The 243,793-nt window shown below is 41.0% G+C and overlaps 2 protein-coding genes and 1 long non-coding RNA gene across 4 annotated transcripts; 1 reads left to right on the top strand and 2 right to left on the bottom strand.

Moving 5' to 3' along the window:
* Positions 1-79,548: 79,548 nt before the first annotated feature.
* Positions 79,549-241,837, top strand: LOC135969651 (uncharacterized). The gene is made up of 3 exons (XR_010584990.2): positions 79,549-79,672; positions 233,765-233,827; positions 240,974-241,837. It is a non-coding gene; the product is annotated as an uncharacterized lncRNA (long non-coding RNA).
* Positions 97,225-132,013, bottom strand: MINDY4B (MINDY family member 4B). Its single transcript, XM_045386776.3, has 12 exons — positions 131,901-132,013; positions 131,636-131,663; positions 129,823-129,990; positions 120,473-120,592; positions 119,621-119,712; positions 117,216-117,381; positions 116,597-116,662; positions 111,950-112,020; positions 110,285-110,357; positions 109,490-109,651; positions 99,763-99,943; positions 97,225-97,812 (listed from the first exon to the last, which is right to left on the bottom strand). Exons 1-12 carry the CDS (start codon positions 132,011-132,013, stop codon positions 97,670-97,672), a joined length of 1,383 nt encoding a protein of 460 aa, XP_045242711.2. The 3' UTR covers positions 97,225-97,669.
* On the bottom strand, positions 159,912-204,223 carry CLRN1 (clarin 1). 2 transcript variants are annotated; one of them, XM_045386777.2, is made up of 4 exons: positions 203,915-204,223; positions 173,923-174,102; positions 172,447-172,485; positions 159,912-161,270 (listed from the first exon to the last, which is right to left on the bottom strand). In XM_045386777.2, exons 1-4 carry the CDS (start codon positions 204,165-204,167, stop codon positions 161,005-161,007), a joined length of 738 nt encoding a protein of 245 aa, XP_045242712.2. In that variant the 5' UTR covers positions 204,168-204,223; the 3' UTR covers positions 159,912-161,004. The 2 variants fall into 2 exon arrangements, with proteins under 2 accessions (XP_045242712.2, XP_005546154.2); XM_005546097.4 differs by lacking the exon at positions 172,447-172,485.
* Positions 241,838-243,793: the final 1,956 nt, after the last annotated feature.

Raw genomic sequence — 243,793 nt, forward strand, 5'->3', positions numbered from 1 at the left:
AAATGCAATATTTGTGTTTGTTCTTTCCAGATACCTTTTGGACCAATGGTTATAAACTGGGTGCCCACAGGTCAAATCCGGCCCACAATTCCTTTTTATTCCCAGCTTCCAATTGTTTGAGGAGTGGACTATTGGCCTCCTCCCTTAAAATAAGGCATGCGCTCTTCAGTTGGTCACTGATTCCACCATTCTGCTATTTTCAGTTTTGCTCTCTGCCTGATCCTTTACCTATCTGAGCTTATGACCCTAGCACATAGGCCCCTGACCTTGAACTCCATATAGTATATTTCCAACCTCTGTTCGGTGATAAGAAGCTCGATAATCCTGACTGTGGAGAGTCATCAGAGACATTACATACACAAAGACTGGCTGGCACAATCAGGATAATAGTAAGTTCAATGGGAGTGTCATATCTCAGGCTTCTGTGGCTGGTACTTTCCATGATACTTAAATAACCTAGTGGATTTATATGGCCTCAGTCTTCCATGGTATCAACACATAAATTCTCATTTTCCCAGCATACCCTGTGCTAAAAGCATGATATGAAAATCCAGTAAACCATGTTTTCTCTATCAAATAATAATAATAATAATAATTCTTTTCTTATCTCTTTTTTTTTTTTTTGAGACAGAGTCTCACTCTGTTGCCCAGGCTGGAGTGCAGTGGTGTAATCTCAGCTCACTGCAACCTCTGCCTCCTGGGTTCAAGTGATTCTTCCGCCTCAGCCTCCCAAGTAGCTGGGTCTACAGGTGCGCATCACCACACCTGGCTAATTTTTGTATTTTTAGTAGAAATGGGGTTTTGCCATGTTTGCCAGGCTAGTCTCAAACTCCTGACCTCAGGTGATCCACCTGCCTTGGCCTCCCAAAGCGCTGGCATTATAGGCGTGAGCTACCATGCCCAGCCTCTTTTCTCTTCTCTTCTCTTCTCTTCTCTTCTCTTCTCTTCTCTTCTCTTCTCTTCTCTTCTCTTCTCTCTTTTCTTTTCTTTTCTTTTCTTTTCTTTTCTTTTCTTTTGAGACAAGGTCTCATTATGTTCCCCAGCCTGGTTTTGAACTCCTGGGCTCGAGCAATCCTCCTGCTTCAGCCTCCCAAACTGTTGGAATTGCAGACAGTTGGAATTACAGAGCCACTGTACCCGGCCTAGCAAATAATAATTAAAAAGTTATATCTCAGGGCTGGTATGGAAATGAATGCAGCAGCAGTGAAAACATGCGCAAATCCTAGATCCTGAGAGTCAAAGAAATATAATGGGTGCCTGGTGGATCTTAACATTTTCACGCCTGGAAAAGTGTCATTTGGGGAATTGTAAGCGTTTATGCTTTCTAGGATAGAACATTCAACTTGTCTTTGGGGCTATATCAATTAGAGTCATTTGGTGCAAGCAACAGAAACAGATTTTGGCTGATGTTAGCAAAAGGGATTTTACTGGGTGGATATGGGGTATCTCAAATAACAGTAATAAAAGTGAATGAACTGCAGACTATGACAGAACTAGGAATCAGGTGGCAAGAGCTACCAGAGAGCCTCTCTGAGGCTGCTTTTAGAGTGAATGATCATTCATTTTTAGCCTCAAAGTCACTTGGCTCAAGGTTCAGATTGGAGGAAAGATTGTCTGATCTTTCAGCGTGGGTCTCTTGTTCACACATGGGAGGAAGTGTGCTTTGCTCAACAGTTTCACCGTGACTACCTACCATGGGGTTGGTTAGTCAAAACTGAATTCTGATACTGATTCCAGAAGATGGAGACACAGCGCCAAGAAAGCATCTGCCCCAGGGCAGACCTTCTCTGCTCCAGGAGGGACTACTTCCCTAGACCTATTGGTTAAGCAACTCTAAGGCAAGTATCTACTGTTTGGGGGGGACAGGATTGACTTATACCTGTGTCAAATTCCCAGAGAAGAGCATCCAATTGCGGATGCTAAGATTGGGTCAGGCATCCCTTCCTGGCCCAGGGTGACTGCTTTAAGCAGATTGTTACCTAAAGAGGTCAACTTCGTGATTTAGCAAAACTATTAGCAAGGTATTGTAAATGGTAATAAACTGAGAGGATTTTCAGACCTGATAGGGACCCTAATTAACTTTTGTAGAGGGGAAGGAAAAGGAATTCTGATTGTTGAGATTGAGAAAGAGAGTGGGGCATGCATGGTTTAGCTTCCTCTCGCTCTTTGGAAGCCAGTTGATAGGCAGGAAGTCGAAGTGAATCTTACAAAGATTCTTTTTTTTTTTTTTTTTTTTTGAGACAGAGTCTCACTCTGTCACCCAGGCTGGAGTGCAATGGCGTGGTCTCGGCTCACTGCCACCTCTTCCTCCCAGGTTCAAGCGATTCTCCTGTCTCGGCCTCCTGAGTAGCTGGGACTACAGGTGCATGCCACCACACCTGGCTAATTATTGTATTTTTAGTAGGGATGGGGTTTCGTTATGTTGGCCAGGCTGGTCTCAAACTCCTGACCTCATGATCTGCCTGCCTCAGCCTCCCAAAGTGCTGGGATTACAGGCCTGAGCCACTGCGTCTTGTCCAGATGTTCTTAAAGTGTTCTTAAAAGTACTGAGACTACTGGGGGGGTCCTCAAGACCCTTTCGCCTCTTTTCAGCAAGGTCAAAAGAATTTTTATAATAATGCTAAGATGTTAAATTTGCCTTTTTCATTGTGTTGACACTTGCATTGATGGTACAAAAACAAAGATGGATAAAACTGCTTGTGCCTTGGTGTGAACCAAGGCAGAGACAACAAACAAAGAAAACAAATGTTTTCTTTACTGCCATACACTCAGGAAAAAAGCAAAAAACCGGAGTTTTATTGAGCAATATCCTTGATGAACACTGTTAATTTTATTTCACTGCTGAATGCCTTTCTTCTGCACTATGAAACATAGTGATTGTTCAGAGGAAGAACGCACTAGTGCTGTTGTTTGACTTGTGAACTGAACTAGATTTTCCCTCCAGAACACCATTTTACTTGAAAGAATGATTGACCAACAAATCATGATTATTCAAACTTGGGCATGTGGCTGATATTTTCTTTTAACAAAGTTACTGTCACTTCAAGGTAAACAACTGACAGTATCTGTTGCTAATGATAAAATTTGTGCTTACAAGCGAAAGTTAGAATTTTACAAAACTTGTATCCACCACCATAGGCTTGACAGCTTTCCAATCCTTAAAGATGTTCCTGATGATATTCGTGGTGATATTAATGAATGCAGTTTTTGAATACTGTATAATGAAATATGGTAACATTTGGAAGATCTGCTTGAGTCAGTGAACTAAAACTTTCCAGATATTCAATGCATGATGTTACAAAGAGCTGTTCAAACTGCAAGATAGATTAGAGGATTTAAATGTAACCACTGACATGGTTTCATATCAATATTGCAATTAACCTTTAAGAAACTATCACTTGTTGAGTTTTGGTATGTTATCAAACCATAATATCCATAATTACCTGAAAGTTTTAAAACATTCCTCCCTTTTCCAACTATATATTTGTGTGAGGCTGGATTTGCTTCATATATTTAAATCAAAACAGTATTTTGCAAAACAAAGTGAATGTGGAAGCAGTTATGAAAATCTGTCTTTGATTAAGCCAGACTTTAAGTTGTAAAAATGTAAGACAACTGTGCTCTTACTTTTTTTAATTTTGGAAAATATATTTATTTTTAAAAATATGTTATTTTTATTTATTTATTTATTTATTTATTTATTTATTTTTGAGACAGAATCTCGCTCTGTCGCCCAGGCTGGAGTGCAGTGGCATGATCTCGGCTCACTGCAACCTCCGCCTCCCAGGTCCATGCTATTCTCCTGCCTCAGCCCCGCGAGTAGCTGGGACTACAGGCGCCCACCACCACGCCCGGCTAATTTTTTTTTTGTATTTTTAGTAGAGACAGGGTTTCACTGTGTTAGCCAGGATGGTCTGGATCTCCTGACCTCATGATCCACCCACCTCAGCCTTCCAAAGTGCTGGGATTACAGGCATGATCCACTACACCCAGCCTGAAAAATATGGTAATATTTAATGGGGTTCTTATTTTAAAATGAATTAACAAATAAATATTTAAAATTTTTCCATTTTAACTTCTAATGTGGTAAATAGCCATAGATAAAACCCAGATAAACAGAAGTTTTTTTGGGATCATCAATAATGTTTAAGAGTTTAGGTCCTGAGATCAAAAAGTTTGATAACTACTGTTCTAGTGGAACTGCATTTACAGGAAAGAAAACTTTCAAAGTAGGGGAAAGATTTTCTTCCTTAACAAATAAGAAGCCTATCTTGGGAGTGGTTTTGGAAGACACTGTTCATTGGACATGTAGTCAACATTGAGAGTCATTCACATTCCACTGTAGGGATTGAAAAGCCAAATATTTACTTTCCCAACATTGTTGTACCCAGAGGCAGTCACCTGACCTAGTTTTGGACTATGAGATTATAGAAGATGCTGTTGGTGGCCTGTTTAGCTCTTCTTTACTGGGATGGTATGCTCATCCCTCACTGCTATGAATTGCCCTCAGCAGAGGGAGACTCCTTGCTTGGAAATGACTAGGAGGCTATGCAACACACCTAGACAGCCTACAGCCCAGGACTGATTGGCATGGGGATTTGCCAGAACTCATTGTCTCAATATAGGATAGCTCTGCCGTGGGATCAGGCTGAGCTAAGAGTTTGGCTGAACCCACATCTTTGCCTAGCTTCTGTCCTCTGCCCTGTACTTCTCTCTTTACTCCCCTAAAAGTTTTACAGAAAGCATCTCTCAATAAGTCACTTGCACAATAATCCCCATTTTTGCCTCTAGAGAACTCCGTTTAAGAGAAACATCAGCAGAAATCAGTGGAAGTGCCTTTCTGGGAAAGCATTTGCTTTCTTCATTAAAAAAAGGGAAGGGAGAACATGTGCAGTGGTACTGCCCCTTCCCTTTTCCTTGCCTTACATGTGACTGTGATGTCTGGAGCTAGCACTCCTATCTTGTGACTAAGAGGCAATAGACATAAGGAAAAGGCCAAAGGAGTTCCAGAGCCAATGCTAGCAGCTCCTACCTCCAGACTTTTAAATTTTATTTATTTATTTATTTATTTAAGACAGAGTCTTACTCTGCTGCCCAGGTTGGAGAGCAGTGGCATAATCACGGCTCACTGCCACCTTGATCTTCTGGATTCAAGTGATCCTCCTGCCTCAGCCTTTCGAGTAGCTGGGACTACAGGCTCATGCCACCACGCCCAGCTAATTTTTGCATTTTTTGTTAGATACAGGGTTTCGCCATGTTGGCCTGACTGGACTCGAACTCCTGACCTCAGGTGATCCACCCACCTTGGCCTTTCAAAGTGCTGGGATTACAGGTATGAGCCACCATGTCCGGCCAGATTCTTTTTTTAAATGTGAGAAAAATAAGTTCTTTTTTTTTTTTCAAATCACTTGAAGTCAGTGTTTCTGTTCTTGTAGCTGAACACATTACTGTCTGATACAGGTGTTGTGAGAAAGTAATGAGATAATAAAGGGCCTACCACATAACAGTCACTCAAGAAATAATAATTTCTTTCCCCCATCTCTTCCCAAATTACTTTTCCTGGCTGGAGTTTATGGAGGCCACATGAAATTACACAATACCTGTGTTTCTTATATATCTGAGTTATATCCTTATATATATCTTATATATCCTTATATATCTTATATATCCTTCTAAGCTGCTTATATTCTTGAACCAATGCCTTGGTTAAGAGAGGGATAACTAAATGATACGAAGAAGTGGTGGCTTTTGTCTCTCCTTCCTTGGATTTCAACAGTGGATGGACTTGTGTGTTGGGAGCATTGGCCTGGCTCATTGCTTTAATATCACCTAAAGACTCAAGAATCTTTACATTACATAAAAATGTGCCATTATTTTAGTCTTATGTTGGCCAACCCCTCAGGTTCATAATAACAGTGCCATTATCCGCACCAAAGTAGGAGGGTATGGTTGAGTGGCCTGGGTGTCAGGAACAGTAGGGCCTTTGTTTGGACTGTGATGCCATGTATGTATTACAGCATCTCTTTGTTTTTTGGGCCACCATTCTTGCTCTGTGCATATGCATCTTATTATTTATAGAAATAAAGCTTGTCTTTGGGGTAGTGAGACTGCTGGTAACAGGGGCATATTGTTTGAAACATACTGAATGCATCAGGTTTCCATGCTGTTTAATTAAGCAATTCAACCAGATTTGGCAAATGTTTATTGAATGCCCACTGTGTGCTAGGCACTGGGGCCTGGGGTGATGCATCAGTCATATCTTTGCTTTCTGGAACCAAGATCTGTGTGGTGGCTGACAGATATACAGATAACTTTGATTCAGGGTTGGTGCTACCAATGATGACAATGCTAACGAAGTTCTATGGGAGTTTTGAGGAAAGGAGAAAAGGATTAATTTCATCTTGGGGAGTCAAATAAAGGCATCAAAATGGCAGTGAGAAAAGCACTCTCTTGTACTTGTTACTTTCACCTAGTTATGGCTTATAATTGCTAAAGGGTAAAATCCTTTCATATAGAACTCCAATGAATCCTAGCAACACCACCATGCTATGTCAATTTATACATATAGGGCTAAACTGAGACTCAGCAAAGTTTTAAGCACTCACATGGCTTTAAGTGATGAAGAGCTTGGGTATTCTATCCAGATCTAGTTCTTTCTCTGTAGATAGATACATGATTTTTACAGTCTACAGCAATGGTTCTAAAACTAGGCTACACATTAGAATCTCTTGGAAGGTTTTAAAAATCCCCATATGCACACTGCACTGAAGCCAATTAAATCAGACTCTCTTGGGAGTGGGACCCAGGTATCAGAGAGTGTGTGTGTGTGTGTGTGTGTGTGTGTGTGTGTGTGTGTTTAATTATTTATTTAAAAAGTCAAGATTTTATATTTAAAAATATACAGAACATAAAATTTACCATCTTAACAGTTTTAAGTAGCATTAATCACATTGACATTGTGGTGCTACCATCACCATCCTTTTCCAGAATGCTTTTCATCTTACAGAATTGAAACTCTGTACCCATTAAACAATAACCCCCCATTTTTCCCTGTCCCAAGCCTTGGTAAACATTATTCTACTTTATGTCTCCATAACTATTCTGACTACTCTAAGTACCTCATATAAGTGGAATCACACAGTATTTGTCTTGTTTTGAATATTTCACTTAGCATAATGACCTCAAAGTTCATTCACATTGTAGCATGTGCTAGAATTTGTTTTCTTTTTAAGGCTGATCAATATTCCATTGTATGTATATGCCACATTGTTTATCCCTTCATCCATTGATGGCCACTTGGGATGCTCTCACCTTTTGGTTATTGTGAATAGTGCTGTAGGAGCACGGGTGTACAAATATCTCTTCCAGACCATGCTTTCAATTCTTTTGGGTACATATCCGGAATTGGAATTGCTAGATCATGTGATAATTCTATTTTTTTTTTTTTGAGGAACCACCATATTCTTTTCCATAGTATATCATTTTATATTCTCACCAACAGCACATCAGTGTTTTGTTTTTTGTTTTTGTTTTTGTTTTTGTTTTTTGAGACGGAGTTTTGCTCTTGTTGCCCAGGCTGGGGTGCAATGGTGCAGTCTCGGCTCACCGCAACCTCCGCCTCCCAGGTTGAAGCAATTCTCCTGCCTCAGCCTCCCAAGTAGCTGGGATTACAGGCACATGCCACCATACCCAGCTAATTTTTATAGTTTTAGTAGAGGCGGGCTTTGCCATGTTGGCCAGTCTGGAGTGAGCCACCGCTCCCGGCCCGGGGTTTTTTTTGGTTTGTGTTTGTTTTTGTTTTAAAGCTCCCCAGTGACTCTAGCGGGCAACCAAAGTTGAACACAAACCTCCTTAAGAGACTGCATTAGACTGAGCTCCTGAAGAACAAGACTGTTTTATTCACCTTTTTTATCCACAGCACTGCACCATACCTGGCAAACTACACCATGGCACTTGTGTTGAATGGAACTCTTCCATGTTGTCTTCATTTTATTTCTACACAACTTTTGCAAATCTGTAGCTGAGCCAGCTTTCCCTATAAGGCAAATGCATTGACAGACCACTGAAGTTTTCTTCCCTTATAAACATATATTTCTGTCCTAGTCATATTTATTCCTTGGTGTTACAGGCACCAAGCATACAAATGAAACAAATGAAAGAATTGCTTCTTCTAAACTAAATGGAGGAGGAGAAATAAAGCAAGAGAAAGGTGGACTGCCCAGTTGTCTTCAGGTGTGTAACGCATGGACCTCCTATTTTTGGTGACTGACAAAGATCTAGATGTGATTTTTTTTTTTTTAATACGTGTCAACTGTTTAACGGGGGCCTGTGTGCCTAACACCTCTGCTGTGAAGCCATTACTGCCAGGGTTCTTTCTGTCCTCACAAAACTGTGACCCGTGATCCTGGCCCCAGCATATCCTTAACAAAAACCCAGAATTCAGACTGACCAGAAGCCACACACTGATGGCAGCTGTATTAGTCAGGGTTATCTAGAGGGACAGAACTAACAGAATAGATGTATATATAAAGAGGAGTTTATTAAGGAGTATTGATTCACACGATCACAGGATGAAGTCCCACTATAGGCTGTCTGCAAGCTGAGGAGCAAGGAAGCCAGTCCAAGTCCCAAAACCTCAAAATAGGGAAGCCAACAGTACAGCCTTCAGTCCATGGTCGAAGGTCCAAGAGTCCAAAAGCTGAAGAACTTGGAGTCTGATATTCGAGGGCAGGAAGCATCCCCCTTTAGTGGAACTTCCATGTTCCTCTGCCTGCTTTTATCCTAGCCGCACTGGGAGCCCATTAGATGGTGCCCACCCAGATTGAGGCTGGGTCTGCCTCTCCTAATCCACCCTCTCAAATGTTAATCTTTGGCAACACCCTCACAGACACACCCAGGAACAATACTTTGCATCCTTCAATCTAATCAAGTTGACACTCAATATTAACCATCATAGCAGCTAAAGAAATAAGGCCTATCAGAAGGACTGGCTGTCCCCAAACCAGCAAACAGCATGCTTTCAAAGGCGAAGGCATTGCCAAAAAAAAAAAAAAAAAAAAAAGAAAAAGAAAAAGAAAAAGAAAGCTTTAGGAGAAAAACCGTTACAAAGAGAGGAATAAAATCAAAGTGTCATATACACTTATGGCAGTAAGTAAAAATACAGCATTAAAAAAAAAAACTTTAAAAAATTTAGAGTTAAAAACTTCAAGATGCTTTCATGTCATGGGCCACGGGGTCTCCCTGCTCGGTCTGCAGTGCTTTGGGAACCCATGTGGCGGAGGGGTGAGCATCCACTGTTCCTGCCCACCATGCTGCTTGGGCTGAAATATAACAGTACACGGTGCTTGAGGACTCACCCCCTGCAGGGACTCAAGTGGCCACTCAATGGCCTGCTCCCTTCATGAGCTTTGGCCAGTAACACCCGTGGGTGGCTGGAGGCAAGGACTCCCCTCTCTTCGGGGGCCCTCGAACAGGGCGTCAGGTTGTGGCTTGCCAGCAGGAATCTGGAGGGATACACCTGAAAGGCACTGGCCAAGGCTTTTGGTCTCTCCTATCATGTCCCGGGCTCCCTGACGCCCCCAGTTCAAACCGGAAGCAGCTCTCCTAGAATCCAGCCTCTCTGTGCCACCCTCGGAACGTGGGGCCAGGCCGCATCTGTCCTCAAAGAGCCATGCCCAGGGCTAGACGTGACGCGTAGGCAGCTCCTCTGCGCTGCGCTTGGCCATGCAGAGCCCCAGGAGGACCTTAGCGGGCTGCTTCTCCACCATCTTCCTGGGCACACCGCGGCTCAGCAGCCGGCCCTTGAGGTCCCTGCGCGTCGGATTGGGCCCCCGCCTGAGCTTGGCGCAGCCTGGCTGGCCCTGGGGCCTGGATCTTCACAACGGCCTCCATCACCGTCACGCCCTTCACCAGCAGGCTGGCCGGTGGGAGCCACAGCCCTGAGGGCGCCGCCGCCGTCGGCAGGTGCCTGTACAGGCTCTGGGTGAAGAGCATGTCCTCGGGGGGCACTAGCTCAGGAACAGAGGACGAGGAGGAAGAGGGCGCTGGAGGGGCCAAGGGTGGCTGGCAGGAGATCCGATTGAGCATGCTCAGCTCGCACGCCAGCTGGGTGCCCACCTCCATCGTGGTCCAGGGCCGGAAGGGCAGCTCGGTGGCCTCGAAGTGAAAGGAAGACACCGAGCACTGGCGCAGGTGGTCAGCAGCGCGGCCAGCATCGTCGGGCAGTCATTGCCCAGCAGGGCCTTGCAGTGATTATTGAAGACAGCGTCGTGGGTCAGGTTGCCCAGCAGCACCAGCTCTCCAGAGTTCAGGGACTGGGACGGTTCCCCCTGGTCGAACACCTGCAGGATTCAGGAGAACATGAGCTCTATGGGGTTCTGCTTGAAGCACCGAGAGATGGCCAGGAGCTCGGTGTACGTGTAGTACCAGCAAAACCGATCCCCCGACCCTTGTGGATGGTCGCTGGTGCTTTCTTAGCCATGAGCATGGCCACCCCTAGGCAGGAAACAGCAGAGAGCCCGGAGGGACACGAGAGCAATGGCCCGACCCTTCAGCACCTGGAGGAACCACCTTTGGAAGGCAGGAATCGTCCTTGCCCCATACAACTGTAGAAGATTTGGGCCATCTGCTCTGTGTCTGCTTTATAGACAAAGCAATTGAGGTGCAGGAGACAATCGCTTGATGAACATCTCCAAACCCATGAACAGCAGAGCTGGGATTTGGACACAGGCTTGTCTGACTAGTTTTCCACAGCTACAAGATGGTTTTTGTATGTAAAATCCTGAGTGCCATTGTTGGCACATAAATTAGCTCCCAGAGGTATCTAATCCAAAGCCAACCTAGATAGTGAGATATTTTAGACTTGGAGGGGTCAGGGAGTGGAAGCAAGGTTCTTACCATGATGGGGGTGGTGGGTGGTCCTCAGCTTGAAGCTGCACTCAGCCCTTACTCTCTCCAAGGCCTAGATGTGGCTTCTCAATTAAAGTTCTTCACCAGCCTGTCCCCATCCTGGTCCTTGCAAACCAGGAAGGAGCTTTTATTACTTGAACAAATTTTGTTTTCCTTTTTGGAATAGACTACGATCCCCCTCAAGCTAAGAGGAAGTTTGGGCACTTGATCCATAATCGTCTTAATCTAACAGACCCTCCCCATTCCACCACTACTCTACACACAATATCTTATTAAGAATGGGAGTCTCTGAGTTTGAGTAGGGAGGGTTACAGAACAGGAGAGAGAAACATGATGGGGAGGGAAGGCTAAAAGTCATTGCATTTGTTTGCCTTTGTTTTCTCTTTGGGTTGTTGTCAAGAATGATTTATGTAATCATCTTGATTTATAAGACTTTTAGTATCACCGAGCAGTCTTTTTTATTACTTCTGTCTTCTGCTGGCCTTTTCTGGGCCTCTTATATTTTCGTCAAGCTATTGGCATTTTGTCCAAATCAATGGCAGTCAAAGGTCTCTTCCTTCCATATGCAGGCACGGTATATTTTACCTGAGATTGAAGATGAAGAATTATAGTCATTTAGAATAAAGAGAGACTTTGAGAGATAGCCTCTAGCCCAAGCTTATTTTCAACTTGGCCTACAGATATTGTAATGTAGCTGGTTAATGGCAGAGTTGAGACAAAGACCTAGTAAGTTATGTCTCACTGAGTCTGTTATTTTTTGCCATATTCTATACTACATCACTCATTCTTTCATTCATAAGTTATTGAGGATTATATTTTAGACACATTGCCATGCACTGGGGGAAGAGCAACACAGACATGTTTCCTATTCTTATGATCCCTAGTGAAGGAGACACATAACTAAACATTCAGTGTCGTACAGAGTGAGGCATCTGATTCCATTGGTGGGGAGATTGGGGAGGACGTCTTGGGGGAAATGATGGTTAAACTAAGAACTGAATAGAAAGTAAGAGTTGGGGGAAGGGTGAAGGGTGTCTCAGTAAGAGCAAAGAGCACATAGAAGGACCCCAGACAGAAGAAAGTAGTGCATTTAAATAACTGAACGAAATTCAGAGTTGTGGGGGTAAACAGAGCTAGTTCAAGGAGGTCCTTGTAAGCCTTACTGAAGACTGCCTGCTTTATTCTAAGGGCAGTGGAGAGCTGCTGAAAAGTTTAAGCAAGATTTTAACATGGACCAGAACTGCATTTGAGAAGGTTCACTCTGACTGCCACATGGACAATGGGTTGGAGGTGGGCAAGACCCAGGAAGAGAGACAAATTAGGAGTCCCTTGTGCTAATCCAGAGGAGATTGGATGGTGGCTTTGACCAAGTTTGTTGTAGAGGGGATGGAGATAAATGATCAAATTTCAGAGGCATGGTATGCCTGTGATGGATTGACCATAGGAAGTGGTAAGCCACATGGGTGCCATATCCTGGCAAGAGTCCAGAGGCAGAGGATAAGGTCTGAGAGTGAGGAAGGAGATGATCATGGACATGTTGATGCTGAAGAGCCTTTGGGACTCACACACACATCTGAAGTTGACATGCCAAGTAGATGCTTGTTGTGGGCTGAATTATGTCCTCTCAAATTCATATGCTGAAGCCTAACTCTCATCCTTCAGAATGTGACTATATTTAGAGCTAGGGCCTTTAAAGAGGTGTTTAAGATAAAATGAGGCTGTTAGAGTGAGCCCTAATCTAATCTGACTGGTATCCTTATGAGTAGAGGAAATTTGGACACACAGAGAGACATCAGAGATGTGTGCACACAAAAGAAAGACCACTGAGCACATATCCAGAAGGTAGCCATCCGCAAGCCAAGGAGAAAGGCCTCAGAAAAAAACAAACCTGTCAACACCTTGATCTTGGATTTCTAGCCTCTGAAATGTGAGAAAATAAATTTCTGTTATGTAAACCACCCAGACTCTGGTATTTTGTTCTGATAGCCCTAGCAAACTAATACAATGCCTCAGACAAATAATAGCTTGCCTATTAATTTAACTAATTCTAACTAATTCTCCTTAAGTGGAGATACTCACAGACAGTGGGATATACGGGGTCTGAAGGAGGGCCTGAAGTTAGAGCTTTGACATTCTTGGTGTATAGACATAATTGAAATTTTGAGAGGATGGGGTCATCCACAGTGCCTAGGTAGAGAAGAAAGGAGAGCCTAGGACTGAATTCTGAGAAGGGCCATCATTTCAGGGCCAGTCAGAGAGGTAGGGGGAAATCCAGATCCCCCAGGCCATGGGAGCCCAATGAAGGGAGTAACCAAGGGTTACTCAGAGGCTGAGAGGCCACGGAAAACAAGGTCAGTGCTATGAACTATTGCTTATGCCACCCCCACCCCGCCAAATTTATATGTTGAAGCCCTAACCCTCAATGTGATAGTATTTGGAGGTGAGGCTTCTGGGAGATAATTCGGTTTAGATGAGGTCATGAGGCAGAGTCCCCATGATGGGATTTGTGTCCTTTATAAGAAGAGAGAGACCAGAGTTCTCTGTCTGCCATATTGAGGACACAGGGAGAAGGTGGCTGTCTGCAAGCCAGGAAGAGAGACCTTACCAGACACTGAATAGGCCAACACTTTGACCTTGGACTTTTCAGCCTCCAGAATTGTGAAAAATTAATGTCTGTTATTTAAGTATATGGTATTTTGTTACAGTAGCCCAAGCAGACTAAGACAGCAGTCACCTTGGAGAGCACTTTCAGGGGAGTAGTAGGTTGGAAGCCAGACTGCTGGGGTTGAAGGACATGAGGTAAAGAATTGGCAATGGTGGGATAGACATGGCTTACATGAAGTTTGGCTACGTAGAAAGATTGATATACAGAGCAGAACCCAGAGAGGGGCTGAGGAAGAATTTTATTTTATTTTTTTAACATGAGACTCTTGGGCAAGCCTATAGTCTGATGGGCAAGGGGCAGATTCACTGTTTAACTGGGAGGGGATAATCAGTCGATCCCCTTTCCTGAGAAGGTCAGAGTTGAGGGCCCCACAGCACAGGTCAAGAGAGATGGACCTTGTCCAGAAGGAGTGCATGTGGAAGACCAGGTACAGATGCAGGGAGGCTGGTTAATGTAACAATAGGGGCTAGTGGAGCTGCCTTCTGGCTGCTTCCTTTCTCTCTCAGAGTAAGGAGAGGTCTGCAGAGAGTAGTAGGGTGCTGGTCAGCGGGGACATCTTGCTACAGATTTGAGAAATATGCTGTCAGTCTTCTTGAGTAATGCAGGCTATGGAGGGAATGCACATTCAAATATCAGCCAGACCATTGCAATTGCTTAACAAACATAATAGAAAAGAATCTGATGAATAAAATTATCCTTATTTTTACAGATAGGAAATTTGGGGACTCAGAGGTCAAGATTCTGCTGAAAGATATATAATTTGTAAGTACCCCAGGCTGGATTTAAGCTCAGGATCCTTAAAGCCTTAGGCCTTTGCCCTCAACACAGTGCCCTCCCTGGTCTGGAATTTGGCCTGGAGTAATTTGTCTATCCTTCAAACTTATGTGTGTTTGAAATTTATTCTGGGTATATTTGGAGGAAGCGTTGAGTTCTGTGTGCAGGAGGGGCAAGAACGCTGTAGTCCCAGATCTTCGTAGCCATCTCAGTAGAGTTAAAGGCCGTGGGTTAACTGGACTCACACTTCTTGAGAAGGCACTTCACAGGATCACCTCTGGAGTTTGCTGCCTGGCTGGGGGATGGGGAGCGGGTGTTTCCACACCCACTCAACCTGGTGGCTTATCAATTACAGATGCTTCCTTATTTACAGATAGTCTAAGTTTGAAAGGTAGTTCCTAAGAACATTTGTGTATAAGTCCAACTAGGCATTTGTTAGACAAGCCACTGCCACACCATCTGTGGGATGGTTGTCCTCTCATGTGTAGCTTTGCTTCTGTCTAGGAAAGATTTAGAGATGAGTAACATTTGTATTCCTTTCAGCCATGTACATTTACCTCCCTAGGAGGAGTATGAAAAATTGTTTTTTCCCTACCTTATGTTTCCACCAACATTTTAGTGCTTTTGTGGCAGTTTAGCACTATGGATCAGTGTCCTGGGCAGTTGTCCAGTTGAACCATCCCCAAGTCAGCTTTGGCCTTTCTGTGCCTCAGTTTCCCATAGGATGTCAGAGAGTAGAGCTGACTTGTTTTGTGTATGCAGGTGATTCATTGCTGAAATCATGTAATGCCTCATGCTGTAAGGACCCATCAAAGCTGTCATAACCATGTTTCTATGAATTACTCATGCTTTGTTGAGCTACAGGACTATTAGTATGGAAAATGTTGAGATGCTATCTTGATTATGTCTGAGAAAGTTTTCTTTTCTCATCATGGATATTTCTGCCACAATGAAATACCCACTTTTTGTGCCTAGCTGTTTTTAGATCAGTTATAGGAAATGGCAATGGCAAATGCTCTAGGCCTGAAATAAATTAGGCAACAAATAATCAAAAACCACAGAAAGGGAAAGCTAGGATAGTTTATTAATGCGTTCTTAGTGTCTCACAGGAATCTCTGTTGGTAGAGGGGGACTGAATATCATAGGATGACCAACCATCCTGTTTTGCCCTGACTGAAGGGTTTCCTGAGGTGCCAGACTGTCAATGCCAAAACCCAGAACATCCTGGGTAAATCAGGAAGTTACTCATCCTACCTTTTAAATAAACTTTTAATTGTGGAATCGTTTTTGATTTACAGAAAAATTGCAAAGATAGAATAGAGAGTTCTCATATACTCCACACCCAGCTTCTCCTATTATTAGTATCTTAACATTAGTATGGTACATTTGTCACAATTAATAAACCAATATTAATTAACACATTATTATTAACTTATGTCCATACTTTATTCAGATTTTCTTAGTTTTTATGTAATGCCCTTTTTCTGTTCCAGGATTCCATCACGGATACTACATTATAATCGGTTGTAATGTTTCCTTAGGCTCCTCTTGGCCATGACAGTGTCTTAGACCTTCCTTGTTTTTGATGACCCTGACAGTTTTGAGTAGAACTGGTCAGATATTTTGCAGAATGTCCCTCAATTGGAATTTGTCTGATGTTTTTCTCATGATTAGACTGGGGTTATTGGTTTTGGAGAGGAAGACCACAGAGTAAGGTATCACCATGCTTATCATTGCTAATGTTAGCCTTGATCAAATGTTTGTTAGGTTTCTCCATTGTAACACTACTTTTTTTTTTTTTTTTTTTTTTTTAGACAGGGTATCAGTCTGTCACCCAGGCTGGAGTGCAGTGGCACGATCTTGGCTCACTGCAGCCTTGACTTCCCAGGCCTGTGGTCCCAGCTACTTGGGAGGCTGAGGCAGAAGAATTGCTTGAACCTGGAAGGGGGAGGTTGCAGTGAGCCAAGACTGTGCCACTGTATTCCAGCCTGGCAACAGAGAGAGACTCCATCTCAAAAAAAAAAAAAAAAAAAAAAAAGCGTAAGTCATCTTACTTTTGAGAGCAGTCTGGACCTAAGACCAGCTTGGGAGGATGTGGGAGGGGGACCTGGGAAACATTGCCAACACTAGATTCCTTCAACTGTGGCTTCTGAGACTTTCCCCTTGGAAGCTCAGTCCACACAAGTCTGAGTCATTCTAACAAGGGCAGGGTGGGGATTGCAGGCAAATTCTGGATAGACCAAGGTCGTGGCTCATTTAAGATCATTTGTCTCAGCTTCAACTTCTTTTCATCCATTGCTTAATGCTTCATGAGATAGACTAAAATATTTCACAAATGCATTTTTTTCTCCATTGCCTTTGGCCATCATTTAGAACTAATTTTCATGGCATCAGTCTAAGGCACATGAACTTTATAGGACTGTGAACATCTGGTTTCTAGGCTTTTCTACTTCGTGAAGTCTTGAGCAAGGTGGGTTTGGATGAATGTGTAGACACGTGGAGACTTCCTTATCTTGGATGCAATTCTTTACTCCTTTTTTTTAAAAAAAAAAAAAAAAAAAGAAAAACATGAGCAGGGGACCAGAGGATCTTTATTCATTTTTAAAGACAGGCCTGGATGGGTGCAGTGGTTCATGTCTGTAATCCCAGCACTTTAGGAGGCTGAGGCAGGAGGACTGCTTGAGCTCAGGAGTCCAAGACCAGCCTGGGCAACATGGGGAGACCTCTGTCTGTACAAAAAAAGTAAAAAAAAATAGCTGTTTGTGGTGGAGGCGCACACCTGTAGTCCCAGCTACTCAGGACGCAGAGGCAGGAGGATCATTTGAGCCTGGGAGGTTGAGGCTGTTACTGATGCAGGAAAAATGTCATGTATTGCTGTCACGTGACAAGGATTGCTGTGTTCTTTGGTGTTTAGGCATCTCTGTTAATTTCTCTGAAGTTTATCTTTTTGAAGATCTTTTTAAAGTCAGAGGCCCATTTTCTACTGTGGTAATGTACAAACATTAGTTTTTCTAAGGAAATGCTGCTAACTGTCAGCAAATTAGAATTTTGACAAGCTCATCTGCTGCTGCTGCAGGCGGTACCACCACTAGGGGTCAGGCGATGTCCTGATAAAGGAGGCGCAGTCAAGGGGAGGCGCGAGGGGGTGGAGGAAGTGCCTGGCCAGCTCACATTTTGGGAGAGAAAAAGTGCACCATTCCTGGCTGGAGCTGAAATGCAGGCATTCTAAGCTTTGGCACTGAGAGTTTTTTGTTTGTTTTGTTTTGTCTTTTGTGATTTGAATGCTAATTCTCCGAAGAGAGCCAGAGAATTTAGTCTGTCATTTTGCCTACTATTTCTCTTGTCTGCAGATTTTCAAATGTCATTGAATTTCTCCCTTACTAGCTCTGTCTGGCCATTCCTAGTGGATTTAGGGTGTGGAAAATTTCTGTACTCTCTCCGTTTTCAATAACGTTTTTATTCAGGTGAATTCTAGATAAAATGAAACAGAGTCAAAGAATGGAAGGACTGGGGAAGAGAGAGGAGGAGGGCACCCCTGGTCCTGTGTGGCCTCAGGAGGAAGTGATGGCAGGGATGGGAAATGAGTCTTTCCTCCTATCCAGATCAAAGAGCTCCGGGCACCTTTGAGCCCAGGTTTCAATTCCAACTGGGGACAATATCAGGACTCTCACCTGAGATATTGCTCCTTTATATTCGTATGCCCCCAACGCACATCATTGCTACTCCATCTCTTTTTCTGCTGAACCCTGATCAGCCTCAGAATGCTTCGCAATCCAGTGCTTCAGGAAGTCACTATTAGCTTTGCCATCATTCCTGGTTTGGCAATGCCTTGGTGTCAAAGACAAGTTTATGTTGAAATTGGCATCCATTACTCCTGCCTCTGGGTGGTGGTCATCGTTTGCAATTTAGACTTCTACAGAAGTTTTTTGAAGGTCTTCCTTAAAACGGGTACAGGTGTTATTATACAACAGCCAAGCTACAGACTGCTTTCAGGCACTGATTGGTTTCTGGCTAAACTGGTATTCCAAGTTACAGTGATTTTGCTAGAGATTTAGTCCAAAATATGCCTCCATTTTTCTCATAAGAATAGTGTCCATCCAGAGTGAAAACCTAAATTACCAACTAAAGTTTACTAACAAATGAGATGAACAACCTTACCAGCATTCAAAATTGCAAATTAAACAACACAAGATACCATTTTTTCCTTATCAAGAGGCAAAAACTAAAAAGATTAATGACATGTAGTGCTAATGGGGAGAGGGAAAACAGGCCTCCTCATGTATTGAAGGTAGGACTGAAAATTATTACTGCTCTTGGGGAGATAGTATAGTAATATTTATTAAAATTAAAAAAATATTTTTCCCCCAAATCTCATTTTGAGGAGTATATTTTTCAGATATGAAAGCTGTAAAACATAAATATATATTATCAAGATGCTTGTTGCACATTTTTTAATAGCAAAACAAAACAAAATTGAGATACAACTGAACTGTACATCAATAGGATATATTTTGGTATAAATATAATTTGGTATATTCATAATTCCAATTTAAATTAGTGTGTAGGAATGAATTAGATCTATATGAGTTGTTCTAGAGGATCACCATAGTAAGTTGAATGAAAAAAAAAGGAATTTGTGGAGTCTTGAACATAGTATGATTCAGTTTTCGTAAGAACAAAAAATTCAAACTCTTTATGTAGGACTATCTGCTTGCATGCAAGCCTGGGGAAAGGTATTGAGTGGATACTCACTAGACGTTCCACCCTTGGGAGATGGGATAAGAGGAGGTAGGGGTGTGTGTGTGTGCGCGCGCACATATGTGTGCATTATGAGGTGGAAGTATTATGAATTTTTTCTTTAATGCATCTTAAAAGATGCATGTCAATATTTTTAGAATTTTTTAAAAAAGGACAAGGAAACATGGTCCCCAGAAGGTTAAGGCCTTTGACCAAAGTCTTAACAACTAGTTAATGTCCCAGCGGGGCTACTGTCCAGGTCTGCTGAGCCCTGATTCCTTATGTTCATTCCCGGCACTGCTCACTATTGAAAAAAAAGATAGATGGCAAAACTCATTACTGCTTCTTCTATTTGATATTTTCACACTTCCCTTTCCTTTTCTATTGAGTAGCCAAGTTTAGAGAGCAAGAGTTTTTAGTTGTAGCCAGATCCTCTGTGTTCATCCTTAGGCAGACAATTTCCTTTTGACTGGATAAGTTAATTTCCATGACTGAGTTAGCTATTCAGTAGCAATCCCCAGAGTTAAAAGGATCGAGGAGGTGACTGAAGAGTTATATATTTTCTCATTGTCCAGTCAAGATGTTCTCCTTGATCTGACAAATTTTCAGAAGCCAGCATTTTATTTCATTTTCAGTTTGACATAAAAGTTATTGTGTCCTTGGGGTTATAAGATATACAATATCACCTGTGACCTTCCTTTTATACAGCAAACTCTCCAAAGACTTCATGGAATTTACGCAGTTTAATTTGGGCTTTGTTCAGCCCTCTTTTGGCTAACATTAACCTGTAGGACCTTTTCAATGGTTATTATTTAATCCAGGGAGAGACTGTTACCCATCAAATGGAACACATTGCTGAATCCACTTAGTTTTTTCTTTTTATTCTTGTGGAAATGCTTTTTTCCTGACTTTCTTGACCTCTATCTAGATTTTGGAAATATACAACCACAAAGTGGATCTGGGCCTGAAGGAACTATGAGGTGGTATGGTAGGCAGAATAACACCCACCCAAAGCTGTCCAAGTTGTAAGTCTCTGAAATTTGTCAATACATTATCTTACTGGCAAAGGGACTTTACAGATGTGGTTAAGGGCTTTGAGGTAGGGATGGTGTTCATTATTGGTGCAAGTCCAATCTGATCACATGGATCTTTAAAAGAAGAAATTCTTTCCCAGTTGTAATCAGAAGGAGATGTGATTATGAAAGAATGCTCAGAGTTGCAACATTGCCAGCTCTGAAGATGGAGGAACAGGCCACAAGCTAAGGAATGCAGAGGGCCTTTAGAAGCTGGGAAAGGAAATAAAACAAATCTTTTCCTAGAGCCTCCAGATGGAACACATCTTGAACTTAACACATGTTGCACTTCAAGAGACAGGGGGAGCCAGATGTGCTTCAGTGAGGGGTCTAGCTCTATTTCCCACTCTTCTTTCAGATTTCCTCTCCTCCACGTGGAGCGTCCTCAAGCTGACTTCCCCCTATGGTTGCAAGATGATGGTCAGCAGTGACTGGGGCAATAAGCTTTCTTGTTTATATCCACAGGAAGGAAAAGAAAACTTCTCCTTCACCCATCAAAGAAGGCATTCCCTGAAGTCTGATTAGGCCAAATTGGATCATATGCCCATCCCTAGACTAGCCCTGGGAATACCAGCTACTGATGGTTTAAGCCTATGTTCCTAAATCAGTTACTATCAGATGGTGGTGATGGGCTGTTCACATGGAGGAGAGGAAAATTGAAAGAAGAGTGGGAAATAGAGCTGGAACCTTCATCACAGCACTTCTGGCTCATCCTGCCTCTCAAAGGCTCATTAGATAAAATAATGCAGTTCTGTATTATTCAAATAGTTGAGCTGGGTTTTTCTACCACTTTCTGCCAAAACTATTCTACTAGCCATGTGGCCTCCACACACAGAGGCAACCCCTTCCCCTGGGGCTGCTTTGTTCTTTCATGGTACCTGCTTGGCTCCTGCAAGCCTTTCCGCTTATGACTTTCTGAACCTGACTGTGTCCAATAAGATACTGCTTTTCTCCTGAGAGCCAGCTTCCAGGCCCAGGGCCAGCAAGACACTGCATGCCCTGTGCCTCTCCTCACTCCTACACCCACAGCTGGTATTGCTAGTTGATCCTGACCCTCCTTTTGCTGAGTTCACATGCGACCTCACGATGCTCCACATTGCACTCCAGGCAGCCACAGCTGGTCAGTTGGTGCTGGCACAGGTGATGATCCCTATTTGCCATATGAGTGTAACTACACATCATCTTTTTAAACGTTTCCTTTTTTAGTAGTCGCTTTGCCTGGTCAGTTCATATTGAGATAATGACCAATTACAACTCTCAGGTCTCTCCCTCTGTCTATCTCCCTATTTCCCTAAGCCTGAGCTTGGCACAGCTTGTAGATCGCCAGCCAGAGGTGCCAGGACCTAGATGGCTAGTGTTAAAGCTTTAACCTCCACTACTTTGCCATTTCACCTTAAAATATTCTTTAGGGGTAGTTTCTTTACTCTTTGCCTCTTAAATACTATATTTTTAATGATGTCATTTATATTTTATAAAGGGAATTTAATTCACTAGAATTCTAGATTAAGGGAGTATTACATCCTTGGAGAAAAGTTACCAGAATAGGAGACATGGGACAGGTCCCAGGGGGAAGACAGTCACTTGTCAGGCCGTATGGCTTTTGGAAGGAGTCAGCGCATGAGTAGTACACCTTGGAGAAGGAGGAGTGGGAGAACAGTGTGGTGAGCAGGGAACCACGTGGAGAAGAAGGTGATGAAATCTCTGACAGCTGCTCAGAAGCAGGACTCCGGTGAGGACATACATCCGAGGAGGGCTTTTAGAGCATAGTCCTGCTGTGCGTGTACTGTAATTCCCCTGATCTTGCCTTCTCACAAGACCCATTGCAAAGACCTATTTTTTTTTCTTGTTTTATCTAGAAGCAAACTTGGGTTTCTTCTGGATACAATTCCATGCTGTGACTCTAAGGTGGGAGCATGAAGGCCCAATTTTGCTTAAGCTATTTATGTAGCTTCTTTTATGGTATTATCTTTTAAATATATGAGCCCTTATTCTGTGTCTTCATAATCATGGCTTGTTTTTAAAATTTTGTGCTACTCACTTTTAGCTCATGTCTACATTTTTCTTAGTGGTCTTATTCCCTTTGGGCTTCTGTCACAAAGTACCATAGACTGGCTGGCTTATAAATAACAGAAATGTATTTCTCGCAGTTCTGGAGGCTGGAAGTCCAAGATCAAGGTGCCAGCAGATTCAGTGTCGATGAGATCCTGCTTCCTGCTTCATAGATGATAGAAGTGCAAAGCCAGCTCTCTGGGCCTTTTTTTTATAATACTGATCCCACTCATGAATGCTCTGCCCTCATGATCAATTCAACTCCCAAAGGCCCCACTTCCTAATATTACCACAGTGGTAATTGGGTTTTCAACACATGAATTTGAGAGGAACACATTCAGTTCCTAGCATTAGCTTATATTTATTTCATCTCATTCTCTCTCATAGCTTTTATTTTTGTTTGCCCTCTCCGATTTATTATAGTTTTTTGCCTTTTTATAACTTTTACCTATCTTTTAAATTTCTCTTATTTATTTCTCTTTTTATTGTTGAGTTACAGCTCTCGGCTTATTCAGTGGCAAAGCAGGAAGAGGTGGCACTGAGGCATCTTGATCCTGAAGGATCTTTTAATTCATCTTAGCAGTCTTAACATTTTTTCCATCAGCCCCTGCTATAGTTTGAATGTGTGTGTTCTCTTTAAAATTCGTGTTGGAACTTGATCTCCAATGTGACAGTGGTAAGAGGTAGGGCCTTATATTTGAGAGCACAACAGGGTGAATACACTCAATAATAATGTATTGTATATTTAAAATAACTAAAAGAGTGTACTTGAAATGTTCCTAACACAAAGAAATGATAAATGCTTGAGGTGATGGATACCCCAGTTACCCTTATGTGATTATTACATATTATATGTCTGTACCAAAACATCACACATACCCCACATAAATGTATGTACTTACTACATACCCATAAAAAAAGATGTGGGGCCTTTAGGAGATGATTAAGTCATCAGGGCTCTGCCCTCATGGGATTTGTGACCTTGTAAACAAGCTGGAGAGAATGCTAGGCCCCTTTTCTGCCCTCTGCCCTTCTACCATGTGAGGACACAGCATTTGTCGACTCTGAAGGATGCAGCAACAAGGCATTATATTGTGGCAGAGACCAGGGCTGTTACCAGACACCAAACCTGCTGGCAACTTCATGGTGGACTTCCTAGTCTGCAGAACTGTGAGAAATAAATGTCTGTTCTTTTTAAATTAACCAGTCTCAAATAAGATTTAAAAAAAAAAGGAAACAATCAATCGATTAACTAGTCTCAGGTGCTTTGTTAGAGCAGTACAAATGAACTGCTATACCATTAAACCTTTGATCTGATAATTCAGGAAACTCACTAACTCTTCCCTTACCCTGATCATGAAGACTGGTGGAAATAAATGCATGTCAAATTCTGGAATGGCATTTCCTTCTTAGTTCAAACACTCTACTACCACTTTTTGTGGAATTGACTTAGGTATTTGGAAGAAGGTTGCAGTCACAGGTAGGCAATAAAGTCATAAGTAAGGAAACACAAGGCAGAAGCTGAGCTGTGGAACTGGCCAGCTCACTGGAAGAGGAAAACAGCTAGGAGGTTACCCATGGGCACAGGGCACATCGTGGTGATACTGGACATTAGATTGATGCCCCTGTGACCAACTCCAGGCCCCATATGACAGTGTTCCTGGAGTTGCTGGCTATTCCTGCTCAGACAAGGATTAGCTCAGGGGCTGGGCTGAGTTTAGCCAACACAGGGAAGGACTCTTGCCCCCCAACCCCCACTAAGAGAGGGGAACACATTCAGCAGGATTCTGCTCTGCCCTTTTCTGCCTTGTCATGGGCAGTAAGTACCTGATGTGTGACAAGAAGGGAATATAATATGGCTGCTTACAAGTAAGATTTTTGTAAATAGGAGGAATGCCTACATTTATAAAGCTGATCTCTTACAGGGATTTAATAAAACTCAAAATAGGAAAAACTATCATTCCTTGAGAATGTACTATTTTTGTTAAAAAAAAAAACTTTAAAAAGGTTTTTCTTCTCTCTGAAGTGTTGACTGATATTAATTGGCACCTTCTAACTTGGTCAGTCAACAGCTACTCTCCTTTCTCCCACTCTGGATAACAGGCCTTTCACTGCCTTTTACATTTTAATCTTGGCAAGAAGGATATTGACCAAAGGATTCTTCTTCAGCCTTTGATGCCAAATATTTATTTAAAATATGAGGTCATCAAGATTAAATGCAAAACCTTACTGTGCTTCTTTGCCTCCATAAGGATGGCTAAATTTAAGTTGCTCTGTGCCTGGAGTCACTAACAATGACACTTGCAGGGACTTACTCCCTCTGTCCTTGTCTTTAAGAGATTGGCAATATATTGTAGATACCCGTGTCACGATGAACTAACGAGAATGAAGTTCTGGAACCACTGCAGGGTGGCTGGCTGTTTCCCCCACCACCATCAGATTCCTGTCCCAGGGATTCACCCAGGCCTCCCTTAAAGTCAGTTGGCCTTTTCTGTTATCACTGTTATCAGGTTCATGGAGCTAGGAAGATGTATTTAATGCTGTGGCTCTTGATCATTTAGGAGGTAATGCACATTCTGAGAATTTGATGAAAGCTAGATTTTCCTCCAGGAAAATTAACAAAATGTACAAACATGTCAAATGCTACACACAGTTTCAGGCTTTTTCCAACCCTTGAAGCCCATCCCGTGACCTCAGGTTAAAAATAGTCGATAAAGGAAGACACTATTGGCATAATGTTAATTTCCATAGGTATTATATCTATCAGGTTTTAATAAGAGAAACAGAACAAGTAGGAGAATAAGGAAATATATTACAAGGAACTGGCGAATGTGATTATGGGGACTGGCTAGGCAAGTGTGAAATCCGCAGGGCAGGCTGTCATGAAGGGTAGGCTAGAGCTCTTGGGCGCAGGGTGAAGCTGCTGTCTACAGTTGGAATTTCTAGTTCTTTCAGGAAGCCTTAGCTCTGTTCTTAAGCCTTTCAACTGAGTGAATCGGGTCCACCCAGATTATCTAGGATAATCCCCCTTGAAATTAAATGACTACAGACTTAAATTACCCCTACAGATTAGACGTGATTAAAGTCCACCTAAATTAGTGTTTGAATAACGGGACTGTAGTGTAGCCAAGCTGACACACAAAACTGACATTCACAAGTATAGTGGTATTATGCCTATGTAAAAAATTACTTTTGTTCTTAGAAGATAAATATTGAAGGTAAAGTGTTATAACATCTACAACTTATGCTCGCTGAGTTTACCAACACACATGTGGTGAGAGCAAACATGGCAAAAGGTTAGTAACTGCAACACAGATGGAGGTATCTGAGGGTTCCCTGTATTATTCTTTCAACTGTATGCTTGAAAGTTTTCATAGTAAAATTTGTGAACTAAATTAGCCCCAGTCTCCTGCCTGACACAGCGTCTGTTAGCTCATAGCATACATTCAGTAAGTGTTTCATGAATTAAACTGAATAAGGGGCAGCATTTCACTCACAACCAAAGAGCTCAGCAGGATAATATTGTCATGGTTGTAACAATAAGGGATCTCCTGCTGCCTGTCCTCTCTACGTGTTCAAATAATTCTATTGATAAATAAGAATAGTAAGGCATTTTTATTTTTATTAATTTATTTATTTTGAGACGAAGTCTCACTCTGTCACCCAGGCTAGAGTGCAGTGGCGCCATCTCGGGACACTCCAACCTCTGCCTCCCAGGTTCAAGCGATTCTTGTGCCTCAGCCTCCCAAGTAGCTTGGATTAGAGGGGTGTGCAACCACACCCAGCTAATTTTTGTATTTCTAGGAGAGATGGGGTTTCGTCATGCTACCCAGGCTGATTTCGAACTCCTGACCTCAAGTGATCCACCTGCCTTGGCCTCCCAAAGTGCTGGGATTACAGGCATGAGCCCCTGTGCCTGGCCAGCAAGGCATTTTAAAATTTTCTTTTCTTTTTCTTCTTCTTCTCTTTTAGACAGAGTCTCGCTCTGTCGCACAGGCTGGAGTGGAGTGGAGTGGTGCAATCTTGGCTCACTGCAACCTCCAGCTCCCAGGTTCAAGCAATTCTTCTGCCTCAGCCTTCCGAATAGCTGGGACTACAGGCATGGACCACCACGCCCGGCTGATTTTTGTATTTGTAGTAGAAACAGGGTTTCACCATCTTGGTCAGGGTGGTTTCGAACTTCTGAGCTCAAGTGATCTGCTCGCCTCAGCCTCCCAAACTGCTGGGATTACAGGCATGAGCCATCGTGCCCAGCCATTTCTTTCTTTAGTAAGAGATGAGGGCTCCCTATGTTGACCAGGCTGGTCTTGAGCTCCTGGCCTCAAGCAACCCTCCCTCTTCACCCTGGCCTCCCAAAGTGTTAAGATTACAAGTGTGAGCCACCATGCCCCAGCCACCTAAGACATTTCTTTAGGTTAGGGGAGGCTGCATGATATAGGAAGTGCTGTCTTAGGTGCCAGAATTTCCGTGTTTGAGTCATGAGTGCATACAAGCTCTGTGACTTTGGGCAAAATTGCTTACCTACTCTGAACCTATTTCCTCACCTAAAAATGGGATAATTATGCCTGCTTTATAACTTACAAGGTTTTTCTGAGGAGGAAATTTGACAATTACTGTGGAAACGCACTGTAAACAGCAGAGTATTTCTACCACTCACAACTGCACGTCAGAATCTAAGACCCATATTTTTTCACATTTAATGCCTCTGACCTGGGAGTTGTCTTGCACTTGATAGTGCATCACAGTTTAATCAGCAGCATGTTTTTCTTTTTTAGTGGTATATGACATAATGGTGGCATCTTAGATTTGATGAAATACTGTGGCTGAGCAGTCTTAGGCAAATGACTTAAACCCTTTAAATCTCAGCTTTTTTCGCATTGCATTAGGGATAAAAGTACTTCATATAATTGCGATGAAGATTTAAAAAGATCAAGTATGCAAAGCATTTAATAAATGCTCAATAAATACTAGTATTATTGCACAAATGTAAGTTACTATTAGTGTAGAATTTGTGCAGTCTCTACAGGTCCTGCTCATACAATCCACCTTTGCCACCCCATTCTTGCAGAAGAAAATAGAGCCTTAGCAAATTTGCTTTGGAGAAACTGATCCCAAATTAAAACTGCATGATTGCTTGGAGTGTTAAGGCTAAAGAAATAGACCAGAGGTCTATTTGGTGTCAGAATGGTAAACTTTTTTAAACTGTTGTTTCTGCCACCTGGATGCTGACATTATTTTCACAGCAACCCTCCTGGGAACTCCCTTAGACTCTTTCAGACTAGGACCTCAGGTTGCACAATCTCTGTGAACATGGAGAACTTTTTGAGAATGTTGAGGCGGCAGCCTGAAAGCAAGCAGGAGATTGCTTGCTTTGGGCGAGCTGCACTGCAAGCTTCCCTCAATAACCCTCCCAGCAATTTCTCCCGCACTGCGGTAGCCAGACTCTGAGGCTCTGGTTTCCAGGAATTGGGGTTGGTAAACACATTACCCACAGTAAAGGCTTTTATTTTTGTTGACCTGCAGTGTGAGGATTTAATTTGCATGCTTTCTCCTGTGGAGGGAAGTGTGTGAATACTGCCAGTTGCTGCAGCTTGTGGATAGCGCTTTCAACTGAAAGCGCAGAAATCAAATCCTGCTGCAAACGCTCTGGTCTTACCTTCTGAGCCTGTGCCCCTGCACAGTGTGGGGAGCATGGGGGAGGGAGGAAAAGCATCCAGCAGGGAGCAGTGCTTGGAAGGCAAGGTTGTCCCAAGATGGTATCAAGAACCACTGATTTATCTGTAGTAGTGGAGTCTTCTTTATATTAATAACCATCTGGGGAGAAGTCCACGGGACCCTTGAAAATGGGTCTAGGATGCCAGTTTTTCTTTTCTTTATTATTATTTTTTAATTAGTCCTCTGATTTTCTTAGCCACTTCCCTTTCTACTGTCCTGTCCCCACATCCCCTTTTCTGTTTCCTCTCTCAGTAAGTAAATATTTGATATTTAGATTATTTTTATGTCTTTTGTTACCCTTCTAATACTATCTCTACGTTTTATTTTTAAAAATCTTTTCAAACTTTTTATTTGGAAATAATTTTACTTATAAAAACGTTGCAAAAAACAGTACGGGGAATTTTCATAGACCCTTTACACAAATATTCCAAATATTAACTTCTTACATAACCAAATTTTTTAAAAGATGAAAAACATTGATAGGTAATGCATTTGCCTCCCTACAAATGAAAACAATGTAGGGTATTCATTTAGAGATTTTATTCCTATACTTGTCCTCATTCATCTTGTCTTCACTGTCTTCCTCCTTTTTTACTGGCAACTATAAGAGTTGCTTTTGTGGTCTGTCAGTGTTTTATGGGTAAATATTAGCAAATAAGCACCTTTTTCCTTTCTTACAGAAATGGCAACATTATGTATACTGTTCTAAAACTTACTTTTCTCACCTAACATTATGTCCTAGAGACGTTTCCACATCAGTATGTAACATCCTCATGCCTTTTATCAGCTAAGTAATTTTCCATTGTGTGGATGTACTTATATTTTATTTATTTATTTATTTATTTATTTATTTATTTATTTTTGAGATGGAGTCCTGCTCTGTTGCCCAGACTGGAGTGCAGTGGCATGATCTCAACTCACTGCAACCTCCACCTCCTGGGTTCAAGTGATTCTCCTGCCTCAGTCTCCCGAGTAGCTGGGATTACAGGCATGTGCCACCACGTCTCGCTAATTTTTGTATTTTTGGTAGAGATGGGGTTTCACCATGTTGGCCAGGTTGCTCTTGAATGCCTGACCTTAGGTGGTCCACCCGCCTCAGCCTCCCACAGTGCTGGGAATTATAGGCGTGAGCCACCGTGCCCAGCCACCTCTATTTAACCACTTCCCTATTGATAGATCCTACTGTTTGGCAGGTTTTTTTTTTCTTTATTACTTGCAGTCGAATGCATCCTAAGTGATAACACCACTTGGCAAAGGGCAGAGGGTGAGTGTGGAGCCCTAGGAGGCCCCGTTAGTAATAGAATGAATTTCACCAAGCGTACGCATTGAATAGCTCTCAGTGATCTTAGTTCTAATTGTTGGATTTAATTGTTGTGGATTGGAAGTAAGATGAAGGCAAGGTACTGGATGCATGAAAAAAAGGGGGTAGGCTTTATTATTGATTCATTAGAATCGGATTACAAAGAAATGAGTTAATACTTTCTCATAATGAAGAATCTTAAATTCCTATGAAAGGTACCCAGATACGGAGTGAGAGGAGTCAGATCTAACCCTGTAGAATAACAGATTCCTCAGGAAAAGTGTGTTGCCCCCAGTACTTCCGGATGGAGTAACAGAATACTGAGTGGGGCTTTTCCTTGGCCTAGGAATTGGTGTCCAGGGCCTAAAGTTGAAGACAAAGGAGTCTTATATTCGTCACGTTCTACAGAGAAAGATGCCGAGAGCCTCTAAAAATTGAGACCAGTAACCTTCCTCTGGGCCTAGTAAAATATGGATTGGCTTAGCCAATCCCAGCCATCACCCCCATACTCTTTTCCATCTGTATAGGCCAAAGGCAGCTTGCAGAAGGGATGGGGTTGGGGGCGGCCATGGGGAGTCAGCAGAGAAAGCAGTGTTGGAGTTGTGAGCCATCAGTTGATGGGAGTGAGAGTGCTGTAGCTCTTCCTACCAAACTCCAAAGTTAAGGGAAGGGATTCCAGTGGGGTCACATGGCCTTATCCTAACTTTGACCCTCTTTCTTCCGTCTCTTAAGGACCCGTGTGGTTACACTGGGCCTACCCAGATAATCTCCCAATCTAAACATCCTTAATTTAACTACATCTGTAAAATCTTTTTTACCAGGTAAAGTAATATATTCACAGGTTTCAGAGATTAGGACCTGGGCATCTTGAGGGGCCACTCTTCAGCCCATTGCAGTCATATTTCCCTGATTGGACATGGACTTGGGCAATGGACTTGTTGAACTGCCTTCCACCTACCTGAGCAGGGCAGGGAGAACTGGAGAGAGATGATGGAACTGAGAGGGGATGGTGGTGGAGCAGACACCACTGACAGGTGAGATACAGATGTGAAAGTTCCCAGAAGGTTCAGAAAGCTGCCCACTAGGTGAGGGGGACCCAAGAAGCAAGAGGCTCTGGGCAGGACTGCTAAGGATAGGAGGTAGGGGCTGGACTAGGTCGCCAGGTGCCAGATCTCCCAAGTCAGGAAACCCTATTCCCAAGTCAGGAATAGGAGAGAGAGCAGAACACCACTTCTCCCTGTGTCAAGCCCCACAGTCATAGCCTGGCTGGATCTACCTCACACAGTTGTCACCAAAGTATTAAATTATGAGAAAAGCTTAATACAGTGGTGAGCAGTAAGACCTCAGAAGGTGTCAACTGACACTGTTACTTTTTGCTTGGCTACACCTAAGCAAACATTTTTTGAAAACTGTGTACCTACTCAACACCCTTCAGTTGACATCTAAAATTTTTGTTACAGATTTATATAGTATAATAGTAAAGGATGTAATTTCTGGCACGTAGCAGTTATTAACATTTTAAATTAAAACTGCTACATTGGGACCAGTGCGGTGGCTCATGCCTGTAATCCCAACACTTTGGGATGCTGAGGTGGGTGGATTGCTTGAGTCCAGGAGTTCAAGACTGTGTGGGCAACATGGTGAAACCCCATGTCTATAAAAAATAAAAAGAAACAAACAAAAGTTACCTGATATATTGGTCTTTTAAATATATCCAATAGAATGTAAATACCACAATGATTTGATGTCTGCTATCCTTATTTTAAAAGCTCATGAAGTTTTTCTTTAATATAAATGCTCTTCTGTAATATTCAAACTAGAACATTTTATTTATTTACTTTTTCTCCTTGAACCCATATTTTCATTCCACTACCCCAAATAATTTCATTCTAACTTAATACCTTTTTAGGCTTGGAAGTCTTTTGATTGTCCTATTGTATTTTCTGCAACAATTGTATGTGTGTAAATAGAAGTTTTAGTTTTATTTCCTGTGACCATAAGGCTCTGTTAAAATCATAATTTAGATAGGTTTTGTGTACAATTGATCAAAATAACAAATATATTACAAATTTTGATAAACACATACTAAAACATTAACCTTGTACTGGAAATAAATTTTTAGTAATATAATTTTTTCCACTCAGTTAGTTATCTGGGTGAATATTATTTATAGAATGAGACAAGGCTGAACAATTACTTTCCCATTTTTATTTTTGTTGATATAAGAAACAAGCATATTTACTCACATATAGAAGTAGATGGAAGTGGAAGGAGTTTTGTCACAGTGATGGTACACAACTCTTTGAACTCTACACATTTCAAGGAATATTATAAAAAAACACTGGGAAATAAACTGCAAGCCAGATTACAAAAGCAGCCATGTTATTATTTAAATTACCTGGACCTGATAGAATTGGTTTATCTATTCCACCTGGTAAGAAACCAGGATTAGCTGAGGCATGTGCTGAGGGCAACTCAGCTGTGAAAGGTGAGAACCATAAGCACATGCCCAGTTGCAAAATATTAACAGAATATGTTTGAATTTTTTCTCCCTTATTATCCTTTTGTCATCTAACATAAAACGTGTTCAAAGTATTTAACTTTCTTGGTACTTAAGTTACAGGATAGCAAAGGGGGAGCATGAATCTGCCGTGAGAAAAAGGAACATTACCCAAGAAAAACAAAAGGACTTTGCATCCACCCCTGGATTTGTGTGTTTTGGTTGTGTGTCGGGTATGTAGGCAAAGTATGGCTTTGCTTTTGTCTTTCTTTGGAGATGTATGGCTTAAGGACATGTGTATGGTGCCATGCTGGAGCCCTATTCACTTCACTAGAGATGACACCAGGTTCAAGAGGCTCATGAAGAGACCCAGAGCCAGCAAATGAGACACAGGGCATTATTAGTGGGGAAATGTACATATAGAGCAGTCCAGTGGCAACAGGATGGGCAAGAGATCTGCAGCCGCTTGCAGAAAGCAAGTAGCTTATATAGCATTTTCACTTAGCGCTCCCCCTAACAATCTCCACCTGGCAAACTTACTGTTAACCCAAAAGACAAGACCTTGATTCTCCTGTACAGCAGGTGTTCCACAGGACCATCCAGGGGCTCAGGTGTTCCTTATAGATAAGAATGACTCTCCTGGTTGGCCATTCCTGAATTCCTTAGCTCAGAATTCCAAACAAATATTCTGATGCACCTACCATACAGGGTCATTCTCAGGGTCTATGCTTATGATTGCTGCCAAGTGCACTAATAAGGTTTGTGCTCTGTGTCCCCACCCAAATCTCATGTCGAATTGTAATCACCACATGTTGAAGGAGGGTCCTTGTGGGAAGTGATTGGATTATGGGGGCGGCCTTCCCCCTTGCTGTTCTCACAATAGAGTTCTCATGAGATCTGATGGTTTAAAAGTGTGGCACTTCCCACCCACCCCTTCCTGCCTTGTGAAGAAAGGGCTCGCTTCTCCTTTGCCTTCCACCATGATTGTAAGTTTCCTGAGGCCTCCCCAGCCATGTGGAACTGTGAGTCAATTAAATCTCGTTTCTTTGTAAATTATCCAGTTTCAAGTAGTTCTTTTTAGCAGTGTGAAAATGTACTAATATATGCATCTACCATACATATGGGTGCCAAGTTGACAAGAGGTAGACTGCTGTGGCTTCGATATATGTCAAATTGACTAGGCTGAAGTACAGTGCCTAGACTTCCCTTTCCTATGTTTCTGTTCAGGTGCACCACAAGAGAGAGTCTTGGGGGATTTGGAGGCTGAAAGTGAAACAGCAGCCATGTTGTAGTTCACGTGGGTTGTCATTTACCTGACAGCTCACCTCCTGGCGAGAGGTAGCAGCTGGATCTGCAATTGCGGCACCGTTCCCTGGATCCTTCTTTAGTTTTTCTGACTCCTGGGCATGTATGTGTGTTTAGCTACACGACAAAAGAACCTGGCTTCTCCAGGACACACATACCATTAAGGTCAGAGGCAGCAGGAACTGACACAGGTTTTAGCTGGCTTTGTGAGCTCTGGACACACATACCATTCAGGTCAGAGGCAGCAGGAACTGACACAGGTTTTAGCTGGCTTTGTGAGCTCTGGACACACATACAATTAAGGTCAGAGGCAGCAGGAAGTGACACAGGTTTTAGCTGGCTTTGTGAGCTCTGGACACACATACCATTAAGGTCAGAGGCAGCAGGAACTGACACAGGTTTTAGCTGGCTTTGTGAGCTCTGGATGTGCTTGTGGGTTCCAGCTTGTTCTTGCTGTCCCTCACTTTCCACCTGCCTTTCCCTCTTGATTGCCTCTCCAGCATCAGACTGGAAGAGAAGAGCCTCAAAGAAACCATTAACCAGCTCCCATAATTGCAGGAGGTCCAATTCCTGTAACAAATCCCATCTTAGTGGTTCTGTTTCTTTGATAGAATCCTAACTAATATAGTAAATTATAAAAACAAATTTAATATGCTATTTTAAAAATTTATAATAATACAGTACAATTTGTAGCTAACATTGTAAGTTATTTTACTGGGGAAGCTACTTGTTTGATAAGGGCATGGTACTCCTATAATTAAATGTGGAAGCACATAGAAATCCTGGTATTCTGTCTTGAAGAGTAATTATATTTGAATTTAGCATAATAATTTGAAATAATTTTATTTCTTTGAATGTTATAATCAAACCTTTTCAATTTATTTAATAAAAGAGAAAGGTAAATATGGCTAAAAACTAATTGCTATAATAGCTAGCATATAATTTTATTTTTTATTAATAAAATAAAATATTACACATTTTAAGCTGAAGTAGATGATTTTACTTTAATTAAAATCTTTAATAATATCTGTTTTAACAAAACTTAACTGTTGAATCTGAGAAGATGTTATGCATAGGTTAATTTCAGTGTGTCTTAAAAATCTGATTGATCCGGAAAATATTCTTATGTTTAAAAGAATTAGCATCACTAAATTCTACTTTGGTTGCTCAAGTTTGCTTTTCTTTCCAGCTAATGACAAATTCTAGGGATGAGTATTGAGAATGGCAGAAAATATTTGCTGGTGTTTAAATATAGGGAAAAATTATTTTTAGCTTTCAGAATTTCTAATTGAGCTCTGCTTTGCTATTGCAAAATTCTCCCCTGGATAATTCACCCTTTGAAAATAAACAGGTTGATTTTAAAAATGGGCAAGAGATACAAAGAATTCACAGAAAAAGAATGCAAATAGCTTACACAAATAAAGAAAATGCTTAGTTTAATTCAAAATATGAGAAATGCAAGGCAAAATTACACTGAGAGAAGCTGAACTCACAGAGGTGAGAGGGAGAGGCATGGGGTTTGCTATGGGTTAGTAGATAATGGAGACTGATTAGACATGAGATTTGGAGCTTGGGATTCAGGAGACAGGGGCACAGTGGCCTCAAAGTGGCAAAGACGAATGAAAACGACACCTCCTCCAAGCGTTAGTGATGAGGGAACAAAACAGCCACCCCCTAAGATGGCTAAAAACAAAACTCAAGACAAGAAAAAATTAATAAAAACTACTCTGCTGAGATGTAAAACTCACAAAAATTCAAAAGTTAGATCACTGTTGACAAGACTGGGGAAATTGAAACTCTCTTACGTTGCTGGTGGGAAGGCAAAATGGTAGTACCCCTATGGAGGAGATTTGACAAAGATCTAGGGATATTACTTACATATTTACGTATTATCTGCTCTGAAGCAGAGGATGGCAGTTTGTGCCCTGTACAAAGATGCCAGAGTGCAGGACGGAGGAGAAAGTCACAGCCTGGCAAGGAAGGGGCCTTGTGAAACTCATCTGTAATTAGAATAATTTTCTGTAATTTGCACAGAGGCTCCGTATGTGCTAGTCCCAGGTTGTACATGCCTACCATCCTTCTCCCAGTTCATCACCTTCCCAGTAGCAGGGCTTTGGGGATCTGCTGATAGGAACCCAGAATCACCTGTGGTTGTGGACCCCAGGGGCTTTGTGATGGCTGTGGAAGTGGGAAGTCTTTCCCATACAGTCTATTTGGTCACATTCAGAGGGCAGCAAATCATGGAGACTCAGGAAACACAGAATGTAATAATCTCCATCTTATTCTCCCTTTTCTCCTTTAAACTCTTAAGCACTCACTACAAACTTAGATGCTTTCAGCAACTTGGAAATTATGCATGAGTCCATTTAACAATTTAGATGTACAACCTTATTACAGAAATATTTTTAGAAATATTTTCCTGACTGTAAAAATGATACATGTTCATTTTTTAAAACAGACTGCAAGTTTTTGTGAATAAAAGAAACCAATTCTACCACTCAGAATGAATATCATTAACATTCTGGTGTTCTCTACCTATCTCCTTTGTGTGCATCAGTATCTATATAGCTATATTTGAAAATATTGGGCACAATCTGTATTGACAGTTGTACATCTTGCTTTTGTTAAATCTTTGAAAACATTATTTGTTTTTGTTTTTGATGGTTGAACAGTGCTACTCAACTAAAGTTATTACAATAATAGGAAAGGTTCTGTGCTAGGCTTTGGACATACAGTGTGAGTGCATGTATGCATGGTTATATTCTCTGGTTTGTTCCTAGAAGTAAAGAAATAATAAGTATTTTCTCTGCCCTCTCGGACTTTCCCATCTAGTAGAAGAGATAATGCATGTATGTAATTAACTTCAATATGGTGGCAGTATTGTATAATAAATCACGAATTCCTCAGAGATAACTCTGAGATGGGATGAATTTACATATGCATATTTTGGGCACTTTTTCTGTTCTAGTTGTTGACGCTGAACAATAATCTTGAGGCTTCCTCCAGTCTGCAAATAAACAATTTCTGCTTTTCAAATGCAGAAATCATTGAAAGGTTCGGTAAGCTCACAACAAAGGGGTGTTGGAATTAGCAGAATTTGTCTCATTTTCATTGTTCCTCACCCCTGAAAGGCTGCTCTTCTAATGGTCTGTTTTGTCAGAAGCAATTAGCTTCCTGGGTAGCTAGGCTACCTGTCTCTGGAATGTGGGTGAGGAATAGATGAGATGTTCAAAGAGAGAGAAGAGGCTTTGCTCCTCCATTTTGATGTGCCATGGGAAAACACTAATTTAGAATAATCAGAGCTAAGTAATGGAGAAGCCGTAATGGGACGTTAGCCATGCCTGTGACACAACAGGAGGTTGCCCCTGCTAATAAGCAGACAAGACCCAGTCTCCAGTAATTCAGAGTCTTAACTGTGAATTCCCATATGAAAAGTTAGACTCTTAGATAGGAGGGGACTAGGAGATTATAGGTGGACCTACAATAGGTGAATGTACCCTCTTCAGAGACAGAATTCTAAGGTTGTGTGTGTCTCCTGGTGTGTTTCATGTAATTTTCTTCTGTGCCTGATTGTTATTTTTTAAATGTATAATCCAAAGAGAATTTGGGGCACATACACACATTTTTATTGAAAGCCTAAATAGTAAGAAGGCTTCAGTATCATGTTGTTTTGGCTACATTTAAAAAATAGGTAACACTGTTATTCTACTAGATTGAACATTAAGGCCTCTTTCTTTTAGGGCTCTTGCTATGCCTGAAGGTTGGTGTCCTTCCAAAATTCATATTTGGAACTTGACCCCCAAGGTGATAATATTAAGAGATGGGGCCTCTGGGAAATGATTAGGTCATGAGGACTCTGCCCTTATGAATGGGATTCATGCCCTTATAAAAAAAAAGGCTTGAGGGAATGAGTTCATCCCATTTTTTTGTCTTTTTGCCATTTGAGAACACAGAGTTAATGCCTTTCTTCTATGTGAGGACACAAGGAGCTTTTTTTTTTTTTTTTTTTTTTGAGACTGAGTTTTGCTTTTGTCGCCCAGGCTGCAGTGCAATGGTGTGATCTCAGCTCACTGCAACCTCCGCCTCCTGGGTTCAAGCAATTCTCCTACCTCAGCCTACTGAGTAGCTGGGATTACAGGCATCTGCCACCATGCCTGGCTAATTTTTGTATTTTTAGTAGAGACAGGGTTTCACCACGTTGGCCCGGCTGGTCTCGAACTCCTGACCTCAGGTGATCCACCGGCCTCGGCCTCCCAAAGTGCTGGGATTACAGGCTAAAAGCAGAAAGTGAAACTTTACCAGACACTATCTACTGTCACTTTGATCTTGGACTTTCTGGCCTCCAGAGTTGTGAGAAATGTTTCTATTATTTATAAATTACCCAGTCTAAGTTATTTTGTTATAACAGGAGAAGGGACTGAGACAGTCCTATATAGGGATTTTACAATGAGTGAGTGAGACCTCTGCTCCCACTGCTTCAGGCAGTGATGTCAGAACCAAAGATTCCTCAAGGCCCAGGCTGCCATAGAATGGGAGAGGAGTCCTGCTTAGTGCTGGGACTTCTCCACATGAGGCGGGGATTTGGTTCAGGGTGCTTATTGTGTACCCAAGCATCTGCCAGTACATGTGAGTGGAAGGCTGTTTCTGTGAGTCCCTGTTTATGACCCCACAGAAGCAAATCAATTACATTCTCATCTTTGTCAAGATGCAGCATCTCATGACAATTCGGTATCTTTAGAGCATATACTTGGACCATTCCCACTTGACATCCAAATCTAGCCCTGTCTCTGTCTAGCCCTCTTCTCCTCCATTTCATCCTTCCACATCCCTGTTGACTTCAGATAGTCTTCTGGTTACTTTTCTCTCTGGCCTCAGATATACCTCTACTGTGCAGATGCTGTGTTTTGCCCTCTGGATTGAGGTTCTTCAGGATGGTTGCTGGTGTTTACTATTTTCCCTTGGCCACAACTCTCTTAGGAGTGGTGACCCCGGTAGAGAGTTTCCAGATCTAGCTTCGTCCTAGCCCCTGGCCCTAGGATGTCGGGAGCAACTGCTCCCCACACTTCCTCATACCCCCCTAGAAACTAGAGCGACTTACGATTTGCCATTTAATCACAATGGAAGGTACATTGTTGGATGTCAAGAGACAAAGGCCAAAGGGTTTTGCATATCAAATGTAATATCTCAAGAATATTCAGGTATTACCAGCCCCATTTCCATTCCCTGCTTGAAGATGAGACTCAATTATCTGAAGCGGGTGAGGCCTTGATTTGCTTCCTTGATGATTCGGGCAGACAACCAAGGAGTCATTTATACCTTAATAGCTGAGGCTCTGCAGACCCAACCGGCTACCCTTTCAGAAACTGGAGATGGTATTCTAGTGCTTTCTGTCTTCCCCCGAGGAGCTTTCAGACTTTTGGTAAATTTGCCTACACTCACTACCCATGAAGAAATGAACTCTTGGTTCATAGTGATTTTTATTTTACTTTATTTGGGAAGGAAAGCCCTCCCCCAACCTTCCAGCAAGGATTTACATACGTTATTTATTTTCCCTCAGTGCAGGTATGCAGACATTTTACAGGAGAGTATCCAAGCCTTACTTGGTATTCTTTAAGCAAGAGGATCACAATTGTACTGGTACCTCCCATTCCTGAAAGAAGGAAATCATGTCATGGAAAGGGCTGGTCAGTCCAACTCCAGGTGGAGATTTTCTGGAGGATGCCCCCAGCAGCATCTGCTCCCAGTGTTCTGTTCAATACTCCTGGGGCTTCCGAAGGATGTCAACAAACAGGCAAAGTCCTGAGGATTTTCCTTATACACTCACGTGGAAAAAGCAGTCTAAGATAGATCAGGTTTCATCTTGAGAAGAGCTTTAGTGAATTTACACCTGTTCACGGGACACCCTTCCATAATAGCTTAATCCTATGTGGAAAATGATATTCTTGGTCTTAGGACCAAGGAATTTTTTTTTTGTAGCAACTTAGGTTATTATGGCTTTATAATGACAAAAGCAATAATATGCTTTCCTTCCTACAGAGAGACAAGGCAGCGAACCCCCGTCAGACAGTTGTGAATTGTCATCATCAGGTAGATAATCCGTTTACACCATTTGGTCTACCCCGTTTTCACCTCTAGATTTCACAAAACATATTTATCTAGGGGGTGCAATGTGTGGAATGTTTTTGTGCAAAGTTACTCTGGTTCATTTGGAGAGAAGAACTGACTCTTTTGATCCATGTGCTACTCTGCTGCCAGATTGAGCTCTCTAAGGGAGAAATCTATCTGACCATGTCAGCCTCCTGCTTAAATATTTTTTTGGAGTTTCCCTTAGGTTTTAGGATGAAATCCCAAAATCTTTGATTTGATCATAGACTATCCCTTTCAGCCTACTTACTCTCTGATAACTCTTCAGGTTGCCCTCTGGGTTCTAGTCATACCTACTTTTTTTTTTTTAAGTTAACATTTATGAGCATGTTTGCTACCACTTGTTAAACACTGAACATTCACCCTTTCCCTTTAAGAACCCAGCTTGGTATTTGCACTGCTGGCTTCTGCTCACATACAGTTGGGCCAGTACTGAGTTATGTAGCTACACCTTGTAGCACAGGAGCCTGGGAAATGTATTCTGGGAGGTTGTGTGTCCAGATGAAAACTTCTAATACTACTATAGTAATATAGAAGAAGGGAAATGAATATTTGGGTGTAATTTTCATTCTTTCACAGTGAATGAGAATTTTAAAATCACTATAGAGTCTATTTTGGACATATTTGTGCTGGGTTAAAATCAACACAGGGAGTGTTAAATATTTAGTTTATTAAATAGTGATTTATTTTATAGACTCTAAAGTCTTTACATTAAGAAGTATCCAGCCTGGCCAACACAGTGAAACCCCATCTCTACTAAAAATACAAAAATTAGCCAGGCATGGTGGTGTGTGCCTGTAATCCCAGTTACTCAAGAAGCTGAGGCAGGAGAATTGCTTGAACCTGGGAGGCAGAGGTTGCAGTGAGCTGAGATTGCGCCATTGTACTCTAGCCTGAGTGGCAGAGTGAGACTCTGTCTCAAAACAACAACAACAACAACAAAAAAAAAAACAAAACAAAAAAACAAAATACTGGATGGAATAATCTGTCAGCGTATGTATTATTGAGTCAATTTGGTGGAGCAATAGGAGAATGGTTTGTCAGAGAAGAGTTTCTGGAAGAGGAGGCATCTGACCTGATTTTTGAAGCATGTGTAGGAGTAAGTCAGCAAAGATGAGCAAAGGCATGTCAGAGCATTTTAATTTCTTCAACTAAAGAAGAAAGAAAGGAGCAGAGTTTCAGAGTCAGGGGTTCTTCTACTGTGCAGAAATTCCTGTGGACTAGGACAACAAAAAGATGAAAGGACTGAGGGAAGAGCTCTGGAGTCAGGATGGTTCTGCAGTGTTCAGTGGGCTAATGGACAGGACGACTCCAGTGAGGTCTAACCCCTCTGGAGTCTGCACTACCCAGCATGCCCTGGATTTGGATGCCATCTTGATTTCATAAAACCTAAGCTTTTTCTCTGCAATCGACACATCTCCTATTTTATAGTGAATACGAGAAAGGAGGAGTTGTTTTGTAGCAACTTTTCTGATACTCATCTATTCTGTGATACAAGGGAAATCTATTTAGGCTTTGTGGGGAATTCTTGATTTTAATTTCAAGGCTCTTCTACAGGTGCATAGGATCTATTAGTGTATAAGTTTATTTTAAATCAAAATGGAAAATAAAAAATGCTTTTTGAAAATAGTCCAGTTGTTTTCAAATAATGTTAAGCTCAATTGATTTTTCCTATCAAGGTCTTGTCTATTGAATGACTCCTTTTGTAACTGTCAGAAAAATGCAATGTGCTGAAGGAAAGAAAGAGTTTCATAATTATATATGTCATAAAATAAAATTTTCCACTCCTGAGAGACTCCTGGATGAGCATATTTACATCTAGAAATCAAAGGTCAGAAAGTTTCATTAAATATATTCCTATTTTTAAATTATAACAAAGGGAATTTGGTTAGAATTCTTCTGTCCTGGAGTATTTGACGGGTAGAGAGTATGGGTAGGGAAAACCCTGTGCTGTTCACTGTGTTAAAATGCCTTGTGAATTTTAACTTCTCTTTCCAGAGAGTGCAAAATAAGTGGGTGGAGGTGAGGGAGGGGAGCAGTATGCGCAATCTTGAGATAGAAAACCAGTTGAGCCCAGTTAGAAAACTGTTGTCTTACAAACAGTTGTAGCAAACATATGCTCCATATTTTCATAGTCAGTTTTTATTTCACAGTATGTTTTTCAATAAAGATTATACATGCAGGCTGGGCACAGTGGCTCATGCCTGTAATTCTAGTACTTTGGGAGACCAAGGCGGACAGATCACCTGAGGTGAGGAGTTCGAGACCAGCCTGGCCAACATGGCAAAACCCCATCTCTACTAAAAATAAAAAATTAGCTGGATGTGTTAGTGCGCACCTGTAGTCGCAGCTACTAGGGAGGCTGAGGAAGGAGAACTGCTTGAACCCAGGAGGTGGAGGTTGCAGTGAGCCGAGATCATGCCACTGTACTCCAGCCTGGGCAACAAAGCCAGGTTCTGTCTCAAAAACAAACAAACAAAAAACAACACACATGCAGGTTTGTTCTTAACCTTCCCCTCCACGGTACACTCCAGGATTATGACATTCCCACCAGTCACATAGCTCGTTGTGTTGGTAAAACTGGATTTGGGGCTATAGAGAGGTAGCTGACTCAAGTTTGGCTGTTTACCACTCAGAAGTCAAAGTACAAGAAGCGAGGTGTGGTAAAAGGAAAGCAGCTTTTATTCAAATGCTAGCAGACGGGAGAATGATTGGGTTCAAGCCTCAAAGGAATCATCTCTGCTGTTTGGGCTGAATGAAGGATAACTTAGTATGAGAAACATGGATGAGTGTTGCAGGAGGGTACAGGTCTGTGTGCCTTTTCCTGATGGTTATCTTGAGGGATTGCCCGTCTGGAGGTCTGATTGGTTCATCTCAACTTTGGCCTGGTGGTGGTGAATTCATTGTTCATAACTTCCCCTAAGGGGGAGGATTCTGCAGTTGAGTCTCTGTCTGATTTGCTTTAAAATTAGCCCCTAGAATTTCTAAGCAAGCACACAATTAGATAAGCAAGCCCTGTACACAGGAGTGCCTGGCGGGAAAGGAGGGAAGCAAAGAGTTTTAAACTACATTTCAAGGCTATATTCTGAGATTAGGAAGGAAAGGGAAAAAAACCTTAACATGTAATTTGAGGCTTAGCTACTTGGTTACAACTCCCTACTGTGAAATTATATTCCATTTTTATGGAAAGTGGGAGATGTCAATTTGACTACTTCCTGCTGAAAAGGGCACAGCTAGAGGGCAACAGAAGAAAACCTGTCCACTTGTAATTGAAAACTTTACTGAGTCTCTGACCTTGAAAAATTTTTGAAAACTTCTGAAATATACAGAAGATATTTGTTGGAGTGTGAGTGGTGAGGGTGTAATAGCAATATAGTCCACAGTAGAAGAATAAACTTATTTTTAAAATCATGGCTGAAATTATGAGCAACTTCTTTTTACTAGGACGAGCCTGATCCAAATTATTAGGAGGACCATTGATTTAAGGACATGACAGGATTAGACATAGCACTAGTTTGCTTGTGCATGTCTTGTAGGGCTGAGGGTGTATTTCCAGAGTCGTGCAGGAACTATACACAACATTTAGTCTTAATTATAGTGCGCAGTTCCCATTGTCAATTGTACCTGGAGTTCCTGTGGGGATATGACAACAGGTTGGCTAAATACAGATATTTAACAGGTTATAGGAGGGGCTATGAATATTCATACAGTTGGTCCTGACACATGTGTATTAAACAAATATGTATGTAACATATGACCCATGTTTATTTTGGGATGGAGACTTATAAATGTATTATAACTAGACCCTGTATGTACACAAAAACACACAAGTATGTGATTTCTGTATACCAGCCAGCACTTGTCTGTGGTTAGTGACCTTTTTATCAGGAGAAATGTACTGAAATCAGTCTCTTGTCTAATTAAAGCTGTAGTTATGGCTGGTGAACAGGGAGTAGGGATCAGTTAGCTTATCTTGAATCCAGTACTCATTTGGCTGCTTGTGAGAAAGAAACACCTTGTGGCAGCAAGAACATAACTTTTGAAGTGTAGGAGTGTGTGACTTCACTGTTGCCTGGCATGGTCTCGGGGCCTGTTTGTAATTTGATATCTTATTGTTACAAAGAGTCTGTTTTGTCAGTTTTATGATCTATATTTTAATGTTAATGTTGGTCAGTTGCATCTGAATTCCAAAGTGGGGAGGGTATAATGAGGTGTGTCCATCCCCCTGCTTTCTGTGAAAATCTAAATTAGTTTTTCAGCTTTTTGGGGGATCTCCTTTGGCCAAGAAGGGGTTCCATTTAGTATGTTGGAGGGCTTAGAACGTCTTGTTTGTTTGTATTTCCCCTTTTATTTGGTCAAGATATGCCAGAGGCAGTATAGATGGCCAGTCTTTTATTTTGTCCCATATTGATGCCAGGGTGGTATGGCTACCTGCTGTTCATCATGTCCCTTGGTGGGACTCCTATGGCCAAGGGACTTAGAGTCAAAAGACTTATAGCCAATTAAACATTTTGGGCCAGATGGGAATGGACACAGGCAGGCATATACTAACCCTTAAGACCTCTTTTAAGCAACATAAGAGCAAAAGACAAAACATAAGAAACCAGGTTATAAAATTGGCTTATCTATAAATTTTATGCACTGAGCTACCATAATCTTGGCTTGTAGCAATTAGTTATATAAAACACAAGTATTTTGTTTAGCTGTTTAGGCATCTGTGTATCCATCCTTGATTTGGAAGGTCTGAATTAATTGCATTCCTCAAAACCCAGCCCTTACAATCTCATATGCCCATGTCTTCTGTAATAGTCCCTGGGCCTAGAGGGATTGAATAGTTTCAAATTCTGGAGGTAAAATAAAACATAAAGAATTAACAGCATTTCAAACAAAAGGTCATAACCCTTGCTTATTTCTGAGAATGACAGGAAAGGAAGCTCACAGGTAGCTAAACATATAAATTATTTAGTATCAAGGTATAGAATACATTCTATTAATTAAGATAGAGGCAAAATTATTAAATAAATATTAATGTTTTTGAATAGAGGCCTTGTCCCTGTATCTCATGAAAGCAGTTTACTTTGTCACCTTTGCCTGAGTGTAAAGATGAGGCTTTGGTTAACTTGAGTTTGATGTCATATATTGGCAAGAATATTGTGCCTTCTTTTTTTTTTTTTTGAGACGGAGTCTCACTCTGTCGCCCAGGCTGGAGTGCAGTGGCATGATCTCGACTCACTGCAAGCTCTGCCTCCCGGGTTCATGCCATTCTCCTGCCTCAGCCTCCCGAGGAGCTGGAACTACAAGCGCCTGCCATCACGCCCGGCTTCTTTTTTGTATTTTTTAGTAGAGACGGGGTTTCACTGTGTTAGCCAGGATGGTCTCGATCTCCTGACCTTGTGATCCGCCTGCGTTGGCCTCCCAAAGTGCTGGGATTACAGGCGTGAGCCACCGTGCCTGGCCTATTGTGCCTTCTTTAGATGAGATATTTATACTCAGAAGTCAAAACCCTGTAACTTAACAACACAAGGATTAGTTAATAGTACTGGATAACAACCTTTTCACGAGGTTGTAGAAGGTGACACTGAAGTCCATGACCTGACTAGAAGCTTTAAAAAGATTTTACAGCCTTTCACTGATTAATTTTTTTTTCTTTTTGAGACAGGGTCTTGCTCTGTCACCCAGGCTGGAGTGCAGTAATGCAATCGTGGTTCACCACAGCCTTGACCTCTGGGACTCAAGTGATTCTTCTGCCTCAGCCTCACAAATAGCTAGGACTATAGGCATAGGCCACCACACCCAGCTAATTTTTGTGCTTTGTTTTTGTAGAGACAGGATCTCACTTTGTTGCCCAGGCTGGTCTCAAAATCCTGGGCTCAAGTGATCCTCCTTCCTTGGCCTCCCAAACTGCTGGGATTACAGGAGTAAGCCACCATGCCTGGCCAGTGGTGATTAATTTTTATAGCTTTGATAAACCCCAGCAATAAGTCAGAAGTTTAAGATGTGATTTTGAGGGCATTTGTCAAAGATGTTAAAGGATGCAAAACATATGATCAAAACAGAACCATAGGTCATTGTAAAACAGTAATTACTCATTTAACCAAAGTGATTATCAAAAGACTTTAAAGGCAATATAGAAGATTATATGGATGTAAAAACCTTAACCCCTTTAAATCTGTTTTTCTAAGCAATCAAAACCTGATAAAGACAACATAGGAATTATCTTGATTAAATATAAAACGTTGTTTCTTAAGCTAGTTACCAAAAAGGCAAAGAAAAACCTTTTGCAGCGTGACTGCTTCTTCTTATGGGGAGCCCATTGAGATTACCTGGAAGTTAAACCTGATGAAAAAAGTGCTTGAATTTAATCAGACATGGGAAGTGTGTATTCAAAGTTACGGGTATAGCATGGGAATACATGACTCTTAATAAGTGCATGAGAAGTTTCTTGATTACATGCACTAAAACATGTAGACGTATCAAGAAAATCCAAGAGTACAGAATCAAGTTATACTGGAGGAAAACATTGCTTTTTCAGACCTTTAAGATAAAACATTTTAGCATCAGGCATAATGCTAATGAGCAGTTAGAACCAGAAGGATAAAAGAGCTGATGAAAAAAAGCTGAAGAAGTTATCTCAGGCTTTTTTTCAAGGGGAGAAAAAGATGAAAGCAGCAAGACACAACAGTTGAACTTCTGAGATATGAATCTGAGAAGTTTTCAAAAGAAACAGGTTATAGAATTAAAAAGCAAAATCTCTTATAATTTCATTAAAAGTAAATTCATACCTTAACAAAATCCTGTTTAAACATAGGGGACCAATCTTTAGAAAGATTACTATAAATAATTCCCTTTTAATTAGAGCTAGTTTAATCACATACAAAATTTCTTTTATAAATTTCCCTTTATGAATGTTATCACTATTTATGTAGACCATCTATGACATGCTTGGAGTTTTTGGTATGTCTTATACTTCCTTCATTTAAAAATCAGTCATTTTATTTAAAGACAAAAATTTACCTTATAATATTTTTTCACATAAAATTGTTTTTGGAAATTTTTAAAATATAATTTTATATTTATAATTTTAAATATTTCTCTTTATTGGCTTTTAAAATATTTTCATAAATAATTTTAAAATAACTTTCAACTTATATAAAGCTATTTTAAAATAAGATTATTTATAGAATTACATATTAACAAAAATGTTTAGTCTTAGTAACCTTAAATTTTAGTGAAAACTTAGGAAGCAAGAAATCTTGAACTGTTTTTCAGATGTTAGGATTTTATAGATAAAACCATGCCACAATTTTTAGAAATGTTTCCCCATATCATAACCCTTTCTTAATTGTAAATATCTCAGATATCCAATGTGCATTTACTATTCAATTTAAAACAATTAAAAAATTTTTAATTGCACAAAAAGTTCATCTACAGGCATTTATCCTATTTACATGTACTCGACCCTTTCATTTTTAATAGTTTACTTCTGGAAACTGAGATATTACACAAAGCTAGTAATAATTTAAAGTTATTTCCTTATTAACCATTTTTTAAAGTCTGTGAACATCAGGTGTTCACCTAAGTAAGAACCTTAAACACACTGGTGTTTTGCTGATAACTTAGAATATTTAGCTGTTTTTATTGAACCCAACAATATTAAATTAGTCTTATTTGTTTAAAAAAGTTACACAAAGATTACTCTGTTTTTGGCTGGGTTTATAGTTTCACAACCTTTGTGCCAAACCCTGACACCTTAAAATATCCAACAGAGGCAAATATAAAACTTACCTACCTAAACAAAAATGTATGCTGATGATTCAGAAGACATTTTAATTTTTATTTTTACCAATGATTTGAAAGCCAGTGTATTTATTAAAGATTGATAAATTCATGTGAACTTGAAATGCATTTTGACTTAATTTATGAGTATTTATTTAATTATAAGCCATTTGGTAGCACGCAAGACACAACACAAAACATACATGTATATCACATAAACATATCTAAACATGAATACATATCCACAAAGATCCAATAGCTTCACCTTGGAATTCTAGCCATTAGATAGCAACGTAAACTTAACATTTTATATAAGATTATTGGATAAGAATTATTTTTCTGTCAAAATTGAAATCTGTTTACATGACTAAATTTTGTTTGCCCTATTGGGTAAGGTAAGGAAAGCTATAGACCAAATTTGGGTAGAGCATATTTAGGGCAGTTTTCTTTTTGTTTTTAAAAAAAGTCTTTTTCAATGCATTTTTATTAGTGTTTTTTTTTTTCTTTTGTAGCTTGACAGAACATCCATGCCACACTAATGTTTTGTTTTGTTTTGTTTTAGATGGGTTCTCACTCTGTCTCATGGGCTGGAGTGCAGTAGTGTGTTCATGGCACACTGCAGTCTCAACCTCCTGGGCTCAAGAGATCCTCCCACCTCAGTCCCCTAAGTAGCTGGGACCAAAGGCATGCACCACCACTCCCGGCTAATTTTTTATTTTGTAGTGATGGAGTCTCCTTATGTTGTCCAGGCTGGTCTTGGACTCCTGGGCTTAAGCGATCTTCCCGCCCTGGCCTTTTCTTTTCAGTTTTAAAGGAGTTTCAAATGTTTATGTTACAGTTAGACAATAAATAATGAGTCTTAGCACCAGCAGTTTAGTAACAGCAGATTCAAAGCAGGCAGAAAAGAAAAGAAAGAGCTTCAGAATATTCTGCTTAACTTTATAGTTGCAGGTTAAATGAGCTGTGAATTTGAGCTCTGAACTTTTCTTGCTGTAATTCATCCATCAGTTTAAAATGTACACAAAAACTGGCTATAATACGTAACCAGCTGGAGTCCCATATAGTCTAGAAAAGAGTTCACATGCGTTCTCCACCTACAAAGCTTAACCCAGATACAGAGAGCACTCCGGAATCCCAAAGAGGATGACAAAATCAGGGCCAGGGTATTGGAAACTGTTTCTCCCTTAGTGAGGAGAGAAGCAGCCTATCTTGCTCCTTCTGACAATCAGATGAGCCTGATGCTGTGAAGACCATCCTAGAGCACCCTCAGAGGAAGGGGTAACACTAAACAGAGACACAAACACAGATGGTGCCAATGCAGATGGAGCACCCTGAACTGATCCCTGAAAGAGGAAACTGGAGAAAAGCCCTGAAGTCTTGTCTGAAACCCAGATGGCACCCCAAAAGGATCTCCTGTACTAGGTCCAGATGGCACAAAGGCCCTTATGGCACCACGATTGACCTGTGCTAGGTCCAGATGGCACAAAGGCCCAAAAGAAAGAGACAGAGAAACCCCATTCACACTCCAGTCGACTTACCTAGTCCAAGTGCCTCAGCTTCCCAAACGCCACTTTCCTTGCACCAGCAAAGCGTTGTGGGCAGTTGATGCTGTGATGGGGACAGAAGGGAAATCCTAGGCAAAAGTGTCCTTGGCAGCTGCTGGGAGGTCCCTGAAGTCCCCAGCCATGGAGTCAGCTAGCTGAATTGCTGGCACTTTTGAGCAGCTGTTGCCTCCTCCAGTAGAAACCAGGCAGACAGTCTAGGTTTCATGAAACACACAGCTCCTCACATGGGGCACCAAATTTGTAATTGATTCAAGTTCAATTATACTCTTTTATAATCATTCTTTACTAGAAAATAAATTATAAATGTGTAGTAATCTTCAGTTGGGTTTCGAGAGGCATATGGAATTCTATATTTAAACTCAGTGGTGGTGCATGCCTTTGGTCCCAGCTAGTTAGGGGGCTGAGGTGGGAGGATCTCTTGAGCCCAGGAGGTTGAGACTGCTCACCACTTGGAAGTCTAAGCATGAGAAGTGAGGTGTGGTAAAAGGAAAGCAGCTTTTTTTCAAACGTTAGCAAATGGGAGAATGGCTGGGCTTAAGCCTCAAAGGAACCATCTCAGCTTTTGGACTGAGTGAAGTGGTTTAAGAAGGAAAACTTGGTATGGAAAACATGCGGGAGTGGTGCAAGGGAGTGCAGGTCTGTGTCTTTTTCTAATGGTTGAGTAATCACCCATCTGGAGGTCCAGTGGGCGTCATCTTGATTTGGACCTGGTGAGGTGGTGAACTAATTGTAACTTCTCCTAAGCAGGAGGTTTCCACAGCTGAATCTCTGCATCTGGTTTGTTTCAAAATCAGACTCTGGAATTTCTAAGCAAGCACATAATTAGAGAAGCAAGCACTGTGCATGAGAATGCCTGGTGGGAAAGGGAAGGAAACAAAGAGTTTTAAACTATATTTCAAGGCCATATTCTGAGATTAGGAAGGAAAGGTGGGGAAAACCCCTTTAAAATGCATTTCAAGGCTGGGGTACAGGATTACAGAGAGACATACGCTCTGAGGCATCTTTCTGAATTTCTATGAGATACCCATATAGTGGATACAGTTTCAGGTGATTTTAAATATAGAATTCCATATGCCTCTCCAAACCCAACTGAAGATTACTACACATCTATAATTTATTTTCTAGTAAAGAGTGATTATAAGAGAGTATAATTTTTGTTTAAAAAATCAAATCACACCAAATAAAAACCCAGGATATACACATGTAGAAAGGCTTATAGAGCTTTGGTAATCAGCTTGGTTTTTCTGGGTCCTGGGATTGTAGGAGTTTCACTTCTTTCCCTCTCTCCTTTCTTTCCTTCCTTCCCTTCTCTTTTCCTTTTATTTTTATTTCTAGTTTTCCTTAGACTAAAAAATGAATTGTCTAATTTAAAAATTAATACACACTTAAATACCCTCACATATTTTTTTTTGGTAAGAAATCCAATGTTCCTGATATTTCTTTCTTTATTCCATATATGCATTTCTTAGTCTTCAAACAGTTTGGTGGTAGACTGGGCACAGTGGCTCACATCTGTAATCTCAGCACTTTGGGAGGCTGAAAGGCAGGAGGATCACTTGAGCTCAGGAGTTTCAGAACAGTATTTCCAACATGGTGAAGCCCCATCTCTACTGAAAATACAAAAATTAGCTGGTCATGGTGGGGCATGCCTGTAATCCCAGCTACTCAGGAGGCTGAGGCACGAGACTTGCTTGAACCCAGGAGGTGGGGCGGCAGTGAGCCAAGATTGTGCCACTGTACTACAGCCTAGATGACAGAGCAAGACTCTGTCTCAGAAAACAAAATAAAACAACACCTGTTGTCAGGTCCAGGGCCATGTCTATGCCAAATGTCACACTCAGCGTTAAGGTCCAGCCCATGCTGAGGTCCAAGGGAAGTGGGTGGATGGGCGGATAGCTGAAAGAACAGTCAGAGGGCCATAGGCAGGTGAAATGTATTTTATTCAGCAGCTTTCTCAGCAGCAGCATACTCACACTGTCCATCTTTATCTTGGCTGTCTGCTCCGGCTCTGTGGCTCCTCTCAACAGCTGGCTCCAATGCATAGCTGCACGGCTAGCCTACAAGGCCAACTCTCCCTTACAGTGTTAGCAGCTTAACTCTTTCCCTCTGGGCACAAGCCAGTTCCTGGCTTTCCCCTGCCTGCCTTCAAGGTAACCAGCTCTCCCTTACAGTGGTCAGTAGTGCTATTCTCTCTCTCTGGGCACCAGCACACATGCTATGTCAAGCCATGTTGAACTCTGGCTCCCCTCTGTCCATCTGCAAGACAGACAGCTCTGGTTCTCTTTATCTTTCTCTGGGTGCCAGCACACCTGTACAGCATCAGCAGAGCAGTTATACCTTCTACACACAACAGTGGCTCAGGGCCAAGTATGAACTTATACAAACAGGTTATATAACAAGTGGAAGGGTGCGCCTACAAACCAATCCTGCTTAGTCACTCTGGCCTGGATGTCTGCCTCGGCCTTGGCCTATTCCGTGACCAAAGCACATCCATGTGCCTTACATTCTACCCCCTAGGCCAAGGGAGACATAGGTTTTGGACACACAGGTTTGATACATACCTTTGGCATATAGGCCCTGGACACAGGTCCAACACATAAGCTTTGGGCACATAGGCCTGATACATACACATAGGTTTGACACATAAGCCTGACACATAAGCTTTGGGCACGTGGGCCCAATATACATGCACAGGCTTGACACATATGCCTGGACACACAGGCCTGACACACAGGTCTTATACATAGGCTCTGGGCACACGGACCTGTTACATACATAAGCCTTGATAAACTGCCCAGCTATCAGCACAGATTACCATGGGTGTCACCTCCTTGGTGATTACCATTCACACTGCCCTGAGTTCAGCTTATTAGCTACTTTGCCTACACCTGGTTTCAAACTATATGGTGTCAGTACTAGGTTGGACTGTGACAACAGTCCAGGCAGCAGTAGCACCCTGGCTAGACCCATCTGTGTACCACGTCCCAACAGGGATCGGAGGGTGCCCTTCCTTAAATGGTGATGGCTCAGGATCTAGGGCTGCCTCAGGCCCCATGGTCTTCTCCTGCATTAGGACTACAGGTCCCAAGACTTTTTGTAACTCCGCTGCTAAGGGACTTGTACTCAGCGTACTCCATTGTTCCAAGTAGGGACCCCACTTTGCTTAAGTGGATGTCTGTGCCATCCTAGTCCGGAGGTTGTTACCCATGAAGGCACCCATCCTGCTATTGGGTAAGTTGTCTGCATGACTGTAACCTGTTCTGCCACGCTCTTATGAGCCTGAAGGGCAGCAAACGCAGTTATTAACTGCTTCTTTATTAATGAACACCAGAGCTCAGCTCCTCTCCGCAGCTGGGACTAAAAGCCTACTGGCGCTTCCAAGCATTCCATGCACTTCTATAGGCTCTAGCCAAAACTATCTGTGGTTACATGCACATCCACTTTAAATGGGTATCCCTGGTTAACGACCCATAGGGTTTGTGCCTACTGAATAGCCTGCTTGGCTGTCTCAGCCTCACCATCCAATCCCAGGTAAGGGGGGTGTTGCTGCTTCTGCAAGAGAATCAGAGGTTAACAAAACATCATTAACAAGACCACGACATATGGTGGGGCTATACACACAGCTCTGCAGCAACACTGTGAAAGTCCATCATCACCCTTCCACGAAGGCAAGCTGTTCCTGGCTCTCGGTGGGACTGTCCCAGTTCCGTCATCAAGTGGTCCAGCAAGTCTGTGACAGATAATACAGTTGCCAAGCTATGCAAAATATCCACCCCCCAGAATGTTTTCAAGCATAGGAGAGGCATACACAACGCACAAGTGGAGAGTCAAACGGCTGATGCCAAGATACGGAGACACAGGTTTTAGTCTCACTGACCAGCTTTCATAGCTATCTATGCAGCCTTACCTGGAAACTTATCTGGGTGCAGGGACTGGTGGATTGCCAAGTCCACATGTGGCTCTGGTCATCTGGTGACCCCAGAAGCTGGGTATCTTGGTCAGTCTCTTATCAAACAGAAAAGGCTTTACACTTCTCTCTGACTGCAGCAGGCAATCTGTGAACTGGAACACTTGAGCAGGACTGGGTTGTGCAGTAATGTCCTTTGCCTGAATGACTTGCACTAGGTCTGTATGTGACTGCCAACATTACTTGCTTGACTCCTGCAACTTAGAGGGGACACAGGCACCATAGGAAATGTGTTCCACCGTGATAGGGGGGGTCCCTGGGTTCACCCTTGGGGCCCAACAGCTGTTCATGCTCTATTTTCTGGTGGATCACTGGGTAAGCCTGCAGCAAAGGTTCTTCCTCCTCCCTGCACTGTGTCCCACAAGGATTGGACGTGCATTTCCTATAGCACAGTCACAAATGCCCATCTGACTCTGCCAGCAAAGGCATGCTTTTCCTCAGTGCTGTGCACTTCCAGGTGCTTCAGTGCCTTCTCCACACTCACGGGAGACCCATCCACTTCCTCCTATGTTTCCACTGGGGCCCATCCAAGCAGCACCACTGCCACTGGGTGCCACAGCCCATGCTGCAGCCACAAAGCTGACCTGGGAGCCCTCGCGGGCTGAAGACCCACTCACCTCATCCTGCCAACTATGCCAATTGTCAGGTCCAGCGCCATGATTACACCAAATGTCACACTCAGCATAGGGTCTGGGTCTGAGGTCTGAGGGAAGTGGGTGGATGGGCAGATAGCCGAAAGAACACTTTGGGGGCTGCAGGCAGGTGAAATGTAGTTTTATTCAGCAACTCTTTCATCAGCAGCTTACTCACACTGTCCATCTTTATCTTGGCTCTCTGCTCCAGCTCTGTGGCTCCTCTCAGCAGCCGGCTCCCACGTACAGCTGCATGGCTGGCCTGCAAGGCCAACTCGCCCTTACAGTGTTAGCAGCTTAACTCTTTCCCTCCGGGCACAAGCCAGTTCCTGGCTTCCCCCTGTCGGCGTTGAAGGCTGCTGGTTCTCCCTTAGTGGTCAGTAGTGTTTCTCTCTCTCTGGGCACCAGTGTGCATGCCATGTTGAGCCATGCTGAACTCTGGCTCCCGTCTGTTTGTCTGCAAGATGGACAGCTCTGGTTCTCTCCATCTTTCTCTGGGCACCAGTGTGCCTGTACAGATTCAGCAGGGCAGTGATACCTTCTACAGACAACAGTGGCTCAGAGCCAAGGATGAACTTAAACAGGTTATATAACAAGTGGAGGTGGGCACCTGCACACCAATCCCATTGACTGACTGTGGCCTGGATGTCCGCCTCAGCCTATTCCTTGACTAAAGCACATCCATTTACCTTACACCTGTCTGGTGAGTTTAAGTGTAGTATTACATCACCTGGAGTGTTTTCTCCCATCTTCACTCTATAAAACCACATACTCTTCCTTTTTAATAAATTGCTCCAAAGACTTTCTAAATCTCTCCAGATAAATCACATGTGCTGTATTTTTGTGTGTGTATGCTTTCCTGATATAATTGGTGTCATTTCACTTTGTTTCATGTATCTATACTGTTTTCTGTGCACTTTCTGATCTCAGAAACTAGATAGTTGTAACTTTTCTGAGGTCAAGAACCACAGCTCTTCTTATTTGGTTTCTGACTCTTCTTGCCATTATGATGCCCAACATTTATAATGCCCAATGGATAAATCTGATTGGAAAAGAGCTGACCTGGTAAATTTTTGAGAGGTGGGATCATTTCACATACCTGCCGTGGTTTAGATTTGCCTTGAGGGTGAAACAGGAACTCTAAGCCGAATTTTTTATTTTTATTTTTATTTTTTTTTAGATGGAGTCTTGCTCTGTCACCCAGGCTGGAGTGCAGTGGTGCGATCTCAACTCACTGCAAGCTCCGCCTCCTGGGTTCACACCATTCTCCTGCCTCAGCCTCCCGAGTAGCTGGGACTACAGGTGCCTGCCACCACACCTGGCTAATTTTTTTTCTATATTTTTAGTACTGACGGAGTTTCACCGTGTTAGCCAGGATGGTCTCAATCTCCTGACCTCGTGATCCTCCCGCCTCAGCTTCCCAAAGTGCTAGGATTACAGGCGTGAGCCACCACACCTGGCCTAAGCTGAATTTTAAAAATGAATCCAGCTAGTAAGATCACAGAATCCCGACAAGTACATCTTGGTTAGACAAACCTTGAACCCTTTCAATGTGGATGATTTTTTAATATGGTCATTATGTATTAAGTGACCATTGAGGCAAATCTGAGCCTAAATTGGTATTTCTACGTGGAAACAGGATGTGGATATTTGACTTGCCACAAATTTCTTATTTTTGTACCCTCCTTCCTAAAGTGCTGTCTGCCTCCATGTGGCTTAGAATTAAACTGCCAACTCCCGGACATTGCTTCACACAGTGGGTCCCAACCACGAATCAGACATATTTCTTCATAATGACAAGGAATTTACTCTCCACCAATCCTTACACTTCTCTACTAATCTTATTTGCCATTTACATCTGTGACGTTTTCATACTTCTCCCTCTAGCAGATACCTTTTATGCCTGTTTCAGCTCCTGTCTCCAGTTCCAGTGGCTGCAGTGGTGACTGGCTATGCATGGGCTGGAACCAACCTCACCATCAAACAGCACCTAGCTTCCTGCCTGTGCCTCAGACCTCTTGCCTTCCATCTTGGGGCTTCCCTGTTGATGCTGAAACACAGCAAGCTGGGGAGCCCCACTTAGTGCCCACATACATGCCCAGAAGTACAGGGCAAGCAACACCCAGAATGGGTCTTATAGAAAGGAGCTGATGGGGAAGTTCTTTCTCTTCGGCATGAATTGTCCTGAGGCAGATTGTCAATGACTTGTTAGAGGAGTATCCTAAGGTGGAGCCGTCAGGTGCACTCCCCCTGACTGCTGGGATACTAGGTTACAAAGAGACATACCCTTTGAGGCATATTTCTGAATTTCTATGGGACAACCATGTAGTTGATACAGTTTCAGGTGCACCCTGCCATTGCCTCTCTCTCCTTCCTCACTTCACCCCCCTGTTCACTTTTTCTCCACAGAGTTGCTCTCCTTATTAAAGGAGAAATATATAAGCCTTTGACTCTCAGATTCCACTTTCTGTATCATATCCTGTTTCCTCAAATCCCATTTCCTATCCATCAGCAACAGAAATCCATTCTCCTCTGAGTTATCACTGTGAAAAACGAGAGGTGGACAATAGCCATCCACGAGAGTGCTTTTTCCCCCTTTCTCTGAAGGACGTTTTAACTTCTGCAGAGACTTAGAGGTACAGGGCATTTTCAGAAAGCCATTCAACCACACATTTCAATTTAGATTTCACTGATCCTATGCTAGCATGTAGACAGAGTTATTAAAGTCTGTGGTTCAGTGGTTCCTGCTCTTGCCTCTGTCACAAAGGAGTTAGTCATTGGCATGGGGGAGTGGGACAGAGAGGCAGAGCCACAGGCGTCAGACATCCCTCACTGCTTTCAGGAGTTGGAGACGTGGTTCCCTAGAGTCAACTTGATGTTAGGAGAAATATCCTCGTCCCCCACCTCATTCCCACAAAAAATTCCCCTTTAGAGGCCAAACAAGAAAGAGCAGCACAAAAGTCACCTTGACTGAAGAATCCCTACTTTGAATAATAGTCAGAGGAAATCTTCTCTATACCCGTTGACCAATCTTGTTTTTGCTTTTTACATTTTAAATTGTAAAAGCACAACGTTAAAGAAATTTGAGAAAAAGATAAAAGATCAGCTACAGTCACACTCGCCTGATGCAGTTCCAGGGACTTGCTGGATGCAGCTGGGGTCGGTGACCTTCGTGGTGCTGCCTGCATCTGTCTGGGGATCTTGTCTGTGACTGTGTTTCTCTTCCCCATTCTACTGAGCCTGGTGACGTTCACGTCACCTTCCTGAGCCCCGGGGTCTGTGCACAGCCGAAAGCCAGACCCGCTATTCTCTAGTGAGTCTTGAGTGGAACAGGCCCTAGAGCACAGGCGAGAGAATGGTCTGGATTCAAGGGCAGGGTCCACTCACCCTAACGGGGAAAACTTCTGGATCTGGGAGCAACCCCTTTCCTGCCATTGGGAGGAAATTGAATGTTTTGGATATTATATATATGCTTAGGCTTTACTTTTTAAAAATAACTGTAGCAAATAATCATAAATAAGAAACTCATCCACAATACCACCATCCAGTGATAATCGTTCTTAATACCTGAATATAGTTTTTTCTATATATACATATAAAATGTTCTCTGTGTATCATGTAATTACTCAAGCAACCAAACTCCCTTGTTAGCAATAACCCCAGTCTTTCCCTCTTGAATTGTGTTCTACAAGATGCCCCTTACCTCCTGTATTTGTTGAAAAACTCCAGGGGCTTACTTGAATTAGAGTGGTTAGGTCCTGCTTTCAAATGCCATCAGAGCAGCACCAGAACTATGATTGTTCCTTTACTATCCATTGCTTGTTGTTGCATCTCAGTGTTGCTCTTGAAGACCACTCTGCTGTGGAACGCATGACTTTGGTACCCTCTGAAGTATTACAGAGGTGCTTCATGCTTCGGCTTCGAGTTTACAGTCATAGATTCCCAAAACATGCACTGACTGAGGCATGGCACAGCAGGGGCATCTATAGTCCCTCGCAAATCCTCAAGGACTTTGTGTTGTCTGTGCCAGAGCAAGACATTAGAGTAATTTTATGTTGTGACCTCGCTGTGAGTTGAACCAGCTCCAGAATACCACTGCCTCAAGTGACCAGACATGACAGAGGTCTGCTCTGAGGGGACCTTAGGTCTTTGCCTACAAGGGAAATGCTGAAAGCATTTTCTAAGTAAGTAAATAAACTACACGACACTATGTACTTAAAAACTGGATCATACTGAACAGCATATTTTCTAAACGTTACTGACATAAAGCTTCTGATATCAAAATTTTGTACTTATCAAACACCTTTGAAAGCTGAATTGATTCTTTTGTGTTTAAATATTAGGTAAACAAAAACAAAAACTACTGTGGCCGTCACTTGCAGCACCTCCTTCCCAACCCCTTCTGCCCTTCCTTCCCTCCTTCCTTTTCCCCCTCCTTGCTTCCTTCTTTCTGTCCTCTTTTCCTTCCTTCCTTCCTTCCTTCCTTTCTTCCTTCCGTACTTCCTCCCGTACTTCCTCCCGTACTTCCTCCCATACTTCCTCCCATACTTCCTCCCGTACTTCCTTCCTTCCTCCCATCCTTCCTTCCTCCCATCCTTCCTTCCTTCCATCCTTCCTTCTGTCCATCCGTCTGTCCTTCTGTCCATTCTTGTGTCCGTCCTTCCCTGCATCCTTCCTTCCATCCTTCCATCCTTTCATCCTTCTGTCCTTCTGTCCTTCCTTCCTTCTTTCCCCTCCTTCCCTTCTTTCCTTTGCAGCTGCTGGGAAAATTGAGATATCCAGGAGCCAAGTCCTGTATGCAGGCAGCACTAGACTCCATTCCTAGATCCCCAAGACTTGGGTTTTATTTGTTTAAAGCTGTGCAATATTTCAATGGAGAACTTCTTGTTGTTTACTAAGCATTTAGACCAGCTGTTGTAATCAGTATCTGTAGTTTGTTTCCTTTAGGGATTTCAGTTATAAAATACGACACACATTTGCTTTAATATCAAAATTGACAGTTTTGTCTCAATAGACTATCTAGGGACTTTAAAATAAAAACAAATACTAAGTTATACTATAATCAACCCTCTGCCTTTCTCAGTGGCTATTTTGAAAGATGATTGTTGGTAGCAAGCTACCGTTTCCCCATATCTCAGTAAGGCCCCTAGCACAGAGAGAACCTCCTTCTAGGCACCTCCCTGCCATCACATTTCCTTTTCTTCTGAGAATTTTGGCATGGCCATGTAAACACATGTGGTGATGAGATATAATTTAGTCAAAATTGAGGAAGTTTATAGGATCTAGGTATTATTAAACATATTTTTATTCAGTGATTACAAAGTGCCAGGCACTGTGTTTAGCACTGAGATTTATCACTGAAAAAAACAGACAAAATTCCTGCCCTCAAGGAGCTTATATCTTAGTGAGGAGGGACAATGAATGAACAAACGAATGAATAAATGATTGAATGTGATACAAGCAGGGCCAATGGCCTGCTGTTGCAGCGTTCAGTTTTTGCTTGAGGAAACCAAAGAGCGCTGGAGTCTTTCAGAAAGCCTCTAAAACTGTTATTCTGCCTCAGACTCTGGAAGGGTGCTGTTTGGGGTTAGAGAGATGGCAGAATAGTGTTTGCCTTTGAAGTTACCCCTCCTGTCATCCCTCAAGACTAAGACTGAGTGGTTTGGGAACTTTGGCAACATCCTGATGATCTACGGGCCCTTAGAAAAGGTGGGCTGGCCTCTCCCAGCCCTCCCTTCCTCTCACCCTGCTGCTTTAGGTCTGTGAGCTATATAACTCGCACTAATGTAGCACACAGATGGCAGCAGAGGGAAGGATGGAAGGAGCCCTGGATGGAACCAGAATTCCCTGCTGGAGTCCTAGCTTTGTACTTTCGTAGATATAAGACTTCAGGCAGCTTGTTTACCTTCTCTGAATCTCTTTCCTTACCAGGCAACAGGCTACTAAATCCACCTTGAGGATCACTGTAAAGCTTACAGTAGCTAATACGTGGAAAAGCATATTGCAAATCTAATGCACATTTAAATGCAATCGATTTAATATTATTTTGATTATGAGCTAAAAAAATATAGTGATGGAGGTGAGTCCGTTGGGAAGTTTGTCATGTGCTTTCTTTGGGATTCTTTGGCTATGTACATTTCCATTACAATATTAGATACTGAAGCTATTTTCAAGTGGGGTTTTAAATCAACCATTAAAGAAGCATGTAAAGTACCTGATGCTAGTATGAGACTTTCTGTGTTTAAGTCTTAACCTCCTCTGTCATAGCAGAGGGATCTTGGGATTTTACTTAATATTAAGGTTTCAGTGAGTGCTTGCCCGTTCTTGGTTGCTGAAAGGAAGGGATGAAAGCCTCCCAGGGTGTTGTGGGGTTCAGGTTGAGGTGAGATGAGCAGATGACAGAAGTGTTCAGGTGCAGGAGCACTGGGAGAAAGGCTGCCTCAGTCAGTATGGACAGTGGCCTTTTTTTTTTTTTTTTTTTTCCAAGGCTGAACCTCTCTGATAACCTTGCATTAAATTCCATTTTGTGAAATTTAAAAGAATAGCCACTTCTTACAGTTCTGAACTGCACACACAAGGTTTACCATGTTGTAACTTAATAGTAAACTTAATTTTCAGTGATTATTTGCCTGTTAACACAATTCTACTATCATTTTATAGGCAGCCTTGTTGGATCACATTAAAAATAATCTCTAAAAACGTCAAATTTATGGCAAGGTATTTGCATGTATAGAATAATCACTTTTGAAATTTGATAATTAGGAAATCTTTACTGCTGCAGAGATGAACATGAGGAAAGATAAAACAATTGGCAAAGCATGGACCTAAACTAACATCAGGAAACACTATCTGTACTCTTAGATACTATGTCTTTCATGTGTGTAGACATATGCTTAAAAACATATGCCATATTCTCATCACTGGAAACACTGGTTATTTTACCAAGGCATTAACTGGAATAACATATTATTTTCAAAATTGTCTTAAGAAAATGAGGCTGACTTATGGAGCCAATAAAATCCCTTTGGAAAAACTGGCCCCATACTTTGTCCTTTATAGAGTCCTGACTTGTGGTAAGTAAAGAATGTCACAGACAGGCCTAGGAACCCCAAGTTTTCTTGGGACCTTGAAAAGAAGAATTCCCCCAATTCACACAGGTATCTGCAGGCACAGATAAATCTGTGGCTGGGCTTGAAACTTTTATGAAGGTCTAATCTTGGATTCCTTATGAAAGAGTTTCCGGCAAAGCCAAATTTTTTTTTAAAAGAGCATATATGGCAAATGATTATTCTTATTGCATTTATGCAATAATCCAGCCAAATATAATAAAATTAAAACGTTTCTTTTTTAAATTGTTTCTTCTTCTTCTTCTTCTTTTTCCTCTTCCTCCTCTTCCTCTTCTTCCTCTTCTTCTTTTACTTTTTTAATAGAGATGGGGTTTTGCCATGTTGGCCAGGCTGATCTGGAACTCACTCATGTGATCCAGCCACCTCAGCTTCCCAAAGTCCCAAGATTAAAGGTGTGAGCCACTGTGCCCAACCCTGGGACTAAAATTTATTCTACAAATAAATTGATCCTACTATGATTTTAATAAAATTTTAATAAAATTGGAGAATTGGAGAGAGAAAAATTATGTTTCAAAATAAACTAGAATACAACTGTTATTAGAGTCTAGCCTTGTATAATGTTTTTCAATTTTTATTATTCTCCTTTTTTTGTTTTATTTAACTTTGTGTTATGTTCGGGGTACACATGCAGGTTTGCTACATAGATAAACTTCTGTCATGGGGATTTGTTGTACAGATTATTTTGTCACTTGGGTATTAAGATTCGTACCCATTAGTTATTTTTCCTGATGCTCTCTTCCATCATCCAGACTTGATAGGTCCCAGTGTGTGTTGTTTCCCTCTATGTGTCTGTGTGTTCTCATCATTTAGCTCTCACTTATAAGTGAGAACATGTGGTATTTGGTTTTCTGTTCCCGCATTGGTTTGCTAAGGATAATGGCCTCCAACTCCATCCATGTTCCTGCAAAGGACATAATCTCATTCTTTTTTATGGCTGTGCAGTATTCTATGGTGTATGCGTACCACATTTTCTTTAACCAGTCTACCATTGATGAGCGTTTAGGTTGATTTCATTGACGAGCATTAGGTAGATTGCTATTATGAATAGTGCTGCAATGAACATACATATGCGTGTGTCTTTACAAAATAATGATTTATATTCCTTTAGGTATATACCCAGTACTGGGATTGTTGGGTTGAATGGTATTTCTGTCTTTAGGTCTTTGAGGAATCACCACACTGCTTTTTACAATGGTTGAACTAGCTTACACTTCCACCAACAGTGTATAAGTGTTCCCTTTTCTCTGCAACCTCACCAGCATCTGCTATTTTTTGACTTGTTAATAATAGCCATTCTGACTGGTATAAGGCAGTATCTCATTGTAGTTTTGATTTGCATTTCTTCAGTGATCAGTGATGTTGAGCATTTTGTCATATGCTTGTTGGCTGCACGTATATCTTCTTTTGAAAAGTGTATGTTCATGTCCTTTGCCCACTTTTTAATGGAGTTGTTTTATTCTCGTAAATTTGTATAAATTCCTTATAGATGCTGGATATTAGACCTTTGTCAGATGCACAGTTTGTAAAAAGTTTCCCCCATTCTGTAGGTTGTCTGTTCACTCTGTTGGTAGTTTCTTTTGCTGTACAGAAGCCCTTTAGTTTAATTAGATCCCATCTGTCAATTCTTGCTTTTGTAGCAATTGCTTTTGGTGTCTTCATCATGAAATCTTTGCCTGTTTCTATGTTCAAAATGGTATTGTCAAGGTTGTCTTCCAAAGTTTTTATAATTTGGGGTTCTTACATTTAAGTCTTTAATCCATCATCAGTTAATTTTTTTTTTTTTTTTTTTTTTTTTTTTTTTTTTTTTTTGAGACGGAGTCTCGCTCTGCCGCCCAGGCTGGAGTGCAGTGGCCGGATCTCAGCTCACTGCAAGCTCCGCCTCCCGGGTTCACGCCATTCTCCTGCCTCAGCCTCCCGAGTAGTTGGGACTACAGGCACCCGCCACCTCGCCCGGCTAGTTTTTTGTATTTTTTAGTAGAGACGGGGTTTCACCATGTTAGCCAGGATGGTATCAGTTAATTTTTATATATGGTATAAGGAAGGGGTCCATTTTCAATCTTCTGCATATGGCTAGCCAGTTATCCCAGCACCATTTACTGAATAGGGAATCCTTTCCTCATTGCTTGTTTTTGTCAGGGTTGTCAAAGATCAGATAGTTGTAGGTGTGTGGCGTTATTTCTGGGCTGTTTTGTACCAGTACCATGCTGTTTTTTTACTGTATCCTTGTAGTATATTTTGAAGTCAGGTAGTGTTATACTGCCAGTTTTGTTCTTTTTGCTTAGGATTGCCTTGGCTATTTGGGCTCTTTTTTGGTTCCCTATGAATTTTAAAATAGTTTTTTCTAGTTCCATGAAGAATGTCAATGGTAGTTTAATAAAAATAGCATTGAATCTATAAATTGTTTTGGGTAGTATAGCCATTTTAACGATATTGATTCTTCCTATCCATGAGCATGAAATGTTTTTGCATTTGTTCTTGTCATCTCAGATTTCTTTGAGCAGTGTTTTGTAACTTTCCTTGTAGAGATCTTTTACCTCCCTGGTTAGCTGTATTCCTAGTGTGTATGTGTGTGTGTGTGTGTGTGTGTGTGGGTGGGTGGGTGGGTGGGTGTGAATTGTGAATAGGACTGCATTCCTGATTTGGCTCTTAGCTTGACTATTGCTGGTATATAGGTGTTTTAGTGATTCTTTTTTTTTCTTTTTTGAGACAGAGTTTTGCTCTTGTTGCCCAGGCGGGAGTGCAATAGCACAATCTTGGCTCACTGCAACCTCCGCCTCCTGGGTTTAAGTGATTCTCCTACCTCAGCTTCCCAAATAGCTGGGATTATAGGCACCTGCCACCATGCCCAGCTAGTTTTTGTATTTTTAGTAGAGACAGGGTTTCACCATGTTGGCCAGGATGGTCTCAATCTCTTGACCTTGTGATCTGCCTTCCTTGGTCTCCCAAAGTGCAGGGATTACAGGTGTGAGCCACTGTGCCCGGCCTAGAGCGTTAGTGATTTTTGAATATTGATTTTGTATCCTGAGACTTTGCTGAAGTTGTTTATCAGTTTAAAGAACTTTTGGGCTGAAACTATGGGGTTTTCTAGATATAGGATCATGTCATCTGGAAACAGGGATAGTTTGACTTCTTTTCTTCCTATTTAAATGCCCTCTATTTCTTTCTCTTGTCTGATTGTCCTCACCAGGACGTCCAATACTATGTTGAATAGGAGTGGTGAGAGAGGGCATTCTTGTCTTGTGTCAGGTTTCAAGGGGAATGCTTCCAGCTTTTGCCTATTCAGTATGAGGTTTGCTGTGTGTTTGTCATACAAGGCTCTTATTATTTTGTGGTATGTTCCTTCAATACCTAGTTTACTGAGTTTTTAACATGAAGGGGTGTTAAATTTTATTAAAAGTCTTTTCTGCATCCATTGAGATAATTATATGGTTTTTGTGTTTAGTTCTCTTTATGTGATAAATCACATTTATTGATTCATGTGTGTTGAACCAACCTTGCATCCCAGGGATAAACTTGATTGTGTTAGATAAGAGTTTTGATGTGCTGCTGGATTCGGTTGGCCAGTATTTTGTTGAAGATTTTTGCAGCCATGTTCATCAAGGATATTGGCCCAAAGTTTTCTTTTTTTGTTGTGTCTTTGCCAGGTTTTGGTATCTGAATGATGCTGGCCTCATACAATTAGTTAGGGAGGAGTCCCTCCTCCTCAATTTTTTGGAATAGTTTCAGCAGTTATAGTAACAGCAGCTCTTCTTTGTATATCTGGTAGAATTTGGCTGTGAATCTGGTCTTCACTTTTTTTTTTTTTTTTTTTTTGAGAAAGAGTCTCACTCTGTCACCCAGGCTGGAGTGCAGTGGTGTGATCTCAGCTGACTGCAACCTCTGCCTCCTGGGTTCAAGCGATTCTTATCCCTCAGCCTACTGAGTAGCTGGAATTACAGGCATGTGCCACCACACCCAGCTAATTTTTGTATTTTTAGTAGGGGGGCTTTCACCATATTGGCCAGGCTGGTCTCAAACTCCTGATTTCAAATGATCCACTTGCCTCTGATTTCAAATGACCCACTTGCCTCGGCCTCTCAATGTGCTGGGATTATAGGCTTGAGCCACTGCATCCAGCCCCTGGCCTTTTTTTGGTTGGTAGGCTACTTATTATTGACTCAATTTCAGAGCTTGTTATTGGTGTATTTAGGGATTCAATTTCTTCCTGGTTCAGTCTTGGGAGGGTGTATGTGTCTAGGGATTTGTCAGTTTCTTCTAGATTTTCTAGTTTATGCACATAATATTCATAATATTCTCTGATGGTTATTTGTTTTTCTGTGGGGGCAGTGATAATATCCCTCTTGACATTTCTGATTGTGTTTATTTGAATCTTCTCTCTAATCTATTTTATTAGTCTAGCTAGCAGCCTACTTTATTAATTTTTTTCAGAAAACCTGCTCCCCGATATTTTGAGTGATTTTTTTGTGTGTCTCAATCCTACAGTTCAGCTTTGATTTCGATTATTTCTTGTCTTCTGCTAGCTTTGGGGTTGTTTGCTCTTGGTTCTCTAGTTCTTTTAGTTGTGATGTTAGTTTATTAACTTGATATCTTTCTAACTTTTTGATGTGGGCATTTAGTGCTATAAATGTCCCTCTTAACACTGTTTTAACTGTGTCTCAGAGATTCTGGTATGTTGTATCTTTGTTCTCATCAGTTTCAAAGAACTTCTTGATTTCTGCCTTTATTTCATTGTTTATCCAACAGTCACTCAGGAGCAGGTTATTGAAATTTCCATGTAATCGTGTGGTTTTGAGTGAATTTTTTAGTCTTGGTTTGCAATTTGATTGCACTGTGGTCTGAGATTGTTTTGATGTCAGTTCTTTTGTATTTGCTGAGGAGTGTCTTCTGATCATGTGATCAATTTTAGAGTATGTGCCATGTGGCAAAGAGAAAAATGTATATTCTGTTTTTGAGTAGAGAACTGTGTAGATGTCTATCAGGTCCATTTGATCCAGTGCTGAGTTCAGGTCCTGAATATCTTTGTTAATTTTCTGTCTCGGTTATCTGTTTAATGTTGTCTGTGGGCTGATAAAGTCTCTCACTATTATTGTGTGGGAGTCTAAGTCTCTTTGAAGGTCTCTAAGAACTTGCTCTGTGAATCTGGGAGCTCCTCTGGTGTTTGCATATGTATTTAGGATAGTTAGATCTTCTTGTTGAATTGAACCCTTTACCATTATGTAATGCCATTCTTTGTCTTTTTTGATCTTTGTTGGTTTAAAGTCTGTTTGAAACTAGGATTGCAACCCCTGTTTTATTAGTCAGTGTTCTCCAGAAGGACAGAACTAATAGGATATATGTATATATGAAAGGCAGTTTAGTAGGGAAAAGTGGCTCACACAAATGAAGTCCTATGATAGGCCATCTGCAAACTGTGGAAAAGAAAAGCCAGTAGGGGCTCAGTCTGAGTCTGAAAGTCTCAAATCCAGTGAAGCCAACAGTGCAGCCTTCAGTCTGTGGCTGAAGGCCCTAGAGCCCCTGCTAAACCACTCATGCAAATTCCTGAGTCCAACGGCCAAAGAACTTGGAGTCTGATGTCCAAGAGCAGGAAGAACAAAAGGAAAATGGTCTCAATCTCTTGACCTTGTGATCTGCCTACCTTGGCCTCCCAAAGTGCAGGGATTACAGGTGCAGAAAGCAATGTTATCCCACCTTTTCCCACCTGCTTTGTTCTAGTGGCACTGGCAGCTGATTGGATGGTCTCCATCCACATCGAGGGTGGGTCTTCTCTTCCAGTCCACTGACTCAAATGTCAGTCTCCTTTGGCAACACCCTCATAGACACACCCCAAAACAGTACTTTACCAGCCATCTAGGCATCCTTCAATGCAGTCAAGTTAACACCTAATATTAACCACCCCACCTCTTTTTTCTGTTTTCCATTTGCCTGGTAGATTTTTCTCAATCCCTTTATTTTGAGCCTATGTGTGTCACTGCATGTGAGATGGGTCTCTTGAAGACAGCATACCAATGCGTCTTTGTTCTTTGTTCTTTATCCAGCTTGCCACTCTGTGCCTCTTAATTGGGGTATTTAGCCAATTTACATTCAAGGTTAGTATTGACATGTGTGGATTTGATTCTGTCATCAAGATGTTGGCTGGTTATTTTGCAGACTTGTTTATGTGGTTGCCTTAGTGTCACTGGTCTGTGTACTTTGGTGTGTTTTGTAGTGGCTGGTAATGGTAATAGTATTTTCCCCTCATATTTAGTGCTTTCTTCAGGAGCTCTTGTAAGGTAAGTGGTAAAGAATTTCCTCAGCATTTGCTTGTCTGAAAAATATATTTCTCCTTCATTTATGAAGCTTAGTTTGGCTGGATATGAAATGCTAGGTTGGAATTTCTTTTCTTTAAGAATGTTGAATATTGGCCCCCCAATCCTTTCTGGCTTGTAGGGTTTCTGCTGAGAGTTCCACTGTTAGGCTGATGGGCTTCCCTTTGTAGGTGACTTGACCTTTCTCCCTAGCACCTTTAACACTTTTTCTTTCATTTTGACCTCGTAGAATCTGATGATTATGTCTTGGGGGTGAGCTTCTTGTAAAATATCTTACTGGGGTTCTCTGCATTTCCTGAATTTTCAATGCTGGCCTCTCTAGCTATGCTGGAGAAGTTCTGATGGTTGATATCATGAAATGTATTTTCCAAGTTGGTTCCAATCTTCTTATTGCTTTCAGGGACACCAATGTGTCCTAGATTTGATCTCTGTATATAATCCCATATTTCTCAGAGGTTCTGTTTATTCCTTTTTATTTTTTCTCTATTCTTGTCTGACTGTCTTATTTCAGAAAACCAGCCTTCAAGTTCTGAGATTCTTTCCTCTGCTCGTTCTATTCTGCTATTAATACTTGCGAATGCATTATGAAATTCTTGTAGTGTATTTTTTAGCTCTGTCAGGTCAGTTTCATTCTTTTCTATACTCACTATTTTGTCCATCATTTCCTGCATTGTTTTATCATGATTTTTAGCTTCCTTGGGTTGGGTTTCAATACACTTCTGTAAGTCAATGATCTTCATTTCTCTACCTATTCTGAATTTGATTTTCTATCATTTTAGCCATCTCAGCCTGCTTCAGAACCCTTGCTGGAGAGGTGATGCAGTCATTTGGAGGAAAGTAGGCACTCTGGCTTTTTGAGTTGTCAGGGTTCTTGCACTGATTCTTTCTCATCTCTGTGGGCTTATCTTCCTACAATCTTTGAGGTTCCTGACCTTTGGATTTTTTTTTCTTTTATTCTATTTGATGACCTTGAGGGTTTGATTGTGGTATAAGGTAGATTCAACTTGCTGGCTTCATTTCTGTAAGACTTTAGGGTGTCAATGCTCAGTGCCCAACTCCTAGACAGTGTACTCTAACTCTGGAGGACTTGTATTGGGCACCAACTTTGTTCTCTGGCTCCTCGAGGTTAGGAATCCACTGTACTGGTGGGAGGTGAGGTGCAGGGTGTGGCACTGAGGTATTCCCAGACCTCTGGTCACTAAAATCTGATGGGTAGTGCCAGCCAAAGCATTTAATAGTGCAGTGACTATGGGATTTGTCCTTGTTCGCACGTGTCAGCAGCAGTGGTAGCAGCAGCTGTGGTAGAATGCTGGTGGGTGCCAGGGTGCCTGCCTCCCTGCTGGTGTTCACCACAGTGGTGGAGGCAATGCAGTTGGGAGGGAGGTGGGGGACCTCTGCTGGTGATTGAGTGCAGGATCATGCTGGAGGTGGTGTTAGCTTGGGAATGGAGCACTGGAGGGCACAAGTCTGGATGCTTTCTCTGTGCCCAGCAACCAGGGGCATCACTCAGGATTGGGGAGAATTAACTGTCCTCTGCACAGTGTTAGCACAAGGGTGAAGCTGGCTGGCCCTGTGCCTGTCAAGGCTCCATCTGCAATGGCAGTCAACAGGAGGGAGGGGGGTGGCCTGCATTCCCTCACCTGGCAGGGCAAGGCAAGCAAAACCCACTGGCACAGACACCTGCCAGCAAAGCAATGTGGGAAGTTGCCATGGGCCTGGGGGAAACTGCAGTGTTGGGAGGGAGCATGTGGGCTGGTGTGTGGCACAGGGGCTGCCCCACTGGAGTTCTCTGCAGGTCAGGCATGATCCTGCCAGTGCAGAATCTATGGTGCAGGTCCCCAGGGCACCCAAGACTGCCCTGCAAGCAGGCATGCCAGGCTGGGGCTGTGGTGCAACAGGAGAATAGGGTCTCGAGGCAGGGAACCTAAGGCTGATTCACACTGACTTCCTTGAACCAAGTCAAAAGGAAAACCCCAACTTTCCACACCCAAGTAACAAAAGGACCAGAGGCTACTCCCTTTGCAACCCCCGTCCCCAACTTTCTGTGTGGCAGATGAAAAGTTGAAAGTACCTCTTATTTGTCCTTTCCCAGAACCAATCAGATTGGTCATAGGCCTAGTCTTTATTTTCATAGGAGTATAACTTTGTAACTTCACTTTAGCCTCTAATTGGTCCCCTCCTGCAACCTATCAGATGTTTGTGTAAGGTGTAACTTTATAACTTCACTTTAGCCTCTGATTGATTGTCTTCTGCAACCAATCAGACTCATTGCAGGCCACTACTTCATTTACATAGGGCATAATCCAAGTAACCAATGGGAAACCTCTAGAGGGTATTTAAACACCAGTAAATTCTGTAACCTGCACTCTTGAGCCACTTGCTCAAGCATACTCCCACTCTGTGGAGAGTACTTTTATTTCAATAAATCTCTGCTTTCATTGCTTCATTCTTCCCTGGCTTTGTTTGTGCATTTTGTCCAATTATTTGTTCAAAATGCCAAGAACCTGGATGACTTATAGTCAAGACCCTCCACCAGTAACACTGGGTCTAGTTTGAAGCTGAGTGAGAGTTTTAGGGTTTTGATCCTTACTCAGTGTCAGTTTCAGATGATGTACTCTTGACCTGTGCATACAAATATAGTTATGGGGATGAGACTAATGGTAAAGGCGTATGCGATAAATGACTTTACGTAATTGGAGTATAAAAGGCTGACAGACCAAGGGATGTTCAGGTCAATGAGCCCTGTCTGATGTGCAAGACCACTCTGCAGAGTTCAGGTCTGACAGTTCCCCTAGGGGTGGAGTCTCCTCTGGGAGCAAGTCAAGCCTAGGGGGATAGCCGTCCCTGGCTGTGCTCCACTACAGATGTGCCACCACCAACACTCTGGTCTCCATATCAGCTGTCCTGCTACCCTACTATTTCTTTTAGCAGCTCTCCCTGCCAACTTGAGTGTTCATGGTGGTTGTGGGGTCTCCTCTTGGCAGGGTTCCAGAGGCCCTTGGTGAGAGCAGGTTGCTTCTTGCCAGTTCAGCTCACCCATTTTCCCAGAGCCGCTGGGGCCAGAATTGAGTCTGGGTGCACTGTAGCCCCATGTAGGTTTCTCAGCTTTCTCCCCCTTCAGCCCAGCTTCTGTGTCTTCTCTCAGTCCACTCTTGTTGTCTTCCCTTTGAAGACCTGCTAGGAGCACGCCAGTCCTCTGTTCCTTGGTGGGAGCTGTTTCCACCTGGCTGTGTCTAGTAGGCATCTTGCCCTCCCCACACATTTTTATTATTTTCTACAATTTGGACTGAATTCTAAAACTTTTCCTGGTTACAAGTCTCCAAAATAATGTTTTCAATTTTTTCCTTCTTTCTTCTCCTTTTTTCTCCATTTTTCCTGATTTGAAATTACTAAAAATTAAGCTGTGTTTTTCTTAAAACCCTGCAAACTGAAGCTTGACAACTTAAACTTTGGAGGAAAATAAAAACAACCTATACATAAGCCACTTTCACACCTGCCTGCTGATGTATGGACTTCAGAGTATCATAGTCTATATCAGTTTTCCAGGATTGTTGCCCATTTTCGTTTATTGTTTGTTTTCCTCTGTGCCTCCCCCTATTTTTTCTTCATAGGATATGAGACTTCACAACCTGCTAAAAATGAGCTTTCCTAACAACATGGGACCACTCTTCTATGCATAAACTCTCTTAGCTATGAGGGATCAGACAAAATCCAAGGCCAGAGATTCATTTTCTTCCAAAATTGCTTACTCTGAAATATTTTAAAAATAAAAGTGGAGAGAAATGTAAAAAGAAAATAACTCGGGAACCCAATTCACTATACCAAAAGGAAAAATAAAGCTGAAAGCTGAGTCATGCAAGAAACTGCCTTTCCTTGTGTTCCTAAGCAGATATTTAACCTTTTACCTGTAACTATCTCCACAGGTAACCACTCTATGTTCACCTTATCTTTATGTAAAGTGCGGATTACTGAGCATGTTATGAATACATAATTGACTATTCTCCTACCTACTCTATTTCTTTTGCAACATGTGGATTCAGTAATATGACCATACCCTCCCTCTTTCCCATCTAGTTTGCTTTTTCCCTTTAAATATTGAAGCCCTCTTCATCTTTGGAGAAAGGCACAGACCTGTCTCCCAGGCATGTCCTTAACCTTGGAAAAATAAACTTCTAAATTGATTGAAAAAAAAAATACATGCCAAACTCTTAATCATTAGACTTCCACTAAACTGTGATCATTTTTTCTTTCTTTGATAATTATTTTGTTATTGTCTGAAGGAGACTAAAGTACTTAAAAAGTATTGCTATAGTTCTAACACTGTTTGCAAATAGATTGGAGCTGCAGTTATTTAAGAATGAGAAAGCTGAAGGCAGAGAGAAAATATTATTTTCGTCTCACACAAAATGATAAGCCGGACTTGTTACAAGAAGTCAACTTTTCTGACTGAACAGGTATCTGTTATGGGTTTCTATAGAATGTGTGTATTTCCTAGGCTGCATTCTTCCCTGCCTTATCAGTTCAGCTCTCTGGGCAGCTTGCCCCTTACCAGTCTGTGTTGAGATATTTTGGAGGTTCTCTCTGTCTCTCTCCCTCTCTCTCTCTGTCTCTCTCCCTCTCTCTCTCTGTCTCTCTCTCTCTCACACACACACCACACCATACACACACACACCACACCAAACACACACACACACACACACACACACACCGCCATCCCTGCTTTATTCCCTATTCTTTCCATCAAAAAAGTTAACTGTTCAATTAGCTCACCAAAAGATACCTTTCTATCAACACCTAAGGACTGATTAAATTTGCTTCTTAGAACAAAGCGTGGCTCACAAGGCAGTTTATGAAAAGGAGGAGCACAGAAAAATGGAAGAGACAGGATAGGTTTCAGAGTTATTTATGTAGTGGCAAACTCCACGTAAACAAAACTATCAAGAAGCTCTGTGAGGATTTCTGGAGAGAAGAACTGGGGGTGCGGGCAGTGGGGAGTGGGCAAGGAAAAATAAACACAGCCTGGGTGTGGCCAGTAGATTAGCATGACTGTTGTTCACAAAATTTCTTTGATTGTTCTTGGAAAATGGTATCACATTGAGGGCAGAACAAGGAGATTCGTCATACCTTACATACTGGGAACTATTCTTGGCTAACTCTTTCATCCTTACCCTTGTGCTAGCAGCCTCCACTTAAGTATTCAGGGCAAGGTGACCTGGTCACTTCAAGGAACACAGTGTTTTCCATGGTGTACTATTTCCTTTCTAAAATGGAAAATTTTGCTCTATGGAAGAAATGACAAATTGGCTTTTAATTTTACATTTTACATGGGGCTGCTACAAATAGCTTTAAGCAAAGATTGTAGCCATGTGTATATAACAAGTTTTTGGTCTTTTTATTACCCTGAAAGTTCATGCCCTGGGGTATAACATATCTGATGTTACTCTGAACTGGATTCACAATTTGAAAATGACTCACAGTGTGCACGTTTGCACACACCTCATCAGAGATCCAGCACTGCTGTATTCTGAGACTATCCTATGAACAACCAAATGAGAAGGCCTATTTTATTTTTTACAGTGACAATTGAGTTTGCTTATCTACCTCATTTGTACACCTCCTGTCTCTCTGTTTGGTTTTAAATTGCTTAGTTAGTGAATCTGTCTTGCTTTTACGTAGCAGTCAAGTCGTTGCTTACCTGCTACCTTTGTTTTGTCCATCAGGGTTTCCCTGTCTTTCTGCCTGGCCAAGTCTGATCAGTTCTTGAACAATATGGGCTTCTTGGGCTGCTGCTGAGGGGTAACCTGCATGCTTCCTGTAGCACATCTCATACCCAAGATGGTCAACCACTAAGCAGAGGAAGGAGAAAGAGTATTGTGAATTTGAGTGTCCTCTGGGAGAGGGAGGGACCAGTTGAACTAAACTAACTAAAATCGAGTAGATCAAAGAATGAGCCAGATGGAGGGTCTACCCATTTTGACCAAGCAACCTGTTTTTTAATCCTATGCAACTGAGTCTCTCTAATACCTAATGTATTAATCCATGTGTAACAAGAAGTATCAGCAACTGCACAGATTTCTGCCTGTTCAGCCAGTAGGCAGTCTAAAGCAGTTCTATTATCTAGTATAATTTTAGGAAGATGATTTAAGGAAGTTTGTTGTGCAGCTGTAGCTTTGCAGTAGAATCTGCTATAGAGCCAATTATGAGGGAAAGAACCTAACAAATAATGTCCCTTCTGAATGGTTAATGTTTCCTGGCAATGTTCTCTTTAATCTATGATGTAGGTTGAAGAGTGGACAAATGTTTTGTTTTTGACTGATTATGGAGCACCAACGGTACCATTAAAATTCCTAGCCCATGTTGGCCTTCATTTTCCATCCAACAAAGCACTAGATTGCCCACACATAAGGTTGGCCATGAAATTCTCCACAAATAAAAGTATACTCCATGGGTGTACACAAGGTTCCTTTTCCAGTTTTCTTGTTCATGGACACATTATTTGGAATGGTGGAATTAGCAGTTTCTACCCAAGGGTTTGAATCAGCGTTATTACAGGTTAAAGAGTGCTATAGTACCCTGGGACATATGTCAGTTTGCAAGAAACTCCATTTGGGCTTTTGATGCAAACCTGTCTTGTGATATGCTCATTGCTTTTGTTTTTGTATTCCATTACTGGGTTAAATTAAAACAGGGAGTGAGAAAAAGTGGGCCTAGAAATCTTAACATTAGTACAATTTTAATAGCAGTCATGTCAGGAATATTGCTAAAGTTTTCCACTAGGAGAACTAAAGGATCCATTAGGTCATGTAAAGATCTCTGTTTGGCATGACAGATATAACACTTCATCAAGTAACCCAAAGACACTAATTGTGAAATTTCAATTTCAGCATGATCCTGCGAAGTGAAAGAGGTGGGCATAAGCAAGGAAAAATTAAGAGAAGTAAGAGTTTCATGATGGTAGAGAAGTCTTGATCTGGGATCTTGGGAAGGCTGTCCACATCTAGGATGTCATCTGCTTCTAAGGGGTAACTTTCCTGGTTAGCTTTACATTAAGGTTTCCAATGGGTGTTACAGTTCCAAGAAACTGGAGAAACCCTTCTGAGTTGCGAGATTAGGGACCCAAGTTTTGAGGTCCTGAAATTTTGCTGCAATGTGGACTGTAAGAATAACTTGGTATGATCCCTTTCAGTGAGGTTCAAAGGTAATCTTTCTCTGAAGTTGTTTCCATAAGGCCCAGTCTCCAGGTTCTAGATTATGAACAGTTTGATGTCCTCAGTGGTGAATCACAAAAAGCCTCCTTTACTAAGTGACAATACACATTGGCATAATGCATCACAGCCTTGCAGCATTTAGTCAGAATTTAGAAGAGCAGAAGATATATGAAGTTTTATTATTAGGAGTGTAGGCCTTCCAGTGACTATTTCATAAGCGGTCAACTTATTTTTTTCAGTGGAAGTGGATCTTATTGCCATCAATCTGCAATGTCTTGCAATCCAGTCAATTCAGCTAGCTTTGTCTAATATTACTGTATGTATAATACCTTATTTAACTAATTTACAACTTGTCCAGTAATTCAAGTACCTCTATTGTTGGAGATTTCTCTAGGAATGCCCACCCCTTAAGGAAACAAACTTTCTAATAACTTTTAAGCTACTGTTATCACATCAGCTTTCCTACATGGGAATGCTTCTATATAACCAGAAAAACGTGTTGAAAATGGCAATTGAAAGAAATTTCTCTATAAATGGTCAAACAGCCCATCAGGTAGCAGAACATAACTTAAGTTTTGATTGTCTGCCCGGGAATATGAGTTTGACAAACCAAACATTGGTCATAAACCATTTTGGCAACTTTAGAGCAGTCACCATTCCACGTTTTTATAATTTTAATCATTTTATCTTTTCCATGATAAGTCATGGTATGCAGAACTTTTATAATGGGAGCTTGAAAGACTCAGGAAGGATCAGGTGACCATCTGAGCTCTCCATGAGTTCATGTTTAACATTGGTTTACATTCTTCAAAATATCATTTTTTTCCTCCAATTCGGGTGCATAGCCCGTTTATTAGATAGGTTATCATACATAAGTTGAATTGGATCAATCTTATAAAGTTCATTCAAATTGCAGATGTCAGCAATTTCAGTACTGGCTGACTTAACCTAAAAATCTGCAAAGTGACCATCAAAGATTTTAAAGGCAAATACAGAAGTTTACATCATTTTGGACAAAAAAACTTAGCTCTTTTAATATTAAGAAGACTCAATTTTCTTAAGTAATCAAAGATCTAATAGAAGACAACATGAAGAACAGGAAATTATCTTAATAAAACACAGTACTTCCGTTTCGCAGACCAATTACCTAAAATACCTTTTACAACTTCCTATTAAGAGAAGAGGCTTACTCCAAGGAAATCCTGTTTCAATGGAGAGGACCAAATTCTATTTTTGCATCAGGGTACTTTTGATATTAATACTCCATGTTTTAAAAAACTTATAATTCCTTTCTAATTTTAGCCATCCTGATCACTCATAAAATTTATTTCCTAAGATTCATGAATTTTCTACATTTTATATCCTTTAAGTCATTTGTCCTATAGTTTTCCTCTTTCTTATTTTGGAACAACCAATCATTCTACTTTAGGAAAAAATTACTTTTTTTAAAAAAACAAAAACATACTTTTCATCTAATTTTCACTTACAAAAACATGTCTTACTTTTTTTTGTTTCTCTTATGTCTAATTTTAATTACCATATATTAAGTAGAATTTTTAACTATTAGTAACCCCAATTTCTAGTGAAAACCTAGGAAGTGAGCAATTTTGAACTGTTTTATATCAGCATTTAAAATAATTTTTAGAAACATTTTCTCAAAACACAATTTTTGTTTATTAACAGACCCAAATATTAGCTTCTCTATACTGTATAAAAACAAGATGCCAAAGTTTATAAAATTAAACTTTTGCTTAAAAAATAATGTTTTAGCATTTTAACCTACTTAGATATAACCCAGGCATTTTGTGAATCTCTCTTAATTTATTATGACTTTAAGACTTTACCGAAAAAGAATTTTGAAACTATGACAAGTTCACCTAACAACTTTTATCCCATTCCATCAGGGGGTTAAATCAAGGGACATTTGACCTTTTCTTTACTGACCTGTTTGATCATTACCCTAAGGAATTGTTAGCTAGGTTGTTCATTGTAATTTCTGCCTCCTGACTTTAAAAATTTCTCCAAACTGGGGTAAAAAGAGTAAATTGATTTGGCATCTTGTAATGTTGGCAGACCAGCAGGGGTTCCTCTGTTCTGTCTAATCTTTGGTAGATTTAGCCTTTGTTTTAACCCCATCACTATCTGCTTTACTTACCCCATTTTTAATAACTATTTAAAAAGTTTTAAATTAATTATTTTAAAGATAGAGACAGGGTCTTGCTATGTTGCCCAGGGTGGTCTTGAACTCCTGGGCTCAAACAATCCAGCTGCCCTGGCCTCCCAAATTGCTGGGATTCCAGACATCAGCCACTGTGCTGGGGCAACTATTAAAAAGTTTTAACCCAAATTTGCATTTTCAAAGGAATGGCTTAGTAAATGATGTAGAAAATTTCCATCTCAAAAGTACAGAGCTGAGACTTTAGGTCTAAATACCATTATTTGCCCAAACCAAGGAAGGAGGATATAGATAAAGGCCTAGTTAGTACACAATGGCCAAGAAAAAAAAAACCTTGAACAGATAAGGCTTGCTATGCAGTTTGAGTTGTAACAGCATTCCCTGCCTGATATTTTCCTTCTGAATATTTGGCATAAGGCCCATCCACAGAAAGTATTTATTCAGGATTATCCAGTGGAGTATCTTGTAAATCAACACGAGGGGGCACTGATTCTAATATTACATATACATAGTTAGTCTTCACTGTCAGACAGCAGCAGTAGTGGAGTATCAAGGTTGCAGTGTTTTATTTATTTTATTTTTGAGATAGGGTCTCACTCTCTCACCCAGGCTGGAGTGCAATGGCATGATCATACTCACTGCAGTCTTGAACCCCTTGGCTCAAGTGATCCTCCCACCTGAGGCTTCCAAATCGCTTGAACTACAGTCATGTGCCATCATGCCTGCTAATTATTTTATTTTTTATTTTTTGTAGAGACAGCGTCTTACCATGTTGCTCAGGCTGGTCTCGAACTCCTGGCCTCAAGTGATCCTTCCGCCTTAGCCTCCCAACACATTGGGATTACAGGTGTGAACCATCATGCCCAGACTGCAGTGTTTTAGGTGGGGTTTGGAAGAAGACAAAAGAATTTAATAAGATGTTAGTCTACTTCCTGACAGATGCTAAGTTTGACTAAAATTTAATGGGCTTTCCACAGCACATGGAACTTGCAAGAAAAGTTTGTTCTCTACTAACTTCCCCTTTTTCTATTATCCCCAGAATAAAACAGTAATTGAACAAGAAGGTTAATAGACTCAGAGTATTGAAGTAAAGATAGATGGAGAGAAAAAGCAGCTAGGGTTAGTTCAATCAGGGTATCATCCTTCTTCGTTACATTCTTAGTTGTTATTTAAGCTTTTTATATGCCTTTTGCAAATTTTTTTAGGAAAGCAAATATTGATTTATTTAATCTTTAGATGCCTCTGCATACCAGTTAAAAAATGTATCTCCTTGTTTTTGCGCAGTTTTTAATTCCTTATTTTCTAATGTCTCTTGCAAATAAACAACTGTATCCAAATTAAAACTTTCCCACTGTGGCCTGATATGGTCTGGCTCTGTGTCCCCACCCAAATCTCATCTTGAATTGTAATCCAAATTGTAATCCCCACGTGTTGGGAGAGGGACCTTCTGGGAGGTGATTAGATCATAGGAGCCGTTCTGCCATGCTTTTCTCATGATAGTGAGTTTGTTCTTATCAGATCTGATGGTTTTACAAGGGGCTTTTCCCCATTTACTTTGCACTTCTCCTTGCTGCTGCTATATAAAGAAAGACATGTTTGCTTCCCCTTCTGCCATGATTGTAAGTTTTTCTGAGGCTCCCCCAGCCCTGCAGAACTGTGAGTCAATTAAACCTCTTTTCTGTATAAATTACTCAGTCTTGGGCGGTTCTTTACAGCAGCATAAGAATGGACTAATACATGGCCACTTTAATTTTGAGTTGTTTCTAGTGAAGTTAACCTGTTCTTCCAAAATGCACACAATTTGGGCTCATACTTTTGATACATAAAATTAGCTGGAGTCCCAAATGGTGTCATCTCAGACTCCTTGAATTGTGACAATCAATTTGACCCTCAACTCAATTTAGTTTCTCTCTAACCCAGTTAGTTACCCAAGGCCTCTTGAGTTCAATTCACTTAACTATCAAATCTAATCCGACTCTGGACCTAGCACAGTTTTTCCAGTGACTTGTCAGTCACCGCAAACCCTGAAAGGTTATATGCCTTCTCACAGTACAAAACCCTGGATTCAAAAGCCAAAAATGAATTGAGTGCTTAACAAGAAAACAGCAGAGCTCAACCTGAGAGGAACTCACAACATTTGAGGCTCTATGGAGAAGAGATGGGACCTCAAAAGAGGTCAGCAGTGCATCTCCTGCATTCCACAAGGGGTCTCGGAAGTTGGATCTCATCTGGTCCGCCCAAACTGTTAACAGACAAAATGCCAACAAATTTAACTTAAAGATTTGAATGGCTTTTATTCATGATTCCAGAATCAACTTCCAAACAGTCTGGATCAAAAATTTGCTCACACAAACTCAGATAGCTCAAAACACAAACCTGTGGAGCTTTGGAATCTGAGAACTTAACCACAATCCCCAGTTGGGCCTGGTGGATGCCTGACTTGGTCACTTGCTGTTCCTGGGAGTCACTGAAAGCTCTACCTCAGATCCCACTTCTGACACCAATCTGTTAAAAGGAAAAACTTTAGGCAAATTACATTTAACAGAGTTTAACAGAGCAAGAAATGATTCACAAACCAGACAGTCCCCATAACCAGAATAGGTTTAGAACAACTCCAGCTGCATGGTCAGATAACGTTTATGGACAGAAAAAGAACAGTGATGTACAGAAATGAGAAAACAGAAATGAGGGGTAGAAACAACTAGATTGGTTACAGCACAGCATGTGCCTTATTTAAAAATAGCTTAAGGCCAGGTCGCGGTGGCTCACGCCTGTAATCCCAGCACTTTGGGAGGCCGAGGCAGGCAGATCACGAGGTCAGGAGATCAAGATCATCCTGGCTAAAATGGTGAAACCCCATCTCTACTAAAAATGCAAAAAAGTAGCTGGGTGTGGTGGGGGGTGCCTGTGGTCCCAGATACCCGGGAGGCTGAGGCGGGAGAATGGCGTGAACCTGGGAGGCAGAGCTTTCAGTGAGCCGAGATTGCCACTGCACTCTAGCCTGGGCGAGAGAGCGAGACTCCGTCTCAAAAATAATAATAATAATAATAATAATAATAATAACTTAAACAGTTGGCCACTCATGATTGGCTGAAACTTGGCTGCTATGATTGAGACTCAGCTACTTGTTACAAGAGTAGGTTACAGTCTGTTTGCACATCAAGTTAGTTTACAGTTCACTGTACAAGGAAAAACTTTTAGTCCAAACTTAAACTATCTATGGAGGCAGCTTTAGGACAAACTTAATTCAATTAAACATGTCCTTTTGATTATAGTCATCTTAGGGGGTGTGAATTTGTATCTCATGTGGTTTTGATTTGTAGTTCTGATGCTTGATGGTCTCTTGGCCAACCCACCCTCTCCCCCTCTTCTTGCTTGTAGCTCTCAGAATAACCGGTGAATGCTCTGGGAATGAAACACCCTGAGATAGGGAAGGACTGCCTGAAATAACCTGGACTTTGTCCCTATCCTTACTAGGAAATGTAACATCTTGACGTAGGGAGTAACTGTCTGGGACAGCTTGGGCTCTGTTTCCCTCCCCTAGAAACAAGATGTCCTTCAATGTTTTAGCCTCATGATTCATATTCCTCTGAAATATATAGCCCAGGGTAGACTGCTTTTCAAGGTATCTCCGCTGGAGTGCAAGCTGGGAATGCAGTCAAGGCTTCATCCACCCCAGGCAGCTTTCCTGAGCCTTGGGAGACTGGCTCTCAATGAATCCAAGCTTCGTCCTTTGCTGCCTATCTGTAAGTAATGAATCTGCTTCATATAACTTGCTGCATGTGAATGGGTTCTGTCTTACTGGACTTGGACAAGTAGGAAAACTTCAGCCCAGGATGCAGTGGGCAGAAGTGTTTGGACTGTTATTACTGATTGTTAGCTTAGTAATGATCTTTGGTGTTCTCCATTCAGTGGCAATCATTCCTTGGGATTGATCATTATTAAACCTGTTTCACAGCTAATGATGTTGATCTTTTCATGTGCTTATTTATCCATTCGTGTATCTTCTTTGGAGAAAGGTATATTCAAACCATTTCACATTTTTAAATTGCGTTATTATTGAGTTATTAGTTCTTTATATATTCTGGATACAAGTCTTATCAGGTAAATTATTTGCAAATATTTTCTCTGAGTCTGTTGATTGTCTTTTTTTTGATAGCATCCTTTGAAGCACTTAAGTTTTTTACTTCGATTAAATCTAATTTATCAATTTTTTTTATTGCTTATGTTTTTGGTATTGTATCTAAGAAATCATTGCCTCATCTCAAATCACAAAGATTTATTCTTGTATTTTCTTCTAAGGATTTTATAGTTTTAGCTTTTACCTTTAAGTCTATGATACATTTTGAGTTAGATTTTGGGTATGGTATGAGGTAGGGGTCCAACTTCATTCTTTTGCATGTGAATGTCCAATTGTCCACCACCATTTGAAGAAAACACTACTCTTTCCCCATTGAAGTGTCTTGGCTTATTTCTCTGAAGTAAACTGACCATAAATTTTAGTGCTTATTTCTGGACCCACAATGCCATCTCATTGATCCAAATGCCCTATTTCCGAAAAATCTTTTTACTAACTAGAATACATATAGAAATAACAAATTTTAAATGTATCCTTTTGATTAATTTTTGCAAAGTGAACACAACTATGTAGGGAGCACCCAGACTTAGAAATATAACATGACTAGCACCTCACAAAGCACCTTGTACCTCTCCTAGTCACTATCCCCAAAGGTAATCACTCTCCTGACCTTTATCACCAGAAATTAGTTTTGCATTTTTTTTGAATTATATATAAATGGCACTATATAGCATGTGCTACTTCTTGTCTAGCTTCTTACCCTTTGTATTTTGTTTGTAAGATCCATCCATGTTGTTGTATGTAGCAACAGTTCATGCATTCTCATTGCTGTATAGTATTCTATATTATGTGGAATTATAGTATTCTAATTATGTGGAATTCTAGTTTTTGTTGATCTGTTTTACTAGTTATGGACATTTGGGATGTTTCTAGTTTTTGGCTTTTGAGAGTAGTGTTGCCATATACATACTTAAACCTGTCTTTTAGTAAGCATAAATATGTATTTCAGTCAGGTAGATTCAGCCTACGAGTGGAATTGCTGGGTCACAGAGTGTATATATTCAGCACAGTTTTTCAAAGAAGTTGCACAAATTTACATGGAAATAAGGACATCTGTTTTTCAAAAGATGCCATTAACAGAATGAAAAGTCCACAGAGTGGAGGGAAGATATTTGCAATACATGTATTTATATCAGAATAGGCAAATAACTTACAAATCAATAACAAAAAGACAAGACAGAGACTGAGACAGGAGGATTGTTTCAGCCTAGGAGTTCAAATCCAGCCTGGGCAACATAGTGAGGTCCTATCTCTATTTAAAAAAAAAAAAAAGGGCTACCCTCTTTGGGTCACCTCCCTTTGTATGGGAGCTCTGTTTTCACTCTATTACATCTTGCAACTGCACTCTCTTCTGGTCCGTGTTTGTTATGGCTCGAGCTGAGCTTTTGCTCACCATCCACTACTGCTCTTTGCCACCATCGCAGACCCACCAGACTTCCATCCCTCCGGATCCGGCAGGATGCCCGTTGTGCTCCTGATCCAGTGAGGTGCCCATTGCTGCTTCCAATCGGGCTAAAGGTTTGCCATTGTTCTGTTATGCCCAGACCCTCTATTCCCCAAAGAAGACCACCAGAGTCCAGAGTCAAAGCCAAGCGGCAAGGATCTTTATGACAAGTTCGAACTTGGTCCCTCCATTACACAGCATACAAGAGGGCCCTGAACAATGCGAGTGTTTGCTTTTTATAGCCCGAAAGTTACAGGGGAACAAAGGAATTCTTTTGGTTCCCGCGTTTTCAGTAAAACTTTGAACGGCTGCCTCCTTATCGGAGACTTTTCCAGGTGGTGTTTGTACTGGGCTCAGGAAGTTTGAGAGATATATGGCGATATGTGGTGGGATGGGAGGATGGGATGTGTTTGTACTGGACTCAGGAAGTTTGAGAGATATATGGCGATATGTGGTGGGATGGGAGGATGGAATGTGTTTGTATTGGGCTTCTTTGTTTTGAGCCCGGGGCTGAGGAATGTGCCCGGCTCCTCTCAGTTCCTGCATGGCTAAGTGCCAGGGTTCGTCCTAATTGAGCTGAACACTAGTCACTGGGTTCTACGGTTCTCTTCCATGACCCATGGCTTCTAATAGAGCTATAACACTCACCACATGGCCCGAGATTCCATTCCTTGGAATCCGTGAGGCCAAGAACCCCATGTCAGAGAACATGAGGACTGCCACTATCTTGGAAGTGGCCCGCCACCATCTTGGGAGCTCTGGGAACAAGGACCCCCGGTAACATTTTGGCAACCACAAAGGGACCTCCAAAGCTGTGAGTAATATTGGACCACTTTCGCTTGCTATTCTGTCCTGTCCTTCCTTAGAATTGGAAGAAAATACCAGGCACCTGTCAGCCAGTTAAAAACGATTAGCGTGGCTGTCACACTTAAGACTCAGGTGTGAGGCTATCTGGGGAAGAGCTTTCTAACAACCCCCAACCCTTCTGGGTTGGGAACATTGGTCTGCCTGGAGCCAGCTTCAACTTTCAATTTTCCTGGGGAAGCCAAGGGCCAACTAGAGGCAGAAAGTTGTCGTCCTGAACTCCCGGCATTAGCCAGTTGAGATCATGGCGCAGCCAGAAGTCTCTACTCAACAGTCGCCCATGTGTGCACCCCTACCTTTCCTTCTGACCCTTACCTCCTGGGTCCCGACCACGACTTTCTTGAAAGTGTAGCCCCAAAATTCTCCTTACCTTTGAATCTACTTCCTCTGATCCCTGCCTCCTAGTACGAATAGTTCAGACTTTCATTTCTTCTAGCAAGTTGTATCTCCAAAGGGATCTAAGGAAGCTCTACACTGCATCCTTAGGCATCTAGGCTATAAACCCAGGCAGTCATCCCTCGTGTCCCTCCCTATTTAGGTATACAGCTCTCGACATGGGCAGTTATGTGGGATCCGTTCCCTACCACCCTTGCCAGGGCCCCAAGTTTGTAATGCCTAAGAGAAGGAGAGAGAGAGAGAGACAGGAGAGAGACGGAGAGACAAAGAGGGAGTCAAAGAGAGAAGAAAGAGAAAGATAGAAATAGTTAAAAAAAAAAAAAGTGTGCCCTATTCCTTTAAAAGCCAGGGTAAATTTAAAACCTATAATACACAATTGAAGGTCTTGCCCGTGACCCTATAACACTCCAATACTACCTTGTTATCAGTGTAAACAAGGGCGTAGCCTGAAAACACTGAGACCACTGACAACCCGTAGCCTTCCTATCAAGAATCCTTGACCCAGTAACCCGTGGACGGCCCAAATGCATTCAGTCTGTAGAGGCAACTGCTTTGCTAACAGAAGAAAGTAGAAAAGTAACTTTTAGAGGAAACCTCACTGTGAGCACACCTCACCAGTTCAGAATTATTCTAAGTCAAAAAAAAGCAAAAAGGTAGCTTACTAACTCAAAAATCTTAAAGTATAGGGCTATTCTGTTAGAAAAAAGTAATTTAACACTAACCACTGATAATTCCCTTAACCCAACAGATTTCCTTACAGGTGATTTAAATCTTAATTACCTTACAAAAGTCTGACCAGACCTAGGAAGAGCTCCCTTCAGGACAGGATGATAGATGGTTCCTCTAGATGACTGAGGAAAAAACCACAATGGGTATTCAGTACTTGATAGGGAGACGCTTGTGGAAGCAGAGTTAGGAGAATTGCCTAATAATTGGTCTACTCAAACTTTTGAACTGTTTGCACTCAGCCGAGCCTTAAAGTACTTACAGAATCAAAAAGACTATCTCAATCTTGACTCAAAAGGTTACCTACACCCTCTCTGACACGAATTTGCATAAGAACTGTTGTTTATGCGAATGCATCTTGATGGGGCAGCTGGGTTGTTATGAAATACTCAGGAACCCAGCCCAGCTCTAGGACTCAACCCCTGAGCATAAAGGCAATGTTGGGCATGCTGGTAAAGGACCACTAGAATCCAGCAGACCGGGCCCCTTTCTTTGTGGTCAAGAGAGGTGGAAAAAGGGGTGCAGGACTGCTATATCAGTAAGTGTAACTAATCTGATAAGCAGAGGTCCACGGGTGGTTACGCACCCTGGAAAGGAATAAGCATTGGGACCGTAGAGGATGCTCTATGACAAATGCTCATCGGAAAATGACTAGGGGTGCTGGCATCCCTATGTTCTTTTTTCAGGTGGAAAACAGTCCCCCCAAGGCAAAAACACCCCTAAGATGTATTCTGGAGAATTGAGACCAATTTGACCCTCAGGCTAAGAAAGAAATGACTTATGTTCATCTGCAGTACCGCCTGGCCACGATAATCCTCTTCAAGAGGGAGAAACCTGGCCTCCTGAGAGAAGTATAAATTATAACATCATCTTACAGCTAGACCTCCTTTGTAGAAAAGAAGGCAAATGGAGTGAAATGCCATATATATAAACTTTCTTTTCAGTAAGAGACAACTCGCAATTATGTTAAAAAGTGTGATTTATGCCCTACAGGAAGCCCTCAGAATCTACCTCCCTTCCCCAGTGCCCCCCTGACACCTTCCCCAACGAATAAGGACCCCCCTTCAACCCAAACGGTCCCAAAGGAGATAGACAAAGGGGTAAACAATGAACCAAAGAGTGCCAGTATTCCCCAATTATGCCCCCTCCAAGCAGTGGGAGGAGGAGAATTCGGCCCAGCCAGAGTGCATGTACCTTTTTATCTCTCAGGCTTGAAGCAAATTAAAATAGACCCAGGTAAATTCTCAGATAGCCCTGATGGCTATATTGATGTTTTACAAGGGTTAGGACGATCCTTTGATCTGAAATGGAGAGATATAATGTTACTGCCAAATCAGACAGTAACCTCAAATGAGAAAAGTGCCACCAAAACCGCAGCCTGAGAGACTGGCAATCTCTGGTATCTCACTCAGGTCAATGATAGGATGACAACAGAGAAAAGAGAACGATTCCGCACAGACCAGCAGGAAGTTCTCAGTGTAGACCCTCACGGGGACACAAAATCAGAACATGGAGATTGGTGCCACGGACATTTGCTAACTTGCATGCTAGAAGGACTAAGGAAAACTAGGAAGAAGTCTATAAATTATTCAGTGCTGTCCACCATAACACGGGGAAAGGAAGAAAATCCTACCGCCTTTCTGGAGAGACTAAGGGAGGCATTGAGAAAGCATACCTCTCTGTCACCTGACTCTATTGAAGGCCGACTAATCTTAAAGGATAAGTTTATCACTCAGTAGAAAATGTTTATCACACATTAGAAAAAAACTTTAAAAGTCCGCCTTAGGCCGAGAGCAAAACTTAGAAACTCTATTGAACTTGGCAACCTCAGTTTTTTAATAATAGAGATCAGGTGGAATGGGACAAATGGGTTAACAAAATTTGGCCACCACTTTAATCATGGCCCTCAGGCAAGCGGACTTTGGAGGCTCTGGAAAAGGGAAAAGCTGGGCAAATCGAATGCCTAATAGGCCTTTCTTCCAGTGCGGTCTACAAGAACACTTTAAAAAAGATTGTCCAAATAGAAATAAGACGCCCCCTTGTCCATGCCCCTTATATCAAGGGGATTACTGGAAGGCCCACTGCCCCAGAGGATGACGGTCCTCTGAGTCAGAAGCCACTAACCAGATGATCCAGCTACAGGACTGAGGGTGCATGGGGCAAGCGCCAGCCCATGCCATCACCCTCACAGAGCCCCGGGTATACTTGACTATTGAGGGCCACGAGGTTAACTGTCTCCTGGACACTGATGCGGCCTTCTCAGTCTTACTCTCCTGTCCTGGACAACTGTCCTCCAGATCTGTCACTCTCTGAGGGGTCCTAGGACAGCCAGTCACTAGATACTTCTCCCAGCCACTAAGTTGTGACTGAGGAACTTTATTCTTTTCACATGCTTTTCTAATTATGCCTAAAAGCCCCACTCCCTTGTTAAGGAGAGACATTCTAGCAAAAGCAGGAGCCATTATACACCTGAATGTAGGAGAAGCCTAAGTCATACCTAAGCCCCATTTGTTGTCCCCTGCTTGAGGAAGGAATTAATCCTGAAATCTGGGCAACAGAAGGACAATATGGATGAGCAAAGAATGCCCATCCTGTTCAAATTAAACTAAAGGATTCCGCCTCCTTTCCCTACCAAAGGCAGTACCCCCTTAGACCTGAGGCCCAACAAGGATTCCAAAAAATTGTTAAGGACCTAAAAGCCCAAGGCCTAGTAAAACTATGCAATAGCCCCTGCAATACCCCAATTTTAGGAGTACAGAAACCCAATGGACAGTGGAGGTTAGTGCAAGATCTCAGGGTTATCAATGAGACTGTTATCTCTCTATACCCGGCTGTACCTAACCCAGAGGAAGCAGAGTAATTTACAGTCCTGGACCTTAACGATGTCTTTTTCTGTGTAAGGAGTCCTTACACAGGTCCGAGGGACGAGCTTGCAACCCATGGCATACCTGAGTAAGGAAATTGATGCAGTGGCAAAGGGTTGACCTCATTGTTTATAGGTAGTGGCAGCAGTAGCAGTCTTAGCATCTGAAGCAGTTAAAATAATACAGGGAAGAGATCTTACTGTGTGGACATCTCATGATGTGAATGGCATACTCACTGCTAAAGGAGACTTGTAGCTGTCAGACAACCGTTTACTTAAATATCAAGCTCTATTACCTGAAAGGCCAGCGCTGCGACTGTGCACTTGTGCAACTCTTAACCCAGCCACATTTCTTCCAGACAATGAAGAAAAGATAGAACATAACTGTCAAACAGTAATTGCTCAAACCTACGCCACTCGAGGGGACCTTCTAGAGGTTCCCTTGACTGATCCCGACCTCAACTTATATACTGATGGAAGTTCCTTTGTAGAAAAAGGACTTTGAAAAGTGGGGTATGCAGTGGTCAGTGATAATGGAATACTTGAAAGTAATTCCCTCACTCCAGGAACTAGTGCTCAGCTGGCAGAACTCATAGCCCTCACTCGGGTGCTAGAATTAGGAGAAGGAAAAAAGGTAAATATATACAGACTCTAAGTATGTTTACCTATTCCTCCATGCCAATACAACAATATGGAAAGAAAGGAAATTCCTAACTTCTGAGAGAACACCTATCAAACATCAGGAAGCCATTAGGAGATTATTATTGGCGGTACAGAAACCTAAAGAGGTGACAGTCTTACACTGCCAGGGTCATCAGAAAGAAAAGGAAAGGGAAATAGAAGGGGACCGCCAAGCGGATATTGACACAACAAGAGCCACAAGACAGGACCCTCCATTAAAAATGCTTATAGAAGGACCCCTAGTATGAGGTAATCCCCTCTGGGAAACCAAGCCCCAGTACTCAGAAGAAGAAATAGAATGGGGAACCTCATGAGGGCAAAGTTTCCTCCCTTCAGGATGACTAGCCACAGGAGAAGGAAAAATACTTTTGCCTGCAGCTAACCAATGGAAATTCCTTAAAACGTTTCACCAAACCTTTCCCTTAGGCATTGATAGCACCCATAAGATGGCCAAATCATTATTTACTGGATCAGGCCTTTTCAAAACTATCAAACAGATAGTCAGGGCCTGTAAAGTGTGCCAAAGAAATAATCCCCTACACTACAGGTTATATATTTCAATCCCTGTATCCTTAACCTCCTTGCTAAGTTTGTCTCTTCCAGAATCAAAGCTGTAAAACTACAAATGTTTCTTCAAATGGAGCCCCAGATGCAGTCCATGGCTAAGATCTACCGTGGACCCCTGAACCAGCCTGCTAGCCCATGCTCTGAAGTTAATGACATCGAAGGCACCCCTCCTGAGGAAATCTCAACTACACAACCCCTACTATGCCCCAATTCAGCAGGAAGCAGTTAGAATGGTCGTCGGCCAACCTCCCCAACAGCACTTGAGTTTTCCTGTTGAGAGTGGAGACTGAGAGACAGGACTAGCTGGATTTCCTAGGCCGCCTAAGAATCCCTAAGCCTAGCTGGGAAGGTGACCACATCCATCTTTAAACATGGGGCTTGCAACTTAGCTCATACCTGACCAATCAGGTAGTAAAGAGAGCTCACTAAAATGCTAATCAGGCAAAAACAGGAGGTAAAGAAATAGCCAATCATCTATTGCTTGAGAGCACAGTGAGAGGGACAATGATTGGGATATAAACCCAGGCATTCAAGCCAGCAACTGCTACCCTCTTTGGGTCCCCTCCCTTTGTGTGGGAGCTCTGTTTTCATTCTCTTAAATCTTGCAACTGCAAAACAAAAACAAAAACAAAAACAAAAAACAAACAAAAAACCACACAAAAAATAAACAAACAAAAAAACAGTCCAATAGGAAAAGAAACATACCACCTGAACAGACACTTTCACAAGAGAGCCAAAGTACCAAAAACATATGAAAAGGTGCTCAAATTTATCAGTTACCAGAGAAATGCAAATTGAAGCCACAATGTGTTGTATCACAATGTGATACAATATACCCTCCAGAATAACGAAGATGCAGGCAATAATGTGGAACAATGGAAAACCCTCACACACTTTCAGGTAGTTTAAATAGGTACAAATAGCCTTTCAACATGTGCTAATTTATGACCACAATGTTTCTTCTCCCTTCACTTTCACTAGATTGTGCAACCTTTCCCCCACCCCCCAATACATATCAAGTATTTCAAGACAAATATCAGAGTGTTAAGTTCTATTCAGGTCTAAAATTGTATCCATGTGAGAGATGTGAATGGGTTGAGGAACTGGGGTTGTGTGGACACCTAGCCACTGCCTGGTGAGCATTCCCTTTTTTTTTTTTTTTTTTTTTCCTTCTCTGTGATACATTTCTAAGAAAATCACAGAGTCTGATTTTAATCCTGAGGCTGTGATATTTTCTATAGTAGGGGCGAGCAATCTTAAAGCAAGAGGGTCTGCAAGCCAGCTAGGGCAGCACCACAAATCTAGAAACTTCTATGTGTGGCTTCAGACATCTCTATGGTTTCCACCTGGCTGACTTCCTAGCCCTCTGCTTGCATGTGCTCCTGTGCCTCTTACAGTCTACTTCTGGTTTGGGATTCGGGTCTTGGCTCTTGCAACTAGACTCTCACTTTCCTGCTGCCTGCTCCAGGCTCTGCCTCAGCCTTAGCTCTGCCTTGCAGGCATCATCATCATCTACGCATGACTCCAAAGTATTGGGCATGGAAAATCAAAGCAGGAGGACTAGGAGTGCTCACATTGAGGTGTAGTCAAATATTTCGTGGGGGAGGAGGGCAGGAGGAGAGCTTAATCAGGGCACAGAGGTCAAGGCAGCTGAAGTGAACATTCATGTCAGCCCAGTATCCAGTCACTTTTCTTGTAATAACACACTGATTATCCTTAAGGAAATGTCGCTTCTGCTCTCTCAGTTAATATGATTTGGATATAGCTAAATCCATCCCCAGTTCCAGGATGCTGAGGTGACTAGAGACTGGCCAAACAGAACATTATGTTTCCCTGGCCACAGAAATGGATGCAGGCAGGGCCATATGACTCAGAGCCTTGGTAATACAATTGGAGGAGAATTGCTTTTTCTGCAGGGAAGTCTGAGAAGAGAGAATGAAAGTGTAGGATTTGGCTAGTAGGCAGGGCCATCTTGTTGATAGGAATGGATACTTGCTTTAGAAGACAAATTGCAGAACAGAGACAGAAGGGAGATCAGGCCCCAGTGACGATGTTGGAACGCCTCAGTCCATCTGTGTGGCAAGGCAGGACTACCCCTAGACTTGTTAATTGTGTGAGTCAACTAATGTTCTTTTTGTTTAAGCCAGTTTGAATTGAATTGGGTTTCTGCTACCAAATAAATCTAACTAATTCCACAGGCAGGACTATCAGGGGCTTTCAAAAATAGTTTCTGTAGGAAGGCATGGGTTCAAGAAAGGCATCTGAAGCAGCACCATGAGTGAGAAAGGAGACAAAATGGCCAGAACCATGAGCCCCGACTCTGCTTTATCCACATCAGCTCTGTGTGTATCTGTTGTGCATGTTGGGATTTCACATGAAATTTGATGTGAAAGCTAGATTTTGCTCCTAAAAAATTTGCAAATCCACTGGGTGAGATAACTGAGGAACAAGAAGAAGAAACACCAGAATGTGATTTTTCCCAGAATGAAGTCTATTTTTCTTATTTACCTGTCCTGTAACATATTTTAATGACAGCTTCCCAATACTTAAAGGCTTTTCTGATATGATTGGTGGTGATAGTAACTACTGTGAGTTTTTTGATATTATATCATATTTGATATGATATTATAAAATATGATTTAATACTTTTCATAATATATTGAATCAAGATATTTCAAATGACTAATGCATGGGGAAGATCCATTCAAAGTGTAAGATACACCAATGGATTTTAATGAAACAGATTTGAAAAGCTCACTAATACAGTTTCAGGTTCTACTTTGCGACTAACCCTTAAAACATTACCCCTTGTAGAGTTTTGGTGTAGTATCAAAAAGAATAGCCACAAAGCTATTAAAATTCCTCCTCCCTTTTTCAACTAAATATATATGTGAAGTCAACTTTTCTTCATATATTTCAGGCTAAACAATGTATCACAACAGATTGAATGCAGAGGCAGATATAAGAATACAGCTGTCTCATATTAAGCTGGCCATTAAACAAATGTACAGAAATGTAAAATAATGCCACTCTTTTTACTATTTTTTTCCTTGGAAAATATAATTGTTTTCCATAAAATACTATTTTAGGTAAATATATAATAGGTTTTATTGTCATTTTAAATAAATACTTAATTTTTTCAGTTTTAATTTCTAATAGGATAAATATTAACAGGTGTGACCCAGATAAACCAAAGTGGTTTGGGGTCCTTAATTTTTAGGTGCATAAAAGGGTCCTGAGATAAAAAAGTTTGAGAACCCCTAGACTAGTGGATAGTTAGGTATTTAACACATAAGCATACAAATAAGGATAAACCTGGGTGTTTTAGTCCATTTTCATACTACTGTGAAGAAATACCTGAGTCTGAGTAATTTATAAAGAAAAAGGTAAAATGGATTCAGTTACACATGGTGGGGAGGCCTCACAATCATGGCATAAGGCCAAGGAGGAGAAATGACACGTCTTATGTGGTGGTGGCAGGCAAAAGAGCGTATACAGAAGAAGTGCCCTTTATAAAACCATCAGATTGGCTGGGTGTGGTGGCTCATGCCTGTAATCCCAGCACTTTGGGAGGCCAAGGCAGGTGGATCACCTGAGATCGGGAGTTCAAGACCAGCCTGACCAACATGGAGAAACCCTGTCTTTACTAAAAATACAAAATTAGCTGGGTGTGGTGGCGCATACCTGTAATCCCAGCTACTCAGGAGGCTGAGGCAGGAGAATTGCTTGAACCCAGGAGGCGGAGGTTGCGTTGAGCCAAGATCGTGCCTTTGCACTCCAGCCTGGGAAACAAGTGAAACTCCATCTCAAAAAACCAACAAACAAAAAACCCATCAGATCTTGTGAGACTTATTCACTATCACGAGAATAGCATAGGAAAACCCACCCCCATGATTCAATTACCTCCTGCCGGGTCCCTCCCACAACACGTGGGGATTATGGGAGCTATAATTCAAGATGAGATTTGGGTAGGGACACAGCCAAACCATATCACTCAATGAGTGATATAAAGGAAAAGAACAAGGTGCTGAGAGAGATGAACCAGGAGACCTAATTTAGATGGTGGATGGTGTCAGAGATGGTGCTACTGAAGAAGTGGTTTTTAAGCTGATCTGAAGGAGGAGATGGGGGTAAAGATTGTTGTGGGCAGTGGGAACAGCAGGAAAAAGTCTCTGAAGTGGGGGCAAGCTTGGTTTGGGTGGAACATGGCGGTGAGAGGAGAGTGGCAGGAGATGAAGCTGGGCTAAACCTTGCAGGCTCTTGTAAATCATGTGAAGATTTTGGCATTTTTGTCCTAAGTGCATAGAAATGATCATAATATGCATCACTCTAATATACTTCATCAGGCTTGAATTTTTTAAAGATAAAATAATCAGGATTTAATTTTTTTTTTTTTAAAAGATAATTGATTGCTGTGTGGTGCTGTGTGGAAAAGGCACTGGAAGGGGACAAGAGAGAAGGTGAGGACAGCAGTCAGATGGCTATTGTAATAGTCCAGGTGAGAGATAGTGGTACCTGTATCATGGAGACAGCAGTGCAAATGGAGCTATTTCAGAGCTATTAATACCACTTACAGGTTTTGCTGCTGCATTGGAGTGGAAGAGGGGATGACTCCTAGGGTCAGAGCAATCCTACATACTATGCTTAGTGATACCAATCCCAAGTATCACCAAAACTAAATACCCATTACATCAATTTGTATAAATATTTTAGGTTTGTAGGCGTGTGTGCCTACATATATGCATGTGATTAAATTGCCCACGTTTATGCGGTTATGAAATTGAAAAAGTCACTCTCATAGCACCACCTTGTGGACAGTAATAAAAAATGTGTGTGTGGCGGGTGTGTGTGTGTGTGTGTGTGTGTGTGTGTGTGTTGTTGGATTCAATCACTAGGAGAAAACAATACAAATTCTCCAGAAAGTTTACCAGTTATCAGCCACCCCAAGTCCTTCTTGGAAGGAGAGGGGATAGAAATACATTCAGAAGAGTTAAAGTTAAACTGACTATCCTGGAAATAACAGGTTAAATTCATTCAAACTAGATCCTCTCTGGTTGATTTTAACATTAAGAGTCATTGACTAAAAGTATCTTTTATTCAGATAGCCCCTGACAACCCATAATAATACTTTTTGTTTTTATGCCAAAATATGTTTTTTCAGTGCATTTGCCACTTATCTTCATGAGATTAGGGGCAGCATTTTTTGTATAATATCAAGCCTGATGGAAATGAATTTATGTTAATTCCTCATTTAAGTTCCAAACTCACCTAGAATTGCATCCTCTAAGACTGGGCTTTTCTTTTCTTTCTCTTTTTTTTTTCTTTTTTCTTTTTTTTTTTTGAGACGGAGTCTCACTCTGTCACCCAGGCTGGAGTGCAGTGGCACGATCTGGGCTCACTGCAAGCTTTGCCTCCCGGGTTCAAGCAATTCTCTGCCTCAGCCTCCTGAGTAGCTGGGAATACAGGGGCCCGCTACCACGCCTGGCTAATTTTTGAATTTTTAGCAGAGACGGGGTTTCACCATCTTGGCCAGGCTGGTCTTGAACTCCTGACCTCATGATCCACCCGCCTTGGTCTCCCAAAGTGCTGGGATTACAGGTGTGAGCCACCACACCCGGCCCTTCCTTCCCTTTTTTTTTTTTTTTTTTTTTTTTTTTTTTTTGAGACTGGGCTTTTCTTGCCGCCGTCTTGAATCTGATTTGGTTTTCTTTTCTCTGTTGCGCTTTCTTTTTTGCTGGCGTCATTTTCCTTACACTTTAGCTCATCATTGTATCCTGTTCTATTGCTCTGGGCTTCTCAGGAGACCTCTTTTCTTCACAAGACTGGCTTCTCCAGGTGTTAGAAAGTGTCTCTACATGTGAAACAGATCCCTCTCTTAATTTCCCAAACAAAGCACAGGGAATATCAGGCTAGAATGTTTAACATTTTAATTTAAACACAAAGGAATTACAATGCAGGAAAACCTAAAATTTTACTTCTGATCATGTCTCTGCTTTGAGAAGCCCCTTGGACTTCTGACAACTTGCAGTTCTCTGCCACTTGGTTGTTTTTTCCTAAATGTTGGTCCAGGCCCTGTGCAAGGCCCCCAGCTCTGGCTGGGGCATTGGGGTGGGGAGAGACTTTCTTCCCTCTCCTTAGGCCTACTCCTTCCTGCTCCCACGATGATTGACAGAGGAAATGCCTGCCCTCATGTACAGGGCATGGTTTCTAGACACAGTTCAATTCTCATTTTTCTCCTCTGTCTCTGGCTGTTTCTTCTGAGCCTGCTTTCCAGGCTCGTCACACTCTGCCTGACTGCTGACACAGGAATTCCTCAGGGTTCAGCATCAGGTCCAGCTATCTTCTTGCTTCATACTCTCCTTGGGCAGTCTTACCCCAGGCCACCCTGTTACTTACCCTTAGTGACTCCCAGGTGTATTTATTTCTCTGGTCCAAACCTCTCCATTGATTTCCAGATCCTTATTTCTGATCCATTAGTCTACCTTTCCACTTGAATGTTTCATGTCTAAGATTAGACATGTGATTTCTTACCCTCAAAATCTGGTGTGCTTTCAGTGTTTCCAAGTTCTGTGAAGGTACAACCTTCCATCCAGTTACCAAATCAGAAACCTAGAAGTCATCCTTGATTCTTCTTTCTTTCTTCCTCATCTCCCTCCCCATGCAACCTATTTCAGCCTTCTTCATTTTACCTACCAAGGGGTATCTCCTGAGAGACCCACTTCAGCCTACTTCAATTGCCTCCACTCTATTCTGACCATCTCTCGTCCACACCACTGTTACAGCTGCCTAACTAGTCTCCGCATGCACTTGGGGCTCTCTCCAATCCATGTTCTACTTTGAGGCATGTGTTCAAAATGCAGATCTGACCAGGCCACTTAAAACCTTTCCAAGGTTTCTCACACCTCATAGTCTACACTGCCTTGCAGTGGCCCCACCTTTTGCTCCAGCTGCTTCACAACCGCTCCCCAGCCCTACAGGCTTTTCTATTCCTCAGGCGCATTCACTACAGGGCTTCACATCTGCTCACCCCTCTTCCTTTCACCCTGTTTTCTCTATGCAGTCTTCTTACCTCAGCTAACCACCTCTTCCTCAGAGGTGACTTTTCCTTTTCTTTCAGTTCTTTATTATAAGATTGACACGCCCAAAATGTCTTCGCTCAGTTTTCAAGTTTATCTTTATTAAAGTGCCTTTTGATTAATTGCCATCTCCTAAGAAGAGCCTAAGCTTCATAAGAAAAGAGGGGGTGCCACATCTGATTTTGGTCACTGTGCTGATTTTCCCCAGCATCCAGCATAGTGCCTTGCACATAGCGCATGTTAAACAACATTGAATGGCCAGGCACGGTAGCTTATGCCTGTAATCCCAGCACTTTGAGAGGCCGAGTGGGTGGATCACTTGAGGTCATGAGTTAAAGACCAGCCTAGCCAACATGGCGAAACCCCATTTCTACCAAAAATTACAAAAAAGTTAGCCGGCGTGGTGGCACACACCTGTAGTCCCAGCTACTTGGGAGGCTGAGGCACAAGAATCGCTTGAATCTGGGAAGTGGAGGTTGCAGTGAGCCAAGATCATATCACTGCACTCCAGCCTGGGCGACAGAGTGAGACTCCATCTCAAAAATAAAAATAAAAATAAAATAAAAAACATTGAATGAATGAATGAATGATTATGTTTCTAAGGCCCTGACAAGGGAATTACAACCATCAACAGAAAATGCAGGCCCAGGTGTGGCTGAAGAGTGCCTACAACCTGGACAGCTCAAGACCAGTCTCAGCCAGTTGCTATTCATGGTTCCTTCCACAGTGTGAAGTGAAGGGAATCTCAGGCCTCCCAGACCCTGGCCTGCTCCTACCAGTCTTGTGACATTGGTGAGAATGTTCTTGGAGAAATGATTCACACATCTTGTCTAAGAGCAAACAATAATTCGGGGGAATGTTCCAGTCTAACTTGATATTTGAAAAAGGAAAATAGTGGCCATCTCCTCAAGGGTTCATTCCCACTAACGACACAGTCAGTTTAGATGACTATTCAGAAAAATTAATATCCCCATCTTCAAGCAAACAGCTTTCTTCCGCTTTATATTTGAGAAGCTGAAAAAACAAAGTCATTTTGCTCAAAACAGAAAGTTTAAACGTGAACTAATGGCTCTGAGAAACTTCTAGTTATTTTTAAATAACATGTCTCCACTCTGAAGAAAAAAATCAAGTATTACTGGGTACCCTCTTTATAAGATAAAATAAAAACTTATTTTCACTGAACATTGACATACAAAGTAATTAATAGTTTATATATCAAAAGTATACTTTTACATCTAAAACATAGGTACTTAATCTTTCCTCCATTATTTTACTTATTTATAGATTTGTTCCAGGAATAATTTAACCCAAATTATAGCACCATATAAAATATGGCAAACTAACATAAATTATAAACAAATTAAAAATTCAAAGGAGGAATAAGGGAAGGAACATAAAATGGATACAAGGAAGAGGTCAATTTAAAAAATGGCTTTTGTAAGAACCAATACACTACCCAACAGTCATCCTGCTTTTCTTCCTTCTACAAAACCCTGATTTTGTTCTAATATCAAGTGCCCTGTGCTCAGACTCGGAGGATGAACCATGATTGATCTGAGTCATGGATCCCCTAGCTAGACAGTTCTTGTTAAAAGGAATATCTTTATTGTTTGCGACTTTTAGTGAGATCTCGTACTTGCAGCTGAGCGGTTCCTTACTAATGCACTTGGTACGTTTTTTAATCCGGCTCTAACAGTCAACTCCAAAAGAGACATTCAGTAAGAAACAATGTAGTGTCCATAAAACAAAAAACAGGCCCACACCGCACGAAAAGCGCAATATAAGTAAGATTAAGACCATGTAAGACCAGAGTCTGTAGGGATCCACTTATTTGTCTGGTGTATTTAAAATCCCCAATGAAGACACCAATGATAAAGATATTATAATCTGCAATCCAAGCCAAATTGCCTTTCTTTTCTGACATAATTTATTATTCACCTTGAAGTTTCATTTTCTACCTGGTCCTTAAGTTAAAACATTATTCTTTGAGCCAAATGCAAATGCATTTAATCAATTAATTTGAATGAATGCACAAAGATTGTTCTTTGGAAACTAACCTTTGGATTGTGAATACAGAGCCCTACATCTGTGAGGTGGCAGATTAGTGGGGTGGGTGGCGGTGTCTACATTATTCTCGTGTACTTCTTTTAGAAGGAATATGTGTTTACTCTGTGTATCTCTTCAGAAAGAACATAGGCATTTAACAGGACAGGGAAAGAGTATATTCTAAAAAGAATTATTTTCCCCTTTCAATAATGACACAAGAGATTTTATTTTTATATATAATTTTATGTAGAAATCGGAATTTTTCTCAGTTTGTCTATTTGTGTATTTATATCCAGTGTTGAAGAAAAGAAACAAACATACTGCTAATAAAAAGAATGTCTCCTTGTGGCTACTGAAACCCACATGTCAACTGCTATAGCTGCCAGTCTACCAGGAATAGCCCCTGCTTCAAACCCCAAGAAGCCCATTTACTATTTTAATGACAAGAACTTGCTCATGTGGGCATATGAACTGTAGCCTTGGAAAGGAATGCTGTCCATACCAGGAAGTCCTTGAGAAGGCTTGAGTTCTTGCCATAACTAAAAATCCGATGATTCATTACCAATGACTTCATCCCCAAATGAAAGCTAGCAGCCTGCTTCCATAATCCTCATGGAGAATTATACCAAGAAAAGACAACTTTGGAAAAACATTCAAGAGAGAGGCTTCATTTTCTCTTTTGAATGAAAGAAAGGAACCAGTCTCTGTGACTACAGAGGCACCACCATGTAGGCCCTGGTGTAGGGGCCTGTATTTCTCCTACAACGCTCACAGCTAGGGATTTACCAGATACTTTAAAAATGAAAAAACTGCTAATGGTATTTTTTTTTTGTGGGGCTCATAAATGAGAAATATAGAAATGAATGGTCTCCCCCCACATTAGGCTTTTGCATCCCAGCAGTTCTGACACTTCAGACTTCATTGCATGGCCTAGTTTTCCCTTTAGAAAAAAGGAATGGTCCCATTCCAGTTGATGGTGGCCTCGCTCCACTTGGTTCTGATTGCCATCTCCACTGGTGAAAACCGCCGTCTTGGTCCATGTTTCTCTTCCTGTTGGTCTCTTTCCCAATGATGGGAGTGAGTATCTGAAGAAGGAACAGCCAGCATTTAGACCCAAGCCTATGAACACCATTCCAGAGGAAGCCACTAAAGAAGGACAGAAGGGTGGTTGGGCAGGAGTCAGGCTCATCAAGCTCAGCAAGCTGTGCTCCTACAACTGGTTAAGCAGAGGGGGATTCAAACAGGTGGTGTGTTGAAATGCCCCAGACCGAATGAGTCAGTGGTAACCTGGGTTGTTGTGCATAACTGTTGATAAGCTGTGTAATATACCTTCTGGAACCATGATGTGACACCTAGAACCAGGTATAGATTACTAAATATTGTCAGAAAAAAAAAAAAGAAAAAAGAGGCCAGGCATGGTGGCTCACACCTGTGGTCCCAGCACTTTGGGAGGCCGAGGCGGGTGGATCATCTGAGGTCAGGAGTTCAAGACCAGCCTGGCCAGCATGGTGAAACTCTGTCGCTACTAAAAATACAAAATATTAGCTGGGTGTGGTGGCAGGTGCCTGTAATCCTAGCTACTTGGGAGGCTGAAGCACAAGAATCACTTGAACCTGGGAGGTGGAAGTTGCAGTGAGCCAGATTGCACCACTGCACTCCAGCCTGGGCGACAGAGTGAGACTCCATCTCCAAACAACCAACCGACCCCACTTCTCAATGCTTCTCAGAATACATTTGCATTTTTGGATGGAGGGCAAGGCATTCTAGTGGGGTAGGCAAGAACTGGGTTTGGGGCTTGAGTTTATCTCATATTAGCCAGGTGACATTTAAGATGGTACTTAGCATCTATTGCTAAACTTCATTTATTCAATTAGTAGTTACTTGTTGGGCACCATAATTTCCACTTCATAAAAATAGAAATCCTAGTACTTACCTCATGTGGCTATGGGAATGTTATGGGTTAATGCCTGTGAGGTTTTCAACACAATGCCCAGGACAGAAAGCAGATGATTCTTGTGAGCTAATGAAAAATGTTGCTTTATGCAAAGAAGGAAGTTGAGGTAGAAACAACAATATATTTTAAGGAACATATTGTCAATGTTATACTAAATTAAATGGGTTAATATGTATTTCTCATAATTAAAGAAAGAGAATTAGGAACTGCACAGATAAAATAGTCACTAGATGCTTTTCCACACGTAATAATGGAAGATTATTTAACACCAGGCTTGTGGTGCAAAGTCAGATACAGTAATGCTTCATAAATGCAGCTAAGGCTATGGATACAAACTCCCAGTTTGTCTAGTGTTAATACCTCGTCCAGAGGTCAATGTTTAAAGACATTTTAAGGTTAGTCTTTTCGCCTCAGGAGTTTGTCACTGAAATGACCTGTTTGTTTGTCTGCTTCTCCGGTTGGATTGGAACCTCTCTAAAGGTTTGTGGAAGTTTTTGGAATAAAAGAAACCAGTCTGTGTGACTACAGAGGAGCCACCATGCAGACCTGTGCCATATTCATCATTGTTTTCCCAGTGTCTAGCCCCGTGCCTGGCACACAGTAGGACCTCAAAAATGTCTTTTGCGCTCATTTAAACAGAAATGTACTATCAGTTTGGTTACTTATGTCACTGGATGATTATCTGATGTTTGGTCGTGAGATAGCATCAGCCAATTCTCCCCTGGGTTTTCCCAATTATTTCCTCAGGTATTAAATACCTCATGCTCCAAGGTCAAAGGCCCTGGAGAATGGTTTTTGGAAATTTGGCTCCATACCTTTTGTTTTTCTCTTACCTAAAAGTTGTGGGTTCCTCTGTGCTATTTCTAAACCTCCTTCTCCTAGGTAAAGCAAGTTTAGAATTCCCACATTGCAATGCTTGGGTTTAGGGCCATGGGATTCATGTGTGAGCTTCATTTCAGAACCTGAGCCTAAGCACTTTCCTGCAGAGCTAGCATGAATATCCACAAAGTTGTGGAACATCGGCAGCCGCGTCTCTTTGAGCACATTAAAGTCCACAACACTTGGAGTCTGAAATGCTCACCTATTGTAAGATGCACAAGCTTTTTCTGTGAGGACCGGCCACTGTAAAAGTACAGATCAAAGAGACGCTCCATTTTCCAGTCTGATAAGAGCTGCCTGTTTGTGCAAAAAAGGATGCTGTAATTTCCATTGATGTTGCACAGCCAAATAGGTAATTTGGGAGTCTTCAGCATGCTGCCCACCTGGAAGAAGGAAGGGGAATGCAGATAAACATATAGATTTTGAAACATTGTGACACATGCCAATACCTGATCGTGACCAAAAAGGAGCTCTGAGGTTTCTTGTTGCACTTGTCGCTGTGCAAGGCACTGTACATAGAGTAAGATTTCAAACGAAGGCTTCATCATGAATAAATTTGCATTTATGAATGATCTGGTATAGTGATGCTGCCATTTTTATCTTAATGGATTATATTAAAAATTTTTTTGGTGACCTCATAGAGGAGGTGAAACAACTTCAGTTTGGTTTTGAGGCGAGGTAAAGAATAAATAGATAAACTAAAATAGGAATGTAGTGGTAGAATAAGAGAACTCTAATTCTCTTATTCTAGAGACTAGCATGTCTGCTGCCATTCCCAAGATAAGGCAATAATTCATTCAGCAGGTGGTGGTAAGACTTCTGGCAACATCAACTATTTAGAATATAGAAAAAAGGATATTGAAGATATATCAAATAGCTTCTGGAAAATGAGGGAAACACATACACACATCACACATATACACATATATCTACAGGTTAACATGTAGATCAATTGTGAAGATGTTCCTAGACAGCAGCTTGTTATCTGTTTTTTTCTAAGTACCTGTCAATCAATTTAGCCTTGATTTTTTTTTTTTTTTTTTTTTTTTAAAGACAGGATCTTGCTTTGTCACCCAGGGTATAATGCAGTGATGTGATCTTGGCTTACTGCAGCCTTGACCTCCTGGGCTCAAGTGATCCTCCCACCTCAGCCCCTGGGACTACAGGTGGACACCATCATGCCTGACAAATTTTTGTATTTTTTGTAGAGACAGCATCTTGCCATGTTGCCCAGGCTGGTCTCAAACTCCTGGACACAAGCAATCTACTTGCCTTGGCCTCCCAAATATTGGAATTACTGTACCTGGCCTGGCCTTGAATTCTTATAGCTAGTGAATGAGATTTGCAAAAACCAGCCCTGCGGGGTAGGAGCGGGGAAGGGGATGTAGTAAAAGGGCAGCGGTCTTGCACACTTCTAGTGCGTTTCTATCAGTGATAACCATCAGTTTGTTTATACAGGTAGGGAAGCACATATTTTTAAAAGCTTTCCATCAAAATCTATTGAAACAATTTTTAAAATTTGTTAAAAGTTATTTCAACCTAAAGAGATAAACATGAGTGACATGGATAAACCCATGATTTCCATGTGACGCCAAGGAGAATTCCTGGGCCCCTTAGCTTGGCCTTTCTTCCTGTAACTGAAGGCACCAGTGTTGCCATTCTATTTCTTTTCTTCTCAGTCCTCAGAGTTGTACTGTTTGTTCAGGAACAAATTCTGTTTTGTGGAAATCCAGCTTTGAAAAATTATCACGTGCTTTATCAACCCAAGTATTAAAGGCTAATAACTTGACATTTTGATTTCTCAATAATTCTATTCAAATCTCTTTGTTTCCTTGAGTTTAAATTCTTCAGCTGTGGGTGAGTGGGTGAATCAGAGATGCTTTTGTCTGTAAGTGTTTCACTTTTAGCTACCACAGAAAATGTACATTGCTGTGCTGAAAAGAAATGACCTCAGCTGGTAGTTTACAAAAGGGTGGAAACCTAGCACCCAATCAGGACATGTTCATAATGGGTGCAGGATTTACTCATCTGCATAGTGGGTACAGGGTTTGCTGGAGTTAGCTCCTCCGGGCTGAATATATTGTGGGCATTTCACATACCAAACACGGGGCGAGTCTGCCCACCAGCTACATCAGAAATAAAACAGTGAAGATGTGCCATTGAAGCAGTAGCATATGTTTTAGTTCCAGATATCCACCACCAATTTCCAAATAACTTTGTAACTATTCATTAGTTATAAAATAAGCACTTTCTTTCTTAGGCCTTCTTGCTATGGGACCCTTCTGTATTAAGCTTATATGTAATCAAAATATATTATACAGGAAGTTATGGAATTATCAAGGTTGAAAAACTTGAATGAAACTAGGAGATTGAGAGCTGTTTGTAGCAAAGGTACTTCCAATGGAACTTCAAGTGGACATTCTGGTCAGTTTGAATCTAATGATACTCCCTATAAATTAGTCTGGGTAGGTGTAATAGAATATACACATAAATGATATTGTTTCACAGAATATTTGTAATGTAGATGAAATTCACCTGGCACTCAGATAAACATACTCTGCTGGGTGCTGACTGACACACTACTGTTATTTTATGCAGCAGTACAACAGTTTTCTTTCCTGAGCTCAAAGCTACTCAAGATTTTGTTCTAGTAGGAAGAAAATGAAGTAGTCAAAATGCAACCACCTTCAACCCCACAAAGTGACCTTACAGAGCTCTCACAGTGAGCAAGCAGAACCTCGCTTGCCCTGAGAGATTCTGATGAAACGGGAAATGTCATGCATGACTGTTGCTGCACTTTGAGTATTAAGAGGCAAGCCTTAAGATTACAGTTGAGAACACATCTGGTTTAAAGTGAGTCCTGCAAAAAACAAAACAAAGCACCTTCCAACTGAATCCAGACAGACATTACATCCCCCTTTCTTCTTGGCACACCATATAAGCAGTTTGACTGGCATTTTTCGCTTTAAGCATTTGTATTGCTTTGGGATAAAAACAGTTTACCAGCTACTCCCCAAAAGCAGGATTCTAAATATGTTTTATTGGTGAGATTCCATCAATGCTGAATTTGTGCATGTTGCTTCATGTTGCCATGGTAAAAAGGAAATTAAATTGTGATACAGTGGTGCTATAAATAAAATACCTTTCTCCTTAAGTTCACTCATTGTGTAATAAGCCCAGTATTTTCAGCATTAATGCAGCAATCAAGCTTTTCATAACATATATCATTTAAACCAATGTAAAATTACAAGGACAGCAAGGAGGATGGACAAATTCTACATATCAGAGTGCAAGAATTGAGTCTATGTAATTCTTTTTTTGAATGCCGTCTAGAACAATGGGGTTTAGAACATGCCTTTGCATAATGAGCATGATATTGCAAGTCCCAAGGCCCCAGGCTGGTAATCTGAACAGGAGAAAGGTGTTTGAAACGTTGTGCTTTCTTCGCTGATTCCTGGTGACAATTCCTGTGCATAACTGTTAATGGTCTGGCTCTCATCTCTGCCACCTGGAATACAGACTTGATGTAACTTCTCTCACTGAGTTTGCAGGTATGTTGTAAAGACAAATTAGTTCATGTTTGCAGGGCGCTATCTCAGTGACTTAGTGGCAGAGTGCAGTGCATACCGCTTCACTGGGTACTTCTATGGTTGGATTTCTTCCTATCAGACTCTCTAAAGGGAAAAAGTAAAGGGGGAAGAAGGTATGACTGGGATAGTGGTGCGTGCTGCCAGGGCTGCCGTAGGAGTAATTCTGGCAAGACCTAAATGGCTTCAGTCCCTGAAAAATCAGAGTGGATTTTTCTTCTCAGTGGCAGGTGTGAAGATAATGTGAACCTCCCAAGGCTTTCCAGATGGTGTTAGACTCAAACTGCTTTATGTTCTCACTTAGGTATTGGAACCTCACACTCAAATCTGTACCTTCAAATAGAAAAGTGACAGGGAGTCTTCAAAATAGTGCCTCATCTTATGGTAGCTGGCTGTGTTCTGCAGGAACCATCAGTCTGGTGGGCTCTGGGGGGCTTGTCATGTCATCTAATGAGAATACCATCTTTTTTTTAAAAGTCTCACCCACTGGGCTGTGACATTGGGACTGAAAGACACGTGTTTTTGCAATCTCTGCAATTTTATCACAGAGTAATAAGAGATTGACTTAGGGAAGACGGAGGCAGCATTACAGGATGGGTTTCACCTTGACAGCAGAATCTACCTGTCAGGCAGCACGTTGGTTTTCTTCTGAACTAAGAAATCTTTCTGATATTAGGTTTTTATTATCAGTACATAAAAATAACCTTCAGATTTGTTGCACCTACCATAGGCAGGAGCTACTAAATATCCACAAAGCACTTATATACCTAGTTGGCATTTTCACGGGTCTCCTACAGAATCAGAAGGGAAAGGTAGTGGCTGCAGGGGTCTTCAGTCCAGTCATACTTAGAGCACTGTCCCAGAAGCACATCATGTTCTTTCTTGAATAAACTTCTGTTCTGCACTGTGTTTCAGTTCTATGCTAGGATGTTGTGAAATATTAGACTTCTGGGGATAATGCAGTCAAATGGTCTTCTGGTTAGTATGTCTCTGAGCACCCACTGGGCTTGGTCTCCTGGGGTTGAGGATTTCCATACACCTGACAAGTGAGATGTGCCAAACCAGGAGGTAAAGTGGGGGCAGTTCACCATCAACACAAACTCACAACCACTCTAACCTAGAAGTCAGTGGATTGAGTTCCAGCTTGTTGAGCACAACTGTCATGCTGTGATTTGCTACCATTTAAATGTTACCAACATGAGTATACCTATAACAGATATTATAAACCATATAATATATCTATATATAGATATAATAGATGATAAAAGTACTGATGATAGAGTATAATTCCAAGATCTGGCATTTCTATATTTACCTTTTTATCAGAAAATAAGCAAAGATGATAATGGCAGGCAGCATGGTCCAGTGGACAGAATGTGATCATTGAATGTAGATAGAACTCGGTTCATATCCCTGGCTCTGACACTTGCCTAGCTGCTAGCTTTGGGTAAGTCCCCATTCCTCAACCTGGCCTTTCTTATCTCCAAAATGAATGACCAAGCAGTAGACCTTGAGCTTAAAGTAATACTGATTACAACTTGGAGTGGAAGTGGGGATTCAATAAATAAATGAAATGACCCCTAAAGGGCCAGGCACACAATAGGTGCTATATGCACAAGGTTATAAATAAGCTATTAGCACAATGAATAAATAAGCTTCATATCTACTTGAATATAAATATACTTAAGTATATAAGTATAAATAAACTTGACTATAAATATACTTCATACATATTTCCTGTATAATGAGCTGATATAAAAAGCATCTGCAGGTAAAATCATCTTGATATGTATGTTTCTAACATATTCATACATGCCAGGAGTTCAAGTAAGAAAACTAACTGCCAGCCTGTATTCGCTCTTTAATACCTTTTTTTTAAAAAACCAAACTTCAAGTGCATGATAGAGACAACATAATAAACATCCTCAGGGTTTCAAGCCATTAGTGTACAATTTCAGGCAATTTTCACTGAGGGCAGGATTCACAGGTATCTCTCGGGAGAGAACACCGAGTCCAAGAAAGAAGGATGAAAAGCCACATTAGTCACTTTTCAAAAAGATGGAAGCATTATAGATCTAATTTCTATGTAGATTTTAAAGCTAGCCTGGGCAGTTTCCATCCTTTGCCCTACTTCCAATTTGTGAGCAGGCATTTGGGTGGCGGTCCTGTGGTCTGGTATGTTTTGCCCTCTTCCCAGCAGGAAAGCCCTTCTTTTTTTACCTTACACTGTGGCCTCTTGACTGACTGTAAGTTCCTGGCAAAAATCCACTTTATCATTGGTGGATATTTTAGGCTTTGCAGGTAATTTTCTTTAGAGCATGATTTAGCAGTTCTATTGGTCTGAACAGACTTGTGTAGAAAGAAATGTGATCCAGAAAAAACAGCAGTGCTGGATCCCTGTGAATTCTTGACTCTCTGTGATGGCATATTCTCTGATATAGTCCCTTTTCTCACAACAACTTAGTAGCTATTTCACAAACACCTGTTTAATTTTAATTTAAGATAAAGCCTGCAACTTGTTTCCAAAGCCTTGCAAATGTTAAAAAGGAACCGAAAGCTGTCGACCTTTCTAATACTGATGGAAAGAAGATATACTCTTTCTTGTAAGTTCAGTTGAAATAGCTAGTTGGCCAATTCTGCACACCATGGATTTAATCAGCTAAGCCTAAAGAGATTTTTTTCTCCTTCCTCTAAAGCAGAGGTTCTCAACTAGGGTCAATTTTGCTCCCCAGGGGGGGCATTTTGAAATGTCTGGAGACATTTTTATTGCCACACTGGGGCCAGTGCTGCTGGTATCTAGTGGGCAGAAGCCAGGAATGCTGCTCAATAGCCTGCAGTGGACAGGACAGCCCTCCACAACAAACAATTAACCACGTCAAAATTTCAGTACTGCAGAGGTTGAGAAGCCCTGCTTTGCAACAGAGGTTTCTAATCCTGGTTGCACTTTAGAATCATCTATGGGCTTTCAAAACTCCAGTTGCCCAGATGCTTCCTAGACCAAATGAAGCAGTCTTTGGGTAGTGTTGGCTATGTAATTTGTGGAGCCCAGTGCAAAATGAGAATGTGGGGGCCCTCGTTCCAACATTGACAATTTCAAGACAGTGACACCAGACACTAGAGCATTAAACAAAGTGTGGGGCCTTCCAAGTGTGGGGCCCTGTTTGACTACACATGCTTATAAAGCTGATAATATTCTGGGGGATGACCTGGGCATTGCTAGTTGTAAAAGATCTCCAGGTGACTTCAATGTGCAATCAGGGTTGACATCACTGCTCTCTAGCATTTATTGCCTGTATCCTTCCTGTAGCCATCAGTGTATGTATGGTCAAGTATGGCTCATCTTTGTATCTGGACACAGAGCCTCACAATTAGTATTCAATTAGCATTTAGCTGTGCTGAACGAACATAGCTGAATAAAACACTATAACATTATGCCTTGTTATCTTCTATTATAAAGTCTTATATGTCTGTAGAATATTCTGGCCTTCCAGTGAGCTTCAACATCCATGATTTCCTCTGCTCTTCACATCAGTCCTTGATCTGATCAGGTTGCAGGGCAGGTGCTTGTGGAGTGAATGCACCTGTGTTGTAGGTGAGGAAAGAGGCTCAGAGAGGGTAAAACTGGTGCAAGTCACACACCTGTGAATGGCATGGCAAGGCCTCCAGCCAAGCCTGCTGATTTCCAGGCCAGGGTTATTGTGCACATGCTACAGGAACTTCCTCACCTTTATGCCAGGTTCCCGTGTGTGTGTGTGTGTGTGTGTATGGGTGCGCGTATGCTCATTGGTGGCATGTGGCATGAAAGTGAATGGCACAAGGATACTTCTACACAAGCAGACTTGTGTAGGAGAAGAAGTGGATGGCACAAAAACCAAATGTTTAATTAAATATGGTTGAATTAATCAGCACATTTTTTTTTAAATCGGCACATCAAGCCCATGGCTTCTATTACTGCGGCAGAAAAGGTTAGAACCACATTTTAAGTGAGTTGATTGAAAGAAAAACATTAAGCAAATAATAGCAGGGGTAGCACAGAGACATGAAAAACCTTCTGAATTACCTACTCAAATGACTGAAATATGAGAAATGCTATTTTAAATCTTTCTAGTTTATAGTGAGGATCTAGTGAAATAAACTTATGAAAGAGCTTTTGTAATAATAGACAAAACACTAAAATCATTATTGCATTTTTGTGTCACCACCACTTGGACTTGTTTCCAGCATATCACCCCATTTTCAAACCAAGTCTTGGCATATTACTGGGTCCTTATAGTTATAGAATGTTAGACTATGGACACCAAGTGACCACACGTGGTTGAAAGAAAAGAAAAATATGTAAAATGAAATCTATAAATCCTCTATTTCTGGCTTAGTTTTACTCTTCGTTATATGAGTCAGATTTTAAGATGAAGTCCCAAATTATCTGAAAAAAGTGATTAGGAGCTTTACAGCAATAATCAATTCTCTGTCCAGGGTGTATTCAAAGTATAGTCTTTCGCATCCACACAATAGAACTCTTTGCAGCCTCTAAATATAATGAGAGGTCAGGTAGTGGCTCATGCCTGTAATCCCAGCACTTTGGGAGGCCAAGGTGGGTAGATAACTTGAGGTCAGGAGTTTGAGACCAGCCTAGCCAAAATGGCGAAAATCCTGTCTCTACTAAAAATACAAAACTTAGCTGGCTATGGTGGTGTGCATCTGTAATCCCAGCTCCTTGTGAGGCTGAGGCAGGAGAATCGCTTGAACCCGGGAGGCGGAGGTTGCAGTGAGCTGAAATGGCACCACTGCTCTCCAGCCTGGGTGACAGAGCAAACTCTGTCTCAAAAATAGAGGGTCATATACTCATATTTGTTATTAAATGAGATATTTGTGTTAAATGAGAAAAGCAGGTTTCAGAAGAGTAGAATAAGACACATTGATGTGGCCGGGCACAGTGCCTCACACCTGTAATCCCACCAATTTGGGAGGCTGAGGCAGGAGAATCGCTTAAACGCAGGAGTTCAAGACCAGCCTGGGCAACACAGTGAGACCCCTGTCTCTATTTAAAAAAAAAAAAGATACATTGATATGAAAAAGAAAAAAAGTATTTCTGAAAAATGTTCCTGAAAAGATTGATCCCTGGGTAACGAAGTTTGTTTTACTTCTTTTATTTTTACCTTGTCTATCACTTCACATTTTTCTATGATGAACAAAGAATACAAACTCAAGGAATAATACACAGATTTTTAAAGCACACTTGTACACAAAATATGCCAATTCTGCTATAGTCAGACACTATTTTTTTGATGGCATCAGACATATGATATGTATGTGTTGCAAGATGCTGATTTCATGAATAACATAGTAGCTGGAGACAATAGTAGAAAGAGGGACAGATGAAGCCTTATATACATGAAAGGTATTTTGAGCGGGAACCAGGAGAGCTGGAGGACAGGACAGATGCTGAGCAGCGAGGCCTTGTTTGCTGCTGGTATTTGGGAGAGGTGGTTGGGAGGCTTGTGGGGGTTTACATCCTCCACCAAATTGAATGACATCCGAACTGGTTTCAAGGTCATTCCAGAAAAGTGTTGTTACAGAATCTGCCTCATCTTCCCTGGGTTTTAGGATGAAATTTTTGTGAAATATCACAGAAGCAGCTTTGATTTGTGGTTTGGGGTGGGTATATTTGCTTTGTCACTCTTCTTCTGTTTGTTTTTGCAGAATCACATCTTACTTAATTCCCTGGTTGTGCTTTTCAACAGGACATTTTACTTTCTGGTTGTCAGAAGTTATAAATCCCCTGAGCTGGAAAGCTTTTTGACAGGAGCTTCAAATGTAGGGGCCCCCTTTTTTTTCCAGTGGTTTTTTTTTAAGCTTTGAGCAATATGTAGGCTGTGTGCATTCATTTGCATAAATGAAGGATTGGGAGGACACCCATCAACTGCTAACAGTATTTATTTCTGCGAAGGGGGTGTGTAGCTGCATGGGGATGACAGGACTTTTCCTTTATCTATGTGTGTATATAAACAGATATATATATATGTGTGTGTGTGTATATATATATGTTTGTCAACCTCATTAAATGGGGTATCTGTATATTTCAAATATTGCTTTAAAATGTATGTATTTTATTACCTTTTTTATATACATAAAAATATGTAAAATAAAATATGAAGCAAGTAGACTGGGATATTTCCATCTGTGGAAATTTCCCTGAATGTCTGTATGTGGTGGGAGGGAGGTACACAGGCAGACAGTCAGGGAGAAAGTAGGCTCAGGTTTGAATTGCCTGAATACACAGACTTCTAAACTGTTAAAATATTGACGTTCTGGTTGTGTGGTTGAGGCCTGGAACACACTTGCCTGTGAGAGTCTGTCATCTTCCAAGGCATCCTTACCCCACCGCAAATAGCCGACGTCACTGCGGGTCAAGACTCCATGTAGTGTTTCCTGAGACCTTCCTTTCTCACAGCCGTTGAAGACACTGGGACTTGCTCTTCCAGTTAAGATCATGTTCAGAACTGCCTAGAGAGATATTTACGTTTTAGGTAGCAATGAAACAATGACTTAATATTTTCTCTTAAAAATCATTAAAAATTACTATTTTAGTGAAAAGAATGAAATCACATGATACATGTTTCAGGAAAAATATGTCCTCAATATTTGGTAGAGTTAAAACAATCATTTATTAGCTTTTTTTCTTAAACCTTACCCCATGACTCCCTCTGTACCCCACTCTCATCTTAATACCCTTCCTCCCTTCATAGATCTTTTAAATGTTGTTTTCCATGGTTGTGATTTAAGAAGCATGAAGCTAAGATGTTTTTATAGCACTTTTTTTTTCAGTTATTAGGGATTCCTGGTGGGTCTTGTCAAGATATTTTCTGCTGTTGCTAGGATCTCAGAGATGAAGGGCTCTCGGAGGTAAACTAGGGAGGACTGTTATGAAAATTGGATGGTAGATTTTGACGCAACCCAGGGTAGTGTCTTCATACTCTTTCAAAGATAACTGGATTGCTCTTTACTTAAGGAGAGAATATATTTAATTAGAAAACAAGACTAATTCAGATTGTTTTTCTTTTTTTCTTTTTCAAACTCTGCATGTGGCATTCAACTAATTCAGATTCTACAATAGAAAGGCAGAGTCTTCCAGCTCACCTGCCTGCACAGGAAGCCTCCAGCATTTGGTTGTAGCAGCTGAGTAGTGGTGCCATCTAGGTCCATTTGAAGCCTGAAGAATGGGAGAAGCCATTGGCATCCAGTCAGAGACAATGATTGCACCGGGAGCCTGTAGCTTCTTTCCCCCCAAAACAAAAAGCAGCAGTAACGCGGGCTCTCCTAGTCACTGTTTCTCACTTGCACTTTTCCATTTCTCACAGGGAAAGCCTCTAGGACTGGGGTTGCAGAGGTGGATGCAGTTGGGGGAAGTGAGTAATAAGTGGTAAGAGAGAAGGTGCAGATATCTCAAATGTTAGAATCCCTGTGTGTGTGCTCTGGGTGGATGCTGGGCTCAGTAGAGAAGCTCTTTGTTCTATGTGACAAGGAATGCACTTGGCTCAGGGTGGTGACACATGACCACACCAGAGGGTGCTGGTTCAAGGCAGATATCAACAGATTGTCCAAATGGAAAACACCACTGTGGCCATTTCTTGGCTGCAGAAGGGCAGCTTCCACTGTTATGTCAGGGGCCATGGTCTCACCCTTGACAATATAAGGTCACGGTGGAATGTGGCTCCTGCTGTCACTTAGTGGAGAGTTGCTGCGTACTAGTATGTGAACTGTATGTGTTCTTGAACAAACCTGTTCATGGAACTGGAGATTATGTCCTTCTGTGAATGAGACTTAAAGACTTGGGTCAAGCATGGTGAGTACCATCGTGGCATGAGATACAACTCAAGATAATGCTTCTCAAAGGGTGGTATGATTTTAGGTGGTATAGACTTGAACATTTTAGAATTTTAATAATGATGTATTTATTTCAATACATTTACCTTTAGCCTGGTACATGATTTAAAGGACATTAACATTTAGGAAGAGGTTGATATTTAAATGTGTATTTTTTTTTTAATATTAAGCGAATGATAACATACACCATAAAAATGTGATGGTGGTATGTAAAAGACAAGCTTCAGGACCACTGCTGCAGGACTTGTAATTCTTCCCTCCTGAGAGTCCTCTATTTCTGACTCTCCAGAAGTTACCTTTCTTTCAAGGTTCAGAAGCAAGTCCATTTCTTTCCTGAGGCCTTCCCTGACTACCCTGTCAGCAGAGGGCCCTTTCTCCTCTGGAGCCCACAGAGACTCATTCTTTTTACATCTCATTTGGCACATCAGGTACCTCCTGGGACTTGCCCAGCATCTCCGTGTACACCCCAGTCTTTCCCAGCCTGGACTCTGCAGGAGGGCAGTGATATATCTTCTCTTCTTTGTGCCTTCCATGGTGCCAAGAACAGAACTTTGCAGATCATAGAGACAAAATACATATTTGAGGATATACCTTACTGTGGATCTAAATAATAAAATATATTTATTTATGAAACTTGTACAAATAAGCTTTGGTGTTGTCCACCCATATTTACAGCCACAAGAAGGAGGAACCTACTAGGGTACTATAAGAACAGATTCAAACTTGACTGACGACATCCACTTGCCCAATAAGATGGCCAAACCAACTATAGGAAAGGACATGTCAACAAAAGAGAATCTACTAGAAAAAAACATTGCATTCATGTTTCCAATATGGAGATTTTTCAACACAAGATTACATTGTTTATGTGATCCCAATCCTATAGAAAATACCTGTGCAAACATCTGTAGAATTTACCTTTCAAATGTTCTGGAGAAGATCAGGCTGTACAGAAACAGGATGACACCATGGCTTCCTTCCCCTCTGAACTGTTTGGAAAACAAAAGAAAAGTATGTTGGTCTAAAAGCAACACAGACACGTATATTTGTGGGTATGACTTCAGGGATTTACAGGCTGACAGAATTTCCTTCCCCCTGGCTGCCGAAAGGATTGAGCGCCTCTGCCTCCCTAAGTCTTCCTCCTCTCAAATTTATTCTCTTTCCCTGCTTCATGCCTGTCAATGGCACTGTCATTCTCTTGGCCCTCACCTTATCTTTTTGTCCTGCACTTCTACTATGTGATTCTCTTCCAACCTTGGCCAAGGTGTAGTATATCCTTTCTAGCCCACTTCACTGCTGCTCTTTGCTGCCCTTGGCTGCTGTCTCCTTATCCAGCCTCTTCTCTCCTCATGTCCTTCTCATTGCACCATTAAACTGAGGGGGAGCAGAGAGGCTTTGTAGAACTTGCTTTGGAGTTATACACCTTGGTTCTACTGCTTTCTAACTCCTACTTACTAACTTCTTTGAGTTTCAATCTAATCCACAATCACAGATAAAAAGAACCTTTCTCCAGGTTTATTGCAAAAGTTAAATGATGTAATTAATTATTTGAACCTTCCTTGGTTCTTGGAATATGCTAGATCCACAGCAAAATTAATATGTGTCCCTCTCTAATGCACTTCTCCCCTGTCTCTTCTTGGACAGGTTTCTTTTCTGCTTAGAATTTTCTGAAGGTGCCTTGCAATCTCTAGGATCGAATCTAAACTATTTAATAAACATTCAGGGCCTCTCATCAGTTGGCTTTATTTAGCTCGATGTCAACACTCTACTTGCTGACAAGTAGAGTAGCTTCCCTGGCTGGATTTCTAGGTGCAGAGTTAAAACATCTTTAAAGTCTTCTTTAGGAAGACTTTGCTAAAATGCCTATGCTTTTCCCTTTATGGATTAATTTATCCATTTTGCTATGTGTGACCTGACAGGGGCCAGGGCCCTCAGGTAGCAGAATAAATTCCAGTGCCATAGGAGCCAGATAGGTACTGAAATGAGTGAGAGAAATGGGGCAGGGTGGGGCCTGATGCAAATGGATGCTTTTATGTATAGATTTCCTATTGCTGCTGTAACAAAGTGTCGCAGGCTTAAAACAACACGAATTTATTATCTCACAGTTCTGGAGGTTAAAAGTCCAACATGGGTCTCACTGTGCTAAAATCAAAGTGCTCAAAAACCTGTGTTCCTTCTGGAAGTTTTTGGGGGTGATTCTGTTTCCTTTCCTTTTCCAGCTTCTAGAAGCCATCCTCATTCCTTGGCTAGTGGCCCCACATCACATAACCCTCCTCCCTCTGCTTCCCTGGTCACATCTCTCTGACTCTCCTGCCTCCCCCTTTCCCTTATAAAGACCCTTTTGATTAATTGGGCCCATCTGGATAATCCAGGATAATGTCCCCCTCCCCACCCCCCGCCCCAAGGTCTTTAACTTGATCATCTGCAAATCCCTTCAATCAGTTAGGTAACATACAGTAGTCTCCCTTATCCATGGGGGATAAGTTCCATTATCCAGTGGATGCCTGAAACTATGGATAGTACTAAATCCTGTATATATGATGTTTTTTCCTATATATACATACCTATGAAAAAGTTTTACATTAGGCACAGTAATAGATTGACAACAATAATAATAGTGTAGAACATTTATAGCAATGTACTGGGAGCACTATTCTTGTGTTGGGTGCCACTGTTAAGTAAAATAAGGGTTACTTGAACACAGGCATTACAATACCACAACATGACTGTCTGATAACAGGGAAGGCCACTGAGTGACTAACAGGTATGGAGCGTCTACAATGTGGGTCCACTGGACAAAGGGATTATTCATGTCCTGGGTGGGATGGAGTGAGATGGCGAGATATTCCATCATACTGCTCAGAATAGCATGTAATTTAAAATGTATGAATTACTTATTTCCGGAATATTCTATTTAACATTTTTGGACCATGGGTGACCAGGGTAATGGAACCAGCAGAAAGCAAAACCAAGAATAAAGACGGACTACTGTATTAATATGTTTCTGGGATTAGGATGTGGACATCATTCAGTCTATCAAAACTTGTCTAATGAGGGTAGCTGCCTCTTATGTCAGCTAATTGAAGACATGCAAGAATATAGGCCCTGTGTTGCCAGATTTTCTGATTTTTTGATAAAAGTCAAAAATCTAGGTTTTTATATGGAATTTCCTGAATATTTCTGACATTCACTGATTCAAATTTGTAAAAAGCAACACTGTGGGCTAATGCTGCAGATCTCATATGACAGGTGTATTTGTTTCCTGGGGTTGCTATAAAAGGTTACAGAAAATCGGATGGTTTAAAATAATAGGAATGTATTCTCTCACAGTTTGGGAAGCTAGAAGTCTGAAACCAAGGTGTAAGAGTAGGGCCATGCTCTCTCTGAAGGCCCTCGGGGAGAATCCTTCCTTGCATCTTCCTGGTTTCTGGTGGTTGCCGGCGTTCCTTGGCTTGGAGAAGCATCACTCTGGTCTCAGCTTCCATTATCACATGGTGTTCTTCCTGTGTGTCTGTGTTCAAATTTTTCCTTTTCTTATAAAGATACCAGTCACTGGATTAGGGCCCAACCTAATTGAGTATGGCCTCATCTCAACTTGATTACATCTAAAAGACCTTATTTTCATAAGATCCACATTCACAAGTTCCAGGGGAGGGGGTTAGAACGTCAACATATCATTTTGGGGGGACACAATTCAACCCATAACAAAAGATTGCTGCTCATCGGTAGCCCTCAGACCTCTAGCTTGAGATATCTGCCAAATGGAGCGAGACTGATGCAAGATTGATGCATTTTGATAGTGAGGTGGGTTTGGTAAAGTTCTGGATGGGGTGCTGATCACAATGTGTGACCCCGTCTAGGGGAGCTCCTTGAGAGGAATATATATATACCATCAAGTTCCCCTCACTCAGGAAATGGCATCAGCCCTTCCCCAGTGTGGCTAAGGTAATGTTTAGCCCTCATGCCAAGCCCACCTGTGTTGCAGAGTCCACTTCTGTGTAGGGCCTTGATTATTCCAGCTCAGCCCTTAGTCTTTGACTGGGAAAGCCTGTGTATAGCTTCAGCTCTGATCCTCTGATCTCAACCATGGCTACGTTTAAGAATTTCTTCCAGATGTGGGTTGGGAGGGGGTTCTTCCTATGGAGTCAGACTCTCCCAGATTTGGGTTGAGATGGAAGACAGGGAGGGAGGGGTTTGCCTCTTTTTGCTGAAAGGGTCATTGCTTAAATGGATCCTCTATATCTGTGTAATCCCATTCAGTGTCTCCTGCCCACAACAAAGAATCCCTAAGCAGGCTTCTAGCTCAACATTTCATGTCAGGTACTTAAAATCTATCACACAGGTTTTACTAGATTCATATTGCTGCTGTAACAAATTACCATAAATTTAATAGCTTAAACACTACAGATTTATGATCTTACAGTTCTAGAAGTCAGAAGTTTGAAATGGGTTTTAATGAGCTAAAATCAAGATGTCAGCAGGGCAGCTTTCCTTCTAGCAACGCTAGAGAAGAATCTGTTTCCTAGTCCTTACCAGTTTCTAAAGGCCCTGCCCACATTCCTTGGTTCATGGCTCTCCTCTTCCATCATCAAAGCGGATTCAAGCCAGCAATGGCAGGGGGCACTCTTCTCCTAACACTTCTCTCTGACTTCCTCTTTTGCTTCCTCTTCTATATTAATTACCTTTGTGATTCCACCGGGCCCACCTGGGTCATCCAGGATCCTTCCCCTATTTTAAAGTCAGCTGACTAACAACCTTAATTCCGCTTTGCCATGTAACGTAACATATTCACAAGTTCTGGGTATAGAGTTTGGACGTCTTTAGGGAGACTTGTCCTCTGTATCACACAAGTTAACAACAGACCTACGAGATCACATTTCCCTGCTCCGTGCAATGAACAGTTGTATCACTTCATGGTTATCCTGCTAATTGCCCTCTGCTTTCACATTGTAGGTTTCTGATTTTTCAGAAAATCAGCTCTTATTTCTTTCTCCACAGAGGATTCTTAAAAATGTCTTCCATTTTCTACCATCACTGCACCCTTCTTTGTCCCCTTTCCACCCTGGGGGTAGGGAAGAATCATTGCAGTGGAGGACACTGTATGGAAGGTGCTGATAGACAGGTGAAACAGGACCACCTTTTGAAGAAGCCACTTACTTGGAGTCCATGTGAATGGTCATTTTGGCAGCTTAAACAAGAACCTTATTTTATTTTATTTGCTCACCATTTTTGTTTTCTATTCATTAGATGAGACAGGCCTGCTTTAACATTCTCTCTTGCTGCAAAAGAAATACTGGTATATACTCTCTGAAGTATTATTCTCTGGTCTTGATAAACCAAAGAAAAGATGCATTTGTGAGTGGGTCTGTGTGTGATCTGGCCTCTTTTTAGGTTGTGAGGAGGAAGAGGCAGATCTTTTTTTGTTCTCTAATTCTGCCCTTTCTTGGCCCTCAAAATGACCCGGTTTTCTTAACAGGCATCATTAGAAACAGACTTTATAAAAGGAAGAAGATCCCTGTAAGACCAGGTAACGTAAAGGAATTATCTCAACACTTAAACACTTACACATTGTAAGTGATCATAGATGAATTTCTCAGCGGCTTCTTTCTCTAAAAATTCAAACAGCTGGAGCTATAAATCAGGAGCAGAAGATAAAAATGAAAAGGAAGATGAAAGTTACATCTAAGAGATGTCAACTCACTGTTATTACTGCAAGTAGGTTTTTTGTTTCATTGCATAATCACATTACTAAAAACTGACATCTTATCTTACACAAGGCCATGCAAAACATACACAGTGAAACTGGGTAGCTACCAGCATCACTTTTACATTCCTCAGTTTAAAATCATGTAATATCTTGAGCAGTAAAACTAGAAAGAGGTTTTCTCCTAATAGGTGAAATTTAGCTGTCTTTCAGACAGTGGATATGGAAATACCATTTATGATTATTTCAGATGGGAGATATTCTTGATCCTGGTGAATTCCAGAAGGAGGAATTTACAATAGGACTCTCTGTTTTGTCTGCTTGGATCACTTATAGCCCTTGGTACCTGCCTCTTTGGAAGGCACCTCCGGTCACATCAGGAGCATGGATGGGGCCCCACATGCATATCCATGGTAAGTCTATTACATGTTCAGGCTTCATTGGCCTTTTATCTGCCAGGACAGGGAGGACTGCACTTACTCGCTCAGTGAAATTGTCCACAGAGTAGTCCGGAGTCGATGCGATGTAAGTGTCCTCAGAGACAAGACAGATGGTGGCCTTCTGAGCTGCTCCTGCAGCCCACAGGATGCCAGCAAGCGCCGCAGCCAGGGCTTGCTCCTGCTCCTTCTTGCTTATTTCACATAAGCTATAATGCAGAAGGCAGGAGTAGGAAACCATTGGAATGAACATCACCTAGCTACAGAGATGTGAAGTAATTTGCTCCTGGTCATTCATCTTCAAAGTCAGAGAGCAGTGACTTACACCCAGCTCACCTGGTTCCCAAGTTCCTCCCCTTGACTTTTATACTGCATTGAATACACTCAGGGTCTGTGTAGCCTTCCCAAGAAGTGGGAGCCAGTCTTTACACAGTGGGACACCTTTACTCTGCTTATTTTTTAAATACTTAACATTGAGAACTGTAGTCTTTATAAAGAAACACGTGATAAAGATTGATTTATTAACTCAGCAATGATTTATACAATCCATCTAGCTCTGTGGTGATACAGAAATGAGTAACAAAAGGTCGGGAGCCGTGGCTTATGCCTGTAATTCCAGTACTCTGGGAGGCTTAGGTAGGTGGATAACTTGAGGGAGTTCAAGACCAGCCTGGCCAACATGGCGAAATCCCATCTCTACTAAAAATACAAAAATTAGCCGGGCATGGTGGCAGTCACCTGTAGTCCCAGCTTCTCAGGAGGCTGAGGCAGGAGAATGGTTTGAACCCGGCAGTCAGAGGTTTCAGTGAGCTGAGATCACGCCATTGCACTCCAGCCTGGGTGACAGAGTGAGACTCCATCTCAGAAAAAAAAAAAAAAAAAAAGAGTCAAGGAGCCTAATACTCCAAAACCATATTGCAAGATAGAATGAGAATAACAGAGTGCTATGAGAAAACACGGGAAGTAGAGACATTGTGACTGGGGGTCTCAGGAAGGCTTCGTGCAGCGTGTCTACAGACGTAGTTACTTGTTCACATTTATTTCATATTTGCCATAGGCCAGGTACAGTGCTGTGCTAAGTGCCTTACCTTTATGTGGCAAACGTGTGTGTTCCATTTGAACTCCCTGTGATTCATTTTACTTAGGAGGTGGACTCATCCCCCAGCTACTTTGGGTACTGTGGCTCCCACTTTTCTACTTTCTCTGAAGGATTGAAGCCACTTTGCCAAGAAGTGACCAGGAGTTATGCCTCCTCCCTAAGGATGGCCCACAGCCAGTGCCTCATTGGAGCAAGAGGTACAGAAGGCCTGCTCCTTCATCTGAAGAGGGGCAGGCTCCACAGTGCAATCTATGCACCCGAGCTCCCAGGGCATCAGACTGACATTGCTGGAAGCCACAGTCTTCCTCAGCTTCCCCTTCCCTGTCCTGCTTCCCTCACTCCCTTATGGTTTTCTCTCCCGAGGGCACTCCCTTAATAAATCACTTGTGTTAAGTATCCCCATCATGGGCTCTGCTTCTGGGGAAACTGGCAGTTCACAGTCTTAGAATATATTATACATTTAGTTCGTCCTTGCGGGTAATAACTTTACCTGCCTGAGGGCAGAAGTATTTGTATTTCCTCTAATATCTAGCATAGGGCTTTGCACATGATAGGGGTTTGTTAACTTCCAAGAATAAAGTAATTTGAATAAGCTTGAGCTGACCTTTAAAAATAGACAAAAACCAAACATCATACCTTATCAGCCTGGTTAAATAGGAGGATTGGCCAGGCACAGTGGCTCACACCTGTAATCCCAGCACTTTGGGAGGCTGAGGCAGGCTGATCACCTGAGGTCAGGAGTTCGAGACCAGCCTGGCTAACATGGTGAAACCCTGTCTCTACTAAAAAAGAAATAATAATAAAAAAAAAATTAGCCAGGTGTGGTGGCAGGTGCCTGTAATCCCAGCTACTCAGGAGGCTGAGGCAGGAGAATCACTTGAACCTGGGAGGCGGAGGTTGCAGTGAGCCAAGATCATGCCATTGCACTCCAGCCTGGGGGACAAGAGCGAGACTTCATTGCAAAAAAAAAAAAAAAAAAAGGGAGGATTGATCACTTATCGGGTTTTTATATCACCCCTTTGTTCTTCCCTAATTATTAGGTTAGTGCTTTCCACCAAATATGGACAAGTAGTTCCACCTGAGACCTGGTGCTTAATTCTACCTAACAGCGTGGTCTGCAGTAGAGCATAAAACCTGTCAACATTATCCCTGCAACTGGACATTCAGAATGACTCCAGCAGAGCCCTTCCCAGTAGCGGAATCCAGCCTCTCTGGGACAGACAGGGCCATTTCTGTCTTAGGAGGTGGATTTCCTTTCTGAGACAACCTGAATTTTTCAGTTATGATTATTTAGCATATAAAGATTCTAGTGAAATGGGTAATTCAAGTACTTCTCACAGACCTCTTACCTGCCAAAGTTACAGTCTTTTCCTTTCCTGGTAAACAACAAGTATTTGATGATGGATCCTTGCACAGCCATCTGAATGCTTCGGGCCCCTCCCTGAAATGAGGAGAATGAATGATGAGGTGAAGAACTCTTGGAAATCAATGTTATCTATTCTTCTCTGCAGGCTTTTCCCTCCTGGTATCCCCTCGAGCTTTGTGAAGGGACACCATGCTATATTTGTGCCACTCCTCCCTGCGGCCGTGGCTGCTGCTGTGGCTGGGCTAGATTCTGCAATGCCTAGCATCTTTGTGGAGACCCATGGACTGGTGACTGGGGATGTATGTCTTCCTCCATCCTGCCTTCACCATGTCCCTGCTTCATATCAGGTTTTTTTTTTTAAGGCACAGTCTTGCTCCGTCTCCCACGCTGGAGTACAGTGGCCTGCCCTCATCTCACTGCAACTTCTGCCCCCCAGGTTCAAGCAATTCTCCTACCTCTGCCTCCCGAGTCGCTGGGATTACAGGCGTGCACCACCATACCCAGCTAATTTTTGTATTTTTAGAAGAGACAAGGTTTTGCCATGTTGGCCAGGCTGGTCTCAAACTCCTGACTTCAGGTGATCCACCTGCCTCAGCCTCCCAAACTGCTGGGATTACAGGTGTGAGCCACCGCACCTGGCCCATATCAGATTTTTAGATTTGTTACAAAGTAATTTTAAATAGTCTATTATCATTTAAGGTTAAACTTTACTTTATAAATATATTTCTACATATGATTATAATGAAAACATGCATTTACATGGATGTGGACAGGAAGGATATATGGATAAGGAACATGGGATTAAGATTTTTTAAAATTATAAACTGTCTACTACCTTTCCCACTTCCAAAGTGAAAGCTAGTTCAGAAGAAGGATCATGGAACCTGAAACAGGCCTTTTTCCAGTTATAGCTGAAGACATGGATTGTGTTTCCAAACAGGATCTGCCGCAGCTTCTGAGAAGAGGGGAAAGAAATGATTCAAACAAAGAGAATTCTTCCTAGACATATTCCTCATGGTGGGGTCAAGGAGGTGGGCCTCGTTCCCTTCTACATTCAGGTTTACATACTACTCTAGTCCCCGGTTTTAACTGTCTGAAGTCCAGTGCAGAAGATGACTAGACAACCTTTGTCCCTCGTGGCTCTCCTTCCTTTGCCAGCCATCTACCTTGTAGTTCACTGTGACTGCTCTGTGCCTACAGCTCTTGCCCCATAGCCATGATTTGTAACCCCTGCCTCTCCCATCTTTGGGCTTTTGTCTCTCACTCCAGAAAAAAGGAACAGGCAGGATCTCATGTTTCTAGCCTGGTAGGGTAGCGATTTAAACAAGCATTCTCTCTGTCCCAGGGTCTTTGAGGTTTTCCTATACTCTGCAGCACATTGAGATTCCAGAGGATGTTTTACAACTTCCCAGAAAAGTGGGAACAAGACTTTATAAACCAAATGTATGAAAAAAACAGAATCTATTCAAAATCAAAGACTGATTGATCATTTAGCATGTACTAAATGCACGGTCTTGCGTGGGATATAGTTATGTAAAAAGTCTGATACCCCACAGCTATGTACAAGACAGAGCACGTGACTTTCCATAGGATAAGTGAAAAGTACTATGAGAAAACAGAGGAGAGAGAACTTCTGACTGAAGTACTCAGGAAGGCTTCATGGAAGAGCTGGCATTTGAATGAGGCTGGTCAATGGCATGTAGCATTTACTGAGCATTTTCTATGCACCAGGCACTGGGATAAGTGCTTCCCATTTATTCCCTTCATTTAATTTTATGAAGCAGGTGCTGTTATCCAGCTTTTATCCAGATGAGGGAACCGAAGGCCAAAGAAGTTAGAGCATTTGCCTTTGTTCACCCAGTTAGTAGACACAGCTGGGTTTTTACCCATTCTTTTAACACCTGCCCTACTTTAATCATGTATGTGTCATCTTTATGATTTCTATCATTTTGGTGTACCAATCATTATCTAATTAATACTTGAGGAGGCTGAAGATAGGACCCCAGTCTCTTCTAGCTTGTAGGATTTCTGCTGAGAAATCTGCTGTTAATATGAGAGGTTTTCCTTCATAGGTTACCTGGTGCTTTGGTCTCACAGCTCTTTTTGTTTTGTTTTGTTTTGTTTTGAGACGGAGTCTTGTTCTGCTGCCCAGGCTAGAGTACAGTGTCATGATCTTGGCTCACTGCAACCTCAGCCTCTGGGTTCAAGTGATTCTCCTGCCTCAACCTCCTGAGTAGCTGGGATTACAGGTGTGTGCCACCACACCTGGCTCATTTTTGTGTTTTTAGTAGAGACAGGGTTTCACGATGTTGGCCAGGCTGTTCTTGAACTACTGACCTCAAGTGATCTGCCTGTCTTAGCTTCCCAAAGTGCTGGGATTACAGGCGTGAGCCACCACACCTGGCCTTGTCTCACAGCTCTTAAGATTCTTTCCTTTATCTTAACTTGAGACAACCTGATGACAATGTACCTAGGTGATGCTTTTTTTGCGATGAATTTCCCAGGTATTTGTGCTTCTTGCATTTGGATGTCTAGGTCTCTAGCAAGACTGGGGAAGTTTTCCTCTATTATTCCCCCAAATATGTTTTCCAAACTTTTAGATTTCTCTTCTTTCTCAGGAATGCTGATTATTCTCAGGGTTGGTCATTTAACATAATCCCAGACTTCTTGGAGGCTTTGTTCATATTTTCGGATTCTTTTTTCTTTGTCTTTGTTGGATTGGGTTAATTTGAAGACCTTGTCTTCGAGAGCTGAAGACATCGTCTACTTGTTCAATTCTATTGCTGAGACTTTCCAGAGCATTTTGCATTTCTAGAAGTGTGTCCGTTGTTTCTTGAAGTTTTAATTGTTTTTTATTTATGTGATCTATTTCCTTGAATATTTCTCCCTTCACTTCTTGTATCATTTTTTGGATGTCCTTATATTGGGCTTTGCTTTTTCTCTGGTGCCTCCCTGATTAGCTTAATAACCAACCTCCTGAATCCTTTTTCAGGTAAATCAGGAGTTTATTCTGTTTGGGTCCATTGCTGGTGAGCTAGTGTGATTTTTTTGGGGGGCGGGTGTTAAAAAACCTTGTTTTGTCATATTAACAGAGTTGATTTTCTGGTTCCTTCTCATCTGGGTAGGCTCTGTCAGAGGGAAGGTCTAGGGCTGAAGGCTGTTGTTCAGATTCTTTTGTCCCGCGGGGTGTTCCCTTGATGTAGTACTCTCCCCTTTTCCTATGGATGTGGCTTCCTGAGAGCTGCAGTGATTCTTATTTCTCTTGCCACCCAGCAAGTCTACCAGGCTCCTGGCCGGTATTGAGGGTTGCCTGCACAAAAGTCCTGTGACGTGAACTGTCTGTGGGTGTCTCAGCCGTGGACACCAGCACCTGTTCTGGTGGAGGTGGCAGGGGGGTGAAATCTCTCTAATTAATACTTTTCACTAGCTTGGGACATATTTTGTAACTTAGAAACTATTTATTTAAGAAGGACACTTTATATAACTTCTTTAAATGGAAATCAAAATCATTTGCCACACATGATAAAAATATAATGAAAATAAAACAATGTTATAAATTACAGCTAGAAACTGCTGCCTGTGAAAGCTCTGACCAGGCCTTGTACTCTTAATAATTTAAAAGGGAGGTAAGAAGAATTAAAGAGGTGTGAATGTGTACTGCCCTTTACTGTACTGTCCTTCTCTCTGACCTGTCAGAGTGGAGAAGGGGATCACTTTCTCACTAGGTAACTCAATGATATGTAACACGTTACTTCATGCCATATCCCTAGAAGCACAGATATCCCCCTGTTCCAGCACAGACACACATCTCACACTCTGGAACATGCCACACACCAGCCTGTTACCTGTAACAGAGGGGACGCTGGACAGACAGAAAGATCTGCAAACATGTACACATCAGTACCTGGGGTGTCCTTGGATGAGGAGTAAGTGTTCAATGTGACTGAAACTCTGTGTGTGTGTGTGTGTGTGTGTGTGTGTGTGTGTGTGTGTGTAGGCCAAGGGGTAGGAAGAAAAGTAGAAGCTCAGATTGCAAAGTACCCTGGGCCTGACCCTGGATGACTTTGAATATCATATTCAGGCACTTGCAGCCATTCAAAGAATGTGGACAAACAGAACATGGAGCTCAATAGGCCCAGAGCTGAGGTGCCTCTTCCCAGCTGTGCATGGAGCAGGCCCCAAGAGCAGGCTCTACTGGTTTCTAAAAAGGAAAGATGCAGGAGAAGCATGCATCTATAACATTCTTCCTATGTTGGCCCAGGGGCTGGTTTAAGGTTAGAATTTATTTCCCAGCCATCTCTACTTCCACCCTCAAAAGAAAAGATTGTCTCTATCGAGAAAAGGGGGCAGGTGCATTTCAGGGTGAGCAAGGACCCACTTGAAGAAAAACTATGTGTTCTGTGTCTCAATGCAACAGCACTTCAAGGAGAGACAGCGAATAGGCACACAGGCTGCTCCGGAAGACACAGACTTGGTGTGTGCTATGGCCAAAGAGAGCCCTAGACCCAGAACATCCCCAGGACAGGCATTGAAAACGAATAGAAAATGTTTCCCTGACATTGAGATTGCACAGCACAGAAAGGCTGTTCCCGACTCAGGGGCAAAGAAGCCCCAGTTCTGCTCCTTACGGACCATGTGAACTTGGACAAATTACTGAACCTCTCTAAGACTTAATTTGTTTATCCAGAAATGGGGTAACCCCTGCTTGGTCCACATCCTGGCTATTATTGAAAGAGAAGCATGGCAAAGGGCTTTGGGAACCATAAGTGCTAAGTAAATGTAGGGTGTTATTACCTTTGTGAAAACACAGCCTGTCTACACGGGAACATCTTGTGCCGTATGGAAGAAAGTCCCAACACAGATGGAAAAAGACCAGAGACTGGCAGCAATAAGAGAGGAAAAGCTGTGTATAAATGTGGAAGATTAAGACCGTTGAGACTAAGAAGGCTTAGATTTTAAATTCAATTTTAAAAGTTCTGCAAGCCAAACCACACTCTTGTTTCTGTTGCCAGTTCCCACCTCCAACTTAGAAGCTTCTCTCTCCAACTGTCCCTCTGAACAGAGAAGCCACAGGTCTCTCTGGCCAGGCCCTATTGGCCAGTGTGACAAAGATGACCCAACTTACTTGTGTAAAATTTACTTTCAAATATCAGATATTATTTATAATGAGATTAACCTGACACATAATTACATGTGCTGTTGTGCTGTCTAGTAACTAGAAACAGATGGTAAATGGTCCTCATAAGTGGCTGCCATGATTATTATTAACATAATCAAGCATGGTTTATAGTTTTTCTCTTTGTGCTTTGCTAGTATTCTATATTTGGGAAGAATTGCTTTCTTTCCTGGCACTTTGTTCCATTTGATTGCTATGATGACAGTGATGGTGAACATAATTTACACACACACATTTTATACACACATTCAAAGATGGAGGCCCTGAATCATTCTTTCCAACAGGTTTCATGTTCTTACCCTGACTGCCTTGTACTTTGTCCCTGGGTTTAGAGCGTCCCTGTGACCACCTGCCCAGCCCTAACTTGAGGTAGACTAATCCTCTTTAAAGCTCCTTCCCTAAATCTTGTCTTGCCTTAGGAATTACTAGACCATCATGGAATCAGAGATTCCAAGATGTTCTAAGAAGACATTTCTATCCTAGACCAACTAACAGAGTAGTAGACTCTTGGTTCCATCATGTTCACCATCAATTTCTTAGCAACTGGCATACTGCCTAGTATGTAGTAGGCTCAAAATAGCTATTTGTTGAATTTTTAAAATTCTAATTTGACTCTTTCATTTTACAGCGAAAGGACTAGAGGCCTAGATCAGCTAAGTGGCACATGCAAGGTCACGTATATAGTAAATGACAGTGCCAGGACCCAAATGCAAGCCTTTCAACTTGTATCAGCCAGCATCCCAGCAGGAAACAGATGGCATTCTCAAGTCAGATAATTAATTTGAGGAACATTTAAGACAGTGACTATTTATAAAGATGTGGGCTGGGTGTGGTGACACCACAATGGCTAATGCAGTGTCCCAGCAAGAGTGGGAAGTCATTATGACCCCTAGACCTGAAGGAGCACACAAAGGAATGGTGACTTGAACCAGAAAGGAGAGAGTCCTGGGGAAAGGCCTGCCATGAGAGGAGAGGGACTCAGTTAGCCACGAGCAACCCGACTTCTCTTCCCTTCCCTCCCTTCAGTTTACTTTCAGGGCTCACCATTGCTCAAACTCAACAGGAAGCCAAAGGAGGAGGGCACCCTGCTGATGGAGGTCAGTCTTGCTACAGGTCAACCTCTCTATTGGGCAGAGAGTAGGTTGGAGAAGAGTGGACCATGCATCTGGAGGGGCACACGAAGGACACCCCTACTCTAGCCTGAGGTGCACTAGAGGATTATCCAGAGGCACTGAATTAATTAATTCGCACCTATCAAGACCCATCTATGAGCTAGACCTTATGGGGGTTCACCAGGCTGTGCTTCTTTCTCCCAAAAAGCACACCCTGCCTATTATCCCATTTTAGAGCTTCATTCATTCGAGTCTCTCCAGAATATTTTGGTCTCTTGGTATTACATTTTTACTATGATTCTTCTGGATGATATTGCAGCTACAGAAATGTGTTCAAGGCTGAGTCCAGAAAAGGGCCTTGGAGTGGGAGAGGGTGCAAAACTGCCCTGGAGAAAAGGAAGATCATTAGGTGGGGCTGGTGGAAGAGCCTAGAGACGATGCTCACCTTTCCCACGATTTCACCTGAGCCAGCAGCCTTGGCCAGAGTTTGTTCCACCACATATGTTCAAAGATATCAGGTTAGGGGAAGGAAGAAGGCTGGAGTATCGGAAAGAGGGCAGCAAAAGGTGAGAAACAGGAGAGCTAAGGAAAGCAAAGGTGCGTAGGGTGCTTTACCCAACCCCCACTTTCAAAGAAGATTCCCAGCAAAGAGACAGTGTGTGCCAATGTCAGGAAATGCCATGCATCCCTAATCCAAACAGAGAAGAGAAAAGAATAGCAGAATGACAGCAAAAGGCATTCTGGAGTGGTATTAGGATTCAATAGCTCTGACAATTTGCCAGGTGGCTGCACTGCTGAAACATCGATTAGAATTGGTCAAGCTTCCAAACTGCCTCCCTAGAACAAGCATATTTAGAATCCCAAGCTCATCATCCTGAATTCCCAGGATGTGTTTAATTAATTCTACTGCTATTTCAAGGACTCACGATCATCTGGCCCATATAATGGGAATAAATCCAAATTTATTTTTTTTAAAGAAAAATCAATTATCTCTATTTCTGGGACTTTCTTAACACTCCATCAACTTCATTTCTAAATCTTTTGTCTCCCAGCCTTTTCCAAAGGGAGCACATTACCTTGGTGTACTCACAGGGCAGTCCCCAGTTGCATCATGTTTGTGTTTGTAGATAAGTGGGAATATTCAGACTGAGAGTTTTTCGCCTCCCCAATACAGAGAAAGATGAGAAGATTTTGCAAACATCTGTGAATGCTTTTTCTAATTTTAAAATTTGTGTGTGTGTTTAAAAAATAGTATATTCATGTGGTTCAAAATCCAGAGAGACAAAAAAGGTATGCAGTGAAGACGCCCTGCCATCCCATGTCTCCCTTGTACCTACACTGTTGTGTTTCAGGAAGCCTTCTGCAATTACTTCTTTTACAGGCAAGTATCAATATAGAATCATAATTGTCTCTCATTTTCACATAAAAGGTAGCCTATTTTTCAGATACATGTACATTTTAAAGTGACATCCTCCAAAGAAATTCATTGCAGAAGCCAAGAATACATTTTTTATTAAAGTTTTTCATTAAAAACATTTCCTCGTCAAGTAAAATGCAGATAGTTGCTCTAATTTCTGGTCTATACCACAGTGTAGGCAGCAGAATCACTGAGGCCTGGGGGCCCTGGCAGGATTACATATTATCTGTCTTCATTGCTTGAAAGGACAGCGATTAAGTTAAGGCTCCATCCAGAGGCTTCAAGGCCACTGAGCTGAGTGCAGTGTTCCGGGAGCTCTGCGGACCTGCCCATCTTCCTGTGACTTCAGGCATTTGAACAAAAAGAGGGAAGCAAGGTGACTTGAGGCAGATAGATTTTCTTTCTTTTCTTTTTTTTTTTTTTTTTTTTTTTTTTTTTTTTTTTTTACAGAGTCTCACTCGGTTGCCCAGGCTGGAGTACAGTTGCGGGATCCCGCCTCACTGCAGCCCCTGCCTCCTCGGTTCAAGTGATTCTCCTGCCTCAGACTCCTGAGTAGCTGGGACTACAGGCATGTGCCACCATGCCTGGCTAATTTTTGTATTTTTATTAGAGATGGGGTTTTGCCATGTTGGCCAGGCTGGTCTTGAACTCCTGGCCTCAAGCAATCCACCTGCCTCAGCCTCCCAAAGTGCTGGGATTCCAGGTATGAGCCACCATGCCCAGCCGGGGCAGATAGATTTTCGACAACAAGAAAGAGCAAGTGAGGCCTCCCAGTGCATCTGTACTCCAAGTGTGATGGTGGAGAAAGTTCTTCGGTGAAGCCTGGGAGGTTCTGTATGATAAAAAGGAATCCAGGGACTGTGTGGTCCCTGCATCTGATTGTGTCCTGTCTCAGGGAGCTTAAGGAAAGGTTATATCGAAGCTGGAAATACCGTAGTCAAGGTCACCAGCCTTCATGCTCAAAAAGCAGATGGAGACTCTGTGTTAGGCTTCATGTGGTTTCCCCGGAAAGGGTTTTAGTCCTCATGCATCCCCTCAGCTGGGATCTTGTGTGCAGTGCACAAACTGTGCAACTCAATGTACATGGCAGGCCTGACTGCAGGGCCAATGTTGCTGGTCTTTGCCCAGATGCCTAGGCTGGTCCTGGGTTGTTTCTACAAACATGCATGTGTGGCAGCACGTCCTCAGGAAGGAGGTCCCTCTTCCAACTCTCATTCTTAAGGCCCTGAGTAGAGGTCCCTGCCTGAGCTTCTAGGATGTGATGTGGAGATTTAGGAGATAGGGTGATGATGGGGAAATTGTCTTGAGAAGCCCCGAGTTTCATTATGATTTCAAGGGCTACACTGGAGGGCAATCCAATGGGAGGGGCATCTTAGTCTCTCTGGTACTTTTGCCTTGGCTTGACCGTTGCCTCTGCTTCCCCAGTTTCCAATGGCATCATTTTGCCCATGACAGCTGGTCCTTTTGGACATTTGCCAAGGCATTGCCTCCAGCTTTGGCCTATTTGACCCAATGAGATGCCTTTACTTTTGCCTCCTGGCTGGATCTCTGCCTCAGCCCCTGGCCTCCACCCTGGTGAAGTCTTGGATTGAGCAAATGGTCCCGGGACCAGTAGCTTACAGATCCTGGTGATTTGGATCCTGAAATGTCATGTTCTTTTCTTTTCTTTTTTTTTTTTTTTGACACAGAGTCTTGCTCTGTCACCCAGGCTGGAGTGCAGTGGCACGAACTTGGCTCACTGTAAGCTCCACCTCCCAGGTTCACGCCGTTCTCCTGCCTGAGCCTCCTGAGTAGCTGGGACTACAGGCGCCCACCACCACGCCCAGCTAATTTTTTCTATTTTTTAGTAGAGACGGGGTTTCACCGAGTTAGCCAGGATGGTCTCGATCTCCTGACCTCGTGATCCGCCCGCCTCAGCCTCCCGAAGTGCTGGGATAACAGGCGTAAGTCACTGCACCCGGCCACTATGTCATGTTCTTTTCAAATCTGCATATTAATTGGTAACCCCAGAAAACTTGCTTCTTTCTTGAGATTAGCTACTTGCCCAGGACAGGGCCTGGCAAGTTCCCCCAGCTCTCTCCTTCCTGCATGCATACAGGCGGGGTACTTTCTTACACATCTACATTGCCTTATGCATTTGCAGCACTCCACAGTCTGCCACTTAGACAGTCTATCCTATCCTACCTTCTACAGTGAGTTATTTGAATGTAACTCACTCACTCCCTCAAATTTCACTGTCAAACTGAGGAAGTGAATAAAGAGAGACTCAGAGTTTGGGAGGAAAGGGCTGTACTACCACCAGTATCCTTGAAGAATACCATAAGTAAGTCATTTTAATTATATTCTCCTTTTACCAATAACAACCATCTGTAGTCTTATCTTCAATAATACTCTCACATGACAGCAGATAAGATTCCCTAGGCTTGTTGTTTTGGGAAGATTACGTTTCATTTCATGTTTAATTGACAAGCTATACTTACCATGGCCATTGCTAGGGAGATAGGAAGGCCGCCCAATTTTGAAGAGATGATAGAGGGGTTGGGAATAGAACAAAGGCCACTTGATGGCAAATGTCCTTGTCCTTTGGGCTGAGGTATTCCTGTTCCATCTTCATTTTCATCAGCAGATATATGGTTGCCTTCATGATTCTGTGCAAATACCACCCCCACCAAAGACAAAGCAAACAGAGCTGGTGATGACCTTGTTTTAAATGTTCTCTTTCTCTCTGTCTCTCTGAAATACCAGTGTTCAGAAAATGTTGTCTCACTTTTAAAGATGTCTGAAAATTGTGATAAATAGCAATAAAAGAGGCAGAAAAATCCCAGTGTCTGTGTCAAAGGGGTTTCTCATAAGGGTTTATGTGACTTGGAGAGGTTAAATGTAACTATGGAAACATAATTAATGCCATCAAGACCTTGACTTGAAATTATGTTTAGAGAAGAATGTAAATGTCACTGTCTCTTGTTTTGAGAAGACAACATTTTATAAACTTTGAAGGAATCTTTCCAGTCTACACAAAGTGTTTCTCATTACATTGTTAACTGGCCAATAAATGAAGTCAGCTTATCTCTTTTTAATTCTTTCAGATTCCTACTCCCCAACAAGTGAGTATAATAGTTCTTTTTCCTTAAAAAAAATCCACCCTCTACCTTTAAAAAAATTTATTTTCACTTTTCTTGACTGATTCTCATGACATGTCACCGTAAATTAGCATCAACTCTTCAAATTTACTTAGCTTATATACTAATGTCATGAAATGAATCTGTCCTATTGGTGGCTGAAACATGAGGGAAACTGCCTTCTTAGTTTTTCTGTATTCCTAGAGGCAAAGATTCTTTCTTATCTCGGAAGCACAGCATCCCAGTCACAGATTACTGATCAGCTAAGATGCATTTTGTAAATCAAATGGAAAATCTTTACATTCGTGCCAATGGGTTTTCCCTACCTTGTGTAAAGCATAACTTGACTTTTTTTCTTTTCAAGATTGTTTTATCTTTTAATGTTCTATCCCCCCAAATGATAGATATCTCCATTTAATACTTCCAAGACTAAAATAGAAGCATTATTGCTCTCATTCTAATTTAGACTATGGTTAAGGGAGTTTTAGCATAAATATGACTTTTGATCATAGGGTACTTGAGGCAAGAAGCTTTAGCATTATAGTTAAAATATTAATGATTCAATTGCTTGATCATATATACTAGTGCCATGAAAACCACCTTAATATTTTATCCTGTGTTTGCTCAGTGATTGAAGTAATACCTGAAATACAAAGTCCATTACCTTCTAACCTTTTCAGTTTACACGAGGTACAAACATCTTTCATCTTATATTGTATATCAGATTTTAAAATACCTTTTTAGCACCAGAATTCAGTCATCTATCTCTTATTTTGAAATGGTAAAGGAAAATGATTTTTCTCAAGCTGAATAAAGATGATAACTATTTTCAAAACTGCTTTTCTTCAGGGACACGGAAGCACTTCGTTGTCAGAATCCAGTGTTATTTCACAAATGTGGGAACTTTAGATTTTAATACTACCTTTTTTCTAAAATAATAACCATATGATGCTCTTAATGATAAAAACATAGCTCTTAGAAGTAGAAAGAGAAATCCATAAAAAAGCACAGGAAAAAAATCTTCGACAGGCTTTCTAGTTTTATGTTTTCACACGTTAAATGCCAGTGCCTGAGTGACATTATGTGCAAAGAATAAATGCAGATTATGCTGTTAATGTGATTGTTTGAAGAAGCAACTAAAGGAGAACACACTGGCTTTGGGAAAAGTAATTACCTGAGGAGTTGTATTATTGGTTCCCAACCTTTAAATGAAAGAGAAAACATCAAGTAAATTACTCACTCTCATCAAACCTCACATCCACAAGCCTCCCAAACCCCAACCTTGCTAGGGAAGTCTCTGTCCACAAATAGTTATGTCTGAAGCATTTTAGAGGTAAAGCTATAAAGGAAATTTCTCATGTTGCAAGCTTATCAGTTGATTACTTAAACACGGAAAATCCCTTTGTTTCTAAAGAAATGAGAAAATGAGAACAACTTACCTGTGAAAACTAAAGATTTCCCTCCATTTGTCAAGGAATGAAATTTTCCTTGAGATCTCCTCTAAATCCAGCTGTTCGGAGCTTTGTTCCTGGCCCAAGACCTCCATATCCATTTGGATAATGGGATGAATTGAAAACAGGAAGTTCTTATGTTGGGAGAGAGAGGTCAGGCTATAGAGAAGCAAGTGAGGTGGCTGAAACAGATGGCTAGAGGAAGTGTGCCACCCTTTCTTTTGACCAGCAAAGAGATCACTCCACACAATGGCTGCTCTGAGCGCACTGTAAGCCTCTGCTATCAGATCATGATTAAACTTTCATTAGAGGTAAAATAGTCTGTGTTTTTTTGTTCACTATATAGGGACCATGAATGTTTAATCCAAGACACAGATTTATAAACAAAGGGATTGCAATTATCTGTATCAGAGCAATTGAGATAATTGAATTGGTGAGAGATACTATGCTGGTGGTGGAATGTGATAGTTTTTTATGCTGTAATGCCTTCTTGGAAGTGTTTGTGGAGCAGAAATACATAGCCAAAGTGGGTAAAAACCATCCTGCTGACATCAGAAAACTTTATCAACTACTGTTGGATAATATATAGGCCAAAAAAGACACTGGCCAACTGGCATTTGCTGTAGAGTTTAGTACACAGAAATCTTGCACAGTTGAAGAACTGGTCTGATTTGTTTCAAAGAGAAATCTAAAAGTTATATCATTATATCTCTTCTTGTTGGCTTAGTGAATTGTAGCTGCAGTCACTGATATAATAAAGAACATTAATGGTTTTGATGATTAATTTTATGTGTCAACTTGGCTAGGCTGAGTTGCCTACATGGCACCCGTCTAAATACCAATCCAGATGTTGGTGTGAAGGTCTTTTTTAAAAGATGTGATTAACATTTATATCCGTTGACTTTGAATAAAGCCAATTACCCTTTACAATGTGGATGGACTTTATCTCATCAGTTGAAGGCCTTAAAAATGGTCCCCCAAAGAAGAAGGAATGCTTCAGACAGCCTTTGGACTCAAGACTGAAACATCAACTCTTCCCTGGGACTCCAGACTGCTGGTCTGCCCTGCAATTTTCATTTTTGGACTTGCCAGCCCTCACAATTGCATGACTACCCTCATAATTGTATATACGTATGTATGTGTGTATATAGCCTATTGGCTCCATGTCTCTGGAGAACCCTAATATAATGGTGTTTATCAAAAACAATACTGGTTACCAGTAACAGTTTTCTTTTGCTCCTTCTGACTTGATTGAATATAAATCTTGGACCTCTTCAACAGGAGGTCGTTTTCTCTATAAACATTTCTAATCATGAGTTATATAAAATCCTGGGAATGCCAAGAGGTCAAGACAAATAAGCTATCTGGATTTCCTGTGACTAGTAGAGTGGTCAGGGTTGAGGGGACTGGTTATTTATACTATTGCAAAGACCTTGAAACATAGCAAGGCACTAAAGAAACCAGAGGTGGGTTTAGGTGTCCACAGTCTTGCTTCGGAGTGCTCCACCACTGGTTTCTTCAACTAATTTTTGGCGGTGGTTTAACCACCTCATTTCCACAGGTCTCATAAATGTCCATCAGATTTACTATTTTTATTATAAACATAAGAGGCCTAAATAAATAATTTGTATTCGCCTTCACTAGCCATAAAACCTTTTTTGTTGTTGTTGTTAAAAAAAGGCACTTCACTACTCTTTTCCTGTTTATAGTTTTATAATTTTAATGGTGGCATCAGTATTAATATTTATTGGGCACCCACAGTGTAGAAAAAAATAAGAAATTACATAATTCTTGTTCTCAAATAATATAATGATGAGAAATGTTCTGGAATTTCCTATTTAAAAAGTCATATTAAAAAATAAATTCTGGATCTGCCATTTAAATTATTTAACAACCCAAAACCAGAAAAGGGGAGCAGCTAAATAAACTATTTTTTAAAAACTCATTATTAAATCTGTGTATTTTTGGCTACGTCTGTGCCCTAATTTACAGAGAATTCTGTAAAGGTAGAAGCATAAATCCAAACGATTAGATAACTTACCAATAAACCATCCTGTTGAGTTCAATAAATGTATTTTGACTCTTCCCTTCATACCAGGGACTTGGAGGTCCCAAGGTGAAACAGATGTGGTTCCTGCTCTTCCTAGTGCAAGAAATAAACACGCAGGAGGAAAATGCAGTGGAACAGCGGGAGCACAGCCGATGGGCAAGAGAGCGGGGTGGTTAAGAGTATGGACTCTGGGCCCAAACCGTGTAGTTTTTTTGTTTGTTTTTTGAGACAGAGTCTCCCTCTGCTGCCCAGGCGGGAGTGCAGTGGCGCCATCTTGGCTCACTGCAAGCTCCGCCTCCTGGGTTCAAGCCATTCTCCTGCCTCGGCCTCCCGAGTAGCGGGGATTATAGGCGCCCGCCACCGTGCCTGGTTAATTTTTTGTATTTTTAGTAGAGACAGGGTTTCACTGCGTTAGCCAGGATGGTCTCGATCTCCTGACCTCGTGATCTGCTCGCCTTGGCCTCCCAAAGTGCTGGGATTACAGGCGTGAGCCACCGCGCCCGCCCCGAACTGCTTAGTTTTGAATCATGGTTTCACCTCTTACTTGCTATATCACCTCAGGCAGTTTATGTAATCTCTCTCTGCCTCAGTTTATTCATCTATGAAATAGGGATAATTTCATATCTTTACCATATTGAGACTTTTATGAGCATTGTATATCACTCTATTTGTTTAGATCTTATTTATCTTCCCATTGTTCCCCAGGAGTGAAATGACTGAATCAGATAATGTGGTCATCTAAAGACATTTGACACAAATTACCAAGTTTCAACACTGTTTGTGATCATCTCTTGCCCAGCCCTCTTATTACTTTCATCCCAGGGTGGAATTCATGATCTCACTTTTCGATAAATGAAGTGCTGTCTTTCCTTTCCCCACCTTTCTCTCCTCTTTCAGTCAGGTCCTTCATATGGAAAGGGCTGATCTCTGGAATACACCAAGGGTTAAACATGCAATTCAGCCATATCCAGAGAAAAGCGACATTCTTTGGGGCATTTTATTAAAAGACTTACAGCAGGAATCCTGAGTGTATGAAAGAGGTTGGGAAGCAGAGGTGGGGTTGGAGGGTCCTGGACCAAGTCTGGAGAGAGGGGGCAAGGGAGGGTACAGAAATATGTGGAATCTGAGATTTCCCTCTTCTATTTTTATGCCCTTGCTCCCTCCTCACAGCATATGAAGTCATCTAAAGCTCTTGCCCCAAGACTGCTCCTGATGCAGCAAAGGGTTGGGACTGAATATGGGGTATCAGGCAGCAAGGGGTCTGCAGCAGCAAAAAGAAAGCACAAGTACAAAGCAGGGGCCGTGGTGGAGAAGGAGAGTTTCTGTGACCCCACAATGGGGGATAGTGGAGAGTCCGAAATCATCCACCTATAAAGGAAATGCACTGTGTGAGTGCAGAAATCTGCAGCTGAGTCCGTTTGCTTTCTTTGTTGATAATTTTAAAAAATATGAATGATATAATGAGAAAAGCTAGTATGTATTTCAAAACTGGAAATTAATATGTAAAATTTAATGCCATCAACATTTGCTATAGTTTCCCAGAAAGCTCTGACTGATCTTTACAATTATTTACTCAATTCAGCCTTATAGTCAAAGTTGAAAACTTTGGGCTTTCAAGCGTTTTGACTAGCTTACAAAATCATCCCCAACCTTTCTTCTTGCTGTTTTCATGTAATGTTTCATAAACAGAAATCTGAAAGCAGAATTTCGAGGCTTTTGATTTTTTTTTTAAACAAAATCTCGTTAGCGTTTAATTAACCTTATCCCTGGAAAGCTCTTCCTTAGGATTAAGTTAAATCCTTTATGCTTTAATTACCATGCATTTTCTTTAGTAGTACTTTCTGTGGAGATGGAAATTTCCTGATTATATCCCTTCCTAAAAGAATTCTGCCAATCCACTGGAAACTAGAAGATGGCTGAAATATTCTCCCTTTGTTCTTTGGTGCTATAGGGAGGAAGAAGAAGGTGGAGGTCAGACCCAGGGTGAAATCCCAGCTCCTCTTCCATGACTGTGTAGCCTTAGAGAAGTCACTTAGGGTCTCGAATTTCACTTTCCACACTTCTTTGACTTATAGAGTCATGATGTATATGACTTATATAAAAACTCCTAACCTTTAATCAATATTTTCTTGGCTCTTATATGTTAAACTTCTCCTTTAAACATTTTATTTTTTATGGAGAAAAAAAAATCCCATTTTATCTTTTATGCCTTTGTATACTTTGGGGTGGCAGAATGAGTCAGAGCCAGAGTCGGAAGTCAGAAGTTCTGAAGTAAAGAAACATACGCATTGGTCCCAACTCAGTACCTCAGTCATTGACCTTTGGCTGGTCCGCTAGTCATTGGTATGGACCCCAGTCATCATCTTCAAAAGCCTTAAAGACTAGTGTGGTTTAATAGGAAATCTATATTTGGGCTTTCTCCCTGGTTCCTAAAACTCTTGGAATTTCCAGAGCGATGAAGGTGATAGAAGCATCTTTTATTCTAATGAGCTGACTCTTGGTGGGCCCCTAAGCAGCTTCAGAACAGGGTCTTATGCCCAGAAAGACCAAGCCTTGATTACACGTTTGGAACTTTTAGCGCAGCCCCCAGCCTATGGGGAAGAAAGAAGGGGTGGAGATGGGTTAATCACCAATGGCCGATGGCTTAATCAATAATGGCTATGTAATGAAGCCTCCATGAAAGTCCGTTAACAGGGTTTAGGGAAGTTCCAAGTTGGCAAACACACCCACATGCTAGGAGGGTATTGCATCCCAACTCCACCAGGGACAGAGGCTCCCACATTCAGGACCCTCCCAGACCTTGCCTTGTGTACATCTTCATCTGGCTGTTTATTTGCATCCTTTATAATAAACTAGTAAGTGTAAATAAAGGGGCTTCCTGACTTCTGTGAGCCAGTCTAGCAAATTAACAAATTGTCAGGGGGTCATGGGAACCCCTGATTCACAGCCAGTCTGTCAGAGGTATTGGTGACATGATCCTTGCAACTGGCATCTGAAGTGAAGTCAGTCTGCGGGACTGAGCCCTCACACCTGGGGAGTGTGACACTAACTCTGGGTAGTGTCAGATTGAATTGAATTGTAGGACACCTACTTAGTATTGGGGATTGGAAAACTGGTTGTTGTGGTAAAATACCTTTCTCCATTGGTGTCCAAAAGAACCTGGTAACCAACATTTGTCACACAGTTCCTGGATGCACACTGGGCGGAATCTCTGCTCCTCTTCTGTGTTAGTTGTCCATTCTGTGTAACAAATTACCACAGACTTGGCGGCTTAACACCACCCATACGTTGCCTCACAGCTTTCAGGAGCCAGGAGTCTGGGCATGGCTTAGCTGTGCCCTCGGCTCAGGGTCTCACAAGGCAGCAGTGAAAGTGCTGTCCAGGTCTGCAGTCATGTCTAGACTTGGGATCCTTTCCTAAGCTCACATGGTTCTTGGCAGAGCTCATTTCCTTGTGACTATAGAACTTGTTTCTTCAGGACCAGCAGGAAAGAGGGAATCTCTGCTGCTCAAAGTCTCTGATCCTGGGGAAACCTCTGTGCTCTTATAACTCACTTGATGAGGTCAGACCCACCCAGGATAATCTCCCTTTTGATTAACTCAAAGTCAAACTGATTAAGGATCTTAGTTACATCAGCAGAATCCCTTCACCTTTGCCATATGTAATCATGGGAGTGATATCTCCTCACGGTTGCTATATTCCACTGGCAAGAAACACGCACAGGTCCTGCCCACACTCAGGGGAGAGGATTCCATAGAAGCATCACTGGTTGGCATTGGGGTGGGGTCACCCTAGAGTGTGTCCACCACATCTATTTACTGGCAGTGATCTTGGGCCAACAATTTCACCTCTTTGCCTCCGTTTCTACTCTTATAAAATGGGGATAACAACATCAGCTCTTTCACTAGGTCTCTTTGAGGAGTCATTAATTAATACCTGAGAGGCATTTAGAACAGTGGCACATAGCAAGAGTGCAATTGCTTTTTGCTGTTTATCTTCAAAATAGGGACAATTCCTGCTTGGTTGGCCTCTTGGGGTTGCTATAAATCTTCCAGGGGCCTGGACCAGGGTCTCTGCTAACTGAAAAGGACTATGCAAATAAGATGGATTATTGTTTTAGGGTCTGTCTTTCATTTTATTTTGTCTTTCTTGTTTAACCAGGACTCTTGTTTGTAAGGACCAAACTCAGTTTAAACTGGTTTAAGTAAAAAGGGAATTTAGTGTCTGATTTGATTTCAAAGGAAAAACTCAGTTTAGATATGACTGAACACACATGCTCAAATGACGCTGTTGGAATCTATCAAGTCTCTCTCCACCTCTGGGCTGGCTTGCTTCTGTGTGGACTTTATTTTTAGGAAGACTTGCCCATGATAGGAAAGACGACAGCTCCAGGCTTACTTGTATCAGATAAGCCACTCCAGCAAGAATACCCCTGTTTCCTATTGGAAAATTTAGCAAAACCCCAGAATTGATTCTCATTGAGTGTTTTGCCCAGTCTCTGTGACCAGGGCGATGGGAAGCACTAATTGGCCAGGCCTGGCTTATGTGCTCACTCTTAGAGCTGGAGGATAACATTAGACCCCCTGACCGAGGGTGAGGAAGAATAGCTCTCCGATAGAAAATGGAAAAGCTGTTACCAGCCTGGGTAGTGGATGTTTGCTTGTATATATATTTTTTTAAAAAGGCTCACTGCACTCTTACAGTATGAACATCAAGACTAGAACTCTCTGCCAATAAAGCATAAACACAATGTAAGAGCTATTTCTGAAAATACATGTGGTCTTCTCCTGTTGAATCAGACTGTCACTGCTGCAGGGATCACAGAAGCCATCTAGTCAACCTCCCCCTCCCATGTCCCCAACACATGGTCAGCCAGGTACCCCTGGAATACTGTCAGCTGCTTTATTTTACTCTTCTGTACAAAAGCTGTCCCGCATCTCAGGTCTGTGCGTTTGCTTGCTCAGCTTTCCTGAAGCCTCTCTTCTAGTCCTTGTTATCCATCTTGCATGCCTAAAGTATACATGGGGTATTATGGGGAAAAGCACTTGGTGGAAAATTGAAAGGGCAGTGTTTGGTTTGCTCCGAAAATAACAACAGATTATTTTATAATCAATATGTAGCTCTTCACTTAAAACATGTATCTGTATGTATTCATATAATAAAAAATACACCCCAAATCTTATTACATCATTAATTAGGATGGGGGAAAAGACAACCATTGCTTCAGACAAACTATACAACATTCCTGAGTGATTTCTTGTTTCTTTCTTCCAAAGTACAGACATCCCGTGTGCACTTTCAGAGCCCCAGCTGAGCCACTAAACCTAAGAACTATATTCTACAAGCAATGTGTCTGAGGCAGCCATTGGATGCCTCCGTCAACTTGTGATCCCCCGGTCTCTTTTTGTTCCTTATTCTTTTAACAAATGCTACCTCTTCTCCTATTTTTGTATAATTGTGCAATGACACATAATTATCTATTTAAATTTGTGGACAGAAGGAAGCGAAGACTCTGCATTGATTCATCATGTTGGCGTTTCACATCTGTCCATCTGCCTGCTTAGAGATATTTTCTGCCTTGTTTTAGAAGCTGCTCAGGTATCAGAAATGTTACGAGGCAGTGAGTAACAAGATCTGGGTTCATCAAATCTGCTGTGTGATCTTTTGTAAGTTACTTATCCTCTCTGGGCCCTGGGAGGTAAAATATGGGGTTGGACAACACTAGATAATCTCTGGATAACCCCTTCATGGCTTACTGTCTCTGACATTGGCTTAATTTGTCAGTTCTACCTAACTCCACCCGGAATCTCTTGACTCTTAGAAGAGGCCAATGAGACCTCTTCTATTTATAGGCTGTTTGTGGTTTTCTAATGCTTTGTTGTCTCTCTCTGAACTTCAAATCATCCAATTTTCTATGGAACCAAGAAATCGCCTTAAGAGGCAGCAGAGTTCATTCTCAGGAATATAACTCTAGGAGCCAGAAGCATAGTCATACTGACAAAGTCAAAAAGGGAGGCCAAATTAACAGATGCTCCGAGTGGAGTAATGAACAAGGTGCAGAAAGGTTTCTCATAATGACTGCCTCCATAGAGTATAAATAGGAATGCATGCCTTTCTTCCCTGTTTCCCCTCACACCATCTGTTATTTGTGTCAGGCAGTCAGTAATTGCTATATGTGACCCTTGTTGTTAGTAACAGGGTCAACACTGTACATTGCAGCTTTTTTTGCTTTCTCCCATCTCCTGGCAGCTGTGGCTCTAGGGTTTGCGAGTATGCTAAGATGGTAGATTAGGATTTCCCTGGCTCTTGTAACTAAATATAATCAAATCACTCACCCTCCCTATTGGGAAATAAGTTATAAATAACAAGTCAGAGCAATCTTTCATCAGAGAGGCTGTGGTTACTAGGAAACGAACACTGCAGTCAGGCTCTCTATTGTCGTGATATGTCCATATGGCTTGGGGTTTAAGCTCAAGTTCTCTGTCTTTGGCCTTTCAAATAGTTCATGACTATACTGTTCTTGCTATTAAAGTATTCCTTTGGAAATTTTAAGGGATGAAGACTTGGGTTCTAACTTTGGCCTTTCTCATCAACTTGCTATGTGACTTTGGGTGAATTAATTCACCTCTCTGGTCCTCCGTTTAATTCTCAGCAGCAGATGAGAAGGTTGGGTTACATCAAGGCAAATTGTGGCCCATAGGCTAAATTCGTTCTACTATCTATTTATGTATAGCCTGCAAGTTAAGAGTGGATTTTACATTTTTAAATAGTTGGAAATAAAATCAAAAGAATTCATAACATAAAATATTCTATTTTACAATATAACATATAATTATGTAATATATTTCATGAAACTTATATAAAATTCAAATTTGTGTCCATAAACAAAGATTTGTGAAAACACAGCCACACTCATTTATGTGTTGTCTGCGATTGCTTTCACGCTCAACAGCAGAGTTGAATAGCTGGGACAGAGACTGTACGGCCTGCCAGGCCTAGAATATTTACTTTCTGGCCCTTTACAAAAAGTTTGCTGATCCCTGAGTTAGATAATCTCTTAGGTCCCTGTAACTTTATTTTAAAAATTGACTAATTCTCAGCACAGCTCCTTCTCAACCTGAGAAATTCCAGGCTGTAGGTGGACCAGGCCTGGGCTGCTCCTAGAGGGAATCTGGTAGCTCTGCCAAGTCTTGAAAAGGACTGGGAACTGTGTTGGCCAGAGACAGGATTGGATGTTGAACTCCAGCCCTCCTGTTCTTGCTCTGGGTCAACCCAGGCCTGGGAACCAGGGTGATGAGCCATGAGCTTGCCCTGAGAGCTGGGGGCTGCAGTGGTTGTGGGCTTAGGATGTTGCTGTTGTGACAGAGAGATCCCAAGGAACAGTGACTTAAACAAGCTAGAAGCATATTTATCTTTCCAACAAAAGTCCTGGTGACTTATATACTAAAAAAGACATATCAATTGATTGCAATGTAGGGAATTTATTTGGATCCTGCCAAAAAAAACCCCAAAAAACTATGAGATAATTGGGGAAGCTTAAACACCGCATTTTGATATTAAAGAATTATTTGTTTATTTTTAGGTGTGATAATGTTATTGTCATCATGTTTTCAAAAGAGAGTCCTGAGAGACATACTACAATTTTATGGATGAAATGATGTGATGTCTGAGATTTGCCTCATGATAATCCAGATGAGATGGGTTGGAAGTTGGTGAGGCCACGTGGATGAAACAAAATCATCCAGGAGTTGGTAGTTGAATATGTGTAATGGGTACCTAGGATTCATTATACTACTTTCAATAATTGTGTGTATATTTGAAATTTTCCATAGTAAAAAGTTTAAAATATTTGATGTTCATAACCAGTGATTAAAAATTTATACTTTAAAGAAATTTAGTCTATGAAAAAGCTCACATAAGTGCCAAAAATATACCATTACAATCATCATAGCTGGATTTACAAAATACCTGAGAACAAGTTTCCATATGAGAAAAAATTTCCTGAAGAACAGTTGTGTCAAAAGTTTCAAGCATTTAAAAATTTTAATTGATGGAATATACATTATTAATAATTTTATTATTGATATATAGTCATTTGTAATTTTTACATAAAGAGCAGATAATTTTTTTTTTTTTGCTTGTTGACTTTTTTTTATTATTATACTTTAAGTTCTAGGGTACATGTGCACAACGTGCAGGTTTGTTACATATGTATACATGTGCCATGTTGGTGTGCTGCACCCATTAACTCGTCATTTACATTAGGTATATCTCCTAATGCTATCCCTCCCCCCGCCCACAATAGGACCCGGTGTGTGATGTTCCCCTTCCTGTGTCCAAGTGATCTCACTGTTCAATTCCCACCTATGAGTGAGAACATGCGGCATTTGGTTTTCTGTTCTTGCGATAGTTTGCTGAGAATGATGGTTTCCAGCTGCATCCATGTCCCCATAAAGGACACGAACTCATCCTTTTTTATGGCTGCATAGTATTCCATGGTGTATATGTGCCACATTTTCTTAATCCAGTCTGTCACTGATGGACATTTGGGTTGATTCCAAGTCTTTGCTATTGTGAATAGTGCCGCAATAAACATACGTGTGCATGTGTCTTTATAGCAGCATGACTTATAATCCTTTGGGTATATACCCAGTAATGGGATGACTGGGTCAAATGGTATTTCTAGTTCTAGATCCTTGAGGAATCACCACACTGTTTTCCACAATGGTTGAACTAGTTTACAGTCCCACCAACAGTGTGAAAGTGTTCCTATTTCTCCACATCCTCTCCAGCACCTGTTGTTTCCTGATTTTTTAATGATTGCCATTCTAACTGGTGTGAGATGGTATCTCATTGTGGTTTTGATTTGCATTTCTCTGATGGTGAGTGTTGAGCATTCTTTCATGTGTCTGTTGGCTGTATGAATGTCTTCTTTTGAGAAGTGTCTGTGCATATCCTTTGCCCACTTCTTGATGGGGTTGTTTGGTTTTTTCTTGTAAATTTGATTGAGTTCTTTATGGGTTCTGGATATTAGCCCTTTGTCAGATGAGTTGATTGCAAAAGTTTTCTCCCATTCTGTAGGTTGCCTGTTCACTCTGATGGTAGTTTCTTTTGCTATGCAGAACCTCTTTAGTTTAATTAGATCCCATTTGTCAATTTTGGCTTTTGTTGCCATTGCTTTTGGTGTTTTAGACATGAAGTCCTTGCCCATGCCTATGTCCTGAATGGTATTACCTAGGTTTTCTTCTAGGGTTTGTATGGTTTTAGGTCTAACATTTAAGTCTCTAATCCATCTTGAATTAATTTTCATATAAGGAGCAAGGAAAGGATCCAGTTTCAGCTTTCTACTTATGGCTAGCCAATTTTCCCAGCACCATTTATTAAATAGGGAATCCTTTCCCCATTTCTTGTTTTTGTCAGGTTTATCAAAGATCAGATGGCTGTAGATGTGTGGTATTATTTCTGAGGGCTCTGTTCTGTTCCATTGGTCTATATCTCTGTTTTGGTACCAGTACCATGCTGTTTTGGTTACTGTAGGCTTGTAGTATAGTTTGAAGTCAGGTAGCGTGATGCCTCCAGCTTTGTTCTTTTGGCTTAGGATTGTCTTGGCAATGCAGGCTCTTTTTTGGTTCCATATGAACTTTAAAGCAGTTTTTTCCCATTCTGTGAAGAAAGTCATTGGTAGCTTAATAGAGATGGCATCGAATCTATAAATTACCTTGGGCAGTATGGCCATTTTCACAATATTGATTCTTCCTATCCATGAGCATGGTATGTTCTTCCATTTGTTTGTGTCCTCTTTTATTTCACTGAGCAGTGGTTTGTAGTTCTCCTTGAAGAGGTCCTTTACATCCCTTGTAAGTTGGATACCTAGGTATTTTATTCTCTTTGAAGCTCTTGTGAATGGGGAGTTCATTCATTATTTGGCTCTCTGTTTGTCTGTTACCGGTGTATAAGAATGCTTGTGATTTTTGCACATTGATTTTGTATCCTGAGACTTTGCTGAAGTTGCTTATCAACTTAAGGAGATTATGGGCTGAGACAATGGGATTTTCTAAATATACAATCATGTCATCTGCAAACAGGGACCATTTGACTTCTTCTTTTCCTAACTGAATACCCTTGGTTTCTTTCTCTTGCCTGATTGCCCTAGCCAGAACTTCCAACACTATGTTGAATAGGAGTGGTGAGAGAGGGCATCCCTGTCTTGTGCCAGTTTTCAAAGGGAGTGCTTTCAGTTTTTGCCCATTCAGTATGATATTGGCTGTGGGTTTGTCATAAATAGCTCTTATTATTTTGAGATGTGTTCCATCAATACCGAATTTATTGAGAGTTTTTAGCATGAAGGGCTATTGAATTTTGTCAAAGGCCTTTTCTGCATCTATTGAGATAATCATGTGGTTTTTGTCTTTGGTTCTGTTTGGTTCTGTTTATATGCTGGATTACGTTTATTGATTTGTGTATGTTGTACCAGCCTTGCATCCCAGGGATGAAGCCCACTTGATCATGGTGGATAAGTGCTTTTTGATGTGCTGCTGTATTCAGTTTGCCAGTATTTTATTGAGGATTTTTGCATCGATGTTCATCAGGGATATGGGTCTAAAATTCTCTTTTTTTGTTGTATCTCTGTCAGGCTTTGGTATCAGGATGATGTTGGCCTCATAAAATGAGTTAGGGAGGGTTCCCTCTTTTTCTATTGATTGGAATAGTTTCAGAAGGAGTGGTACCAACTCCTCCTTGTACCTCTGGTAGAATTCGTCTGTGAATCCGTCTGGTCCTGGGCTTTTTTTGGTTGGTAGGCTATTAATTATTGCCTCAATTTCAGAGCCTGCTATTGGTCTATTCAGGGATTCAACTTCTTCCTGGTTTAGTCTTGGGAGAGTGTAAGTGTCCATTTCTTCTAGGTTTTCTAGTTTATTTTCATAGAGGTGTTTATAGTATTCTCTGATGGTAGTTTGTATTTCTGTGGGGTCGGTGGTGAAATCCCCTTTATCATTTTTTTTTGCATCTATTTGATTCTTCTCTCTTTTCTTCTTTATTAGTCTTGCTAGCGGTCTATCAATTTTGTTGATTTTTTCAAAAAACCAGCTCCTGGATTCATTGATTTTTTGGAGGGTTTTTTGTGTCTCTATCTCCTTCAGTTCTGCTCTGATCTTAGTTATTTCTTGCCTTCTGCTAGCTTTTGAACGTGTTTGCTCTTGCTTCTCTAGTTCTTTTAATTGTGATGTTAGGGTGTCAATTTTAGATCTTTCCTGCTTTCTCTTGTGGGCATTTAGTGCTATAAATTTCCCTCTACACACCACTTTAAATGTGTCCCAGAGATTCTGGTATGTTGTATCTTTGTTCTCATTGGTTTCAAAGAACTTATTTATTTCTGCCTTCATTTCGTTACGTACCCAGTAGTCATTCAGGAGCAGGTTGTTCAGTTTCCATGTAGTTGAGCGGTTTTGATTGAGTTTCTTAGTCCTGAGTTCTAGTTTGATTGCACTGTGGTTTGTTATAATTTCTGTTCTTTTACATTTGCTGAGGAGTGCTTTACTTCCAACTATGTGGTCAATTTTGGAATAAGTGTGATGTGGTGCTAAGAAGAATGTATATTCTGTTGATTTGGGGTAGAGAGTTCTGTAGATGTCTCTTAGGTCTGCTTGGTGCAGAGTTGAGTTCAATTCCTGGATATCCTTGTTAACTTTCTGTCTCATTGATCTGTCTAATGTTGACAGTGGGATGTTAAAGTCTCCCATTATTATTGCATGGGAGTCTAAGTCTCTTTGTAAGTCTCTAAGGACTTCCTTTATGAATCTGGGTGCTCCTGTATTGGGTGCATATATATTTAGGATAGTTAGCTCTTCCTGATGAATTGATCCCTTTACCATTATGTAATGGCCTTCTTTGTCTCTTTTGATCTTTGATGGTTTAAAGTCTGTTTTAGCAGAGACTAGGATTGCAACCCCTGCTTTTTTTTTGTTTTCCATTTGTTTGGTAGATCTTCCTCCATCCCTTTATTTTGAGCCTTTGTGTGTCTCTGCATGTGAGATGGGTTTCCTGAATACAGCAAACTGATGGGTCTTGACTCTTTATCCAATTTGCCAGTCTGTGTCTTTTAATTGGACCATTTAGTCCATTTATATTTAAGGTTAATATTGTTACGTGTGAACTTGATCCTGTCATTATGATATTAGCTGGTTATTTTGCTCGCTGGTTGATGCAGTTTCATCCTAGCATCAATGGACTTTACATTTTGACATGTTTTTGCAGTGGCTGGTACCGGTTGTTCCTTTCCATGTTTAGTGCTTCCTTCAGGATCTCTTGTAGGGCAGGCCTGGTGGTGACAAAATCTCTAAGCATTTGCTTGTCTGTAAAGGATTTTATTTCTCCTTCACTAATGAAACTTAGTTTGGCTGGATATGAAATTCTGGGTTGAAAATTCTTTTCTTTAAGAATGTTGAATATTGCCCCCCACTGTCTTCTGGCTTGGAGAGTTTCTGCCAAGAGATGTACTGTTAGTCTGATGGGCTTCCCTTTGTGTGTAACCCGACCTTTCTCTCTGGCTGCCCTTAACATTTTTTCCTTCATTTCCACTTTGGTGAATCTGGCAATTATGTGTCTTGGAGTTGCTCTTCTTGAGGAGTATCTTTGTGGCGTTCTCTGTATTTCCTGAATTTGAATGTTGGCCTGCCTTACTAGGTTGGGAAAATTCTCCTGGATGATATCCTGCAGAGTGGTTTCCAACTTGGTTCCGTTTTCCCTGTCACTTTCAGGCACACCAATCAGATGTAGATTTGGTCTTTTCACATAATCCCATATTTCTTGGAGGCTTTGTTCATTTATTTTTACTCTTTTTTCTCTACACTTCTCGCTTCATTTCATTCATTTGGTCTTCAATCGCTGATACTCTTTCTTCCAGTTGATAGAGTCGGTTCCTGAAGCTTGTGCATTTGTCACATAGTTCTTGTGTTATGGTTTTCATCTCTATCAGTTCTTTTAAGGTCTTCTCTGCATTGATTATTCTAGTTATCCATTCATCCATTCTTTTTTCAAGGTTTTTACTTTCTTTGCACTGGTTACATAGTTCCTCCTTTAGCTCTGAGAAGTTTGATCGACTGAAGCCTTCTTCTCTCAACTCGTCAAAGTCATTCTCCATCCAACTTTGTTCCATTGCTGGCGATGAGCTGCATTCCTTTGGAGGGGGAGATGTGCTCTGATTTTTTGAATTTCCAGCTTTTCTGCCCTGCTTTTTCCCCATCTTTGTGGTTTTATCTGCCTTTGGTCTTTGATGATGGTGAGGTACTGATGGGGTTTTGGTGTGGGTGTCCTTTCTGTTTGTTAGTTTTCCTTCTAACAGTCAGGACCCTCAGCTGTAGGTCTGTTGGAGTTTGCCTGAGGTCCACTCCAGACCCTGTTTGCCTGGGTATCAGCAGCAGAGGCTGCGGAAGATAGAATATTGCTGAACAGCAAGTGTTGCTGTCTGATTCTTGCTCTGGAAGCTTCGTCTCAGGGGTGTACCCCACCGTGTGAGGTGTGAGGTGCTGGTCTGCACCTAGTGGGGGATGTCTCCCAGTTAGGCTACTCATGGGTCAGGGACCCACTTGAGCAGGCAGTCTGCCCGTTCTCAGATCTCAACCTCCATGCTGGGAGATCCACTGCTCTCTTCAAAGCTGTCAGACAGGGGCATTTACCTCTGCCGAAGTTTCTGCTGCCTTTTGTTTAGCTATGCCCTGTCCCCAGAGGAGGAGTCTACAGAAGCAGGCAGGCTTCCTTGAGCTGTGGTGGGCTCCACCCAATTCGAGCTTCCCGGCAGCTTTGTTTACCTACTTAAGCCTCAGCAATGGTGGGCGCTCCTCCCCCAGCCTTGCTGCCGCCTTGCAGTTAGATCTCAGACTGTTGTGCTAGCCATGAGGGAGGCTCCGTGGGCGTGGGACCCTCTGGGCCAGGTGTGGGATATAATCTCCTGGTGTGCTGTTTGCTAAGACCCTTGGTAAAGTGCAGTATTGGGGTGGGAGTTACCCGATTTTCCAGGTGTTGTGTGTCTCAATTTCCTTTGGCTAGGAAAAGGAATTCCCTTCCCCCTTGTGCTTCCCTGGTGAGGTGATGCCTCGCCCTGCTTCAGCTCTGGCTGGTCGGGCTGCACCCACAGACCAGCGCCAACTGTCTGACACGTCCCAGTGAGATGAACCCAGTACCTCAGTTGAAAATGCAGAAATCACCCATCTTCTGTGTTGCTCACGCTGGGAGCTGGAGGCTGGAGCTATTCCTATTCAGCCATCTTGAAGAGCAGATAAATTCTTATTCCCTAATCAATTATACCTACTTTTTTTTTTTTTTTTTTTTTTTTTAAGATGGAGTCTCACTCTGTTGCCCAGGCTGGAGTGCAGTGGTGTGATTTTGGCTCACTGCAACCTACGCCTCCTGGGTTTAAGCAATTCTCCTGCCTCAGCCTCCTGAGTAGCTGAGACTACAGGTGCATGCCACCATGCCCGGCTAATGTCTGTACTTTAGTAAGGACAGGGTTTCACCGTGTTGGCCAGGATGGTCTCTATCTCTTGACATTGTGATCTACCCGCCTCAACCTCCGAAAGTGCTGGGATTACAGGCATGAGCCACCACACCCGGCCAATTATACCTACTTTTTATTTTGTATTTCTAGCTGGCATATTAATCATGTAAGCATTTAGCAATTATGGGATGTTTACTATGACACCATGCATGATTATTATTTCTTTACTATGACTGCTATGAAATTATTTCTTAGACTTGAAAGTAAGTCTGGGTTGACAGGATTGGTGTGATGGTTTCTCAGTTATGAGGCATCTAGGCTCCTTACATTCTGTAGCCCTGCCATCCTCATACTTGGCTTGCATCTCATGGTCCAATATGGCTGCTTTGTTTCCTGCCATTAACTCTGCATTCCAGAATATAGGAAGGGGAAAGGGAGAAAGGACGTGACCTATAAGGGCATGACACAGAATTTGTACATGTTACTTTTGCTCACATCCCTTAGGCCAGAATCATGTGACTGCTGGTTGCAAGGGAGGTTGGAAATGTAGCCTTAGGTTGGACAGCCATCCATTCTACTAAGAACACTGTTACTGCATAGGAAAGGGAAGATAACTGGTGGGGGGCCATGAAAAGTCTCTGCCTTGGATGCCTTACAGAAGTGCTTACGTGCGGACTCCGGAAACCTTCCTCTTGATCTGAGCCTATTTCTTGCCTTTCCCTTTCTTCCATCTGTATTCTTGTCCTTCCTCCCCTTCTCCCTGCCTTCTCATCAACAGCTTGGTTTGGGGGCCCAAGTAAGCATATTCATTCACTCCTGGTGGTTCTGATATGGACACCCATTCACCTATTGCTCATGTATTTCTACTGGTTCAGTCACTTGTCCCCCATACCCACATTCACATAATTGGTTTTGCAGCCCAGGAGATGTGGATAAGTCCTGCCTCACTTATTTAGTCTACTTGCGACCTTGGGTAAGTTGACTAACCTTTGTAAGCCTCATCTTCCTCCCTCTGAAGAAGGCATCATTGCATCACAGCAGAGTCCCTGCTTAGCCTACCTTATGTGACCATTGTAAGGATTCAAAGAGAGTCATGGAGACTTGGGGTTTGCAAAGGGTGAGGAGCCACGTGGCTGGGAAATAGGGCAGGGAGGGTGCTCCAGTGTGATGTGTACTTTTCCCCAATCTGACCAGCTCCTTTCTCACAGAGGGAGCCCCAGGAATCTGCACAGGACCCCAACCCTGACCACAGTTCATTGGTTCAGGCATGGACTCTTATCCTTCACAAGCTTGATTATTTCTTTTGGAGATATAGCATTTTGACTTAAGGGTCATATAATGATGACAGAGTCCTACTAGTGGCTGAGGTCTGTAGAGAAACCACTGACATACCTGGGGTACTAGAGTCTTCCTTCCCAACTCCTGGAGGCCAAAAGTCCTCATACTCTGAGAAATACCTTATTCCTTCAGCACATTCATTTCTTTGCTTAAATTTGTTAGAGTAATTTCTCTTTCTTACAAGAGTCTTAAGTAAGCAATTTTATTATTGGCAACATTGACAAAGTTTAATATTTGGTGCTTTAGTCTTATAAATCTGTGCCCTTTTCACCCCCTCAGGGTGAAAGGTAAATTGGTTTCTTCCTCGTTTCCATTCTCTTTCTCCAATCAAAATTAGTCATTCAAAAATATTCCGACAGCAATCATTGACACTGTAAAAAAATTGTGAATTTGTAGATCTCTGCCTCTCCCAGAGTGACTGTGTAGCCTTAATTCTATTACATAATAAAATGTATGTTTCCCTGATAAAGACATTGTATACATTGGGAAAGAGAGGAGGAAGTGGAGTTTCTGAAGAAAGTGAAGAGCTTTCAACCCCCTACACCTCTGCTTAACACCATGTGATGCAGGGGGGCTACCTAGTTTGCTTGTGTGCTTGTCCACATAGGGGCATCCTCACAAATGTAAGTAGCCACATCACACTGCAGTACAAAGCAAGCTTAGCTACAGTGTGTGAAGGCAGAAGACCTGGCTCCTTGACCCCACTCTACTGCATTCACCTGGCTATTGCTCCGAGCCCTTTGAGGCACCACCCAAGCATTTTGAACTCTTGCATGAAATCTCCGATTGCCTCACTGAACTTTGGGTCCCACTTCTGCTGCTTCAGTTCTACCTTCGGTATTCTCACCCATCATCCACTTGTAACATTTGGGTGGCTTGTGTGTGTGTAATAGAATTTTTTTTTCATTGAACACTCATTAAAAACAGCAAGACAGATTTTATTAGGTTGCTGCAAAAGTAATTGCAGGCTTTGGCATTGAATGTAATGGCGGAAAACACAATTAACTTTTGCACCAACTTAATATTTGAGCTACTGCAGTAGGAGAGACTTCAATTCAGAACAGAGCTTGACTTCAAATAGAGTCTGTTCCTCACTCTTGACGTTTGATCCATCAGCAAATCTTGACTGCACATTTCCATGATACACATTTCTGTATCCATCTACTGTCTGAGTCCGACTCTCATAATCTTTTGGGTGAGTTTCTGTAAAATGTTCTCATTGGTTGATCAGGTTCTGTTCCTATCCCTCCTCGACAGGCCCCAGCATGTTGTTCTGTAATGCAGATCAGACTATGTCATTTCACTTCAGTGATCTGCTGGATAAACTCTGACACGCAGAAGACCCACCTTTCCAGGATGTGTGCTTGCATCCTCTGTGCTGCTGCCACAGAGTTAGCCTCCATCAGAACACCGAGCACCTCTCCATGGTTGGATAGATTTAAATCAGCATTGCCTCTGCTTTCCTCAACTCTATCAGCTTGCTAAATCAACACGGTCCTCCCTAGGTGTCAGGATGATACTTCAGCTGAAGGCAGTGATTAATTTGACTTAGAATCTGGAGTATTTGCAACTCATGAGGTACTGAAGATATAGCTTTGAACTTCTGAGCAGGGAGCAGATTTGGAAAGCCCTCAAGGTGCCCTACAGAGAAACTTCCAATTTCTCAAGCAAGCCGTTTTAAAAATATGATATAAACCTTTTACTGCTTAAAGGAAAAAAGGGAAGTCATGCTAATATAAAAGAAGAAGAAAAAAGGGAGGAAGAAAGCTTAACAATGAATAGGGCATAATGAGGCTTAAAATACTGACTGCTCATCTTCTTGTCTTCTTGGTCTGCATGGTGGGACCGTGTACAAAACGGAGTTGCAAATGTCCACCTGGTTGTGGCGGGCCCTGGACCCCTCTGCTCACCACAGCACAGCAGAAATAAATGCTCCTACGATGCACTGCACTGTCTGGTGGTTCAGTGCTCCCAAGGAAGCACAGGATTCCTTGCAAGCATTGACCCTGTAGAGATCTTTTGGGTGGATCCTCTTTCATGTAGTGGATAATCCAACTGTGGATTGAATCCTGACTCTACACAGTGTGGGCTGGGGACCCTTCTGGATGCATTGATAAGACATTAATGAGAGCTGATGGGCATGAGGCTTCTCCTTTTTGGTCACACAAGGAAATGTTGTAGCTAGGTACCTGGAGAGGAGAAAAGAGGGACCTGTGACAAGAGAGAATGCAAGCAGACATGTGGCATCTCAGACAGAAGCAAGGTGGTTAGGGGCACAGAAGACTGGGAGTGCCATAACTGTGGGAGGAGCTGTTCTCTACCATGACCCCACTCTACTGCAGGCCTCAGCCTATTCTAGAACCCTGGGTTGCAGAGCATCCCTCAGTGAACAAATCCTTTGCTTCAGCCAAGCAATCTTCTCACAGAAGCCTCAGGATCGGGTCAGCTGTGAGCTGCCTTGGTGTGGAAACTGGGATGACAGACTTGTTCCTGGGGATGCAGGAGGATTTAGAAACTCCCAGAATGGAAGGGGAGGCACTTGGGGAGTGGACAGGGCTGGGGAGCAATGCCTTGGTTCTCTACTTGGAGGGGCTTGTAAGAGCCATCAAAAATTGGAAATTAAGGCTAGTGTGATGGCTATTTATATGCATATATATGGGGGCAGTTTGGACACATTTAAATTACTTTCTGATAGGTAAACAAAGTTCAGGAAAAGTTCAGTGACACCCCAGGCTCAGAACTGGTGAGAGGAAGAGTTTGGGTTTAAACCTAGTGGCCTTTCCACTTCATCAAGCTGGTTTAACTTGAATTTACTTACTGAGAAAACAATCTGTACTTTAGTAGCAGTATAGTTTCTGTGATTTTTGGAAACTGATTTGAGTTCTAAGAGCAGGGGCTGTGCCCTGTATTTTTCTTTCATGCAGGACACATGGTTGAAGCTTAATCAATATCTTATGAGTCATTTGATTCATTCATTAGAACAAGCATCAGCATCTTCTCTTGAGTGCTGTGGGCAGTTACTGGCAAAGGATCAGGAAGATATGGCAGGACAATAGATCTTATGACTCAAAATAGTCACCTGCTTCAAAATGAAGGTGTGAAAGCTTCATCAGATTTAGAGTTAGATGGAAATTAAGGAAAATGGCAATGGCAGGAAGCTGACTGTGTATGGGAACCTCAGCTGAGGTTGGAAACAGTCAGTTCTCTGCAACAGAAAGGAGGATTGAAATTGACCCATAGTCATTCAGGTTTGTAAGTGCTCAGCACATGTGAGGCATTGTTCAAGGGAAGAGGATTTAGCAGTGGACAAAACAATTTATGTGATGTAAAAGCATTTTGAGAAATGGGTTATAATTTACTTACATTTCTTCTTATTCTCATGTAGCTTTAGTACTGTATGATGGTAAGATTTGGATTTGTAAAATTTGTATCCCTTGCTCTAAAAACCTTAAAGCAACTTACAAAGGTGTATGTGATTCTTGGAAAGATTATAAATTAGGAGTTGAAAAGATAGATGAGTAAGAAAAAAAATGGAATAAAAAGCAGCAGAACCTAACTGAGCCAGGAATAAAGCTAGTTCCCAGTACACAAAATACACCCGTGAAATTCTAGATACTGCCACAGGTGAGCCACAGATGTCACCTCAGGCTTTGCAGTGACTAATCCACAGTGAGTGATGATATGATCCATTAAGACAAACACATAACAACAAAAACAAAACCTTTCTTTGGCAGAACAGCTAATGCCTGATACTGAGACCAGAAGGCAATATTTCTAAGTATCCTTCAGAATCAGGATGCTCTGTGGCAGTGCTACAGGACTACGTCATGAGCAAAATGCCACTCATGAGGCTGGAAGAGGTGTCACTTTGAGTTCAGCGGTTGAATCTTTGTGAATTGATATTGAGTCTCCAGAAAATAATGAGGGACAAGTATGCCATGGTGTAAAGTGAGTCTGTAGATTCCTATGGCAGACATTGCACATGTCTCCTGAGCAAAAGAATGTGTTGTGATTCACAGAACAGCTGGGGGTAAGGCGAGAGGGGAGAAGGTGGCTTGATGTCTGTGTCCTACAGAGAAATGTGAGTTGTAAATTTGATCAGAATAATCTCAGCTCAGCCTAATTGGTTTGCCCTGTTCCTTACATATGTGTGGGTTTGGCCATAGGTCTGCTATAATGTGGGTGAGGGAAGACCAGGGAAAGGATGAAAACCCCTGTTAGAATAGAAGAGACATCTAGAAATATTAATAAAACTGCTTTGTCTACTCACTAGAAACCATCTAGAGGGCTTTTGTTTTAAATTAAGGAAGTATCAGTCACTCAACTGATATGTTGAAGAATGAGATACACAGAAAAAGTTTAAACCCTATGGAAAAATCTCAATGTCTTTCTCTGATTTTATAAAACAATAAATTGGGTTAGAAATTGGGAAGACAACTTGGTCAGTCATGATAAGGCGTGAAACTGTATGTAAAGACTCCTATAAATGTTAATGTATAGTATGCAGAATCACATTTTTATTTTACCAATCATTATGGACAGTTTTGGGGTATCTGCCAAGCTTCACATCCTCTTCTGTGAGACCCCCCCAACAAACACACACGTGCACACACACCTGCATGTGCACGCACACACGTACTGTGCACCGAGGCCCTGCAGACATGACTCGTCCCCCCCTCACTTCAGTTGTGTGGAGCAAGGGTGGGCACCTGATCAAGGAGAACTGATCCAGAATTGGGCAGGACCATTGTGATTCTCCCTCCCCACCTGGAATTTGGAAATGGGCAACAGAGAGATTGAAGGATTGGAAGCTGGTGCTGAATCTAGGGGATTAATGTAGGCCTCAAGCTGAAGAGGTTTTTTTCCCCTCATGCTTTGAAAACGCACAGAAATCTGGTATGCAGAGAGAGAAGTGAATTGTTCAGAGGCACAAAGAAAAACAGGGGCCAGAACCATTTGGTCTTAGACACACACACACACACACACACACACACACACACACACACACACACACTCGTACATTCACACCCGCATGCGTACCATGCCAACACAGTGGTAAGGGGAGGAGTGGGAGGGAAGGCAAATTTACTTTCTACTGACTTTCCAGCTCCTGGATCTACCCCTTCGTGAGGCCTGAATGCACTTACTCCCCTAGTATCCTAGTGCCATAGGAGATGCTGCTGTATCTTTCCATTGGATCTCTAATTCTCATTCTCTCGCTCTTTGCTTAGGATGGTTTAGGTGGATATTTTCTTTCATGTTAAATACTTCCTGACCAAAACATTAAGTAAAATAGGAAGCCTTTCCGTTGTGGTAAAGGATAGAGAGGTAATTGACAGGACATGCGTGCATTTTCTATTTTTTTATATTTACGTATTTTTCAAAGGACATAAGCATATTGTGTGGGGTGGAGGACATCTATGAAGTTTGTTAACTGCTTACAAAAAATCAGAAGGAGTTTCCAGTTGAGAGTTGCTGCGCGCGGTGGAAGGATATTTCACTGGTTCTTTTGGATATGCTCTCATGCTCCCCTGTGCTTGTTTTGCTTCCTTATACTCCAGAAACCTCTGCTCAGTCCAGGTAACTGCTCATCAGCTTTGTGGAGAAGTGAGTGACTCTGGATCCAGGGAATAAAAGTGATTTTTAAGTTCAATAGTCACGAGTTTAGGTTTAAAACTGTGACATTCTTGCAGGATAAGTTTGTTTTTGTCTCCAAACTAGCTAGAAAATACCAAGGGCTGGAGATAGGCAGAAACTTAAGAGGAGGTACCCCTAGAATAAACCTAGAATCTCTGCTAGAACAAGTACCATTGTTTTCCAGCAGGAGAGGACGTTGGGGAAACTGAGTCAGCGACCAATGCCTCCTCATTTCTGCCCAGGAGAGGACCAAGTTGACAGCACACAGCAGGTCTCCTGTCCACCAACCTGCAGGAGAAGCATTTCTCTGGGCCTCAACATGTAGTCTGACACAGGACTGCGGCAAATTCCTCATCTGAATGCCCCGCCCCTTCGGGAGGAGGGAGCAGCCACGCCTTCTAGAGGGAACCCTCCCAGATTCGGATGGTGATGGAAGCCTCCCTATCTCCCAGCTGCTCTTCTTGATACATTGTTTTTAAGGTTTTTTTTTTTTCAGTATTATTTAATTAAGTAACAGAGTTCTTTCAGCATTTTGTGAAAATTGAAACTCTAGGATATATATTTTTTTTTAATGATTTCCTTTGTTACAAAATTTCATCAGATTTTCCTGTTATGGGCAAACTTAAAAAGCCTTTTTCTTAATACTATACTGAAGTTTTAAACAGAAACTAAAGATAGAAAGTCTTAGAGGATATTATTCTCTGTTCTCAACCAAAAATCAAGAAAAAAATATATTCTTACCCTTTTTACATTAGCTGTCCCAATATTTGGTGCCTTACACACAGCTACATCTGTAGGAGATGCAAGATAAATCCTTTTTGAATAATGAAAAAGGGTTTATTAACCCACATTTGTAAAGAATCTTGAAGGACAGCAGCATAAGCAAAAGTGTTTATTTAGTCTTTACTTATTTATGTAGACAATTCACTCTCCGGTCTTCATTTCAGTGGGTGATGGGTAATGTGACCAGAGGGCCACAAAAGACAGAGGCCCAGAGAGGAGCAAGTGGAGATGCTGCGAGGTGCACTGGAATAGACTATGCCTCGGGAGCCTTAGAGAAGCATCTCCCTGGCAGACAGCAGAAGAGCTTTCTTGGAGAATGGGGTCTTGTTGGCTAGGCTAGGCTAAATTAGGCTAAGCTACAGTCACAATCACCAAAAATCAGTGGCTTTACAGAGAAAGTTTATTTACCACTCTTGTACTCTAGTGCAGCCCGCCCCTGCTTTAGATTCCAAGGCTGCATGCAGCACCAGAAGAAGAGAGAGCTGGAGGATTGCATGGGATGTTTTTCTGGGCCAGGCCTGAAAGTGGCACAGGTCACTTCAACCAACATGTCATTGGTACAGCCATACTCACTTGGCCCCAACTCCAAAGGAGACTGGGAAATGTAGTTTAGTTGTTTGTGCGCCAGAGAAGAGGAAACTGGTGAAGAACACACAGAATTTCCGCAGGGGAGAGGGTGACTGCAGAGGAGAAGGGCAAAGGGGGCAGATATATGGCAGCTGTATGAAAGTCTATACAGCTGATTCTCTTGGAGCCTTTGGCCTGGGATGTGCAACAGACACCGTCCTTTCCTATATTAAGGCACACTTTTCATTACACTTGGCTAAATAGAAAGATGGCAAATTTAAGTGCAAATCAGACAGCCATGGCATCCTGGAATCCACACTTCTGGATTAGCTATGCTACACATTTTTGCACAGGCAAAATTCATGATAAATTGGAACCTGAGGAGAGTGCAATGCCATACCCTGAAATTGCATGTTTCCGGTAGGGCACTGGCTTGAATTACTTGAGGGGCCCAAGCCTCCTCCTCCGTGCACTCTCTTCCAAACTATACCAGAGGAGAGAGAGAACACTGCTAGCAGGAACTCCCAAGTCTCTCACTCTTCTCTGCAATCAGGTTTGTGGCTTACAGTGGGAAGAGTGGACTTTTGCTGAGTGAGGGGCGCACCTACTTGTAACTCATTCTGGCTACTGCTTTCAGAGTGGGTCAAAATCCCTCAGACCAAGATTCAAGCAAAGAAACAATTTCTTAAGACGCTTGCCTTTTAACTGCATCATAGTTATCCCTCACCTCACTTCCACCCTGGGGTCTCTATAAGCATGGCCTGATACTGTCCACTAGGACTGGCAGGGGAGAGTCTGGAGATTTCTGACTTGGGTCTTCGGACTTTCCAAATAGGCTAGTAAATCCCAGCTCTGAGCTGTGACGCCCATGGATGTGTCTGGTTGCCTAAGTGTGAATTTATCACTAAGTCTGAAATCAAAATATAATTTAATTTGGTTTACATCATTATTTACAGGAGCAAGAGGGCTTTTTCCAAGGGGGGATTTTGGCCCAGAAGCAGAGATCCCAGTGCTGCCCAGTCTTTCTGTCTACCCTTTACTCTAAACTGACCGGCATTGCTGTGTCCCTTGTCACTGATGGAGGTGGCCCATCAGCCCTGAGCCAGGACCAACTGCCATGTTAAAGGGGCTTGAGAATGGGCACATCTCTAGAGCAGATACCGGGCACTGAACTAGTACAGGCCCCAGGATATCTAAATAAAAGAGACCAGGGGCAGCAAGGCAGTTAGAGAAACATGGCCAGGCTTGGGACTGGTCTTGAAGCAGCATTTCTATTATAGCAGCTGCACTGTTTTGACAACACTGGATCTTACTGGAAGGGGAGAGGGGGAGGAAAATTGAGAGGGAGGTTAATCTTTCCCCCACCCTCACCCCACTTTCCACCCTCTGGAGTCTATCCCTAGGTTCTCATTCAGGTTTCTCTAGGTAAATGGTTGGGACAAATATCCATTCTAGTAGCAAGCCACGCTTACCTTGGAGCTGGTGCACCCTACCGCTGCCAGTGTGCACCCTCTGTCTCCACCAGGGTTAAGAAGGGGTGGTGGTCTCCTTCTCCTAGCCTCTTACCAGGTAAAGGAACAGAGGGAGAGGAGAATAATAGCACTGTCCCTTGCCTTGATTGTATAAATGTATGAGACTCTGGCCATGTTGAGAGGCGCTGAACACCTGGAATGTGACATGGAAGCAGCTTCCCTGGAGGAACAGATGGCACCACAAGAGCAAAAGACCTTTGCAAACTGTAAGAGCCCAGATGTAAGCAGTGCCCCTCCTCTTCATTCTAATGCACCATCTGCACCTGTTTCTGCTTCATTCTGAAGCTTGCTCCTCTTCCGGTGAACACATCTTGCCTTGGCTGGGTCCAGCTGGACGAACCTAGGACGGTGTTCATACATTCTTCTTGCCATTCTTTCTGGCAGCATCATCAGCACTGATGTTCTTAATGATGACATGAGGGTGTCTGAGACAATGAAACAGGCTCCCCACCTGGCATGGTGTTTGCCTCCCCAGTGCCAGCAGGGGGCCCTGTGACCTTGTGAGAAGGCTCCCTGACACCTTGGGAGGGAGGGCCGGTCCCAGCAAAATGAATGTCATTCCCGGGGCCTTTGATTCCCACCGAGCGGGAGCCACGAACGAGTGTCCTGGCCAGACCCGTCTTCTAAGGGCTCCCCATAGGCCAGGGGACTAGGTGTTGCATCTACAAGAAGAGAGGGAGACGGGTGCACTGCTGGTGCCAGGTTGTTTCCTGCTTTATTTTGTGTGCTGTGTGCTCTGCAGGGACCTTTTGAGCGTCTCACAGTCCTGCTTCTCCTTTGCAGCCAGGGAACATGGTGGGTTTGCCTCTTAGGTCCTCATTAGATTTTTCAGCAGCTGCTCCAGCTTTTCTTTCTCTTTTTACAGAACAGAGAACAATTGGAGACTTGCTTTCTAAAGAAAAAAGGCTGGTGCTCGAAGCAGTTTTTCAAAACTCCAAGAAGACAGAGAGGGATCCCATGAGAGTGCAGAGGGTACCTGGTCTTGGGCACCTCCAGCCAACTCCTCACACAGGAGATGGTCCTTGTCCTCCCAGCCCACTCCTCATTTCCAGTGCTTTTGTACTGGACCATTTCAGCTGTAGACTTGCAGAACTGGGCTCTAGCCTGTTACCAAAAAAAAAATCCCCTTTGCGGCTAGACTGAATTGTAGTCTTCTAGAAATTCTCCAGGTGTGTTTTCTGATTTAAGGGGAAAAACCAGCATCTGGAAACTCGGTGTGTTCTGATGTCTGCTGGCAAACAGCAAATTGACACCAGAGTAAGTTATTTCTCAGGTATATGGTTATTTCATCCTTGTAAATAGTTCCAAAGGGAAAAGGTGTTTTATTTTAAGGAGCACTTTCAAACCTATTATATGAGGGCTGCTGAGTACCCAGCATCTGTGGTCAGAGCCCTGGTGATCTGTTTGCTGTCATTCTCTGCTTTTTCGTTGGTGCTTTCTGGAGGACAGCAGGTTGAGGATGAAGGAAGGGTCAGTTCCAGGCTCAGCTGTGGCCTTTAGTCAGCTGCAGATCACTTTGATGGGTAATTCAGGGAAAAAAAAAATTGACCTGGGTCATGCTTGGTGACAGCCAGACCAAGACCAAGATGACACAGTGATACCATCATAATCCCAGATTTAATATAATTTTCATAATTGCATATTAGTACTCAAGACACTATAGCTAGAAAAACAGCCCCCAATGAGTCATTTTTGCATCAAGTGTACTCGTAGAGATCATTTTTCATGATTCCTCAGTGGTCCCAGCAATTATCTTCATTGAAAGTACTGTCGTGAATGTAACTGGGACTCAGGCACAGGAGGAAAAATACCCTAAGCTTGGTTCTTTCTTCTTTTAGAGTTTGCAAATTTTGACCAACAGACATGGTTAATAAGACTATGCTTTTAAAAAACCTATATTTTATATTTATTTTATTTTTTAATTTTGTTAGTGACAGGGTCTCACTATATTGCCCAGGCTGGTCTTGAACTCCTGAACTCAAATGTTCTTCCGACCTTGGCCTCCCAAAGTGCTGGGATTACAGGTGTGAGTCACCATGCCTGGCCTAAGACTATACTTTAAACAAACTTTTTAAAAAAGTGGGTTGATACATTTTATAGATGTTCATTTAATACACAACTGTTTTAGGAAAGCGATTCCAGGTCAGTTTTCTGAAATCTGTGGCAACAAATGTGTGGATATATCAGAAATAGTATTTGTTTTTATTAAAATATATTCTATGTGCCTTTTGATTCCTTTTTGATGGAAGGGCATCTTACACTTTCATTTGTGTGTATATATGTATATATATGTGTGTGTGTGTATATGTGTGTGTATATTATATGTGTGTGTATATATATGTGTGTATATGTGTGTGTATATGTGTGTGTATATTATATGTGTATGTATATATATGTGTGTGTATATATATGTGTGTGTATATATATGGAGTAACAATTTGTCGATTCTAGTCAACTGCCTTTGACTACCTGGGTCAAGCAATTTTCCACCAGATAAAATAACTTTTCAAAGCCTTCCTTCTGCTTGCCTTACTTTCCAGCCTGTACCCTTAGTACATAATTTGTAAACATTGTCATGGAGGGTCCTGATGCTTTAATGTATGCAGACTAAAAGGATATACAAAATTAACCACATCTAAAAGTGACCAATGCAAGTCTACCCCCTTGTAAAATTATAGAAAGGTTTGCCTTTCAGTACATTAGATCTGCAGCTACATTAGTTGTTTCTGTGTCTTTAGATTTTGCGAAAGGGAACTGAAATCCAGCAAGTCGTATTAGGAGCCCATTCAGAAAATGAACAAAAAAGCAAATGAAAACGACCCAGAATGAGGTGGTATATTTTTCACTTTGTGTTTTGTAGACATAAGTCGCTTCTTTATAATTTGCAATTTTTTCTGAGAGGTGGTGGATTTTCACTTCAGAGGCAAACAATATCATGACAAGACAGCCACAGGAGCCTGCAACAGAAGAAACAACATGTTGGGACAAATATTTCCTGACTGTAAGGGCCAGGGAAGAGGGTCAATGTGTAAACCAAGGAAATCTCTTACCATCATCCCCATTTACATTCTCCACAAAAAAAATACTGCGTATTTGTAATCATGAGCCTGATTCTTCAATCTATAGGTAGTAGTGCTTGGGTTATGGTTCTGCTCTGAGTGAAGAAGATCTGTGTGTGTGTGTGTAGGAGTGCAGTGGGGGGTAAGGAGGTGGTTAGAATTACACTGATCTTACAAAGACTGGGAGATATTCCTCTTCGCATGATGTGAAGGCTGAATTGCTAGGCACTTTAAAGGCATAATGGTGGAATCAGGCTACAAAGCAGCCACTGCTATGATGTGGCTTCAAGAGAAAATATTTCTCTGTACTTCACAGCCATGCAGGATAAAGGCCAATCATGCGACCTCTTGTGAAAGGCCCCGGGCCTCCCTTCAGAAGGGTTACCACGGCTCCTTCGGCTTTCACTTGGCCACAGCAGCACAAAGGAAAACCTGAACAAAGGTAGCTATGGATAAGGTGTTGAGGGGGCGCACATCTCTATTCTCCTTGTTTGTAACAGAATTCAGATTTTTAGCTGGACATGTGAGTGTCTTGAATTAAGACGGCATTGTTCAACTAAGGGTGGTTGGGATGTATAGGTGGGAAAGTCTTCTTGAACTATACAGGTATTAGGGGCCTGTCCTTTCTTCCCTGCTTCCTCCTTGCTGTGGCTGAAATATGGATGCAATGGCTGGAGCTCCAGCATACATTTTGGACCAATGTGGCCCCAGAAATGGAAGAAATACGCTGTGGAAAAACAAGAAAGAAGGAGTCTAAATCCCAGATCTTGGAGTCTCTGGACCAGCCCTGGACTTCAACCTCCAGATTTTTATGTGTAAGAAAAAAAAATTTTGTTTTATTTAGTACACTATTATTATTTTTCCCCCTCATCTATCACTCATTGGTAGCCTAATCTTAACAGATGTAGCTGTGATTTGGGTGAGATTGCTGGGGGACAGGGGCACTCCATACTGGCTGGAAGCTGGAAGCTCTGGTGAGTGTCTCCCCTGAAGATGGACAATGGGAGACTTCCAGATGGGTGGATGGCACAGGGAGCAGAAGCAGGTGGCAGGAGGGACCAGATCAGGAGCACATGGGATGACCAGGACTTCACAGCACTTCCACAGCCACTGTTCTACCCCAGGCCACCACAATAGGGTTCCAGTTAATAGGAGACTTGCTGGGATAGTTTTCTGCCTTAGGTGAAACCAATTTGGGTTCAAACCCTGATTCCTTTACTTATTATGCAAAAGTAGGCAATTTTAATATTCAGGTCTCAGTTTCTTCATCTATAAAAGGTGGTTAATATAAATAAAGCATGATTTGCATTTGGCATTGTAATTGACACATATAAATGCTTACTAATTGGTAGCTATTCGTATGGTTTTTATGGATTCCTTTTTTCTTGCAAGTCCTTATCATAATAGCTTGATTTAGGTCAAACCAATTTGGTTTCAAATCCTGATTCCTCCACTTACTATGTCAAATTAGGCAATTTTATTTCAAATCCCCAGCCCACCCCATATCAGGAACACCTGACTATATCAGGGTAGGCAATATAAAAGAACGTATCACAGTGTCTTTTTTCCCTCCGGATACTCTTCCACTGATTTTATGTCTCCTTTAGGACAGGTAAATGCTTTTTACTCTTCAGTTAAAGTTAATCCAAATATCCTAGGAGTGGCAACATAATGGCTTGAGTTTCTTTTCATTAATTCACTCGTTCATTTATTCATTAGACTTATATAGGGGACAGTTGTGGAGATTTAAACATTAAAGAAAATACACATGGTTTCTGCTCCCATGGAGTATAATTGGGCGGAGGACATAAAATCAATTACTAACCAATTACAGTGCATGTAATCAACGGGTAGTAGGGAGGCTGTTACTGAGAGGGTGGGCAGCATCATGGAAGTGTCCTTAGAAGGAGCCAGAAGGAGCTGTAGGAAAAGTTAGCTGAGCAGAGGGATGCTGGACTGTGTGGGGAGAGCATTGCAGGCAAGAGGACATGCAGGTGACAGCCCCCATTCCTTTCCCAAAGGTCAGGCTGGGTTTGGGGTAGAGGTAGAGATTGGGGGGTAGGAATGAGGGGAGAGGTGAGCAGAAAAGGCGACATCACATTTCTTCTACTTTAGAATTTCACATAGAACTGGCCCATCAGTTTAATCATCATCAAATAATTGCATAATGTAATTTTCTTGAAATTTCACTTTCTACTATCCTCAGAGTGGTAGCTGAGAATATTCCTTTGTAAAATTTTGTCAGCCTATTTTTGTATTCTAAGCTTAAAACCAGTGCTCTCCCCTGGCAAAACCGTATTATTGCTTTATTGTTAGATCCTAACAAAAAGGCTGCAGTGCTGTTTTCTCTTTATCTTTTATTCGAAAATTGTGGAGAAAATGCCACTGCTTTTACCATAAGAGCCTTCTTTGTCTGAGGAGATGGTGAATTTCAGACAGAAGTGAAACACTATTTCCTGAGCACCTGAAAGGAAAATTCAAGCTCGGTTTCCTTTTCAAGTTGTTAAATATTTTAAAGGTAGTACTTTGTTAAGGAGACAGCGTTACAGCAAGGCTGTACTTCAAATTCCTAAAGTAAAAATTACTTGGGGTGTCATAAGACTCAAAGTCTTTTGCCATAGCTAATATTTCAAGCACACAGCCCCCAAAACAAAGTGTGCTGTCTAGTAGTAGAGAGGACAGTCTGATATCTTGCTCTGGGTTCTAGGGTTGATCACGAGGTCAGCATCGTCATTTCAGGGCCAGAGGATAAAAACCCAGCCTGAGTCTCATAACCTTTCAGTGACTGCTAAGGGATAAGAGATATGAAGAGAGACAACTCAGTGTGAACTTGGGATATTTTTGCTTCTCTCTGTCCATAGCTCTAAAAAAGACATGGGATCAAGGATAACTATTTATGACTTATGGACCAAAAGATACGCATGAAGAGTTTCTCTTTGTGGCATGGCTGCTAAGGCTATAAAAGAAGTGTGTAAGGAATATGAGTGATGTGAGAATAGGACTAAACCTACCCACTTCCAGTACGACCCTTTGAATCCAGCAAGAGGGGCTCCTGCTTTGTGCTCCACATTTAAAGGGTTCTGCTCTGTCTCTGTTCTGGAGAGGTTCCTTCCCATAGCACAAGGAATCCTTGAAGTCAATAGAACATACCCATCTGGCGTGCCCAACTCACATTTTAGTCCATACTCCTGGGACCCCGGAATTTACTTCATAAATAGCCCTGAGCCCATTTTCAAGGCCTATGTGGTCATTTCTCCTGGGTCAGTCCTCTCAGGGTCAAACGGTGGCTGAGGAATAGCTGTTTCAAGAGGCATGGTCAGAGCTTGGATACATGGTACAGTGTCCACACTCATATGCTTCAGGTTCTTTACCGTGTGCAGTGGAGCCAGGCAGGGGAAGAGAAGTGGGTTTTCATTCATACTCTTGCCCAAGACTTCACAAATGGTAGGATCAGTCCTACATGTCTCTCTCCTCTTTTTCCCAGTTATCCATGTACACCAAGAGCCCAAATCCACATGGTGCCATTTGGACAGATTCCTTATGTGTCTGTCCATCTGACCAACACTGCTCCTGCTCCCAAGAAAGGTTAGAATAAACCAGGACTTTGAAAAGCCTGCCAAACCTTGCTGGGGCTATAATTTGGAGTATAACCAGGCACAAGGCCCAGGTTTTGCTGCCCAGTGTCTTACTCAGTGACCTACAGCCATTTTTCCTTTCATCCGTCTGATTTCCCCACCATCTGGCTGGTGCTGTAGGTTTTTTTTCTTCCTTTTAATGACTTTGATTACTGAGTTAATTTCTGACTGAATAGGATAGCTGAGTTATAGGGCTGTCACACCATGAATGATCAGTCAATTAACAAACGTTTGTAATGTGCTAGACACTGCACATTCATGACTCTCCTCTGACAGCTGTCTGAGACTGCAGAATTGAGCACCGGTCTCCCCCAGTCCTTACTATATGTGAACGTAGGACACAGCCATTGAGAGTTGCTTCTTCATCCCTGCGTGACCCCGAGGGCATCTACGCTTTTATGAGTGGGAACACCCTGCCAGGATCTGTGAGAGTCCAGAAGTACTATGGGTTTGGGTCCTCGAAGGGGAAGAAATCTCTGAAATGTTATCCTATTATCAGTAAGATCGTATTTTGGGAAATATTAAATTGGAATTTCAATTCCATTTAAAGTAATGATCAACATTTTCAGAAAGCTTTCAACACATCATCTTCAATTGTCTTATAGGTGACAGATATTAGGGGCATTTCATTGCCAATATAGAATGATAAATTGATAATTTCCTTTTCAAGGAATATTGAAAGATGATAAATGGGTGTGGGAAAGCCACAACTTTACAAGTGTAGGTGTTAATTTTCTCTAAAATTATGCCAATGTCACTTGAAAGTTGGTAATTGAAAGTAAGGTCACCAGCAATAATTTCTTCCCCCAATAGAAGTTGTTCTGAGTCTACACTGCTCCAGAGACTGATGGCTACCATCTAGAAAGGGACAGAGTGACAAGTGAAGAGAGTTAATACCAAAGAGTAGATTTTGAGATTGTGATGGCAAGCAATTTGGTCATGTGTTTCCAAAGGATAGATGTAGATGAAGGAATAACACCACTGGGTCTAGCCTTTTCACTTTATCTTCTGTAATGGAAAGTTGAAGAGCTCATATCTAACCTAAGTTTTACAGATGTTATGTTATTGAGAAGGATGATTAATGCAAAGAAGAAATGATCTAAAAATACAATGTCTATCTAATTTGAATTTATTTTCAGAAATATGTCTGAAAATATGACATTTTCAGAAGAATGTCATTTGTTACCAGAAAATATTTAGCTACTTCTGTTTTATTCATTTATTCAACAACTATTTATTGAGTGCCTATTGCACTGTTGTGGGAACTGGGGGTACAGCACTAAATGAAACAGGTAAAAATCCCTTTCTTCACAGAGCTCTCAGTGATGGAGACAATGGAAAAAGAGGGAGAGGCAATAACTTGATAAGTACATTCAATAGTTTATCAGAGTGTGATATATATTAAGGAGAATAAAACAAAGCAGAGAAGGGGGATAGGAAGGCTGGGGAGGGATGGCCAGGGGAGGCCTCATAGGGAAGATAACATTTAAGTGCATCTTGAGAGAAGTGAGGGAGTGAGAAGGTAGATATTTGGAGGAAGATTATTTCAGGCTGAAGGAGGAGTGAATGCAAAGGAAGTAGGTGGTTTGAGTGAAGAGGGGAGGAAGGTAAGGGATAGAAATAGGTGAGCTGTCTGTGTGTATTTCTGAAGTAGATACATCAAGTGGTGCTTTGGAGACCATAGCAAGGACTTGGGTTGTGACTCTAAATGAAACAGGAGGGAAGACATACATTCTGAGTAGGGCAAGAATCTCTTTGCAACTGTGATAGAAAATGATTAAGCATTTCCTTGCACAAGGTCATGGCTGGGCCATGTACAAAATAGATGAAACACGGTCCTCCTACCACACCATGGACATGAATGACCTGGAATGTGATTCCTCACAACACTGCCCATTCAGGCACTTCCCTGCATACGAAAATGAAATTCTTTGCCCACTGCCAACATCAGCTGTCTAACATTACTTCTCTTTTCCTTCTGTGGCCTCTTTTCTAAGTTCTGTTCTGAGAAACTAGCAGAATATTTTCATTGCTGGGTTTTCCTGCCACAAATCCTTTATCCTTCATCAGGCTCTGTGGCTTTGATGACTGGACATCCCTGTATCTCTTTCTTGAACTTCTGAAAAAGTGCGCCTCCATAAGGATTGGCGTAGAGATGAAATGCAGATTTTTTTTCACCACCATTTGCAGAATAATGTGCCCCAGACATATTTCAGAGTCCAGGTTATTATTAATACTGAAACTGATATATAATGTAAGTGTTCTATTTTTAAACTGTTCTTTGTTTTCTTGTCTTTGTGTATATGAATGTGCTTATGTTCCATGCCATAGCTGTAATTATCATAATTAGTTAGGCCCATACTAGGAGCATCCTCTTTTTAAAGAAAGGCAGCAATTTTGTTTGCCTTGCTTGCATAACTCATAGCAGACACTATATGTAAGAGAAGGCATAACTCCTGATGCTATATGTAAGAGAAGCTATACATAAGAAATGCTATATATAAGAGAATAATTATAATCATTGCAAATGGTAACAAATACAATTTGCAATAAGTTCACATTTTGGTGGCTTTTATCACCTCCAAAAGGCCTGAACCAATACTTTTCATGTCATTCTCAGAGAGTATTCACAGAACTACTAGGATGTTCTACCACTGACCCATGTCAAGTCTGCCAGCTGGCCTACTCTCATCTACATGCAGATCTAGGTAAGGCTCTCTCCCGTCAACTGGAAAACATCTAGAATGGAATATATAAAAGGCCCCCACTCAAATATCAATGCTGCAACTGAAAACTGTGAATCTAATTGCTTCTATATTCAGCTCCCTCTTTTTTGGTTCTCTCTCTTCCTCTACCTCCTTAAGTTCTCTCTCTCTCTCTCTCTCTCTCTCCCACTGTATTATAAATCTTGAGGGAAGTTTTTTCACCCCCTTTTCCCTATTCTGCCTTCTCCTGCCCGCACCTCTATTACAGGTAGCCCACTTTACACAAAGCTCACTGCTGACTGGTACCCTTAAAACATTCCCTCTGGGACACCCATAATATCCCAGTTTTCCTTTTTCCTCTTTCTCTTTGGACATTGCTACTCCGTGTCTTTTGCTGGCTTCTCCTCCTCCTCAACCAAAAAATTAACTGTCAGTGTTCTTCAGGAATTGGTCCTAGGCCAGCTTTTATCTATGTACGTTCTCTCCCTAGGTGATCTCATCCAATTTTATTGCTTTACATAATATCTATATCCTAATAATGCCCACATTTATGTCTTTCTTCTAGACCTCTTCACTGAACTCCAGATTCATGTAACTGACTATTTACTTGACATCTCCACTTGGTGGTCTCATAGCATCTCAGACTTGACGTGCCCCAAATGGAACACATGATTTTTAGTGCTGAGTTCTTCTCCCCACCTTTTTCTTGTCCTAAACAGCAAGCCTGCTCCTCCCTTGTCTTATCCATAATGCCACCACTATTTATTAGTTGCATAAGCTACCTGAAAAATATTTTGAATCTACTTTCGGAATGTTTTTAGAATCCATTCATCTTTTTTCACCTCCAATGCGATAGTATTGTCTTTCACCAGACATTTCTTAAAGAGGTAAATCAGCTATCAGACATCTCTTTAAAATCTTTCAAAAGCTTTTCACTGCAATTAGAATCAGTTCTAAAAGACTTACCATGGTTAATATTTAAGGTCCAACATTAACTGGTATGAACTGATCTCTCTAACCTCATTTTTTCCTTGTGCTACTTCCCCCTCACTACCCAGCCCCTAGCCATGTTGGCCTTCTTTTGGTTCCTACAGCAAGCAGATCTCTTTCCCTAGAGTCTTCAGTGTGCTTCCTCTTCTACTTGGGATGTTCTGTGAAGGTTCTCAGTTCCTTCTTAGCTTTAGAACTCAGCTATTGGAGCAGTATTCCCTGACCACCATATCAAAGCCAGACCTCTGCTATCATTCTCTTTCATAGCAACTTGTTTATCACCCTCATTGTAATTATTGCAAACTATAATAACTCAATCATTTATGTACACTTTTGAAATTAGATGAGATTTTAAAAGGTGTCCGATAGATGATTTACCTCTTTAAGAAATGTCTGGTGAAAGGCCATACTATTGCATATTATAGCAACATGTTTATCACCCTTATTGTAATTATTGCAATCTGTAATCACTTAATTATTGAAATACACTTTTGTTTGACTCTCCCACTAGACTACAAGCTCCATGAAGACAGCACTGTGTGCCTGATTCACTGTGGGATCACCAGTGCCTATTATAATGATTGGCACATAGTGGGCACTCGGCCAATGTTTGACAAATATGTGAAATATATTCAACTATATTACAACCCTGAGCACTGGCTACAAATTAGAATGACTCCAGAGAGCTTAAGGTAAAATAGCAGTGCCCAAGCCCTACCCCCAGAGACTATAATTTAATGAGTGTTGTGTGAGACCCCGAGATCAGTCATTTTAGAAAGTTATTCAGATAATTCTAATGTACAGTCAAAGAAGAGAATCACTGCCCAAAATGAACTATGGGGGATGATGAAGGTCTTACTAAAATCCTACCTTGGGAAAAAGACTTCTCAGCACCAGTTTGTAAATGACAAGATGAGAAAGAGCAAACTGGCTGACTTGCATGGGTTTCATGCAACAATATTACATGGAGAATGCTGAGGAATATGAGCTAAACTGGAGGCTGTGAGAGTGGAAGAAATGTCTTGTTCAGGAGGCAACAGAATATGAAGCCATAAGTATGAGCGAGCTGTGTGACTGAAGCCATTGCTGGCCTGGTCCAATGGGTTGCTTTCTTTCCTTTTCTACCTGCTGGGTCTGGCATGCACCACATCGGGAGACAAAAGGAGATGCCCATAGCAGTACTCTGGGCAGTGTGGAAAGTTCCAGATAGACAATTGGGAGGACTTCTTTTCCCTTCCCTTCCCTTTCCCCCTTCTGCATGCCCCAGGATGCCAAGTCTTGGGTGCCCATCCAACAGAGAAGTAGACAGTTGAAGAAATGACCGTAGAATGACTTCAGCACAAGGATAGGGGGAAGCTTAGGGAAGCTGGATGTGAGTGGGGAGGAGAAAAAGAGAAAAGAGGTCCAAGGAGGAAAGCATTTTTCTTCTCTGCTGACAGTGAGCACTGCCACCTGGGCAGCACACACTGGCGAGAGAAACAAGGGAGGAGAACCAGTCGGTGGAAGAGAGCTGACCTCTGGCGTCTCTTATTGGAATGTGACTCGTACGTGAAATAAAGGACCCCTAATGCAGTCTCTGGCCTCTGAGTATGTAAGGCATTGGCTCACATTTAGAATGTTTGGGATAAGGGCTACAAAACCCTACCCTTACACAATTGGGGCTTAGAGCCAGAGTCTGCATGGACATTACAACTGTGAATAAACATTTCCAAAGTTCCAAGGGCTTCTGGGTACCCTATGGGATTTAAGGGGAATGAGGAAGTCTGTGATTCCAAAGTGACCTGTTTATCCCCAGAGGTCACAAACTGTCAGTCCATCTCACCCTCAAATGTGTTTTTTTGTCGTAACAGTATTTTTTTTTTGAGTTATTGAACATTTTGATATTTAAAAAATAAGTATTTGCGGCTTAAAAAAACACTGGATGATCTAAAAACACTGGGCCTTTATCCTCTGCAAGACACAGATCTGGAGCTGGCTCCTTCCCTTCCTTTCTCCCCTTCTCTTCCTTCCGTGATTCACAAAACTTTATTGAGCCCAAGCTTTTACAACAAATTTGAGGGTGGGTGAGACGGAACAGAATGCAGGCAGAGGTCCTGATCGTTTCCGCATATATTTGTGTGCTCAGGTTCTCCTTGCATTAGACTTGGCCAAAGGCAGAGATAAGATCAGGGATTTGGATTAAATTCTGTATTCTCTGAGTCATCTCGCTTTTCAAATGCTGTTAGTTTGGTCGTCTGTCAGAACTGTCAAATAATTTGTCTTCCAAATGGGCTGTTCTTTGGAATTTCATTCAGAAGCTGGAGCGCTAGACGGCTGTGCTGCTAATAAGTTGTTGCGTCTCACCTTCACTCCAGCTTTGCTTTTCTCTGCTTTATGATGCCAGGTCAAGACTTCCCAAACTAGTTCTGCCTTTTCAGCTGTTTTCTGTCAAACACGAGCACCAGGGGGAGAGGGAAGACAAGAAAAGAAAAGAGAGAAAGGCCCACACCTTCCACTTCACTTGTAGTTCTCCCCGGTGGCAGCAATTGGGGAGTGTCCAACCTTTTCCACACTCACAGAAACCCCTCGTGGTGTCCCAGAGCCAAGTCCTCAAGGTCTTAAACACAATGCTCTGGGGTCTCTCCTCAAGCTTCTAGGTTCTGACAATGCCAAACTCTTTTGTTGGTTCCCCCAAGCCCTAGGGGTGGAAGCTGCTTTCTGACATTACCATCTTGGAGTTACCTCGGGGTCTCCTTTTTGTTTGTCAGTCTGCCAACACCTGTTGAACCAACTTCCTGTAGCTCAAACTTGAGCCAGCCTCAGAATCTCCTGAAGGGCTTGTTCAAATACGGATGGCCATCCTCCCCCAGACCCCCAAGTTTCTGATTCAGTGGGTCTAGGGTAAGGCCTGAGAATTTGCTGCTTTATCAAGTTTCCAGATGATGCAGATGCTGCTCATTTGGGGACTCCAGTCTGAGAACCACTGCTTTACATTCCATTCCTTCTGTTAAAATCATGTGTAATGGTTATCAGTAAAACAGCACACCACCCAGATCCACCAGTTTGGTTTTGGATGTTTGGTGAGCAGAAGTAATCCCAACTCTCTCTTCTCATCTGGACCTTCACCTGTGACTGAATCACTTTCTCGTTCTGTCTGCCCACACCCTGAGCCTGTGCTCTTGGCTCTTCTGCCCCGATTGCAATGCCTTTGGCCTTCGTTTATGATATTCCATCCCACTCCTCACTGGCTCATGTCCTATTGCTTCAAAGCGCCTGTTCTGCCAGTTCCATCTCATCTGAATTCTGATTGCTGAAACCTGTTCTGTCTAGGTGACCAAGTAAATAGCTCTTTTCTAGGCTTGCTATTTCAAGTCAGCAAATTCATATTGAATTGTCCACTGTGTACAGAGCTTCATGCTGAACGCTTTTGTCAGAGATACAAAGATGTGAAAGACTTAGACTCTTCCCTTATAGGGTAACCATCTGTACAATTTAAAATGGTATTACATACTTGTGACAAATATAAAGAAATTATCAGCAGAATCTCCACTGGAGGATATACTTTGGTTGGGTGAATAATGTGATTAGCAGGATGTGGATGGCATGAGACCCCAAGCAGTGTGCACAAGTAACAATGAACAGAGGTTACACTGCGAGTGACCTGTTAACTACAGGGCTTTGTTTTATAGAAAGAGATCTATACACGCTTGTGGCAGGGGTTGAATTGTGTGAGAGAAGGGAGTAGTGTCAAGAGCAAGAAAGTACCTTGAGCCTGGTGACTGGTGGCTGGCAGCCAAAGGGCAACTTCGAGAGAAAAAGAAACAATCGAATAGAGATTTTCATTACATTGTTTGCTTTGTGTGAGTTGTTATCATTCTGTATCTCTCCATGAAACCATCAATAAAATTACTTGCCTCCCAGGAATCTGACAAAGTGTTGGATCTTTTTGCAAATTTAGAATGGGGTGAAGTCAGAGATCTCCTACAGAACAGCTACAGAGATCTCCTACAGAACAGCTACATATAAATTATAGGCCGGGCGCGGTGGCTCAAGCCTGTAATCCCAGCACTTTGGGAGGCCGAGACGGGCGGATCATGAGGTCAGGAGATCGAGACCATCCTGGCTAACACGGTGAAACCCCGTCTCTACTAAAAAATACAAAAAACTAGCCGGGCGAAGTGGCGGATGCCTGTAGTCCCAGCTACTCGGGAGGCTGAGGCAGGAGATGGCGTGAACCCGAGAGGAGGAGCTTGCAGTGAGCTGAGATCCGGCCACTGCACTCCAGCCTGGGTGACAGAGCAAGACTCCGTCTCAAAAAATAAAAAATAAAATAAATAAATAAATAAATAAATAAATTATACACACATTTTTCATTTTCTCATCTTTCTCCTTCTCCCACCTGCAGATAGTAAGCACCGTTTGGCACTGACTGGGTTTTATATTCTTTTCCATCAGCCCTGGCTATTGAGTAACACATGTTTATTGATGAACTAATTTCTGGCTTTAGAGTTTATCCTTGCCCAGATACACTTAGCATTAGGCTACACAAAGTATCTACAGACTTGAACATGGCTGCTCATACGTGGGAACACTGGCCCTTTACTCTTTTTTGATGCCATTTATTTATTTTTTATTTATTTTTATTATTATGTATAAATAATAGCACATTATTGAACACTGAGAAATATTGATAAGTATGAGCAAAAATAAAAGTACCCCATAGTGTCATGGGTCAGAGACAACCACAACCAACACACTGGAGTCTCTATTGTCTGTCTGTCTATCTATCTATCTATCTATCTATCTATCTATCTATCTATCTATCATCTACCTATCTATTTCATATATATATATATAGTCCCCATATAGACATATAAGTATTTTATATGTATATTCTCTATATTTTATATATATGGTCAAATTAGGTTCACAATGTTTATATAAGTTTACATACCACTTTTTCCATGTAACTTTTTGAGACAAGCATTTATCCTCTTGATTACATCTTCAAAAATATAATTTAATGTCAGCATCATAGTTATTCATAGTTATTCATAAAGTATTTATTGAATTCCCTACTGTTGAACAAGCGTGGTATTTCCACAGTTTTTGTTATTATATATGATACTACAGTGTACATCCATGTATATATGTTAAGATTATAAGTTTATATTTAGGTAGATCGTCTTTTTGACATATTGAAAAGCACATTTGTCTTCAGAGGTAGAATTTTGTACTTACCTGAAATGAAGCTCAAAAGGTACAACCCTAGGGGACCATGCAGAGTTTCAAAGGGTTTTCCAAAAGCATTGTACATGAAGAAGGCTGTCCCCACCATGGTTAACACAATAAGGATGGCAGAGAAGAGAATGACATTGACATGGATGCTTACTGGGATCGCTTTGAGCAAATCTGGAAAAACTGAAGATAAGACAAAACTAGGGTTAGAAGAAGTTTCATTAGCAGTAGTCTGCAAGTATAATTTTAAAAATTCAATCTCTCTTTTTAAATTTCAAACATCACTACAATCCTTCTGATGAATACATTCTCACTTACTAATTTACAAGGGGTTTACACAAAGGTTTAAAGATAGGATCATTTTATAGAGTGTACCAGTAAAAATCAGCAAAGAGGAGATTTGAGGTAATTTATTTTCTGAACTTGGTCGTATGTAATGATTTAAACAAATAAGTGCTGGCTTTATAACCCAATCTGTACATTTTAATAATCAAGCTTTTAATGACCTTTCTCAGTCATCATTTTAAAAAAATCTATCTTAACTTGCAATGATATTTTAAGTTTGGAGATATCTGGGGTGTTCAAACATCAGGAAGTTTTCATATTTACTTTGTTACAAAAAAATTGTTTCTAGTCTACACCAAGATTAAAGAATGGAGATATTTTCAGTCAACTTCAATATTTTAATGTAGTGCAAAGCTGTGGGAAAGTAATTTCTGGTACTATGGGAAATATTTCCACGTAGAAAACATGCCAAATCTATTTCTAGATTTTGTGTTCAGGGCAAGTTTTTCTTGTTTGCAGAGAAAGCAAAACCCTACATTTTAGGGTTTCTTTTTTCTGGTGAGGCATCAGCATGCTTGGCCTCAGCAAATCTGGCAGGACCAATCTGGAGAAGTTTAATTCAGTTTATCTTAGTTCTCCAAACATGTATCAAGTGCTTAAGTTATTTACTGAGCACCTACTGTGTGTCAGGCATTATTCTAGGTGTTGGAAGTAGAGCCATAAAACAAGATGGACAAGGTTCCTGTTGTCTCACAGAGCTTATAACCTAATGGGAGAAGACAGACCATTAGAAAGTAAACAAACAAATAAACGCGATAGCTTATCTCCAAAGATGGCCGCAATCAATGCTTTTCCCCCTTTTATACATGTGTCGCTTCTCATTTAAGAGGTAGAATTTTTTCCCCAATGCCTTTGAACTTGGATTGGTCTTTGATTGCTTTGACCTCCTGAATATGGCAGCAGAAGTACATTGTGCCAGTTCCAGGCCAGTTTGATAAGAGAACTGGCAGTCTCTGCTTTTTTTTCTTTTGGAAGCTTGAGTTGCCAAGAAGTCCAGGCTACTCTTCTGGAGAGAAAGGCTGCCTGGAGGAGCACTGAGGCACCAGACACACAAGGGAAGAAGCTGTCCTGGATGTCAAGCCCAGAAAAGATGACTCCAACCCAGTTGCTATGTAACTGTAACAGTTAGGAGAGGCCCTATCAAGAACTGTCCAGGTGAATAAGTAAATTTTTGTTTTAAGTCCCTGAACTTTATAGGAGAGCTGTTATCCAGTGGTAACAATGATAGAGGTGTAGAAATTTTAGGCAGACAGAGGCAGGTCCGTGGAAAAACCTCACTTTTGAGCTGAAAAGCCTGAAACCCGCAGCTCAAAGTGAAAACTTCCATCCTTATGTGCCCATTCTTTCCCAATTGGTTCTTTCTGAATAATGTCTTTTTACTAATAGAGTGTTGCGTTTTCCAAAATTATGTATGGCCTGCCCCACCTCCTATCCTCTGCCTATAAACACTCCAGACTCAGCCAGTAGAGAGGAGAAGTGGCTGGACATCAGAGAGAGGCAACTTGACTTCAGAGATGGTGGCTGGACATTGGAGAGATGTGACTTGACTTCAGGGGAGAGTGACCTGCCCTTCCCATTCCCTTTTCAGCTTCTTCTCTGCTGAGAGCCACTTTCATTGCTCAGTAAAATTCTCTGCATTCAAAATCCTTCAGTTCATCTGTGTGACCTCATTCCTCTTGGGCAGCAAACAAGAATTCAGGATGCACAAATTGTGGGTACCCCAAAAGACTGTCACCCTGGCCCTTTGCCCTCACTGGCAGAGGGCAGCCACCCCACGTGATGAAGCAAAAGGCCCACTGAGCTGACAATACACTGCTGTCTGCAGATGGTGGAGCTAAGAGAGCATTGTAGCACACACACCCTCTGGGGCCCTGGGGTCACAGGCACCCCCACCTGGATGCTGCTGCAGGGCCTGCATGGAGTTTGCTCCTAACAGCACTAAAGCAGCCAGCTGGTTCCTGCACTCATTCACTCGTGGGGCAGGCTGAGTAAATGGGGCACCCCTGTTGTGAGTCCCGTGAAGGGGTCAAGAAAATAGCCTGCATCAACAACAAGATAGTTTCAGATAGTGAAACATATGATAGAGAAATAAAATAGAGTAATGGGATTTTGAGTGATCTCTGAGTGGATGGGGGTGGTCAGGAAAGTGACACGAGCTGACACCTGAATGTTGAGAAGGAAATCAACCCTTGAAGATCTAGGGGAAGAGCTTTCCAGGGAAAAGAAGCACAACTGAGGCAGGAATGAGCCAGTGCAGTGGAGCCTGGTGAATGGTGAGGAGGTGGAAGTGGATTGTTGTGCTGGGATCAGATTGTTATACCCACTGGATCCTGGCCTATTGACCATGGCAAGGAGTCAGCTTTTTATTCTAAATTTATTAGGAAGCCACTAGAGAATTTTAAGTAGGAGAGGGACATGGTCTCCTTCATGATATTAAAAAATCTTTCTGAATGCTGACTAGTGATCACAAGGGGGTGGGGAAGGACAAATGTCCAGAGATCTAAGGGAGGTTATTTACAGAGGTGAGAGATGGGGGTTCGCCTACAGTGGGAGAGGCTGTCAGATTTGGGATACATTTTAGAGATGGAAGATAGGACTTTAAAAAAAAAAAGAGGAAACCAGGCCGGGCACGGTGGCTCACGCCTATAATTCCAGTACTTTGGGAGGCCGAGGGCGAGCGGATCACAAAGTCAGAAGGCTGAGGCAGGAGAATCGCTCGAACCTGGGAGGCAGAGGTTGCAGTGAGCCAAGGTCCCACCACTGCACTCCAGCCTAGGTTACAGAGTGAGAATCAGTCTCAAAAAAAAGAAGAGTCAAGGATTACTCCAAAATTTTTGTCCTGAGCAACAGAATAAATGGTGATGCTGTTAGCTGAGATAGACTAGTAGAAGAGACAGGCTTGGGCACCAGGATGGGAAGTGATGCAAGAGTTCTGTCTTAGATGTTTTACATTTGAGTTTCCTTAAAACCTCCAAGTAGAAATGTCAAATAGGATTTATGTTTCTGGAGGTCCAGGCAGAAGACTGGGGTGTTTAAGAGGACTGGGACTAGGGTAAGGCAAACAAGGTGCCTAGGGTGGAAAAGGTAAGGTAGTAGTCACTCTCCAGGGCCAGTCCTGTATTTACATGGGACCGATAAAGAATGTTTCCTTAAACTTTATGTGCTAGGTGCCTCCATGACCTCTCCATAGTCCTAGCCCTGGTATTTAACCCCATTGGAATAGACATCCCAAGGAGATGAACCCAGGGAGAAGCTGCAGTTCAAAAGAGAAGCCCTGGAGCTCCCCCATGTTTACAAGCACAGAAAAGGAGAAAAGCAAACCAAGAAGAATGGGAAAAGAGTAATTTTTGAGTTAGGAGCAGACCCAGGAGTGAGACAGCAGGGAAGCAAATGGAAAAAAAATGTTTCAAGGAGGAGTAAATAGTCATCTGTACAAATGCATGTTTCATGGCCACAACACTCTACTCCTGACCACATGCTGGAAGGGGGCCAGGAGAGAAAGTTTGATTGGTTCAGAACAAGCCCTTCACCACTGCTGGGTGTAACTAACTAACTACACATGTACATACATGTAATAGCTTAGTGCTATCCAGTAGGGAGCATCCTCTTCGTAAATACAGAGGTGTTTGGATCCTGATGGTGTTTACCAGTGTCCTCACTCAGGAGTCATGGGCAGGTCATTTGACTGCTGAGTTTTAGTTGCACTACATTTCCTTTATCTTCTCACAATCAGAAAAATGCACATTAAAATTATGAGATACCATTTTCAACACATCATGTTTACAAAGATGAAAACATTTAGCAATATCCTGTGTTAGCTAGGGTACAGGGAAATGGGGACCCTTGTGCATTTTTCTTGGGAGTGTAAATTGGTATAACCTCCTTTGAGACAGCTGGGCAATATCTATAAAGCATTAAAATGCACATATCCTTTAGCGAAGCAATTTAACTTTCAGGATTTTATCCCATGAATATTTTTGCACATGAATCCAATAAAGTATTACAAGGATATTCATTGCAGCATTTTTTGATAATAAGAATAGGTTGGAAATGACGTACATGTTTAGCAGTAGCATATTCATACAATGGAATATTAGCCAATGATTACAAAGAATGAACCAAATCTATAATAACATGTATGGAATTATTCATCGAAATGTGATGTGAGGTGAAAAAACAAGCCAAATAAATGAAGACATATGTGCACCATTCTGCTATTTGGGAAAAAAGCCAAAAGGGAATGTGAATAATAATAAATATTGATAATTATTTAAGCACTTATCTGATTTAATTCTCTCAACAGCCCTATGAGATAGGTACCATTACTAAAAACTGAGGCACAGAGGCCATGTACCATGCCCAAGATTTATACTTACTGGCGTAATAGGAATTTGAATTCATGTTCTCACTCTTAACCACCTTGTTACAGCAGCCTTAGGGACTGGCATGTGTGTCTAGGCAGAGACTATTTCTACAAAAGTGGTAACATTGCTTCTGGGAAGGGAGACTGAGGAACAGTTAATCATGTACCTTTTTGTACTAAAATGTTTTTTTTCACTTTTCTGCAAGCATTGTCTATTCAATGAATACATAAATACTTTTTTTTTAATAATTGGAAGGATAAATGAAGACATAAAAATTCCTGACTGTTATAGATTAAAAGAAATTTAAGAGACATATTAATAAAATGTAATGTATGGCTGTTGTTTCTGAATCTGGTTTGTGATTTGAACAGACCAATTCTAAGGAGATGATTTTGAGATAGCGAGCGAAAATTGGACATGGACTGGGGGTATTAGATGATATTTTATCATTGTTATAGATTTTATTGGTTATGTTAATGGTGTTGTGGTTGTACTTTAAAAAGTCCTTATTGGTTAAAAATGATACAGATGAATGGATGGCTGGATGACTGGATGAAAAGATAAAGATAAAATATGTAAGGACACCTATAGCCCTGAAATAAAGGGACGGAGGAAAATCTACCAAGCAAACAGAAAACAGAAAAAAGCAGGGGTTGCAATTCTAATTCCAGACAAAAAAGACTTCAAACCAACAAAGATTAAAAAAAGACAAAGAAGGGCATTACGTAATGGTAAAGGGTTCAATTCAACAAGATCTAACTATCCTAAATATATATGCATCCAATACAGAAGCACCCAGATTCATAAAGCAAGTTCTTAGAGACCTATAAAGAGATATAGACTCCCACACAATAGTAGTAGGAGACTTCAGCACTTCATTGACAGTATTAGATCATTGAGGCAGAAAATTAGCAAAGATATTCAGGATCTGAACTCAACATTGGACCAAATGGATCTGATAGACCTCTACAGAACTCTCTACCCAAAACCAACAGCATATACATTCTTCTCATCACCACATGGCACATACTCTAAAATCAACCACATAATTGAACATAAAACAATCCTCAGCAAATGCAAAAGAACCAAAATCATATCGAACACCCTCAGACCACAGTACAATAAAAATAGAAGTCAAGACTAAGAAAATTGCTCAAAACCATGCAATTACATGGAAATTAAACAACATGTTCTTGAATGACTTTGGATACATAAGGAAATTAAGGCAGAAATCAAGAAGTTTTTTGGAACTAATGAGAACAAAGATACAACATACCAGACTCTCTGGGACACAGGTAAGGCAGTGCTAAGAGGTAAATTTAAAGCACCAAATGTCCACATCAAAAAGTTAGAAAGATCTCAGATTAGCAACCTAACATCAGAATGGAAAGAATTAGAGAAGCAAGAACAAGTCAACCCCAAAGCTAGTACAAGACAAGGAATAACCAAAATCAGAGCTGAACTGAAGGATTCAGACACGAAAAACCATTCAAAAGATCAAGAAATCCAGGAGCTGGTGTTTTGAAAAAATTAATAAGATAGATAGGCCACTAGCTAGCCTAATAAAGAAGAAAAGAGAGAGGATTCAGATAAACACAATTAGAAATGATGAAGAGAATGTTACGACTGACCCCACGGAAATAAAAACAACCGTCAGAAACTACTACAAACACCTCTATGCACACAAACTAGAAAACCTAGAAGAGCTAAATAAATTCCTGGATACAAACACCTTCCAAAGACTGAAACAAAAAATTGATTCCACTTCTAAAATTATTATTGGTCTATTTAGGGAATCAGTAATAAATACTCTACCAACTAAAAAATCCCAGCACCTGATGACTTCACAGCCAAATTCTACCAGATGTATAAAGAAGAGCTGGTACCATTCCTACAGAGCCTATTCCAAAAAAAAAAAAAAAAAAAAAAAATGAGGAGGAGGGACTCCTCCCCAACTCATTCTAGGAGGCTGGCATCATTCTGAAACCAAAAACCTGGCAGAGACACAACAAAAAAAGAAACTTCGGGCCAATATCCGTGATGAATATCAGTGCAAAAATCCTCAACAAAATACTTGCAAACGGAATCCAGTAGCACATCAAAAAGCTAAACCACCACAATCAAGTAGGCTTCATCCCTGGGATGCAAGGTTGGTTCAACATAAGCAAATCAAAGAATGTGATTCATCACATAAACAGAACTAAAGACAAAAGCCACATGATTATCTCAATAGAGGCAGAAAAGACTTTTGATAAAATTCAACACTGCTTCATGTTAAAAACTGTCAATAAACTAGGTATTAAAGGAACATACCTCAAAATAATAAGAGTCATATATGACAAACCACCACCAACATCATACCAAATGGGCAAAAGCTGGAAGCATTCTCCTTGAAAACTGGCACAAGACAAGAATGCCCTCTCTCACCACGCCTATCCAACATAGTATTGGAAGTCCAGGTCAGGGAAGTCAGGCAAGAGAAAGAAATAAAGGGCATCCAAATAGGAAGAGAGGAAGTCAAACTATATCTGTTTGCAGAGAACATGATTCTATATCTAAAAAACCCTGGAGTCTCAACTCAAAAACTCCTTCAGGTGATAAACAACTTCAGCAAAGTCTCAGGATACAAAAAATCACTAGCATTCCTATACACCAACAACACCCACGCTGAGAGCCAAATCAGAAAGGCAATCCCATTCACAATTACCACAGAAAGAATACAATACCTAGGAATACAGCTAAGCAAGGAGGTGAACAATCTCTACAATAATAGTTACAAAACACTGCTTGAAGAAATCAGAGAAGACACAAACAAATGGAAAAACATCCCATGCTCATGGATAGGAAGAATCAATATCATTATATGTTATTCCTAACAAATTACCAATGACATTCTTCACATAACTAGAAAAAAGCTATTTTAAACTTCATATGGAACAAAAAAAGAGCCCAAATTGCCAAGGTAATTCTAAGCAAAAAGAACAAAGCTGGAGGCATCATGTTACCCAAGTTTGAAATATGCTATAGGGCTACAGTAACCAAAACAGAATGATACCAGTACAAAAACAGGCACATAGACCAAATGAACAGGATAGAGAGCCACAAAATAAGGCCACGCACCAACAACCATCTGATCTTCAAAAAACCTGACAAAAACAAGCAATGGAGAAAATATTCCCTACTCAATAAATGATGCTGGGATAACTGGCTAGCCATATGCAGAAGATTGAAACTGGACCCCTTCCTTACACCATATATAAAAATCAACTCAAGATGGATTAAAAATTTAAATGTAAAACCCAAAACTATAAAAACCCTAGAAGACAACCTAGGCAATACCATTCTGGACATAGGACCTGACAAAGATTTCATGACAAAGACATCAAAAGCAATTGCAACAAAAGCAAAAATTGACAAATGGAATCTGATTAAACTTAGGAGCTTCTGCATGGTAAAATAAACTATCAAAAGAGTAAGCAGATAACCTACAGAATGGGAGAAAATATTGGCAAGCTATGCATCTGACAAAGGTCTAATGCCCAGCATCTATGATGAACTTAAACAAATTTACAAGAGAAAAACAAAAAACCCCACTGAAAAGTGGGCAAAGGGCATGAGCAGACACTTTTCAAACAAAGATGTACATGTGGCCAACAAACATATGAAAAAAAGCTCAACATCACTGATCATTAGAGAAATGCAAATCAAAACCACAATGAAATACCATCTCACTAATTAGAATGGCTTTTATTAAAAAGTCAAAAAATAACAGATGCTGGCAAGGTTGCAGAGAAAAGGGAACACTTATACACTGTTTGTGGGAATGTAAATTAGTTGAACCACTGTGGAAAGCAGTATGGTGATTCTGCAAAGAGTTAACAGCAGAACGACCATTTCACCCAGCAATCCCATTACTGGGTACCTACCCAGAAGAATAGAAATCATTCTACTATAAAAACACATGCATGCAAATGTTCATTGCAGCACTATTTACAATTCTGAAGACACAGAATCAACTTAAATGCCCATCAATGACAGATTGGATAAAGAAAATGTGGCATATATACACCATGGAATACTATGAAACCATAAAAATGAATAAGATCATGTCTTTTGCAGGAAGATAGATGGAGTTGGAGGCTATCATCCTTAGCAAACTAACACAGGGACAGAAAACCAAATACTGCATGTTCTCACTTATAAGTGGGAGCAAAATGATGAGAACTTATGAACAGAAAGAAGGAAACAACAGACACTGGGGTCTTCTTGAGGATGGAGGGTGGGAGGAGGGCAAGGAGCAGAAAAGAATCTGTACAACAAACCCTCATGACACGAGTTTATCTATGTAACAAACTTTCACAGGTACCCCCAAATCTAAAATAAAAGTTTTTTAAAAAATAAAATTCCTCAGCTCTATTAGTCCATTCTCTCATTACTATAAAGAAATACCTGAGACTGGGTTTTTTTGTTTTGTTTTGTTTTGTTTTGTTTTTGTTTTTTGTTTTTTGTTTTTTTGAGACAGAGTCTCACTGCATTGCCCAGGCTGGAGTACAGTGGCTCCATCTTGACTCTCTGCAACCTCCACCTCCCAGGTTCAAGTGATTCTCCTGCCTCAGCCTCCCAAGTAGCTGGGATTACAGGCACCTGACACCATGCCTGCCAAATTTTTATATTTTTAGTAGAGATGGGGTTTCACCATGTTGGCCAGGCTGGTCTCAAACTCCTGACCTCAAATGATCTGCCTGCTTCAGCCTCCCAAAGTGCTGAGATTACAGATGTGAGTCACCACGCCTGGCCTGAGACTGGGTAATTTTAAAAGAGATGAGGTTTAATTGGCTCACAGTTCTCCAGGCTGTACAGGAAACATGGCAGAGTCAGCTTCCAGGGAGGCCTCTGGGAATTTAACAATCATGGTGGAAGGCAAAGCCGGAGCCAACATTTCACATGGCCAGAGTAGGAGAAAGAGTGAGAGGGGAGATGCCACACACTTTTAAACAACCAGATCGCGTGAGAACTCATTCACTATACAGTACCGAGTGGGGACAGTGCTAAACCATTTATAAGAACTCTGCCCCCATGATCCAATCACCTCCCACCAGGCCCCACCTCCAACAGTGGGGATTATAATTCGACTTGAGATTTGGGTAGGGACGACATCCAAACTCTATTATCAGCTCTGTTTGGAAGACTGCAGTAGTGGCAATGTGGATGTTAAAGGTCGCAGATGCTGACCTCCTGTTGTCAGTACTTGCAGTTGTCCACTATGCCCCATCTTCCGGCAGCATAGCAGTGTTATACTTCCGGCAGCGTGGTTCGTCTTACAGGATGGATCCCAACCTATGATGGCTTGATTTTTCAACCTTATGATGGTCTGAAATTTATAAGCATTCAGTAGAAACCGCACTTTGAATTTTGAATTTTGATCTTTTCCCAGGCCAGTGATATGCGATAGGAAACTCTCAATGCCGGGCAGTGGCACCAAGCGCAGCTCCCAGCCAGTCACAGCATCACGAGGGCCAGCAACCGGTACTCTACAGTGTCCTGTGTTGCCAGGTGATTTGGCTCAGCTGTAGGCAATGTGTGTCCTGAGCACATTTAACATAGGCTGAGCTAAGCTAGATGTTCGGTAGATTAGGTGTATTAAAAGCATTTTCAACTTAACGATATTTCAACTTATGACGGTTTATCGGGAAGTAACATTATCATAAGTCGAGGCACATCTATACTACAATAACCTGCCTTCTGGAGTCTCCCTTACACTCAGTCAGCTATTGACTTTGTTTTTACTAGCAGTTGTTCAAACAAACAAACAAACAAACAAACCCCGATTCCATTCATCTCCCCACCTGTTAAAAAGATAGCTACTTCATCATCTCTGATAGGGTGGTTAGGTTAAGCCTGTCCTAAAATTGAGGGTTGTTACCAAATTGAAACAAATACAGAAAGAAGTTGCACTGATTTGCCTCCTAGAAAAGCCAAAAGCTAAAATAAATTGTCATGTGGTGCAGTTAAATTTTTGTGAAATCTCTGAAATTCTCACTGTCGTGAGAACATGACCCAGCAGGACACTAATCCCTGCATGCTATATTTACACTTCATCAGGTTTCTTCTTCTTCTTCTTGTTCTTTCAATCAAAAATCCCCGAGTCTGTAATGATCAGCCAGAACTCTGGTAACACCCTTCTGTTTTCTGACCAACACTAATATGACTTTTCCTTGGTTGAAGCTGAGCGGACCATTCAAATAAATATTGAGAGTTGTCACTTTAATGATGTTGGATATTGTGTATCTAGGAGGTAGATTTGCTTGGTCTTTCTGTTCTTTTAGATTTAGGATTACAACACAGAAAAAGGATGTGAACATTTTGATCTGTGGAGGAGTTGTCATTGATCCAGCAAGTCACTTCTGGTCTCCAGAAAGTATTTGATTAGCTATTGACAAGTGAAAGGGAGTTATTTATCAAAACACACAGCTGATGCCACATTAGTAACATAACTTTGTGCATTCAGAATTACCCTCCCTCTCTTTCATTCTCTTATCTTTGATTTATTCACTCTATGAGTCAATGTTTCTAGGTGTCCTCATCCTTAAATCATCCCGGACCCCTAATTGCCCTTTTCTCTCCATTATCACCAAACTTCTTTAAAGAACAATATGCAAGTAATAACAGTAAGGAAAAAAAGCCAATAATTATAAAACGTTTGCTATGTTTCAAGTACTTTTTTTTTCCTTTGAGATGGAGTCTCGCTCTGTCACCCAGGCAGTGGGTGGAGCCCACTGCAGCCTCCACCTCCGGAGTTCAAGTGATCCTCCCACCTCAGCCTCTCAAGTGGCTGGGATTACAAGCATACACCACCAAGCTCAGCTAATTTTTGTATTTTTAGTAGAGACAGGGTTTCACCATGTTGACCAGGCTGGTTTTGAACTCCTGGTCTCAAGTGGTCCACCCACCTCGGCCTCCCACAGTGCTAGGATTACAGGCGTGAATCATCACACCCTTCCAACAAGTACTTTATATATATATATATATATAAAACATAAATTAGCACATTTAATTCTAACAATATGAGGAAGGTATTATTTTATCCTTAAAGTATAGATTTCAAAAAACCAAGGCACAGAGAAGTTAAGTAATTTGCTCAAAGTCACACAGTGGCATTGATTTTATTTTTTCCTTGCTATTTTTAAGATTAAAGTAAATTTAGCAGAGCATAAATAATCCCTTTTTAGTATACAGTTTTGTGAGTTTTGACAAATGCATACAGTTGTGTAACCACCACAATAATCAAGATGTAGAACAATTTCACTATTCTAAAACCTCTCCCCACCCCTCCCAGGACGTTTTGCCCCTTTGCAGTCAACCCTTCCTCTACCCCCAGGTCCATATGTGTAGCTGTAAGAAGCTGCCGAGTGTTTTCCAAAGTGGCTGTACCATTCACCTTCCCACTAGCAATGTACGAGAGTCCTACTTGTTCCACATTCTGGCTGGCACTTGGCAGGTTTTCTAAAGTGGTAGCCATTTAATAGATACGTAGTTTATCTCAGTGTTGTTTTAATTTGCATTTCCTAAGTGTCTAATGATGTTGAGCGTTTTTTTTGTGAGCTTGTTTGCCTTTCATAGGTCATTTTTGATGATGTGTTCGTATCTTTTGTGCATTTCTTATTGGATTGTTTATTACTGAGTTTTGAAAAGTCTTTTTGCCTGCTAGATACAAACCCTTTATCAGATAAGAAATTCACAAATATTTTCCCCGTCCGTGGCTTGTATTTTCATTCTCTTATCAGTGTCTTTTGAAGAGTGGTCCTTATCTTTATGAACTCCAATTTATCAAGATTTTTTACATATCAAGTTTCAAATGTCAAATCTAAGAATTCTTTGCCCGATGCAAGGTCACAAATATTTTCTGCTATATTTCTCTCCTTGAAGTTTTTAGTTCTAGGTTTACATTTACATCTGTGATCTCTTTCAGGTTATTTTTTGTATATAGTACAAGTTTGAGTCAAGGTTAATTTTGTATTTTTGCATATAGATATCCAATTGTTTCAGAACTTAGAAAACTGCACATAGACTTAACATATAACCCAGCAATCCCATTGCTCGGTATTTACCTAAGAGAATTGAAAACATGTGTCCACACAAAAATCTGTATGCACATATTTACTTTATTCATATTTGCCAAACACTGGAAACAACTTAGTATCCATTGACAGGTGAACGGATAAACAAGCTGTGGCCCATCCATGTGATGAAATACTAGTCAGCAATGAAAAGATACTGCTACTCACAATAACTCGGACAGATCTGAAATAACTATGCTAACTGGAAGAGCCTCTCTCAGACTCGAGAGGCTGCATGCTGCATGATTCCTTATATATGACATTCTGGAAAAAGCAAAATGATAAGGACAGAAAACAGATCAGTGGTTGCCAAGGGGTTGGGGGTGGGAGAGGAGATGAACCAAAAAAGGGACAGAGGGAACCCGGGAGCGTTGGGTGCATTCTATATCTTGGTTGTGGTGGTCATTATAAGCCAATATACATTAGTCAAAATGCATTAGTCTAATGCATACATTAGTCAAAATGCATCCTAAGAAGGATGAATTTTACTGTATGTAAATTATGCCTCAATAAACCCGACTGAAAACAAATCAAAGCTGGGTGGAAAGAGGTTTGGGAGGAATTCGGGGCAATGGAGATAAAATAGTAGTAGCAAGAGAGGGTGATAGGACCCGGTGTGTTTTTGTTTTGTTTTACTTTGTTTTTAGAAGTTGAAAGATGCAGGTTGGCAATTGAAATAGAATTTCAAATTCGCTTATTAAAAGAAATTAATCCAACATACTTGGGGGATTGTCAACATGTTACATGGAAACTGACTCCCATTTAATAGTAGGTTTAAAGTTCCAGATTTGGAAAAAGAATTCATTGCACACCTGAACATGACAAAGCTCTTTTTTTTTTAAAGCAGAGAAAGGGGATTGAAGGAAGATGAATTTTCTTCCTACCCTGTTTCTGTTAGTTTGTCCCAAAGCCTCATTGTCTATAGAGGACCTTTTTTTATGAACAACATTATAACGATAAAATTAAAATTAAAATTGGAATTTCACCCATACTCCTAACCAATATAAAAAGCAAAATTTTTCTTTATTTTTGTTCCTTTGAAATCTTTGTTCATCTTACTATTTCCTATATTACTATTATCTCAATGCAGTTTTGAAATCACCTTCTGTTCTTTCAACTCAGAATATAAGCATTTTCTGTGTTATACATATTGTCTTCATAACTATCATTTAGATAACGCATACGTTTTTAACCAAACGGATGCCCTGCAATCTGTTAGGTCGTCTTCTATTGGTTCCGCATTACAGCTCATGCTTCCAGGAACATCTCTAAGCACATACCTTTTTCTTTTTTATTTTGGAGATGGGGGATATATGGGAATAACCTTTTTGGGTGAATTCCCAGGAAAGGGATTACTTGGGTAATGGTGCTTTCTAAAAGAACGCTAGTTGTGGTATAGATACAAGGTAACCTCAAGAACATGAGGGGCATTTTGTAACACATATATATATTAAACTCTACTTTTTCAGCCATGACTCAAAGCTTGATTCCCTCTCCGTGAAGTCTGGAAAGCAGAAATTTCTGACTAGATACCTAGTCAGAACAGAGAGCTAGAAGAAACTAGTCACTGGATTCTCTATCCTAGTAGCAGAACAGAAGGCACCTAAGCTACAGGAGAGAGAAAGCAGAAAAGGAAATCCACGCTGCATACCTTGGCATGCAGAGAGAGGCTGTCATACCCTCATTACTCGAGTCTGCTATTACGAAACAGAGCTGAGTAAGTCATAAGTTAATGACTTGGAGTGAAAACAGTGATAGGGACGCTCTCGTAGGAAAGCTGCCCTCCTGCAGTCATTTGGTGGGGGCTCTATTTTTTGGGATGCGACCCTTGCCTTCCTGCCTTTACTCTCCTGCTCAAATGAGGACCCCTGAGCCTCTGATCTGTGGGCCCCCATTCTGCAAAGCCTTTTCTAGTTTTTTCCTCTCTATCCCTTGTCAGATATTCCAAACCTCCCCTATTCTTAAGGACCTATCACACTCCACCTCCATTTCTTTCAGACTATGAACCTGGCTTATGAAGTGCTCAAACATATTTTGTAAACTAAACTCTCTCATTTCACAGAGAAAGGTGAGGCTATCATGAAATGCCCTCAACTTGGCAGAACTCCATTGCCACCCATATACACCTTCTTCTTGGTGTATACTCAACCTTCCCTTTATTCTTAGTGAAATAAATGTTTTCTCCTGTCCAAGCCAAGGGTGGCCCTTCTCCCTGTACTTTCAGACTCATCCTTTCTCATCTTTGCAGGGACCTTTCTAATTCACTATTTACCCTCCCATCTGTCTTCAGTCTTTTCCTCCCTACTGCTCTATCTTCTTAGTACAGAATTATACTCAAGGTCTTCCCGTTGTATACACACACAAACACACACACACACACACCCCACCCACAGCCTGGCCTTAGGGTTCCTCTGTCTATTTCCTGACCTCAGTCTTTCCCTTTTATACCTGCAACCCTTATCTCTGAGTCATGATCTCCCAGTCCCTCCTTAGCTCCTTCAAGGACCTCCCTTCCCCACCACTTCATCAAGACTGCTTTGGAAAAGGTCCCCTGTGATATTCTGGCTGTAACATTCAAAGAACCATTTCCAGTGTCTCTCATTTGACATCTCTGTGGCATCTAGGCCTGTTGACTGTTACTTCCTTGGTGAAGGTCTGTCCTTCCAAGGTTTCACCTCACTAACTCTCCCCTCAATCTCCTTGGCAAGTCTCCCCTCTCTACCCATTTATAATAGTGTTTTCTAGGACACATCTTTGTCTACCTTCTTTTTTTGGCAGGGGGAGGGACAGAGTCTCGCTCTGTTGCCCAGGCTGGAGTGCAATGGCGTGATCTCAGCTCACTGCAACCTCTGCCTCCCGGGTTCAAGCAATTCTCCTGCCTCAGCCTCCTGAGGCTGGGATTACAAGTGTGCACCACCACATCCAGCTAATTTTTGTGTTTTTTAGTAGGGACAGGGTTTCACCATGTTGGACAGTCTGGTCTTGAACTCCTGACCTTGTGATCCACCCACCTCAGCCTCCTAAAGTGCTGGGATTACAGGCATGAGCCACAGCACCTGGCCTTTGTCTACCTTCCTGTTCAACTCCCTTCCCTAGGAAATCTCATCTTCAGTTATGGTTCCAACTACTGCCTCTAATCTGCTGATTCCCGCTTCTCTGCCTCTACCCCAGGCCTCTCTCAAAACCTACAAATTGGTGTAACTGATGGACATCTCTGGTTGATGTTCTGCAAGTGATCAAATTAAACATGACTAAAAATAATTTCATATTCCCTCTCAACTTTTTCCTTCTGTATTCCTTCTCTCAGAGAATGTAACAATGGTCTATCCAGCAGAAACCTGGGTTCATCTTCTGTCATCAAGTTCTGTTGGTTTCTGTTTTGAATATTTTGGAAATATTTCCCTTCCTTTCTATTTCTTTGCCAATGCTTTGGTTTGGATCCCCAAATATTGGAGGAGCCTTATGACTGGCCCCCACTTCTCTTTTGGTTTTCTTCTAGTCCATCTTCTGTCCCATCACATAGCTGCTTGCCTTCCTTAAAAGGCTTCCTGTTGCCTACAAGATAAACTTCACTGCCTGAAAGCAAACACAGTCTGTCCTGTTCTGGTTCCTGCCTTCCTCTCCAGTCTTACCTTTTCCCTCCTCCATGCTCTCACGCATCGTCAGTACTAGGGCCACAATAAGTTCTTCATGAATTTGCTTATGCTGTTCATTTACTTAGAATGTTTCTTCAATGCCATCTAGTGAAATCTATCTCATCTTTAAGAACTTTCCTCTGGTTTTCTTATGCCTATTCCTCACAGACAGTACCTGTTCTTCTTGGAGTTTTTATAACAAATACAATAATTGTGATAATGAGTGCTGCTTCACCATCTATAGCTCATGGTAGGATTTGCTCATCTTGACCTCTCTGCAGTTAGATGTGGCTGTGTAACAAGCCTTGGCCAATAAAATGTAAGTGGAGGTGGCATGTGTCAGTTCCAGGTCAGAGAATTTAATTGCCAGTGTGAGAGCCTCCACAACTCTTTCTCTGTTACAGTAACTGTCAACATTCCAGATGGTGGCTGTATCTTGGAATGCAGCTCCAGCCATTCTCCAAAAAATATGAACCGTGAGCAAGAAACTCATCTTTGTTGTTTCAAACCTATGAAGTTCAAACTTACTTGTTATTAAAACATAACCCAGCCTATCCTGAATGATATGCTAGTATAGCTCTCCCAAGTGGCTGATCATTTCTGAACACTTCTGCTTAGATTCTGGGTTGTTGAACAAGTATCGTCTAATTCCTTTCACATTCTCAGAGTCTACCAGAAGGCTTAGGCACATCATGGGCACTCAATAATCTTTTTAGGGGAGGGAGGGGTGAGAGCATTGAAGGCACATAAACTCGTTAACTTACAAATAATTTGTCTCACATGTCAAGTAATGCTATTTTCAATAGGTTACAGCCGGGCGTGGTGGCTCACACCTGTAATCCCAGCACTTTGGGAGGCTGAGGCAGGTGGATCACCTGAGGTCAGGAGTTCAAGAGCAGCCTGGCCAACATGGTGAAACCCTGTTTCTACTAAAAATACAAAAATTAGCCGGGTGTGGTAATGGGATCCTATAGTCTCAGCTACTCGGGAGGCTGGAGCAGAAGAATCTCTTGAGCTCAGGAGGTGGAAGTTGCAGTGAGCCGAGATTGCATCACTGCACTCCAGCCTGGATGACAGAGTGAGACTTTGTCTCAAAAAAAAAAAAAAAAGTTTACTTGAGGTTAATAAGAATAAGATAAAAAGTGTTTTTACTGACTGCTAAGTGTGTTCCTTTATTATCTGCCATTAATCTGAGTTTTATTTGATATTTCTAAATGTATGGCTTTCATTTCAGTTGCCTTAACATTCATTTTACATCTATCTACTGGGGTTTTCTGTTATATTTTATTCTGAAACTTTGTTATCCCTTTATCTATTACTGATTCCAGTCATATCTGTTATCCTACAAATCTTAAAAATCCTAGTAAATTCAACCTAAGTCTATATGTAATGGCATTAACCAGGAGTCTCAGGCAGTTGGAATACAATGTACCACCAAAAGCACAATGGGTAGAGGGGTCAGTGGAGAGCCAGGCATTAACTGCACGGCAGCATGGCGGGTTGGGCAGAACGTGGCTTTTGGAGTCAGGGAAGTTTGAAATTCATCTGGTTTTGCCATTTAGTATGCATGTTAGTCTCTATATCTCAGTTTCCTTAACTATCAGCATAGATAATAATAGGAATAAATCACGGAGCTTACAAGAAACACAAGCGAGATCATTTATGTGGAAGATTGCTGTTAATTTTAAGTAATTGTCTAAATATTTTTAACATCGTGAGAAGAGCAGAAGGGTTGTATTTCCCCTGAAAAGAGTGAGGAATGTAAGAACTAGATGTGGTGAGGGTCCCAGGAGGAATCATTGAGGGTGGGTAAGAGGGATTTGGCCCACGGGTGGTCAGAGTACAGGTCTCCGCATTGGGACAGAGGAATACTCCACAGGAGTCCTTGGAGTACATGCAATTCAGGCAAACTTTCTATCTTGCAGCTCAGTCTTTTACTTTTTTTCCTGACCAGGTAGGCAACTATTGCTATAAATAATGCTGGAACTTTGGATTTATGGTTAATTACTTATTTGAAACCAGTCACATACTTTCCTCACTGTCTGATATATTGCTCTCATTCTTGCTTCTATTTCCCTTGTGCAATTTCTTGGACATCCTCTGTAATGGCTGGTCTAAAATGATCTTTGGACTGATAACACACCTCTAAGGAGAACCCCTGAGAGTTTCTTTGGAAGGAGCAGAGCCCTTCCACAGGAGACAGACAGATGGAGGTCAAAAGTTAACTTTATTTCTGATAAAACTGTTAGAGAACATAGCTTAGATCTTCCATCAAGTTCCCCAAATTAGGCAGCTTCACCCATGCAGTCACAGACAGGGCCAGATAGCTGAAGGCCTCCCTGTCAAGGACAGAGCTGACTCCTTTAACCCAACCAGTTGGTGAGCAGGCTCCTGTAACTGGTGGGCAGATTTGGAAACAGGGGAAGCCGCTGGAGCTGACAGCCAAGTATGCTCAGTTTCTTACTGCAGATTCATCAATCAGATTGCTCATTGCCCTGAGGCCAGGTGGCTATGGACAAAGCAAAAGACCTTCATGAAAATGGAAGCGAAAGATCCCGGCTTAATTTTGATCAGAAAACCCCCCAACTGTGTGGAAGAAATGCTAAATACTGCTCCTTCCCCCTCCCCTCCTCCTTGTGGCTTCCCCCTTCCCTAACAGTAAGGGCTTCTAACTCTTGACCTCACCTGTCTTGGCCACCATCCACCTCAGTCGTTCTCAGCCTTGGCTGCACATTAGAGTCCCCTGAGGAACTTTTAAAGCATTCCAATGCTCAGGTCCCACCCCCAGCGATCCTGATTCAATTGGTCCAGGATGGAGCCTCAGGATCAGTAGTTTTAAGGACTCCCCAGATGATTCTAAAGTGCAGCCAGAGTTATGGACCACTGATCTAATAGTTTTGGTTTCATCAACCTTTTTGCCTTCATCTGGCCAGATGTAAAATGCAGAAAAGGCCATCTGTGAAGCTCTCAGAACTAAGGCAGTCTCTGATAATGATGTCAGCAATGGTGCAGCAATTTCTTCCTAGATTAAAGCTCTAAAGGCAGTTTCAGAGGTCCTGTTTTTCGTCTCAACTTGTCCTTCTCTACATAAAAGGATGTGTTTTTTATAAAAGTATTTGGCCTCTTGGTGCTCAGCTATTCATTTTCTTGAAAGAGAATAAGAGGGAAGATTTCTTTCTTCTTACAGAAATGCTCTTGATCTGACTTTCCCCTCAGCCCATCTGCAGCCAGTCATTATGAAAATCCAGTAAAAGACATTCTCTGACATCAGCTCAATGCATTCATCTCCTTTAATATCACCCATAATCTCACACTTAGGTATTGAGCCAAGCTTCCAAAGGCTATGTGGTCAGGTTGAATGAAATCCATGACCCCAGAACTTAAAAGAAGGAGACCTGATGGTATGATAAAACCATTCAAAATCTGATTTTCTCAGCCCCTTACCTGAATTTCTCTCAGCTGAAGTGTATCCACCTCACTCAAGCCTATTCAGAGGCAGTCCCATCAGTGAGTCTTAATCACCCATGGTGGCTTAGGGACGACATCTGCTGTGGCACATATGTATCTCTGATAACAGAACCCATTTAACTGCTCCGAATCCACAGGGGTATGATTATGTTGGGGTAATAACTTCTGAGAATGGCTTTGCCACAGTTATAACATGCTGAGAGGGAGCGAAATATGAACCCTGCATAAATTAGTCTACCAGGTACAAAGTTTGCTATTAGTCAGTTCTATCATACCTCTAATAAGAGTGTATATCACCATAGACAGTTGTGTTTAGCTGCATGATGAGATGAGAGGCAAATTTGTCAGTTTAATGTATATCAGTTTTGTTTTTTTTAAAAATACACCTGTAACTTTATGAAAACCTTAATATATTTCAGAGATAAAAATGAACTTTTGTTTTTATTTTATTTTTTTCAAACAAGATTTTAATTGATGCTACAATTCTGTTCCCTTGGCTCTTAATACAATACTAGTTTTTGAAATGAATCAAATGCTTTGTGCCTGCTTTTCTTTTAGTCCTTGACTCTGTTTTAAAACTGTTCACTCCACCTCAGGAAAGAGTCTACCATTTTGGAAATTTCTGTGGTGAAATCGTTGCTGTGGTCAGAGTAGCTAACTTTGAAGATCATACCATGAAGATTTTAGTGGGCAGTGATCTTAAATTAGCTAACCACACATGTGATCATATATCTCTGCCTTACACCTAAACTGCCAACATTAAGGTAATATAATTACATAACCCAAAGATTGATCATAAGCATGTGACTTCCTCAACCAATATTATTAAACAGGCCTGACTTGGCTATTTTACCTTGCGAGGATCAAAGATTAAGATTTAGACATCAGAATCACTAAAATGTGAAATAAAAAGGCAATGAATGAATTCAAGTCATAAGGCCAAATACTCTCAGATAGTTACATGAGAACCGGCTTTTGTGAGACTTCAATACTATTTTTTAAATAGATGGTGAACACTCCTATTCAACACAGTATTGGAAGTTCTGGCCAGGGCAATCAGGCAAGAGGAAGAAATAAAGGTATTCAGATAGGAAGACAGGAAGTCAAATGGTCTCTGTTTGCAGATGACATGATTGTATACTTAGAAAACCCCATCATCTCAGCCCAAAATCTCCTTAAGCTGATAAGCAACTTCAGCAAAGTCTGAGGATACAAAATCAATGTGCAAAAATCACGAGCATTCCTATACACCAATAACAGACAAACAGAGAAAGAACCAAATCATGAGTGAACTTCCATTCACAATTGCTACAAAGAGAATAAAATACCTAGGAATCCAGCTTACAAGGGATGTGAAGGACCTCTTCAAGGAGAACTACAAACCACTGCTCAAGGAAATAAGAGAGGATACAAACAAATGGAAAAACATTCCATGCTCATGGATAGGAAGAATTAATATCATGAAAATGGCCATACTCCCTAAAGTAATTTATAGATTCAGTGCTTTCCCATCAAGCTACCATTGACTTTCTTCACAGAATTAGAAAAAACTACTTTAAATTGCGTATGAAACCAAAAAAGAGCCCACATAGCCAAGACAATCCTAAGCAAAAAGAACAAAACTGGAGGCATTACGCTCCCTGACTTTAAACTATACTACAAGTCTACAGTAACCAAATCAGCATGGTACTGGTACCAAAACAGATATAGAGACCAATGAAACAGAACAGAGGCCTCAGAAATAATGCCACATATCTGCAACCATCTGATCTTTGACAAACCTGACAAAAACAAGCAATGGGGAAAGGATTCCCTATTTAATAAATGGTATTGGGAAAACTGGCTAGCCATATGTAGAAAACTAAACTGGACCCCTTCCTTACACCTTATACAAAGTTAACTCAAGATGGATTAAAGATTTAAACATAAGACCTAAAACCATAAAAACCGTAGAAGAAAACCTAGGCAATACCATTCAGGACATAGGCATGGGCAAAGACTTCATGACTAAAACACAAAAAGCAATGGCAACAAAAGCCAACATTGATAAATACGATCTAATTAAACTAAAAAACTTCTGCACAGCAAAAGAAACTATTATCAGAGTGAACAGGCAACCTGCAGAATGGAAGAAAATTTTTGCAATCTACCCAGCTGACAAAGGGCTAATATCCAGAATCTATAAGAAACTTAAACAAACTTATACCAAAAAAAAAAAAAAAAAAAACCATCAAAAAGTGGGAGAAGGATATGAACAGACACTTCTCAAAAGAAGACATTTATGTGGCCAACAAACATATGAAAAAAAGCTCATCATCACTGGTCATTAGAGAAATGCAAACCAAAACCACAATGAGATACCATCTCACGCCAGTTAGAATGACGATCATTAAAAAGTCTAGGAAACAACAGATGCTGGAGAGGATGTGGAGAAATAGGAACACTTTTACGCTGTTGGTGGGAGTGTAAATTAGTTCAGCTATTGTGCAAGACAGTGTGGCGATTCCTCAAGGACCTAGAACCAGAAATACCATTTGACCGAGCAATCCCATTACTGGGTATGTACCCAAAGGATTATAAATCATTCTACTATAAAGACACATGCACACATATGCCTATTGCAGCACTGTTCACAAAAGCAAAGACTTGGAACCAATCCAAATGCCCATCAATGGGACGTGTACACCATGGAATGGTATGCAACCATAAAAAGAATGAGCTCTTGTCCTTTGCATCGACGTGAATAAAGTTGGAAACCATCATTCTCAGCAAACTAACAGGAACAGAAAACCAGACACCACATGTCCTCACTCATAAGTGGGAGTTGAACAATGAGAACACAAGGACACAGGGAGGGGAACATCACACACCGGAGCTTGTCAGGGGTTGGAGGGCTAGGGGAGGGATAGCATTAGGAAAAATACCTAATGTAGATGACAGGTTGATGAGTGCAGCAAACCACCATGGCACGTGTATACCTATGTAACAAACCTGCACGTTCTGTACATGTATTTCAGAATTTAAAGTATAATTTTAAAAACTTTAAAAAAATAGATGGTGAAACTGAAGAATAATCTTACCTATTTTCTTCATCACTTTGTATCCTTTTCTCATATTCTAAGGGGGCAAAATGTAGCAGAGGAAGAGCATGATCTATCATATGCATCTGAATTTGAATCCCAACTCTGCTGCCTACTAGCTATGTGACTCTGGAAAATTGTTGTGACCTCTCTGTTTCCAGTTTCCATATTTCTTCAAGAGAAATAGCATCATAACATCTCCCATGTAAGGGTTGTAGATAAAACATACAAAATGCCTGGCCCCTATGAGGCACAAATAGTATTCATTACTGAACATTGCTTTTATCAATATCATAATATTAATTAAAGTAATTCAATATTAATGAGTATATTCTGATATACTTTTATCATTCTCAAAGTCTAATCTTTTGTGACTAGCAGAGACCCACCCAATATTTTTTTCTTCTGAGAAGTCTGAGAGTCCCTGGGGAAGATAAGTCACCTTCAGAAATTAGAAAAGAAAGCAGAGCAGCAAATTGTGAGAACAGTTGTGGAGTCATCCTGCAGTAGGTAAAGTGCGTACACCAGGGTTAAGTTTCAGAAGTGCCACTTAGGACTTGCCCCTGTCAGACTCCTCTTCCTCTCCCAGGTATGCTCAAGTCAGTGATTTTACTACTATTAGGGTGTGGGATGATTTAAAGGGAGGGAAGGTATATGGGTGTGCATGTGCACATGTGCATACATGCAAAATTATAATTCTTGAACAAAGTTGATTCTGTACTTTTTTATATGAATATGGGAAGATAGTTACTAGGGGAAGGGAGAAGTAAAACTTCTTTTTCTGGATTAGGTAGGCAGAACCAGAAGTTCCTTTCCTCAAAGTCATTTTCTCCATATTCCTCACCAATTGCAGGATAATTTCTGCCAAGTTCCTCTCTGGGTAAAGAAAGCCCTTGGAGAGGCCAGGCATAGTGGCTTATGCCCATAATCCTAGCACTTTGGGAGGCCAATGCAGGAGGATTGCTTGAGCCCAACAGTTTGAGATCTGCCTGGGAAACCCCATTTCTACCAAAAAAGAAAAATTCTTTTAAGTTAGCCAGGTGTGGTGGCACATGCCTGTGGTATCATCTACTCAGGAGGCTGAGGTGGGAGGATCCCTCAGGAAGGGGAGGTCAAGGCTGCAGTGAGCTGTGATCGCACCACTGCACTCCATGCTGGATGACAGAGTGAGACCCAGTCTCAAAACGAAACAAAACAAATACTCTTGGAGTCTTAAACATACTGGTCATTCCTAACTTCTTGCCATCATCAGTTTAAGAAATTAGATTTAGGAAAGTGGAGTTTTTCAGCGAGGCTGGAAGAGGAGTTTCTTGGAAAAACAGAGAAAGCAAAAATGGGAGGAAGTAGGATGTCAGCTTCTTCTTGCTTTTGACCTTCTTCTATTTGTGCTTTCTCAATAATACCATCTCATTTGTTTCAGTATTTGTGGCTGCCCCCACTTTCTGGAACCCAGTGATCCATCTTACCAGAATTCCAAAGCATCCCATTCTTCAATTTCCCTTTCTTTAACATGCAATTTCCCACACAAAAGGTAAAAGATTGTAATGGGAGAGAAAAGAAACATCCACTTTAGTCATAAAATCCATCTGGATCCTGATAAATGGTAGACATTTCAGAATACTTTAAAAATCATGAGTTTTGAGGATCAGAGCAAAGGCACATGTAACTCAGCATGTCTAATGATGGTGGCCAAAAATCTGTCAGTGGAGTCATCATGTGACTAAGATTAGAAGGGTTATGCAACTGTAAAGCTGGAAGGAACTTGTCTAGAACAGCCAGTCCCTCGTTATATAGATCACCGAGCATTTAAATGGTAAGAGATGTCAGAAATCACCAGAAATCACCTAGTATCGTCTCCCATATACAGATGCAAGAACTGAAAATCAATGAAGTGATGGAATTTTCTAAGTGTAATCTCTTGTGAGTGGCAGAGACCCACCTCAAATCCAGGTTTCTTAATTTCAATAGTATCAGTTTACCAAATATTTATTAAGTACCTGTTTGGGCCATGCACTGTCTGAGGCCCTGGTGTGAAGGAGCCCTGGGATGAATAATACACAGCTCCTGCCTTCTTGGGGATTAAGATCTCCTTGCAGAGAAATACACATTCTCAAATATTTATAATATAGTTGTTTTGAAATAATAGAGCAAACATCAAGGTCTGGGAAGGACAGAGGAGAAACAATTATTTGGCTGAGAGAAGCTGAAGGTTTTTCTTTCATAATAGTGCTTCTCATACATTATTATCTTCTATTCCATTAATTGCTTTTTTTGTAATAGGAGGTAAACAAAACCTCTATTTGCTGGACTGTTTTAATAGGTGAGTGAGACTAGACAACAGGACCCCTAAGCTAAAAAGCAGAAGAGCCCATGCTTGCTGGTGAAATGGTGCATATGGCTTCTTTCCCTCTTCCCCTAACCAAGTAGTCTTTGCAGATGAACTTCATAGGCTTCCCCTCTACACACCCCCATACCTGCTTCCACACAGACCATAGGAGGAAACACAGGATATCAGACAGAGCCACATCAAAGACCTTTGTAGATTTGCCATAGGCAGGGTGATAGGAGAGATGCAAGGTGTGCAGAGTCATGACCAGTAAGACACCTGGGGCAGGTCAGGTCAGCAAGAGACAAGAGTCACACTTGGAGGAGACCATGGAGATAGAGAGTACCAACTCTCAGTGACAGGCACTGAGCCCCTGAGCCCCAGCCATTTCATCCCAACATGTGTTTGAGAAGCCACCTGCTTGCTCATAGAAGTAGTTTCAACATTTTCTCTCCAATCTGGGTCAAATGCCTCATTTAGTAAAGAAACGCTGCTTTTCTAAAATATGAAGTGAACTAATTTCTGTTCAGCTTTTTATAAATTTTCTATCATGAGGTCCAAATTAAAATGCTTTTCAAAGTACGACTAAAGTTGCAAGCTGTGATACATGATTGGTTAAATTTTATTTTTCACATTTTAAGAAAATAATTCCATATGTTTTTACCAGCTCATGAACTGTCTTGGCAATGAATAGATCAGTATATCTAGGAACGATTGATACCATATGATTCTTGGGTATCGTATTTTGATGATATTCTGCGATGTTTCAAATTACCAAAACAGAAACCCACCCACACACACTGAGCTCAAAATTGGCAGTTTTTGTCTTGATGGCTACATTTAGAGTTTAAACATCATCATTAAAATTTTACAGGTGACATATCAAGAAAAATTAAGCCCACCAGTTGTGCCTCTTTGAAAGGAAAACATTCCTTCATTATAATAAATGAAATTGTGTGCTAGGTATGAATGCTGGTGACCTCTAGAAAATGAACCACTGACCCATAAGTGGATGAGAATCAGCCAGAGTAAATGAGGCAGAAGTTTTCCCAGCATAACTGTGCATGCTGGCAGGGCAGATTCTTTTTATAATTAAAAGAGATAGAGTGGTCAACAGGGAACATTTATAGGAACAAACATGACTACATTGCCAAACTATTTTTCTGGTCCATTTTTCATTCTCACGTTATGCCATATATCTGGGTTTTAAAAGTGATGCAAGCATTGCACATGAAAATAACACACATGGACTTATACAGCAGAACCCAGGAAAAATTCAATCAGAATATGAACACCATCAATGACCAACTTGTTCAGAGCAAATCCCCATCTAAATCTGTACTGACCAATACAGTAGCCATAAAAATGAGCATGTGACCTTATGCAAATGAGACAGCACCTCCTCCAGACTCTGCATATATACCTGGCTGGTGTCCACCGCACTTAGGGACCTCGTCTTTTGGCTTTGGAGCCCCCCCCAACCTCTGTCTCTGTATGAGGGAACCTCTTCCTTCTGCCTTCTCTTTTCTTTCTTGCCTATTAAACTCTCTTCTCCTTAAAACCACACACAAAAAAATGCGCATGTGAAATGTGGCTAGACTGAAGTAGATGTAATATAAATGTAAAATACACTCTAGATTTCCAAGACAGCATCAAGAAAAAAAGAACGTAAAACATCTCAATAAATTTTTGATTATATGTTAAAATGATAAGATTTTTGATATCTTGGGTTTAAAAAAATCATTAAAATTAATTTCATCTGTTGCTTTTTACTTTTGTTTTCTAATGTGGCTACTAGGACATTTCAAAGTACATATATGGCTTGCATTTGTGGCTTGTAGTATATTTTTATTGGGCAATGCTGATATAAATGAAAAGTTTAGGTATGCAAAATAGTGTTTATCCACCTAACAGAACTGAAATATAAATTCCTATTAATTGATGATAACATGACAACACAAAGAAAACTGGCAATGAGACCAGCCTGGCCCACACGGTGAAACCCTGTCTCTACTAAAAATACAAAAAAAATTAGGTGGGCGTGGTGGTGCACGCCTGTAGTCCCAGCTACTTGGGAGGCTGAGGCAGGAGAATCGCTTGAACCCAGGAGGGGGAGGTTGCAGTGAGCCAAGAAAACTGGCCACGAAGTGATTTTTACCTTGATAAGTTACCTTTTCCATTCTTCCTACACTGGTACGATTCTGTGAATTCAAATGTTTGCTTAACAACTTTCTAAAGGCAAAATAAGAAAGAAGACATTCTGGGAAATGAATTGTACGCTAATTAGAAGTTGGGCTCTGGGAGAAACAGAAAAGAGTCATTCACCTGAGCTCTCTGGAGGTCCCTGATTTTTGCTCCAAGGAAGCCACTACTGAGAAAATAAGGCTAGACCTTTTATTCATTTATATGAACAGGGCTTATACATTTCTATCAGGAAGAATATCAGAGGATTCTCATCCAAGCAAACGTTGATGAAACATCATTGACAGGGTAATGACATTTTGAATGGAAAAAATGTGAACCATGAAGCTGCATTGCAATGGGAATGTAAACTTCAAGGGTGCAATGTGTCCCAAAGGCATGTTGATTAGGAAGTTTTAACACTGAGAGGGGTGTCTATTTAAATGAATATTATGCTCTTTGGGGAGTCCATTGGATCTGTTTATTTTCATTTTCCCAACTCTCTCTCATGCTGCATTGAAAAAGATACTTTTATGCTTAGGAAAAAAAAAAAAAGCTATACTGTAAGTATTCTTTGTTGGGCCTCACCAAAATGAAAGAGGTTTTAATATGTATAGTATATACAGTACACTTAATATGTATAGTCTATTGTATATAGATGGAGCTGTCACTGCAGAACAAAAAAGTAAATGGAAGAATTTCTTCACTAGGCTGGGGGGGAATGTTAGGGGTATGTGGGAACTAATGCAATTCTGTGAGATAAGTGAGAGTACTGTTTAAACCCTACCAGTTCTGTGAGTCCTCACAGAAAGCAAAGGGAGGGGTATCCAGTTAGAACAACTTCATCCTCGACAGGACCAGCATAGGACACAACCACAAAAATCACTCGCTGAACCCCAGAAGAATGTGGCTGTGTAAGGATTAAATGAGACAAAGCATATAAAGTGCTTAGCATGTAGTAAGTGTTCAGAAAACATCTTATTATTGTTTTGAAACATGTCATATGGCATGAGTAAAGTTTATCTCCATTTCACTGTAGAAAATGTAAAGGCTCCAGAAAATTCACCAGTATTTTTGCTTTTGTCTAAATTCCTTTGTGAGAAGTTTTACTCACGCCTTGGCTGCCGGTGACTCATGGTTAAATCATCGCTCTCATCTTTTTTCCTTTTCGGTTTTTTAATACAGTTGCATATCACATGACATTCTGCTTTGTTTTCTTCCTCCCCCTTCCCGAGGAAAACTAGGCAACTCTAACAGCCCCATTACCTTAATGAATAAAAGCCATTCAGTGAAAAGACCTGGTATCCACTTCATCGATTAAAAAGCTGATGACTAACTCTTGGAAATTTTCTGGAGCCCTATGAAAATTCATATCACTTAGTAACCTATGTGAGCTGAAGGTTGGTGTCCAATGACTGCTAAGAAGATATAAGGAATGTCGCAGAAATATAAATAGACCAGCACTGAAATTTAATTAGGCACTGCATATGTTAATAATAAATTCAATTAATTTAGCCTTCTACCTATACTAGAAGGAAAAAAAAAACCTGGGCAAAATAATAATTCATTTTAAATGCTTCAATTGGTAACCTCCTTTCCTGAAGAGTGATTTATGCAGTAATTTACTGACTGTGTCTTCATAAGATTGTTCCAAACCAGCCCTTCTGAAATAATAATAACTTCTGAATGTGTGTTGTGAGAGATATAACAAATGACTTCTTATTAATTTTCATTTAATGAGTTGCCTATTCACATGGTAATTTTTAAAAATTCTCTTCTTAAGATAAACAGGTTATAAATACTGTGGATAACACTTCCATTTCACAAAAATCAAGACAAGAAAATCGCATATTCTCTACATGATTTGCAGGTCAATCAGTTTAAAATTTTCTATACTAAATAGGCATCCATTTCTTTCCCAGTTAGCACAGCAGATCATTTTAAATTTCTACAGCCAAATGATTCCAGATTGGTTAAAAATGAAAACTGAATATTTAGCAGCAGCAGAGGTCTTAGCAGAAATAATGGGAGGGAGTGGGGAGCAGGAAACAAAATCATGAAAAAGGTGGCAAAGCAGGTAGGGTTAAGTAGGGAGCCCATAACCTTGGTTCTTATTATAAAGAATAAAAGGCATAAAGATCATTCTTTACAGCTTTCCTATTTCCCCAAGTTTACTTTTTAAAAAAGACTCCATAATTTCTTACATAAATATTAATACTTACGAATCTTAATTGCTAATATTTCCAAAAACCTTAATTATGTAACAATGAATTAACTCTATGTTACAATAAAAAGAGCAAATATAAAATAATAAAAACTAGGAAGAAGAAATTCCTCAGAGTGATAGGTTTTTCATATGGTTCACACCAGTTTAAAAAGTCCTGCAATAAACAGGGCAAAACTGTCAAATATAATTCCTCACAACACTGGGAAGAGTCTGCCTAAAGTATTAAATAATTCAAATGCAATTGCTACTTACATGAGAACCGAAAGGGCCTTGCTCCTAACCCACACTGCCTCACGCCCTCTCCGTGGAAAAGCCCGTACTGCATTTCACCCATAAATTTGTCCAGCTCCTGCCCTGAGGCATTGACGAGCAGAGCTCCCGTTTTGCAGAGGATAGTGGCTTTGATCCACAACGGTGTCCCCAAGGCTGTCACAACTCCGAGGGCACATGCAAAGCTTAACACTCCAGCCATGCAAAAAATGATTTTCTTCTGTTGATTTGGCATGATGAGAAACGGCCTCTGTGAGGGCGAGGTTCAAAAACAAGACCTTTGTGAGCAATGGGAAGGGACTGCCCCTTTGACTGCATTTATTACAGAAGCTGAACGGACAGATCCCAGCTGAAAAGGCAACTTCACCATTGATGGTTCTCGCCAGGTTAAATGTCGGTAGATGAAGGCATCTTCATCACTCATACTTGGCTTTTCTCCTTTTCTGCTGCTTCTTCTCCCTAATTGGAAATCTTTGGATGAAGGATCTATAAAATAAAAGTCTTTCAAACTGCCTTCAAGTATCTCCTCTGTGTCACTTGGTAACAAAGGTCTAAGATAACAGATGGAGTCCCCCGTGTAACTTGATAAATGTTTCCCTTCCTCAGCCTTTTGTCTGATTGGGTGAGTTGAAACTTTCAGAAACAGGCTTGAATCTGATGGTAAATTTTCAGCAACTTGAGAAGTTCATTTATCGATATTTTCATTTTTGTTTTTATTTGTCGTTGTTTTTGGTGGTGGGGGAAGGAGCTTTAGCAGAGATAGGGAGAACCTATGTACATGTATTGATAATTGATGTCAAAATTTTTTAATTATAGCAGCATAAAAATATTAAACAGAATTGGGTTCTACATGAATATTAAGTGCTCTAGACCAACCATGGGTTCTAGTCCTTCCAACTTAATTTCTCCCAGATCCATGGTTTATACCTGATGTATCAATAGAGAATTTGATTCAAATTTTTCTTGGCTTACAGAAATATGAAAATGCAGGAGCAAATATCTAGATTTCTAAATGCTTTCCTTTAACAAGCTTAGCTGCATTAGGATAATAGCAAGGGAATGTGTTTCTGGGTCCAAGGAATACCAGGATCTGTAAAGATAAGGACATATTGATGGAAGGACGGATGGTGGTCAGATAGGTGACTCTATGGATTCATCATAAAAATGCACAGGTCTCAGCAAAGGCAATCTGTTTGGGAGATTAGAAACAGTTATGAGCAAAGATTAAGTAGCAGGTAGGCCCAGTTAAATGGTCAAGACCTGGAAACTAAAGTTCAGAATTCAGTAACAGCTTTTTAACTTTACATTTCCAATGAGATTCCTCCTTCTGCAGACACAAGACTCTCTCTCTCTCTCTCTCTCTCTCTCTCTCTCTCTCTCTCTGTGTGTGTGTGTGTGTGTGTGTGTATAAGTGTCTAGTGAATGTTTATTTAATGCCATGTTATTGTCCTGAACTCTGACCTACAAAGTTAATGTTTAGTAAGAACTTATGTCTGGCAACTTGCGAAGTATTCTACCTAAATTATCTCATATAATTCTCATAATTACCATATAATGAAGAAGAGGAGGAAAGAGGAGGAGAAAAAGGAGGAGAAGAGGAGGAGGAGGAGGAGGAGGAGGGAAGAAGGAAGAAGAATAAGAAAGAAGACAGAAGAAGAAAAAGAAATTATTCCTATCTTATGTATAAGGAACTTGAGGCTCAGAGAGTTTAAGCAACTTGCTGAAGAGAGTAGTGGAGCTGGGATTCAAATCCAGGTCTTCTACATCTGAGGTTGATGTTCTATTCTAAGCAAAGCCCCTGACCTTGAAAAGATGGCAAACACTTCAGTTTGGGTTGGGTTTGTCTGGGAGTAACAGGGGCAGACTAGCCCATTATTAGTTACACATCTTGAGTGTTTGAAGAACACAGACATCAGTAAATAGAACTTTTTCAGTTGGCCAAAAGCACATGTGTATGCTAGCTTCTATTCTTTTGATCCACCTTTAAGCATGACAGCTTAGAGAAAATTAATAAATGAAGACTTATTTCACACCATTTTCAGCATAAATGGGTCTCTACGTTATGCACACTTTGAAGGGAACTTTGAGGTATAGACTCGGAGTAAACTTCTCTCACAGCTCGCCTCTCCTAGGAGTGACAACAGCCAGTCTCGTTAAGGACAGACAACGAAGTATAGAACTCATTCTAGAATGCCGTGTACATTTGGGTAGAAGAGAGGCAATAAAAACATGGCCACAGAAGAACTGGCCATATAGAAATACCAAAGAGGCACTTAAAATGAAGTTTACAATATTAGTAAGTCTTTTTTATTTTGTATAACTTAACACAGAATAAACAACTCATTGCAGTTTATTTGGCCCTCTAATGAATTCTCCACTGGATTAACAATAATTGCTATCATGGCCCACTAGCAAAACAAGTGGGTGCCAGTGCCCCCAATAAGTGGTTATTTGGGCATATATGTGCCACGGTCACCCTAGAAAACTTAGTTTAAGATGTCTAAGCAGAGTTGAGCTTACTAAATCATCATATTCTGTCATTGGAAGAGACAGAACATTTCCAAAGCCTGGGAGAAGAAATCACCTACAACTTAATCAATACTATTAATAACCTCTACTACAGGGTATGGCAAGAGAAGGATAGTTACCATAAGACAGCGGTTTAATTAACCCAAACTCAGTCAAGTATATCTAAAGCTGTCCAAGGAGGAAAGCCTTGATTATGGGTGTAGAGAGCAATTAGATCACATCAGTTCTTAAGTTTGCATCAGTCTGTAGTGACATATTCACTCATCTGTAGAGGCATGGGAAAAATAAATACAACATACTGAGTTACTGTTATATCCTGAAATTAGGCCCTTCCTAATTTTTATTGTTAAATTTTTCTTTCTTTAATGAGATGATGGTAGTTGAATTTTTAATGATTTTGTTTGACAAATTTAGAAACTGGCAAACCTATGTCTACTCCTGATTTAAAACAAAACAAAACCAAACCCACTGGTCTATAACATAAAAGATCCCTGAGTGGAAAGGGTGAGGCTCACCCTTTGAGGCCTAAAACCTCACTCTTTGCTCTGACACAGTGGTTCTGAGTTTTGCTGCTCATTAGAATCACTCGAGAAGATTTTAAAAGTACTGATGTCTGTGTCCTCATCCCTGAGATTCAGATTTATTTGATTTTCAAGTATGGCCTTAGCGTCGAGTCACCCCAGGTGATTGCATTGTGCAGCCAAGGTTGGAAGCCACTGCCCTTATCTCCTTTTCACATAGCTACCTTCTGGTTACAAACTAGGCTTTGCAGGCAGCTCAGTGCTGGAATGCACACAGACATGAGCATCTGGGTCGCTAGAGAGGAATATGCTCATAGCAAATTAATAAATGGGCATTATCATTTACAGCTCAAACTTTCCTACATTTTTTCAGCACTAGGTTTCAGCATATCCACAACTAAAAGCCAGGCCCCGATTCATAGAATTACCCCCAAATCACCATGTGAATATCAATGGTGCTGTATCCTGTTCATGTGAGGCAGCCCCCCCTCGCCTCTTCTCCATGCAGCTTCCTTTCAAACTTCAGCATCAGCCACCCACAGGCTGCGTAGTAGTGTGTGTGATCCACCCTCTGAGAATGATATAATGGAACCTGGCAGTCATTATGCCTGACAGCCTTCTTTTGAAATTTCATCTTAAATGTCTTGAATGACAGTGATGACACCATTTTCCTTGCAGTCTCTCTGCGAATTTGAGTCATTAATGTCAGCAAGTTTTCACCAAGTATCCCGCTGAAATCTTTACTTCTCTCAATCTTAATAGGAATACACTTGGTGACATAAGAAAATGGAACTAGGCCTCCCCCTCCTCTGACCCCTTTCAGGTGCTGGATAATGATATAATTCTTCAGAGTGACTAGAGAGTCTGTAGAGAAAGGAGCACAATGGCAGACTCTGTTTTCACTTCCAGTGTAGCATTTGTGCCTCTTCTCACACTAACTTGGCTGCATCAGTTTTTCCTTATAACCATTTGAAAACAAAAGAAAAAAAAAAAGAAGCCCCATTCCCAAAGCATGCAAATTCTCACCTGATTTGTTCCCCAAGTATAAGAGACAGTATGGCATGGCATCGGAAGATCCTGTCCAGGGTCTCTTTCCAGCTCTATCGCTAAATTAAGAATTCCTTCTCTGGCATTAATTTTACGTATTTATGAAAAGAGTGGTCTGGGCTGCATAGGTGATTCTCAAATCATTTTCAAGAAGAAAAACCATTGCCTCAACACAACTCATGACAAATAAGACAAAAATTAAGCTGCTATACTGGGAGGGTGGGTGGTCAAGGAGTTGTCACTGGGCTCCCCAGCTCCCTACTCCCTAGAGTGCCCTATCCCCAATGTGAAAGACAGCTCTGAGAAGCACAGTTTGGCTCCTTTAGTTCCTATTTAACTAAAGAAAAAAAATTTTAATAAGCCATAGAACTACAATTTGGTCATTTGCTAGATTATGTCTCTTTTTTCTTTGCTGTGCTAACCTATTAGCTATTATAGAATATTGCATTGCCCACGGACACTGCATGGCTGATTATTCCAATTATTAATTTTTAGATTATTTAATGAGAGGTTCTATGTTTTTGTCTGATTTGTCACTGGTAGTACTGATTTTGATTTTCCTCCAAATGGATCATTATACTCCAAGGCCTCTCTAACAGATTCAACAAGAGTCTATCAAGCTTCCTATTCTAAGACAAGAGGCCTTTGTAAATCTACCCCATTTTTCTCATCTTTAAAGAAAAATCTGGCAAATTTGATTGACGTGCCTTGACTAATTCAAGTTGCTGGTGATCCTCAAGTAGCATTGTAATTTTCTAATGACTGTAAGGGAAAAAAACACTCCATGGAAAGAATTGATTGATTTATTAGAGAGAAAATTACCACATGTGCTAGACCTTGATTGCAGCTAATATTTGTAGAGCTAATTGCTTGAACTAGAGGATTAAAAGGATTGAAGGAAAGGAAGAAAAAGAAAACAAAGTTCTCTTGGAATACAGATGAACCCGCAGTGGATTTGGACTGAGAGGGAGAATTCAGTACAGGGATTTTTGGGGCTGATGATGGTTGTGGAGACATTTAGAATAAGTGGAAGAGTTGTGCTTCTGACACAAAAGCCACAGAGAGGAACCAGGGAGTGGAGGAAAGTTGCTGCTCATGCTGTCTGTTAAATAAGATCTCGTGTGACACCTTCGGATTTATCTGGGTTTCTTGTTGTATCTCACATTAAGGCTATGTTGATACTTAACCTTCACCCAGCAGAATGTCTGAGCTATTACAGAAAGGAGGAAAAAGTTACTTAACCTAAAGAGGTGAAGAAAGAAGGCATAGTTTAAGACACATCCTTTAACGATAATAGGCAAACCATATTCCTAGCACAGGGAAACAGATAATAATTTTCCTCGTTGATCTAACTTAGGATAGATGTGCTAAAGTAGTACATTTTGGGGTAGTTTGATATGGTGATTACCAACTTTTTTTTTTTTTTTTAAGACAGGGTCTCACTATATTTTCAGGCTAGTCTTGAACTCCTGGGCTTAAGTGATTCTCCTGCCTCAGTCTCCCAAGTAGCTGGGACCACAGGCACACACCACAGATATAAACTCTGTGGCAGCCACATTTGAACAATGTGACCCACCCTCTCTAGCCTACTTTGATTAGGAATAGACATCTAAATCAACCAGATTGTGTCTCCTGGAAATTTAAAAGTAATATTGAGAGACGCAATTCAAATCATTGGAAGCCAGCGTGCAAAAATTGAGAAGGAAGCAATTTTTTTTCCCGCCAATAAAGCCTTGAATGGCCCTATAATGCCCAAATTTATTGTTCAATTTTTCTCCAGCTGTCACCATTCTCCTTCCCGGCAGTCAAGTGTAGTTCTCTGTTTTCAAAGTTCTTTGTCTTTTACTTGTTTTGTCATTTTCCTATTTGTGTGCATTCTAAAGAAAGCTCCTGGGAGGCACTGATTTTCAGCTCTCCCCACCATCTGGCTCTTGGTCCAGGGCACTAGGTGAAACTGACTGTGATGGCTACCTAGTGAAGGGACAGGTGGTAGCTACTCAGACACTATGTGAGGTATATATATGTATTGGTTTCAATTGTCCACAGTCACAAGGTCTCTGTGGCCAACACTACCCTAGCTTAGTGGAAGTTTTCAATCAAGCTGGCCTTGTCTGGTCCTTCCTTCATCAGGGATGAGTATTGCCCTTTCATGCTGTCGCTACAGATGTTCAGGGCCCCACCCTCTTATCGTGGAGGAACCATAAGAGTTCCAGGCTGCTGAACTTCCTGGGATTGACTTCATGGAGAGAAGCAGAAGGAGTAGGGAGGGCTGTACTGGGTCCTGGAACACAGACAAACTGGGTTGCTGTTAGTCAAGGCTGCTGTCTGGTGGCAGGCCTCACTAACTGGCTACAAGAAGGACTGGATAGCAGCAGCACAACCGGGTAAAATCATCTGGGACTTGACTTACACTCCAACTCCAGCTTAGCTTCCCAATACACTCCCTTCTGACTACTGGGTGCCTTCCTCCTTTTTATTTTCCCAGACTACAATGACCTTTAGCAAATTGGCAGGCAGCAATGCGTGTCCTGCTTAGATCTGACTCTTTCTGCCTCCAACCCCCAGGGGAGATATAAAGGAATCAGACACGTAGAGAAGGGAGAACACGTGTGAATTAATATTTCAAATATCTTCTACCAAAACTGTTCTAGATGTGCACTCTTTCTCTTCCTTTAGTTTAATTATCAAGAATAAATACTTTGCCCATCTTTGAGAAGATGAAAATCCTTAATGTAGTACATATCTGTATACCTTAGAAAAATAATACTGTTCCTTTGGTAAAATATAGGCCAGTCACTAGGGCAGTAAAGTATTAAAACTAAATATTTTAAACCTGATGACCAAGACAGTTTTATTAAGCACTAATAAAGCAAGACAAAATTTCTAGGTTGAATCCTTTTCTAGGAAATTCAGATTGAAAGGAACAAAAGATCATTATTAATTTTTACTTCTCTCTGTGTATTTTATATGCACAGTCCTTATTTGAAAAAAATTATATAAAGGCAGATTGTAGTCAAAGAAATCCCAGAGGGGATTATGAAGGCCTTACCTATAAAGTTTATTTCCAAGATCAGCAGCTATAGCTGGGTAAGGAGATGGTAAGCTCTGGGAACCCTAAGCTGGAGTGGAAACTGTCTATGCAATTACCATAGTTGGGAGCCAAAACTCTTTGACTTGTCATGACTGAAAATCACCAGCAAGCCAGATCACACATGACATTGTGTCTTTAAATGATGTATAAAGACTGGGCACCGAGCCATGGGCACTACTGAGAATAGATGTAAATTCAACAAACCTGAGGTCCTTATGGAGAGCTAACCTTCACTCTGTGCCTTCACTTCTACTGGAATGAAAGCTAAGCTAGTTGATGACATTGTCATATTAATTATACAAGTAATATTTTATCATTATGAAAAAGATTATTTTAACAAAGATTTTAAAAGGAAAACCATACCATATGCAAAACTTATTAGATACGTATTACAGAACTAAGAGTAAAGCCTAAAATATAAAACTTCTAGAAGAAAACGTAGACTAAGGTCTTTGTTTCTTCTGGTACTGATTTTTGAGATAAAAAGAGTGTGAACCATAAAATTAAAAACAAGTTGATAAATTAAAATTTTCTGTTCTTTGATAAACACTAAATAATGAAAAAAAAAAGCCACAGACTGGGCAAAAGTGTGTGAAAAGTATATACATGATAAAGGACTTGCATACAGATTATATAAAGAAATCTCTAAATTTAACAATAAGAAAATGAATACCCCAATTTAAAATGGGCAAAATATTTGAAAGATACTTCTTCGAAGAAGAGACACGGGTAGCAAAGAAGCCCATGAAAGGATGCTCCATATCATTAGTTAGAACTGCAATGGGATATCACAGCCTACTTACTAAAATGACTAAAATTTAGAAAACAAACAACTGACAATACCAAATTCTGGCGAGGACGCAAAGCAACTGGAACCCTTTAGAATATTGGTGTGAATGCCAGATGGCACAGCCACTTTGGGATACAGTTTAACAGTTTCTTTCAAAGTTAAACAAGGCCGGGCGCGGTGACTCAGACCTGTAATCCCAGCATTTTGGGAGGCCGAGGCGGGTGGATCACGAGGTCAGGAGATGGAGACCATCCTGGCTAACACGGTGAAACCCCGTCTCTACTAAAAATACAAAAAATTAGCCGGGCACGGTGGCGGGCGCCTGTAGTCCCAGTTACTCCAGAGGCTGAAGCAGGAGAATGGCGTGAACCTGGGAGGCGGAGCTTGCAGTGAGCCGAGATCGAACCACTGCACTCCAGCCTGGGCGACAAGCAAAACTCTGTTTCAAAAAAAAAAAAAAAATGTTAAACACATACTTAAATATGACCTAGTAATCCTACTCCAGATATTTACCAAAGAGATGAAAGCAAATGCCCACACAAATATTTGTACAGAAATGTTTATAGTGGTTTTATTCATAATTACCCCAAAATGGAAACAACCCAAATGTTCATCAGCTGGTGAATGGATAAACAAACAGTGGTACATCTATACAATGGCACACTATTCAGGAGAAAAAAGGAACAAAGTAACACATGCACCAAAATGAATAAATCTTCTATGGTTTTTGCCAAGTGGAATAAGCCAGACTCAAAAGGTCATAAGTGATTTCATTTATATGACATCTGAAAAAGGCAAAGCTTAGATCAAGGGCAAAAATTAGATCAAAGGTTGTCAAGGGCTGAAAGTTGGGGAAGGGTATTGACTACCAAGGGTCATGAGAGAATTTTGTTCAGTGATGATTGTGGCAGGATTATGTACCTGAAAATGCTTGTGAAAAGTTCTTGAATTGTATACCTAAAAAAGGAGAATTTTACTAAATGTGATTTATATCTAAATAAAATAGAATATCTTTAAATGTCACCACTCAGCATATAACTCTCTAGTTATTTTCTCATGCAAATAAATAACCTCTTTCAATATGAATTAACCTCTTTCTTAGAATAGAAAAACAGGATATTCAAATCAATTTATTATTTTGTTTGACAAAACTGTTACATATACTATTTCATACAGGGAGCATTGCTTGCAAAAGAATTATAAGTTAAGAAATGCTTCCTCCAAAACTTGTTCTATTATAAACATTCAATATGTTTTGAAAGAAGCAGCATCATCAAGATACCTGGGTTCAATGGAAGTAGTTCCTAGCACTAACTTACCATGACCACATCAAGTTAACTTTCCTCCTTGTTTTTCATTTTTTTCCTTCTTCAGATGAATAGGTTGGACATGTTTTGTGCTTCTGGACCTTTTCTCTGCCTATACAGGTACAGACCAGGAACACTGTCACCAGGAGCAGTTCTCATCAGATGGTGATTTTCAGTGGGTTGAGGAAAGCAGCCAAGGGAGGAAATAACTCCTAAGGGATTAGTTTAATATCTTTCGGGGGTGTAGAGATATTTTTAAAGCCTTCACACATCTGAAATTCTTGGGGTGAGTTATCCCCTACTTATTTGAAAAATTATTAGATTAAATAATCTCCACGAGGCAACTTGGTGCATTCTGGGATTCTGCCGAGGGCATAATATGTGTAAGGTAATGTCTACCTACCACTAATTTCATGCCACACATAAGTTTTTATTTTTGTGATGATTCAGAAGACACTCTAATAATACTCCCTTTGGAAGTTCTAGTTTTTGCTTTAAATAAGTAAACTGGTATTCTGATTAATTCTTCAGTAAGGTGCGATGGCTCTTGCCTGGTATCCCAGTAACCTAGGAGGCTGAGGCAGGAGGATAATTTGAAGTTTGGGCAACATAGTGTGACCCTGTCCCTAAAATAATAATAATAATCATCATCATCATCATCATTCTTCAGTCTCTTGTGACCTTACTAGGAAGAGATCCATTTTCAGAGCCCTAGAAAAAACAAATCAATGAACTTGTAATGCTGAGAGATCGACTCTGGAATGTGGTGCCTCTGGTGAAGCAACACTTCTACACTATCCCCTTCAAGTTTCTTTTTGTTACCTCTTTCCCACTTCCCCACCCCTCATCTGTCTCATTTCTCTGTTTGTCTCTCAGGATCCCAACAGGAATCTTTGGCTCACTAAAATATAATCTGAAAAGGAGAGTTTAATAAAGGGACAATTTACAAAGATGTGGGAGGGGTTTAGGGAAACTACAAGGGATGATAGAGTCCCTATCAGAACTGAAGGTGGCTGGGGAGGGCATAGTCCTTGAACCTATAGATAGAGAAGCCTGTGTGGAGAGGGCCACCTGACGGGAACTATGCCCTTCTGTTGACTTCTGGAGTCCACCATAACCCCACAGGGAGGAAGATGACAGAACAGACAGCTCCACTTGACTCTTTTCCTTTCCTCTCCTCTGATCTGCTGCTGGTGCTCCCATTGACTGAACCCAACAGGAAACCAAAGGTCAGTCTCTCAAGGCATAAGCAAGGTTAACAAAATAGATATGGAGGGGTCAGATATAAGAAATCCTGCTAGCTATTGCTATTTATCCATCTATCTGTCACCTGTCTATCTGAAATAGTTAATACATATACATGGCTTTAGAAATTCAAAAATTGTAAAAGAGTAAACAGTGAAAAAAAGTCTTCTTTTATCTCTGACCTTCAGTCTCCCAGGCACTCTTCCACCAAGATAATTTCTTATGAAACTTTCCTGTTATCTTCTCTGATCATCTTAGCATAGATGTAAATACATCCTCCTTCCACCACTTGCATTCTAAGCCAACGGCAATATGCCATGCAAACCCTTCTGCATCTAGGATTTTTCACTTAATAAAATGTCTTTGTGAGGATTCCAATGGATACACATAAATGGTTGTTTTGGTTGTTTAGTCTGTCTGATTGTTTTGACAGCAACAAATTCAACTTTTAATAACTATTGGGTAGGAGCTCACTGAAGATACATGCGCTGTTGCTCATGCACACATCCGCAGCCACTCACTGTAACTCCCCAGGAAATATTAATACACACCCTTTCCTTAATTTGAGGTCTGGAAGCAATTCTCGGCTGCATCCACATTTGCCACCCTATGCTAGAAATGACTAGTCCAAGATGTGCCAGGGTAATGTTTCTGAGTTTGGATTCTCTGTGTGTCAGGGGTGGAACCAAATGCTAAAGTTCGATTTTATACAGTACCCAACCTGGGCAATTTACTTTCAGCCAGGAAACAGTTCCAAATATTTGATTTGGACAGGGCCTCCTTAAACATACTTTTTGTCTTCTTTCTTCACAATTTGGATGCCTTTTATTTCTTTTTCTTGCCTAATTGCTCTTGCTAGAATTTGCAGTACTGTGTTAAATGTAAGTGGTGAAAGCTGGCATCCTGCTTCATTAGAGGAAAGACTTTCAAATTTTCACCATTGAGTATGATGTTTGCTGTGATTTTAAAATACGGCTTTTATTATGTTGAAGTGGTTGCTTTTTCTTCCTAGTTTGTTGAGGTTTTTTTTTTTTTATGAAAGGATGTTGAATTTCGTCAAATGCTTTTTCTGCATAAATTGAGATGATCATGTGGGTTTTTCTTTCATTCTGTTAATAGGGTGTATTGAATTTGGTGATTTTCATACATTGAATCATCCTTGCATTCCAGGAATAAATCTCATTTGGTCATGATGTATAATCCTTTTAATATGCTGCTGAATTCAGTCTTCTACTATTTGTTAAGAAATTTTCCATCAGTATTCATAAGGGATATTGGTCTGTAATTTCTTGCAGTGTCTTTGCGTGGCTTAACAGGGTACTTGCTGGCTTCATAGAATGAGTTAGGATGTGTTCCTTCCTCTCCATTTTTTGGAAAAAGTTTGGGAAGAATACTAGTTCTCTAAATATTTGGTAGAATTTAGCAGTGAAACCATCAGATCCAGGGCTTTTCTTTGTCAGGAGATTTTTGATTCCTGATTTAATCTCCTTACTGGTCATAAGTCTATTCAAATTTTCTCTATTTCATTATGATTTAGTCTTGGTAGGTGTGATGGTTAATATTGAGTGTCAACTTGATTGGATTGAAAGATGCAAAGTACTATTACTGGGTGTGTCTGTGTGGGTGTTGCCAAAGGAGATTAACATTTGAGTCAGTAGACGGAGAGGCAGACCTACTCTCAATGTGGATTGGCACCATCTAATCAGCTGCCACCATGACTGGAATAAAAGCAGACAGAGGAACATGGAAGAACTAGACTGGCTGAATCTTCCAGCTTTTATCTTTCTCCTGTGCTGGATGCTTCCTACCCTCAAACATCAGACTCCAAGTTCTTCAGCTTTTAGATTCTTGGACTTACACCAGTAGTTTGCCAGGAGCTCTCAGGCCTTCAGCCACAAACTGAAGACTGCACTGTCACCTTCCCTGCTTTTAAGGTTTTGGGTCTCAGACTGGCTTCCTTTCTCCTCAGCTTGCAGATGGCCTATTGTGGGACTTGACCGTGTGATTGTGTGAGTCAATATTCCTTAATAAACTCGCCTTTCGATCATTAAAAAGTCAGGAAACAACAGGTGCTGGAGGGGATGTGGAGAAATAGGAACGCTTTTACACTGTTGGTGGGATTGTAAACTAGTTCAACCATTATGGAAAACAGTATGGCGATTCCTCAAGGATCTAGAACTAGATGTACCATATGACCCAGCCATCCCATTACTGGGTATATACCCAAAGGATTATAAATTATGCTGCTATAAAGACACATGCACACGTATGTTTATTGCAGCACTATTCACAATAGCAAAGACTTGGAATCAACCCAAATGTCCATCAGTGACAGATTGGATTAAGAAAATGTGGCACATATACACCATGGAATACTATGCAGCCATAAAAAAGGATGAGTTTGTGTCCTTTGTAGAGACATGGATGCAGCTGGAAACCATCATTCTTAGCAAACTATCACAAGAACAGAAAACCAAACACCGCATGTTCTCACTCATAGGTGGGAACTGAACAATGAGATCACTTGGACTCAGGAAGGGGAACATCACACACCGGGGCCTATCATGGGGAGGGGGGAGGGGGGAGGGATTGCATTGGGAGTTATACCTGATGTAAATGACGAGTTGATGGGTGCAGCACACCAACATGGCACAAGTATACATATGTAACAAACCTGCACGTTATGCACATGTACCCTACAACTTAAAGTATAATAATAACAAATAAATTAAAAAAAAAAAAAGAAATGATAAAAGAAAACAGTAAAAAAAAAACAAAAACAAAAAAAAAAAACTCGCCTTTATGACAGAAAACCAAACACCACACGTTCTCAGTCATAAGTGGGAGTTGAACAATGAGAACACATGGACACAGGGAGGGCAATATCACACACTGGGCCTGTTCGGGGGTGGGGGCCTGTGGGAGGAACAGTGTTAGGAGAAATATCTAATGTAAATGACAAATGGATGGGTGCAGCAAACCAACACGGCACATGTATACCTATGTAACAAACCTGCACGTTGTGCACATGTACCCTAGAACTTAAAGTATAATAAAAAAATAAATAAAATGCATCAAATATGTTTAAAAAATTAAAAAGTAATAAAAAATAAACTCCCCTTTATATATACATCTATTCTATTAGTCCTGTCCCTCTAGAGAATCCTTACTAATACAGTAGGTTTTGTGTTTCTAGGAACTTATCTATTTCTTTCTTCTAGGTTATCTAATTTGTTGGCACACAATAATTCATGGTACTGTATTCATAATCCTTTTCATTCTGTAGAATTGGTAGTAATGTCCCCACTTTCATTTCTGATTTTAGTAATTTAAGTCTTCTCATTTTTTTCTTAGTTCATCTGACTGAAGATTTGTCAATTTTGTTGATCTCTTCAAAGAACCAACATAGGTTTTACTGATTTTCTCTGTTGTTTTCTATTCTTTTTTTCATTTATCTCTGCTCTAATCTTTATTATTACCATCCTTCTGCTGGCTTTGGGGTTAGTTCCCTCCTCTTTTGCTAGTTCCTTAACTTGTAAAGTGAGATTGCTGGTTCGAGATTGTTCTTTGTTTTTAACATAAGCATTTATGGTAGTGCCCTCTCATCTGTGGTTTTACTTTCTTTAATTTCAATTGCCCACAGTCAACTGTGGTCTAAAAATAGGTGAGTATAGTACAATAAGATATTTTGAGAGACACATTTGCATAACTTTTATTGCAATATATTGCTTAATTGTTCAATTTTATTATTGTTTATCTCTTACTATGCCTAATTTACAAATTAAACTATCATAGCTATATATGTACAGGAAAAAACATGGTATATATAGGATACTAGCTGAGGTTTCAGGCATTCACTGGGGACCTTGTGATGTACCCTTCATGAATAAGGGGAGACTAATGTTTAGCTATAAATTTTCCTCTTTTCAATGTGTCCTGTAAGTTTTGATATGTTGTATTTTATTTTCATTTGTCTCTAAGTACTTTCTAATTTCCTCCTTGTGATTTCATCTTTGATCTATTGATTAAGAGTATTGTGTTTAATTTCCACAAATATTTGAAGTTTCCACCCTTTTGAAATTATTGATTTCTAACTTTATCCCTTGTGGTCAATGAAGATACTTTGCATGACATCTATCAGTTTAATTCTATTGAGACTTGAGACTTAACTTGTGGCTTATTATATTTCTATCCTGGAAAATGTCACATGTGCATTTGAGAAGAATATGTATGCTCGTAGTTGGGGGTAAAGTGTTCTATATATGTCTGTTTCACCTCGTTGGTATATTGTGTTGTTTAAGTCCTCTACTTCCTTGCTTATTTTCTGCCTGTTTGTTTTATCCATTATTGAGAATGGGATATTGAAGTCTCTGACTATTATTGTAGAACTGTCTATTTCTCCATTCAGTTAGGTTAGTTTTGGCTTCATATATTTTGACAGTCTATTATTAGATAGATGTATAAAGGTTTATAATTGTTATCTTTCCTTGCTCTGTTGAAGCTTTTATTAAAATGTAATGTACTTCTTTGACCCTTGAAACAGTTTTGTATTTAAAGCCTATTCTGTCTGATATTACTATCACTACTTCTGCTCTCTTTTGGTTACTATTTGCATGAAATATCTTTTTCCATCTGTTCACTTTCAATCCATGTCTTTTTCAATCTATTTGATCTAAAGTGAGTCTCTTGTAAACAGCATATAGTTTGATTATGTGTTTTTTTTTTTCCATTCTGCCAATCTTTCTTTTGATTGGAGAGTTTAATCTATTTATATTTATATTAATCACTGCTAAGAAAGAACTTAGTTGTGTCATTTGACTATTTGTTTTCAACATGCCTTGTAAGGTTTTTGTCCCTCATTTCCTGCATTATTGTCTTCCATTACGTTTCATTGGTTTTTTTGTAGTTAAATGTTTAAATTCTTTTCTCATTTTCTTTTGTGTATACTCTATTACTATTTTCTTTGTAGTTACTATAGGAATTACGTTTAACACAGTAAAGTTATAACACTCTAATTTGAACTTATACCAGCTTAACTTGAATAACAAAGAAAAAATCTGCTCTTTTACAGCCTCGTCCCTACCTCTTTTAGTCGCTGATGTCACAAAATTACATCTTTTTCTATTTTGTATGCCAAAATATATGCTAGTAATCATTTTAAATACATTAGTTTCTTAAATTACATAAAAAATAGAATGTGAAGTTACAAACCAAAGTTACAGAAATCCTAGCTTTTAAACTAATAATTGTTTTTTTCAATGTGTTAATCTCTCAAACCATGTAGAAAACAAAAGGTAGTGTTTCAAACTGTTTTTATGATAATATTGACTTTTATAATTGCATGTGTGTGTACCTTTATCGAGATTCTTATTTCTTTATAAGGTTGTGAGTTACTGTCTAGTGTTCTTTTATTTCACCCTGCCTGACTCCCTTGAACATGTCTTACAGGGCCGGGCTAGTGATGACAAACTCCCTCAGTTTTTGTTTTATCTGGGAATATCTTAATTTCTCCTTCACTTTGAAGGACAGTTTTGCCAGATAAAGGAATCTTGGTTGACAGTTTTTTTGTTTTGTTTTGTTTTAGAATGTTGGATATATCAGCCTTTTAGCCTCCAAAGCTTCTGATGAGAAATCTGAAGATTTCTTGCATATGATGAATTATTTCTCTCTTTCTGCTTTCATGAGTCCCTCTTTGTCTTTTGAAAGTTTGATTATAATCTGTCTCTGTGTGAGTCTCTTTCAGTTTATTTTACTTGGAGTTATTTGAGCTCCTTGGCATTTATATTTCTATTCTTCATCATATTTGTAAAGTTTTCAACCATTTTTTCTTTAACTGTTTCCTCTACCCCTTTCTCCTTTTCTTCTACTGGGACCTTCACAGTATGTATGTTGGTGGTGTTCGACAGGCCCCTTAGGCTCTGTTCACTTTTTGTCAATCTTTTTTCTTTCTGTTTCTCAGACATGATCATTTCCATTGTTCTACGTTCAGGTTCATAGACTCTCTTCAACCTGCTCAAATCTGCCTTTGAATCCTTCTAGTGATTTTTTAATTTCACTTATTGTACATTTCAGCTCCAGAATTTCTTATTGGTTTCTTTGTGGGTTTTCTATTTCTTTATGGTTATTTCCACTTTGTTCAAATATTGTCTTCTTGACTTTCTCCATATCTCCCTTTAGTTATTTGAGCATCTTAAGACAGTAATTTTAAAGGTTTTTGTCAACTAGATCTACCATCCGATTTATTTATTTATTTATTTTTCTGAGACAGAGTCTCACTCTGTCACCCAGGCTGGAGTACAGTGGCGTGATCTCAGCTCACTGCAACCTCCACCTCCTGGGTTCAAGGGATTCTTGTGTTTCAGCCTCCCAAGTAGCTGGGACTAGAGGTGTGCACTAACACACCTGGCTAAGTTTTGTATTTTTAGTAGAGATGGGGTATCACCATGTTGATCAGGCTGGTCTCAAACTCCTGGCCTCAAGTGATCTGCCTGCCTCGGCCTCCCAAAGTGCTGGGATTACAGGCATAAGGCACTGTGCCCAGACACCATCAGATCTTTTTTCAGGAGCTGTTTTGTTTATTTATTTTTTTCCTTTGAATGGACCATATTTTCCTGTTTCTTTGTGTATGCCTTATAATTTTTTATCAAAAACCAGACATTTAAATCTAATAATGCAGTAACTCTGGAAATCAGATTTTTCCCTTTCACAGGTTATACTATTTTCATTATTTTTTTTGCTTTTAAAAAAATTGTTTTAGGTAGGTTGCTTCTGTGCCAAGGATAAGCCTGAGGTGTAAAACTAAGGTCTTCCCAAGTCTTTTCTGAGCCTGTTTTTCTCTGGGCATGAACAGTTATTCTAATTGCTAATGTATGTGCAGTTGCTTTTGAATGTCCTAGTCTTCAACGTCTGCCTCCCAAAAAGGAAAGAAGAGAAAATTAAGGATGTGGAGAGTGGTGCCAGCCATGTACTCCTTTGGAAGTCACTTCAGCTGGACAGGGAGGGGCTTGCCACAGTGGGAGAGGTGCAGCAGCAATGGCCACCTGTGTGTTTGTCTGCACCTCTGTGATCAGAAGCTGCAATCAGTGATGGCTGGGCACAGTGGCTTATGCCTGTAATCTGAATACTTTGGGAAGCTGAGATGGGAGGATCGGTTGGGGCCAGGAATTCAAGACCAGCCTAGGCAACATAGTGAGACCTTGTCTCTACAAGAATTTGAAAAATTAGCTGTGTTGGTGCATGCTTATAGTCCTAGCTACTTGGGAGGCTGAAGTGGGAGGATTTCCTGAGCCCAGAGTTTACAAGCTGCAGTGAGTTATGATCGCACTACTGCACTCCAGCCTGGGTGATGGAGCAAGACTCTGTTAAAAAAAAAAAAAAAAAAAAACTACACACACAGGGTATTCAAAACAAAACAAAACAAAACAAAAACCAGAAGAAGCAGCTGCAATCAGCGAGCAGAGCACAGATGCACAAATCCTCAGCATTTGGGGGTCAGGTTCCCTGGCTCCCACAAACTGTGTAAAAGCTGCTTCGGGAGCAAGTGCACACCTGCATACCATGGGGCTGCGAGTGAAGGACGGATAGCTGCTACCGCACTAAGAGATGAAATTGACCACAGTTAACCACAATTTACTAAGCCTTCCCTAGACATTGCAAATTTTCAACAGACTCCAGAGCTCCTAAATAGCTACATCTGACAGACTTTGCCAGTGAAATGGTTTCTAGGTGGGGAGACAAATTCCTGTTGCTTCCTACTTTGTCATCTTCCCAGAATTCCCTCCTTGCACAAAAGTTTTTGAAACCATTGAATCTTTTGTCACCTCCAAACAACACCCTAAATAAGCAGATCTTTAGTCTCTAATAATTCTAAAAGTCAGGAGTAGTCATATGTTTAAAACGAGTGATAATCATGTATGTGAGGATGAAATGGAATAGTATAAATACCTTGAAATAGTGCTTAGCATATAATAAATGCTTAATAAATGTTAGCTATTCTTTATTATAATAATTTTTATTTAAATTATAATTACTTTCTGAACTGGGGAGATGCCTCACCAGAAACAGTTAAAATATCAAGGATATTTTAAGAACCTGCTGGACCAAGAATTAACACTTGCTACATTTTGGTTTCTATTTTTATACCAAATTTTAAAACACTAAACATAAGACTTAAATTTTTGACAATTTCTTGCTCAATTTCCTAGTATGCTTAGATATCATTCTAATATATCTTTTCATATAGGTTCTCTCTGAAATATATAACTTTAGAAAGATTTAGAGTTCTTAAGTGGGGCTATTTTATTCTGTTTTAGTCCTTGGTAGTAACTTCCAACCAATGAATTCCCTATAGGAATACTCACAGTTTAGTGTATGCAATATGATTAATTTTAGCTCCAGAAAAAAGGCAGACATTTTTTCTTTGAAAATTTGAGCGACTTTAATGTATTGTGAATGTGTGTGGAGGATCTCATTCAACTGCAGTTTCTTATCTCATCAAAGTTATCTCTTCACATCCTTATGACATTTGCCTAGTTTTAATTTGTAGGAGTAATATTTTCCAGGTCAGAGGAGAGAGTAAATTTTCCATAGCTAATTATCCAACTAAAAGCTGATGTACATACAGACACAATTCTGTTGGCATTTACAGGGCATTGAATACCAAAGAAAATATATTTTATGATTATCTTTGGGACCTGAATGTACCTATATTATAGGAGAATTGGTAATAAAGAAGATTTATCAATTTAATTACTGGTGTGTTACACTTGGGCACCGTGTAGCAATTTTTTGGTCCTATGAATAACTGTACTGAACAGGGCTGAATCTATGATGTAGCCCACAATGAAGTCTCAGAGGTATGGTTCCCGGAAGAAATGTGATTGCTGAACTATCCCCTTGTCTAAAACTTTGCCCAACATTGTGATACACATGGTCAAGTGCAAACATCCTCTTTAGAAATTTCAAAGATCTGGCAGGAAGTCTTTGCAGTAGAAGTACTCTTTGTGTTTGAGAAACTAATTGAGTTCAGTATAGGCATGGAAAACATTTGGAGGAATACGCCAAAATGTTAACAGTGGCTATGCCTTGGGGAGTGGCGTTGAATGTGAAGGAGGAAAACCAGAAGGGAACTTTCACTTATTATTTCATCTGCTTCTCTATTACTGAACTGTTTATAACCTGAATGTATTAATTGCAGAAAAGAGGCAGCAGCCTTTACCAGCCGACTAGTCTCCCAGCTCAGAAACCAGGGAAGTAGACACACCATTTCTTTTTCCTTCACTCTTCATGCCTGATCAGTAATTGAGCTCTGTGAGTTTTGTTCCTAAATAGCTCTCAAATGCATCCCTGTTCCCCATCTTCACAGCTGTGCCTCAGCTCAGGCACTCAGGAACAGTCCTCTGACTAACAAAAAGAGCCTCTGAACCTGACTCCCTACCCATCTCCCCTCAGCTCCTAAGATGCACCAGCACCACCACCTCCCCTCACTCCTCCACCTTCCCCACTGCAACTCCTACTCTGACCCAGAGCAAACCTGACCTGGTCACTGCCATGCTGAAAAATCCACCACCCAGATACTGATAACTGGGGAGGTTATACATGTGTTGGGAAAGAGGGTAGATGGGGAATCTCTTTACCTTCCTCTGAGTTTTGCTGTGAACCTAAAATTGCTCTTAAAAAATAAAGTCTATTAAGAAAAATACCCCACCTAGCACTCTTACCCAGCTCTAACCTCTTCTCTACAGACTTTAAAAAATTTGATTTGTTTATAATTGCAAATCTGACCAAGAACACCCAAGACTCAAAGAAAGAATCATTCTTCAGCCTGGCATAAAAAATCCTCATGATCAAAACTGCTCATCTTCCTAGTCTCACCTTCTCATACCCCTGTGTCCTCACCTGTGTGGTTTCTTCTTCCCTGATTTACCCCTCCCTGCTTTGGTTTCCTTTGAAAGCTTTTGCTCTTTCTTCTCTGTGAAGTCTTCCTGGCACCTCTAGACAGAGATGGTTCCACCCTTTCTAAATGGCTGATTAGTCCATTATCATACATTATGGTAATGATTTAACTCCTTTCCTCTAACACTATCATTTTTTGAGAACAAAGAGCTTTATTTATTTTACCTATACATTTATAGAGGCATACCTTGGAGATACTGCAAGTTAGATTCCAGAACACCACAATAAAGCAAATATCACAATACAGCAGATCACACAAATTTTTTGGCTTCCCGCTGCATATAAAAGTTATGCTTATACTATATTGTAGTCTATAAAGTATGCAATAGCATTATGTCTAAAAAATGTACAAACCATAAATAAAAACACTTTATTGCTAAAAAAAAAAACTGCTAATAATCATTACAGCCTTCAGCAAGTCATAATCTTTTTGCTGGTAGTGGGGCTTGCTTCAATGTTGATGGCTGCTGATTGATCAGTGTGGTGTTGCTGAAGATGGGGTGGCTGTGGCAATTTCTTAAAATAAGACAGTAATGAAATTTGCCACATCCATTGACTCTTCCTTTCACAAAAGATTTCTCTGTAGCATGCAATGTTATTTGACAACATTTTACTGTCCTTCAAAACTGCAATCAGTCCTCTCAAATCCTGCCACTGCTTTATGAACTAAGTTTATAGAATATTTTAAATCCTTTGTTGTCGTCTCAACAGTGTTTGCAGCATCTTCACCAGGAGTAGATTCCACCTCAAGAATCCACTTTCTTTGACTATTTATAAGAAGCAACTACTCATCCCATCCATACAGTTTTATCAGGAGACTGCAGCCAATTCAGCTGCATCTTCAGGCTCTACTTCTAATTCTAGCTTTCTTGCTCTTTTCATCACATCTGCAGTTATTTCCCCCACGAAAGTCTTGAACCTCTCAAAGTCATCCATGAGGTTGGGAATCAACTTCTTCCAAACTTCTATATTAATATTTTGACCACCTCCCATGAATCTTGAATGTTTTTAATGGAATCTAGAATGGCAATTCCTTTCCAGAAGGGTTTCAATTTTCTTTGCCCACATCCATCGGAGGAATCACTGTGGCAGCTACAGCCTTATGAAATGTTTTTCTTAAATAGTAAGACTTGAAAGTCAAAATTACTCCTTGATCTATGGGTGGCAGAATGGATATTGTGTTTATCCATAGCCTGCTATTCTCCATAGCAGGCATGAGACCATTAATCTCCTCTACATCTCTATCAGAGCTCTTGGATGACTAGGTCCATTAAAAATGAGCAGTAATATTTTGAAAGAAATCTTTTTTTTCTGAGCAGTAGGTCTGAACAGTGGGCTTAAAATATTCAGTAAACCATGCAGTAAACAGATGTGCTGTCATCCTGGCTTTGTTGTTCCATTTATAGAGCTCAGGCAGACTGGATTTTGCATAATTCTTAAGGGCCTCAGGATTTTCAAAATGGTAAATGAGCATGAGCTTCAACTTAAAGTCACTGGCTACATTAGCCCTTTACAAAACAGTCTGCCTGCCCTTTGAAGAGAAGCTTTTTTTTGTTTTGTTGTTGTTGTTGTTGTTGCTGTTGTTGTTGTTGTTGGAGTCTCACTCTTGCTCAGGCTGGAGTGCAGTGTCGTGATCTCAGCTCACTACAACCTCTGTATCCCAGGTTCAAGTGATTCTCCTGCCTCAGCCTCCCTGAGTAGCTGGGATTACAGGTGCATGCCACCATGCCCAGCTAACTTTTTGTATTTTTAGTAGAGATGGGGTTTCACCATGTTGGCCAGTCTTGTCTCAAGCTCCTGACTTCAAGTGGTCCACCTGCCTCAGCCTCCCAAAGTGCTGGGATTACAGGCGTGAGCTACTATCCCTGGCCCACCCTTTGAAGCTTTGAAGCCAGGCCTTGACTTCTCCTCTCTAGCTATGAAAGCCCTACATGACATTTTTTTTTTTTTCCCAACAGAAAGCTGTTTCATTTACACTAAAAATCTGTTATTTTATGTTACCTACATCAATGATTGTAGCTAGATCTTCTGGATAACTTGCTGTAGCTTCTACCTTAGCACTTCCTGCTTCACATTGCACTTTTATGTTCTGGAAATGGCTTCTTTCCTTAAGCCTCATGAAACAGCCTCTGCTAGCTTTTAACTTTCCTTCTGTAATTTCCTCACCTCTCTCAGCTTTCATAGAATTAAATAGAGTTAGGATTTTGCTCTGGATTGGGTTTTGGCTTAAAGGGAATGTTGTGGCTGGTTTGATCTTCTATCCAGACCACTAAACAGCCATAAGGCTGTTTCACTTTCTTATCATTTGTGTATGAGCACATGTTGTTGGAAAAATGGCACCAATAGGCTTTCTCAAGGCAAGGTTGCCACAAACCTTCAATTTGTAAACAATGAAATATCAGTGAAGAACAACAAAGCAAAGCACAGTAAAATGAGGCACGCCTGTACTTTTTTTTAATGTAGGCAGCCCCAACATTTTCCATATGTAGTAAAGGAACATTTTCTGTGTTCATGAATGCTTATGACAAATGAATGAAAGAATAGATGAATAAATGAATGCAAAGAGCTCAGACTGTAAAGTAGCAGATATGTGATCTAGTCTTATTTCTGATACTCAGACTGGTTCTCTTTTTTCTCTCATCTTAATTGAGCACTGGACATTCCAGTTAACTCTTAAATTATATAACTCAAATATAATAAATTTGCAGCCAATGATTTCATTAGATAACTGGCTGTACCTCCTGAAGACCTATGAAGAGCCCTAGAGGCCAGCTCCACCTTGTTTCCTCTAATAGTGTTTTTTGCTCTGTCATTTTCTTCAACTTAGCATCTGTGTCACCTTGAACAAGTTGCTTAACTTCTCTACACCTTAATTTCTTCAGCTGCAACATGAGATTCATGATGTGGCTACTTCATAGAGCAGCAGTGAGGATTCGATCAGATAATGTATGTAAAGTGCTTAGAACAATGTCTACCACACTAAACACATGATAAATGTTTAATAAATATTGATGATGGTGATGATGTTTCCTTGATGTTTTTTAGGGTATTTTTCTGCATAGGAGGAAAGTAAACTCTGAGGCTTCCTGTATTCTCTAATGATTAATAAAGTACTGTATCATTGTGTCATATAGAGCTATATAGGCATGGACAAATTCATTTGTTTGCAATGAATTAGACTTCAAAGATTGGGTAATGAACTAAGGCAATTTAAAGGACACTTTGTGCCCTTTGGAAATGTAGATATTTTAACAAATAGGAACATATGAGTCATATAAACCTTAAAGTGAATGAATTAACTAGTTCTTTTCCTCAAAGCAGTGTTGATGGGAGGAAAAGAGTTGGTGCTAAGAGCCTGAGGGGTGGTGGAAGAGGAAAGGTAGAGTAATCTGCAAGACTGTCAGGTGTGAAGGGTGTGGGGACTGCAGCAATTCTTGCAAGGTCAGCAGAGTGGGCCAACTCTTTCAGTTGCTGGCTGACCTCAGCCAGGGATTAGGTTCTGTTCAAGGGCAGCATTGCTGCAATATCAAGGGGCCATGCTCTGGTTGCTGAAAGCTCATGCCCAGGACTGCTGGCTTGGGTTCTGGCTGTCTGACTGTTTTTTCTTATTTTATTTTTATATCTGTCATATTTTCTCAGTCAGCTAGCTTTTTGGTTGCAAGTAACAGAAACGCCAACCTAAACTGACTTAGGCATGAAGGGAATTGTTCGCGCTTATATAACTGAAAAGATCGGGGTAGTGCTGGCGTCAGGGTTCAAAAGAAGTCATCCAGGTTCAGTATTACGCCACCTTTTCTCAGCCTTTCAATGTGTTCACCTCTACCTCAAACTTCATGGCTTGATGGTGACAATAGCTTCAGATTCTTCATCCCCTCAGGTTTAAGGCACAGAGAAAAACAGTCTGCCTTTGCTTCAGATATCTGAAGAAAAGCTCCCTCGTGTCCCAGTGGCTCTGAAGGAGACTTGTGCTTGTCTCTGAAGAAATTACTGTGGCCAAGGGAAACACAAGCTCTGATGAGCTATTCCTCAGTCTCATGCCACCATTGGTACAGAGGCTGGAGGCAATTCCATCAGAGCTACCTGGATAGCAGATGGGGGAAGATTGGCTCCACAAACAGGAATCAGAGCTGGTTATTAGAAGTAGAATGAATGCTGGGGAGTTTTTCTTTGTTTTTTTTTTTTTGTTTTGTTTTTGTTTTTTGGTCCACTACCTCTTCTAGTATTTGTGTCTCTTTGATTCTGAAAACTCACCCTTGGTGTTTCCATCCCCTCACCAACTGTGGCTATCAAAAGAGTTAACCCCTGATGCTCAGGTTTGTCCTCTCCAGCCCTGTTGAGAATCAATGAACACTTAGTCACCAGTATCAGAAACTTTCTTGGATGCTCTAGGCCCAATGGTTTGAGACGATGACCAGGTCTAATAAAAGCTTTCTATTGAAGCCTACCTTCATAGCTTTCACTTTGGGGCCCAAGGTGCCTTCCCGATTTTCTCTGCTCCAGCTTTTCTGGGATGAGGGAAATGAATCCCTAACCCAGCAATTCTCAAGCCTGGATTCAAATTAGAATCACTCGAAAAGCTTTTTAAAAATTATCATTCCTCTAAGATCAGAAACAAGAAAAATTTTAAAATTCTCATTCCTCTAAGATCAGGATCAGGATCAAGGCAAGCACAGCTGCTCTCACTCCTTCTATTTAACATAGTACTGAAGTATGAGCCAGAGCAATTGGACAAGAAAACAATAGAAAAGGCATCCAAATAAGAAAGAAAGAAGTAAAATTATCTGTTCACAGATGATGTGATTTCATATATAAAAACCCTAAAAATTCCATTCACACACAAAAAAGTCTGTTAGAGCTAATAAACGAATTCAGCTAAGTTTCAGGATACAAAATTAACATGCAAAAATTGCCTGCATTTCTGTACACCAACAATGTATAATCTGAAAAGAAAGTTAAGAAAACAATTATATTTATAATGGAGTCAAAAAGAATAAAAATTCTTAGAAATAAACCTAACCAAAGACATGAAAGACTTGTATACCAAAAACAAATCATTGCTGAAATAAATTAAAGAAGATACAAATAAATGAAAAGACATCTCATGTTCATAGACTGGAGGACTTAATATTGTTAAGATGTCCATATTACTCAAAGCAGTCTACAAATTCAATGCAATTCCTGTCAAAATTCCCACAGCATTTTTTTCAGAAACAGAAAAATTAATCTGGAAATTCACATGGTATCTCCAGAGACCCCAAATTTTGAAAATAAAATTAGAGGAATCACACTCTAAAGGACACACACTTTGTAATATGTTATTTCAAAAACATCTCACAGAGTTACAGTACTCAAAACAATGTGAAATTGGCATAAAGACAGACATGTAGACCAATGGAATAGAATAGAGAGCTCAGAAATAAACCCTTGCATATCTAGGCAAAAGATGTCCAACAAGGGTACATACCAATGTTCATAGTGCCACCACTATTCACTGTAGCCAAGAGATGGAAGCAACCTAAATATCCACTGACAGATAAATGGATAAACAAAATGTGGTATATTCATATAATGGAGTATCACTCAGCTTTTAAAAGGAAGGAAATTCTGTCACATGCCACAGCATGGACAAACCTTGAGGATATTATGCTAAGTGAAATAAGCCAGTGACAAAAAAGACAAATACTATGTGATTCCACTTATATGAATACCTAAAGTAGTCAAATTCATAGGGACAGAAAGTAGAATGCTGCTTACCATGGGCTGAAAGGAGGGGGAAATGAGGAATTGTGGTTTAATGGGTATAGAGTTTCAGGTTTGTAAGATGAAAAAGTTCTGGAGATTTGTTTCACAAGCATGTGAATATACCTAACAGTCCTTAACTGCACAATTAAAAATGGTGAAGAGGGTAAGTTTTTTGTGTGGTATTTTTTTTTAACTACACAAAAAACTACACATCCTGAGCTCAACACCAGATCAATTAAGTCAGATAGAGTGGGGCTAGGGCTTCAATATTATTAAAAGCTTTCTGAATTATTTTATGATAAAGTCAGGGCTGCAAGTGACTGCCTTAATCACTTAATCATGAATTGAAGTTATCGACCCAACTCTTCTTCCTTAGCTGATTACGGCAAGGGGTAGGCCCTTACCCTTTTGCACAGAGTAGAATGGAGTCAGTTTATTGAACACCTTCATTGAGAGCTAGATTGGGGTTCAGATTCTATATGGGTCACCAAATCAACCCAAATAGGTTAGAAACAGGACATCGGTTCACTCAGATTTCCATACACACCTTTTGTGTAATTTCTGGGCAGGCAAAAAAGAGGAGATCCCTAGTGTTGCTCAGGGTGAGGTCCCAGACACAGCCAGACCCTTCCTAAGAGATTGTTAGGAGAAGAAAGATGGCTGGCAGCGAGGAAATAGAGAGACACTAGGAGCCCAGGGTGCTGCCAAGGAATGGAAAGCCACAGTGGGCAGCCGGAGGAAAGTGGCCACCTGAGACGAGATGGGTGGGGTAAGGACAGAGAGTAAAGTTCCAGAAGCCAGAAATGGAGAGCTGAAGAGAGAAGGGGAAACAATAACATTCTTTTTTTTTTTTTTTTTTTTTTTTTTGTCTAGAACTGGGCCTATTTAATTTGTTTTAAAATAAAAGCTGCTATGGTAGGGAAAACATCATTCCTTATTGGGGAGAGAATGCAGAACAGATAGTGATGTTTTCATGCAGGGAAGAATAATCAATATTCAAAATCTAACTTCTCAATACACAGATGGATTGAATTCAGGCTTCAGCATAATTTAATTAAATGGACTATTGTTTCTCTCTCACACTAGTTTTAGCGAGAGCATTGCAAGTATGAGGTGAGCAGGATTAGGTTCTAATTGAAGCAGATCTATCTGCCTCAAAGCCAAGGAGTACTGTATAAACAGACTGAGAAGACTTTTATTTAAATTTCATATTCAAAAGGGTGTGGGTGCACAGATGGGTACACGTTACCTCCTTGGTTTCCAGTTTTAGAAGCAGGGGAAAAAACGTTGGGTGAGTTCAAAAATTTTTTAAAATTACAGTTGAGTTTCTTCATAAAGCATATTACCTAGGTGGTATTGAAAGGGTAGTATGTAATTTGTGCTTCTGCAATATTTTCTTCCAGAAAATGTGTTTATATTTTATTTTCATTGATAATGAAAACCAATATTTAAATGCCTGTTATGAAGAAGCAGGTCAGGAGTTTTAAATGCACTGAGACAATTCCTACAATGACAGTATTAAGTCACTATTATTCCCATTTTTACAGTTGATGAAACTGAGGCTCACAGAAATGTTACACATTTTTCAAGGTCACTTAGCTAATAAATAGCAGAGCTGGAATTCAAAGTCAGTTATTTATGGTCCCCAAACCAATATTCTTTTTCTTAGATGTTTCAGATTTTGAAGGAGATGAAGCCAAGGTGTATAATTCCTTTGGTTCCATTTTCACAAAGTTAAACTTAAATAGCAAATATAACTCTTATTCCTCAAACTCTGCAAACAAAATTAATTTCTTTACTTTTCATAAATGAATTTAATGGTAATTTCAGGCCCCCACCCTACTAAATAGTCTACTAATTGCTGAAATGCCCCACTGTCTCAGCCCAAGTATTTCCTTGAAGTCTGCAGTCAGCTATTTCCACACTATGTTTTATCCTTGGTCATCCTTGGCATGCCATGGCACCGCCCTTGGGCCCAGCCACAGAGATCTGTTCCAGTCCCTGGGACTTCATCTTGAGAAAAGTCTTCTTTGATCATGCTTCCCCAGAAGTATTCCTCTCTCACCTCAAATTCTGATCCCAGTAATGAGTTTAGTCTTTTAAAAGTAAAAGACAGGGCGGGGTGTGGCAGCTGGTGGCTCATGCCTGTAATCCCAGCAATTTGGGATGCCAAGGTGGGTAGATCATTTGATGTCAGGAGTTCGAGACCAGCCTGGCCAATATGGTGAAACTCTGTCTCTACTAAATTACAAAAATTAGCTGGGCGTGGTGGTGGACACCTGTAATCCCAGCTACTTGGGAGGCTGCAGCAGCAGAATTTCTTGAACCTGAGAGGCGGAGATTGCAGTGAGCCAGTATCGTGCCACTGCACTCCATCCTGAGCAAAAGAGCAAAACTCAGTCTCAAAAAAAAACAAACCAAACCAAACCAAAACAAAACAAAAAAACAGAAAAGACAGGAAGAGGATAACAATAGAATCTGCTTCAAAGGGTTGCTGTGAAGATTAACTGAGTTAGTATGTATAAAATGCTTAGCACAATGCCAGATACAGTACATGCTAGTAAATATTTGCTATTATTACATTACTTTGTAGTATACTTATGTGTATCTTTTTCTCAGTTTTACTTGGTGGCCTGCAAAATACATGATAAAACGTAGAATTTGTGATGATTTGCATATAAGCAGTGCTGATATTGGTATATGCCCGCCAGGCACAGAAATTCTACTATTCTACTTCACACAATTCTCATCAAAGAAGGAAAATAAAAGTACAATGCTGTTACAAGTGTATGCACTGAATTTTACAGTATATTTTTGCCAAGAAAAAACTTCCATATTGTCTAGGGATCAATGAGAATTCCACCCTCCCCTTACAATTTCACACATCCTATGATTAGAATTCCACAGAGGCTAGCTTCCGCCTCGAGTTTTTCAAATCTTGTGTCTCCTCCATAGCCATATGTCCGGTATTATGTACTGTATCTCACTTTTGTACCACGACCCCTGGCCGTGAAGCTTGATTCCATAATGAATCAGCACAGTAGACAAAAGAGTTTTCCTGGATGCCCTTTCTACACTGCCGTGATTGAAAGCCACCTAAAAATCTCTCAATAAACCCAACTTAAGTGTAATCCCACCTCAACATCCCATTAGCCATATCCCAAAAATTCCCACCTGACAGGAAAGCAAACATAACAGCAGCGAAGTCTGATTGGAAAGAGATAGTAACCTTAATTAATTAAGGTAAACATGTCTTACATTTGCAAAATTTCCATAAAGCACTGTGTACATTTATGGCTAGGGTCCCTCTGAGGTCCCTGAAAGGTATCTATGCAATAGAGGGGCCTGAAGCTTCAACTTAGTTGATTTCACAATACATCGCATCGTGAGTATTCAGTGGGATGATTCATGTAAAGGGCATAGGACTGTGCCTAGCACATCCAACAAATGTCAACCCTTGTCTGCAGTTGAGTGGTTCTAGGGCTAGTAGGCATTATTTGTGCTGATTTTTGTCCACATGCCATCTCCTCCCTGTCTGCCCATTCTTGGCCCTTCTGTAACCTGCTGTGCCTCGGGAAGCTGACCCCTGTGCTCTTTCTTACACAGACTTCCTTGCCCCTGGTGGTTTCCTGTTGGGTTTGGCCAGTGAGAGGCATCAGCAAGAAACTGGTAGGTAGGAAGAAAAAGAGTTTGGGCTACTTATATTTGTTCCCCCTATCTCCATGTGCTCTCCCTCCAATTTCCTCATGGTTCGGGCTCTGTCTGCACATAGCTGTAGCTCCTATTGGGTGACTTCTCTCCTAGGACTATAGATTGTACTGGTTTTGATAACATAACTTCCACCCTTTGCTGCCTTCAGGCCTAAAAGTAGAACAGGTTTCCTGTTGCTATTAGTCCCTGGAGGCCTCATCATCCTTTGTTGGTTCCCTTAACCTGTCCATACCTTTGTAACTAGTCGCTTAATTAAATCCCTTTCAATAAGTTCTTTTGAGTATGCTGTTTCTGGCAGAATCCCTGATTAATACATTGTTTGTTCTGACCCTAACTAGTATGCACCATGGTCATTCTTTTTCTGTCTCCTGATATTCTGAGATAAAAGGTGTTGCGTATTTTCTCCTTCTCAGAGTAAGTCATGAAAAATGTGTACATAAAGTCGTTTTCCCCTCCAGTAGTATGGCCATAAACTGTGTGAAATCTATGTGTGACTTAGAGGAGAGCTCTGCTTGTTGATCTAACTGTTAATTTCCCCTGGGGGTAACATGTCCCTTGGAGTACTTAGCCTCTCTTTAAAATTTTTACGTTTCCATATGTGTTTATGTAACCACTTAGTTCTGTCCTATGTAGCTCTAGGGATATTTGCTACACTCAATGGAAGTTGAATTGTCCTGTCATATTACATAAGATGAAAACCTGACTCCATTCAACTGCCAGAGCAATAGCCAGAGAAGACATTAAGTGAGAACTGATTTTTGGCCCGGAGATCCTTTTCCATTCATGAGTCCTCTAGGGTTTCTCCAAGGCTGCACAGATGGTCATTCTACAAAAGGAATATAGTTTTCTCTCCCCTTAGGAAATACTTAATCTGGACATTAGAACTGTTTCTGAGAGTGGGGAGGAACACAGGAAAAACTCACCAGCACAATGTTTATTTTTAATAAGAGAAAGGGAAAAGAATGTGCAGATAGAGAACATTCTTATGCTTTCTTCTTCATACAGCTGCAGGTGAGATCTCCAGAGACTCTGACTTTAGAAGTGCACCAGACCAGGAATCTCTATAACAATACTGCCCGTGAAGAGCATGGCTCAGGCCTTCTTTGATCTGATAGTCATGGCCACCCATGAAGGACTTGTATTTGCCAAGTACTCCACAAAAATCTCACATCTGACTCTATCCTAGGTTGAACTGTTAATCTGTTCTTTCATCCCTTCAATCAGTATTTGTTGAGTGCCCATAATGGAGGAGGCCTTGTTTGAAGTGCTAAAGATACAGCCGTGAATATGACAAAGTCCTTGCCCTCATAAGCTTACATTCTAGTGGTAGAGGCAGAAAATAAACAAGTAGGTAATTAAATACATATATACATATAATACCTTATAATTGTAATTAGTGATAAGAGCTCTGAGGCAGTAATGCAAGGTAAATTTGTTGTAATCAATCAATATCTTATTAATGTTGGTATGCAGAAAAGAATGAACAATAGCAGGCCTGAGGCTGCAATGCTTAGACCAGCTGCTTGCAATGTTGACCCTTGGCTGGTATCTGGAAACTTGAATAGTAAACAGTTCCCTAGACTGACACAAAACTTTCCATAAGCGATAAGAATGGTTCACTGTAACTAAACTGTCTATCCAAACAATATGGTTTCTGTCAAACACCTGCTTTCCTTCTGGGAGTCTGAAATTCAGTATGTGGTAGGCAGAGGGTGCCAATGTGACCAGCTACCAAAAAACCTTGGGTTCTGAATCGTTAATGAGCCTCCCTGGTAGATAGTATTTTCACATGTGTTGTCACAATTCATGGCGGGAAGAATTCAACATGTCTTGTATGAGTCTGCTGGAAAAAGACTCTTGGAAGCGTGTGCTTGGTTTCCTCCTGACTTCACCTTGTGTGCCTTTTTCCTTTGCTGACCTTTCTTTGTATCATTTCACTGCAATGAGTCACAGGGGTGTGACTTAGCTGAGTCCTGCGAGTCCTCTAGTGAACACCAAATCTGGGATGATCTTGGGGACCCATGACACAGTTGGGGACTCTAGAATTTTTCCAAACAAAGGAATGAAGGAGGCAATCCAGCTGGCAGATGGTGGTGGGGTAGCTTAGAGTACTACACAACAACTGGGGTGGGTCTCAACAAAGCTGCCATTTAAAAAACGACAACAAGAAGAACAAAAGACAAAATAACATCAAAAAAACTCTGAAGGAACACCTGGGGGATATTTAGGGAGTGCTAACAGTCCCCAGCTAAGGAACATGCGGACGTCAGCATAACCAAAAACCTTGTGGCCACACATGTGTTCTCAGTGTCCTTGTCAGTGTGCTCCTTGAGGAAGGGAAGTGTGTTGCAAGGTCTTGGTACTTTCATAGTCAGAGAAGGTTATTTTGTATAATAATGAATTAAATGAAACTTTATTTACAGATTTTTTTCTTAATTTTCAGGAACACAGCATAGGTGGTGGGCCCATGATCACTGGTTGAAGAAAGTTTTAAATCTCTCAGCTTGTTTTCACTTTTGTTTTGTCAGCAAAATAGGCCTAGTCTTGATGCTTAGTGGTGCCCTATTATGTTCACATGAAGGTTAAATCATTTTAAAAAGAAGGAATAAGGCCAGGTGCAGTGGCTTGTGCCTGTAATCCTAGCTCTTTGGGAGGCCGAGACGGGCAGATCCCAAGGTCAAGAGATTGAGACCAGCTGTGTCACCCAGGCTGGAGTGCAGTGGCGTGATCTTGGCTCACAGCAACTTCTGCCTCCCAGGTTCAAGTGATTCTCCTGCCTCAGCCTCCTGAGTAGCTGGAATCACAGGCGCCCGCCACCATGCCCAGCTAATTTTTGTATTCTTAGTAGAGATGGGGTTTCACTGTGTTGGCCAGGCTGGTGTCGAACTCCTGATCTTGTGATCCGCCCACTTTGGCCTCCCAAAGTGCTGGGATTACAAGCATGAACCACTGCACCTGGCCCTGTTCCTCCCTTTCCAGTCAAAATTTCTGGAGAGGAAAATTAACTTGTCTCCATTTGCTCATCTCCCATTCACTCCTCACATCCCTGAGATCTCACTTCCAACATCCATCGCTGTGCTAAAAATGATTCTCTAAAGGTCTCCAGTGTTGTTCATATTGATAAACCCAACAGGCACTTCAGTTCTTTTTTTAAAAATTATACTTTAAGTTCTGGGTTACATGTGCAGATGTGCAGGTTTTTTACATAGGTATACACATGCCATGGTGGTTTGCTGCACCCATTAACCTGTCACCTACATTAGGTATTTCTTCTAATGTTATCCCTCCCATAATCCCCCACCCCCCACAGGCCCAAGTGCGTGATGTTCCCCTCCCTGTGTCTATGTATTCTCATTGTTCAACTCCTACTTATGAGTGAGAACATGTGGTGTTTGGTTTTCTGTCCCTGTGTTAGTTTGCTGAGAATGATGGTTTCCAGCTTCATCCATGTCCCTGCAAAGGGCATGAACTCATCCTTTTTTACGGCTGCATAATATTCCATGGTGTATATGTGCCACATTTTCTTAATCCAGTCTATCATTGATGGACATCTGGGTTGGTTCCAAGTCTTTGCTATTGCGAATAGTGCTGCAATAAACATACATGTGCATGTGTCTTTATCACAGAATGGTTTATAATCCTTTGGGTATATGCCCAGTAATGGGATTCCTGGGTCAAATGGTATTTCTAGTTTTAGATTCTTGAGGAATCCAGGCACTTCAATTCTTACCTTGCTCAGCCTCTCTCTAGTACTTGACACTATTGAACTTCTCATTCTTGAAATTTCTTAACAACTAGAACATTTCTTTCCTGATTTCTCCCCATTTCTCTGACCATGCTTCTTCATCTCCCTAATGTGATCCTCTTAACTTTGCTCATCTTTTATGCCAGGAATTAAAAACTCAAATGCCTATCAGGCCAGGCAAGAAATATTTTTAAAAAATGAAACAGCTATAAGAAGTAGCAGCACCAACGTAATGATCAATAGAAGTTGACATTGGCCTTGGTGTTTTAAAGACAGTGGAGACAGTAAAGAATTGGAGAACAGGTATCTCGTTCAAAGAAGAAAACTGCTACTCAGCTCTGGTGGAATGTTGCTACATGAAAATGCAAGCCCAGTGGGGCCAGAGCTCCTGGTCTTAAGAGAATCTGGAAATCTTCATTTTCAGGTAAAATTCCCTGATTTTTAAAAGTTGGGGACAAAGTCTAATTTGGCTCTGTCAACCAAGGAAATCATGCTGTACTTATTTGGAAAATTTGTCTTAAATAACTGTATGCTTAATGGTTATACACTGGCCCTTTGGCTATTCCTCTATATATTCTTCTTGTACCAGCTCATCTCTTCGCATGATCTTAACTTCCACTGAGGAACTGAAGATCCCCATCTCTCAGTCTGGTTTCTCCTGTGACAGTCAGATTTATAAATACAATTATTTGCTGGATGTTATACTTGGATGTTCAGTAAGCAATTAAAGTTCCACATGTCTAAGCTTGAACTCATGATTTCCAAACATCTCCTCCACCCTCTCAGCTAGTTTTATCACCATCCTCCTAGCCATTTGATCTAGATCTCTAGGAATTAATCTGGAATTTGGCTGTTATTGTTGCTCTCTGCCATTCACAGATTTCCACAACCAAGGCCTCCAACTGCATCTGTTATACTGTGTGTACTACTACCACGTCTTCATTAAGGTCCTCAACATCTCTTACTTGAAATAACACATTAGACTCCTAATTATTCCCAACCTATTTGCCTATAGGTTAGCCACATCAAAATATATTCTTTCTACAGAGAGCAGAGTGATAAATGCAAATCTGATTACTCCCCCTTCCCCCTGCTACAGCTTCTTGAAACATTTCAAGGTTCCCCATTGCCTACAGAGTCAAGCCCTAGCTTGAAAGTAAGGTTTTCATGACTTTGCCTCTCCTTTTCTAGTACTTGATGCTCTGGCACTGCCAAATAGCCTGTAGCTTCTCACGCACACCATTGTGCTTCCTGCCTCCTTGACTTTGTTCTTTCCTTTTTTTTCTGTCTTTCCACATTCTTCTCGATACCCCTTAATTGTTACTGTTCAAAATACTTCTATTTCTGGAACTCCTTCCCTGAATTTCTACTTTGGGCCAAGAGTTCCCCATCTGGGCCCCGTAGTCACTGTGCTTATGTGGCACAGCTCTTCCTATGTCACATTGTAACAGTGTGTGTATGTGGGTATCTTCTCCCTCCAGCCAGCAATCCGTCCTAGGGTAGTAATTGTGCTCTAATTCATCCGTATCCCCTCACTCCATCTTAGCACATAATACAATTCTTGACACATGATGCAATAAATATCACCAAACTAAACTGAACTAATACTTCAGTTAGGGAAGTAGAAGCAGAAATCATGGTTCTTGGTAATGAGAAATTTCCCATGGGTAAGAAACGGGGGTGGAATTTAACCCAGGTCATAAAACAAGGAGAAGTCGGGATAAATTTCATGTGTACCATGCAAAACCACAAGAAGAAAACAGAGCTAAGTGGTAGTACACTAAAATCCCAGAAGATGGGGTTATAGCCTCATCATGCTAGAGAGACAAATGCAGTCTTGGGCTATAGTAGTTGAAGCATCCGTGTCCAACTTCAGAGAGGGAGTTGTCCCAGTGTTCTCCATGCCACTCAACCTGTAAACAGAATGCTGTCTCCCGCTCTGGGTGCCTCATGCTTGCATGATCAACTGAGAGATAGAGACCAGCATGGTGAGGAGTTCCAAAGCCATGGAACTAAAGGGAAGGTTGAAGAGCTAGGATATTCAATCTCAAATAAAAAGAAATTCTTAGTGGAAATCTGAAAAGAGCATTGAAGCATTGGAAGCCCCTTCATTTGAGAAAAGGAAAGTATCTACTCATGAAGCACCTGAAGATAAAACTGGGACCAATAAATTAAAGCTACGGGGAGGCAAATGACAATTGCATGTCAAGGACAATTGTCTAAAAATCAGGCCTGCCCAGAAAGTAATGAACTGCTTCACCAAGTAATGAGCATCCATCCCCATGAGTGCCTGGGGAAATGCCAAACAGCCAGCTGCCAAGGTAGTTTTGGAAGAGGTGACAGCCTGGACTAGGTGACTAGTAGGTGACTTTCCAATGTTAAAAGAGGCAGAATTCTGTGAGATTAGAGTAACCACCTCTGTTTTTTTTTTTTTTTTTTTTTCCTATGGAAAAGGTTAAAGTTCTCCTTTCAAGTGAAGATACAGAGAGACAAAGATCTTTCATTCAATTTCATCATCTTAGCAATGTTTTGGCTCTGTTCTTTCCATGTGAAAGACCACATTTGAACTCCGTGGTGTTCTCCAATCACAATCTCCTACTTTCCTTGAACTCTAACCTCTTTTTACAATCATTCCATCACTGATAATTTGCCTGGTTTTCCCCCACCACCCCACTTCCTTTGGTGCTGCAGTAGTGTAAGGAACTTCCCATTACTCTGTGGACAGAGATGACTTTGGAAGGCCACAGAAGTGTAAATGGCTGTCCTTTGCCTCTGTTGGTTGGAACTAGGTAGGAGGGGATGTGTTTGGCCATTTTGCAATGCTATAAAGGAATGATTGAGGCTGGGTAATTTATAAAGAAAAGAAGTTTATTTTGGCTCACAGTTGTGCAGGCTGTACAAGAAGCATGGTGCCAACATCTGTTTGGCTTCTGGTGAGGGCTTAGGAAGCTTACAATCATGGCAGAAGGTGAGGGGATAACAGGCACTTCACATGGCGAGAGCGGGGGAGGTGCCACACCCTTTAAACAACCAGCTCTCTGGGTAAACTCAGAGGAAGAAGTCACTCATTACCATAGGGATGGCCCCAAGCCATTCATGAGGAATCCTCCCTGTGACCCAAACACCTCCACCAGGCCCATCTCCAACACTGGGGATCACACTACCTTGCCTCATCAACTCTGACTTCTGTCCTTAAATAAAGTTCTGTATCTCTCATTGGCCACAGAACACATGTGTCATGTGTCATCACATCATGGAGTCTCTTGACTCAACATGACCCAGCTAAAATATGCATAACTCCTCTTCCCAACACTACCACCACTACCAATTCATTCCTCATGTCTCTGCTTCCTTCACAGCTATCTGGTCACCATGAAGTGATGAATATGAGAGAAGGATTAAGAGCACTGCAGAGATGTGGCCCCTCATGGCCAAGCCCCTGAACCACAGTCAGCAGCGACTTTCTTCCAGACTTCTATTGATTGGACAGAAAAAAAAAGGATAATTTGAGCCAGTGTAAGCTTGGCATTCTGTTTCTTGCACTCAAATGTATTTAAAACTGGTATCCCAATTCTGATCAACTTCAGAGTCTGTGTTCTTCCTGGATTAGCCCACTGAGACTTATCACCAGTATTTAGAACACATCTTGATACATGGCCAACACTCAAGTATGTGTTAAATGAATGAATAACTAAATTCAACATCAAAGCATTAAAAAATATTAACCATTAAAAACATCATGAGTAGATTCTATTCACAGTACCAAAGTCATGGAACCAATCTAAGTGTCCATCAGCAGTTGACTGGATAAAGAAAATGTGATATATATATATATATATATATACACACACACTATGCAGCCATAAAAAGGAATGAAGTCATGTCCTTTCCAGCAACATGGATGGAGCTTGAGGCCATTATCCTAAGTGAAATAACTCAGAAACAGAAAATTAAATACTGCATTTTCTCACTTATAAGCAGGAGCTAAATAATGGATACACATGGACATACACAGGGAAATTATAAAACTGGGAAAACTGGGGACTGCAAAAGTGGAGAAGGTGGGAGGAGGGTGAGGGTTGAAAAATTACCTGTTCGGTACAATGTTCACTGTTTGGGTGGTGGGTACACTAGAAGCCCAAACCTCACCATTACACAATATATCCATGTAACAAACCTGCATGTCTACCTTTCAAATCTATAAAAATAAAAAATAAAGTACATTCAAAGTTTAATTTTATGCTTTCTAGAGAACACCTATGAGATTTCTAGTGTACTAAATTTAAATGTAAATAATCATGGTTTTTTAAAAAAAACATGTAGAAGCCCTGATGAATACATTTTGATTAGACTAATACTTTTTTAAAGGCAGCACAGTTCCAGCTACAATAGGCTAGGAATTTTCTGGTCTGTCACAGTGGATTGTTAGGATGGGGTCTAAACCGCTTTTTTAAGCCCAGGGATTACTAATCAGCACTTGTTTTCCTGGCCCTGGTTGTTAACTGCTCATTTGGCAAAATGCCACATGGTTAATCACGTCCTGGCTTCCTAAATCTCTATGTTTTTAACAAGAGCCTTCATTTCCTGGGCTAAGCTGCTCCAAAGTGTTCGATAACTGAGGCGTAAAGGCTGAGTTTTCAGAGGGATGAGATATTTCCTGAACAGGTGACCAGAAAAGTATAGCTGTCAGTTGCATCTCATGTGTTTTAGTAACCAGATTTTGATTAAAAAGAAAAAAGAAAAAAAAAAAAAAAAGAGGCTTTGCTGAGGAGTTGTAGATTTGAAAGTTAAAGCTTCATGTTTTCCTAGTCACTTATATCAGCGATTGTCAGTTTCAGGGAGACTGTCAATGTTTGTGGTTGCTGATGCCAACCTAGGGCAGTAAAATAGATTTCAAACTTGTGTTTATCAAAAATATTGTTACTGTTCTCCTTGGTAAACCTTATAATAAGGAAAAGTAAATTTATATTTTAAATTTTCTGCTAAGAAATATTGGTTTATCGGTTTCATACATTAGGTTTCCAGTGAGGTTTTATTTTTTTAAGAGCTCTTGTATTAAAACAGTTGAAAATCACTGAGAGATCAACACAATAGAGGATGCTTGCTTAGGGAAAAATAACATCCCCTGCCTTCAAAGGAGGTTTTAAGCGTTAAAAAATAATATATGTGAGAGCATCTAGCACAGTGCTTGGCACAAAGGTTAATAAAGTTTGTTGGAAGAAAGGAAAGAAAGGGAGGGAAGGAGGGAAAAGTTAGTGACTTAGTTGTAAGCGGGCATGCCAGATGTCTTTGGTTCCTCTAGATTCACTTGTCACTCTTCTCCACTTTGTTCTTCACTGGGGCAGGGGAGGAGGGTGCTGACTTATATGGACAGGTCACAAGGACTCCCTTGCCTTCTGGCCTCTAGTTTGCTTTGAACAATAGGAATCCCTGGTGGGAGCCTAAAAGGCATGAGGAGGAGGTCAGGGTGTCCACGCACCTGGCTCCTCCCTTAGGCCGGTTACAAAGCTTTGTGTTTCTCTCAAGGCAGCTTCTCCTACATACTCTTTCCAAGTTCTGGTAACAGCATTATCCCCTTGTCTCTTTGGAGCTGGAGTAGTAGCAGCCTCACTTCTACTAACTCCACGTTACTGCCCTATCCCTTGTGTTCCCTTATGTAATGTACAGTATTGTAAATAGATGCTTTGCAGGAGACCTCTTGAATGATTCTAAGTAGGGGTTTGCCATGTAGGGGTTGTCACCATACCATGACAGATACAGTGACTGACTGTGTATTTTTGGACCCTCTAGAAATAGTCTTTACCCTTTCCCCCCATTTTCTATATCCTAGGAGGCAGGTATCTGCAGACCTCCTACTGGGTTTGGCCAGTGGATGCCACCATCAGAAGATTAGAAGGTGTGAGGAGAGAGGAATGGGTTATTTACCTCCTGCCAGGCTTTGGTCATTGTGTTCCTCTACTTAAGACCACAGCTCCTATCAGGAAGCCCCTCAGAGCTTAGCTTCCATCAGGTCCTTAATTTTGCCCTTCCAATTCTATGGATGGTATGGCTCCCCAGTGGGACTCATTCCTGGGTGCTTCACTGTTGCTTATTGGCTCCCGTGACTCTGCCCCCTTTTTGTGAAACTACCCCCTCATTAAACTCTCCTCAGTTATTCCTGGAGTGTGTCATCTGCTCCC

Source organism: Macaca fascicularis, chromosome 2, assembly GCF_037993035.2.
Source record: "Macaca fascicularis isolate 582-1 chromosome 2, T2T-MFA8v1.1".
Lineage (NCBI taxonomy): Eukaryota > Metazoa > Chordata > Mammalia > Primates > Cercopithecidae > Macaca > Macaca fascicularis.

Coding starts and splice junctions, on each gene's coding strand:
- MINDY4B (XM_045386776.3), bottom strand. CDS start 132,013: ATGGATATGGAGGTCTTGGGCCAGGAACAAAGCTCCGAACAGCTGGAT. Junction 129,991..131,635: donor CCAATAATACAACTCCTCAG/GTAATTACTTTT, acceptor GTATTTGCACAG/AATCATGAAGGCAACCATAT. Junction 119,713..120,472: donor TCACTTTGGAAGTGGGAAAG/GTAGTAGACAGT, acceptor TCCTCATTTCAG/GGAGGGGCCCGAAGCATTCA.
- CLRN1 (XM_045386777.2), bottom strand. CDS start 204,167: ATGCCAAATCAACAGAAGAAAATCATTTTTTGCATGGCTGGAGTGTTA. Junction 174,103..203,914: donor AAGGCCCTTTCGGTTCTCAT/GTAAGTAGCAAT, acceptor TCTTATCTTCAG/TTTTTCCAGATTTGCTCAAA. Junction 161,271..172,446: donor CACCAGTCACCAGGCTCAAG/GTACTTTCTTGC, acceptor CTTCTGTTGCAG/GCTCCTGTGGCTGTCTTGTC.